General features: G+C 37.5%; 1 protein-coding gene and 3 pseudogenes across 1 annotated transcript; 2 read left to right on the top strand and 2 right to left on the bottom strand.

Moving 5' to 3' along the window:
* Window positions 1–93,277: 93,277 nt before the first annotated feature.
* Window positions 93,278–97,165, bottom strand: LOC144252595 (dermatan-sulfate epimerase-like protein; annotated as a pseudogene).
* Window positions 97,166–122,984: 25,819 nt separating this feature from the next.
* LOC144252568 (protein phosphatase 1J-like) lies at window positions 122,985–258,033 on the top strand. Its single transcript, XM_077794810.1, has 8 exons — window positions 122,985–123,083; window positions 252,322–252,701; window positions 254,036–254,147; window positions 254,638–254,929; window positions 255,211–255,328; window positions 255,814–255,898; window positions 256,746–256,864; window positions 257,766–258,033. Exons 1-8 carry the CDS (start codon window positions 122,985–122,987, stop codon window positions 258,031–258,033), a joined length of 1,473 nt encoding a protein of 490 aa, XP_077650936.1.
* A 3,331-nt stretch (window positions 258,034–261,364) lies between these two features.
* Window positions 261,365–264,018, top strand: LOC144252602 (rho-related GTP-binding protein RhoC-like; annotated as a pseudogene).
* A 1,048-nt stretch (window positions 264,019–265,066) lies between these two features.
* On the bottom strand, window positions 265,067–276,010 carry LOC144252567 (helicase MOV-10-like; annotated as a pseudogene).
* Window positions 276,011–288,358: the final 12,348 nt, after the last annotated feature.

Genomic DNA, 288,358 nt, shown 5'->3' with positions numbered 1-288,358 from the left:
AAGTCCCGGAGGTTCCCAACCCTCCTCATTCACCACACTTGGGCCACTCTGCCCTCCCTGTCAGCTCCCCAGCCACACTCTTCTCCCCTCCCTATCTGTGAGTCCACCGATCTCATGAGTGCTTCTGACCTTCACACAAATTGCTTCTGTCCAGAATATTCTTGATGTGGCAAGCCCCATTTCCTTTAGATCTTAGGGCTCCTCAGAGTGGATTTTTAAACTACACTATTTAAAGTAGATTTCTCTATTTCTCTGCTTCAAATTATTTGTCAATTTTGTCTATATTTCTTTTTATTGTTTTTTTTCCTAATGTTTTCTGTCTTTTTCCTCCACTGAGACATAATTTCCTGGAGGTTGGGGGCTTTGTCTGTCTTATGTACCATTTTATCCCCAGTACTTCCTATATGGTTGATGCTTAATAATTGTTAGTTCATTGAATAACAAAAAAAATTGTGTCTCTCATTTCAAGTCACTTGTTGCCACTTGCAGCTTATATTAGCATTTCTCTTTACCTTTCTAACTTAAAGCTCATTTTTTTCCAGCCTCGAATTTTCCTTGTATCTTAATTGGAAGATCTTTGCTTCTGGACAACAGGGATCAAAGTCGTCAGACCAAGAATGCACAAAAGCTCCCTCAGCTTTCTTAAGTGACAAGTTGAGGTCAAGCTTAACATGAGTGATATTAGACTAATCATATTAATCGAAAGCAGAGGCAGTGAGAAAAAGTGCATTATATAAATATGATCCCCAGCCATTTTGTTGAGATAAGTAAAATCTCAATGTTTACACTAAAGTTTTCCATGAGTAAACTGGAATGATGTCATAGTCTCTTGGTACAGAATATGAGAAGGTTCTAAGAACTCCATGTGGTGAGTTTCCATAGTGCTTCTCTGGAAAGGAGACAGCATTAGGTGTTGCTATACTAAAGGAGAAGTCAGGAGGAAATGGTTCCTCGTGGTTCAGTGGCAACCCATATCATTAGCTGAACTCCTGACACCTGAAGCAATTTTTTTTTCTCTGCCAAACCACACTGTTTTAATTACTGACCATGGCTCTTACATTTATCTACAGGGTTTCACCTACAATTCAAAGTCACTGAATTTCCTTTCTGCATGTTTAAAGAAACACATACCCTCCAGCTCAATCTCTGAAACCTTGAGTCTTCAGTGAAACCCTCTTCTTTCCCAAGGCATTCCCCTACTTCCTCTTTTAGAGGAAGATTGTTCCTCCTCTGTTTGATTTTGCCAAGGTCTCAGTAGCCTTGTGCTGTGAGGACATGTCATCCAAGGAGACCACAGCAGAGTGTGATCATCAAAATTACAAGGTGCAAACACACTGCAGGCTGGTGGGGCATTTATCAGTGACACCCAGAGACCATCATGCACAACTAATCAGCAGAACACCTAGATACAAGTTGCCCCGTTGGCCACCCCAGGCGAAAATGAAACAGCTGTTTAATTTCGCATCTATGAAATGAACTTCTATCTTGAAACTTTGATGTCTCTATTATCATTTATTTATTTTTGTATTGTGGTTATTTGATCTTCCTTTGGTCCTTTTGTGTGTTCTAGAATTATGTTTCTCTATATGAAAAGTAAGTTTAGGGGTGCTTGGATAAACTGAATGTCATAGGGGTGCATTTATTTTTTAGGCATCTTAGAAAATATATGCATTGATATCAAATGTATTTCTTAGAACAAGATTATGCCACTTAGAACAAGATTATGCCAGGGACTTGGAGTCGATTTTAATTTTCTTAAAATAAAAGAGTAAATAAAATTCAGATATGGACAAAAATTATGAATGTGTTGACTGAATTTGGGGAAACACGGTGATATTACCTAGTCATAGTTGATCTTGTTCTATGATAGGATCAAATAGGTTGATTAAAAAGCAACTTCCTTTAAATTTGGCCACTTGGCAATATTTTATTTTGAATGGACCCCAATGTGAAAATCTTTGCAGTAAAATTTTTTAAATGCTAACGTTGAAGAGTGTGGAAATAAAGGAGCAGAAATGAAAGAACAAAAGTAGGGGTGATCCTGAAATTCGAATGCTGGTTATAATAGCACACTGGGGTGCAAGGCTGGTAAGTGGAGGAAATATGATGTGGGTTCCTACTCTGCTCAAACCTGAAAACCTCCCCAGAAAAGAGCTTCAGTTGGTCTGAGGCTGTGCAATCGCCAGCACAACGGAATGCTTTATTGCCATCTGGAATTGTTTATTTTCTGAACATAAATTCAGGGGACAGATTCAAGGCATGTCTAGAAATAAAGCATATCATCATGTGAGCTGAGCTGACAGGGACAATTTACTGTACCGTGCATTTGTTCTGGGCCAATAGAAGGAGAGTTGGTGATCAACATTCTAAAGCCTCGCTGTTCACTTCTGACTGTCCCTTCCCTGAACTTTGGCATGGCATGGCTTAATCCTTGAAGGACTGCACTGCAGAACCTGGAGCCCCATGAAGGGACACATCTTCCACCTGGAGAAATCTACAGTAACGACATGTTCTACAGCCATCTGTTGGCTGTTGGTCCTATGCCCTGGGAAGGATGGGGCAGCTGAAAGCTAAGCTGTCTCCTAAAGACTTTTGTTGAGAAACCTGAAAATGGAGATTTATTGGTTAAGTTTCCATTCGATTTCGCAGTAAAGAAGGGACAAGTGTTTATGCTGATCATCTGATCAGGGCTTGCAAGATTACTGAATCTGGAGAGGGTAAGAGGATGTTGTATTTCAGAGTAGGAATTCCCTAGCCCCAGGGAGATGGTTTGGAGTGGCAACCCGTCTTTGTCTACATGCAAGTTGTTATTGCATCTGACCCTTTCTTATTTACAAACAAGAGAACTTTACACCTATCTTATGTAGAAGCCATGAAAATCAAGTGAGCGGATGCAGATAAAATGCTGGGCTTAGTCAATACTGCATCCTGTGCTTGTTACTTGTTAATTATTATTATTTTTGTTCACACGTTGAGCTATAAAGAAAGAGCTGAAAGAGAAATTTTTGCTATTTTCTTGGAGTTGTGAGTGTTCATTTACACACTACTTGTAGAAAACCTAATCTCAGCTATAGGTGACAATGTTTAATCCATTATTAGAGTATACAGTTTTCAGATGGTTTTCAAGCCTTAAGGACTTTAGATTCGAAAAAAAAAATATTCAGTTTTAAAACACCTCGAGAGATTTAATTTGAGCATGATATATGGAGTCAAATTCAAAGTCAAGTAGCTTGCAATTACTCTGATGTGAAGCATATTAGAAAAATGAGGATAGAATTAAGTTCAAGTTGGAAAAATAAATTGGCCAAGGTAGGCTTGATATACAATTGGCCTTTCATATCCATGAGTTCTACATCTGTGAATGTAACGAATCTCAGATCAAAAATATTTGGGAAAAAACTGCATCTGTACCAAACATGTGCATCTTGTTTCTTGTCATTGTTTCCTAAACAGTACAGTGTAATAACTATTGACATGGCATTTGCATTGTATTATGTATTATAAATAATCTAGAGATAATTTGAACTAGATAGGAAGATTTGCATAAAAATATTATGCCATTTTACACAGGTTGGAGAATACGTGGATTTGGATGTCTAGGGCTTGGAACCAATTCCCCAGGGATACCGAAGTATTCTGACTGTATTGAGGATAAAGATTTCAATTTTTTTTCATCATAGAAATGACTAAAAGCTTAAAGTTTGAATGTGTTCAAAATAGGAGGGTGTTTTCTACCACTTCCTTTGGGGGTTCTCCTCCCTAGTTCTTCTCTCCCTTTCTGGTTCCATACTCTACAGGGAAACAAACAGGAGAGTCACACAGGCGAAAGAAGTAATTACAAGGAAGCTTTTATAAACCGAAAAGACATAAGTTATGCTCTGGCATAATTTTTCCTGAGAGACTTCTGAGCATCCAACAGAGTTACTGGGTAGACAACAAGGATTTTAGATATATGGGTTTTATCTTACTTAACATTAATGTTTGCCCTTAAACATTCATTGAGAGAAAAAGGAACAGTTTAATTGAATTTTTTAAAACAAAAGCTATAACTCTTCATTGTCTATTTTAATGATTCTATAAACAAATATTTTCATGGCAAGTTGATTTGTGAGCTGAGGCTATACAGGAACCACAGCTTTCCTTCTTTCCTTGTGCTCTCTGGTTCTCTCCCCTTTTCTTTCTTTCTCTTTTCTTTCCTTCCTTTCCTCCCTTTCTTCCTTTTCTCCTTCCTCCTTCTTTTCCTCCCTCCCTTCCTCCCTTTCTCCCCCACTCCTCTTTCTTTCTTTTCAAGGTTACCCCATCCTGATTCTTCAAAGTAAGGATGAAGGCAACCTAATTGAGACGATAATTCTGGCATTAGGGAGACTACTGCCAATATCTTATTGGTGACATCTGATCTAGCGATGTGTTTCTCAATTATCTACATAACTTAATAAGGCTCTTTTTAGAAACACACTAATGGGGGATTAGAAACTGGCTAAAGGGCACATTCCATTTCTCTTACAGATCACTCCATATATTACTACGTCTGTTTAATAATTAATGCTCTTGTTTTTAAGATATTAACAATTTAGTCTTTGCCCTACTCAATCCACTCTCATAATGAAAAGCTCAGTGTGTCTATGGGCCTTGTATCACTTCCACACTAATTGTGATGAAATGCTCAGTGTAATGCATCAATAAATATTTGAAAATTGGGTGGAAGGAATGTGGGGAAAGCACTTTGTGCTTTTAATTGATATGCTGAACAACATTGGTTGCAAATGGAACTAATGCATTAGACTTTTTTTTTCTTCTTCTTCTCTAGATGTGATTTAAAAATTGTGGTGTCTGAAACAACCCGGGTTGGTTATTCGCTTTAGTTAGAGTGTCTGTTTCAATGTCAGTTGCCCTTTCTTCCTTTTTCTCTTTTACCTTCCTTTTTCTCTTTTACCGTAAGAAACAGTTTAGTAGCAATATATTCAAAGTGGTGACTAAAGTTCATTCAGAGTCATACGGAGGTTTTCTTAAATATGGCTCATCACGACTTCTTAGCCTTCTATGCTTTTCTTACTTTTAAGTCTCCTTTACCATTTGCTTGAGTCACTTGTGTTTTTTTTTGTTTGTTTGTTTTTAATTCATCACAAGACGGAGGGCCGTTCACTTTTCTGTGATGTCCAACTTGTAGGCTTGTTTTTCAGTTTCAGACCTGTGATACAATTTAGCTACTGTATTTAGTTCTTGTGAGAGTCCTTTTCAGGTTAGGAGAGATCTTTTGAGGGCTGCCCTGTCATTTCCAACAGAATTGTCCTGCTTGGTTTATAGTGGCTCCCTCACAGCTGTTGAAGTCTTTCCTCCCAGGTCATAGTATTCTGAGAAGCCCAGGCTCTTTAGGATTTGACTGCCTATGTCTCCGGCCTCACAGGCTACTAGCAAATCACCTCCTCCCTCCTCTACCTCTTTTGCACCCCATGACCACACAAAGCTACAGCCATGATTTGGTCCTTGTCCTAGATTGCCACAATTGCTTTTCGTTCCTTGATCTGATACTTAGATGTCATCTCCAGCCTCCTTCCCTGACAGCTTTGGGAAGAGTTTTCCCTCTACAATCACAGAGCAACCTGCATTCTCCTATTGTGGTACCCACTGTGCTGGAAATGCCAGTTTATCTAGCTGCCTTTCTCAGTCCCCTGGGGGATGCTGGAGAGACCCTGCCTTTGAGGTTTGTATCCTCAAGACTCAGAAGAGTGTTTGGAAATTATATATATATAGGGGGAGCTGGTGTTCAGTAAATGTATCAATGAATAGGCTAAGAATGAATGAATCAATTCTCCAGAGCTAGTTCCACACCTCCAAGATATTGCTGGATAATAGTGTCCATGGAATTGCCTACCCTAGAGATCATGGTTTCTTTCTTCCTCTTCCTAGAATCAAGAAGAAAATTAAGCTAATAAAAATTTTTCAATACTCTTAGTTTTTAGTACTGTTAGGTATTTTCAAAAAGAAAAGAAAAAAGAATACAAGAACTTTTATTTAAAGAGCTTGATTTGCTAAAATTAATCAGGTTTCTTGATATTGCATTAAAACTATTAAAACTAACACTGTCTGCTAAGGTTTTGATATTGTTTAAGAATTGACTAAGTGACCAAGACAGATGGTGAGTCTTTTGATTAGTGATAAAAGGAGGAGGGCCAGAAAAATTCGTTGAGGTAATTCCTATTTGGGATCTTTTACTTGGGTAATACACCCTTAATTTAGGAAGACTGTTAAAATATACTTTCTGTTCAGACTCCTCCCTGAAATTTGTAGCCCTTTGCCCTTCTTTCTCCTCTGTATACATGTGAATACTTCATATTTTTCTCTTGCCCGTTAGGAGGTTCTGTACATGGAATTTTGGGAATTTTTTTAATGTTATAGTAATGTAGTGCGGCTATCCCAGATTTCTATCAGGGATAGCCAAAAACTAGAATCATTGTTTGCAAACTCTAAATATAGAGTCAAGATTTATATGAAGAAAACAGATATGTCTTCTTATAAAACCATGAATAAGCATTGGCACAAACATAATAGTTTATTCTTCCTTGATATCGCTTATTTTAAGTAGCTATCTATCTTTTACCAAGATACTGTAGAAAGATACATTATAGAAACATTTGCTTCCACTCAAAGTACCGGAGAGTTGCTCTTTTCTTATTCCAGTTAAGACTTCATTATTTTATAGGAAGTGATAAGGGAAATAAGAGCCAAAGGTGATTTGGTCTTTCTAAATTTCAGGTAGCCTGTGGGGTCGTTATTATTAATAATGCATCATGTTCATCTTTAGCTCATGTTGATGTGGTTTATTATTATTACTATTTTATTCGGGATCTGCTCTAACTTTGCACAAAGGTATCCTTGATCCTGAGACTTCTTTGGCATTTATTCTACAAGATGTCACATTCCACAAAGAAAGAAGCCTCCCCCATGCCCATCTGTGCTTCTCCCGACGTCCTTCCCATCCTGCCCCCTCTCTTCTGATTTCCATCCCCCTTTGATCATTTCTGCCTGGTCCACAACAAAGGGACAGCAGAGGGAAGAAAGACTTTCGGAAAGAGTTAAAAAGGATGGATGAAATTCATACAATGTACACCATATGGCCTTATATTTTCCAGATTAGGTAAACATTTCTGTTGGGGATAAATAGTTCTGTACATTGATGTAAAGAAATTGCAAGAGACAAGGGCACATTCAGTATAGTTATGCAATGGAGTAATGTTTGCTCAGAAAGAGAAATCTAAAAACCCAAGGGCAAGTAGCAGGAGGGATCTTGGTACACTCCAACTTCTGGAAGAACGGGTTAAAAACCATGAGTCTATGGCCAAAATAAATACTGTCTCCTCTAAGCTAAGCATTAGTAATTGTTTTCAAATGCACATGCATGCGCGCGCGCGCACACACACACACACACACACACACACACACACTGATCCACTCTTGTAAGAAAGTCCCAATAATCCATCACCAAACCTCTCTGAAACAACTAAAGTTCTAAATTTTGTCAAAATCCATTTCTAGGTAGCCGATACTCACAAAGAGATACTTGAAATACCTGGAAAAATTGATTCTAGGTGGGTCATTTCCAGTGTGTGTCCCTGTATTGGGTGTAGACTGCTCTGCTCCTTGGTGAACAGCCCCAGAGCCATAGATTTCATTTGATCTTTGCAAAGGCTAACATCTGTCTGCTGTCATTTTAGTAAGATTGATGACAGGCAAGAAAGGGGAGGGAGCGTAGGGAACACAGACAGGGAGAAGGAGCTTTGGGCAGCCCCACGGTGGTGGCCAAGGCTGCCAGGGGTCACTGCTGCAAACCTTTTGGCCGATGAGGGCTGTGGTGAGAAGCAGCTAAGGCCCCACACTGGCAGCAATTGTGCTTGGTTGTTACAGCTGATAGCTAGAACTCCAAGATACAAAGGCAGCATTTTGCACCTTATATATCTTAATAGATTACTCACATTGCATGCAGCACCAAGCTAAATGTTATGACAACCATAAGAATGTAGTTTACTGTTATCTTAATGTAGCTGGGCAGTGTGGGGTAAAGCCATCAAAAATATTATATTTTTGGGGGCTGGGGATGTGGCTCAAGCGGTAGCGCGCTCGCCTGGCATGCATGCGGCCCGGGTTCGATCCTCAGCACCACATACCAACAAAGATGTTGTGTCCGCCGAGAACTAAAGAATAAATATTAAAAAAAAATTCTCTCTCTCTCTCTCTCTCTCTCTCTCTTTAAAAAACATATTTTTTTAAAGTTTCCAAGAGAAACTAACTGATGCAGACATAGAGCTATTTTTACACAAAGCCCTGAATTTTGGCAAACACTTTTCAAACCATAATTTTAAATATATACACACATATTCCACATATGCATATGTATATGCATGGATATGAACATTTATATATGCATTTCCCCCGTTTTGCTAAATATAATTTTTCTTTCACTACTTCCTTTAAATTGTTATGTGAACACCATCCAGGGAAGACTCAATTTAGATATTTTTAAGAGATGATCCCACATTTGAAATTTGTCTATGAAATAGTAAGCATTATTTTTGAAGGTACAAATGGCACACTTGGGGGATTTGGCATGAATGAAGAAGGACATAAACTTTCCATTAATGATGTAGTTTAAACATACTAGTCACATCCACTTCTCCGAGTACACACACCTGCTTGGAACAAGCCAGCACTTGCCTGTGAAATAAATGAAACTGGAGAGGGTTAACTCCCTCTGAAAGTGGGGAATCCAGGAAAGCACTATTTTTGTGCTGATGTGGTCGGATATTTGACGGGAACTTGCTGAAGCGATGGCTACAGGGAGTTTAGACAAGTTTTGGCCGTTATCAGCAGGAGGCAGATTCTATGAATAGAATCTAATCCAGACACATACAACACTTTCCAAGTTTGGTTGGAAAGTAAAACAACTTTGCTTTATTCAATGGGAGCCCTTAGAGCCTTAGAATTCCTTGTGACATCAAGGTGAGGACATGACAGAATGACTGAGTTCCATGGGCCAATTTATGTAAGTTTTAGGACATTCCAGAAAGCAGGCTTGAAGATCATACTGTCCTGTCTGATTCAATTATTTCATAAATGAGAAATTGGATATTTTTTCCTGAAAATATAAATTTCTAAAATAAAATATTTTCCCAAATTCTTTTGAATTTAGCAAATAAAGTTCTACTTTGAATACATTCATATAGAGCAGAATCACCAAGAAGCGAAAGAACAAATATTTAAAGATCAGAAAAAAGTGAACACACAAGAGAGTGTCAATTGCCATTTCCACAATATGAAAGAAATTATTTAAAAGTGGTGAGGGCCAGTAGATTAGGCAATTGATCTCTATAGTGTTAAGAAGTCATTTTTACTTCAGTTTGGCTGAATTTTTCCATTATTTGGGGGAGTTTTTAAACATTTAATATGTTCATGGAAGTACATATTTTTGCTTTGGTGGAGGATGGGGAATAATTCATCATAAAATATTATGCTGTAACATAGAGGCATAGAGAATTCGCTCTTCCCTTTTGATTTTTTGCAAGTGTTTTCTCAATCATTTTTCTTTTTATTCCTTTTATTATTTTTTTTTCTTTTTATGGTGCCACAGATGGAATCTAGGGCCTCATGTGTGCTAAGCATGCATTCCACTGCTGAGCTATTCCCCAGCCTCTTCCTACTGGATGAGTCAGAGAAGATATACTCCACTGGGGTTGGGGAGAGGGTCTTTGGTTGAGACTGGGAGTTAATGTCAAAATCTCAGTTGATAAAGTCATCTTTAGTTTTGTTTGTTTGTTTAATGTCGGGGTCCATGTACTCTTAAAAGGGTAAATTTAACACAATGGAAGAAAGTTAAATGTAAGAATTCTTTTCACAGCTTTGGGCAGGGTGAGGGAGCTCTGTCAACAAGGGATGGTAAAGCATAGAAGACACAGAAGAACAAACAACAATGACTAGGACTCATCACAGTTATAGCCATTTGTAGTAGATTAAAAGGTGGTACTAGAACCTGCAAATGTGACCCCACTTGGAAGGAGTTTTTGAAGATGTAATTTAGTTAAAGATCTCAAGAGGAAGCATCCTGGATTGTCCAGATAGGCCCTAATCCGATGGCAAGTGACCTTATGAGGAGAAGAGAACATAGAGACAGAGGGGAGAAAAGGAGGAGGAGGCTGTTTGAAGACAGAGGCAGAGATAGGAGGTCAGGGGAGGTAGGCAGACATGGGCCAATCCTTGTCTGGAGGCCACCAGAAGCTAGAAGAGCAGATAAGGAGTAAAGTCTTTGGAGGGAACACAGATGTGCCAGCAATTTGATTTCACACTTTGGTACTGGAAGAACTTCTAGAACTGGGAGATAATATAATCCTATTATTGTAAGCCTCTTAGTTTGTGGTAATGAGTTATGGTGGCTCTGGGAAACTAATGCATCAAGGACAGGGGTCTTCAGGTAGGTGTACAGTCCATCCTGCTTATAGGGAGATGCAGGGGCCACATAACAGGGAGTTTATCTCTCCTCCTGGTCTCTAATCTCCCACTGTGCCTCCCACTAACCAAAACAAGTTAGAAACATGACATTGTACCCCATGCAGGTTGTATGATTATTATGTGTCAATTTAAAAAAAATAGTACATTTTTAAAAAAACAGGAAGTGGAGGAGAGTTCCAGTAAAGTGGTTCTATAATGCCAAGGTTTTGGAACATGAAACATAGGGGGAAAATTTTTGTGTAGGAAACAGAATATCAGAAAGCAACAATAGTACAGTATGTATTCCTTCCTAACAAAGCTTCTAAAAGTCAAAACTTTGCAATATCTCGTTAGCAATAAAGAGGTTCAAAAAGAAAACTCAAGCTCCCAGTTATCTAGGATTTGGAGAAGACCATTATCATAAAGAGAAGCAATGGTAGATGTGAATATTGAGGGTTTGCTTAGAGATCAAGTGAAACTCATCAAAAGACATGTGTTTTAAAAGGCTAAAAATAAAAATAATTGAAGTCCTTGAGATAAATAGGAAACCTCAAGAAAACGTAGAACTTAAGAAGTTATTAACAAAGTGAATTTTTCTAGTTGCTCTGATTTTTAATGTTCTACCTCTAGTCAATTATCTGCACGTTTTAATAAATTCAGATTTATAATTGTGCCCAATCAAGTAAAGATATGAGCTTCTCTATGAGTCTCAAACTTTTCATGACTAGATACTTCTGGAAGATGAGAGTTCAGATGACTTCATCTCAGTTCAAGTGACCTGTTCCCCCTGAATTTCAGAACTTGGAGCCCACAGAGGGACAAAACCATTCCAAGTGTGGTTTCCCAACCCACACAGACACCTGGTATCATGAAATCAACTAAGGGAGATACAACAGGAAAATATGACTGGATGCATTATTTTCTGGAATTTATTTTTTTCTTTTACAAACTTATATGGAACAGTGCTTACTATCTAGGATATGATGTCTAATTTAACAATGATGTCTAATTTAACAAAAAGTATACATTTTATACATTAATTTCACATTTTCTATATCAGATTTTCAAGGTAGCTCACAACAAAAAGAAAAGGGCTATTTCCACATGCTCCATCATATGAAACTGGAGAAATTTAGGTCCTCTTAAGTTTTCCTTTTGGGAACCTAACAAAAAAATAATATTAAAATGAGCAGCTTCTTTCTCTGGACCTTTATCTCAAAGGGATTTCCCCCAAAGCAATCCATTGTTCTGGCGCAGGACTTTGTATTAAAGTATTGATTTTTTTAAAATTCCCCCACACAGGAGTTAATGTACTATTCTTTCACTATTTTTACTCAGTTGGTATATTAAAAAATGCATAAACTTTGGGGTCAGACAAATATGAAATTGAATTATGACTTTGCCACTGCATAGAGGTGACACTTGGGTTTTTATGAAGCTCAGAGTCCTTATATATAAAATAGCTGATCACAAAGGCTTGCTGCAAGGATTAAGCACAATTATGCAAGCACAGTGCTTGGCCCATTTGAGGTGCTGGTAAAAGATTAAATGCTCTGTAGGTTGCTATAAATGTAGAAAACCCGGAAAGATGAGTGGGAACACAGAGATGTGTCTAACCACGTTTTGTTTGGTCTTATCACTTTGGGTTCTCTGGCACTGCCCTATCTAGCTCCTTCTCCCTGTTTTGCCATCTGTTTTCCTGCTGCTTTGTGTATCTTCATAATTTAACTTTCCTTCCAGTCCTCATCATTGTGTTTTATTTCCCACCCATCCTTTTCCCTCTTCTGGCTGTTTGGTACACAAGAGAGAGCCCAGCAGGAGGATTTGGCCAATGTAGTCTCCCCATTTCCCTCCCCAAATTAAATGCAAGCTCTAACTTGGCAGACCAGGTTCATTTTCTCAAGCTCCACAGGACCTGTGTGGGATAAGGAGCTGGCCTGTTGCTAATTAGAATCAATGACCCTGGCCTGATTCCAAGATTTAGAAACAGGCAGCACTACCCCTCCTCACATTGCCTAGTAGTAAATATCATTCCTTTTCTTCTGGCTCCCTTACCTTCCAAACTGAATGAATCCATTTGCCCAAGCCCTAGAAGTCCATCTAATCAACTGTCTGCTAGGTGGGGTGGAGCAAACACTCTTGAGCTTTGCAGTTTGCTCAAGTTGGCTACAACAGCAATGCTTAAAGTGTGATGGATAAAAAACATGAATGATGTGTAGCTCAGAGTCAGGCATTGAGCAAAAGCCAGATGAAAATATTTATCTGTGTCTTCCCTTTGGACAAGTGACACAGTTTCTGTCTCTGTCAAACGCTTTTCTCAGGTAAATTGCTCAATCTTATTAAAGAATCACTTCTGGTGGGGGCAAATTGTCAAATCCAAGACATTTATATTAATCTGGATGCATTCAGCTGTTTATAATTCTGTCATAGCAGTCACTTCCTGAAAGAAATGTCTCTTCTAGGGATCTTTACAAAATATAGTAGATGAAGAAACTGCTGATGAAAAATGTATTTTATAAAAGTAAATAATTAGTTTAAAAAACAAAAGAGCAGGGCACATCTATCTCAGTGACACAGGTAACTATGATATGGATATTATGGGTTATCATAACTTAAATCCTGTTTGGGGCAAGATATTATGTTCAAGTCACAGGACCAGTGTTCTAAAGGTTGTTTCTTACTCTTTGTTATAACAACATTTAAAGAGAAAGGTTTTCATCAAGAAAATAACCTGCCTTCCATGAGTTTGATATCACTAGAGACAGTCCCTATTGTGGACAAAAGTATTTCTGTCATAAAATTACTAAAACCTCTGCTCTTTCCTGTGGTAAGAAGCCATTTATGATGACTAAGAAAGTAAATAAAAATATATAACTGATGTTTCAGTCAGCTTTCTGTTATTGTAACAAATACATAGATAATCAACTTATAAAGCAAAAAGGTTATTGTGGCTTATAGTTTTAGAGGTTCCATTCTATTGTATGTTGGAACCATGACTTTTGGGCCTCTGGTGAGGCAGCATAACATGTTGGGGAGTTTGTGGGGGGACTCAGAAGCTCACCTAATGGCTACTACACAAAAGAGAGAGGAGTAAGGAGTGGAGATCCCAATATCCTCTTCAGGGGCATTCTCTCAATGACCAGAAGATCTCTTTGTAGGCTCCATCTTGTACAGGTTTCTGTCATTTCTCATTAGCACTACTCTGGTTACCAAGACTTTAATACATGGGCCTCTGGGGGTATATTCAGATTCAAACTACAGAAACTGATAAATATGAACATGGAGCAAATACCTATATCCAGTTAACAAATGAGGTTCCTGAAAGTACAGGGGTTAGACAAAATTAGAAGGCAGGCTAACTTGTTCTTTTATAGAAAGAAATCCTACAAATGCTCTGTGAAGAGCAACAGGTCCTTCCTAACTGCTGCACCTGTACAAGTTTCTCTCTGTGGGGACACATTTGGGATTTTGTTGAATGTGGGGGTTGATGAGACTGTGAAGGGAAGCTTTAGAATGTGGAAGTACGTGGAAAGTGGAAGTGTGTGTGTGTGTGTGTGTGTGTGTGTGTGTGTGTGTGTTTCATTAGAACAAGGCAACCATCTCAAAAGCAACACAAAATAGAGTCAGGCAATCAGTAACAATGAAACCTACCTTATATAAAATAAGAAATGGAACTTTCTTAGAGCTGACTCAACTTCCCCTTTTCCACTCCCATAGTCCTACTGTAAGGAGAGTAACATGGGAGTTACTTGTATTTATAGAACACATGAGTGAACATGTGAATAAATGAGAGTATTCCAGGAACTTGTGGGGTGCTGCACATGTGCTAATCTATCTGACTCTCTGCAGTAGTTTCCCACAGCTGCTGTAACAAATTATCATAAATGTCATTGTTTTAAAAACAACAGTTTACTCTGTCATGGCTCTGGAGACTAGGAATCCAAAATGAAAGTGACATCAGACTGGACTCCTTCCAGAGGCTCGAAGGAGAAACCTTTCTTTGCTTTTCCAGTTTCCACTGGCTCCAGGTGTTGCTTTGGCTTGTGGCTACATCAGTCCAGTCCCTGTCTGGTCCTTACATGGCTTTCTCTGTGGGTCTCTCTTCTTGTCCTCAAATCTCCCTCTACCCTTCTTATAAAGGAACACTTGCATTGGGTTCAGGGTCCATCTGGAAGGATAATCCAGGATTATCTTGTTTTAAGATCCTGAATCACATCCCCAAAGTCTTTTTCAAAAAAAAATTAAATAATATTCCCAGCTAGTAATAATGTATGAGATATCTACTAGGGAGGGTGCATACTGAGCCTACCACACATGAATTAGTTATTATGAAAATAACTTCTATTGTGCTTTGCCTCTTTTACAGATGAGAAACTTAGAGGAGATAGCAAATTATTTCCATAGTTTCCAAGACCCACCTGAAAGCCTGGAGAAGAAAAAATAAAAATAACCCAGAGGAAAATGAATGTCCTATTTAAATTATATCCTAAAAATTCTTAAAGTATGACATTCCATCTTGCAAGGCACAAACAGAAATTCAGATACAAGTAATATGTTCGATACTGTAGTATTAAAAAACAAAAAACAAAAATGCCCCCAAACACTTACCACAGGCTCCATAAAATCTAAACTACTTCCCCATTGTTTATGGTAATTGAAAAATATGATATTTTTTTCTATGGGCACCGGGTCTTCTCTTATCTATTCTCTTGTTCCTTCTTCTTGTGTTTTTTTTTTTTTTTTTTTTTTTTTTTTTTGTGAAGGAGAATTCTCTTTGCGGTTTTGATGGGAAGTCTTTAATTCATTTACTTGTTGAATTTTTTGAAACTGGAGATTGGACCCAGAGGCACTTAACCACTGAGACACATCTCTATCCCTTTTTATTTTTTATTTACAGGGTCTCACTAAGTTGCTTAGGGCCTCACTAAGTTTCTAAAGCTGGCTTTGAACTTGGGATCCTCCTGCCTCAGCCTCCTAAACTACTGAGATTATAGGTTTACATCACCCTGCCTGGCTGAGGGAAAGTCTTAATGAAAAGAGGAGAAAGTCTCAGATCTAAACACCAATAATATGTGTCATCACTAAATGTTTTATGCTTTCTTAAATATTTGCTATGCACTGTGTGCCTGGAACTATGCCAGGTAATGAGATTATATTGGTGAACAAGGCAGAATCTTGTTTAAATTTTGATGAAGGAGAATAGCGTGGAATCAGAGAACTACAAACAGCAAGAGAGCTGGATGTGGTCGTGCATGCCTGTAATCCCAGCAGCTCAGGAGGCTGAGGCAGGAGAATCACAAGTTCAAAGCCAGCCTCAGCAAAAGTGTGGGGCTAAGCAACTTGATGAGACCCTGTCTAGAAATAAAATATAAAATAGGGCTGGGGATGTGGCTCAGTGGGCAAGTACCCCTGAGTTCAATTGCCAGTGCTAAAAAAAAAAAAAAATACACACAGCAAGAGAGTAACCATAGCTATTGTTTTTGAGAATTTCATACCAGATACAAGTACATTGCTTATCATGTGCTAAAGAATTTAATTCTCATGAAGAAGTATTAATAATGTTCAGAATAGCTGAAATGCAGAGTAACTCACCCAGGCTTTTGGAGGCACTGAAGATGCCACCCTGAAGGTAAATTTAAAGTAATAGTCAATCAGACTAAAAAAGTGAGAAGTACATTTCAGGCAGGAGGAACCAGAGTAGTAGTATGGCATGAATTGCAGTATTGAACAATATATATTTGGAACTGAAATTAAATAAAATATGACGAGAGCTAGGTGATGAGGGCATCAGGGGTAAAACATAAAGGCGGAGCTTTTAGGACAGATTTCTGATTTTCCAAAGCTCATGAAGTCCTTTGACTAAAAAGAATATCAAATAGAGATTTTTGTCTTTTTCTCCTCCTTCTCCTCTTCACAAGTGCTTAAGTGTTTCCCCTCTCTGATCCAGGAGTACCAGGGCTCTTGAAAGCTAAGGGAGTAGGTTGATCAGAACACTCTCCTGTTCTTGGCATTGTCAGAGGTGCTGTTCTTCTGGCTTGTCTACAGAAAAAGAAAAAAAAATGGAAATGCCCCAGGAAGATTCTAGCCCCTCTCTCTGGCTGGTTCCTGTGATGGTTTAATGTGTCCTTATCAGTTCCACTGGCTGATTCTCTCTTGTCCACTTTTCAAAGGCTTTCTGCCCAACTTTATCTTAAGATACATGAGGTTAAGGAGTCAGCCACACATTTCATATGTAACTCAACATATTGAAGGTTCTCCAAAAGTCCCCGTTGGTAAGTGTATCACCTTGTACCTGGAAAATTTAATTATGAATCACATCTTGCTTTGAATATATTTTTCACACTTAATTATTCTAGCATTCTTATCCAAAAAGTTGTTTCACTCTTTATTTAACACATGGGCCTAAAATATGAGCATTATGTTGAATGCAAAGAGGGCACTCAATAAGTACATTTGAAATTGAGAAAGGAATTTTGTTTTTTAGGGAGTAGATAAAGCTGTACATGGCTTTTGAATTATCGGTAACACATAGCAATATATATAAAAGCTCTAACTCATCCGACATTGTATATAAGTGAACTACGTTATTTTATTTATGTTATTAAGATTAATTTGTGGAGATGGTTACATGAATTACCACCCTGTTCATAATTCTTCCACTTTTTAGAATATAAAAACAATCGCTCTAAAATGCTAAGCCATAAATGTTTCATGCTGTATTTTATATTTCAAATAACATATGATTTTTGAATATCTGGTCTTTCATGGGTCAAAAATATCTAAAGATTCAGAAAAACCTGGAAAGAGATGGGGAGGACAGTTGAAGTTATTTGAGATACTTACTATGTGGAGCAAATGAAGTTCAGGTTTATGTGAAAGAGCTTGTCAGAAAATATTATGTGCCCCAAACTGGAGAATGTAAAATTCTTACCTAATATTTCTGTTGCTTCTTTAAAAATGTTTTTTTAGTTGTTGATGGACCTTTATTTTATTTATTTTTATGTGGTACTGAGAATTGAACCCAGTGCCTCACACATGCTGGGCAAGCGCTCTGCCACTGAGCCACAACCCCAGCCCTATTTCTGTTGCTTTTAATCCAATATTTGCAGGATGGGGAGAGAACAATGCGGGGAAAGGAAGTAAATGACTTCAGACTTTCCTGTATCTCAATTGGGAAAAGAGAGAAAAATGTGTCATCCTCCAGGCTGTTTTCTGAGTTCAAGGGATCATTTTATTAAAAATCTTTGTTGCAAGTTTCTAAAGAAGAAGGTAAAGAAAGCATTGTCAACAGTGAGTCACAGTGACAGCAAGAAAGATGCTTTTTCACTAGGTTGCTGTTATGGAATTGCACTTTGAGCATTTGCAAATGTTTCTAGTGGATAAACAGCAATATACTTTGGAATATCAGGCTATAGAAATTTGGTCACATCCATCCCAAGCAAGCCTAGAAGAAAATGAAATTGGTTAGCTTGAGGGTGATGATCATTTTTTTTTTAAAAAAATATTTATTTGTGTATACATGAAATATGTGGAAATTCCACGTGTACCTTTGTCATTGGCCATATTGAACCATACACTTCATATAGGGGTCCAGGAATTGGGATTTACTTTTTGACTCTAGAAACACTGAGATGCTCTGTATTTCAAACTGCAAGAGATGGAACAGGGCCCATTAAAAAGGAAATAAGTGGCCAGAATCAGCCCAGCCACACTAACCAAATGCACATCCTCAGATGGAGACCCACGGTCGTCTCTTTCAGATGCTATTTTCAAAATCTTCACAAAGGACTTCGCAGTGATTATATGTATTCATGATGTGCATATCGTGTGCTCAGCTCAAAGGATATTTGAATGATGCATTGAGAATTATTCCTAAAAAAAGATAAAGCATCTGTAAACTGCTTCGTCGTTGAGAACGGAAAGAAAAAAAAATATGGCTTGATTTTCTTTAAAAAAAAATACCAACTCATAAAGCAGAGCAGCTTATGTGAGTTGGTGTTAATGCCCCATTACATACAGACACACAGGCATAATCACATGCATTCACGTCCACACAATCACACACACATAAACAACCATGCGGCATTGCTTTGCCCTGATTATTTCCATCTTGAAATTCACTTTTCAAATCAATGGAGCCCTCAAGCTCCAGCTCATAGGTTTTTACCCTTCCCCGAGCTCTCTTGGCCTCCAGAAAGAAAAATGTCTCCAAGAACAAACCCCAGGCCAAAGGCTTCCCACAATCTATGGATCAGTTCCAGGTATTTGTACGTGTAACGTGCAGGTGATGGGGCTTGTCTACACACATGCTGAAGTATGGACAACTTGGAGTTGTCGATTCTTTCTTATTCCTCACATCTGTCCTTGATGGCACACTTCAGGGAGATCACACAAGTCACATCCCAAATGTTCTCTATCTTTACTGACCTGGAAATTCAAGGGCCAGAGGAAGTCATCTGACTTGGGGTTTCTGTGCTGGTCTGGGCTTTCATGTCACTTGTTTCTGAGAGGCTGCTACATCATAGGAGCAGATGCTGTCTTGTGATTAGCAAGGGCCATTAGCTGGTGTGCCAACTGAGGGGCATCTCTTGCCCCACATGAAAAGAAAAAAAAAGATAAGGAAAAGAAAAAAGAAAAGAATTTTACAGTGGAATAAAGTATACAAATCAATCTCTCCTGGACAGTTGAATATTCTTCATTTTCTAGCATATTCAAAACACTGATGGAGTGGAACATGCCTGTAGTCCCCTTGGGTCAGGAGGCTGAGACAGGAGGTTGCAAGTTCAAAGCCAGCCTCAGCATTGTAGTGAAGCCCTAAGCAACTTAGCAACACCCTTTCTCAAAAAAAAAAAAAAAAAAAAAAAAAAAGATTACAAGGGCTGGCACATGGCTCAATGGTTAAGCACCTCTGGGTCCAATCCCCAGTACAAAACCAAAACAAAACACTGATGGATCATCACCCAAAGACAATCTAGTGGAGTCCCAGAGAATGTTTTCTGAGAACTTCATATTTTGCTTAGAATTTATCCTATTTTTTTAAAGAGAGAGAGAGAAAAAAAATTTTAATATTTATTTTTCAGTTTTCAGCAGACACAACATCTTTGTTTTGTATGTGGTGCTGAGGATGGAACCTGGGCCGCATGCATGCCAGGCGAGCGCGCTACCGCTTGAGCCACATCCCCAGCCCTTATCCTATTATTGACTAGGAAATATTCAGTGAGTATCTATTACTATATGCCCCAAACCATTAAGTGATATTCCACTGCAAACTTTTGATTGTGAATATATGAGAAAGCGGCCTATGTCTTAATCATACTTGTTCTCAGTTGGAAGGCTGAAATACAATAGACAATTGATCCATGTCTATGGAATACATTAATAAATGTTTGTCCCATCTCTTGCCCCTAACATTTTTAGTTTACTTAAAAGGACTAATTGCTTTTTTCTAGTTTTGTAACTCCCTTCTTATTTACCTGAATTATTTTGTTAAATAAGTAAAGGTAGAAATGATAGATTAGAATGATAGTCCTGACTAATGGTGTTGTTCTGTGGATTTCCTCTGTGATGAGACTTGGCACCTCTCCTCAGCCAGAGATGGTACATATTGCTTCACCCCTTGAGTTTAGATTGCTCTTGTGACTCTTTGGGCCAGTGAAGTATAATGTAAATGACAGCATGATTGTTCCTTTTCTTAACATAGACTTCAAGAAACCTTGTGTCTTTTTGTTCTCTTTCTCTTGGACTCCAGTCTGTGCCATGAGAATGTTCTCTGATTCATCTTCTGAAGGGAGAGAGATCAAAGGGATCAGAAACAGACCATCCAAGTCAAATCTCGGCAAGGCCAGGCTGACCTCAGCTGACCCACCAGCCCCCTGCACAGGTACGAGCAAGTCAAGCTCAGATCAGTAGAGCCACCCAAGCACAGCATTGACTTACAGCAAAAATATGTATTTATAGTTTTATGCTTCTGTGGTTGTTTGTTCTAATACATTATTGTGACAAGAGATAATGGATATAGGTGTCCTCATATCTTCTTCCCTCCTGGCTTTTCTGTACTCTTCAGTGTCTATTAATCACAGTTTCTAAAATCTGCTCCCAGGAAAACTTCTGATTTCAGTCACAATTAACAAATAAATGTTAATTAAACAGATTGCTTATTTGCTAGGAATTAATAATACAAGCATGCATTCTGACTGTGGAATGGCAGGTTTTGCATTATCTTAAAGCACTTTACTTACTCTGATAATCAGAGGGGAGAAATGCAATGTTAAAGAAAGTACAGGAGTAGCAATGGGCAATGTGCACCGTTCAACCTCCAAGAATTCTTCTGACCCTGACATATGGTAACTAATCTTCACTTTGTCTAAGAGCAATTAAGATTTCTTCATCATCCCTGCCTTATGGGAGCTTTGAATCTAAACACATCAGTAGGGGCTCAATTAAATAGAGAGGATGATAACCATAACTGTAAAGACATTGACCTATTCATAAAATTATATTTGTTCAAACCTAAAGCATGTTTTTTCAAGCTTTCAAACTAAAAGACAGTTGATAGATAAAATGGCTAACATATACACCCTATTGACAGCACACGGCATGAATGGACATGAATGGAATGTTGAGAAATGAAGACAACTTGTAGAAAGAAGACAAAACTTCATCTTTAGGTGGAGAATTATCTGTCACAAAAGGAAGAAAGCCAGTGAGGGAAAAACCACTTGTTCTTTCATCTAGAAAATCTTCCCAGAGGAAGCAAAAATCCCTAAAATTTTGAAGCCAGAATTGTAATCCCCCAGCCAAAGAATGGTGTTATGGGGTTGTAAATAGTTGAGAATGGTGTTATGGTGTTTTGCTCAACTGTATGTCCGATTAGCCCTTAACAAGAAAAACTGCTGCAGCACTTTGATAATTGCAGAACTTCCAATGATCCTTTATACTTAGTAAACCTTTGTACTGTTTTAATTTCATTCCATCAATAATCACTATGGAATGAGAGGTAGGATGGAGTTTGCATAATAGAGAAGTAAAGAGGTTAGACCAGAAGGATATATTTCTTCACACAGTTTAATCACTTCCTCACTCAGTCTATCAATCAATCAGTCCATCAACCCATGTCCAGTACGTGTGAAATAGCCACACCCTGGAATTTGATTTCTCTGTGCCTTAAACATAAGCCCACAGCCTGCATGTTAGTAGGTGTCATGTGGATATTTCTTGACCTGATACAAGTGCTCCATACATGTTGACTGACTTATACCTTTCTGGGATTTCTGCCAAGAAATCAGGCAGAAGACACCTGGGCAAAGATTTTATTTGGGGGGGGGGTGGTATTGGCATCTCTCTTTAGAACCAAGTATTTAGGTAAAAATAACAACATGAGTTGAGAGCTTCTTTTAGGTTGTATAATTTGGCTTTTATCCAAAAGCCAGATCCAATGTAACCTATGTGTTTCTCAATTTTTCTGTCTTTATCCTTGTGATGTTTAATGTGCATATGGAGGTCACAGACAGAGTTGTTTAGAGTAGTTTAGAGAATGGTCTGATCATTGGTTGTGATTTGTTCCAGATTTTCATAGACTCGTTTTTTTGTTGTTATATTATTTGTTTTTTTAATAACATATTTTGTCAGTGAGCTTTGTCTTCCAATTCATTTTAATTTAGCAAACTTATTTCCTGTAAACTAGCCAGGTGCCCAGTCAAATCAAATATGTGACTTGCAGAGAACTAATGGATTTTTCCATAGATGATTCATAGCTTATTATTCCATTGTGACCCCTTCTTTACTTAATGACATTCCAAAGAACAAGGGTGGTATTCTGAAGTGCTCTACACCAAGGACAGATTTTAGGGATTAGTTGAATTAAAATAGATAAGGCATTACATTTACATCCATGGTACAATGAATGAGCCATGTAGAATGAATACATTAAGCAATTTCCACACACAAAAAAATTGATAGTGCTCATATATAAATAATTATGATTCAACTTTTACATAAACTCTTGGCATCCAATCAGATCATGTCTCTGATTCACCATTCTGTCCAAGTTGAAAGCTTTCTAGTGTAAGCCTCACCTCTCTGCCTGGTACCTTTCTCTGGCTGTTGAAGCATGCCCAGTAGGCTATCGGGCTAGCAAGCCAATGTCTGAGTACATGCTTACCTAATGATAGACAGAAGTCAGTGCATAATAGAGTCAGGTTTTTTGGCTCTCCAGTGGGAGAGCTACACATGCTCCATACTGTCATCCAGTGGTTCCCATCAGGATTGTGTTTCAGTTGATCACAGTGATAATCTGCTCTTTAACATACACTGTGTTGGTTTCCTTACCTTTCCTGTTTTCTTCTTCCCCTATTCCTAGGCCTTTATGGGGTCATTTAGTAATTAAGTCCTTATCTCCAAGTTTGCAGCCAGAGGAATTTAATCTATGCAACTCTTAGTCTGGAACCTGCTTTTGGAGAAATCGCGTCTTCAGCAAAGCCACCAACGGTTCAAAAATGTTATGGGGATTGTTGCTTCTCTTTCTGCTTAGTTTATTCCATATCTGAATTATAGAACAGCTACTATGAAACATTAAAAAGTATAATTTAAAATATCAAATTTCCCTTCCTTCCTTCTAGATCTTTTATATTTAGTTTCTGGCTTTCGGCCACTAGAATGCATGTCTTACATCCTTGAGATGATCTCAGTACCTTTCTCACTGACCTAGCAAGCTATTTTTTTCCATGATGACAAGCTAAGATCACGCCTCCTAATGACGGCTGCAAGATTGTCTTGTTAGGAGAAGGGCTAAGGTGGGATCGTCTTTAATGACAGCAAAAGCACCTCATAAAACCCGACTCCTCAGTTTTACAGGCATGAGTCTCGAATTTTAGCAGATGTAGACTTACTAAATCAGTCAGTCAAAAATTATATCAGTTGAAGTGCAATGTTCCTGGCAGTCCAAAAAACCTGAACATCTAGGTGATTTGGAGGGCATTTTGTTAACTCTTTAATTGGTCATTTCAGTGCTAGAGGCAGGAGCTAATTGCCTGTAGGTCACTGTAGTCCTGGAGCTTAGGTAAATGTATATTGTCATATGTCACATTTTCATATGGTTCCTTTGCACAGGTTGGTAAAAATGATTGCTGCATAATTAAAATTAAGACAAGGTGGGAAAAGTGATTCAATCAAAGCCCTGAAGCCATTGCACAAATTATCTGATGTACCAAAAACTAATGAATAGTTATAACTAGTTTTTTTTCTTTTGCCTCCTTGTTCTTCAATTCTACGTGCCTCATGGAGTGCCAGGAACCCTTTTCAAGTCCTCTATGGCTGGATATTGGTTGGGCAACTACTGCCAGGAGCCAGTGCATGAGAATCTCAAGCTTTTAAAATATACCTATACAGAAACTTTGTGGATGGGGATTTTAACTGAAACTAACCAGATGAGAAATTCAGGAGGTCTCTCCATAGCCCAATATTATTCTGAAAACATCTGCTATATTTCAGTCTGCATGGAGCAAGTATCATATACCAGAGTGAGTGATGACAGTGAAAATAAGTGAGATTTGTCAGACCTAAAACATCCCATGTTTTACATCATTTATTTTACAAATCTTCCAAAGTGTCTCAGGAGGCATTAAATGGGGAGCATGGGTGAGAACTCTTGAGATGCCACGTTTAACGACAATTTTAATTACTTGATGTTGATGTAACAACTGAATATATATTTTGCATACACAAAATAAAGCCAAAGGGATGTTTAAAAAGCAAAAAAAAATGTCAGATTATCAGTTTGTATCTCCTGAATTCTATGTATGCAGAAAATAGTATTCACATTCAGCCCTGACTTAATGCAGATACAAGAAAGAAGCAGGTTTGGTCAATAATGAATAACAATTTGGGATAAGTTTTTTGGTTGTCAGAATACTGATATGAAATAAAAATCCTTTTGGGAATGTGTCAGAAAACTAATAACCTCTAACCACCTACAGTACTAGCATTTATTAACATCAGTTGCCAGGAATTTGACATATATTATTTCTGTTGCTTACATCAGCTCTGGTAAGTAGTATTATCATCTCATTTTAGAGTTGCTGAAACTGAGCCTTATGAAGTTCCAACAACTTCATCAAAGTTATCTGTGTATAAATATTGGACAATTGGCTCCCATGGGGCTAGTCTTTCCATGGGTATTTACATAATGAATTACTCTGGAAACTTATGACTTAAACAATAACCACTCATGATTCTGTAAGATGACTGGGTTGAGCTGAGTTGCTCTTTTCTGTGATATTGATTAAGTCTGCATCACCTGTCTTGTGTCTTGGCTGGACTATTCAGGATGCCTCACACAGGAGAGTGGTGGGTGTGGCTGGAAGACTGAGCTAGCTGGAATGCAAAGGGTGCTGTGGGTTCTCTCCACACAGTTTTAAAAACTTCCCCTCTCCTTCTGACCTTTCCATGGAGTCTCACCAACAGGGTAGTTGGACTACTTATATGGCCACTCAAAGCACCTCCCCAAAACACAAATGAGGACCAGTCAAGTCTTCTTAAGGCTTAGTCCTGAAACTGACACATCCTGATTTTGCCTCATTCTTTTGGTTAAGACAGTTCATTGACTTCTTCAGCTCCAATGTTGGGGTGACTGCACAAGGACATGAATACCTGAAACTATGGTTGTCTGGGGACCATTTCTCGATATTCACCACTGTAATATATGATTCCTAAGGAGATATTTTTATTAAGTATCTGTATGGATGCTTATCTCTCCATGAGAGCAGACATGTAGACATGTACTTATATTTTCTCTCCCAGCCCAGTTGTTACATCTCTAGCACCGAACATATGATCTAAAATATAACAGGGGATCAATCAATATTTTTTGAATGAACCATTATTGAAAGGTTAAGAGATAATTATACTATGGTTGGCATATGTTTGCAAGATAATTTTCCTGGGTATGAATTTGGGTAGATCTGAATTAATAAAATAATACAAAATATTCCATTGGTGGATAGGTATTATAGACCAGGAAGGGACAGGCCATTTCTTGTTCTCTGAAGTGTCAATACCAGCAACAACGAGATTCAAAGTACTTAGAAAAGAACTTCACTTTAATTAATTAATTTAACTCTCTAAAACAAGCAATCAAAAAACATAGTCAAGTTAAGTACAGTCATCCTTTGGTATCTGCATGAGTCTGGTTCCAAGAACCCTGCATATACTCAAATCTACAATTGCTCAAATCCATTCCATAAAATGATGTAGCACTGGCATATGACCTAAGTAGTCCTCCCATATACCTTAACTAAACTTTAGACTATTTGTAACACCTAGTACCACATAAGCAGTAGTTATATTTTTCTGTTTAGGAAACAATGGCAAAAAAACTCTATAATCTGTATAAATTCTATACATACACAATTTTTCACCTAATATTTTCAGTTTTTTCCTTGGTTAGATTCATGATTACAGAACTAGCAAATAAAGAGGGCCAACTATACTATCATTTTCCTCCTTTTATAAATAAGAAAATTAAGTCACAGAAAGGAAATAAGATATGACATAGGTAGGAATTGACCCACTACACCTCCAGTCATTGTCTGTCATGACTGCATTACATTCAAAGGTGATTTCCTGTAACTAGAAATGCAAAATGGTGTATGTCACTTTCTAGTTAGGAGAGCTGAACCAAGATGTTGTTTCATTTTGCAGGGTTTAAAGAGATATAACCTTAAAGGAGAAAGAGAAGGAAGAAAAGAAAGATGGAAGTAATGAAAGAAAAAAAGAAAAGGAAGAAAGAAAAGAGAAGGAAAATAGAGAGAAAAAAATAAAAAAAATTAAAATAAAAAGCTTACAGGAAATAGGTATAGAAGTCTGGGAGGGAAGAAAAGCTGCCTCTGAAGTTGCCCCAACAATTCTCAAACAAACGTGTTCTTACCTCAAAAGGAGTCCTTTCTCGTACTCAATAGTTAGGGTCCAACACTCCTTGTACTGGAATATTGGAGATAAAAACCTGCATGCTAAACATGTGACATTTTATTATCTGTATTTTCTTCCACCATTTTCTCATGTGTTTTGGTAAAGCTTTGTTGATAATCCAAGGCTGCCCTTGTGCTGAGAATATTCTGGACTCTGTCTATGCCTGGCTGAGGGAGAAGCAGCACTAAGGAACCCCAGTGAGGAGAGCTGGGACCATCAGGAGTGAGTGTGATAAAATCCTAGATGGGAGAATACAAGTGCAAGAAAACCCAAGAAAGGATACTTTTTTTCTTCCCAGTTAATTTTCTCAGAGATAATTTAGAAAGGACAGATTTATGCATCTTTTCCAAAAATGGAAGCAGCTTAGTTGATAACATTGAGACTAACCTAATGATGTGACTTATACAAATAGACTGTATCCATGGGCACAGGGAGGGCTAGTTCCTCATCATTTTGTGACCACTTCTGAAGCAGAAGATATCGACATGAAAGAAGCAGAGAACATTGGAGGAGGTGTTTTCAAGAACCTTGTCTACCCAGTGATTTCGTACATCTAGTTCAACTCATCTAATCTCAGCATTGAGCATTGCTTTTTCACGTTCCTGAGGAAAAAGGAATAATTTGCCTCTACTGCACATTTTTTTTGAGCACTGAGAAGACTGAATGTGAATGGGATACTTCATAATCATGGAATTGAGACTATTCTTTGAGGTCATCTCAGAGATCTTGAATACCTTGGGCTTGGTTGGTAAGTTGTGGACAGTGGCCTCATCCATTTAGGTAGGAGCAGCCATGAAAATGGAGAAATTGGACAAAAAAGTAGACTATGAAGAAGGTTGAAAATTATGGATGTAAATAATTATGAGTTGGCTTTCTCAGCTCCTTCTGCCAAAAGCAGGAATTTGCCATGAGCCAACCTGGAAGAGCTTGATTGTATAAAATCCACAGGTAAAATTCTCAGTGAAAGAATATTAGATCTTTGTGTCCTTCTCCCACTGCTAGGGGTGCAAGTTAACCCTTCCCCATCCTCATCTGAGCTTTGCCTCCTCGACTTGTAGGCCCACATCATCATTTATTCCAATAGCTAGAGATTAGTGTAAGAAGTCATTCATGTGCAATTTATGTAAACTGAAGGTATGGAAATACATAAGATCAGAGATGGAAACTGGATATGTTGGTACATGCAAAGCCTTACATTCAAGCTTCTTCTCATTTTATACTTTTAAAATGATAGCATGGATAATATGTTTAAACAATACATTGGTCCCCAAACAAACAATATTAGCAATCAGAAATCTTTGTTCTTAAAAAATACTGATACTTTCACCCCAAACAAATATTTTGAAAATCTATTTCAGTCAACCATATTTATTGACACACAGGTCTAGCCAAGTTTTAGAATAAGGAATCTAAGCACCTATAAAAAGTGTGAATATCTTACATCATTTTTCCCAGACTTTTGTTTTCTCCTTGACTTTAAAAAAAAAGAAGCATCTATTTGAAAAATGAAGTTGATTCTTTTATTGCTGATGGCGACAACAGAAAAACAAGCTTCCTATCTATAGATATCTTTCAGAAATGAGTCCTTCCAGAACACTGAGATACACCCCCAAAAAATAAGTACTAAAGGTGTGTGGAGAAGGGATAATTTAATTCTTCCTCACAGCTTTGGCACTGAAGCTAAGGTGATGGAAAGGAATTCAGAGTGACTCTGATGAGGGAATTCCAGATCTTTTGATTCACTGGGTAAAGGTCTTTGGAGAATACATTCTAATATATCAAAGCCATACACAGACAAATAAAAAAATCTAATTCCTTTATCTTGGCTGCCCTTTCCTGTGGTATCTAAAATTCAGATATGGGAACCACTGGAAGTCTGATGTTTGTGCACTGATAGGGTGGGCCGTGGGAGGGACAGGTTGCCGCAGTTTGGACAACAAGAAATAATAGCAGTTCTGCGTGACACAATAGAGGCTAAGGCAGAATTTGAAAGAACATCAATCAATTAATCCAGCAATAAATGGAAACATCTTCATGGAGAACATTCTGTGATCACAGAACCATGTCACATGCTTTTGGCAGGAAGAGAGTACAAATGTTTCTAGTTGTCAAGGCAAAACAGAAAAGTGTGAGTGTTAAATAATGGGAAATTTTGATAATCAGAATAAATGGTATAAAGAAACACATAAACATTTAGCACTTCACTCCTTTTTCTCTTAGAGCACAGGAAGAGAAAGGGTGATAACCCTAAGAGAGCAGGTGACCTTTCTAGTACCAGATCTTTCTCTCAGTCCCTTTACCACCTCTTCTCTTCCTCCTTCTTCTTCCTTAAGAGGGAAAAGACTATACTGGATTATTTTGTAAGATTCTGTCTTTGTTGTTAGCACGTTAGTACTTGAAAGAGAGTCCTGGAATAAATCCAGGAGGAATTCCTGAGGTCTTAATGGATGCCTGATGTTTGCAGTTGAAAAACAGGATTTTCATAGCTATTGTGAGAATTCTGTATTATGGAATAATTGTCAGAGGGTCTGCCCCTGAGAGCTGTCATTCTAAAATGGGAAACTGGGGTTCAGAGAGTTCACATCTGATAAAAGTTTCCGGTGGTCACCATAATGAAGTAGCCGAGTGCAAAGGTATCATTTGGCCCTGCCATCTCTGAGGCATTGACAGCAACAATTTCCTAAGGATTGTCGGGTTCTCTTTGAACCATGTTCCTTTTTCAGAAGCAATAGCTTTTGCCTGAAATTAGAGGTATGTGCTGCTTTAATAGCAGTGACTCTTAGCCACTCAGCTTCAAGTCCACTCTTGAGGCTACACATTGGCTGTGTCCCTCCCTCTTACCCTCTTGATCAAACTCATATTGTCCCTTACTGGAGCCTGATAAATTGAGGTATAGAGAAGAGGTTGAGATTCCTTAGACTTGCCTGGCACTTTCAGCCCCTAAGATCCAAGCTCACTGCTCAAACTGGAAAATTATTATCCTCAATTACAATGTGACTGCATGATTTGATTTTTTTAATCTAAATTTTCTGTTTTCATATTTAGAGAGAGAAAAAAAGATAACTTCTGGGAAAATAACAAGTGATCACGGTCTCATGACTTCAATCCTTGTTAGTTAGACACTCTGTCAATTGACTCAATTAGACAGTACAGCCCCATTAAACGTGATGTTTTATATGTCAAGAATTATATAAATTATTTATCAAAGGTTTCATATGGCTCTTGAAACCATCCCACATTTCCTGAATATCTGTAGTTAGAATTTTATACATTTCTTTATGAATCAAGATATCAAATTGTGATAAATGTTGAGTCCAGTTTCTGTCTCCCTTGGGCAGCCTTAGATTTTAATGTCCTCTGACTCCAGATGTTTATTATCAGATGTTAGGTCAAAAAAGCTTTTGAACTCATGCAACTTTGTCAATTATTTGGAGGGAGGTAAAAATACTCATGATAGCATAAAATTTGTTCTTGGTTATTTACTAACATATTTCAAAAAATGACTTTTGGGGACTCGAAGAACCTCAATTTTATTGAAGGCCATTTATAATTTCATATTCTGAGGCCCAAATCAGGAAAGAACTCTCTCCTATTGATATTATGCTCTACTGAAAAAAAAAAACAGAAAATAAATGCATAAGTGAATAATCTCAGATATCCAAAAGTGCTATATATAAAGAAATCAATCAGATGAACCAAGAGCTAGAAGGTGGTGTTTTACAGTGGATGGCAAAGGAGGCTTCTGCTATATTTGAGTTGAGAGGTCAGCTAGGTAAAAATGATTCGGGGGGTTGGGGATGTGGCTCAAGTGGTAGCGCGCTCACCTGGCATGCGCGGGGTGCTGGGTTTGATCCTCAGCATCACATAAAAATAAAATAAAGATGTTGTGTCCACCAAAAACTATAAAATAAATATTAAAAATTCTCTCTCTCTCTCTCTATCTATCTATCCATCTATCTCTCTCTCTTTAAAAAAATGATTTGGGGAAAAGAGAACGGGGCTGATGTATGTCATTACTGACTTTGATACATGAGGTCTTTTAACAAAGAAGCCTCAAGTGTACACTAGAGGTGGTCATAGGAGAGACCCTGAAGAAAGTCAGGGACACTATGAAATAGGAAGAAGAAAGGGCAGGACCTCTGAGGTAGAGTAGGAGTGATGGCAATAATGCATGACTCCTCCTGACCCATTCCCAACCCCTTTCTCCCTTGCCTCCTTTAATGGCAGAGAGGAAAAACCCCAAACCAATTTTCTCAGCCTCCCTTACTTTAGGGATGTCATATAATTCAATTTTGGCCTAAGAGTCAAAAAGGAAGTTTTCCAGGTACTTCTAACAAAGGTTTTATGTTCCTATGGAAAATAATAAAAAAGAGAAAACAGTCTAGAATAAAGAGTCTCACCCACCTGCCTTCATTCATTGACTTATTCTATTCAAAATATTAGTTGAGAGTTTACAGTGCAAAAAAATAGAGGTTTCTAGGCTCTGGACTTAAAGCAGCAAACAAAACAAAGTGTTGCTGTTTAGAGCTTACATTCTGGTTGAGGGAGATCAAAATAAAATGAAAGAAAGGCACATACATACTCATACAAACTGGAAGAAGAATCTTAAATGTCATGAGAGATGAGGAGGAAAGAGAGAAGAGTGGATGTTATTTATTTTTATAAGCAGTTAGAAAAGTCCATAATGAGACAAAATTTGGGGGAAAAATCCTGAGGGAAGTAAAAGGAAGAAGTGGATCTCTAAAGAAGAGTGTTTTTGGTTTGAGGGATCAGCATATGCAGACTCTGAGGATGCTATTCAGCTGTATACTGTGGAAATTATGGAAGGAACTTTGAGGAGTCCACATTGGTGGTCCTAATCCAATTTTAGAAAGCTGACTTAGAGGAAAAACAGACACTAAAATAGGACCCAAAGAAAGAAAGGAGATTTGGAAAGAAAAGATGACTTGGATTTCAGACACATGGAGTTATATTTCTCTATTGGGACATCCAGGTATTACTATATACTCTCCATTTGCATGTATAGGACTGGAGTCCCAAGGGATAAATTTTGGCAATGCTTACAGATTTTATAATCCTTAAAACATAAATGGAAGTTGAAACCCTATGATGAACAAGATTTTTTTTTTTTGGAAAATATGAAGAAAATAAAGAAAAGAGAGCTAAGACTGAACATTTTGTGATTTTAAATATGTCTGTCTCTCTCCAAATCAGATGGTAAACTTGGGTAGGACATAGTTGGGATCTTCTCACCTCTCTATCTCCAGAGATTAAAACAGTGCAGGTCTTTGGAAAATAAAGCCATGACATTGGTATCACACTAGATAAATTGCTGCTTTACAAACCCCCAAATTTGACTTGCCTCTGAAGCTTTTCTTCCATATGTTTTGTTCAGGATGGAAGCAAACAAAAATGGCCTTTTGGGGGGCTGGGGATGTGGCTCAAGTGGTAGCGCGTTCGCCTGGCATGTGTGGGGCGCTGGGTTCGATCCTCAGCACCATATAAAAATTAAATAAAGATGTTGTGTCCACTGAAAACTAAAAAATAATTATCAAAAAAATTCTCTCTCTCTCACTCTCTTAAAAAAATGGCCTTTCTGTTGTCCCAGATTTGGGTCATTATCAGTGTATAGAATAGGAAGGTCATGTAATCTATAAAGATAACTACATGAAAGCCAAATAATAAAGATTGTATGTTTCAGTGTTCATATTTTAATCAATACCCCTTCAGCTCTCTGACCAGAGAAGTCTCTGGCGGCACTTGTGGACTCGGACTATCTCAGGTCAGGGCACTGTGAAGAAGCAGGTTCATCTACACTGCTTGGAGAAGAGTTGAATCATTAGTGCCAGGCTCCATCTGTGCTTGATCAAGGAGACTTCTTCCTCTGTAGACAGGAGTATAAAAATCTTCATAACAGGTTAAATCTAGACAATGGGAAATGTATCATTCGATTACAAGGAAGAATTTAGAAGGAGTCTGTCTAAGGCAGTTTCTATATTAATCAGGATATCCCACGATTTCAGTTGCTCAACACACCCAAAGTTCATTCTTTATAAAGATGGTTCCAGGCAACCTCTTTCCAATAATGGGGTAATCTAGGCTAAATTGGTGTGACTTTGCTGTCTTATAAAAACCCAAAGCTCTTTATATCACACTCACTGTGACCAAGGAGAGAAGTCACAGGGATCTCATACTTCACTCCTGTATTCTTAGCTTGGAAGTGATGCGTAAAATTTCCACTCATAATCCATTGGCCAGGAATCCTCACACAGCATGGTGTTCTGTGTGAACGGAAGAAGAGCAGAGCTATATACTTCTGAGCCCAAGCAATGTTTGTCTTTGGCTGAGAAAAAAAGATCGTGGAATTCCAATGCTTATTTAACAAATGGGAAACAAGTACCAAGATTCAGTGACTTGATCAAGATGACAGAGCTATTTAGAGACAGAACTGGACAAACCAGTTTCCTGATTCCAGACTGAGTAAATTTAGAGGAAGCAATTCAGCTGTATAGGGTGGAAATTATGGAAGAAATTTTAAGGAGCCCTCATCCCTGGTCCTAATCCAATTTCAGAAAGCTTACTTAGAGGAAACATGCATGAAAAGAAAGACCCATAGATTTGGAAATATCAGGGAGGAGGAGGCATGTTTATCTTTAAATGTTTTAATGTGTAACACATATGCAGAAATGTAGACAAGCCAATCATAAAGGCTAATGAATTTTCATAAAATGCACACAAGACATGGAATAGTGTCAGTATCCCAGAAGTATATACTTACTAACTTCTAAAGCTAGAACTAATCTTTCTGGGTTTGAATGTTTTATGTAAATAATTGCATGACACAAACCTTTTTTTTTTCTGGCATCTTTCTTTCAATGTTTAGTTTGTGAGATTTTGTAGAGTGACTATACAACAATTGGATTCCCTATTTTACTATGAAAGGATGTTTGCATTATTTCCAGATTATAACAATTATGAATAACACTGTATAAATGGTCTTGATGTTTCTTTTGATGCATATACACATGTGTTTATGTTAATAGGGGAAGATCTTCTTAAAATGTTCATTGACACTATTGCATAGCAGGTAGAGAGTTGCAGGAAACCTTCACTCTGTCCTTTTCGGTGAAGGCAATCTGGATAAGATGTGAAATTGCGGTTTTCTTAGAAGTCAGAAAGCAGAGGATATGAAGAAACTTAACTAAACTCCAGAAAGTGAAAAATAAAACAATAAGAGAAATAAAAGTAAGAAAAATATTAATGAAATCTTTTGCTTCTGCTTTTCTTTGGTTCATTTTTTGGTGCTGGAGATTGAACTCGGGGCGTTTTACCACTGTGCTACATCTCTAGCCCATTTTTAAAAGTTTTTATTTTGAGACAGGGTTTAAGTTACTGAAATTGGCCTTGAACTTGCAATCCTCCTGCCTCAGCCTCCCAAGTAGCTGAGATCATAGGTCTGTGCCACCACAGACAGTTCTTACATTGTTTTTAAGTAACAGAATACTAGTTGATTATACACTTCCTAATCAGAAGATTCATATTATAAACTCCAGAGCAATCACTAAACATGTGACTCAAATAGATACATCCAAAATGTCCATTGTGTAGTTAAAAATGGAACATAAGGTAATCAAACTTGCGGAGTCATGGGGATTGAATAACTCCAACTGAATGTAAAGTTCATACAAAATAGAATGTAAATGGTCTGCACTAGGGTACTCTATTTGTTATGAATGGTGCCCCCTGAAGTTATACAATGCACAGTCCTTTGATGCCTAGAGTGGCAAACCACAAAGCAAATCCTGACAGATCTAAAAATGAGAAGCGGACAAATATGCAATTTTATTAGGAGATTTTAACAATATTTTTGAACAGTTGATAAAACAATGAATGAAAATCAATACAATTGTAGAAAAAACATTTACCTAATTAACATTTAGAATACTATACAAAACATTAGCACAATATGCCTACTTTTCTCATCCACATGAAACATTCACCAAGCTACACCATATTCGGGCCAGAAAAATATATACCAATAAATGTTAAATGATTAGCACCAATCAGAATATATTTTTTGGGGAGCCACTATTAAATTAGAAAGAAATAGTAATAAGATACCTATAATATTTCTAATAAAGAAAATACTTCTAAAAAACCTGAGGGTCATAAGCATGGTATTCTAGAAAATAACTAGAAAAATCAGACAATATATAAAAGTGATAATAAAAACAAATTTGACATTTGAGAACTGAAGCTAAAACAGTGCTTACAGGTGATTTTTTATTCCAAATTATTATATTAAAAAGGAAGGCTAGTTTAAAATTAATAATCTGAGTTTGAGAATGTAGGGGGGGAAATCTAACCAAAAGTGGATCAAAGGAAGGAAATAATAAATACAAGGGCAGAAATCAATGATATAGGAAGGAAAGAAACAATAGCACTATGGACAAGGCCAATGTCTGTTTTTTTGAAAATATTAATAAATTGGTGAAAGCATACAGATTATTCAAGAGAAAAATGAACTACTAGTTACTAATAAAAAATAAAAGATGTCTATTGATGCCAATCTATAGACAATAATTAAGTTATAATCATACCATGTCCTGAAAAGCATTTTACCAGCTCAATTGACAACTTACATAATATTGACATATTCTTTCTAAACAGAATTTACACAAATGTTCTTCAGTCTGGATGACTTCTATCGATTTATCTTCATATTCATTGACTGTCTTCTACCTGTTAAAATCTGCTATTGAGCATCTCTGTTGAGTTTTTCATTACAATTATTTGACTTTTAACTCCCTATTTTAATTTGGCTCTTTTTATAATAATTTTTCTCTTTATTAACATATATATATATATATATATATATATATAATATATGTGCTTGTGTGTATCTTACTTTAGTGAGATTTGATCATCTTATTTTAACTCTTCAGATATGATTTCCTTTAGCTTGAATAATAAAAAGATAAATCACCTAATTAAAAAATGGCAAACAATTTAAATGGACATTTTCTTAAAAAAGAAACACAATTGGTCAATAAATAAAAAGTTGTTCAATATAATTGATCATTGGAGAAATATAAATATAAATTAAAACTGTGATATACTCAATTTTACTCCTCTTGGAGAGGACATTTTAATTATAAGAGGTAAGGCCCATAGGAAAAGATGGCAAGAATATGGAGCCACCAGAATGGTTCATACACAGCTGATGGAGGTATAATTTGGTAAACCACTTTGAAATACTGTTTGGCATGGTTTCATTGTTTTTAAGTTTCATATAAACATCCCTATGGACCACCAATTTCACTTTTAGGCATCTGCCCAGGAGAATTGTAGACACGTGTTTAGAAAATAGGCTTATTGTACGCATCTGTGTCATTTGTAAATACTAAAATCTATGTGACCCACACCCAATCAACAGAATAAATTGTTGTGCATCCCCACCAAAGAATACTCCTTGGCAATAAAAATGAACAAAATACTGACATTCACAACAAAATGTTGAATTTGTACATTATACTAAACAAAAAAATCAAATATGGAAGGTACATAATATATTACATATTGATAAAGTTAGGAACAAGTTAAACTAATTTTGGAAGTAAGAAAGCCCCACTCAGGGATGCAGTATTTTGATTAGAAAGGGACGGAAAGGGTTCTTTTGCAGTGATAAAAACAGTCTGTGCCTTATTTTGATAGTTTTGTGGATTGAATTTGTCAAATTCGTAGAATTGAATCTTTGCCTTTTATTCTGTATAAATTACACCTCATTCAAATGTAAAGTTGAAAAGTAAATGAAAACATGTAAAGCAATTTCTCTAATAGCAATAAGATGCTGTAAACATATATCCAATTACTAATTAAACAAAATATTTTATGCAAAAAGTATCCATTGGGTGGGGTCCTATTTAGGTCTTCTCACCCTGGAATCTGAAATGTAAGTATTTTATCTTGTTTAGTGTCTTGAAGATCCAGTCAGCACCATGAACAAATGAGGTGAGGTGCTGCTCAGAGACAAAAACAACTTTAATAGAAAATTTTTTAAAAAATGCAAGAAAACTCAGAAGTTTTTTCCCCCCATTTTCCTTAAAAAAAATGTCCAAACAGATTTTTATCTTTCAATTTGTGAAAAGAAGGAAGTCTCTTTTCAGCTGAATCTTATTAAGGCACCAAAGCATTGTGCAGCCAGATGAGAAAGCTGTGAATCAAAGGGTTCATGACACTTGTGCTGACAACCCTCTCTCCTGGGCTCAATGTGGGAAGGGCAAGGTGGTGGAGACCTGCCTCCACATTGTATCCCATCACCCAGCCTTGCTCCTCCAGCCTCCAGTCCCACCCACGGCAGCTCAGATGTACCTTAGAACGAGGTGAAGAATGTGACTTTTTGGGGAGTCCAGTCCATCTTGATTTATAACCTCCAACTGAAGATAAAATTGGCAACTAAGATGCCTTTTTACCTTTGTGAGAGTTGAGTAGATTGAAAATCCCACACACTTCAAACTGTTTGCTGGCCTCTGTAACATCTTCCCAAGATAAAAAGGTGGCATGTATTTTGGACTTGAGTGTCTTGCTTTCATGTATATATTTCACAAATATAATTGAACACCTACTATGACCAGCTACTGACTTAGCAGTTATATTTGCTGTAAAGGATGAATTGAGACATGGAAAAAAGATAAAGATTGGGTCATTTGGAAAGCATGTTAATGGGGATCAGGGACTTCTTTCTAAATCACATAGGATAACAAAAAGTTGATGGAAGTTCATTAATCCAATTAAAATGTAGGCAGGGAATCTGTATTATGATAGCACTCTGAAATTATATTATGAAGCCTAAGCAAACTGTACATGCTACACATTATATAAATCCTATATATTTTAATTCCTTGATAGATAATTTTACTGACTAACATATTCGAGACTAAGTTGTAACAGACAGTGTTCTCAGAGGTTTGGGTGCTTTCCATGTATTTAATGGAGACCCATCACTTTTCAGGCTGAGTGTACTTAACCTTGCATTAGAGGCAGGTGTGATTCATCAAATGACTTTACAAAGCACCATTTCAACTATGCCCTGAATTTCATGCTCATTATAATTCAGGTATATATGGACATGTTTCCAGGGATCGAAATTGTCATGGTTTAGATGTGATGTTACCGCCAAAAGCTATGCATGAGACAATGTAAGAAAAGCCAGAGGTGAGGGCTGGAGTTGTAGCATAGTGGCAGAGCACGTGTATTGCATGTGTGAGACCCTGGGTTCGATACTCTGCACCACATAAAAATAAATAAAAATAAAGATATTGTGTCCATATACAACTAAAAAAATAATAATAAAGAAAGTTCAGAGGTGAATTGATTGGAGTAGGAGAACCTTAACCTGATTAGTGGTCTTATCTACTGATGGATTAATGGGGTGGTAACTATAGGCAGGTAGGGTGTAGCTGGAGGAAGTAGGTTAGATGTTGGGAGTGTGCTTTGGGGTTTGTATTTTGTTTCTGGTGAGCAGAGTGCTCTCTCTCTCTCTCTCTCTCTCTCTCTCTCTGTTTCTCTCTCTTCTCTTCTCTCTCTCTCTCTCTCTCTCTCTCTCTCTCTCTCTCACTCTCTCTTTCCTGAGCTGCTTTTCTCCACCACACCCTTCCACCATGATATTCTGCCTACCCGTGGGCCCAGAACAATGGAGTTGACCATTTATATATAGACTGATACTTCTGAAACTCTGAGCCCCAAATAAACTTTTCCTCCTGTAATTGTTCTTGTCAGCTCTTTTGGTCACAGTGATGAAAAATTCTAATGAAAACAGAAATTTTATTCACATAGTCCCTAATAATTGCTAGAGAGAACAATAACTAGATACAACAACTTGCTTTGGGACCAAGATGAAGAGAATTTATGGAGGGAGAACCTCCCCTGAGCTAATCAATGGGCAAGGAAACTACCTCATGGGAAAGAAATCAGAATACTTGAACTTGGGAGAGGGAGTGTAGCTAGTTAAAGGAGAGAATTTATTTAATTTCCATATTGTTCCAAGTCACCCCATTTTTTTGGTCTTTGAGCCCAAATCTTAGTAACTTTATTACAACTGTGTGCTGTTGTAGCTACCAACAGCCAATCAAATGAAGGATTGTATTTTTGAGAATCTGAGGGCTCAAGCACCTCTGTTAGTAATCTACTGAAAGAATATGGTTAGAGAGAGTGTGTTCTCCTCAATTCAATGTGATATTTATTTAAGCAGAAAAGATGAGGGCCTCCAAATCATAGAGTTTATGGGTACTCCAAAATAAATACCTGTGTGCCAGGACCATTTTGTATAGCCTGAAGGAATGATGTCAGTGGATACCTGAGCAACTTTTGGGGGACCCTTTGGAGTAAAGTAAGACAAAAAATCTGAACCATAAGCATGAAGTGATTCCCAAAAAGGCCACTTATGAGAAACCTCAGGTGCTCCTTGGTTCAAAGGTGTAGCTTTGGATTCCAAAAATGTCACTGGTTCTGTTGTGATTCTGGCTGGTGTGGCCTGAGAAATGAGAACTAGACTTCCATTTAGGAGCCCCCAATGCCAGCAGGTGCACTATGTGGCACTTGTTGCTTCTCCTGGATCCCCCACCGTGAAGCCACAGCCAAGTCCACTACAGGGGCCTCCTGGCAGCTCAGACAAGGCACTTAGCAATCACAGACGTGGCACTTAGAAAAATCACTTGTCTCCCAGTTCAGACAAGGCACTTAGGAAACTGTGGGTATCTGTTTTTTTACATCTGTAAAAGGAGAGAGGTTACCCCACATACTTCCTATTTGCTGTCATTGGTTTAGACTCTGTAGAATGAGAAAGAGGGAAAGGGAGAAGAAAGGAAGGAAACAGGGGAGGAGAGAAGGAGGAGGGATGGCAGGAAACAATAAAAAGAAGTTTCTCTTGGGCAGTTATTAGGATTAAAGACAGAAATAATGTTATATTATACATCATACAAAATAATTTCACTATTCAATTACTTGCAGGAAAAGGTCTGTGTTAGTGTTCTTTATGGACTAAAGTGTCTTCTCCCCAAATTCAGCCCTAGCACCACAGAATATAACCAAAGTTGGAAATAGGGCCACAAAGTGGTAATTAATTAAATGAGGCCACGTTTATGGGCGCTGATCCATATGACTATTTGTTGGAGACAGGGTCTTCAAAAAACCGATAAGTTTAAAATGAGATCAGTAGGGTGTGGGTCCTAACTTGTAAGACTGGTGTCCTTAGAAAAAGAAAAGGGGACATCAAGAATATATTCTAGCAAGACACTGTGGCACACACCTGTAATCCCAGTGGCTCAGGATGTGAGGCAGGAAAATTACAAGTTCAAAGCCAGCCTCAGCAATTTAGTGAGGCCCTAAGCAACTCAGCTAGACCCTGTATCTAAATAAAATACAAAATAGGGCTGGGGATATGGCTCAGTGGTTGACTACCTCCACGTTCAATCCCTGGGTACCACTCCCCTCCAAAAATAAAGAATGTATCCTAATTGAGAAAAGGCCACACGAAGGCATAGAAGATATCACTCCATGGTAAGATTACATAGGACTAATTTCCTTCTTTATGAATTTCTGGATTTTTACATAATAATATTCAATGATCAAAGGTAACACTGGTAATTATGTTTTTAAATGTCACTGAAATGTAAGCAAAAACTAAACCAAAACAAACACGTGCCAAAAATAAATAAATAAAAATAAACTTCACTTGTAACTTTTTTAAGCCACCAAGATTTTTACCTGTGTGCTTCTCAGGTCTATATCTAAATATAAGTTTTTCCTGACATAAAAATAATTTCACATGAAATTTTTAAGAATTAGAATTACATGACTTTAGTAATTTGAGCAAGGCTCACCTTTTTATTTTCATGTAAAAGGAAAACTGTGTCACCATCCTTAGTCACAAAAGGGAAAAAATGAAAGAGAAAAGAGGAAAATCTTTAAGGAAAAGAAAAAAGAAGAACTTTCCAGTTCCATGCTCAGAGAAATTTAATTTGTAGAGTCTGTATTTTAGTTACATTTTTCATATTTGGTCAATATAAAATATTCTCCAAAGTACAAATACTACTCAGGGCAAGCTTTGCCTCAGAGCCATATTTGTTCTACTTTAGGAAAATTACTTAGTCTCTCTCACCAGTCTTGTATAGGCAAAAAAATAATAAACATTTTAAGTCACAGATTTCAAGTCACTTCAGCATAACCATGGCTATCTTGCCTGGTAGCCTCTATTCTTATGAAGGGCATGAATGTTGAGTTTAAGGACTTTGAGAAACTGAAAATTTCCACTTTGAGGTTGGGTGATGTTTCATGGAAAGGTGATGTTGATGAGTGGAAAGGACTTATATATGCGACACGGGAGGTGGTCATTCCTGATGCAAGGGAAAACCAAATAAAGGTACACAGGTAAGAAAATGTAGGGCATTGTTTGGGAAAAAATGAATAATTTTGGTTTGCTAGAGCAGAAATATATAATGGAATTAGTTAGTAATTAATTTGCAATGATTCATGTGCCACTTTCCCCATTATTTCAAAGGGACTTGGCTATTATTGTAAATTTTCTTCCATGTGGACATAGTAGAATGCCCCCAGCTTCCTCACCACTGCACGGCTACTATGTTATGAAGAATGTAAGTTGATATGTACAAATTTACAAAAGATCCTAGCATATCTGGGGTTCTTTTATTGAAACTAGTTACTATTATTTGCATTAATAATATTACTACATGGCACCTGAACTCAAAATGCCACAATGGCACCATAAAACAATACCCGAATGCATTTATGCCATATTTCATTGGAGAATCTCAAAGTGCTTTACAAACATTAATTAATTAAGGTTCCAAATTAATTATCATGCATTAATTTTTCATTGTATAGAATAGACTTTTCAGCTTCATTGATTTTTACGTGCTAATAAGCTTTCCTTGACTCTCTTCATTTTTTTTTCACCCTCTGTGACTAAGCAGGTATATAAAAGAAAAGGAAAAGACTTGTGGCATTTGGGAGAGTGTAGTTTGATTTGAATTTGGACTTTTCAGCTGTCTGTGTGATTTTTAAATGCCGGCCCTTTTGTGGAGAGTGGTTTTGTGGGGTCAGTTCTAACTTCTTTATGTGACACAGAACTGAACCAGGAGGTGCATCTGTGCTCTCCCAATGGCTGTTTTCCCTTCCTGCCTGGCATGCCAGGTTTTTAACATTTTGCTTTTGCCTTGACCTAGATTCATATGGAAATAGTGATGCTGATGTCTGGACAGGACATGGACCGCTTGTGATTGTGTGGTTTTAAGTGCCTGTAAAATATGGCCTGAGTGTGTGAAAGGGGGAAAATGCTGACAAATCAGATCTTCTCAAACTAAAGGTTGGTTTGAATAAATGCACCTAAGGATTGGGAACTAAATGAGACTAAATGGAAAAAAATTTAAATATATAAATAAAAAGCAAAGGAATGTTCTATAAGGGTAGCAGCAACCGGAGCACCTATCTTAAGGATTGGGTTCCTTCATTTGTTTTAATAATACCAACTTTAGTAGCAGATCAGGATTTGAAGATTGTATTTTCAAATGGTGTTTTAGAATATTCATTATGAAATGTGTGGCTTTTTTTTAAGTGGAAGCTGAGGCCCAAATGGTGCAGCTAGGCTGGGCTAATGGAGATTCTCCCATCTGCCTTCTGTTAGGGAGAGTGCTGACCCTGCGTGTCTAGGAGCAGGTTGGGGGGTGGTATTGCTTACATGTGTGTCTGGGAGCTGAGCTGGGCCTTGACTTATGAAGGCTTCCTTTTTTAGGGTCAGATTCAGGCCAGGGAAGATTTAGCCTCCTGGCCCTGATGAACTCCACATGGCTCTCTTCTCCATCCGTTCATCTTAGCCATGATGGAGCTGCCAACTCCCGCTCATTCCTTCCTGTTCTCCAAGCTGCTCAGTCCTGCTACAGGGAGCGCAGCACATTCCACAAGTTCACACTGCTCTCTAGGAGAATTTTCTTAGACTGGTCATTCCATGGACTTTAACAGAACCAAAGTTTTAGGGATGGGCTTGTTTGCTTGGGAGTTATTGCCCGTCAATGACATTGAAAGAATACTCCTTTGACTAAGGTGGATTTAAGGGAAAAAAGGTAGAAAGGAGATTGGTGTGAAACTCATCTTTTCTTAGGGGAGCCAAAGAGAGAGAAAATGCTAAATTATCTTCTGCATTCTAGAGCATTCTTTGTTGTCATTTCTTATCCATTAGGCATCTTTCACAGACAAAGATTCTTAGGCATATGGGCTCTAAATGTCCCTCTGCCTAACTGCTTTTGTTCATGGTGCTTGTCACAGAGAGGACTTCTCACTCCGTTCCAGCTGTGCAAATCCTAACCATCCCTCAAGCTCCAACCTCTGTCCTCAATCCTTATTGCAGTTTACCTGTCCACCCCGCCCTAGGCTCTCTTCAGCCTCTGAACTCAGGCAGCATTATTGTCTGAACTATTTGGCAATTAATCATGGACAGGCCTGCTTTGTGACATCGCCTATATTATATTATTATTAAATTCAAACAATTTAACTTTTCAGGTGCCAAAGAGCTTCCTATATTTTCTGCAGCAGGAACAAAAAGTGGTACTCTTTGTGTTTTCCTCTGTGCATGTCTCAGAGTGTGGAGCACATGCTCTCAGTGATTACCTTTTGATTAATTTAAAATACTAGTACAAGAGGAGTCAATTATTTCAATCACTTATTTATGAAAAAAAACAACATTCTTTATGGAGTTACATTTGTATAATATATGTATACATAAATTCATGGATTTTTTTTATTGGATGTGGGTTTTAAAAAATGATTAATTAATCAGAGAGAGAAGAGAAATTGCTAGAAGCATACTGGATTCTGGAGTATCTCTAGGAAACCAAAGGCAGCTGGGTTTTATGTATCTTGGGGCAAAAACAGAACAGTGCAAGTAGGGCTCTTCCTGTCCCCTACTCAGGGTCTAATTTCTATTTTACTCTGCCTATTTAATTTTTAGTCACTTCATATATAAAATGACTTCCTGTGTTGCTTATGCAAGGGGACAGACAACCCCACAGTTTGAAAATTTATGCTATCTCAATTCTAGCCACACCCAGACACTGACTAGCTGTTAATCAGTTCTAATTCCAAATTCCAGGGAAAGAGTCTTTTGGGCTTAAATTGTATTAGAAGAGTATTCCATGCCAAATAGACTATCACTGAGGGACCAGGTTACATAAAATAGTCACAAGGGGCCCATCTTGGTAAGAGGGAGTCAACTCAGAGTGAGGGGACATTATTATCATCTAGTAATACTCTTCCAAATTTTACCAACTGCAAGTCTTAAATTGGTTTCTTCCCCTGATTTTAAAATTGAATTGATGATATCATCATACATTGAAATGGACATATTAAAAAATCTAAACTGAGACTCTTTCTTCTCTTTCCCTTGCAAATTCTTTGGGTTCCATCTCCTAGCTGCCTTTTTCCTCCTCCTTGTGCCCCTTAATGTTGCCTTCACCCAAGTCCACTCCACTTGCTACTGGGATCATTTCATTAGCCTTCGAATTGTTCTCCAGGCTTCAAATCCCACCCGTACATCCCAGTCATACTCCACATACAGATGATTTTATAGCACAGCAGGATGGGGTTAATCTCCTTTATTAGAAAACAGAGTATATTCCCTATCACCTACATTAATTTATTTATTCAATATAAGTTAATATTTGTTGACCACTTATTATGAGTCAGACACGTCTTTAGAAAATGAAAATAAAAAGAAAATTGAGATACAAAAGGTCCCAGGGCACGAGGGACCTTGAGGGAAGGCAGACCTAACACAGTAAACTACTTTTAGATTGGAATAATTAAAAGCAATGAAATAAACAGGTTTGTATGAGAGAGTGTGGAGGAATGAGGCCAATTTGGGTGAAGTCTTCAAGAAAATCTTTATGAGATGATATGTGGGATTTAAAATATCATAATGTGGGAGAAACTAAGGCTATAAAGATGAGTAGCAAGAATAGTCCAAACAGAAGAAAGAGGCATGAATCAGGTTGATTTATTCCAAAAACAGAAAGGTGTCACTGTGGCTTGAGCACAGTGAGCAAGGGTCAGGATGGCATGGCACATGATGAGGTCAGAGAGGCACCAAGGGCTTGGCCATTCTTCAAGCCATTATTCTTCCATGTTTAGTAGAAATCAAGAACATGGGGAGGAGTGTCTTAAGAGAGGACTCACTTTGAAAAGTTTCAATCTTTAAACACTTAGTCTAGCTGCTATGGAAATGAGTTGCTGAATATCAAGAATAGATCAGTAAGATCAGCTGAGAAATAACTAATGTAGTTTATTAAGAATATTATGGTTTAAACCATGCTGAAAGTAGAACACATTGCACTTAATGGAAAACATGTCAAGAAAGAGAGATAAAAGGAGAAACTAAGGAGACTTCTAAATTAGACAAATATTAATATCTGTCCTAGTCAGATAATATAAATACTATAAGATGGATAGCTTATGAACAACAAAAAATTGTTCCCACAATTTTGGAGACTGGGAATCAACCATGAAGGCCCCAGCCCTATCAGTATCTGATGAAGGCCTGGTTTGTAGATGGTGCCTTCTTGCTGTGTCTTCACATGGGCACAGCAGCTCCTTCACACAGGAGAGCACCACTCTCATGACTTTGAACCTCTTGAAGTCCTCACCTCCTAAAATCTTTGGGATTTTAATATGAATTTCAGGAAGACACAAACACTCAAATCACAGTAGTAGCTTTTCCTAACATCAGGACAATTAGGGAAGGACCCCACTAGATGTGGAAGTTGGGGCAGGGCATGAGAAAGACTCAAACATATAAACTCAGAGATGCCTCATATATATCCAGGAAAAGATGTCAGTCAGGAAGCTAAATGTATGAGTCACAAGAAACTTGAGAACTCAAGAATATGAACTTGAGAACAATCAACAAAGATATGGCATTTATAACTTTGGTGCCCAGTGATGTCATGAATCTTTAAAACAGAGTTCAGATAGAGAAGAGAGAGGACCCTGAACTAAGGTGCCACCACTCTCCAATTTACCTGTTAGGTAGAGAACCAAGCAGCAGTAGGGTCTGAATGGGTCTTCCCAAGTTGTCAATAAACCAAAAAGTTCAGTGAGCTCCTGGTCTTGAACTCCATCTATTGCCACAGCTCTTTGTATCTTGTAATGAGGAATCACTTTAGCTTCCTTCTCCTAAAGAATGCAGAAAATTGGCATTTGCACAAAATTGTATGTTTGCAGAACAAGGATAATATAAAGCTGATATCCCCAGCAGTAAGCCTCCCAACTACCCCCCAGGACAGTCTGAATGAAAAAATGATTATGTACTTAATGTCCACTGAGTACCCCAGAGAGAAAAAGAGCATACTATAATTGCAAAGTATTATTTTTACCATTATTAATACATGAATCATTCATTAGGAAAAAAAAAGAACTAGGAATCAGAGAGTCAGGAGATAATAGGCTGTGTTTATAATGTTGCACAGAAGGAATTGCCCACATAAATCCCCTCCCACTAAGATGTGTAGCGGATTCCCACAGGCTGAGTATGTTCTTATCTTAAACACAAACCCTTAGCACTAACCCTAGAGAACTACATATTTGTAGTCAAGTGAGCATCTATCTTGTGCATTTTACTTTTCCCCTTGACCTTGCCTGCCCTACAGGGCTTCTTGAACAAAGGTCCTGAGAGGGAGTTGACTTCTTTTGTAAGATTGCTTAGAAGTATACCATCCTTCCAAATGGTGTGACTCCATTTTAAAAGAATGAAGGAATTTACAGGACTTTGGAAGGACTTTAAGTATACCAAGTATAAGCATCCAAATCTTGTATTATCCACCAAAATTACCCATTACAGCCTGAAAGTTTTATCATGAAGCAAAACAGGAAACACATCAACAAAATAAATTATTGATGTGCATCTGAATATATTTTTAGAAATGCAAAAATAACAGAAGACCCTAAATTTGATATCCATTTCCTTATTGACTAAAATATTTAGAACAAATATGACCAAATTTAACTATGCTATTTCTATCCTCATATTTGTAAAGTGGAATAATGTGTTTTCTTGGGCAGACTGTCTGGGCAGTAATTATTCAAAGCCCACATTAAATATCTATGGGACATTAAATTTGAAGGGGGTAAAGTAATACTGAAACATGCAATGATGAATAAAGAAGAAGTTTATTTTTATTTATTTATTTTCTTTATGAGTAAGAAATAGACAAAAAAGGCAATTGGAATGCTAGATTCCTCTTTGCTGAGAGTACTGGGGTATTGAAAGTGGAGGGTTTGGATGGTGGAAGTTCCATGATTTTATTCAAATATCACACAGCTTTAAAATTAGATTAGCAAAACTCTTGAATACATGTAATTCTGTCCTTGAGTAGTAATGTTAGATGGTTATTCTAGCCCCGGATTATGAAGATGATTTCATTACTGTGTCCTCATTCATAGGATTGTTCTTCCTCTCTCCATGTGAGCTGTGAGTGGCAATTGGAAGGTCCACAATATTGGTAATCACGAGTGAAAGGGGCTATTAAGCAATAATCATTTCCTTTTTAATTGGCTTACAAACCACACATGAAATCAGTCTCATTTTTAACCAAAAATATTGTTCCCAGCTTAACCAACCATCTTATTCACCAGACTTTTAGCCAAAATGATCTTTGGCTGCATCAAGGAATCAAATTTACTCTAAAAAAAAAGTGTCACAGCTGAATGTGTTTAAATAGATTGTGCCCCGGGCTTTAAAGGAAAACCTGAAGACAGATACAGAAATTTGGAAGGGAAAGGTACTATTATTACTGGAATAAGAGTAAAACTTCCTCATGTAATAATTTTTATAGGAATGGCTTTATTTTTATTATTAATAAATTCAGTCCTATTATTTTGATGACATTTAAACTAAATTTCCCATATTGTGTGTGAAGGGAAACCACATTTTAGGTGTTTGAGACACCTGTTTGTTTTCCAGGGTACCTAAAGTATTCTGCTAAATTTATTCTTGACTTATATATTTACTAGCTAGCTAGACAGCAAGCCCTTTGGTCCTACCCTACCCTTCAACATTAAGATTGCTTCTGAAATCTTTTAAGATTTTTAAACATCTACACCTACAAATGATGTTATGATCTTCCAAGAGCAGGTAAGTACCCCTATTCTACTCTGAACCATATCACTCTCACTCACAGGGTGAAAGTCACTCAGGGAACGTGGCAGATGGAATTTGAAACAAAATTTGGGTAAATCCTTACAGACTAGACTATATTTTGGTTCCTGTAGTTTATGCACAATATCCGGCAATGCCAAATTGTTTAATGAATGGAAACTAACAAACTAGATAATTGATTAATTAATTAATTAATTAATGCAAATGGATTGGTCCCAGAATTCAAAGTCTTCATCTCATTAAGATCAGTGCCCATTAATTCACAGAGCTGAGGCTCCTGCAGACAACCCTTTTCCCATAAAGGAATTCAGCCATAAAAGATGATACTCAAGCTGGGGACAAAAGCTGAGGTCAGATGCTCTGAGAGTAGCTGTTTGCCCTATAATAAAGCTTGCTCCTTCTTCTAGACTCAACTGTCTCTAATCCCAAAGTTCATTGGGAATAAAACTGGGGGGGGGGTGGGAATCCTTCTAAGAGGTTCTTTCTTTTGTCCATGGGGGCTGTTTCCTGTATTTAGGAGTCTTTTTGTGGTCTATCAGTTTCCATCTGTAAATATCTTCCAGATTTCCTAACTGATCACTCATCTAGGACCCTGGCTGACTTCCTACAATGAATATAGATTTAGTCTTATATTTCTGGTGTCATTTTGATGGGATTTGAGGAGGCAGGAGAAGAAAGTCATTTGTTCAGTCAGCCATCTTGATTCAGAGTTGATAACCTTTTATCAGGGCAGGCACAGAGGGACAGAACTCCTGCCCCAGATCCTTTAAAAAGCAATTGTGAGAGACATTTAGCACGTTCAGAACACTAGCAACCTGACCTACATTCTTTCAGTATATTGATTTGCAAAATCTGTCTTTCTTTACTTTCATATTTTCTGTCCTTCAATTCTTTAAGAGAAAAAAAAAATAGGGAAAATAAGTTATTCATGGCTTCAACTTTTAACTCTCCATTTTTACTTATGAGAGTATATATTTTTATTTATTAGTTCTACAAAACAGAGAACTTACACTTTCCTCTCACGAGGGATTTTTATGAATTGTTATATCATTGAAATGAGATATAGCATGTTTTATTGTCCTAGAAAAAAGTTGTTTAATAAGTAAACTAATCAACAAAAGGGACACAGTATCCACTCTGAAAAATGAAAACACAAGACAAAATTGTCACTCATTTTAGTCTGAGTATTGTTAGTAGGGGTGGCCATGTGTGTGTTTGCATGTGTGCATGCTCTTGCATATGTATGTTTAGCTCCCACACAAGACTTCAACTTAAGTAATGCCTTGATCACATGTTTTCTCACTGAAACCCAATGTGAAGACACATGAGTAGAGGGATGGTGGCTTGTAGAAAAGATTAAGGGCTTCTGGAGGTGGAAGAGAACAGGACAGAAGGACAGGGAGAAATAAAGAAGGATCTATGATAGTGGACTCTAGTTATTCAGTGCTAAGTATCATGACCTATATGCTGTGTGCCTTTCTTTTGAAGCAGTCTTCCTTGATGACTTTTCTCAGTGCCCAGTGGCCTTTTGGAACTAAGCATGTATTCAGAAATCCTACAGTAATGCTTCCTCTGAGACATTCCTTCCAGGACTGCTCCATGTTCCTGAATTTTCTTTCTTCTCTTTTCCCATTAACCTACTTGAATGATTTTTGCTCTCTTTAAAAGTGACCTGTCTAGGCAGGCACAGAGGGCCATGCCTGTAATCCCAGCAGCTTGGGGGGCTCATGCAGGAGGATCATAAGTTCAAGGTCAGCTCTAGTAACTTAGCAAGGCCCTGAACAACTTAGTGAGACCCCGTTTCAAAAAAAAAAAAATAAGGGTTACGGATGTGGTTCAATGGTTAAGCACCCCTGGGTTCCAATCCCTGGCAGACGGGGACATTTAATTTCTTCTGCTTCCATATAGAATTGTCCCTGCTTATTCCTTCTCTCTCTCTCTCTCTCTCTCTCTCTCTCTCTCTCTCTCTCTCTCTGTCTATCTCTGTCTCTCTCTCTTATTCATCTCATCATTTAGACTCTACTTTTAAAAATAAGATTAAATATTTTTTCTGGTAAAACGATATGAACAAGAAGGAATAGTATGACCATTCAAAATCTTTGTTTGATGCTTTGAGGTTTACATTTTATTTTGACATTTTTAATCTCACTGAATTTAATGAAGTCTTTACATGCTATATAAATAATAAGGAATTAGTAAGCAAAAAGGAGTCAGTGGCCATGGTAGGTTGCTCAGCCATTTTTGAGTAGTGGAGGTGGGAGAGGAAGGTGATTCAACTCTAAGGCTCACACGAAACTATTAACTCTCCTTCCATGCAGGTACTCAGGACCCAAGAGTGAAAAATGCTCAGTCCATGTCTGGGCTTTAAACTTACCAGCTGTGTGATCTGAGAAAATCCCTGGTCCACTTTGACCTTCTGTTGTTTTTCCCAAGTTCTACCAGAACCTGTCATGAAAGGACATGTGAGTTGTAAGGACAGCACATCTCTGTAAAAACATCAGGCACCATAGGTCTGCCGTGTTCCATAACCTCAGAAGGCACCCTTCTCAGAGAATGAAATGCTGTGGGGTGTGAGCACATGGTGTTATATTTCAATGGTATTGAACTGGAGTCCCGTGATTCCTGTGGCTTTGCAAATTGCTGTTGTATGAATTTACAAGAAAAGAAAATGAAGATTTGGAAATGTGCAAGAATAAGTTGTCCAAAGTCCAGATCTACACAACGTGCAAAGTCTTAACAATCGCTATGTTGTCTATTGTTTCTGCAACTTAAAACAACAACTATTGTTATCTCACAGATGTGGGGGCTGACAGACTACCTTGGGTTGTCACATGGGGCCCCTCATGTGGTTTTAGTGGAACAACAGCTGCAACCAGAGTAATCTGAAGGCTGTTTCCTCGGCACCAGTGCTAATGTGACTGGAACAGGATTTGGCCAATTTGTCACTACTCTTCCAGTGCAGACTTTCCAAATGGAGGAACTGGACTTTATTATAGATTACTGTAGTCTCAATGTCTTCCCATTTCTTGAATGGAGGCTGGCATCTCCTAGAATAGGAGTTACAAGAAGCCTAAGGGGAAACTGTGCAGCTTCCTAGGATCTAGACTTGGAATCCTGGAATATCATTTCACTGTGTTCAGTTACGTAATCAAGTGATAAATGCCCCTCTATTGAAGAGGAGGGGAGAAGTAGATTCCACTTCTCAGGGAGCCTGGAGTATAGCATAGGGAAGGGAGGAGTTGAGGGAGGTTATCTTAGAGACAAGCTACCACAATGAGCTCTCTCCCATCTCTATCCATTGGCTGATCAACGTCTCAAAGTGTGTATGTCACCACCTTGCCAATGCCCAATCTGTTACTCACACTAAAACCAAACACATCACTACTCCTTGCTCATCAGGGTTGTGAATGTGCATGTGTGTGTGCATACACATGCACACATACACTGAGCTTCATTGTTTTCCAATGAACATCATTCTTCCATCTGAACTTTTAAGATTGAATTAAGCGCTACAGAAGATAATCCTATCTATAGATTGTAGCATCAAAGACCCATATAGACAAAAAAACTGATTCCTTATTCATACTTGCCTTCCTAATACTAGAAGTCATGACAAAATGTACATGGGTGATCACAAGGAAAAAGAACACAGGCAGCTAGGTCAACATGATTATATCTAAGAAAGTAGCATGTCAGTGTGTGCAAGTATTTGTGGGTTTGTGCACATATGTGCATGCCCATAGGAGATGCATGTGTGTATATCATGTGCATGCACACAAATGCATGTGTAATGTATGTGTATATGTGTGTGTGTTTATCTAAATGTAAATACACACACCAGACTGATCAAGGACAGTGGTCTGGGCAACAAAGCAGCATTATCATCTTCATGTAGAAAAATAAATCTTCAAAGTCTGAAGCTCTAATTCTCCCATAGGTCAATATTAGTTTTCACTGGACTTTAGAGTGGTAGGTAACTCCTGATGGCTGTACTAAAACTACTTTATATTGTTGCCTAGTTATGGTAGTGTATTTTTGTACATGTCTAATTCTTATAATGAAACAAGGGGGATGCACTTTTCTTCTAAATACTGCAGGTAATAACCTTAATGAATTCAGGCTGTTTCTGTATTATGTGTTGGAGAAAAGACGGTGACAGCCATGAAGCTGCGAGGCATATCCTGCCATGAAAAAGTACATAAGGAAAGTATATGGAACCACCATTAGAAAAGCCATAAGAACTCTCCATATCTCCTTAATATGGTATTAAAACGATTTTAATTGTGTGCATACACCCACAGACCTCCAAGGGTGAACTGCACACAATGTAATGAATTCAATAATGATGAGTTAAAAAAGATCTAATTAGCAAGTAACCACTTTATTATGAACGAAAATGGTAATGAATTTAATAGCTCAAAATCATTAACGATATTTAGTTTGCTGGTACTTGTTCTCTATTATCCTCATTAATATGAATATTTAATATGTTTTAAAATGGATTTGTAATACTTTCTGTGCCATGAGGTTACACTGACAGAAAGAGTATAATTATTCTGCTAATTGTTATCACTGTATGTTTGTGCTCCAAATAGAAGTATATTTAGGTGTTAATACCAAAAAAAAGTAATGAAGAAAGGGAAGATTTAAAACCTAATTAAACAAAAACTAAAAAAAAAAATAGAAATAAAATCTTAGGCCACCATAAGAAAAGAATTTCTGAAGTAATTGCATTGGAAAGGTGTTTTTTTCCTTCTCTTCTTATTAATTTATTTTTTCTGTTGTCCTATTATGGTGGGGTTTTTGAAGGAGAAAATAAAGTTATCTAAATGCAAACTGGGATAAAAAGAAACAAAAGAATTTCAAGATTTATATTCTTAGAGTGAGGTTGGCTCTTCACAACATGCTTGACCATAATGGTCACTGTTAGGAGGACCCTCTGATGGTTGGCAACCAGCCTCTCACACATGGGGCAGCACGGTGAACTTGCCCTCTCACCTGAACTTAACCTTTTTAGCCCCATGCCTCTCTATCTCTGTGATTCCCTAGGATTCTGACACATACCTGTGTGCCTTCCCCCATTGAGTGTTATTTCTTCTGAGATCCAGTGCAGTTTTCTTTTTTAGGCATCCTATAGTTGCCAGAGCTGCTAAAGGTTCAAAGAGATTTCAGGCACAAATCCCCACAGACTGAAATATCACAGGGAAAAGAAGACTCATGTCGTATGAACAATATTCAACCTTGTCAGAGACTAACGAGAGTCCCCCAGAACAAGCAAAACCATCCAGAAGCTTCTTTCCAACAAGGTTTCTGAATCAGTCCAACAAGCAGCCCAACATGTCACTGGGAGTTGTTGGTGGAACGTCTTTCTTATTCTGGGCTCCTAGAAGATAATTTGATAGACTCTTGTAATCAGGTTAACCTAATTTGTCATCTTACTGTAATTGGTTCAACCTTGCAACTTTCAAAACCAGACTACATTTAAGGCTCCATTTGTCCTTCTGGAAATACCCCATCTTGATTCTTTCTGACCTTCACTTTGAGGGCCAATATTCCGTGAACAGGTACCCTTCTGGTCCTCTGCAAACAGCCTTGTTGTTTCAGAAGTCTTCTTTTTCACTCTTATGTGAGGATCCAGACCTCATGCAATGGTGACTCTGGAGGAAGTTGAATGCTCTGGTGAATGCCCAGATATTCTGGCTTCCACTGCAGATTGCTTCTCCACCCAGCTTGCTATTACTTTATCTTCAGGCATTGCCAGCAACAGGATGCCCCCACTGGGTATAAGTTTTAAAACCTTAAAAGATATAGTAGGCAGAAATTTTGTGTACTTGGGTCTATAAAAATAAGCCATAACAGGAATAACCCACATAAGTCACTTCATTCCACGAGCAGGCAAGAGACAACTGAGAGAAGAACTCTTAATAAATTAAAACAGTGACTTCCCTGACCTCAAACAGAGTATTCATACTCCTGGGCTGCCTCAAGTCAGATCTCTTCATCTCAATAGCTTTACTCACCTTTTCTCTTTGTTTGGAGAGAATTTTTAATGTTGTTATCTGATTTTAACTGCCTTTTGATGACTAACAATCAATTTGGGGACTTAACTACTGGTCAAAAGAGACACAAAGGAAAATCTTACTAATTTTGGAAAGATATGATTGAAATTGCCTGGGGTTTCATAACAACTTTTTTGAATAAGTAGCATACTTTCAATTCCTTCTCAATTTATTAGTAGTCATGTAAGGAATGGGGCTACTCATGAACCACCACACAGTTTCTGTTTTTTGAAATTCTTTTTAGTATGGCAGTAAAGGTTCAGATACCATGCGAGAAAACAGTAAAGATAAACTATGAAGTCTTCCATTAAGAGTATTGAGAATTTCTAAAATCCTTTCTCCTACCCACCCCCAGTTTCCCTATTTTGCTTTCCCCAACCTGCCCCAGAGGCACCGACTGCTGTCACCGCCCACCCCTCCTCCAGCATCTTCTGGTTTTGTTGTCCCACTGATATTCCCCAACCAAATTCCACACGAAACAGACGAATTTTAAGATTTCAAAGGACCTCTTTGGATTCGACTTGCAAAGTACACAGAGAGAATTTAGATTCCCAGAATCAAACAGTTCACACATATCTCGATTTTGAAAGCATTTTCTTGGATGTGTCAAATATAATATCAGGAGTTTGTAGGCTCCGATAAGAGTTGGCTCATTCACTCTTCCTCTCAGTTGCCCTATTAACACCATAACGCATTTTCTACAGAACCCAAGAATGTATGAACTCTCATTCCTGCTTTCGAGGAACAGATTTGTTCAATATGGAGTGTTTAGCCAATGAACAAAGTAAATAGGAATCTGTACTTAGAGTCATCAATTACCCTGCAGCCAAACTCGGCTCTGCAATCCTGTCATGCAAATACCTGTACAGAAACACACAGAAGCAAACATCCCGAAGAGTTTGCTAGTAGATCTTGAAAAGATTACCCTCAATTCCCGGAGATTAAAAAAAAAAATACCCAGATTTTCTGACTGCCTCAAGGAATAAATCTCTGAAAACAGTTTTTAGTTCTCCAGACCAAGAAACCTAATTGCATATAACCTAATTGTATATAATTTAAGTGACAAAAAATCTTGCAAATACTAACAGTCTTGTCAGTCTGTGAAGTTTGTCTTTCTAACATGACAGGACTGATAGAGACACTGGACAGTATGCTCTTGTACTTTCCTTTAATTCTTATGCAACAATTTCTCATATTACCCGTTATATATATTTATTGGTTTTGATTCTTAACCGTGAATATAACTTATTCTATAATCTTGCTTGTTTTATGTTACCATAGATCTTGAACATAGTTCTATGCCAATAAATAAAGTTACATGACATCGTTTTAAATGACTGGATAATATTATTAAAGCTTTTGTTGTCACTGTGGTCAATTAAAATCTGAGTTCTATTATAATCTTGCACTTTGTGGGTGGATAAATATCTTCTTGTTAAAATACACACACACACACACACACACACATATATATATATATATATATGTGTGTGTGTGTGTGTGTGTGTATACATACATATACATACAGAGAGATAGAGAGAGAGAGGGGTATATTTTGGTACACACAGCAGGTTATGATTATTATTTAGTTTTACTTACTTGTTTCTTTTTTCATTACATAGCATTCCTTTTTATTCTAATTAATGTGCAGTTTTGCCAATGTTTATTTTTTATATTTTTATTCTGGAATTATCTGAATTTCTATACAAGCCTTTTTATACAGATGATAGACCTTTATAGATGATATAGCAAATATTTCTTTTAATCAGTCATACTGATGAAGCCCTTATGATTCTTAAGTTTTATTCTCATATTCATCCGTTTTCAATGATCCTTTACAATTTTGCCATATTGTTTAGCTATTTATTTATCATACAAATGAGAAAACTTAATAGTTGTCATCATACTTGCTATTATATTTCTGAATAAATGTAGGATGCAGAGTATCTTGATCTGTCTTTTGAACTAGGCTGCTTGATTTTGGTAAAGTCACAAACTGATTTCCTTCATTCCTTCATTCAACAGTATATGATAAACTCGATGTTCTTTCTGCTTTTCAATCCTCATTTTTCTGAATAACATCCTTGCCTACTTATTTATTTTCATTTAGTTTTTGAGAGAATCTATTGAATTCCCAAAATGCAAAGTGAGAATCTAGTGTTTTTAGACTACTACCTCCACCCTACCAAGCACACCCATTCCAATTCTTAAGTTACCTCAATATTTAGTGTTGATGTAATGTCATTATTCACAGTCATGGTGTCTGGTAAAGAATTACTTATGACTTTCCTTCTTATGTAAGCCCCTCAATTGATAATTAGGCCTCATTTTTATTTGTTGAGTTTTCTATGTATTTCTACCTGCCATTTGCCTCTTAGGTCCCCTCCCCATTCCTTTTCACCTTCCCTTTTGCTCTCAGAAGCTGATTGATGTGGGAAACATCAAAGACTCTCATGTTTGTGTTTCCAGTTGGGTTCATAACATTTGAAGCACTATTGAGCGATCAGAGGGAGGAAGGAGACAGTGATTCTTGATTCTGGTTGTCAGCTTGTTGGAATGAAGCTAAGTGTTGAACCAACTGCTATGGTGTCAGGCTATAAATCAGATGAATATTATCAGAGGACTTACCATTCTTGGTTCTGAAGATTGTTTCTCATCAGTTTTGTAAAAATTCAGTGCTGTTTCCTCTGTAGATATGTCTTCTGTCCTGTTCTATTTCTGGAGCTCCAGGTACATGTATATTTGACTGATTGATATTGTCCCACACATCTGAGATGCTCTTTTCAATCAGTTTCATCCTTTTGTATAATTTCTAGCAGCCTGTCTTCAAGTTGACTGATATTTTATTTTACATGTCCTGTTATGTACGCTCTGATCTGGCTAGACTTCAGTTACTTATGAAATGAATTTACAATATCACATGTGGATTTTGTTATTTCTAGAATTTCAGTTTGGTTTGTTTTGTAGTTTCGACTTTTATGCTAAAGATGCCTCATCTGTTTAAATAGTTATTCACTTTTTGTACTGAATCCTTTCACTTATTTAACATCACTATTTCAAAGGCTGTTTCCAAACTGCTCCAACTTGTAAGTTTGATTGTAATGACCAGAGTCTTATGACTAAGTTTCTTCATGGGGTTTTCTTTCTTTTTTCTTTTCCTCCTCCTCCTCCTCCTCCTCCTCCTCCTCCTCCTCCTCCTCTTCCTCCTCCTCTTCCTCCACCTCCTCTTCCTCCTCCTCTTCCTCCACCTCCTCTTCCTCCTCCTCCTCTTCCTCCTCTTATTTTTTGTTTTGTTTTCTTAAGTACCAGGATTGAACCCAGGGGAGCTTAACCTCTGAGCCACATCCCCAACCCTTTTTATTTTCTATTTTATTTTGATACAGCTGCTTAGGGGCTTGCTAAATTCTTGAGTTTGGCTTCAATCTTGTGATCCTCCTGCCTCAGCCTCCTGCCCTGCAGGGATTCCAGCCACTGAGCCCAGCTTCCTCATGGGTTTCTTAAGTATTGATCATACTGTAAAACCTTTTGTATAGCAGAATAATGGAGATGGAAAAGAATAGTATTTGCCCTCAAAGAAAGACACCCCTCTTTTTCTCTGAGGCCACTAGTATAGAAGGTTACACCCACTTTAGTTCATCTGGATCTGGTTTTCTTACAATCTTAGTTAGATGCAGTGCATTAGTGATTCCTCATGACTTGGGGGAAGAAAAAGGCTATTTCCCCCAACAGGGCTTGAAATCTAGGTACCTGTAAGACTGTGGAGATCTGATTATGCTTTATAACTGGGCTCCCAGCTTCTCATTTCATGGGCGTTTTCTCTTTTACTTTTGGATGTCATCACTTCAGATTTTTGAGTTTTCTCTGCTTTCCATTCCCTCCACTCCATTTTTTTCTGGTCTTTAGGAGATCAAGTTTTGTCTATCTGCCCTCCTTCTTCAGAAACCAACACAGTGAGTGGGGCAGGTTGGCGCACACCTGTAATCCCAGCAGCTTGGGAGGCTGAGGCAGGAAGATCAGGAGTTCAAAGCCAGCCTCAGCAAAAACAAGGCACTAAGAACTCAGAGAGACCCTGTCTCTAAATAAAATACAAAATAGGGCTGGGAATGCGACTCAGTGGTCCAGTGCCCCAGAGTTCAATCTCCAGTACCATAAACAAAACAAAACAAAAAAAATGGTGCAATCTGTGAAAGCCCCATGTGCCTCTCTGACTTCTCACTACTCCCCTGCCTCATCTTGAGCTTTTGAGAGCATCTGCAGACCAAGGTTGTGCAGCGCATTGGGCTGGTCTCCCCCAGTATCAGTCTTCCACAAGAGGGTGCTTTGCATTAGGACAATGGCCCATGCACCTCAGTGGGGATTTACCTCATTGATCTTACAGTGGACGTACAATTCCCTTGCCTTCTGGGAAGGTCTGTGGGAAAAAGCTTGTATTGGTTTATTTTATGTCAACTTAACTGGAACACAGAGTACCCAGGTATTTGGTTAAACATTATTCTGGGTGTATATGTGAGGGTGTTTCCAGATAAGATTAAAATTTGAATCAGTAAACTGATTAAACAGATGGTCCATCCAATCCATTGGAGGGCTGAATACAACAAAAGGCCAGATAAGGGTGAATTCAATCTTACTGCGGGTGATAGCTAGGACACCAGTTCTCTCATGCCCTAAAGCTAGGACTTGATGACTGGTTTTCAGGCCTTCAGACCCAGACAGGTAGCATAACATTGGCATTCCCTGGTTCTCAAACTTACATAGAGCAGAGCATGGGAGCTACATGGCTCCTTGATCACATGAGTAAATTTCTGCTACAAATCTCTTCATATACATATTTCTGTTTCTCTGGAGAACCTTTTATAAATGGTGGCAGATACTCCCTAGCCTGGCTCCTCAATATCTGAATATGATTTTAGTCTCACCATAATAGAGTGACTACTGAAATCTCCATTCTTCCTTTAAGCTATTTTCTATTTGGCTCCTTAGTCTACTGACTAAAGCAATTTATGAATAGCTGAATAATAACCTTAATAGTGAATCTGGGATCAAGCTGGAGCTCTCTTTTCTCAACCTTCTTATATTTATGGGATCTGACCACTGAAGTCCTGAATACTTTGACAGCCTTGACTTTCAACTTTTGTCTTCATATTGTTGTAAAATTGCCAAAGTCTAAACTGGTTCTCTGTCATCTAGCCCCCGTCTCAGGCAGACCTTGCAGTCTCCCACCTAGAATCAACTACCTGCATATGTGCAGAATATCTGGGTTCCTCTCACAGTGATTCCCTTCTTTTTGGAATATTGGTTCCCCAAGTCCTGGTCTCTGTATTTGCAGTTCTCTGATGTATTTAAATCGGTTTTTCCTTCATAAACTCTAGTTATTCTGAGCTGGAGTTGTCTCATGCCTGTCATATTCCTGCATGTTAGGCAGAAGGTGGGTTCCCCAGTTCCAGCCTGGACCTTTGTTTTATGGATGTGCTGAACCTCACTGTCATCTTATGTTTTCCTCTTGCTTTGAATCCCTTCTTTCCTATATTGCATATGCTCCTTTTGTTTTGATTTATTTCTTTGATTTAATGAAATACATCCCATAAAGGATGTTTATGATTTGGGTGTGGTGTGTGTGTGCACGCATGCATGCATGCCTGTGCTTGCAAGCTTGTAGTTGGGAAGGGTGGCCTTCCAGGTGACTGGAAATGCCTTTATTTTACCACCATAGCTCTTTTGGAATATAGAATTATAGGCATGAAATCTGGTTTTTCTTTTCTTTTAAATATTATTTTTTTCTGATTTTCCAGCTTCCAGATTTGCTTTTAAGAGGACCGTGTCACTCTAATTCCTGATCTTATTATGCCATCCATTATTCTTTCTGGAAACATTTAGGATTTTTCTATTTATCTTTATGGATCAATAACATCATTGAAGATAGACCCTTGTGTGATGGTGTTCTTATTACTAAAATTTTGCATACTATGTGATGCATCGCTATCCTCAGTCTGGAAATATTTTCTCTTCAACATTTCTTTTCTCTTTGAGAGTACTATCACGTGGTTACTGAGCTTCCAGATTTTTCTACCTTTTCCCCCCATGTCTTAACCTTCTTCCTGCATTTAATTTCTTCTAAGCAGTTTATTTTTTTCTCCACTTTTTCTGATTTTTTAATAAATTTCAGCTAACATATTTCAGTCTCCAACAGTACTTTCTTCTTAGGATGTTTGTTCTTCTAGCAGTTTATTATTTCATAGATTCAGTATCTTCTCCTATGTCTCAGAGGATGTTAATCATAGCTGTTTTTGTATTTTCCTCTAATATCTATATTATCTTTGTTTTTCTTATGTTTTTTCTGTATTTTGTGTTATTTCTTTGGGTCTCTTTCATGCCTAAGCTGGTTTTTGAACCCCTATGACTGATCTTAGAGCATCCATAAGTTTTAAAAGAAAAATGCTAAAATGTTGACAGGAAACCTGTTTTCTTTCTCTTTTCACAAATCCAGTAACACACTGTTTTCATTATTATAGTTTTAGAATATCTTTTAATATTCTTCCTTTAATTTTTAATTGGTGCATTTTAATTATACATGATGGTGGGGTATATTGTTACATGTTTGTACAGGCATACAAGAACAGTATAATTTGATCTTTGTTCACCAGTATTATTATTCTTTTTCAAAATAATTTTGCCTCTTATCTGTACTTAGTCCAGAAGAACTTTTTTAAAATTTACTAATTTAAACTTGATTCAAACTATATACACACACATACATATATACATATATAAAAGCAAACTAGAGTACTGAGTTGATTATATAACACAATTCTATTTATATATTGTATGTTCCCATGCTCTTATTGCTAGCTTTTTTCATTTTGGTGTATTAAATAATTTATTGAAGACAGAGAATTGTTTGGCTTATTGAATTCTTAACTTATTAACATCATAAAACAAGTTGACATCATGGAGAGTGGAGAAGAGGCCAAATATCAAGCTCAGTTGGAAAGACTAATTTTTCACAATGATTAGATACAATCACATGGATCAACCTGAGAGATTCACCTTGTAGGTTCACGCCTCTTCAGATGGCAATGTCATTCCAAGCCTGCATTGTCTCATCTCTCTTCCTATCATCATTACAACCAACAACTCAGAATAAGCAGCATATCCAGAGATGGAGTTGGCACCATGGGACCTCTCTGTGCAGGTGCTATTCCTCAGGACAGTAACCTTTTGACTTGGCTTACATGTAAGGGATCCTGGTGTACTGCAATATGCAGCAGATCCAGTTGGTCGGAACTTGTAGTTCCATTTGGAGCATGGGTTGATTTGAACTTGTACATCAAGTATGTTTGCTCAGACTTTCAGGTGTACACTCTAATTGGTTACCAATAAATGGATAAGGACACATAGCCCTTTCTTTCTTTCTTTCTTTCTTTCTTTCTTTCTTTCTTTCTTTCTTTCTTTCTTTCTTTCTTTTTTCTTTCTTCCTTCCTTCCTTCTTTCTTTCCTTCCTTCCTTCCTTCCTTTTTATTCTTTCTTTCTTAAATGTAGACTTTATTTGTACAGCAGTCTTAAGTTAACAGAAAAATCAAGTAGAAGGTGCAGCTATTTCCTATACATCCTTTGTCCTCACATAGCCTCCCCTAGGTCAGCCTCCCCTAGGTCAGCCTCCCCCAGCAGAGGGGTACATTTGTTACACTCAGTGAACCTACATCCACATGTAGCTATCACTTAGAGAATATGCAACTCTTGATGTTGCATTTCTATGGATTTGGTTAAATTTAGAATGACATGTATCCTACATTGCAATATTTTATAGAATACTTGTACTTCCTTGAAAATCCTCTGTGCTCTGCACAGACTGTTTTCTGATAAATATTGAGCAGATTTTAAGTTACAAATCTGACATGCTCTAATCATACAGCAAGAAAATCAAATACTTTGAGAGGGGATATAAGTCTTCAATCAGGAGAATGTTTACTAAAACAAACGGGGCGACTATCCACAGAGCAAAGGATACTGTCCAAGGAGCAAAGGTGCGCGCGGTGGGGCTGGGGGGTGGGGTGGGAATTCAAAGCAGTTGGAAAGAGAAAGGAGACAAATGCTGTAAGGATGGCTCTCAGAGTTGGGTGTGGGTGGCAGTCACCTCAGTTTCTTCAAGAAAACCTCTAGATAACACCGTCCCGACTATATACCTCCATCTACTCCATGGAGTGCCACTCAGTATTCCTCGGAATGAATATAAGCCTCATCAGACCCTTCCTTTCTGGCTATACAAACTTTAAGTGTATCTCTAGCTATGTATACATAGCTCAGAATTCTGGCTGGCAAAGGTCATTTTATTTCAGAGCTTTAATTTAAATTCCCTTTTCACCCAGTTCTTCTAAAAGAAATTATTTAGGCACAGTTTTTGTTGTGGTTGCTGCTGTTGTTTGGGCTTTATTTTTCAGCAGAGCTGTTGCATAATACAATTGGTTTTGCATGCTTCCTGGGAAAGCAGGCCACCTTCCCTCATAAAGGGTGAGGGCACTGACGTGCCTCCCAATCACTTGGTTCTATTGTTCTAAGCAGTCCTCTCAGTGTTTTTCTCAGGCTCAGGCTTCTTGCTTCATGGCCTTATTTTATTATTGTGTAGAGGGGAGTGCAGTGTGATTATCCATTCTTCCTTCAGGCAGAGCAAGCCATCTGGAATGTTTATGAAACCCGCCGGCTGATCAAGAGGCTAGAACTCTGGCGATATACATGGACATGGGTTCTTCTACATCATCACGGCTTTGTTCCTCTGATGATGTAGCATGCATAGAGGGCCACGCTAATGGATTTAGAGCACTTCGCAGTGGAGGTGCCATGAGCTGAATGGAGGAAGAGATATTTTTGGCCTCCGGGTAATTGACTGAAGGATGGTAGAAAAATGTTTCATGTAAAGCAAGAAGGCTTCAAAACTTTTAACTGTTTAATTTGGGGTGGTAGAAGGGCAGGTGATCAGCAAGAGGTTTGAGGAGCGGCCTTTGAAGCCCAAATCTTTGCGATGAGGTCATGCCCCCCTAAGCCTGTCTGACGCTCTGTGTAAAAAGAACAGTCAAACTTGTCCAGAAATAAAATGCTACTATTCTAATTTTAAAATTTAGGCATTTCCCAGCCTACACTAAGCAGTACTTATATTTCTTTCCTTTTATTAGTGTCACTGCAAAGAAAGAGGAACATTCTTCCTTTGCTATAAATTTTGGTCTTTAATTGTTGAACATATTTTTTGCAGGAAGGCAAACTTTGTCTCTTCATGCTTTCCATGTTTGTAAAATGAGTGTTTGTGGAGCTGGGAAGAATAATTTATAATGAGGGTTTGGGCTTCTTTTCAATTTAATTTGGATTTTACACTGAGTCAACTTTTTAGTCAATTGTACAACTATGATTAGTTACCAGTCACTTAAATAAGCACCTTTTAAAAATAGACCTATAAAAATGATACAGGGACTAATCACTGATGTGAGCAAATCTTGTGCAGGGCCACCTGTACCATAAGAGGAAAGGAAAGATGGGTGAGCAAATAAAACCTGTATTTGGCTAAATTGCAAGATATGTTAGTTACCCAACCTACTGAATAAATCTGCTCTGGCCCAGGCTACATCAGTGCACAGGATCTGCCATTGAGAACACTGTGAATAAATCCCAGATGACAGAAATGAGTAACTTCTCTTAATATGAAGATGAATATCTCAGGTGGAGGAGCTCTGTGTAAAGCATCTTGTCTGAGTTTACAATTTGTGCTCATTGATCTAGAGACAGGTAAATATATATGTTTAAATGTGGTTGTACCAACAGACCTGTGGTTATATGCACACATATATGTAATCACATCTACCACTCTGTGTGTATACATTATATAGATCAACATAAGTGTGTGTTTCTTTGTATTCATCTTCTCATATTCATATTTTTATCTCTAGTCAAATTATGGATATCTCATCTAGTCCACCAGAAGTCACAGCCACATTAATATTACAGAGGGAGACAAATTCTATCAGACACCAATGTCTCCATATCAGTTGTCTATTGTTGCAATAAGGGGCAATAATCACCACCATTCTGCACTGGTCTGGCTTAATACAATAGTTATGTATCACTCACGAGGCAATGGGTCTATCAGGCAGCTCTGGGCTGTTAGGCTCACTCATGCCTCTGACATCATCTTCAGGTCAGTTGGGTGGCTTCACATACTTCGCTGGTTCTTTTGCATGTCTGGGGTCTTGGGTGGGAAACCTGAGCTAATTTGGTTTGCTCCTCATGCTCTCTCTTCTTGTAGCCCACTAGAATAGACTTGTTCTGATAGTGAAAAAGACAGAGAACAGGGATCCTGAGGTTCAGCCTCTGAAGTGGCATGTTATCTTTCCTGCCATATTCCACTGGGCAATTCCCCCACACTAGCCTAGATGAAAGAGATAGGCAAGTGGATACCACTTTGTGATAAAAGTTCTGTAAAGTCAAGTTATTGAATATAAGAACTCAGAGACAGCCAATCCCTCTCTGCAGCTCAGACAGAATGGGAAACAGAATGAATGCTCTTGTCTACTTGCTGTTACTCTAACGTCCTTAGCTCTGTCCCTTCTAAATTAAATAACAATGTGAAATGTTTGTCCTCACATCTCTATAAACCATCTACAATGGCAAATATTATTGTTTTCAAAACAACATCCAACCCATATATTGAGTCATCACCAGAATCTTTTTCTTACCCTTGACAGTGTGATTTCAAGGCATTAAGCCTTCTTATACTAAGATTCCATCATTTTCCTGTGAAAGTTGAGACACTTCTCGATTAGCAGTCCTCTTCTGGATTTTTTCCAGGCCTTTCTAACTTTGCCCACCATTCTTCCTCCTCCATGGAATATGTAGAGTGGCACTGATTAGGAATATTGTGTACATAAAAATAAACAACCAACTTTAAAGTGAGCTGTGAACTATTGCAATCTGGCTAAATCTGCAACTGTATATTTGAACTGACAGCAGTGTACCAATTATCCAATTAACATGTAATCCCATATATCTGTTTCATACTCATCGGTGAAGTTCAGCCAACATTCAGTTTATTTTGACTCAATTAAACTCTTTAATTTCAGCTTGATTTTTCTGGAGAGGTGCTCATATAGCTTCCCTTTTCAAAACTCTACCTAACCTGTTGCTCTTTCTTGAGTTTCTTTTCTTATGTGTGGTAACTGTCAAATATTTATTGAGTGCTTTGACATTCATGTACAAGGCCAGAAGATTAAGAGTTCTATAGTTCAAGAATAGAATAAGTGTCGGGTGTGGTTGTACACACCTGTAATCCCAGCAAGTTGGGAAGCCAAGACCGGAGGATCATAAGTTCCAAATAAAAAATAAGAAGGGCTGAGGATGTGGCTCTAGGTACAATCCCTCATACAAAATAAAAAAAGAAAAATAGTAGAGTTAGGAATAATCCATATGACTTGTGTTCACTGACCTCACAGGAGTAGATACGTGGAATGAAGGAGAAGAAAGAGAGAAGAAGACACACATGCATACTGTTGGAGACTAGATCTCTGTAATACTGTATTATAAGTGAAGATAAAGTCTAGCCCCAAGCAGGCCCAATAATAGAGCTTGGCCAGAAGCTACAGTTCTTGACACAACATGGTGGTGGTTGCTAGGATTACTCTGTTGCAGCTACTCTGGTGACCTAAGACTCTAACAGTGAAAGATATCAGACTTGAGACTCCAATATTGTCATGGCAACCCACCCCTGCTCCTCCAACTCAGACACTCCTACAAAGAGGGGCCAGGGTGCTCCTGACTTTAAATAAAAAGATGCAGTTCACAGACCCCTCAAGTTCCAATGACTTCAGTGGCAAGAACGTTCCATGATGGGGAAACTGGCCCCTCCCTTTGGCCCTGGCTCTTCCTCCATTGGTGAGACAGTGGGGTGAGTGCCTTAGTCAGTACCTCCTCTCTCATGTGAATGGAGAGAGCAGGGTTTTCTCTTGCAATATGACCTCTTGGGGCATCTTCTGAGTATAAGTCTTTGACCACTCAGCTGAGCTAATTGTGGCAGAGTTGAAAAATAAGGACAGATCAGCAGAAAGAGGAAAACCACCCGGACTTGGAACGATTTGAGAGAAAGAACTCTGTCAGTGTAATATGTCTAAAGAAATCAGGTCACTATTGGGGAACAAGATTTGAGTATTTGCGTTAATGAGTCTGCATTTGTTTGATAGCTCTTCAACTTTGAGGGTCTTGTGTCACTAGAGTTTCAATATCATCCAACAAATTCCATCACTACCTTCACTTCTCTGGTGAAGAAATGGAGGCTCATAGAGGCAAGGCAACGTTCCCAAGCCACATGGTGGATATCTGAGGCCATTGCCCTGTGACTGTGAAGGCTGAACACTCTTAACTGTCCTGTGGGGCCAGAGTCCTGCTCCTTCTCCTTTGGATCATTTTTTTTTTTTTGTAGAGTTCTGAGTCACTTGTCTTGCATCTCTGGTATTCTCTTCACCAATGTGTGTGTGTGTGTGTGTGTGTGTGTGTGTGTGTGTGTGTGCCTGTGGTGTCAGTCTACCTGCACTTATTAAACTTGACAAAATGTGTCACCGGCTGAATTTGGAACAATGTCTCACCTTTGTTTCCTATTTTGTAATACATGAATATTGGTCTCCAAAATCTGTAGGTCATTTCTCACATTGTAAACTTTTCTCGATTGATTTTCTTTTGTTAATGAAACCAGCCACTTACCCAAATAACAGTAATATTTAATTTTCACTTCCATAAAGTCTGAAGAATCCATCCAGAATCACTGCTGGAGGAATTTATCTATGATTTCAGCCTCACAGATGTGTCTCTCCTCTGCCTATCCTAAAAACCTACTACTAGTCAAGCACAGTGCTAAATACATGAAGCAGACTCCTGCCCTCAAAGAGCTTATAGATCTCACTAGATGAACAGCAAGGCAAGCAGAACTGGGTTTGACTGAATATGCAAATGGCTTGCCAACAAACTACATGCTATTACTTAAAAGCACTGGAGCCCATTCTTGCCTCGTCCTCCAAACTAGTTTTTCTCAATAGTAGGACTTGCTTCCATCTGTGTGGCTCTGTTTTCTCCTGCAATAGGATGAAGACTCAAGCAGGGAGGCAGAAGTGCAGTATTTCTCTCCTCAAAACATCAGCACAGTCCAGTCAATAAATTTGACTCCACATAAAATAAACTTCAAATTTTTACCTCGTTTATATATACACACATATGTACATTTGTTATATGTAATATAACAAATAGCATATATATGAGCTATGGAATTATGATGTGCAATACCAGTAAGCATTCAAAACAAAGCTACAAAGTATGCTGCTATCAGAACAAAATGCTGGTATCAAGAAACCTAACAATTAACTGTAAATGACAATAATCATGCAATGATATTGCACGCATGATGTCCCACTAAAATAAGAGTGTCCAAACTGCTGAATTTTTGAATATAAGGTTACATGACAAAGGGGAATCAAAGTTTCAGAAAGAATTAAGATGGTTAATAAGTTGACCTTGAAAATGGGAGATTATACTGGATTATCTGAGTGGGCATAATATAATCCCAAAGACCCTTAAAAGTTAAAGAGGAAGATACAGGGAGAATCAGCAAGGTGGCATTGTGAGAAGGTCTCAGCTCGGTGCTGATGTATTTGAGGATAAAGAATTGGGGACATAATCTAAAGAATGTGGATATCTTCTAGAATTGGAAAAGTTGAAAAAGAAAAAAAGGAAACAGACTCTGCCTAGACACTAGAAAGGAACACAGACCTATAAACACCTTTACTTTAGCCCAGTAAGACCCATTTCAGGCTTCTGATCTCTTTTAATAATTAGGATAATAAACTCATGCTGTTTTAAATTCATAAGTTTATAGTGACTTGTTACAGCAGCAGTAATAAACATATACATACATACATACATATGTATATGGTCATATATATATATATATATATATATATATATATATACACATGTATATACACACATATATAAGGTCAAATCTCTATTTGAAAGCACAGAAGAGAGCATGCTTTTCTGAGTCTGAATGAATATTGGGAGAATTAAAAATCACTTACAAGGGGAAATTTTTTATCATTTTTATGTATGACTTTAAGATTTCCACAATTATAAGCCTCATTGTACATCACATATTAAATGGTCTAAATTCAAATAGCAACAGTTTTTACACGATAATTTGTGTAACTCCTGCATCCTCTGGACTACATGACATGATTCTATGAATAAAGTAGGACATAAAAGCAATCTGGGTAGCAATTTGGGTATCTTTTAAAAAAATGTTTAAATAAACATTATGATTTAGTAAACTCTGCCAAGAACTGTCAAAAGAAGCAAGAAACATGAACACTTTTTAATACCAGATATGAAGCAGTTTCTCCTAGCGAAGAGTCAGAAGACATTAGTGTCTCAGTATGGTGACAGCTAGCACCCTGGAGATTATCTCTTAAAAGTGCAGAGACAGACTGAGGAAATTAATGATATGTTTGTGTGAGATTCAACCTAAATGTTTGCATATAAAATACTGCAATAATGTTTCCTAGCAGAGTCACATTTTTAAATTTGGCAAGATAACACAGTAAGGAATGTTAATTTCACCTTTGAAATCCGTATTCTGCTTTATGAGAATACGGAACACTAGCTACAATTTTGTCCCATGCCAGGAGTTTTAGCAATAGGAAAAACAGAAGAACAGAAGCAGAAATTTGGCTTGAGTTCTACTTATTAAACGTAGTGCTCTATGGGGCTGTTCTGACCCCCCATGGAGATTAGAATGTCCAGTCAAGACATGTACCTGCAGGGCTCTATCCAATCCAGAGAGGGCAAACTAAAAAACTAAGGGAAAACAGCACTAAAGTTTATATATATTACATAGTAGTGTCATGGGAAGATGTTGATCACATATTAATTTTAATAATTAGATAACAAAAATGTTTATTTTATATTGCTAGTGCATATTAAATTGATCCTTTGTGTAAAAGCACATATATTTATGCACATATAAAATCCTAGAAGTATACATGTCAAGACATTAACAATGTTTATCTCCATTTCAATGGCAGTATTTTTATATTTGTGCATTTGTGCAGATGTATTTCATTTGTTCTGATCATGTGTAAAATTCATTTTAATTGTTGCTGTAATTGTCCACATTCTTAGGATAATCTTTCTTTCCAGCAAAGAGAGTAAAACAGAAGAAAAGTATGTTCATATACCATCACCTCCATTCATTCAGCACAATTTCTTGTCCGTAATATTCCAGTGGATACCTCCGTGATCTATTGATCTCAAGTCTTTCTAAGTCAGGATTCTCCAGAGAAGCTGAATTATATAGATATATTTATAGTGATATATAGCGTTATATATAATATACGTTATATATAATACACAAATTTATTACATACATTATTTAAAAAATATATTTACATACAAATATAAAATTATATTCACATATATTTTTAAAATAAATGTGTTTTACATATGTTTTACACACATACACACATATATAGTGTTTTCCCTGATTAAAAGGATTATGTAGGGAAAAAAAAATAAGCAAAGCTGCCTGACATGGCTGAAGCAGGCAACTTGTTCCCAGTTTCACAAGGGTAACCTACTCATGCTGCAAGGTTAAGAACCTTCCTTGAAAGACTAAGCTCTTCTTTGTTGTCTTTTGTGTAACAAGTACTGATTTCTGTGTTTTTATGAGTCCTCCTTACCTTGTCTACAAGGCAATAACTTACTCATTTTAAATCTAGTTCCAAATATATATATATATATATATATATATATATATTTTTTTTTTTTTTTTTTTTTCTTGTAAGTAATCTCTAATTAGGAATGTTGTGGCCGGTCTACAGACATTGGTTTGGAGCCCACAGGTCCTAGCTCCCCAGAAGAAAGAAAGATGAAGGAAAAGATTGAAGGAAGGAGAAAGTTCCTAATCTAGAATATTATCACTTATAAGGATGCCTTAAATTGGATGCCAAGATTTCTGCCCATAAGAACTCCATGGATAATATAGAAGAGATATAAAACATATTGTGTTATCCACTATAGAGGAACATGGTGACATGGGAAGATGCGATTGTGAATTTTCCCTTGGAGGGCTGGCAGGTCCTGGATTCTGCTCAGAAGAAACTGTACTAGGATTTGATGTTGGAATACTATGATAACGTGGTCCCATTGGGGTTTCAAAGCACCACACCATTCCCACTCTCCAATTTGGAGCAAGGAGAAGAATGGTGGATAATAGGAGATGAAGTTCAGAATGGAATCTATACAGTCGTGGAGGCTAGCAGTCCAATGTCAGGAGGCCAGCATGCAGCCCTATCCTGCATTTTATTTAGAGACAAAGTCTCACTGAGTTGCTTAGTGCCTCCCTTTTGCTGAGGCTAGCTTTGAGCCTGTGATCCTCCTGCCTCAGCCTCCTGAGCTGCTGGACAGGAATGTGCCACCACATGTGCATTTTATTTTTATGTGTAATTTTCATTGTATTTAACAAGAGCATCGATGTCTCACCGTGAGGACTTGAAGACTCTCTCTCATAAGAGATGGCATGAAAAACTGCTATAAAATCTACTCCATACTAAAGATAAGGAAAAAAAGCAATAGGAAAATAATAGCTTTTCACAGAAAAATCAAGTTGTATTGTAGCTACATTTCTAACAAATGTTAATAAATATCAGACTACAAAGCGGAGCTGTTTCAGCAAAGCCCTATACTGTGTTGGCTCTTAGCCCTGTCTTGTTAAAATTATTTAATTAATAACCAGGAGGAAGGCAGATAAAGGACATGGTTTTAAGATTTATAGAGGGCAGCAAGCTGGGAGGAATAACTAATGCAATAGAAATAAAATCAAGAGGAAACAAAATGGAGTGAGCCATCTGGTAGGCTGTGTAGAAACCCAGACAAGATTTTACAGAACTGAGTCTGGCACTTTTCAAATCTCAGTGGCATAGTGTCAGAGGAGAGGAAACCTCTTTGGAGTAGATCTTTTAAAAAGATCTGGAGATTTCATTGGATGTGTAAATACATCATGATTAGCAGGAGAAGGTACTATAAATTCCAACACAGAGAAATACTTGATTTGTAAAATAAAAGGTGAGCTTGTGCATTATATTTCACTGTTCTCCTGACTCGAGGATGCTTTCCAAAGCGATTTTCATTTCTGCTTTTGTCAAGTACAAAGGATTTTCTTCTGCTCTCCATCATTTCTAAATTGCTCCAGTCCTAAATCCAGTGTGCAGGGAGGGACTTAGGTCAATCCCAGGCCCTCAGGGTGCAGGCAAGAAGAGCCAGGGGTTCCAAGTAGAAGTGTGAGAGCTGGATGGAGTGTCTCTGGCACAGGCGAATGTGACTTGGAGCTCAGAGGGTGTCAGGGTGATCTCCAGGAGAAAAGGGAGAATGGCTGTTCTGGGCCAGGTGAGCCTCCACACCTCTCCTGGTGCTGAGATGGAAGTCTGTCCTCACCCCCTGGGGAACGAAGTCCTCCCTCCATTCTTCTCTTTTCTCTTCCTCTTGATTTCCTCTTTGAGAAAAACAAAACAATACAACAGCACTAAATGCTCTCCATGTAGGTGAACTGCACTTTGGGTGCATTTGAAAGGGAAAGGGGATTCCACTCTTTAGAGTGTGCCTTTTCCCCCCACATCCTCTCCAACACTTCTTATTGTTTGTATTCTTGATAACTGCCATTCTGACTGGGGTGAGAGGAAATCTTAAGAGTAGTTTTGATTCGCATGTCCCTAGTTTTAAAGATATTGAACACTTTTTCACATATTTGTTAACTGCTTGTATCTCTTCTTCTGAGAAGTGTCTGTTCAGTTCTTTAACCCATTTATTGATAGGGTTGTTTGTCTGGGGTATTAACTTTTCTGATTTCTTTATATATCCTGAGGATTGGAATTCACAATAGCTAAACTGAGGAACCAACCTAGATGCCCATCAATAGATGAATGGATAAATTAACTGTGGCATATATACACAATGGAATATTACTCAGCATTAAAAGGGAATAAAATTATGGCATTTGAAGGTAAATGAATGAAGTTGGAGAATATTATGCTAAGCGAAGTGAGCCAATCCCCAAAACACCAAAGACCAAATGTTTTCTCTGATTAGTGGATGCTGATCTATGATGGGGTAGGGGGAAGAATGGAGGAACTTTGTATTGGGCACAGGGGAGGGTGGGGAGGAGTTATGAGGATAGGAAAGATGGTGGAATGAGGTGGACATCCTTACCCTAGATACACATATGACTGGAGGAATGATGTGTCTCTACACTGTGTACAACCAGAAAATTGAACTGTTGCGCTCCATTTGTGTAGGATGAATTGAAATGCATTCTGTTGTCATGTACAACTAACTACAATGAATAAAAAATTTTAAAAGGTGATATTTTAAAAAAAAAAGTTTCTAAAAAATGAGAGAGGAATAGCTAAAGGATATTACAGTTTATTGGATTTGGAGATTCTTGCATTTTTACTTTAAATGGACCATTTGTCAACTCAAATAAATGCAGATCTTGATATTTAAAAAGAAAGAGAAATAGAGAGAGAAAGAGGAAGTGGGACATATAAAATTACACCACAAGCAGGCCACGTTCCACAGCTTCTCTCTTTCTCTCCCCAGTGCTGAGAATGAATCCAGGCCCTCATGCGTGCCGTGCCCAGGAAGCACTCCACAGGTGTCTGTTACTTGACCTCTCACATCCTTCCCCACCTCACTGCTGCCTCACTTGATGAACACCTTAGGGACACCACTGCTATGTGACACTGGTGAGCAGCCACTTCCCACTCAGACAGAGCTTAGGGACACTCCATCCAGACATGGCAGGCCTTCCTTAATTTGCCAGAGCACACTGGAATGCTGGGCAGCAGCAGTGATCTTGTCTTTGCAAGACTACACCGGAGGTGTGTGGAAAAAGACAAAGAAATCAGACTGAGTCAGAGCTGAACCTGCCCCACAGCCCACACATTCTGGGTGATGCTGTGCTTGCTTTATCTTTCGGGTACATTCAGCCATCTCAGAGATGCTCTAGGGACCAATGAAGCTAGGAATTTTTTTTATAAACATTTAACCCAGGATTAACCTTGTTCCAGGCTCATCAAAAATGGAAACAAACAGTCCCTCAAGCAGAGAGCTTCCTGCTCATACTTTTGCAGAAGAGAGACTCGGATATTGAAAACACAATCACTTTATATTCTAGCAACATGTATCTGTAATGAAAGCCAGTGAATCACTTATGTGTACCTTTGACCAGCGACCACAAGTCCACTAAAGAGCAGCTGCATGAAAACAAGGAAAAAGGGCTTGTAGAAGCAGGAGTGTGTAAGTGAAGCTTTGCAAAAACAAATGTTTGAGGAAATGATTTATTGGGTGATCATTCTAGTGAAAAAACAAAAAATGAAATCCAAGCCCTGTCATCACTTTGAGGTGGAGATCATTCTACCCAAATAAATAAACAAATCCATACTTAAAAAAAAAAAAGACTTAGAGGAAGTTTCTTTTTAAACATTATTTTTTTTCACTTAGATCTATCCTCAAATTCATGGATAGGTACTTGTTTATTTTATTTTTAAAAAAGAAAATATAGAAAGAGTATATATACATATACTTTTTCTGTATAAATATAAATTATATATATATATTACAAAAACATAATGGATGTTATGGAATTTTTTTAAACTATGATCTTTTGTACTAAATAAAATATACCTTTAGGGTAAATTCCCTGAATTTAGGTTTTGGATTTAAAGTTAACACATATCTAGTTTGTTTAGATTTCTACAAATTCAGTGTGGTATGTATTGCACCAGTTTGTCTTTATACTAGATATGTATGACAACACATATTCTTTTTAGTAGAGTTTTATTACTATTCTGGTGATACTGAATAAGATGAATAGGTTAATGGACTCCAACTATGCTTTTTTTTTAATGTAAAAGCCACTCCTTGAAGTGAAGCTGTATAAATATTCCAAACATTCCAGCCAACTCCTTTGTCTAGGGCATCCTGAGAAAGGGAGGGGGGACAGACCTTTGTAAAATCTACTGGTTCTAACCAATAGTGTTAACTTTCCCCATTTGACCAATAGCCTTGGTAAGTTTCCAAGGTATGATTAGCATTAATGCCCCTACCCAGTAGCTATATGAACCCCTAGATTAGTACATATAAGGGAAACCCTCACTTGGCCCCATTTGCCCTGTGGGAACTCTGTCTCTTTTCTTCTCATGTCAATACATCATACTCTTTCTTGAACATGGATTTCACTCTTAGAATTCACAAGACAAGAACCCAGAAAAGAGGCACTGGCAGGTGGTTGACATCTGTTTCAATACTATAGCAGCAAAGGCTTAAAATCTGGTTTAAATATGATGGGATTTATGTGTATATTTTTATTATAATGGAGGTCAAATATGTTTCCATATGTTAAAATCAGATTTTTAAATGCTTTTGGTAAATTGTTTATGCTATTTTTACATTGTTATGAGCTCCTCATGACTTTTTATCTCATTTTATGAGTTCCCTATCGTTAAATGTTACTATCTTATCCTTCATCAATAACACAGTAGTGTACATTCTTCCATTTTCATTTTCTCTGGTTCTATTTCACTTTCCATTGCATCTGCAATTGGTGTTTTCAGCAGCCATGCATGGTGCAAGACTATCCTTGGGATAGAAGTGGTAAAAATCAGAAAATCACTTGTGTCATTCTCTTCTGTGAAAGGTGAACTTCTTTACAGTTTCTGCTACTTTTTAATCACTCTCCAATGTCTTGTATTATTTTTTAATTTTTGTATTTTCTCTAGAGTTTGTAGCTGCTGTATGTGTCAAGGTTGTTCCAATAAGGAGTTATATATACTCAAGCAAGTAAATCATGAATCATAATTAGACTTTTCTACACTCACTTGAAGATAGGTTTCCAAAGTAATGTGATAATTTTAACCAGAGATGTTTACCTTAATGTTTTCTCAAATATACATACTCTCCCATTTTGACGTGTAGTACAAACCAAATTTTAAGAGAAAACATCAGTATTTTTGCTCTTATTTGTCACACATCATAAATATTGTTCTGAACTCAACCACCTCTCATATCACTGATAAGTCAGTCACACAGCTACAATATCTAATAAAAATAATGTTACACTGTGAGAAATGCCTTAGTCTCCAATTGTGAGTAATCAAGGTTTATCTTGGTTGAAAATTCAGACAGAATATTACTTTATCAATATTAATTTTGCTCAGCAGGGGATGTGTGCATCATGAAGCTGTTAAGTTATTCCATTTGGGGTTGTTATTATACTTGCATAAAAGATAAAATTAAGCACTATGGAACAAAAGTAGCAAAATTAAGGATAAGATGTGGGATTCATTCTGTTATTTTGGAGTAACTGTTCTGGTTCTTTACTGAAAGTGAGAGTATTTTCAAAGATACTTGTTTAACTGTAGGCTGCTTGAATAGGTGTGAGTCTCTATGCCTAATGTTCTCTAAAACTGTGAATAGTTTAGTAAGCATATAAAACCCTTCCAAAGTGTCTTTGGGAGACTTTTTCCCCTTTTATCTGCAAGTTTTCTCTGTTTAGAACAGGCTGGTAAGGATTGTAAGGATTGCATCCTGGGATCTGATTTCAAGGTTATTTAAGTATCACAGGAGTGCAATGGAATGGAAAACTGGGCACTGCTATGATGATAACCCTGTGCTCTCTGGAAACTTGAGAAATGATGATAAAGAACATTTTTAATCTAGTTTGTTGTTACTAAGAATAAATTCTGACAAATAACCTAATATTTTGTCCAAGTTTAACTATAAATTGCTATTTCCAACCGTAAAATTCACATTGAATACTGATCATTTTGCAGTACTAAGCTTTCATGTTCAAAAAATATTTAGACTTCAAAATGCAGATTTTTTTTTCAAAAGTAAAATAATATGAAGTAAATGCATTCAACATCATTGAAGATATCCATATATCTTTGCTTAGCAGGAAAGCTTGGAGTAATTTTTAGAATTTTTTTCATGTACAAACTCTGTTATTGACAATTGGCCACTAGGAAAGATCACTTACATTATTTAGGTAGAATTTTCTGCATAGCCAGAGAAGGTATTTTAAATATTCCTTCCAACTCTAAAGCTTTTTCTTCTTGAAGATTATCCACTATCTAGACAATAATATATTGTCTAGTAAGCTAAACACTCCTTACTATTTAAAATGCAAAGATACACAAATTGATAAGCATACACAAATAGATGCATACAAAAAGTTAACACACATTCTCATTGCCTAACTTAAAAAAAATTACTAATTCCTTTTGAAAACACTTCAGCAAGTTGGCTTTAAATGCAGTGGCTAAAATTTAGACAGAAACGTCCATTCCTAGAACTCTCTTGAAAATTTTAAATTTGTATGCTTATTAATAACATTGACAATGTTTATATTTATTGGTCAACTGTATCCTATTTTTTTTCCACTTTCTAAATTGTTCCTTTTCTAGACAGAATGTGCTTTCTGTTTCTCCCCAACTGTCTAAATTGAGAAATAAACAGAAGAAACATAGATGTAATAGTCTTAGTTTTCTTATAAGTTGGTGTCTACTCCCTTGAGAAAAGAAGACTTCTGTAGATTGAGAAGAGCAATCCCTCACCTGTGGCCAGGGATATGTATCAGCCTGGTCACTGCAGTGAGCACTCATGTCTTCACTGAAGGAACAGAGGCTGAAAGTGAAATGACTTGCTTCTAATTTCAGTTTTTCAAAATTTGAAAGTAGAGATGCTTTGAAATTTTGTTCTGTATGACCTCAAAACAATTAGGTATACTAGAAAGACAAACAACAACAACAACAAACCTGGAATAAAATTACCTCGAGAGAGAATTTTAGGCTATTAATTCTGGTTCAACTAAAGCATCTAAAGGTTGGAGGGAAATGTTTAATTTCTACACAGTATGTAGGCAGCTTTTCTGTACCTGGTGAAAATGGCCATGTGAGTTGCACTTTTGAAAAAACAAATCAAGACTAAGAAAAAAGATGAACTGGAATGAACTGGCCTTCATGTATGGCTCACCAAAGTGAACTGCACAGAAACAGCCTACGAATGCGACTCTGGTCCATGTAGAGAAGTGCTATTTATTTAATTAAACAGGACCAGTCATCAGTGGTGACACTACACCAGTGAGAAGCAGTCAAAGTTCTGGTCACCTAAAATTTTAGCTCTTTACTTTTTGTTTGGTAGTAGTCTTAGAAACTTTGGATTTAATCCCAAGGAGTTTTAGACATTTTGTTATTTTCCTGTATGTCCATTTTTTCCCCCATTTATATAGTTGTGGGAGGGCACCTTTTAAGAAGAAATAATTTGGAGTTTAAGACATGAATTTTAAAAGAAAATATTAAAAAGTTATTATTGAATTGGTAAAAACCGATTATTTATTTTATAAATTTTATCACTTTGACTTCTCCCTATTTTTAAGTTGTACTATTATTTTTTTTTTTACTTAGAGAGTTACACATTTTCTATAATAAAGATATAATAAATCCTCACCAGCTTTACAGTGAAATAATGTTTTCTACCCGGTGTTCCTTTTAAAATGTTGTTGATGTTATTTTTCTGTTTTGAACATAAAGCTTTAAAAAATGTATCCCTCGAAATTTTCTTGTATGGTTGCTGACTTTGGTATGATTCTTAGAGTTATTTTCTCATAGTAATTTTAAATGGCTGTGTTTATACTTACACCATTAGTCCACTGTAATCTATTTTTGGTTACATGGAGGAATATAGCATTTTGTTTTCATCATGCATAACATTTCAATCCCTAACTATTGGAGATATTAATAACCAATTTAGATGCCAAGATGAATAAATTTGAAATATATCCAAAGAAATTGGCGATTAGCTCTATTAGAATTAATATTACTGAGCCCACATCTACTTATAAATTAAAAAGCTTATTGTGGGTGATTCTCATTCAGATAATCTTATCTACTCATATAACTTCATAAAACTGAAAGGACACTAATACGTGAGTAGAAAATATTTCTCAGGGAGAAATATTTAGATGCACTTTATGGTTTTATACATTTTCAAAATTTTCTTCCAAAAATTCCTATTTAGATATTAAAAAAATTCTCTCTCTCTCTCTCTCTCTCTCTCTCTCTCTCCTCTCTCACTCTCTCTTTAAAAAAAAATTCCTATTTAGAAATCAAAAATATGTCATTTTGTGATTTAATTCCATAGAACTTAGTGAGAATAAAGACTATCACACTAGAAAATGCTGAGAATGAGGGAAAATGTAAGAGGATTCCATCAGAACAAACATTTGCCAGTTACTGAAAGACAGAGGCAGACAGAAGTGTTCAGGCTGTGAAAGCGGAGCCAGAGACAGCTCAGATATGGAAGGACAGGGGGTGACAGTCACCAGTCACTGCAGGAGGCCTGAGAAACCAGAGCTGGGTCAGGAGAAAGAATTTCAGGTACAGTCATTTCTCTGTACTTATAGATTCTGTATTTTTTCCAATTTGCCATTAGGAAATTTATTTGCAGTTCCCAAACCATTAATCATTGCATGTGTTCATTTGGGATAGATATGCACAGAATGGCAAAAATCTTGAGACATCTGATAAGCACCTCTCAGGCTGAGGTTGAACAAGGCAGTGCTCTGCCTTCTTGTTTTTAGTTTTCTGACCATAAACAAGTATGTTTTGCAGAGTCTATTTTGTGCCATTTTCAAACAATTTGGTGATTTTTTGGTGACTTTTATAATGGCTCTGAAGTACTGTCTGGTGTTCCTTATGCAAGACTGATATAGCTTACAGAAAAAGATACAAGTGTTAGATCAGCTCCATTCAGACATTACTTCCAAAAATGGTAAAAAACTAAAACATATTAAATGAGATGTCTTTAAATAAAAGCATACATTAATACCAGTTTATATATTGATTGGTTGATAAAAATGTAGTGACCAGTAGCTTCCTGAATCTGATTTAACCCAGTATTCTAGGAGTAATGGTGCAATATTTAATAATTTAGTGTCTGCAACAATTTTATACATCGAAACTACCATGAAAAACTAGAAACAACTGTAATTGATTGGGATGTTATCTACCTAATGCAGGGGATCTCCACATGTCTACACAACAGAATATCCTTTACGGTGAGCATTTACAAGATGCAGATGCCAGGGACCATCTCAGCCCAAGGAATTCTGAATTTGCTTTGACCTGTGTTATGGTTTGTACCTGTAATGTCCTCTAAAAACTCATGTATTGATTGAAAGCATGGCTCCCCGATGCAGCAAGTTGCAGAAGCGGGGCTTTCAGTCAATGATTGATCATGAGGACACTCTCCTCATCAGTGTATTAATCCACTTGGTAGATTAATCATTAAGAGCTAATGAACTATTGGGAGATAGGAGGAAGTAGGTCATATGAGCAGCTTTTTCCCCTGACACACACACTTCTTCCATGATTTTGTGCCTTGGAGTCCACTAACCACTTCTTAAACTTCTGAAAACTTGAGCCAAAATGAATCTTTCCTTCTCTAACTTGCTCTTATCAGCTATTTTGGCCACAGAAACAAAAATCTGTCTAAAAAAGTTTCCTCAAGTAATTCCATAATTGTGAAAAGTTGTTGGATTGAAGGTGAGGGCATCACCTGGTATGCTGGCCATCCCTCCTGGAATTTGGTGATGATGACCTGAGCTCTACTAGCTTCCTTGGCTCATGAGGCAGTAATGAAAATGACAAGGGCTAAATGGCTGTTTTAGTTTATATTACCTTCTAGTACCTCCACTAGTACCTCCATAACTTTTTTTTAAATACCTTTATTTCATTTCTCTATTTTTTTAATGCGGTGCTGAGGGTCGAACCCAGGGTCTTGCATGTACAAGGCAAGCATTTTACCACTGAGCCATGCCCCTAGCCCTCAAATAACTCTTTGATGCTACCAGAATCTAAAAGCTTTTAATATTGTCATGTAAGCCTCATTTCCACCAAAATCTATTTAACCTTGATAATCAGTTTTTGCATAAAATCACATCTAACATTCAGTCATTCTGTCATGCAACCCCCAGAAAACACACACAAACACACACACACACACACACACACACACACACACACACAAATCTGTTCATTCCTGCTTTCTATTTTTCCAGGATTGCATGGGTGCAGCTGAGCAAAACTGGGGAAAACTGGTCTCTTGCTTTCAACACATCCTTTCAAGGAGGCCATGGGGATAGTCTGGCAAGAGCACAACATCACCCCACACATGCATTACTCTTTAACTCTCCAAGATGACTATTTTAAACCTTCTTTTCTCTTTCAGCTTCCAAGACCTTTTCCCTTTCATTATTCTCAGCTATTGACTCTGCTTTCTATTTCACTTGAGAAAACAGTAATAGGTGAATGAGATAAGTGGAATAATATATTTAAAGTGCTGTTAATTAAAGGCTGTATGTTCAGCAAATGTACCCTGCAAGAATGAAAGTCATATGCAAGGCAAACAAAAATTGATAAAATATTAAGAATTATACTTAGGCAGAAAAATATGGCCACAGAAGAATGGTTTGAATAGAAAAATGGAATATAAAGAAAAAGTTAAACATACGGACAAATATAAACAAGTACTGAATGCATAAAAGAGTTATATCCACTTCTGATTTTCCTATAGTAAGCCTTAAAATAATAAGATACATTTTTTCTACAACTGTGAAAAATAATTTAAGAAATTAGAAAATTAAAAGGGAATATAGTAAATAGAGTTATAACCAAAAGATACATGAGGATTATTCTAAATAAATCCAAGCATATCAATAACCACAATGAATAAAAATCCAATTATATTCTATTTCTAAGATGTATTTCAAAATACCATGCTACAAAATGTGTAAAAATATCAAACTTTCAAAAATCACATGCTAAAACTAAGCAGAAGGGAGTTGTCACATGTTGAAGATAAGAAATGACACAAGATGACTAAGGAAATCATCAATTTAATGAAGCCTTTATAACTCATGGTCACATAGTGTCAGTCCACACCCAAAGCCAGAAGATACTTGCAAGAGACAACTACAAAAAGGGCATGGTAGTAAGTGTGGAATCAAGCAATACAGCTTTAAAGAGAGACAATAGTCTTAAATGAGGACAGTGAAAAACAAAAATATTTTAAAATGAGAATGGAAAATGTAATCTATCCTAACAGGAGGAAGTGGCTTGCTACCATCAGCCAGGAAAAGTGTAATTTCATAGAACAAAGCCACTCAAGACAAAAGCAAGATGACTCCGTAACTGTGCCCTGAAGACAGAGAAGGCATAAATATTTCCTAAAACCCCACATAGTGCTTGTCCTGGTCTCATAGTTAAGATGAGTGATGGCTACTTCCTTGCCAATTAGTTTCAAACTGTCTCTCTTCTTCCCTCCTTTTAGATAACATTTATTCAGATATAAAATCGTAGCATTGTCCCTACCTCCTACCTCCTGCCAATGGTGGCCCAGAATAAAATCGTGCTTCTTAATTGCCTCTCACTGTAATAAGTAGCAAATCCCTACAAGTTTAGCTGGAAGGCATTCACAAAAAATTAGACCTATGTCTAATTTTTAAAAATACAAAACACAATGTGAACAGAAAATTAGAAAAAAGAAGTAAAACTGAATGATACAAATCTGAAAAGTTAAATGCCAAATTAATACAATGTCAAATACATATAAAATAGTAGGTAGAAATAGAAAAAGCTAAGTTAATAATCAGATAGACTTACATAAAAGTAAAATTGCAATCAAGAAATAAAAACTAATGATGTCAAGATATTCGATATTGAAATGGAAAAAAATATGTGGGGGTGGGTAATTACAGAGGCAATATAATTTTAAGCAAATGTAGGCTAATGAATATGAAAAATAAAAGTAAATAACAAATTCCTAAAAATATAACTTGTCAGCCAGGTAAATTATAGGCACATGCCTATAATTCCAGCAACTTGGGAGGCTGACCCAGAAGGACAGCAAGTTTGAGTACAATCTCAACAATTTAGTGAGATCCTGTTACAAAGTTAAAAAAATAAAAGTAAAATAAAAAGGGCTGGGACACCCAGGGTTAAATTCCCAGTATTGCAAAAAGAAAAAAAATATGCATATATGTACAATGTATATATATGTTTATACATGTATATACATATATATACACATACACACACATATATACAACTTGTCAGAACAGGGTAAAAAATAAATATGTGATTTAAATAAAATTAACCTACAAGCATGAAATAGAATTTTATATAAAGTAAAAATAGCCTCATAAAGAAAACACCATGGTCAAATGGCTTACAAATGAGTTCTAACAAAGACTTAGTATTAGATCATTTCAATCTTATACAAACTCTTGTAGGAAACATAAAAATAAAATATCCTTAACTTCTTTTATATTATAAGTATAATATTGACTTCAAAATTGATTATTACAAGATGAGAAAAGAAAAATATAAACCAATCACAATTATAAATGTTGATATCAGTGTCTTAAATTAATTATTAACAGTTCAACAACATAGGCAAATAATATAAATAATTTCCAAGCTGGTCTTATCATAGGTTTAAAAAAGATTATTTCAACAGGATGAAGAAAAAAATTCAATAAGTCTCATCATGTCCCCATGATAAAAAGTCACATACCAAACTAGAAATAGAAGAAAAGACCCTGATGGTAAGTATTAGGTAAGTAATAAGGAGAACCTATGAACTACAGATGACCATTTCGCTCAGAGGTGAGACAATAGGAACACTCCATTAACTTTAGGGTTAATACAAGAACGTCCTATATTATCAAATCTATTTAGCATTTCACAGAAGGTTCCTAACAAATGCAGTAAGAATATTAAGCAGTAACTCAAGTAGAAAGGAGGAAATAAAATTCATTAAGTACATATTATAAAACCATATACATAAAATTTTCAAAAGATTTTTCAGGTAAATTATTGACTTGGTAAGGATATTTAATATGATCCCTGATACAATAAATATACAATAATCAACCTTAAATTTAAACATTTAATTAAACCTAAGTATCATTGTAATAACAATATGTAAAGTGCTCTGATTTAAATTGCCAAAGGATTAACAAATATTAAGTAAAGAGAGAGGCCTCTCTCTCTAGTAAATAGGCATATCATGCCTATGAATATGAAATAATAATGTAAAGACGTCAATATCCCAAAATTGGATGTGATGTCTTTATAATTAAATGTATTGTTCTTTGTTTTGAAAAACTGTGAAAACTAATCTTAAACTGCATATAAAAGAACAAAGGCTAAAGAAGATCTGTGACAATAAGAAGAAAGAAGAGAATAAAAGAGACTTGCACTAATCTAGAAAGGGTGGTATGGTCATTGGAATAAGCAGATTTGCCAGTGAAATAGATTAGAGCAGTGCCCAGAAACAGATTCACACAAAAAGAGAAGGACCTGAATATGGTAGAATTGGCATTGAAGGTCAGTGGGAAAGAAAAGATAATTCAGTCTTGCACTTTATGACAAGAGGTTATTCATACAGGAAAAAAAATCTCATAATAGACAAAACATAATGCTAAATACGGATGACAAAATCTGTGGCAGATGGACTCTAGAGTGATCCCTACCTACCCCAATTGTCGTCTGCATTCATGCCCTGGTATAATTCCTTGCCTATGAGTATGGATGGGACCAGTGACTGGCTTCTAACAGAACACAGCAAAAGTGAGAGGATCGGCTCCCTGACTGCATGACACTGTCTACAGAGTTTCTCTGTTGACTTTCTCCCTCCTTGGATTTCATGAAATAAGCTGCTTCTTTAAATTCAGAGGCCCACATGATAAGCTATGGACGATGCTCTCCAGCCAACTGCCAGAGAAGAACTATGGCTTTTGGTCCAGCAACCCACAAGGAGCTAAATCTTGCCAACAGTCACTTGAGCACAGGAGCCGATGCCACCCCAGTTAAGCCACAGTGAGAATGCAGCCCTGGATCAACCTGATGGCAGCTGTGTTAACCATCTTCAAGCACACAACGCTAAGCCAGGAGCGGCTGCCTGACCCAGAGGTATTTTGAGATACGATGTTATTTCAGGCCACTAAGTTTATGGTACTGCTTTCATAGAACAATACAATAGACAATTAATAAAAGAGTGCTTAGAATAATATTTTAAGATGGCAAAACAGTATAAATAATAAAGTAAAATATATTGACATATTTGATTCCATTCAAATTAAGAAAACCTGTATATTTAAAGACACCACAAAGTCATACTATAAAGGTAAAAAATATAAACCAAAATGTATTCACAATACATAACCAAAAAAGGATTTGTATCAAGAATACATAGTAAACTTCAATGACTTGATAAGAAAAAGAGAACTTAATAGGTAAAGGGGTAATAGACATGACTGTGAATTTCATTTCATAAAAGAAACAAAATGGCAAGAAGAAAGACTAGTATCTATAGACATGTGCAGGCACACTTGTGTTTAAATGTTCTCAGTCATTAAAAATCAGAAAAATGCATATGAAAACCAGATGTGACATCCTTTTTATCCCACCAGAGAGTCAGAAAATATTAAGTACAGAAGGAAATCTGAAACAACAGAAACGCTTCTAGAGTGTCAATTTATATAGCCAATCTGGAAAAGAATGTGGCATCATCTATAATAGTTGAGGACACATGTTTGCATATTAACCCAGAGCCATTCGATCCTACAAAAATATTCCAGGAAGGAAGGTGAATAGGTGTGGGTGGAAAATTTTCTGAGTACAAGCAAAATTCGTGTATACTTTGTATGTATGTTCATTATGGAACATACTTAAGAATTGTTACAGAGAATTGTTGAAAAATTGCAAAAATTTAAATATCCCCAAAACAAATCAAGCTAAAAGTTGAACAAGGTATGACATATTTATATAGTGGCACATTCATATGATGACATATTACTGTGTTGAACATATGTGATCTTTACATAGAAACATCACATGCATTAGACACAATTTTGAACAAAGAAAATTATATAATACGTACAGTGTGTTACTATTTACTAAAGTCTGAAAACACAAAATTAGCATATGTATACATAGATATATATGTATGTGTGTATATATACCTATCTTTAATATATATTATATGTATGTGTAAGTGTGTGTTTTGAAGCTATAAAATAAAACAAAGAAATATCAAGGACAGAAGTTACCTCTAAGATATCTGGTGGGAGCAGAGGATATGATACTAGTTCAGAAGGACTTAACTACCAGTATTAATTGTGCATTTTTTAGGGCAGACAGTGAGTACACTCTTGTTCATTTTATTGATATTGTTTCTGTTAACATGCATTTTTTACATTATTGGAGAAAATATGAGAATATGAAATCTAACTTTAAATCCCAGGTTTGGCAACAACAATTTATTAATACCATAGTAGAGGATTTCCAACATTTCAGCTAGGATCAATGCATCTTTTTATTCTCCACTGATTTTTCATTATCCAAATACTACCATTGGATGGATAGGGACAGTAGAACTGGCACATGCAAGAATCAATACAACAGTGTTTTCTAATTGCTTATAGTCAACCAGTGAAAGAATATGGACAGTAGTACCCAAGAAGAACTAAGAACAGGAAAGGAGTTCCTTTTTATTAAAGATACTAGGCTGTGAGCCCTACTAACATATCCCTATTAACTGGTCTACTGTTGGGGTGCATGCTATTCTGCTCTCCTTGCTAAATGAGTTCCTGGTAAAAGTCTCTAGTATTTGTTCCTGGGTCCCACTCTATGGTCACAGAAGAAAGAAAACATTCAAACTAACAAGCATCTTAACAAGAAAAGATACTGCAGAATGCTACTCTAATCCAAAGCATATGTGTTAATGACACAGAAATTAACAAAAAGTTATTCTATATTAGGTATAATTATATTAGTATAAACTTTTGTTATATACAGTGCTAAAGTGAATAATAATGTTATATATATTTTTATATATACATAATTATAATAATTGGTTTGTTTTTGTTAACATAAACAGAGGAGTAAATACAATTATTTACAAATTGTTTTAGGCATTTCAAGTCTAATCCATATTTAATATGGAAAAATTTAAATAGAAAACGGAATAATTGTCAATGTGGAAGTTAATATATACATATATATCCACCAAATGCAGATAAAAACAAAGTTATGCTTGATATACAAATGGGACTTATGACAGAATAAAACTGAGTGTTAGCATAAAACTTCAATTTAGAAAATTCTATATCTTTGTAAATCTCAGTAGTAAATATAATATACTCTAGATAAACACAAACTTCAGAAGTGATAGAGATACCAAAGTGAGAGTTTGGATAAAACTGTTTCTTGGAAGTATGAACATAAAACAATGATACTTCTAAATCATGATTTTACATGTGTGCGTAACTCAGTAAAGTATTAAATACTAACATGAATGCACAATTCTTTGGCTTATCTCTCTTTATTCTATATGCTTGAATTATCTGAAAACACTAACTTTTTTTTGCACTGGGAAAATGGTACAACTTATGACACATGGGTGTCTTTGAGCACATGTAGTAGGAGAATGAAAGCAAACCCACCTCTGCTATCTCTCTTTCTCCTTCAAGTCAATAAGACTAGAGAATCTGAGGTGGTCACAAAGGGGAACAGTTATTTTTCTATTAATTTTCACACTTAATTTGTTTAAAATGCTTACATCATCTATGAAGGAGTTCTCTAGATGGAGAAATAGAGGTTTAAAATTAAGAAAGAACACAAAGTCTTAGGCACACACACTGTGTGTGTGTGATCTGAAATAAAAATGCTTCTCTTCATATCAAAACAAGGAAATGGGGGAAAGGTGAAATAAGATGGATGAGAAACTCATCAGAACAATCAGCAGTCATATAGAAAAAAAAATGTACCTCTTATGGCAATGGAATTTGTAAGGTTTCAATGTGTGCATACGAATATATATTTTTATTTCCCTGTGTTCAACAGTGAGGTATTTTAGATAGTTTTGTACATATTGTTGGGGAAAATGAATAACTGTATGTGTGTACACTGCAGTTTGGTAAGCCTAGAGAGAAATGAGTACTCGTTATCAGGGGCACATGAGCCAGGTGTAGCACACTGTGTTCTTGCTAGTGCTGGAGTAGCCAGGGTGCTCAGATTAATGTCTGACAATTAACAGTAAAAACTATCTGTTTTGTGTGAGATTAACTTTTATTATCTGTATTCTTTATACAAACTTTTAATGAGTACCTTATGAAAGTAATTTCATCCCTTCCTGGTTGTCTTCCCTGTGCTTATAAATCCCTCTTCAGAGTTTTGTGAAATGTTGTAGTAAAGCATCAAATTAAAATAGCTCAGTAAATATAAAAGAGCCATATTTAACATTTTCACATAACTTGAACAAATCTAAAACAAAATTAATCTTCTGAACAAAATAGAGGAATAAATAAATGATATATAATTAAAACAACAAACACCAACAAAATTCAACAGTAATCTTTCACCATCATATACCAAGTTCTGGAGAATTTCTGCATATCATGAATAAGGCAAGCTTGCTTATAGAAAGGTGACAGATTTTAAAGCAGGGATTAGAGCTTCTACTGCTCATTTAGTAACTAAGGAAAGTGACAGCAATGGAAGCTGAACTGACTTCCACAAGGGGAAGGCCGGGCATCAAGGACTTCTCATGAGCATACAGGTTATTCTCCTTAAATGATTAAGAACAATGCCCATCCCATGCTCAGAAAAAGAAAGACAACACATGGAAGAGCACTTCATATCTAGAATATTTGAGAAGCCAAGTCACATAAAAGTTAAATTTTATATCAATATTAACACACTTGAAAGAAAAATTAGATTCATCTCTGTAGTCAGGGTAATACAGAAATAGAGAAACAACATAAAATAGAATAATTGCAATGTGTTATGGAATGACTGGAGTCAGATTATAACTTTTCTTTTTAATCAAGTTTTATCTCACTAAAATTCATTCTTTTAGTTTAGACCATAACACAACCTTTATAGTAATGATTCTTCTTGAGCATCTCCCCTTTCCCCTCCCTCCCTCCCTTCCTCTCTCCCTTCAATATTTTCTTCCCCTCTTTCCTCCATTTTTCCTTCCTTCATTCTCTCATTACCCTTCTCCTCTTTCTCTCTGGCATTGTTTATAATGCAGGGGAAAGAGCAATAAGTTGGCGGGGGGGCTCACCCTAAAACTGACTCCATGTGAATGTGTTTGGATGACCCTGAAGTCATGGAATTGATGGGAACATTAACTTCCACTTGTTCCTTTATACTAGGAACTTTGTAAAAAGAAGAAAGACTTCCTTTATGGTCCCTAGCAGAAGTGTCAGCTCCATTGTCGTAAGGCCATGAAAGCATCCTCTGGATTGAGAGTTGTCTAGCACTGTGGAGCTGGAGGCACTTGGGGTGGTGAGGTTTTGGTGGAGAGGAGAGGAAAATAAAAGATTGCTGAAGCCTGGGTCAAAGGCACTGAGTTATTCTTCTTACTGCCATCACTAGCAAAGACACACACACACACACACACACACACACACACACACACACACACACACAGTCTGTCAGACCACACTCAAGTATCTCTTCCTCTTCAGGGCATCCCTTAATATTTGATTATAGACATAATTTTTTTTCTTGTAGTGGGTTGGAGCAGTCAAGTAAGAATGTCAGTGGTTTTGCTATATTAGTATTTATGGACAACTCTCAATCTCTTTGGAAGGGCTACTCATTGGTGGGATATGCTCTGACAAATAGTAAAAGCATAAGCCAGAAAAAAAACTGGGGGCCTCTATTCAAATATACCAGTCATAACTTCCTCTAAATCATTAAAGTATTCTTTACTCATAACTACCTTGTTTCAGAAATAAGGAAATGAACCAAACCCACTACAGAACAGATACCACTTTCCTTGGGTGGTCATAACTACCCCTCTTCTCTCTCTTGATGAATTTCTGATAGTTCTGAAGTCTTGGAGCAATTGCCTATTTCTCACCAGGCAGGTTCATAGTCAACCAACATTTGTGTTCTTCCCTCATGTAATCAATACCTTGACAGCTGATATGCATGAATTAGAGAATTAATGCATGAATGATAAATACAGGGAAGATTTCTTCAGATTTTTGGAATTGGAAAAACTGCATAAATCTCTGTCAAAGTACTTATCAGTGGATTTAATTTGGATAAACTACTTGTCATGAGTTTCAAATGTATATGTAAAATAAGTACTACATAGAGCTGTGCAGATTGTATGTAATAAGATACATACAAACCTTATAATTCAATGTGTAACACATATTAAGTGATTAACTCATGGCAGATCTTGTATTTTTCAAAAGATTTCGTTGCGCTTATTACTTGAGGCATTGTTTAATATGCTTCAGGTAATTTGTGAGATGTTTCTTCTTTTTGGCAATATCATGCCTGAATAAAGATCTTACAGTGTGTAGCGGGAAACAGAGGGGCAGACGTAGAGCACGGGCGCTTAGTACGGGCATATTCTTGACATTTAAAGTTGAAGAGCCAGGACTTAGGATTGTTAGGGAACAAAGGTAAAGGCTTGCCATCAGGGTAGGGTAGGGGTGGAGTTCTTGTTTACTGGATACATTGTGGGACTGTGTATCTATATTAAACTTGTCCTGCATTTTCCAACTTCTGCATCTTTTCACTCCATAGTAAATCCTAACACTACTACCCAAAGACTTAAAGAAGGGGAGTATGGCAAATTATCTTAATTATACTCACATTGTTTTTAGATTTTTATTTTTAGATTAATAAATGAGACTTCTATACATAGAGACCTGACAAACTAGTTAATGACCTTCAGTCTGTTTCCTTTTTAGGTTTGTATTTTCTTGTTGTTTGTTTTGTTTTGTTGCTACCTAACTAGATAAGGTGTGAAAGAAAATAAAAACAAAAATTCTCATGGTTTGAAAGATTTAGCTGAAAATCACCTTTGGAATCAGATTCAATTAAACATGTTACTTGGGTTAAACATAATATAAATCCATGTACATTACAGCTCAAGAATCTACAACTTTTTAAAATGTTAGAATTTGTCATTTTTAAAGTATCTAACATGCTCTGTGCAAAATCCAGTACCTTTTGGGCCTCAAAAGTTATTTGGATAATTTTTCTGCCAAAATATAGTGAAATGATGGCTAGTCAGACACATTAATTTGGTTAACATATAAATAAGAAAAAAAAATCCAATACCTTGATATATCTTAAACATCCTGAAAGTGATGGTACAACATACTGCCTTCTATTTACATTTTTTCCTAATCAGTGAAAACTTTTCTAATTATGACCAAAGTTAATGAAGTCAAGCAGCATTGAAATTTGAAAGTTATAATTTTTTACTCACTTGTAGAAAGTAAATGTGATATACTTTATATATGAAGACTGTTTAGGATCTTTAATAATGCATGAAGTTCTCTGCTTATCAATGTTGCCAATCAAAAATAAGTGGCAGACATCATGTACAAACACAAGAATGGGAAGTTATACTCCATGTATGTATGACACGTCAGATTACATTCTACTGTCACATATAACTAAAAAGATCAAAATAAAAAAATAAGTGGCAACAAGAGGGGTAACAAGTTTATAAAGGGGAATTATTAAGACATGCTTGTATGTAGGAGGGGAGTGCTTCTTTGAATATATTTGCAGCAGGCAATGTGGAAATTCCTCTTATATTCCTTGAAATTTGACATAAATAAAAATGATCCTATTCTTGCCAGGCATTTATCAATTATTTTTAAAAATAATCAAATTTCTAATATTTTGAAATCTAGGCACAGTATATATGTGGTCTTGTGTCATGTCATATTCTTGATAAAATCTGTATTTTAAAATATAAATTGAAGCACATTCAGATTTAGCTTCCTTCTCCTGAGAAGATTCTATTTCCTATCCTGTTTGGATTTTTCACTGTGGTACATTCAACTTTAGATGTGGCCTTTATATTTCATCCTAAGAAAATTCTGTCATTTTCCAACTTTGAAAGCCAAATTATCATTACATTTGTTACTTTACTTTTGGCAGCAAAACATCTTTTCAAAATTTCATTGCGATTATTTTGAATAAAATATTGCTATGTAGATTATCCCCAATTAGGTCTAAATTTAGGAAATGAATGAAGGGGTGGCTTTTACATATAAGACATTTTATATAGGTTTTCCAACAAGTGTTTCATCTTATTTGCAAGATGAGTAAAAGTACATGTACAGGCAACTTAAATTTTTCCTGGATTACCTTGTGATGCAGAACCTGAGGGTGTACTAGGAGAATCACTCACCTTAGGTATTCAGGTTATAAGGCAGAAGCATGAGCATGTGTGTGCACACACACCCAATGAGTGTGTCATCCCCTTCCCTGTGCAGGAGAATTTGCAAGTAAAGCAACTTTCTACATTGGTTACCTAAGTAGTGGGGCTTGCAACTAAATTTTTCCTCTGGAGTGGGAATGAATGAGGATAGAGACAGGTAAGTCTAAATTGCTGTTAGGATGAATGGTATGGTCCACTTTGAAGACCATTTGGGTAAACCTCCTTTCTTTTGCCACCATATATTCCCATATTAATCCTCAGAATTACTCTTTCATTTTACATTTCTTCTTTCCCCATTCCTCCACATGTTCCATTTAACTCTCTTCTGCTGGTGCAGGCATTTCCATACGTTCAAAAACAGCAGGGGTGGCTTCTGCTGTCTTCTCTGATACCTGCACTCATTTATAATTCTTACATTAGTCAGACCTAATACAACTTCCAACCCGGAGCCTTTCTATTTGATCTGATTTGAGATCACACATCCTGGGAATTGAAAGCAAACACTGAGACTCTGAGCAAGAATGGAAACAGTGTTATCCATGTAGGAATTTTAAATGTTTGCTGATTGACCCTGAGATAGAATAATCTTCCTTAATAATAATAGTGTAGATTTAAGTCTTCAGTGCCCTTTTAACTTAAATTAATGTAATTTTATTCATTAATTACTTCATGGGAAGTAAATGTGGAGGAGGGGAGCAGTCTGATATCAAAATGGAAGGAAAATGATAGCCAAGTTAAGATTTAGCTGGAAAGTAACATATCCACAGCTTTATCACTTTGGAGGCACATTTTGACATAATAACAAACTACTGAGACAGAACCACTTTTATCTAGGTCAGAATGACAGACTCTAAGTGTTAGAGAGCTTGAAGGAACTCCAGTTTGTAGTTTGAAGCATCAGGAAGAAGACTGCAATCTGTACAAAGATTTTCATCAAGTCTCCACACTGCCTGATAGTTTTCATCCAATACATTGTAATTACTCCACTGGCTTATAATGGCATAGCATTTTGATTTCAGAACCCAGCAAAGGAAAATGAACCACATTTGATGTTGACTACATTTATAATAAGATGCAGATGGTAAAAGAAACAGATGCCTCTGACATCATCTCCCATTTGCCTTCAATTCTGCAGACACTGGCGGTCTGTAAACTCACTCAAAAGGAAGCAAGAAAAGTCAGGCAGTTTTCCAGCTCTGTCTCCAATCTAAGAAAACACTGGCAGCAGTGGCACGGCTTTCTTTGACTCATACAGTGGTAATTCCACAAAAAAAATAAATTTGATTCTGTGTCAGTCTTTAATGCAAAATTAATCATCAAAAAAAAAAAAGGAAAACTCCACAAATACGGGGAGGTCAGCAATTAGTACCTACTGACTGTTTTGCTGGACAGTGACAAAAAGGACAGGGTGGGAATAGTGTAATGGCAAACAGCTGTAGTTTCAGGAAGTAAAAAAGAGACTTTTAAACGGACAAGCATATCTAAAAAACCAGCCCTCAGCACTCAGACTGTTCAGACTTATTTCTTGTTATTTGTAAGTAAAAAAATTTAAGGAAACTTTCCAGGTTACTATTTCTGACTTAAAAAAAAGTCTTTATTCTGTATTTCCATCTGCATTTCCAGAAGGAATCCTATAGTTCTGATAGGAACTTAACGCCATTTCTCCAGTGATATCACTGAGTGTTATATAAAGTAAAAGGAATTCACTTTTTTTTTTCTTTTTCTTTGTGCAAGATAAGTGTGTTAAAAGACCTTTTCAAAAAGATAAGGAACTTTTGTAGTCCATCTTGAAAGGAAGAGATGCTTGGGTAAAGCAGCAACTGCAAGGCCTTTAGTAGTGTATGAGGTCCCCAGATAGATTAGCACAGTTACAGAAGAAGGCAAGTTAAACAAAATCCTTTAAAATCTTCCCATCTTCCCGGAAGCCCATGATATAATTTCATCTAACTTCTGAAACAGAAATATTTTAGCAGAAAAAAAATTCAGAAACAAAAGCAAGGAAAGTGGTAACATAAAAATAAATCCTGCTAGGCCAAATATGGTGCCTATTTTTTAAATAATCTCTCTGTGCAAATAAAAGTACACACACCCACACCCACACCCACACCCACACCCACAATACAAGAATAAACAAACTCTTCTAGTCCATATCCACAAAGCGGGTGGGGAAGCATTAGTGCAAATTTCTGCTGACCTGCAGCATTTAGTCCATAAACTTTGGATATCCTAGTCGGTCCATCAGTGTCCAGCAGATGTTTTCAATTAGTTTAATTTCATCTCTAGGCAAGTTTTGTTTCCAAACATTAGTATTAGTTGGTGATATTTCTCCTTCATATGGAAGGTAAAAAAGGTTTGTGGAAGTGGCAAACAATATTTGGTTTAAACTAGCAGGAGACAAAGGAATCCCAAGAAAAGCAAAAATCCTTTCACTAGTTTTTTGAGGAAAATGAACAATATCTTCAAACTTGACCAGCTGGTAGCTGGTAGGCAGCAAATCTGTATTTATTCTCAAAGCTGCTGCTGTATTTGCTAGCCATAAATGAGACAATAAGGAGACAGCGTTTGATTCAGAATTTTCTAATTCTTTCTTCAATGGTTCATACTCAAAAGCATAGCCTGAATTTAAGTTACATTTGCCTTTACCTCCCTCTATTTTAAACAATTTTGCTAAGTGCTCTGGTACATTCTTCAAAGTGTAAAGACTTGGCTTACTACTGTACAGCATTGAATAAATCCATGCCCGAGGGTCTCTTACAATATACAATGCCCTCATCGAAGCTCCTAATACTTCCTGAAAAAAATGAAGCTTCAATGTCCAGCTACTGCTACTTAAACTAAGCACAGGACGTGCACTTGGGTAATAGACCAGGTGTCTCCTCAAAGCCCTAATATATTCAGCATCTCTGTCAAAAGCGCCTTTCATTCTACTTCTTTGTTCCAGCAAAGACTCTCTCCTTTTCAGTTTTCTTTTCTTGTCCTTATTTGTTGTAAAATAGTGGGCCAGTTTACCCCTACTGGTCTCATGCAAATGGATGTTTTGTAAATGTAGTTTTGTGTCCTGGACTAAAGACTGCAACCAGCCTCGAAGTAAACGGAAATGCCCACTGTGGATATCTGATACCTTCCATTCACAAGCATCTACAAATGAATCAATTTCAAATTCCGTTTCAGGGATATCAATGTAGGCTGTAGGAACTCTGATGTAGAGAAAGTCACTACTGTTGAAAAAAAGTTGTTTAAGTATTTTGGCTCCGGAACCAGGAAGTGAGGTAATGACAACATCAGGAAGATCCACGTAGTGCCCCTTGGAAGACGCAGGCTTCTTGCTTGTCTCAGTTCCTGTTCTTGTCCATTTTGCACAGATGGGCTGAGTGCAAGTGCTCCACACATCTAGAAGCTCAATAACCCACAAGGCAATAACAAGTATTAGTATCCAACGCATTAGTTTTCTAAAAGAAAGGTAAAACCGCCATTGAAATGTTAAAATCACCAAACTAATGCACAAAATTAATCCAATTGCTATGTTAAACTTAAATCCAAAGGGGAAAATAGCTCTATCTTGTCTTACAGGCAGTACTATTGCTTGAGTACCCAAACCAAATCGGGTTATTTGGCCTTGGTCAGCCACATTGGCAAAGCCACCAAATCCCAGGTAATTGAATCTTGTTTTCAGGTTGTGGTAGTCAGTTACAATGGAAACAACGTGTTCAGTGTTATTGACATTGAGAGAAATCTGAAGTCCAGAATTGGAATTATCAATGAATCTGCAGCTGGAAACATTGACATATGGCCCATAAAAGACATATGCAATTCTTGTGATTGTGGATTCCATCTGAAAGGTCACATTAACAAACTGAGTCCACCATTTCTTAAATTCAGCTGCTTGTTCTGCTTCCTGTATACTAGCCATGGGGCTATTGCCACGGTGATCAAACCAGAACATTTTGTAGTGTGCATCCCATACATCCATCATGGCACCATTATACCTATTCATAAACCTATATGGGATGTATTTAAAATCAATATCCAGGTTATGAAAGAAGGCACTGACAGAATTTATCGGGGAAGCTTCTTGCCTCTCAATGTGGTCAACAACTAGCAGAGTTTGAGAATTTAAGAGGAGTAAAGCACGATACACACTTTTCAGTCTCATTGCTGAAGAATAAGCAGATATCGCTTCCCCACTCACAAATATCATTTCCCCATGTTGAGAAGCAGTGATGATTTCCCCTGCTGAGTCACCAACTTCCTCACCAGTCCACATGAGTCACTGTGCACATTCTCCCAGTTGGCCTTCCCAGGGCTTATTACATTGGCTTGAGGGTGACGGAGCAAACACCAATACATTGTTAAGGTGGCTCAACTTTGGTCCATAGAGAGCTTCAGAAACAAAAACTTGCCCATTGGGGGCAAATGTAAATGAGTTCTGATCCGGATGTTCATGTCCAGGATTAAAGCTTCTCCACCCATCAATCCAGGAGTATGGCTGAAAGTGAACTATGTCATACACAGCTCGACCCCCCAGCTTCCCAGATTTGAAGGACACAAAGGTAGTGGTTTGTGTGTTTGGCAGCCCAGCCCCATAAGTGACAACTCCCCAGTTAGGAAATGTGTGCATCTTTGCAGTACCATAGTCAGCAGGGGGCTGTGGGGTTAGTTGTGGATCATACCAGATGTATTCTGTGTGGAGAGTACTCCACCTTTGGGCAGTGGATGGAACCATGGGTCCATCTTTAGGTCGATGCTTTCTAATTTGCTGAGCTAACCAATTTCCAGCTCCATTCTTTAAGATAAACTTATCCAAGAAAACTAGCTGACTCTCTGGACCATAAAACCAATTATAATTAGAATCTGCTATACCCACAGTTCTTTGGAAGCCTGGCAAAAGGGTGGCATAGTAGAACCAAAAGTGCATTTTTAACCAGTTATTATCCAAGTTGTTGATATTAAAATGGCGCTGTGCCAAAAAAACATACTGCATGACTGATTTAGCTGTGTAGCTTCCATAGGCCACACCTTCATCCAAAGAGCCATCAACAATGTGATTCAATAGAAACATTGTCTTTTCCATGACATCTACTACAACCTGTTTCCATATATTTGCTTTAGATCCTTTATCTACCCCAGTAACCAAGGCTCCTGTGAGTACTGCTATCATATTGGTAGCCTGATGGTTATGGAGAAGTTGTTTGCCCCATGAGCGAACCTTGGAGCATTCATACATTTCCTCAGTAATAACCCATATTTTTTCCAGATATCTTTGTCTTCGATGATTATCTAATAAGTTATATAAAAAGTCAAAGGCAGTGGCAAAACCTGTTAACGAATGGCCAACTGGAACCTCATCTCCTGGTGCATTCTCAACCAGCCAATCTTTGTAGCTAACCATCCGGTCCATATATTCCAAGACAAATTCAAAGGCAACTTTGTCTTCTGGACATAACAAACAGTACAATGCTAAAGGAGGCAGATTGTTACCATAAATTTCATTCCACTTGGCAGCAAAATCGGCATGCTTGGGTGGAGGTAGGTAGTATGTTGGGTTGGACAGCATAACTGTCACTGCACTTCTGATAGCTCTAAAAAGATGCAAATGGCTTGTGCGAGACTGTTGTCTCACTGCTTGGATTTCCCCAGCATCAAAATATAAACTTGGATGAAGCATACTTCTCCTCAGCTTTTGGTTGGGTCTGAAATCTTGCACTTTCTGTGTCTTAAACTGATCTATATCATCTGTGAAAACTGCCCATTCAGAGTAATTACTCACAGACTCTTCGAGAGTAGAGAAACCAAACACCACGAATGTTAAAATTAGGAAATGTCCTGTAAACATTAACGCCATGATCCATGGGGAAGATACTTTCCTTAGGCATACATAACAAGTAGGGTGTTTAATGTGTTTTCCATCTGGCTAATATAAAGCATATATTAAAGATCTTGATTAAACTGAATTTAAAATCTTCTATGCTGACATTCAGCTCATTCAAAGCAAGTACATTTGCCAAAAAGAGAAAATTTTACATAGCACATGTGTATCCCTGGCACAGTTCTGTTCCAGTAAATTTCAAGGAATATTAATGCCTCTAATTTTTCTGTAACAGAGGAAAAGTGGTAATAGTCAAAATTACTATAAATGCAGCGTTTACTTCCTTTACATTAGTCTATTTGAACAGAAGAATCAAATCATACATGGTACAAGAAAGAAAAAGCACTCCAAAATTAAAATTAAGAGTCATTTGTAGCACAGCAAGCCATCACTGATGATACACTCACCACACATGTATGACTTGTTTCTGTGTGTTTGACTGAAGACCATGGCAAAGTACTAACATTCTTGGAATGAGTGGAATCACTGATTATTCCTTTCAATATTTTATACTTCTTGGTTTGTGAACTATTTCTTCTTCCATTTTGGGGATAAAAACATGTTCAAAAAGTGTTCAAAGTCCCATGTGGTTTAAAAATATTCAAACTCCTGCCTTCATTTCAAATGTCTTTTCCAGGCTTACTGACTCATCAGTCTATATGACACAGGAAAGCATTTTGATGTCTTCTTCTATCAGCTTCATCAATACAACTATAAAAATCTAATCTCTTCAGCCACCTAGGCACATCTTTTCCAATCATGGAGTAATCATCGACGGGAAAAGAAAACTCCCCTTTCATCAACAGTGACCATGCCGTCTCTTTTCTCTTCCTTTTTCATGACTCTCCTTTCTGGGGGGAAAACAAAACACAGCAATTGTCTGAGGCTACAGGTAGCTGAAAGTGAAAGCAAACTAATGATTTAAATACTCTACAGTCACTTGATAGAAACTTGAGAATTATAATAAAATCTAATATTATATACAATCTAAGTGATTGATAGATACAATCAAGTGATTTCTTTTCTTAGACTTATATGCACATACAAGGATTCCAACAAATGTGAGTCGATGACAAGCAGCTGTGATATATACATTGCTTTAGTCCTTTCTTTTTTAATGCTTTCACTAAAATGCAGTTAAAGAGGAATCCTGCTATCATTCTTGTTATTTTGGTTACAAATAACCCAGGGACATAAAAGTAAACCTTGAAAGAGCCTTTTTTTGTTGCTATTCTGGCTGAAGGTCTGGAGTCTTCCCAAGGGGGAGCAGGAGGAAGAGGACAAGTAAGAGGGTCACTCCTCCAGGAGGAAGGCCATCCAGGGCGGCGCGGCGGCCTCACCTGTGGCCTGCGCCAGCGTCCCCGCACGGGCCAGCAGAGGGCGCGCGGAGCCAGCGCTGCCTGCCGCCCGCCTGCGCCGTCCCCAGTCGGCTAGAGCTAACCAAGTTTCAGTCTCGGGCAAGTCTGCTCTCCGCAGGAGATGCTGTCGCTAGGAGTTTCCCGACCCGCCCCACCTGTTGCATTTTCTAATTCGCGTCCCACCAACCTGTCACCCCTGCCCGCGCTCGCGGCTCGCCGACCAGGACCGGAGGTCCGGGGCGGGCGACCCCCCGATGGCCCAGTGCGCTTACCTCCGGCGGCTGCGACGGGTCTGGGGCGGCGCTGGGCCCCAACAGCCGTGGCGGCGGGGAGTTGGGGACTTCGCGGCGCCGGAAGCCGGCCCCGCAGGGACCCCGCGCTCCGACGGGCTGAGCCGGCGCCAGGGGTCCTCCGCGGCGCCCGCACCCCGCGCCCCGCGGCGCTCGGGCACGCCCGCCCTCGGGGAACCCCGGACGCTCCGGGGCTGCCCCGGACCGCTGCAGGCAACCGTGGGCGGCTGGCGCACTCGGGGCAGCGGGTCCAGCAGGAGCCGCGTCGCCAGGCCGCGACGACACTGCGACCGCCGCTCCTCCGCGCCAGCTCCGGCCGCGCGGCCCAGGGAGGGCGAGAGACCGCGAAGGGGGCCGGCGGCCGGGGGCGGGGCCTGGGGCGGGGAGCTGCGGCGACGCGGGCCGGAGGGGCGTGGTCGGGAGCGGGGGCGGGGCCAAGGGCGGCGGGGAAGCGGCGCGGAGGTTCTGGGCTGCGGCGGCCGCTGTGCGCTCTGAGGAGCCGGGCGGGAGGAGGGGGCAGTGAGGGAGCGGGAGTGCCACGATCCCGCCGGGCTGGGGTTGAGATCATTTGGTTAAGCGAAGGGGACAAGTGTAACAGAGCCTCGGGTGGATGGGGTTGACGATATATGATGGGAGATGAGGTGATGATCCCAGTGACGTTTGTGATAACAAGGTTCACCCTCAGGAAAGAGCCAGCGCTGGAGAGGGAAGGACCACTTTCTCGGAACCCGGAGGCAACCTGGCTGAGGTTGCAGTCATTGCAAAGCAAAGCCAAAACCGTATATTACTATATGAAAACAACTTCAGTAGCACAGATGCAACCGACCAGGGCAAAAATAATAATAACCACGAATCAGCTTTACCAATTGAAAATAATTTTAAAGGCAGTATAAATAGGAGCAATATGGGATAAACAAGTAGAAGGAAACTCATAAAATGAAGAGAAATACCCTTCCTTAGAAATCTACAAACTGGTGGAGGCAGCCCGTCTTGGTTACTCTCACATGCTTGTGCAATTCCAGAGCTTGGGATTTCCTCTTACACTGGACATTGGGAACTGCTCACAGATACCAGAGTACAGTATGACAGGACCCAATCCAAGTCTCACCACACTATCACAATTAACAGCTCAGTCGTGATAAGAATACATTTCTGTGGTAGTGGGACACCTACCCAGGTACAAATGGCCAGTGCTTTTGCTTCAGCCCTTCAGGAACTGTATTTATTGTATTTCTTGTTTTTCAATACCCAATACTCAATCAGCTCCATTTACCAGTTGCAATTTTTCTGAATATCAGATTTCTTTTATTATCCTGATCTCAACCCAGATGCTTAATTTCCTGTATACATAACTCCTTAATTTCTGAAGCCAAATTGTATGACTAGCACTGTATTGTTTCTACTTATATTCATCCCTTAAACTTTTTTTTTAATGCTTACTATTTTCCCTGGCTCACTCCTGTACTCTTACGTGAAGATCCTTCAAGTCATGATTAGAATGCCATCCTCTTTGTAGGTGCTATACTTTTGTTAAAAATGAGTTGAACTTTTACAAGCGGGCTCACATAAAGCTTTGTCTCCTGTTGAGATTTATTACTAAACAAAGGTCTTTCACAATCAGAAACAGAACCTCCTGTGAATATCTGCATACTCCCTCCATGTGACCTGTGATGGAGGAAACCCCTGGGCTCCATCCTCCTTATGGAAGAATACAATTAGGGCAAAGAAGAGCCTGTCTGCAGAAATGTCTACATTTTCTGCAGAGCTGAGCCTAGGAATTAGTTTTAGTAAACACACTTAGTAAATAAGCAGACTGTGTCTCCGAACAAAATGTACAGATACGGCTATTTTATTCTATGGATCCAAAGTGCCCCATGATGCAAGGAATAAATGACTCAGGCAGAATTGGTGCACAAACATCTGCCAGACAGATATTTTAAGCTTCATCCAATCATTATATCTTCAGATTTGTTAACATCAACATGATCATTCTGAATTTATAGATGAATGAAACCAGGTACAGACATTGTGGACTTTCAATTCTGCCCCATGTATCTGGGCTGAAGCTCTGTGGATGTGCTAACCCTCAGCATTCTCAAATGAGCTTTCAAGTTATTCATCTTGAACAGGCATCTTCTCACACTTGTGAAATGTGAGTGCATTGAAATAAAACAGAAGCCATGGATGAACAATCCAAATCATTGGCAGAAAGGTTGGTAAGTAAATGGCACTATTAAAAATGAAGAGAGTCTTGTTTCCTGTGAACTAAAAATGGATAGCTCTAATTATTGTTCCTTCTACACATGAAGATGGTACAAAGTTAGTTAATTATAAATAATGCATCCAGCCATAGAAGGGATGAGCTATATGCTATGTTATTGTACATTAAAAACCTTTATGAGTGTGGCAAGAGACACATATACCAACAGCTGCTAAATTCAGAATCCTGAAGCAGTATCTTATTTTAATGGAAGTGAAGAACAGTACAGTCTGTTGCTCTGGGGATTTATCTCTACATAAAATGATCTTAAATCTACATGAGATTTTTCACAGTGATTTCAAAGCACTTATAAAAATCAGTTTTCTTTATTTGCACATCTTTCAATCTATCCCCAACCACTCGACTTGCAACAGTGCTTTTCAGAATAAAATAAATTTTAGAATCAATCCCCCTGTGCAGAAGTCTTACTTTGCTCCCTCTTTCCCTCTCTCCTTCGATGGCTCCCTTCCTTGTTCTTTCCTCCCTTTACTTCCCTCCTCTCCCCCTCCTTCCCTCCCTCCCCTTCCTCCTCCCTCTCTCCCACCCTCAGTCCCTCCTTAGTTTTCTTCATTTGTTTGTTGGTTCTTTCTCTTTACTTTTTAAAATTTCTTTATTTCTTTCCTATTCTCAACGACTATTCCAGAGCTTAGCACTTTGTGTTGTATGTGTATTGAAAGTTGAACATGAATTATCACCCCCATTTCATGGCAGAAGAGAAAATGTCATATAGGTCTAAAGTGGGTTGCGAATCTGAGCAGAAACAATGCCCCTTTTTCTTCTAACTTCTGAGAAGTTTGCTTCACACAACCCATAGTTGGAGCTATGTCTCGGGGTGACTTAATTCAAGTGACACCTAAGTCTGGGAAGCCAGCCAACATTTTAAAGAGAATTTCTGCAAGAATTTTATGTCTTGAGATAGGTAAATTCAAGTTCTAAACCTTAGAACATAAGTTAAACACTACATAGTCTTTCAGAACAATAAAATGCAAGCAGTAAAACAAACTCGACACTATATAAAGTCCTTGGGCTGAAGTCTTATTTGTCTGTGGTCTATATCTCTTGTGGGCTCTTGATAATTGGAACCAAGATATTCCAGAACTAATTGCTGTGCGTTTAGCAACTGATCATGCTCAGATCTCTAATTTGTCAGCTTACCCAACATACACTCATCTGAATCTGGGAATGGTTTTGCTATTCTTTAAGATAGGCCTTCTGGCTAAGGCTTTGTCTGTGAGAGCTCAATGCAGATTTTCTGAACCACTTACCAGGACCAGATGTATGCTAGGTTGATCCACTAACAATACTACAACTAGTATTTGCCCCAAGTTTGGGGATATAGTCAGAGTCACCATTTAGAAACAGACACCAAATGCAAGTTGCAAATTTTATCACAAAATTGGCCAGCACTAATATGCCACACCAACAATAAAGACAAAACACAGATTTGAGGAAGGACATAGAATCTGGAAATACTCTTTAGCAATTGTTTTGAATACAAAACATCTCAAAATGACAGGGATTTTGCCTGCAGAGTCACTAATGAAGATGTGGCTGAATGTGTTCCTTAAGTTTGTTTATCCCACTGTATGAGAGTGAGTGTGACAGTATTTGGATTTAAAATACTTACTGAAGTCAAATTCTGAGGAACAGAGTTTCCTCATAAGTCTACTAAAGCTTTGTATTTATAAATGAGAAGCTTTATCACCACTGTATCTGCTTACATACAATTTTGGTTTGGCTCTAAAAGAAAATTTTAAACAAAGTAAAACATGCAAAGGGATAACAAGATTGTTTTTCCAAGACTCTTCTCCTCCTCCATCCTCTCTGTTCTCCTCTACTGATACCGTTGGTATCAGCATGGGGCAGTTTTGCCCCTCAGAGGACATTTGGCAATGTCTGGAGAAATTTGGATTATCACAGCCAGTCAGTTGTGGTGGTGGTGCTGCTGGTCATTTAACAGGTACAGGGCAGGGATGTCATTAAATGTCCCATGATGCACAAGACAGCCCCCCACCCCCACTGCTAAAGTTATCCATTCCAACCGGTCAACACTATGGACACTACACCTCTCTACCCTGACCCATTGACTCTAAAAAATAACTAGGTGCTAATTTTTGGTAGTTAAAATAAAGTCATGAACTATCTCTGACCGTTTCGGTCACCTCCTTGCAGCTCATTCCAGAGCCAGATTCAGTGTGTGAACGTACATGTCCCTCCAAACTTCACATGTTGGAACCACAATCCAACGTGATGTTGTTCAGAGGTGAGGTTTCTCAGATGTGATTGGGGTTGCCCTTATGAGTGGAATCAGGGCTCCAGTGAAGAAGTGGAAGCGACTTCCGTCCGGGGTGCCTTGTTGTCCTCTGCCTCAATCTGTTTTGTGCTTCTGTAATAGAATACCTCACACTAGGTCCCTGGGGAAAAGCATAGGTTTGTATCCTCACAGTTCTGGAGGCTGGGAGGTTGAAGAACAAGGCACCAACAGGTTAGGACCAGTCTTTCTACTTTGGAGACAGCACCTGAGTAGAGCATCCTCCAGGGGGTGGTGAGGAATATGTGTTCTCGTGGCAGAAGAGAGGAGAGTGGAGGACCCACTTCCCAAAATGCTTTTGTATATCAGCATTAATTTCTCCATGAGAACAGAGTCCCCAAGACCTCAACTCCTACTAGGCCCCCATTCCTAACACTGATGTATTAGAGATTAAGTTTCCAGCACATAAATTTGGGCAGGGGGACACATTCAGTACCTGCGATCTCTTTCCTCGGGAAGAAGCACAGCATTCATCCCTTTTATGCTTATGTAAGGTAAGGACTCACTGTGAGGCTCTCTCTTGGAAACAGAAAGTAGGCTTTCACCCAGCACAATCTGTTGGCACCTTGAACATGGACTTACCTGCCTCTAGAGATGTAGGAAATAAATGTATACTTTGTTTATATGACCCCATCTGGAACAGACTAAGACACCAGCTCTTACTAATTTGTTCACAGATGGCTTTCTGTAATCTACTACAGACTGCATACTGACTTCCTTTCTCTTTACTTGCCCTAGGACCAGCGGCTGTCTTGCCTCTTGAAAAAGCTCAGGCACAGCTGGCCATAAGCCAAATACCACCAAAGAGTAGCAAGAGTGAGGTGGCATCAGGGACATCATAAATGTCTTTCTGGTATGGACAGCAGCAAATCCTCTTCCCCCTCCCATCCCTACACTCCCCAAACCACCTTCATTATTGTCTGATATTTTTTTTCTTTCTAAAAAATTGTTCTTCAAAATAAATCACTTAAATTCCCAGAATCAGAAAGTCTATGCTATTGTTAAAAAGGTCTGTTTCCCAAGTCTACTCCAACCCTACAGTTAAGAATCTCAGTGTGTGGCCTGGTAGTCTGTACCTTTAAATGTCCCTTGAATACTTAGGGAACTCTGAGTCCCTCTTCTAAGAGAATTCTCTTTCTTGCCTCCTTCCCTATATACCTCTGGGGCATATGTCTGAGGGTTCTTGGTTTTGTCAACAAGAAACATCCCCAGCCTGGCAGGACAGAGATTAATTGGGGTGAGGAACTGGTGTTGCAGAATTCCTGGACAAGTGAGGAGCTGTTTTTCAACGGTTTTAATTATTGTGCATGTAAATTGTTTATTCCTGTGTGAGGAAGTGCATTGGTAGATAAAGTCAACAATAAAGGTAAATAAGATATGTAAAACAGAAGAGGGAACAAAAAAAAGACAATCTAGGAATAATGAAACTTGCATTGCATGTTTTTGGGCACATTGATTAACTGGCAGCTAGCAGAGAAGTTTGTTGCCAAAACCTGAGAGATTAGCTGGGGAGCAGATGTGACAGGCTGTCTGGGAATGTTGGCCAGTAACCTCCCACCAGCGCCTCCACCTTAGATCCAGCCTGTACTACATTCCTGGGAGACCACTTCAGTGGAAAGCTGGAAGCTAGCTCCCTCTCCTGCCCTCTCCAAGGCCAGGAGACGTCTCCTCTGCTTCTGAGCACTGCTGCTTCACTCTCTTCTTTTTCTGAGAATCAGTTTCACAGGCTCCTTCATGGGGACACATATACCTCTTAGCACAAATTTGTTATCGCCTGGTTCTGCCACCAGGAAGAAATTAATTGTCCTTTTTGAGCTCCAAATCCAAATGGTCAGAAAATATTACTGCTCAGCAGGGTCAGAGTTCCATTATGACTCAGTGATAGAAAGTACTTCAGGTTCATCCACGGTATTGATCATGGTACGAGAACATAACTGGCTCATCCCTTGAAACGACCTATTTTAAAATGACACATGCAGAGGACAATGCATCCCTTTAGAGGCATATGGGAACAGTGGATTTGGTGGTGGCTATATGAGGTGGCAGAGGTTAAAGGAAAGAAGGGTAGAAGGCAGGACAGGAGCAAAACCTCATAAATGCCCAGAGGACATATAAAGCCAGCTGTTTTATTATTCTTACTCTCTGAAGATTATTCCTTTTGCAGAATGTATTAAATGTACTTGATCATAAAAATCACTTAGAATTGCTTGTTTAAAATGCAAACTCTGAGTCCTCAAGTGCTACCCTACAATTATAGGGGTTATAAGAGAAAGAAAGACAAGGAATGAGTATTTTTAAGTATCATATTATCCTGTGAAATTGGCAAATTACCCCTGAAAGGATAACCTTTTAAAATATTTCTAGCTAACAAGAGCTCCCAAATCACCCTCTGCTTACCACTCTGGTAACCATGCTATTGTCTCTGTTTATGAGAACAACTCTTTAAGATTACAGGTATGATCATGCAGTGTTTGTTTTTGTGTGTGTGTGTGTGTGTGCCTGATTTATTACACTTATTTCACTTCCATCCATGTTGGTTTTGTATGGCTGCATAATATTCTATCATGCATACGTATCATATTTTATCTCTTCATCCACTGATGGACACTTAGGTTATTCCTATTCTTAACCTCTGTGACCGCAATGGATGTAGGAGCGCAGACAAAATGATTGTCCCACAAAAATGATGACTGGGTAATGTCTATGTTAAATACCTGCATTAATTCATCCACAAGGTATACATACTTCCAAGTCATGTTATATGTGATAAACACATATAACTCAATCAATTAAAAAATAAAATAGTGCCAATTATTTAAAATAGAGAAATTTGTTTCCAATCCAGAGAGCAATGAAGTACAATGGGAGAAGTGAAGTATACATGATTGAAGCTATGGAGCTATTCTGATCAAGATGGTAGCCACTAGCCACATGAGTTAAAAATTAAATTAAGTAGAATCTAATAAAATTAAACCTTCAGTTTCTTTGTTGCACTATTGGCATTTCCAATGTTCAATGGCCACTTGTGGTTAGTGGCTGTATTATTGACTAGCACAGACAGATTACTTCCTTTGCTGCTGAAATTTTGACTAATGTTTATATAGAAAAAAAGGGGGGAAAGTGGGAGGAAAATGCTTCATTATTTAAGTTAGGGGTACTGAGTGAGCCGTGGGTCTAACAGATTTGCTAGGTAATTGTTGCATTGATGATTATGTCAGTCAGCTTTTCATTACTGTGACCAAAACACCTGACAAGAAAAACTTAAAGAAGGAAAAGTTAATTTTGTGTTCACAGCTTCAGAGTTCAGCCCTTGGTCAGCCAACTCATTGCTCTGGCCTGAGGTGAGGCCGAAGGTCAGGGAAACAAGGTGTGATAAAAGTAAAGCTGCTCAACTCATGACAACCAGAAAGCAGAGAGAGGAAGGGCGCATATAACTCAGGCCGTGCCCCCAGTGATCCAGCCCATTCACCCATATCCCACTTGCCTACAGTTACCACCCAGAAGTCCATTCAAATGGATTAATCCATCAAAGAAGTTAGAGCCTTCATAATCTAATAATTTCACCTCTGAAAATTCCTACATTGCATAATATGAACATTAATAATACAAACCATAACAATGATAATGTTGGTGCATTAATCCTAATGACACTTAATCCAAGAAAGCCAAATATCTAGACTATTCTCTTAAAAAAGATATTATCTATTTTTCTAAAAAAATAGCTTAAAATTTTTTGAAAACCCTGTGAAGACTAAATGAAATACATCTGTGAGATGAATTCAGATCACACACTATAACGTTTTGAATTCTGATTGAGAAGTGGATGCACAAAAATAAATTTCCTGATTTCACCTATGTTGTTTCAATTCTGCACGAGGGATTCACCTTCCTATTTCAATGCCAAGGAGAAAAGTGCGATCTTTTAAGTTACCTACTACCGCAAGTCCTCCTAGTGTGAAATACTAAAAAAAGATGACATATTCAAACAGTCATATTTCTATCTGAATAAATGCATTAAATTTCATTTTCTTAATTCATTCAATAAATATTCACTGAGAGCTCAGTAATGCATGGTACCAGACACTGGGAAACCTCAAGGGACAAACATGCCTAGCCAAATGGAACTCACAATCCTGTGGATTGAAAAGTCATAAAAGGCATGAATTATTACTTCATTTTTTTCTGTATTTTAATCATTACTTTTTCATATTTAAATGGCTTTGAAGGATCATCTATATCTTGTAGCTCACTGTTTTTCAAAAGTACATTTAATTTTATTAGGGCAGGAAGTTAGTCATGAATCCAGAGCTGGAAAAATAGATCAAAACCTAAATATTGTAAGAAATCTCTAGAATGCTTGCATGTTTTTTCAGAGCTTCACCCCTTCTGTTCTAACGCCTGGAGTCTGGCCAGGCACAGAGCATGTTGGCTGGCGGCTGCAGAAGGAAGCCTGGAACTGCTCTTGCTGTCCCACTTCCAGAGTTTCCAGCACAGCTAGCCAGAGACTTCCTATAGACAAGGAGGGAGCTCAGAAACACCGAGTGTGGTCCTGCAGCTATTTGTCTAGGAGCAGTTGGGGACAGGAATAAGCCATTTACCCCACAATAGGCTGCAAAGCAGGCCACCTAGGAGACTGAATATGGAAGAACAGAGCACCATGCTTGGCTCACACCTCACCCTGGGCCAGAGCTTCTAACGCAGCATTCCACCAAACCCAAATGCAAAATTAAAATCATCCCTCTTGTGGGATAACTGTTTTATAGAGAAAGAGCTGGTCAGAGCCATGTTTTCCAAAAGATCTTGATGATAAGAATCATCAAAGTCGCCTAATAATTCCCTAGCTGGGAATGCAATTCAGGAGGTCTCCTGGGAGATGTAGAAGACAATGTTCTTAGCAGGTACTTCATTAGTAGCCATGAGCAGAGGAAACTAGGAAACACTGCAGTGGATGGCTAGTGAGGACTTCCTTTCCCTCTTAAGTGTTGTCCTCAGCCTCTTTCTGTTTTGGCTCTTACAGATTAATGATGGCATGCCTGGAGTGTGGAGTATGGTGTCCCGGGTTTCAGTCCAACCTCTTGAGACAAAGTCTTGAGATATTAATTTCTATGAAACGTTGGGGCAGGAACATAACTTTTCTCAGTACAGATGTCCTCATATATAAGTTGCGTGGCAGTGTTACTCACTGCATAAATGAATAGAAGTTCAAGTAAGAGGTAAGTTTCTTGGCACAGAGTTTTGGGGTTGGCTCAATGAGAGCTATTTAGTTGAAAGGCAGTTTAACATACTTTGTCTCACTTAATCCTCTTAACAATCAGGTGAAGGATGTATGATCAGCTCAATTCATATACAAGATATTGAAGACAAAGTCAGGATACACTCTACAGCATCTTAGGAGTGACAAAAATAGCATCCTGGTGTCTAGCAACTTGCTTTCTGGATCTATCTAATTTTAAAGATGGGGAACACTTTAGGAAACATCTAGTTCAGCTCCTTCATTTTACTAGTGAAGAATCAGATCTGGTGAAGCCAGTTGAATTGGCCAATGTGAGACAGACAGGACAATGGGAACAGAATACAGGACACTTGCTGCCCATCTGCAGCAATGGTCAATGTGCCATTGTCTTCAGGCATATCCAGTGATACTTATTTCCAATGTGCTGCTTCTGATATAAAAAGAACTGATAAAATGACTCTTATATATGCTGCTTCAACTAGAGCAGCTTTTCTGAGATTTTTCTGGGCCCTATTTGTACCGAAATTCTATCAGAAGCTTTTTAAAATGCTAAATAACTGTGTCCATCAGAGACCCTTTTTGAATCAGAATCTTGATCAGGCATGAGAATTTGCATTTTTATGAAATTTACCAATAAAACGTGAGAACGAGTTAAATAATCCATTCTGTCCTGGAGGCCAGAAATGGAGCCGTCTTTTGTTGCCTCATCAGTTCCAGCAAGAATCTTAGGCTCATCCTTTCCACTTAGTTAACTTATTGAACTCAGCTGGGGTGGTATCAAATTAAGGTCAAGTGTTTCAAACTTACAAATGTATGGAAGAGCCAGAGACAAAATTCATATAATTTATACGATTTATATAAATTGGAGAATTATGAGTATAATTCTCCTGCCAGATCTATTCATCTGCCTGGAAAAAATATACATATATATTACACACGCACACACACACACACACACACACACACACACACACTTACATATACCATGTGTGTGTATATATATATTCTATACTTCACAAGTTCCAGAATTTTCAATTCAGCAGAGAATGAGAAAAAGAGACAGGACAAACAGAAAGCCATATTCCTTTTATGGCCTTGTCTTAAAAATGACGCTCCATCGTTTTTTATTCCTATGTGAGCAAGATCATGTATTTGTCTTGCTGTGGGATTCTTATTTTACTCCCTGTAGTGTCCTCTGGGTAAAGTTAATCTCATAGAAGTGGAGAGTAGAATGGTGGTTTCCAGAGTCTGGGTGCAGGAGGGGAAGAGTATCTTCAAGGGATTCAGACTTTCAGGTAGACAGAGGGAAAAAGTTCAAGATCTGTTGTACAACAGGACGACTGAAGTTAATAATAATATATTGTATTCTTGAGAAGTGCCAAGAGAGTGGGTGGTAACAATGTAAGTTGATACATATGTAATAAGCCAGCTTTGTTCATTCTAGCAGGTGATACTTTAAAAATTATGTTGTACAAAGTGAATATATACAATTTGTTCTGTCAACTTAAAAATATTTTTAAAAAGAGAAAAAATAGTAAAATTAACTGTTAAACATTCAAAAAGAGATACATAGTTAATATAAATATGTATAAATGTGACCAAGGATTAATACATAAAAATAAGTGTGCAAAAATAAAAGAGTCAAACTTATCACTTCTATATTACTCCATTCTACATTATCTCAGTGTACACATTTTTAACACAGCATGGATGGTTGGTATCACTATATCATAAAAGAGATGTCAAGAATATTTCCTTTTAGATACTGGTAAAGGCAGATCTGACAAGATGGAAGAATAAATGTTCAATTAATTTTGCATTTATTTTCATCATTATTATGATTCTGTTATTATTTCATATAAAAATCTCATGGTTTCAGAAAACAAAGATCATTTTTCTTCATAACTTTCATATGTAAAATGAGGTAAATGCTAGAATAACACTATGTATTGTTGTTGTATCAAAACAACCATCAAAAAAAAAGAATATTTGGAATCATTTGCCTAGCACATTTTAAGGTTTGTTGATTCATTTTTTTTTCAACAAATATTAGCAGAGCTCCTATTGTATGATAAACTCTGTGGTTAGCATTGGGTTTACCACAGTAAAAAAGGAACACTACCCCAGTTCTCATCAAGTTTAGGATCTATTGCAATAAAACAGTCCCACTACACACTCAAACTAATCCTCGAATAATTAGAAACTGAATGATAGTGAAAAATGTGCTCAGTACTATGAAAATGGATCAGGAGCATGAAGGAGTGGGCAGGGAAATCTTCCTGGTGAAAGTGGCAATTGATCTCTGAGTTGAAATCTGAACAAACTGTGAGGGGTGTAGGGAAACAGACCCCACAATGCACTGAACTTCTTATCCATCTCAGAAGTCACATATCTCCACTTACAAGGAGATTCTCCATGTTTGACTCTTTCAAACAACTGATATTATCCTATCAAAGATCTTCAATGCTTTACTCCTGCTTCATTAATAACCTTTTTGTAAATCTAAATGTTTTACTGGATAAGTGTCATGATGTCTTTCAACATTTGTTACCAGAATTTATGTTAAATTATTTTGACATCTATGAGGTTACAAACTTAAGAAGTCCCTTTTCTCCTATTGAGCTTTGCTCTACCTTGTTTTTGTTTTCCATGGGTCATGAGATGTGGTCTACCCTATCAGCCAAAAGAAAATCAAGGAGAGAGTCTTCTCTACACCTTTATGTTAGGGAAAACCTGCCTCTATGGGTTAGGATACTTTGGCTTGCTGGTTCTGTTTGGCTGGTGTGTTTGCATAGCAAGGGGTGGGGAGAGGCACAACGTTTATGTGGATGGAATAGCAACTGTGAATTCCTGTGATGATGGGAAGTAGCATGTCAGAAAACCAAAACAGTGGTTTATTTGGATAGGAGGAAGTTTAGGGTAAAATCATGGGAAAGAAGATGTCTTTTTGGTTATGCTAAATAGAACAAATTAGCAAGGAGCTCAGGGGAGACCAGCTGGCCTGTGGCAAGATACAGTAGCTTCCACTAGATTGGTGGCATTGGAGGTGGGTAGATGTGGCTTAACTCAAGAATGGGCTGTGAACTCTGCATTGCACTCCTTCCCCGAACCTCTGCAGTCCTTCCAACAATCTGCCATCAGCTGTTTGTATACTCACTATGAGAGACAAAGGCCTTTTACAGTCTCTCCTAAACCAGAACCTCATTCCACTTCTAGACATCTTTCTCGTTACTCTCAGGTGGAGAAATCTACGATTGATACTGTATTAATCAGCTTTTTCATCAAAATACCTGACAGGAAGAACTTTGGGAAAGAAGGCTTATTTCAGGGTCTGATTTCAGAGGTTCAGTCCAGGGTCAGTTGACTCCATTGCTGTGGGCCCAAGTGAGACAGAACCTCATGGTGCAGGGCATGGTAGAAAAGGTGCTCAAAAAAGGTGCTCTCAGAATGAGAGAAGGAATGATGTGAGGAGCCAGGGACAATATATAACCCCACAGAGCATTGCCCCTGTAACCTACTACCTTCAGCCATGCCTCACCTTCCTATAGTTACTACCCAATAATCTATTGAAATTGTTAATTCATCAAACAGATAATTCCACTAATGAAGTTACAGCTCTGATAATCTAACACTTCACCTCTGAACGTCCTGCATTGCCTAACACATGAGCTTTATGAGGGTCCTTCAAAGATTCAAATACTAATCAATAGTCAGGAACTTTCTGTTCTCTAGCTATCAAACCTGTGTTTTCAGGAAACAAGATTATTTCCTTTGCTTGCTTCCTGCCCCTCATTTTTCCTTCCTACTTTCCTTTCCTTTCCTTTCCTTTTTGCAGTTTACTTTTTTCCCATTCAAGCAAGGCTCAGTGCTAAAGGTAGGCCATTGCGACAGAGAAATAAAGCCCTTGCTAACGTGGAGGCTTACTTATGAGTTGGAGCATCATTCAACAAATAAATAGGTACAAATAAATATAAAATGTAATGTAGTAACAAATGATTTTAAAAGGTAATAAATCAGATTAAGGAGCAACAGAAGTACTGGAATCCTCATGAAGAGACTGCTCTGAGGGCATGATATTGGAAGAGAAGCCAAAAGAATTAATGAAACAAATCTAGAGACTTTCAGTCTAGAGATGGGCATGGCTGGTGGCATTGAAGAATAGCAGAGAAAATTATATGAGTGGGTGTTTGTGGGGATAGGAGTTGAGGATTGAAAGAAGTAACTGAAGACCAGAGAAATGCACAGCCTGGGGCCCCTGGGAAGGAGACTGCATTATGTTCTCAAGGCAATTAGAATTAATAGGTTGTTTTGAGTAAGATGCCAATGACATTCAAATTATGTTTCAACAACATTTATCTGATGAGCACATGGAGAATAGCTATAGTGATCCACGTGTCAGTAGGAAATCCAGAGCAGGATGCAGAAATTAGTAATTTTCTATGATGAAAAGTTCCAGACCCTGACCATAGCATGTAACTGGAATGGAGTGCTCTAGGAGCTGAGAGACTTGGAAGATTCACCCGCAGGGACATTTGCAGGAAGTGGGTGAGAGCATTTCACAAGTGAGGTGGCCTCAAATGAAGTCCCCAGTGACAGTAAGGAGGGGTAGAATGTGGTAGAGTTGAACAGCATGAAATCAAAAGGAAAGCGGCCTAAGAACAGGGAACAATCCCAAAGCCAATCATGGACAGGATGTCAGAACTAAACAAGACAGTCACTTAAAGGATGTGTAATGTTGAAATGTGGTAAGTCTGTCTCTACAATGCATGCCTCCCTGTTGGGATGAAAGGAAATTCAGAAACTAAAATCTAGCCACAGTTTAAAATGATTTCAGTTATACTACCATTTGTTATGGTGAGATAGTAGGTATCCCCCAAAAGCTCATGTGTGAGATAATGCTAGAAGATGTAGAACCTAATCAGTGATAGAGATTAACTAACTGGGTGGTAACTGTGAGCAGGCAGGCTATGGTTGGAGGCAGTGGTTCCATGGGGCCATGCCCTTGGGGATTATATTTTTTCTATGAAGATAGGGGGAACTCTTTCTTTCTCTTTCCTGGTGTCAGGTCCTGACCTGCTTTCATCCACCAAACTGTGCCACCCTGATATTTGGCCTCCCTGGGCCAGCTGACACTGTGAACCCCAAACTAAACTTCCCTCCTCTAATTGTTCTTTTCAGGTGCTTTGGCCATGGCAGCACAAAGCTAACTAAACACCATATACCAGTACATTGACCAAAGTTTATATAAAGCAGTATATATAAAAGACATTAAATTTTAGGTTATATATATTTTTTTCCAAAAGAAAAATAGAATCCTACTGTGAAAAAAATCCTTGATAAAGATGTTGCACAAATCAGACAAAATAGATGCACAACATTGAGCTTATTAATTCAGGGGATGAAGCTCAGGGGTAGAGAACTTACCTAGCATGCTTGTGGCCCTAGTTTTCATTCCCAGAACCACTCAATAAATCGATAAATAAATGAATAAATTCAACACTGTTTTCTCAAAAGAAGAGATAAAATTTAAGTTTGGTAAATTCTTTTATTCATTAACATATGAGACTTTCACAAATAGAGGTCAGCTTCATGTAGATTAGTTTTTATTGTTCCCATTAAGATCAATGTTAAATACTATTTTTAATGTGAAAGAAAGTGAACATTTGTACTCATTGCGCAAAGCTTTTTATTCAACATGGAAAGGAATACAAATACCAATTTAACAGAAAAACATGAAGACCAACAAAGTTTTCTTGAATTGTGGAGAGGACACTATGTGGCCCTGCAGTAAGTTACCCTTACAGAGAGGCCAGGAGCTGGCCCCTATGTTCCTGGGGACAGAGTTCCTCCTGATACAGAGGGCCTGCTAAGGAGTCTCCAGGTGGCGAGGTCAGAGGACAGAACGAAAGGCCATGTGTGTCTCCTCAATGTGGGTGTTATTTTCCACATATCTCTTGTTTATATTCTTTTGGCAACTTATGAGACCTGTCTAATTTTGGGTGGAAAAGCAAAGAACACTTACCAGGGCAAAAAACTCTATACTAACTGGGAAGCGTTTTTGTGAACTAATGAGATTAATTCAGAGTTCCATGGAAAACAATGCATTCTTAAAGTGAAAATGTAATTCATTATTCTTATCCTTCTGTCTTCAAACCTTTCTGCTGTGCTACAAAGTAATTTAAAATGACAAATTAAATAATTCTTAAATGTGTAATTTAAAAAGAAATGCTTAGGGGAATTTAAAAATGACTCTAAATGGTCACTTTTTCCCATTCATTCTGTCAACTTAATTTCTATTATTCACTCCCAATGCCCTTATCTTTGCATTTCATACTTTTGCTATGAATAGTATTATTCAATATGGATTCAATTTGGACTCATTTTTGCTTCTTAACTACATATTAATTTTTGCAGGATGAAACCTCATACAGTTCAATAGCTTCAAATGTTTCATTCCACTTTTTTTAAATTACTGTTTAAAGTTTTAAATTCTTTAGTGGTATGTAGTTACCAAAACATTACAGCAAAGAAAGAAAGTCTCTATTTATTTTGAACATGTACATTCTTCATCTTGTTGATCTGTAATCTGACTGAATCACAAGACCTTTATATTATTGTACTGTTGATTTAATTACATCACTTGCTCTTATGAAGAAGAAAGAAGAATTGAAATAGATTGGGAAAAGTCAAGTAAATCAGAAACCTATTGAATAATTCACCTGAAAGCCTTGAAGATAACTTACTTACACCTATATTCTTTCTAAAATTAAACAAAATGTTATTTTTAAGACTATTGTCTTATTCTACAGTGGTATAGATTTGGAATCTAAAAGAGAGTTTTGTGTTAAGAGATTTAATTGTTGTATAGTATTTCTGTACAATTCTCTATTTGTTGGAATTATATGATTTTTGATTTCAAAATTTTGCACAGATAATGAGCTTAAAAGAAAAATAATCTGAAATTCAGTTTATTAAGGGTGAATCATGCAAATGATAACCTAATGAAAAATAAAATTTACATGCCTATAAACATTTTCTCTTCGGTTGTGACATAAGGATATCTATAAAACCAATTGCTTCATATCTCTCTTATTTAGATTATTTTCTTCACAAAAATCATAACATATTCTAAATATCTCAATTGCTAAGGCCTTATTTGCGTGTGTGTGTATTCACAAACACATATATATGTGTATATATGCACATATACATACACAGAAGTTCAGAAAGTATTTTATGAGCCCATAAGAAACAATTTTTCAAGATACTTCAAGAATCTAGGACTTAGATACTTTGAGATTTCTAATCTCCATTCATTTGCATTATTATCCTCTGGGTCTGCTGTAGCTCTTGATGCTGTGAACTGTAATTCACACTGAATGAACTTTCAAACCACTGGATTTAACAGTCATTCTGCCCTGGGCTCCTTGTAGCCCATACTCTAATGATAAATCCTATACTAGCTGGCCCGGTGTAGCCAAGTGGGCAGAGTTCTGTGTTCAGAAGCACTGTACCCTATATTTTCACATAGAACGGTATCTTATAGGACCCCTAGAGCGTTGGCTGATTTTTGATCCTAAAACTTGAGAACAGGAAGAAACCTTGGTGGCAATGTAAGCTAACTCCTTTTTGTGTCCTAGGGAAATTGTCACTGTTCCACTTGCAGATCCTAACTGCTTTACAGAATATGAGCAGCAAGAAAAGGAGGACAAGGACTCCTTCCTAGAAGAGCAATCTTAGGCAAGACCGTCCAGTACCCAAGGCCTTCAGTTAAAGGCATGTGTAACAGGAACAAAGCATGGAGCCTGCTCACGTTGCCATCACTCACCTTTCCTGAGTGAATTGATTAGGGATAATAGAGGTGAATCTATTACAGGAAATTCTTCCTTTGGAGTCAATTGAATTATAAAGGGAGGTCATGCTAATTATTACAACTTTGTGGGATTCCAGTATCATTGCAAAGCTGGCAATAGTTTTGATAGCAGATCCATTTCTGAAAAAGGCAAATCAATTTGCTGAGGGAGATTAAAGAAGAAATGGAAAAGGAGACAACTATATGCCACCTGATTCACACAGTAGGGTTTATTTCTATTTTTGTTTATTTATTATTTATTTCTATTTCTACTAAATATGCCAGAATATCTTTTTCAGAGGAGAAACGAGTGAAGAGCACATTGGTAACAGTGTCAACCTGTGTGTGTGTTTATTTTCCTCACCAAAGTTACAGGATGCTGTCCTCTTCCAAAGGAACTGCCTAGAAAACAGATCAGTGGAACTGCAGTTTGTGCCGGTTGACTCAATTGATTTAACAGAAACTTATTCCATGGCCAAGAGAGTCCCCCAAAAGTGGTGGATTTGTTATTAATAGAGTTAGAAGTGATTCTTAAAAATGTCATGGTTACTGTCCTTGAAGAAGTCACAGTTCACTGTGGGGAGATAGAAATACAAATTAATAATTACAATATGTGGTGATGATCATATCAGAAGTGAGACCCAAGTGCTGAGTGAACTACTGTCCTTTGAGGTGGAACACAAGTAGAGAACATGAGTGAGAAGGATGCAAAATCACAAATACAAGTACTGAAAATACAAGCAACGTTCTGGATTTACAATATATGAACGGAACATATATGCCATTGTGCCAGGGGAATTTGAGTAACACAACCACAAAGTGCAAACCATTGTTAAGAAGAAAAGGTGGATCAATAAAGGAAATGTTTAGATAAGAAAAAAATTCTCAAAAATTATAATTTGGTGCAGAAAAAATGATTAAGTATAATTTATTTACTCATTGATTCAATCATTTTTTCATTTTATTTTAATAAAGTGATTTAGAAACCTCAGTTTCAGGGTCAAATAATTAAATTTTTTAAGTGATAACAGCACATGGCTCATAATATTAGATTCTTTTTCAATACCCAGCTTGACTAGTAAGCTGGGAATTTTTATCTTCTGATAAAGAATCTAAAAATTTAAATAATGCAATAAAGAAAATGTGTTACAAGATTATAGGAAAAGATTCTACTTGGTTTTATCAATGGCAATAAGAAAAAGGAGTCACTGATATTGGTTAGTGCAACTGATTTAGAAAAAGTTGAAATCTGTAGTGTCTATATGAATGTTAATGAGGTCAGATCACAGGAATTACCAGGTAAGGGGTGAGATTAAATAGAAATGCCAAATTCCCGCCCCCCATACGTATGAAGTTTAAAAACGAGATTCCTTACTTATCAGATCAGGGGAACTAAAGAACATATTTGAAAAATGAATTTTGGGATCTATTAAAAAGAGAGATGTCACACTGTTCCTGAGAAAGCCAAGGTACCCGGCAGGGGACAAGCTGAAGCCAGATGATGCTTATATCGCAGAGTCCTCAAAACACCATGGAATCAGAGACACCAGGTGCCTGTGGGAGTGGGACAAAGGCCTTCAGCATGAGGATTTATTGTTGAGGACAATTCTCTGACTAGCTGAATAAGAAGGGGCTACTTGAAACCCATGTTCAGCAAATCACCTTAGCAAATAGGAACTGGAATTCTGAACACAGACTTTATATAACAGACCACAGTGAAACCCCAGTCAATTCAGTTCTCCAGTAAGTTAGAATGCTTCTTGGTTCTGTTAAAGATGAAACAATTAAGATGCCCTGTCGTGACCTTTCTAAAAGTATTATATGTTATTTCTACCTGTGTGAAAATTTTTTATGGTTTCAACAATTTTATATATTTTAGTAATTGACCATGGATGAAATTCCTTTGCACACATTCACAATGATTGAAATAGAAAATAAATGTGTTTTTGTCTATTAATATTTGAAATCCTATTTATTCACACATGTATTCAATACATATTTGCTGCACAATGTACCAGGCACTATGTGAATTTTAGAGATACTGAGATATGTAAAGCATGGGCTAGGTTTTAAAGTTATTCTTAGTCTGATTAGGAAGGTGGAAACCTGCAATAATTGGTATAAAATATGAGGAAAACTCTATCTTATATATACCCTTGAATTTAAGACTCTATCTTGTATATACCTTTGTATTTCAACAACAGTGAAACAGGGTAATCATTTTTGCTGAGAAGGAATTTGCAGGAGCAGTTGCCAAAGTCTCCAGTCACCATCCACATCAACCCTCAAGCCCCACTCAGGAAAGGCACCAGGAATTCTCTGGTAGTTTCCCTTTTCCATGCTATTTCTATGCTTGGACTTTACCTTTGACTTCCATCTTCCATGAAAGACATCCCTGTCCTCTTTTATGGCTCAGATTAAACTTGCCAAATAAAAACAAAGTCAGGAACACATCTATAGTGGAGCAAAAGTTTAACCTTATTTTATTGTATACTTAGAGTAAGACTATTAATGTTTTAGATATTTCTGACTTTATGTCCTTCTTCATTGTTCAAGAGAAAAATATTTTAACTAACATAGAGAATTTTAGGATGGCCAATACATATAGAAAGAACTAAAGTTAGGTCATTAGAGGTAAATGAGAGAACATGCATTCAGGAAAAATTTAAGATGTGAGAGTCTTTACTTGTGAGAAAGATAATACAAATCAGCATCATAGGATTCTAGCCAATTTGAGACAAAAGGTTATCCATAATGAGTGAAGAGAGTAAATGCTGATTTGGGAGAAAAATGAAAGTTCAGTTTGGTGATAATGTATGAAGAATTTTATATATATATATATATATACACACACACATACACATACATATATATATATATATATATATATATTTACACATACATATATGAGGTAACATGTTACTATATTTTTAAATTTCAAAAAAAGTATAACATTAGATTTGATGTTAATATTAGAGGAAAACATCCATATTGCTTATGTTTTACTTTATTTTGTTTTACTTAGTCAAAATGTGAGCATTCTCACTGTACTTCTGTGTGCTAGATAGTTAAATAAGGCTAAATACCTTCCTGAGGAAGAGTGGTACATTCCTCAGCCTAGACACTGTCAAACCCCGAGATGGCAGTCTGGGAGACCCAAAGCACAAGATTAGAGGCAGATTCAGTATGTGACTTCATGCCCATAAGTGTTCTGGTAATTCCTCAAAAGTAGGTCTGAGGGGTGATGTAAAGAGGAGAATGATGTTGCCAAAAGCTTCTTTGTTCCTACTTTTGACTCCTTTAGTGGACAGCTCATAATTTACTGTTTCCTACAAAAACATTTTCGTGTCAAAACATTAAGGGTATCAGTTCTCTGTGAACAGCATCAAAAGCAATTGAGTAGGAAACTCTCCTCTAAAATGTTATAGATGCTGAGATATTGAAAAATGTATGCTTACTGGCACTGCTCTCCAAATGCTAACAAATTGGTCTTTAAATATTTTGCGTTTAACAAAGTAACCATGCACATCTAGCACTGAAGAAATAGTTGGGGTGCAGGTGTGTTGCCAAAAGATTTCTGAAAGAGTATAATTAAGCTTCCTTGAATTCTGTCATCTGGTATCCTGGTTCACTGGATCTGCAAAACTGAGAAAGAACAAGACTTGGGACCATGGTGCAGGCAGCTGCTTTCCCTAGATAAAATTTCCATCTCCTCTCTATAACACAGTTTACATATTTTTATTTTGCTCGCAGAGACTAGTTCTAAATATGTTTTCCACATTTTTTAAAAATCAGAAAAGAAAAATATTTTAATATTATTTTTAAAGTTTGTATTCATAATGAGTCATAATTGTTTTTGTTTGCACATACACCTTTGAGATTTGTTGTCATCGATGCTCCAAGAGTAAAGTGTAATACACTCATTAGAGAAACACATTTTTCTAAGCATCTCAGAGCAGAATCTGAGATACTAAGGATCAAGGAGAGAATAGGTAGCTGATATCCATATCATGAATTAAGAACAGGAAAAGAGTCATGCTGTCACACATCAAGAAAAACATGACTTGAGTTACCAGATAGGAAAAAAAAAGCAATTAAAAAAAAAAAGGACAGAGAAAGCCATAAGGATTTGCCAGAGAAAGAAGGGAGGAAGGGAAGAAGCAGGAAAAAGTAGGTGGGACCAAAGAAAAGATGTTTTAGAAGACTGTGAAAGACCTGTCAGCTCAGCATCTTGCAGTTCCAGGGAAACAGCCCCTTTACTTTGACATATTATTATGTGCACATAAGTATATATTTTATGTTATAATTATATATACATTTCCACTATATAAATTATGTTTATATAAGCATATATAAACTTATATATAAGCATATAAATAAAATTGCATGTAATTATAATACTACCTATTATAACCATTATATATTATATAAAGATAATATTAACTATATGTTATATAATTATAATATATAACATTATATAATTGTATGTATTATATTATATAAATATATGCTTTTTTCTTATAACAAAATTGCAATTAAAATTGTGGATATTTTTGTAAACTTTTATCCTAAGAATACTAGCTCTTGTTTGGTATTTTTGATCATCCAGACAAGTGTTTTTTGATAAAGCAGCAATTGTGAGAAAAATGATGGTAATGTTAGAATGTTAGTAATGTCAGAATTGGAATTTATCCATATTAGGATATTTATGTATGCAAAGTTTTTCCAATTCTAAAAAAGAGGTTAGAATTTGCTGATCTAAACACTGATATATTTTAAAAATATATTCCATTTGATATGTAGTCATTTTTTATGAATAATTAAAATAAAATCTTCAAAACATTGTAGTTGATGCAGGAAAATACAAGACTTTATTTAGAAGATTTTATACATCTACAATGTAACTACTATATTTCATACAGTTCTAAAGAAACATATTTATATCTTTAAAATATTTATTATAATATCTTATTTTTTGGTACCAGGTTTTGAATGCAAAGAGGCTTTCCCACTGAACTACATCCCTAAACAAAAGTTTTTTTTTTTATTCAAACTTCTGTGAGAGAAAGCTCACCAATACAGTCAGATTATGAATAATGCAAGCCAAAAGTAAAAGGACCATGTACTACTTAAACAGGATACATGTTTTATAGATTTTGGAAAGAAGATAGAGATCAGAGTATATTAATATTACATGTCCCATCAAGACTGAAAGCAGTGATCTAACAGAAGGTAATTTTTATTACCCTTTTGTCATGCTATACTCTGAATTAGGACAATAATCAGTTTAACAATTCAGAAATCATATAGCCACAACTGATTTTCACATTCAACTTCCTTGTAGTCACTAAGAAATAAAATATTTTGCATGTAACTTTGTAGCAATTTTGTTCCTGTTGGACAAGAGGGACCTCATCAGCTGTGCCATTATTGAGTGAGCAAGGACTTGGTTTTCTCAGCATTCTATAGAATCTTACATGAATCTACTACAGCATATCATCTTGATCTGGAATGCATGAAACATGAGCTTTTAGGAACCTATCATGATCTGTCCTCAAAAGTTAAAAACAAGATGCAACTCTTCATAATTGGTGGGTCACACTGAGCCTTGTAGAAACATTTACTAATAAAAGTAAAACTCATCTGTGATGAAGGTGAAGAGGAAGAGTAGGGTTCTCTGTGATCCAACCTGTAATGCAAGATGCTTAAACCCTTGGTCCACCATACTAGCTGTGCTACATGTGAGTGGCTTGGACTATAATAAATGTTGAAATCCTTCTTTGGAATGTGAAATTTCCACATGCATCTTTGGGAGCATCTGATAATCCAGTTCCCAGCTGCTCAGGATGTTCTAGGATACCTCAAAGTACTAGGCTTGCTGCCCACATTGGAGATAGGAAACACTGTGATATGAAATCAGGAAATCCTAAGAATGCCTCAGTTTTGCATGTTCAATGCTACAATTTAAAAGGACGGCCACCTTGTACAGGCAGGACAACCATGCTCTCAAATATACTAGGGATTAGGAGTCCAAGAAGTGGGAATTTTGATTAGTTGGTGGAAGAACTAAGTTATAAACAGCAAATATTATTTCCTGTCCCACTGAAAAAAATAAGAATTACAGTCACTACTCATACTTTCCCATGTATTTCCTGTATCATAGCTCTTTTCCAGTACATTAAGATATTTTCCACTTTCTACCTCTAATTGTTACGCATGGGGTATTTGTAGAATGAGTAATTTTTCAAATAACTTTCTTGTTATAAAATATTGAAGTATAGTATGACTGAGTTAGATGAGAAGGAAATATCATCAAAGATAGAAGCCAATGATATTTGAGAATGGTTATGTTGGTAAGAAAGTGACTTGTTTTCATTTTCATATGTAAAATTATATTTTTCTGGGATGAAAGAATGGACTCTGTTGTTTTTATTGCTTGGGGATTCAGAGGTTGAAGAAAGTTCTTTGACTTGGGGGGCAGTGATTTGTAGGTGGGTCGGACTGTAACACATGTTGAAATCCTTCTTTGTATTGTGAAATTTCTACATGCATCCTCCCGAGCATCTGATGATCCAGTTCCCCGTTTCCCTTGCACCAGAGTTGACATGCATGACAGAGGTTCTGCCAAACCCACATTCCCATAGAAACTCAGAGCACTTGAGGAAACAGAGCATGAGGCAGATTTCTGGTGTGACATGGCTGTCAAGTCAGCAAGCGCCTGTGGAGATGGTGGCAGCAATGACCCTCTGCAGAGGAAAAAGAAGCCCCTGAGGGATGTGGGGGTGACAGCAATGGTACTGTCCTGGGGACTTTGTGCAGAGCCCACCGATTTTTTCTTTTGTTTTATTTTTTCCTGAAAATTCAGTTGAGAATCGATTCCTTCTGCCCTTCAACAGTCCAATGAACTTCCTAATATCCCTTTATAAATAAATTCCTTCCTGCCTGCACTAAATTTAGTCTACAACCGACCCCACACCTAACTGAGACCTGGCTGTTAGTTATCCAACACTAAGGAAATATTTTGGTGTCTCTGAATACCATTTCCATTATAAAATAAGACAATATGTAAGTGGGAGTCTTCTTGTTTCCAACAGATGTGTGTTGAATTCTCTTGATCACTTTCTTAGACTGGTTATGTTTTGTGACTTAGAAACCAAAGGGATCACATCCATGACTTTACTATTTAGTCATCATATTTACCTGGGACTGAAATTAATGATACATGTTCATTGTTCACATTTAAATGATACCAAATGATTGGCAGATCTAATACATAAAGGTGAAAATTGGACAGAATGAGAGAAAAAGGAATTTAGGTAGCTGTGGTGGCTAAAGCCAGAGAGTAGGAAAAAACCAGAAGGCTATTACTGCCAACGTGGAACAGAAACATTCCTACACCTGTGTCCTTTCCTTTCTGTCACACATGAGGTCACGTGCATGAGGATGTTCCACTATACTCCTCGTTGGGCCTTCTAGACAGGGGAACTCAAGGTAAAAGTAGCTAAACTTGGTTTATTTTCAAGAGCTGCCTTATAGCTTCTCTGAACTCAGTGCCATCTAAATTAAACTTCCTAGAACCATGTTGATATTATTTAAAATGAAAAGTGTGTAAATTCTCACAGAAAGAAAATAAAACTTAGATGCTTAAAAGATGCAAATACAGAGTATTTCAAAGTTCAGTGGAAGAGAATGACCACATGTAAAGTCCTGTGAGTTATATAACCTCTCTCAGCCATCATTTCCTCCACTGTGAAGGTGAATGGAACTATTAATAAATACTTTAGGTAATTATGCATGATTAAGTTAAAAAAATGCTTAGCAATATTATTGGTAACAAATGAGCAGTCTGTATATGTTAGTTCCATTATCTTAAAATCAGGATTAATTCATAGTTTATACATATACTATAGGGGATAGTAATTGAGGTAAATAATAAAACAACGAAAAAAGAACGGAAATCAGGATCCCAAATAGATACCCAAATATATAAGAGAATATTATTCAATATTAAAAAAATAGGAGATCCTTCTATTTATGACACAGATGGGCCTGAAGGACAATGTGCTACGTTTTCACCTAGCCAGACGCAGGAACACAATTGTGTATCTCATTTGTCTGTAGAACATAAAACATCAGTTTGGAGATAAGATTGCACACACCCTTGAAGTCATTATCACCTTGCAGCCCATATACATGTCCACCAAGTACCAACATTTCCTCCCATCCTTATTATTATTGCTATTGCTTTTTTATGGTAAGAACACTTAACATAAACTCTACCTTCTGAGAAAAGAATAAAATACAGTAGTGTTGTAAACACTGTTTAATTATCTCAGGAACTTAATCACCTGCACAACTGAAACTTTGTACATTCGATCAACATCTCCCCAGACTCTGACAACAACTCTACTCTCTGCTTTTACAAGTTGGACTTCAGGGAGTTGCATATATTAACTATGTAGTGTCCCATATATCAATCGTACCTAAATAAAATGCTTAAAAAAGCATACATGAATAAAAAAGAACATGAGATATGACATTTTTTTGACAGAATTAAAATGAGAAAAAGACTACGGTATATACGGTATATACAAGAACTTGGTTTCCTATTCATGAACTGTATGATTTTTGACCATTCATATGCTATATAGACCTGTCATTTCCCCTTCTGAAAAGTGAACAACTTGAGACATACAATCTCTTTCAAGTTTATGAAATAACTTTGATTAATTATATACATATATTTTATGTAGTTGATTGGGTTTACTTCTTAGAATACAAAGCTATGTTTTAATTCTTACATCTGTTTTGATTGTTTAAAACCTAATTTTTGTTATTTGTAATTTTAAATATCAAATTTGTGTTATATAGCTTACAAGTAGGTAACCTGAAGGTTATTCTGAACTAACCTGAATTTAAGAAAGAGAGAATTCTCATTTTTCTATTTATTTAGAAGAAATATCACCATGTACTCATTTTGTAATGATTTCTTCATTTCTTGGGCTAAGTGATATCATTAGAAATATGATGAAATTTGCTGATTTTTTCATTTATTCAACAGCCACTCCTGCTAAAGGTGTTTTAGCTGTAGCCTCCTTAGCACTTACCCTGCTGAGGGTTGGCGACAGCCTTGCTTTCTTCTCCAAGTGAATGACGGCTGGTAACATAAAACACTTTAACCTCCCTTCTAACCTCTTTTAGACTATTATCTGCATCTGTCCCCATCTTCCTGCCACCGCTACTTGCCCCCTGAGTCTCCTTTTCAGGTAAATCCTTATCTGTGCAGGTGCTCAATCACATCTCTCCTGGGACTTTGTCAATTACCTCTGCTCTTCCTAGTGGGAGACTGCGGGAGTTTTTTAAAGAACCTAGATTCAAAGTCTGTCTACAGCTGAGCCTGCTGTGTGAACTTGGGTATATGACTTACAAGTCTGTGCCTGTGTTTCCTCAGCTGTAAATATGATAACGACGTAACCCCCCTTGTAAAGCATTTCAGATGCACGAGGGGAGATGCTTAGAAACTGCTTGGGAGGTGGCCCAGTGATGATGAGTAATTATTTCATCTTTGGCTTCTCCCTCTTTACCATCTATTTAACCTAACATAAAGGACAAAGTCTCTTAAACCGTAAAAATCATATCTTTTCTTATTGTTTTTTACAGTTGATTTGGGGTTGGAGACTGCCTCACTTTTCTTCTTTCATTCTTTTCTAAGCTTGTTATGAGTTAGTGTTCATCCATTGGCTAATCAAACACAAAATCCCGTTGACTTGTTGACTTTACCACCCATTGCTAACAACAATCCTTTCTTCTCTCTGTGGCTGCCCTAACTTGTACTTTACTATCTCTCTTTTATTCTATGTGATAGCTTCAGTCTTCTGTGGAAAAACAGAAGGGAAATTTTAACCTAAAGAAATAATAAAAACTAGAAAAAAGAAAAAAAAAATGAAGATATGGTAATAGATGCCAATAAAGTTAGTAGTTTTAAATGTTAGTATTTTAAAACCTAAACACTTTGAGAGCCTTCTGTGACTAGAAGATTTTGATAAACAAATGTGATGACAAATTCAAAGGCTGGATGAAACTCATGCCAGCTGTCTTGTTGATTGAGCCAGGAGACAAGCCCGGATTGGATGATCTGGTAGAGGTTCTCACCAGGGACATGGTAAGCTTTTAATGCAGTTTGCCTTAGAACTACTGGGAAGTTTATTTCGTTTTGATGTTCTCACATCCTGCAATGTTCATTTATTTACAACTGAACCCTATATTGGGGACAGAAGGACCCATGCAATAGAGTTCTGTGAACACGCTTCCTTTGTGGTTCTTAGCTGCAGTGTCTAGGCTGTGAAGACAAAAGCTGACTGGCCTTCCCCAGAGGAAGATGAATGAGCTGATTCATTAATAATGGTCTGGTTAATAGTTCTGCTGTGAAGAATAATTCTACTTATTTTGAAGAGAAATAAAATGTGCAGCCTACAAATGATTCCAGTAAGACTTTTTATTTTATTAGAATCATCTTGTTTCTACTTATTGGGACACAAGAAAGTTGCTCAGATTCATGTTTCCTACCCTCTGCTTCTATTTTTACCCACCCATATATTAAACTTTTGAAATATAGATTTATTTTCCAGCCACATTTTAGTAAAATGGCCCTGTGATAAATCTAGAGGTTCCCCACCAGGGACATGGTTCATTTCCCAATCTTTTAATGCCGTTTGCCTTGGAACTACTGAAAAGTTATATAAATTCTTATGTCTATTTTGGTGATATTTGCTAAGTCTTCCCTGTCAATTCTCAATTTCTTTATATTTTTTTCCTCATGTTTTCATAATTAGGGTCAAAGTAAAACTCATCAATTATTTTCTAACATCAAATTCAGCATTTCTAAAATTTATTTCTGACTCCATCTTACCAAATGCCATGTCATTGTAATTTTTCAACACAAAAGGGTCACTCGTAGAGTTACAGGATAGCACAAAGTGGATATAAAGTCATTTAATTATGAATTTGAGTGACTGCAGGCAGGGGTGGAGGGAAGAGGAGCAGTTTGGATATGCAGGAAGGGACTAGAAAGCATAGACTTCTGCCCAGTGTGGTGTCAAGGTCAGGCTCATTTTGGAAGCTGTTCCTGACAAGAAGCCAGAATCATAAAATCAGCCCACCAACAACGCGCCCCTCAAGGACAATTCCAAAGGAACTGAACCGAGGACAGTAAACAAGGCACAGGATCACGTAGAGGTATTTAGGAGGATGACAGACTGTCGACGAAGATGCAGAGCAAAAACAGGGAGCACACTTAGGCACCAGAAAAGCAGCTCCTTGGTAATGAGGAGCTAACGGCAGCCCCCAACAGTGTGGGCACTCCACTTGTGTTGTGTTTTTAAAGAAAGAACCACTTAGAACTAAAAAACACAGCTGATGCCAGTAAGAAAACTCATCTGCTCATCACAGTCAAAGAAGTGGGAAAATTTTAGTAATTGATAACAAACATGTATTATTTTTCATTCAATATTCTTGTTTGAAAACAACATAATTTAGGAAGACGAAGAAGCAAGTTTTCATCCTAGTATATGGGGGATCATAAAGAACTTACAGAAGGAGCAAAGAACCAGGCTTTATGCTACTCAGAAATGATGGAGCCAAACCCGGACATGGTAGTGCTTGCTGTGTGATTCTGGAGGCTGAGGCAGGAGGATCAGAAGTTCAAAACCAGCCTGGGAAATTTAGTGAGACCCTGTCTCCGAATAAAGAGTAAAAATGGTTAGTGGTGTAGCTAAGGGATAGGGTTCCCCTGAGTTCAAGACCCAGTATTTAAAAACAAAAGAAAAAAAACAATAGAGCTAGGAGTTACACCCAAACATGATAATGTTCTCTTAAATATCACCCTAACAGTAGATAGGAAGAAGGTCAATCTTTGACCAAGTTCGTCTTAAACACCTGGAAGGAAAGTATAGCTGAAGAACAATTATAAATGGACATTAAAAAAGATTTTTCCTTTTAAATGTAACTTGATGTATATTTGCATACACCTTACCAAAAGTAAGTAAAAGATGTAGAAAAAAATCCAAATGTATAGGCAAATAAAACTGTTAATGCTTACTGAACCTCACTTGACTGTTTCCACTGTTAGGACCTCTGGTAACTACACTTCTGTTCCTATTGCTTAGTCCAGGTCTTTCTAATAAAGTTTGTATCTTCCAGATTATAGCAGTTCCATGTTAAGAAGGTGGCAACACAAAAATATCAACACATCCCTGCAAATGAGACTGGTGTCTTCCTCCTTTAGAATAGTCAGGATGAGACTTTTGATCCCTGGTTAGGCAGGGTCATCACCCCTGCAGCCTGAAGCAACCACAGCAGAGGGATTTTCACCCGCTCACCAACCCTTAAGATTAAGGGATCAAGTCTCTGGAGTGAGGGAAGGAAAGATAGGGATTTAGGATAAGGAGATATAGGATAAGGAGAGAGATATAGGGAATTTTAAGGGAAACACTATCGAGCCATTGAAATGCAGAATCAATCCATTGAGATTCAGAAAACATAATTGCAAACTTGGCCCATGCCCTTGGCTGGAGCCCTAATAAAATAAGGGAAATACATAAGCTCAGGAAAACTGGAATGAAATTGCAGCTCTATCCTGAATCCATCTCTAGTCCAGCTACTGACACAGCCATTTGATAAATATTGGACCCCCAGCCCAAGTCAGGGCTGCTTCTGGAGACAGTCCACATTCTTCCCTGAATGTGTATCAATCTTAAATAAAACTTTGTCTATGCCTCAAGAACTTTTAAAAAATAAATAAATAAAATAAAACACCACCACTGCCTCTGCTTAACAACCAGCCGATGACAAGTCTACAGTCTGAGCATCAGAAATTCTGTTATCTCCTCCAAAGTTCCAGATTTCTCCACCACTGCGCTTAGGCAAATATCAGTGTGTCTGAATTTGGTCATACTTCACCCTGCCCCTTTCCACATCAACTTCTCACTCAAGTGCCTCTAATAGGTATAACCTAGACCACTGTGTCCCTTACCAGCAACAAAGGAGCAGAATTAATTTAGAATTTGTGAATCTACTTTGGGAGTGTAGGATGTACAAATATACTGAACTATCAGATTATTGAGATGTGTCCAAAAAACGCCAGCCAATCAATAATAACAAATGGCTACACCATAGTTGATACAGAGAAATGACTGTTCCTGTTAAGATGCCCATAAAGGAACAGCAAGACACGGATGAGAATTTAACCCAGCATTGAGCGATGAGAGAAGCTGCAATATACATGACCAGTGGTCATCAAAGGAGTTTGCACAGGAATCATTTGAAGGACTCCTTAACACACATATTTTCTGATATGAGTCCACTGCTTTTGGTTCTGAGGTGCTAAGGAGGAGGGGGAGATTTCACAGTCCCAACAAACTCTCAGATGAACTTGACAATGACCGTCTCAGGCCCTCATTCTGCAAATCCCTATAGTATGAGACCAAAAATATTTTCCTGTGCAAGAGCTACTAAAGTTTTCCCAAATTCATACCTGATGTTGGAATGAAAGTCAGTTGCTTATCCATTCATCAGTTGGTAGACATTTAGGTTATTTCTATATTTGCCTATTATGAATTATGTGGTGATGATTATTATTATTTTTATTTAGTTAATTTTAATTTGGTATATATGACAGCAGAATGCATTTTGATTCATTGTACACAATTGTGGCACAACTTTTCATTTCTCTGGTAGGGCACAATGTAGCATCACACCATATGTGCAGTCATACATGTACCAGGGTAATAATGTCCATCTCATTCCACCATCTTTTCTGCCCCCATTTCCCCTCTCCTCCTCTCTCCCTCCCCTTTGCCCAGTCAAATTTCTTCCATCCCCCTGCCCCATTATGGATCAGCATCCATAACTATGATTAAAATTGTGATATTTCAATACTGTGGAATACTATTCAGCAATAAAAATAAATGAAGTACTGTTACATGCCACAACAGAGATGACACTTGAAAGCATTAATACCAAGGGAAAGAAGTCAGTCATAAAAAACAGATTATGTGATTCCACATATTAAATTTGCAAGAGAGCAAATTCATAGATACAGAAGGTTGATTAGAGTTTGCTTAGTTTTAGATCAGGAACAGTCAGAAAGAATGTGAATTGACTGAGCATAGGTGCAGTTTCTTTTCAGATAAAATGAAACTTTCTAAATTAGATTTCAGTGGTAGTTGCAAGACTTTTTGAATATACGAAAGAATATTAAATGGTATATTTTAAATGGGCAAAAGATATGATATGTAATTATGTCACAATGAAGTGATTTTTTTAAATGAAAAAAAAGAAAGACAGTTGCAAAATAGAGAAATAAATTATCAGTTATTTTATACTTTTGAATTAATATACCTAAATTAACTACATTATTTTTAATTAAGGCTTTAATTACCTATGTGTATTCTGGGGTTATAGAATTCCTTCAAGGGATGTTAGAGTTATATGACTGTAGCAGATGTGTCCAATTAGACAGTAACTCTCAGAATTCAGAAGCACAGCAAAAAACAGACCTGGTAAGTATTCCTATTAGTAACATTACATGCCAAAGTGGCTGAAACCTTGATTTTGTGATTTAGTGTGGTTTTAGTAACTCATAAGAGGAGAAAATGAAGGCAGCAGACAAATGTTAAGTGTTACAAATCTTAAGAATTTGGGAACTACTTTAGGGGAAAAGGAAAACATGTGAAAAGATATTGTACCAAAGAAGATGAATAAGCTCTATTTTCATTTTTATATTTTGTAAATAATAGCTCATATATCTATGTGAGATTCCCTAATAAAAATGATTCACTTGTGCTGACACACAATTTACCTAATAGATACAGAAACTACATCTAGAGAGAAAAATGAGGATATAAGAGAAAATATCCTCAGTAGTGATCTTTATTGTTTCTTATTATTTTCTTTTCCCCTCTAGTTAATGCAGTTGCTCCAAAAGAGAGAAATGAGATTGTGGTGAGGATTGCTGCCTATGTTCTGATTGTTACATCTTATAACTTCTCTTTCTATATTAATAAATCTAAAAAAGACTCGAGGTCACATGTGTCTATTGCCAATGAATATAATATTTCCTCTGTCTTCATAGAATTTAGTATTTTTCTGCCTTTCATTTCTGTTAAATTAAATTATGTGAAAGCAATCTTCCATTCTTAATTTTTTAAAATTTTGCTCAGGAAATTTGAAGGTAAAAAAATTATTGTGTTTTCTAGTTTGAGAAAATGCCATTTCTTAAAGCACAGAAGTCTAGACCAAATGGAGTTCTAATTGGATATATTTGGATTTTCAATTAGGTATACAGGCATGATAAATTATGCATTCATATTACCTGTAATGCTGAATTTCTGCACCTTGAGATAATGGTTAGCCCCCGGTGATAATTACAGAACAGATGGCTCTTCCCGAAGCAGAACTACACACATCATGCAATTTAACCATGAAGGAAATGAAGAGAGAGCTTATAAAAATGAATGAAGATAGACATCTGATTAGGTGACTCAGTGCACACCAATATGTTGAGTCAGACACAAGCAAACATTCATTTTCCCTCCATTAATTCTGTTGATTTTCATAGCAACCTCATAAGTGAGAATTTAAATAAACCTGTCCTGGTTTTGCCCACCTGACAGGCAATGTGTACATGTGAAAATCAAATATTTTCTTTTAATCTGCTTTTGCCACAGTTCTCAAAATACAACCTTAACTCTTTTAGGATAAACAGTAACATATTGATAGTCAAGGTTAAAAAAAATCTCTGTTTTGTCTGGAAAAGTCAAAAACAGCAGGAAACAATACATATACCATCAATTTCACCATTTAAAGCATACATACAATTTAAGGGGTTTAGAAGTTTTGATATTTACTGTTTGTATTTGCTGAGTGTGCAATCATTAACCCTGTCAGTTTTATTATCCCAGGAGTACCTGGTGACCTCTGTTAGTCAGCCCCTTCCAGCTTTAGGCTGTCATCTTATAGATTTGCCTGTTCTTTATATAGCACATAAGTAGAATCATAGAGTTGTGTTCTTTTTAACTATTTTCTTTATCTTATAATATTTCAAGTTCCATCCAGGTTATAGAATATGTCAATGTTTCATTTATTTTTTATGGCCAACTAATACTCCATTACATATATACTCAAAATTTTGATTATCTACTATTCTTCAGTTGATGTGTATTTTTATCTCGTAAGAATTGCATTGCTATGAATGTTGGTATACACACTTTGGACTTAAATTTTCAATTCTCAGTTTTGTGGTATATAGCTACAAATTTTGTAGTATATAGCTATGATTTTCAAGTTTTGTGGAACATAGCTACAATTTTCAAATTTTTAATGTTCAGTTTTGTAGTAGATAGCTATACATAGAAATGCCGGGTTGGTAAATATATTTAAAATATTGAGAAAATGCCAAATTGCTTTTGCAAGGTACTTTGCCATATGACATTTTCACCAGCCAGGCGTGTGAACTCCACTTGCTTCATATTCTTGCTCACTTTTGTGATAGACCAACTTGATCTTATCCATCCTAGTGGTATAAAGCAGTACTTCACTGTGTTTTTAGTCTGCATTTCCTTAATGATTAAGGATAGTGATCTTGTTTCCATGTTTGCTGTATGTCATGCCTGTAGCTTCTATATTGTAAGTTGTGTATAACTGAGACAACAATCCCCTAAAATGCTGCTCCCAATTTTAAAAATTAGCAAATGTTATATTTTATATGACTTTCAAAGTCACAACAAAATTGAGCCAGCAAATTCAGAAACTTCCCATACACTCCTTACTCCACACATACACAACCTCCCCACTGTCATCTTACCTAAAAATCATACATGTGTTTCAATCAGTGAACTACATTGATACATCACCACAGAGTTCATAATTTTCTTTAGGGTTTACCGTGGGTGTTTCATTTTCTATAGGTTTGCACCTAGGTGCAATAATAATGTATCCACCATTGTAGTGTCCCACAAAATAGTTACATTGGCAGGAAAATATTGTGTTGTGTTTAGTCATACTTCTCTACTGTAAATCCCTCACTCTCACCTTGGTTTTGCAATTTCCAGATTGTCATGTAGTTGGAATTATATGATGCCTGGACTTTGCTATTAGCTTCTTGCACTTAACACTCTGCATTTAAGTTTCATCAATCCTATTTCATAGATTGACAGCTCATATCATCTTAGTGTTGAATGATATTCTATTTTTTTGGATGTACCATGGTTTATTTATCGACTCACCTACCAGAAGACATCTTGGATGCTTTGAAATTTTGAAAATTACAAATAAAATGCTGTAAATATCCATGTGCAGACTTTCATATGGACATGACTGTGTAGTCTTCCGGATAAATATCCATATCAAGGAGACTGTTGCTCAATCTTCTAACATAGGTTAAGTTTTGTAAGACATTGGTAAACTACTTTCTAAACAGCTATATCACTTTCCATTCTCACTAGCAACGAAGGAGAGTTCTTTTTGCTTTGCATCCTCAACAGCACTTGGTGTTTTCAGGTTTGGTTTGGTTACTGTTTTTGGTCATTCTAATAGGAGTGCAGTTGTATGTTACTGTGGTTTAAAGTTGCAATTCTCTAGTGACATATGATGTTGAACACCTTTTCATAAGCTTTATTGACATGCATTTGTCTTCTTTCTTTTTTTTCTTTTTTTTATTGGTTGTTCACAACATTACAAAGCTCTTGACATATCATATTTCATACATTAGATTAAAGTGGGTTATGAACTCCCAATTTTTACCCCAAATGCAGATTGCAGAATCATGTCGGTTACACATCCACAATTTTACGTAATGCCCTATTAGTAACTGTTGTATTCTGCTACCTTGACTATCCCCTACTATCCCCCCTCCCCTTCCCTCACATCTTCTCTCTCTACCCCCTCTACTGCAATTCATTTCTCTCCTTGTTTATTTTCCCATGTCTTCTTTCATGAAACATCTGTGCAAGCCTTTGGCCCATTCTTAAATGGGCCTTTCCATCTTAGCATCATTAAGTTTTAAGAGTTCTTTGTACATTTTGGGTGTCCATCTTTTATGAAATTTGTCTTTTGAAAATCTTTTCTCCCATTCTGTGGCTTGACATCTCATCCCCTTAGCATTGTCTTCTGAACAGGAGAGGTTTTTAATGTTAATGTTAATGTTATTTATTTCATGGATCTGTCTTTTGTGTTTTATCTAAAATATGTCACCCCCATGCCGATTTTGTAGCTTTCTGTTTTATATTTGCATTTTGCATTTAGGTACACATTGAGTAAATATTTTCATACAGTATAGGATTAATTTATAACCACTCTATTATCTTTCATTCATCTAGATCAATTTATTATTTGCTGGGTTGTGGAGGGGGGTCTGGGGATGGAAATCAGTGATGCTTTACCACTGAGTTACATCCCTGGCTTCTTTTATTTTTTATTTTGAGACAGGGTCTCAGTAAGTTTCTGGCACTGACCTTCAAATCGTGATCCTCCTGCCTCAGGCTTCCAACTTGCTATTTGTTTATTTTTGCACCAATAACACACTGCATTGACCCCTATAACATAGTGATACTTGAAGCAAAGTAATCTCATGCCCCCAACCTCATTCTTCTCATTGACTATTGAATTGACTATCCTGAGTATTTGTTATTTATACGAATATTAGAATTATTTTACTGACATCCACAAAATAATTTGTGGTGTTTTATTGGGATGCATTGACTCTATAGAGCAATTGGAATGAACTAGCTTCTTGACAATATTGGGTTATTCTATTAATTAACATAGGCTGTTATGTATCAATATTTAATTTGATTTTTGATTTTTTTAGTAAGTTTATAGATTTTCTTATCAAGTCATGATACACGATATATATTTTGTTATGTTTCCATTTATGATTTTTACTATCTGGGATGATGCTATAAGGAGTCCTTCATTTCTAATTTAAATTCCACTTGTTCATTGCATGTATGTACAAAAAACAAGATTCACTTTTGTATATGAACCTCTCATTGGATATAAATTTTCTACAATCACCCCCTAGTGTTTTTGTTGATTCTTTCAATTTTCTACATGAAAGATCATGATATCTGTGAACAAATTTTATTTTATTTGTTGCTTTCCAGTTTATATTACTTTATATATATTACTTTCTTGCCTTTTTGCATTAACTAGGACTTCCAGTAAAATTTTGAAAAATATGCTGAGCATAATCTTGCCTCATTCCTGATCTTAGTTGGAAAGCCTCATGTTTCTTACTGTAATGTTAGTTTTAATATTTTTGGAATTCTTGGCCAAAGTATATTTACCAATACTTTTATCAGGGTGGAATGTCAGCTTCATAAAGCTGTTTTTTTTTTAAGTCATTAGGCACTGATATACAGAGTAACAAGATATTCCTCTACAAAAGTTTGTCCAGTGCTAGGTACTATTTTTTTCTTTCTCAAGGTACTGGGATTAAAACCAGGTAAGTGCTTTACCAATGAAATAAATCCTCAACCTATGTTCACTTTTTTAAAAAATCTAAACTCAAATTGTAACATTTCAACTTTGAAGATTGAATTTTGCTTTGTGATTTAGAAAAAAATCTGTTTGAATAAAATTTGCTTTTGTTTTTCTAAATTATTTGACTAAAGAAATGTTAAAATAAATGAAAAAAAACTGTCAGAAGAAGAAATGAAACTTATGATTTTAGATTTCTAAAACCACGCCTATGTTTAGACCTATTTTTTTACATCTAAAACAGAGCTTGCTGTTAATTTCTGCTGAACACATAAAACACACCTAGATGAAGGACACAGACCCCCCAAGCCTGCTTCATTTTATAGTTTTACTAGAGTATTGATGGTTTTTTTTTAAGTGATCAGTGCACTAAAGGAATATGTATGCAAATTATGTATTCTTTTTAATCACTCTTCCTTCTCTAGGGATCAAGATTTTCAGTTTAAGCGACATTTTCTTGACTTAATGAAAAATACATATTGTCAACAATGGAACTTTTAATAGACTAAACAATTAAAATAATTTTAAGACTTATTTTGGATATTTGCACTCAATTTCTATCTTAATTATCTTAGAACTATAAAAATAATAACACTGTTTACTATCTATTTATTTGTTATTATTTTTGTATAAAAACTATGGAAGGGAATAGGGATTATTGTAATTTATTTTCATGAAATCTGTAGCTATAATTTACTTTTAAAATTTAAATGATAGAATTATAGTTTTTGTCATAATTCTATATATTTTAATATAGTAATAATTTCATTTATTGTATTTTACTTTACATTTGATTCTTTTAAGAATTTGGAAGTTATACCAATTAAAAATTAGATTATATTTTCTTTCTTTCTTTCTTTCTTTCTTTCTTTCTTTCTTTCTTTCTTTCTTTCTCTTCTCTCTCTCTCTCTCTCTCTCTCTCTCTCTCTCTTCTCTCTCTCTCTCTCTCTCAGTCTCTCCCTCCCTTCCTCCCTCCCTCTTTCCCTTCCTGCCTTCCTTCCTTCCTTTTTGCTTTAGTGATTCCTTGGTAGATAATAGTAGGCAGTCTCAAAAATAATCATTGACAACTGACTTATTATTTATTATTCTCCCCTAATTATGCTTTTGGGAGTATATTAGATAAAAAGTAATTTAAGAAAAAGAAGTGTGTCTTTAATTTTCACATCAGTCTTTCCTACTAAGATTTAGAAAAACTATTGTTTTTTTTTCTTCCTCCAAAAGGAAGAACTCTTAAACATTTAAACATATTTGGTTTTATATCTTTAAATATAAACACTAAAAACAGAGGCAAGGAAATCTCAGCAACAAGTCTTGCTGGCATTTTCCTGGCTGGAATCTAAGTACAATGATAATGTTACATTTGGAAAGCCCAGTGCTATTATTATTATTTTTTTTCTGGACCAAATGATCATTTAGCATTTGAATTTGTGGTTGATTAGAAATGCATTCAACTATTCCTTTGGTGAATAAGCTCCGAAGAGATCAGAAAATAACAGCTGTAAATGTGCTTGTAGATGTTTCACTTAACTCAATAATAGGTTTATAAACCATTAATTTTATAATTCAATCAAGTCTTACAAGATGCTCAGATTTTAAAGGCATGTTAATATTGCATTTAAGCTCTGTCTACCTTGGCTATGTTCCTTCGTCAAATGATGTTCTTCCTTTTTTTTTTTTTCCTCTCCAATTTTCTGGCCTTAAATGAACAATTATGCAAAGAACTTATTTTTTCCTGCTTCAAGCTCTTTCAGATTCCAGGAAGCTGTGTTGAAAACATAGGTAAATAAAGAAATCTCTGGAGCAGAGCTTTCTGGTGATTTTCCAAAGCAGGGTGCTCATGTCCATACATGACTGACAGTCCTGAGTGACAGACACCTGTTCCCTGTTCCCAAGCCATTCTCTTCTTCTGTGTCTTGCAGGTGCACTTTCTCCTTGTGTGGTCTGTGGATAAGTTTCCCCTGTTTTTACATAAACTCGATTTATTTTACCCTCCACTTTTGCCTGAGATGACTCTGACTGGAAATCTTGTACCTATCTCTTACTCTACTAAGACATATTCTATCTATCTTTCATGATTTTTTTAAAATTCATTATCATCAAATAGCTTTAAGGCACTGGAGAAAAAAATTCTTAAATAAATCAATAATTTCCATAGTCATGAAGCTTTCAGCTAACATTGGGGTATTTGATCCATTAATTAGTCAGTAGATTATCAGACATAATCATCATAATGGGAGGCACAGGAGAGATGTGAGGCAGTCAAGGTCATTGCTCTCTCTGAGTGTGTTCATGTTTGTTTGTTTGTTTGTTTTCATTTATATACCCATCAGAAAGTCTCAACTTTTTAAAATTAATTTGTCTATGTCCTTTATCTCTTTCTTCTTCTCAATAAATGCATACTGAGTACTCACAATGTTCCAATCACTGTTTTAGGTGCTAAAGATACACAGTAATCAAGAACTCATATTTGGACCTTAGACCTTACTAAGAAAAAGTAGACAATAAATATGCCAACAAATAAACAAGATAATGTAAGATGTGATTAGTGGTATGAAGGATACAAACAGGATGCTGTGTAAAAGCAGAGAGAACTTGGTAGAGTAGCTAAGGTAGACAGGGTGCCTTTCAAAACTAAACTGTAAGAAGACATTTGAGCCAAGACCTGAGATGAGAGGAATCATCCACAAGTGGCTCTAGCATAAGGGCTTCCCAGGTATTAGAGAACAGGCTGGAGCAACAACAAAGGTTCCAAGTAGGAAACAGTTTGCCTTATTCAAGGCACAGAAAGGACTGTGGGAACTTAAGTCTGACAAGCAAAGGGGAAGCAGCAGGAGATCAAAGTAGAAGGTTTAAATCAAAACCTAGCCCTACAATTACAACAATAACTTGAACATTTACATAAATACTCTAATCTCCCCAGTTCTAAAATGAGAATGCTACTTCCTTTACAGGCTATTGAGAGAATTACAGCCTAAATAAATGTATACAAAATGGCAAGGGAAAATCTAAAATGGACACTCACTCTCTCCATGACCTTCTTGATCTAGTTGACTAGAATCCTAATATTTCTTATCTCACTAAGAAGTACTGTTTATTTTTTAATACAAGAAAATCTTTTCTATACTTCTGCATGATCATTGTTACTAAACTATTAAATCAACTCAATATTAATAAGTAATATTAATAAATATTGATCACTTACACAACAATGGAATAGATACCAAGAATGGGGAGCAGGCAACAAAAAGATCATGTCTCACTTGTATCAGAAACAAAAACACAGAAATGATCATATTGTAATAAGAGTTTAATGAAATGGGCAAAAATATCAACCATTAAAAAATGTATATAACAATAATTTTTAAAAGTTGATCCTGTTAAGGTGGCATGTGTCTGTAATCCCAGGTACCAAAAGCCTAAGTCAGGAGGACTAGAAGTTCATCTGCCTAAGCAACGTAGGGAGACCCTGTCTCAAAATAAAAATAAAACAATAAAAGGGCTGGGGTTGTAGTTCAGTGGTAGAGTGCTTGCCTTGCACATGTGGCACTGGGTTCAATCCTTAGGACTACATGAAATGAATAAATAAAATAAAGGTATTGTGTCCATCTACAACTAATTAAGTTTTAAAAAATAAAAATAAAAAGGACTGGAAATATAGCTCAGTGGTAGAGCACCCCTGGGTTCAATCCCCAGTACATCAAAAACAAACAAACAAAAAAGTTGAAAAATATCTTTGTTATTAAGAATATCTTGGCTGAGTGTGGTAGTGCACACCTGTAATCCCAGAGGCTTAGGAGGATTAAGAGTTCAAAGCCAGCCTCAGCAAAAGTGAGGCAAAAGCAACTCAGTGAGACCCTGTCTCTAAATAAAATACAAAATAGGGCTGGGGATGTGGCTCAGTGGTTATCTTGTATTTGTATTGTAACAGAATAATTAAATAGTATTTTTTTCCTTTGGTATCAAAGCTCTGAAGAGGAAGTATTTGCTTTAGAATAATAGCTTTGTTATATTATTTTTACAAGTTAAAGTATTATCAAACATTTAATTTAATAGCTTTAGAACAAATTTAAATAGCTTTAAAACAAATTCTGTTTTACTTTCTATAACTGTAGTATAGGTTTACATTTTCAACAACTATGGAATAACAGATTCTATTGTTCTTTTAAAATAGCTTAAACTTTACATAGAGTTTTCTTTCTACCAATACTAGCAATGATGTCTTAGGAGGATCTGAAGAGGAGCTTGAATTTTACAAAAGATATTATCATAAGTATGAAGCATGTCATGGGTTGGAGATTCATTGGCTGATTTGACTTACACACTTTGGATCACTACATGGCAGACATCTGATGCTGCTACACCATGGAAAATTCAGCACTCCCAGCCTTTCTCTTGGAGCACGGACCTACCAAGCTCCTGAAGCTAACCCTCAAAAGATGACAGACAGGCAAATATCAAAATGCATTCTGCTTTTGTGACTGACGTGCTTCATTTTGTGGTAGGAAAAATGGGCAGCTGCCTTAATTTTGAAAGGTTATTTTTTAAATTATAGGAAAAGATTCCTTTAAAACATTCAAATCTATTTAACTCAACACAATCTTGCCAAGTTCATACTACACTTAAAGCATTCAATAGGCTCTGGGGTGGGGGAAGAGTCCATTCATAATCTCTTTGAGGACTGAAACAAATACAAGTGAAAATAACACATGTGAGAGTCTGACAATGGATAGTTAATATGATCCTATACAGGAGAGGAGGCAGAGTTTAATTATGCCTCTATAGAGACAGCAGAGAAACCTTTCAGGGAGAGGTGGGATTTCTGTGAAGCCTTGAAGGGTGGCTTAATAGAAGGGAATTTTGCAGGGTGGTGGTGGGGAGATATGCTTGAGTAAGCAGCAGTATATTACTGCAACTAACATAAGAAAAAATGGCTCAGACTTTCACAATCATAGTTTTAGTATTTTCAGACAGAATTTAAAAGATTTCAAAATGTTGAAGTAAAGAATACATCAGCCTAATAAACCAGCCAAGAACTAGGGATGTAGCTCAGTGGCAGAGCATTTGCCTTATATGGGCAATGCCCTGGGTTCGATCCCCAGCACCACACACAGGCACAAAATTAAATTTTTTTTTTAAAAAGAACTTTTTTTTAAAGAAAGAAAACCAGTTAAGTTCAACATATTAAAAGTTAGAATTCACTATTTTTTCTTAGAAGAGGCTTAACATTTTAAAAAGCAAGCTTGAATAAGTATACTTAATCTGAAATATTACTAAATACCAATTTGTAGAAAATATTTAATTCCAACTCAATAATTAACTCACAACAAGTGCCCTGCTTGGATAAATTCCAAATTACAGAGTCTACCCTACTGAAATACAGAATACCCATTTATGTTTCTTTGAGAAGCAACAGCAAATTAAAATCATCTAAAAAGATAACTATCAAGAAGGGAAAAGTACAAATGAAAAACATTATATAAAGTATAATAAAGTGAATCTCCAAAATACTCTTTCCATTTCTACTCCAAATCTTTTTTAAAAAGCCAAAAAAGTAATAGATTTTAACCTGATCTTCGACTAATACGTGGGTCAATAATTTCTTAGGAATTTGAACTGGAGAGCTGTACTTAGGAATGATGTAGTACAGCACCACTACAGGTATTAATAACAGCATAGTGAAAGAACCAGTCCAGGTGACCCTAAAACTCATTCCTGGGATTTACAAGCTAGTGTCGGTGTTGTCCTTAGCAAAATGTTACTGAGAGGATTCAAGTGCTTAGCATATAGATGCTATTCTAAAAAAAAGGGGGGGGGGCAATTAATGAAAGATCTTGTGAGGCAATAGAAGTACTTGAGCATGCTCAGAGGAAGAGAAGAGGTAATAAATATATGAAATAAACATCCACAGTCTTTACAGCCACTCTGTGTATCTATAAGATTCTTAAATTCTCTTTGGAAACAAACAACTGATAGGAAATAGTGGCTGAATAAGAAGCCAAAATCATAATTATTTTTATCATAAAAAACTGAGGGCTGGTGACGTAGTTTACTGGTAAAGCACTTGTCTAACATGCCCAAAGCCCTTGGTTCAATCCCCAGTATCATCATCATCTCTCTCTCTCTCTCTCTCTCTCTCTTGCACACACACACACTCACGCACAAATATAATTTTCGTAGAACCACCGTATAAACAACTTTTGCAATCTTTTATTTAAAGCCATCAATGTGTTTTTCTCAAAATAATCTTATATGTAGCCAGTCATAAAAGATCATATATCATATGCGTCCATTTAAATAAAATGTCTATAATAGGACAATTTATAGACAGAAATCAAACTAATGGTTTCCTAGGGCTGGGAATTGGAAGGGATTTTAGGGGGATGGCAAGAAGTGAATGACTGCTCATGGGAATAGGGTTTCTTCTTGTGGTGATGAAAATGTCCTAAAATTGATTGTGGTGATGTCTGCATAACTCTTTCAATTTACTAAAAAAAATGAATATAATATGTTAAATTGGTGAATTTTGCTTTATATAAATTATATCTCAATCTTATACAAAGTATTTATTAATGCTTTTGAAAAATAAAGTTTTAGGTACAAAAAACCCCCAAAATTTGTGAGAAATATTACATTGATTAGTATCCTTATATACATTGGATATAGGCATAAGAACTATTTCTGAATATAAGTTGTGTCTCTTATAACATCTCCAACTCTTATGATCTAGGGCTGGAGATGTAGCTCAGTGGTAAAACACTTGCCTAGCATGTGTGAGGTCATGGGTTTGATCCCCAGAACCACAAAGAAAAAAAACTTTATGATCTGGATTACATAAAGTAACCAAAACTATTAAAATGACAGAGTTCATCAGAATTCTTGCCATATTCAGAAGGATGGTGTTCTGAAGAAATGAAATATGATCATCTAAAACTGTGGAAAAGCCACCAGAATCACAACAAATCTGCTATGCATTCCTTTGTTGTTGTATGTTGTTGTCTGTTGTTGTTGTTGTTAACTTCTCTTTTCCAACCCAAACAACAGAAAATCAGATCCCCTTCAGTATACTCTGAGAATCCTTTTTCTACCCTGGATCTGCAATACAATCACATTTCAGCTATCTCAATAATATATGTCTTTGTTAGAATTGCTATAAATGAATTAGATATTGTCAGTTTGTGGAATTTATAGGAACATTCTATTTAGTTCTTTTTTGGCATGGGCTACTGGGATTGAACTCAGGGGCACTTGACTACTGAGCCACATCCCCAGCCCTATTTCATATTTTATTTAGAGACAGGGTCTCACTAAGTTGCTTAGTGCCTTGCTTTGCTAGGGTTGGCTTTGAATTTGATATCCTTCTGCTTCAGCCTCCCGAGCAGCTGTGATTACAGGCATGTGCCACTGTGCAAGGCTCTCTTTAGTTCTTAAATTAATATTTTACCTCTTACTCAAAGCATGTTTACATTAAAAGGATTGCACTAGTGTGAACTGAGATAGACTGACAAATGTTCTGAGATTTAGGCCCTGCTCAGTTACTGGGGATTGAAGTGAAACAGGACAAACAAATCATTTCATTTCTTTCTCAATAGAGAATGTGACCACAAGTCTGAGACTCCTTTCTGTTTGAAAATGCTTTGATTTTATGATTCCCTACTTAAAAATCTTACTTAGTTGGGTAAATAAAATCTACTATTCTCTAGTCATATAAATGCACTGAGATGTGCAATCTTATCTCAATAAAAAAAGAGTACAGGAGCTGGGTTATAGTTCAGTTGGTAGAGCATCATGTACTTAAGAGAGGCCAAATTTATATTTTTGATCAAGACTTCACCCAGCTAAAAGACCTTAGGTATTGTGCATTCTACCTCAAAAATCTCTCATATCATTTTTAAAATTTCTTTCCATTACTCATTTAGCTATAGTCACCTGTAAAGGATCACCTGGGGAGGAAATCCTGTGATGAGACACACAGAAGAACAGACACAAGACACAGAAAGTGCAAGTGGACAGACAGGAGGAGCAGAGAGGAGTGAAGTGAAGTGAAGTGGTGAAGATGTGCAGAGGTGAAGTGTCCACTCCTCCCTTTCTGGGAGTTTATTAACTCAAAGGACACACAACTCCCATTACCATGATTGTATTATAATTAGTATTTCTTTAACCCAAGTGCTAGATAACTGAGATAAGGTCCAGGTTAATACAAACACAGAGACCCTTCTCTCCAAGGACATTGCTAAGGAAACCAGATAGTGCCTGCACAGTTGTCTTATTACCTCAGAGGAAGGAGGCTGGGCCTTCCAATCCTGCAATTCAGGGCACCAGCCCCCTCCCCCGGAGTTTACTGGGGTTGAGGTGGTGGTGCTTCCATATCTATTTCCATGGTCAGAATACCTACAGTCACCTCTATCTTGTTACTTTTCCCAGGCGCATGCCAAATTCACTCTCATTCCTCAACATTTATACTTAATTTTCTCTCTGCTTGAAGATAAATGTACAGGTAGCTTGTTTCCCTGCTTCTGTAATAACCCTTTATGAGCAAGTTTCCCCTTTTATTCTCTTTCACCTTGCTTTGTCTTTGTAGCGCTGGTTATCAGTAGTCATGTAGTTTGTTTATTGCTTGCTCCAGTAAAATATAATAAGCTCTATGAGAATTTTGTATATGTTTTGTAAATTTCTGTTTTCCTAAGATCTAGATCAGTTACTCCCAGCCAGTGTTGCATTCATAAATTAATAATTTATAAATGAGGTACAATTGATGTTAAATAAAATGGTAGTCTATGAATCTTAACCAATTACTCCAGGTACTTATGTAGATAAATATTTAATACTTGATGGGCAGCTTATTACTTGCAAAGTTATAGAATCCAGACAGGGAAGATACATTGCAGACACAAACTTGCTCTTGTACCTTCTAATATTCAGATACTAAATATCATGAATTTCCAAAATCATGACTATGAGAAAAATGTTGTTGCCTTATTCATGTATACACAGCCTAAGAAAATAGATATGACTTCTACATGTGCACATACTAGGTTGTGTAAAATCTCATTCCAGATGGATGGGAAATAAGTATATTTATAATACTATATCAGATATAAGAGTGATATAGTGTAACGCCATAAATTCTGTGAACACAGCAAATGCCATTGGTTAGAGGAAAACTCTCTAAGCTTATAGTGTTGAAGTAGATCCTTCAAGGAACTGGGAGTGTAGAATTAGGAATATTTATAACAGGAGCATCCATCGTAGATGGAAATGCCAGTGCAATTGTTGCCAGGCAGAGGGATGTCTTTTAGGTGAGATGTTCTGTGGGTGGTAATGAGTAAAACTCAGAGAACAAGAAGACTAGTAAAAAAAATGAGGTCAAAGATATAGGCTTTGGGCCAAAAATAACTAAGCCACAATTAATTGATTAACTTGAGTACCCAATATACTAATGGCAGTAAAGGAAAGCAAGTTTTGTTAATCATTTTCCAATTTGTACTAAAAATTCTTATCAGTATTAAACAAGTGTTCTTAATATGTGGTTATTGTGTTATCTATAAAACTATGCATAGATATTAACATATAATTTAATACCTACTGCTGCAAGCCATCCATGGGCTATATGTGGGCCAGCATCCATGTTAGCCTAGTGAATAGGAACATCTGGTGTCTGGGAACTCCCAGTGGACATTTCTTCTGTGTAAGACTTCCCAGAGACATTGTGAATTCCTATTCTGCTCTGCCATGTCCCACACAGCACCTGATATCTCTGTGACCTGTCAAGATGCCAATCAACCTGCTAACTGCAAGACATCAGGAAGCAAGACTCTACCCTTGAAAACGTAGCCTTGCCTTTGATGTACCCCTTTAAATACATCACTGAAGCTATATTGTCTTGTCTGTTTTCAGCTTCTGTGTGAACTGAAAATATATTTCTGACTCTTGTGTTTTGTTCTTCACTAATTATTCTAGACTCTAATTTCACAGGTGGTTCTCACCTTCCTTGGCAGGAAGAAAAAGGCTGTATGAGACACTGGCCATCAACTCATAACCTACTTCTTTCTACTGGAAGTGCAGTAGTAGGAGTGTTCCACCTGTAAGCTTATCAGACCAGAACTCAGGCCCTCTGGTTTTTAACATGATCCCCTTGTGAATCATGCACTGCCTAACATGAGAAAGACTGACATAATATAAAGTTGGCTGCTTAGAACATGTTTAAAAATATTTTTCTTCCCCTTTTCATGTTCCTACTAGATATTTCCAGACACCTTATTTAGATGAAAATGAGGCTTTTCCCCACCTTCCTCACCTCACTTCTAGTTTGATACAAAGTGAATGTAAATGTATGATTAAAATTAGCCATATATGTAGACCTTTCTTAGAAATCAAAGAAAAAAGCCACTACTTGTGTTGTATGATATAGCTATATCCCTAGTCAATTCAGGGTGCAAATTCTTCTTCTTAGTAGGTAGATACAGAATCAAATGGGGTTTTGGCCTCAGGAGCTACTGCAATGTGTTAAACTCATGGGGTCATCATATTCTTATATAACGTTCATGCAGTCTCATGAATCTATATATATATACATATTTCTTTCAATCCATATGTGTCAATGCTGAATAAAATAATCAATGTTAACTATTTTATGACATTCTGTTAATGCTTAGGACCTTGTTTTCTCAAATATTAACAAAACTATTCCTGTGTTCATATTACGAATTTGAGTGCCTCAAAATGTGTCCTAAGCATTGACCTCACATGTATTTAAAACTAAGAATATACAAATACACACACACACACACACACACACACACACACACACACATGAATGTATATAAATAGATTCATAGATCATTCTATAGGACAAACAATTTTAAACAAAACTTTTAAGTAAAAATGATAGTGCCATTTTCAATCTTTAATACATTTCTTTGAGGAAAGTATATCTTAAAATGAAACTATATCTTCTTCTCTTTACACCAAGTTTTTCTGTAGAAAATTGAGGTAGACTCACTAGGGTTGCTTAAAGAGCAGTTTCACTGGATTATGGTTGGAAACATGATTTTTTTAAACTATAAACAGGAACCTGCAGATAAGCAATTTCCAAGGATGATTGACAAATATTTTCTGCTTTACTGGAGCAATGGAGCTTTAGTTGGTTTTGAAAATAACAAATAATGGGAATCTTCTGAAGAGAAAACCTTTTTATATGCTTGGATTAACACTCATCTCTGGAAAAACGTCAGTGACTTCAGGATTAAGAAGGGAAATTGGTGGCAAAGTGGTTCATTCCAGAAATGTTCCAGGAGCAGAATACATTGGAGAAGAATAACAGAAGGAAGAAACATCATAGGTGCATAGATATAATAATAGTTCTTTGTTGGAATAAAATAGTGAAATACTTAATATGGAATTCATGGTATCTTATGGAATTTAGATTTTTTTTTGCATCTTTTGTGACATTTTGTGCTTAATTCATTTGTTTCTACAGAAGAATGTTAGAGATTCTTGTTGACCAAAAATATGCACTTAGTGCTTCTTGTGTAGTGTAATAAAAGTAGATGAATGTAGAAATTTGGTTGAACAGAGATTGTTGGTAAAGAGCTTTTACTCTGAATATTTCTCCAATTCATATTTTACTTCATTGAATTTACTACATTATCTAAGGTGTTTCAAATATGACTTGTCAGTTCACCCTCTTGATTGGTATGTTAAAAGGTAACTTTCACTGATTGAAACTCACAAAACACAACGTATGTAATCCAGAGAGGCACTTGATTACTTTATAGTGAGAGGAAATTACAGGAGGTAGGTCAGACATTTGTATTTGTCTAACCTTTAATTTGTTTTCCCTACAGACAACCTACATGGGAAGAAAAATTATCAATAAGAGATAGTAGCCTCAGCATGAAAATAAGGCAAAGGAATTCAGTTATTGGGTTCAGATATTTAAAGTAGTATGAACTCTAGAGCTCTGTGAGTCCATCACAACACATTTTGCCACCACTTTCTCATATTCTCTGACTTAAAACTTGGAATGATCTATCATCCTTATTTTTCTCTCATAGCCCACAAGAATTTCATTACCTTGTCTCTTAAATCCTGTCTCCAAAATAAGTCACATGCCAGATTATCTCTCATAATTTCTTCCTATTTAACATTAAAGTCATTCTCATTTCTTGAGTGAACTATACTGACAGACTAATAACTAATCTTTTTTTTTTCAATTTTGTAGGCTAACCTCAATTTTTCTTTTATATTATATATCTAATTTTACCTATATTAATTTCCAGAAAAAAATATGATCAAAATTAAACTTGGACATTTTCCCTCAAACTATATCTTTCTCATTTTATAATTTCATGTCTTTACAAGTATCACTATTTGTCACTACAGCTGGAAATATTGATTCATAATATTCTTCTCATTTTCATTAATTATCATTTACCAAGTCCTCTCTGTTCTACCCACACAATCTGAGAACTCATGAACATGAACACAAATGTATGCACACATGCACACACACACACACAAACACGCACACACACACACAAACACACACACAGACACACCCACACACATGCTCCAGTTATCTATACTAACACCATAGTCAAATTGCTTCTGTTTAAGACAAACCTCAACCACTTACTAGTTATATGAACTTACTTTAGGCCTGTTACAAAAACAATCTATTTTTCAAAATATTTCTCTATAAATTGTGAACAAAATATTTGCATTTATATTTTGTTTTATTTATTCCTTGGCTTAAATAAAATACTTATTGTATTTTGTATTCAGCAACATCTTAAGAAATTTTTACTGTATGTATTTTGTTTGTAATCATCTACTTTCTTCTTATGTCAACTGACATCCACAAAGTGCCCTCATTACCTCTCACCTGGAATACTACAAAAACTGATTCCCTTTGTGTTCATTTTTTGTTCTCACTCAAATTCCCATTCATTAATTTTCCTATTAAAAACATAAAATATGTAATGTTTTCAAAATAAACAGCAGAGATGTTAAAATTATTCTCAAAATTCTCAGTGATATGGCCAAAATTACTTCTCTAATCCTCTGTTCTCTTCGCTTGTAAGGTTTAGCCAAACATGAAAACTGGTCTGATCTTCCATTTAAATGATCCTGTGTAAAATGCTTCTGAATTTAGTGAAATTGCATTTCATACTATTTCTGGTCTAAAATTGATACTGGGACCTACACCATCTTTTAGTACTCAAATACAAATTTGCTACAGATATAGCTGGAAAATAATTGATGTAAAAGATTTACTTTAAATTTTTTTTTTTGGAAAATACAAGTATCATAATAGGAAAAGAGGCATAATATCTCAATATTCAGTTTAAAAAGGAAATAGGACCCACATCTATCAACATGACAAAAATTTATTTTTTTAAATAATAAACTACAGAAAAATAGAAGCATGGAACAATGTTTATATTTGTCCATTGAAGTAAAAATAAGAAAACTAGGTGTTACCTAATAAAATCAACTATATACACAATATATTACTTATGAATTCCACTATTAGATGCATCCTGTAATGAGATTCTTGGGAACATATGTTCCCATGTTCAAGAATGTATCTAGCACTTTTGATCTATATAACAAGAACAACAGAATAACTAAAAAAAGCATAAGTCCATTAGCAGTACAATGGTTACACTGAATGTGTTATATTTGTAAAATGAATCACTTTAGAACTATCTAAATTAAACTAAAGACTTGAGACAACATAAGTAAATTATAAATACAATATACATTGAAGAAGCATGATAAAATAATATCTATAGTATAATTTTTATTTTTACAAAATTTAAAACCTGACAATAAAGTCATAAATTATTTAGAAGCATACATGAAATATAATAATATAATAAGAAAATCATATAATATGCAATGTTAACAATTTACAATAATATAAAATTAATAATATCAATTTATAAAGTAAATGCAAGAAAAATCATGTTAAACAAAAAATCCAACTTAATAATCACCACTGTGAATGGGGAATGACAGTATGTGATAAGGGAGAACTGAACAGAAAACCTCTGGGGGCATCAGAAATTTTCACTTAAAATTGAATTATGTAATATTAATAATTATAAAAATAAAAGAAAGTGCACATATAGAACTTACTATGGTGTTGTGAACTTTTCTATGATCAATGATAATGTTAATTCATTTACTCATCATAACAGAAACATGAAGCACAAATTATTATTTCCTTCATTCAGATGAAAGAGCTAGGACATAGAGATTCACTGATGTGCCAAAGTCACATAGACAGTAAAGAGTAGAATCCTAATTTAAACTAAGGCACCTTGGTCTACATATCCTGCTCCAATCTAGCTTTGAGGCTCAATCCTGTCTATTCACAGGAATCACCATAAAGCTTTAAAGATTCAGATGTTTGAGTGATAGCCTCACAGATACTTAACTGGTCTGGTATGCAGCTAGAGTATTTAGATTTTTGAGAGTTCCCTGCTCAGGTGACTCTAATTTATAATTATGTTAAATAACCATAGCTTAGGCATTTCTTCTTCATGTTAGATATACAGACACTTTGTTTTCTTTCTTAGAACGACCAGAGAATGTGTCTAAAGTCAATCAGCACCCAAATATATGGACAATTAGTTTGATAACAAACTCTGGTTTGGGGGTCTAAAGCTAGAAATAAAAACTGGATCCAGAAAGAATTTAAGCACAGGCAAGGCTTTATTGGGGCTTCTGTTAAACTGAGAAGGGAGAGAATACTGTGGGAGATTCTCAGTCTGGCAAAAAAAAGCAAAGGAGAAAAAGAATTTATGGCACCTATATATGCAGTAGTCTGTTAACATCATCATATGTAGATCTGGGACTTCAGGTTCACCTGCACAGTTCTTGTGTTTCTTCATGCATCCCATGTCTCTTTACCATCCTAAATCTGCACATAGGGGGTGTGTATTTATCTATGCTAAAAAGCTAATGGTAACTGTGGATTACTTCAGCAAATATTCTACACATATGTTTGCCCCTCACCAACTGAAATTCACCCTTATCTTCTGGGAGAGTCTCTAAGATTATTTTCAGAATGGAGCATGACTTGCTTTGTCCAGTCTAAGTGGCTTTGTATAGATGATTCTGTTTTGAGTTCAGCTTCTTAGCATTTATGCTGGCCATATAATCTAAGAAGACTGAACTGAGTACCTAGTCTCCTGACTCCTGATGTGTTATCTTATTCCCACAACCTTGAAGAGTATTTTGTTTTTTAACTCCTGGATTTCTGGCATGACTTTAACGTAACACTGTGAGCTAACATGACTGTCTTATTTTCCATAAGAGGTTTCAGCCCCTTCATCCTCAAGGGTCATAATTTTCATGGAGGCTCCTAACTATATCAAGGTAAAAACAGAAAGCTATACCTGAGACTAGATTACCTGGAGTAAAAGCTACTGGAACCAGTAGAAATATATTGTAGTTTCAAAGAATTATTGGAGGTTAAGTGTAGATTAACTTGAAAGTTAAAACAATCAGGCACAAATTTTACAGGGTCTTCCACATTTTGTGGGTTTTACCTCAAGCTTCTCTTGATAAAGATTGGAGAAAATCCCCTAGTGTTTATACCATGGGGACCAGAAAATAAGCATTTCAAAATGCACCAAAACTTATATCTAGATCTGCTCACAGAAGGTACAGTACCAGAGTCTGCTCTGACTTGAAAAAGCACAATTAGTGAATTCTGAAAAATATATTATGTCTCACACAATGGTATATAAAATAAAAGGTAAGAAACATATCTCAAGGTTATAATTTAGGCACTTGGATGTTAAAAAAAAAACAATAGAGATTTAATAAGAGTTTGGACAACACTTCCATTCCCTTCCCCCACATTTTGCCATCATATTTACAGACTTCAGTATAAATAAGAGTGGAGTAGAACTGACAAAGCTGCAACACAAAGCCTGGAAATGATTTTTATTTTAAGGAGATTCAAAGATGTAGCAAGGGAAGGGAGAAAAAGCAATCAATGAAACTAGAGAAACTGAAGTTTCTGGCACCTACAGCTTTAGCATAGAATAAACTCAATAGTGATATAAACTGTATTGATATGACACTCATGCTAAAAGAAAATTACATGAATTCTTTTTACTTGGTATATCATATCTACCTACCATCAAAATTTACAAATATTGCTAAAGTGAAGGAAAAAACAAGAAATCAAAATCATTCTGAAGAAATAAAGCAAAAATCAGAAGCAGATGCAAATAGACCACAGATTTAGGAATTATTAGAGAGGAGATTTAAAATAACTATGACTAACATCTAGGGGACTCTAGTGAAAAATTATAGATGATACAATATGAAATAGCAAAGTATTGTAGGCAAATAAAGAGAAAGTATGAGAAATAATTTTTAAAAAGTAAATTTCAGAAATCTTTATAGACACCCTATAGAGAAAATGAATATTAAATGATTTAGGTAAACTTATTCATAACCTTGACACAGCTAAGGAATAGATCAGTGAGCTTGAAGAATAGGCAAGAGGTATTTGCAAACATAAAATGCAAATATTAAAAAAATGAAGAACTCTGAGATGATTATAAAACACATAACATACACATGAGGGAATATCAGAAGAGAAGAGAAAGAGAAATGGGCAGAAGAAATACCTGTGGTCATGGCTGACTTTTAAAAAATTGATGGCAGGAAACAAACCAAAAATCAAGACATATCAGAGAATACAAAGCAGAATAAGTGCCAAGAAATCTACAACTTGGCAAAACAGATTCAAGCTATAAAAATCAAAGTGTAAGGTAGGGGATATTAAATAAATATGATTGAAGATTGATCAGTGGAATAGAGAGATGTAATTGACAGGGAGAGAAGAGGACCAGATAAGGGAAGAACAGTGGAATTAATCTGGTCTAACTTTCCTATGTACACATATGGATATGAATATACCACAGCAAATCTCACCACTATGTGTCATCAACAAGGCACTAATTTTTAAAAGACTTTAAGTAAAAATAGCAGAAACATCAGTAGAGTAGAGGGAAGGAACAAGGAGGGAAAAGAGAAGGGAATGGGAAAGTACCGGGGACTGAATTACAGCAAATTATATTCCATGATTTTATAGATATATCATAAATCCTGATGTTATGTATAACTAAAAAGAACCAATGAAAAAGAAAAGAAATGTAGATAATCCCCTGAAAAAATAAAGTAACTATGATTAATATGTTAAGGGCTCTAGCAAAAAGTTGAGTTAAATACAAAACAAACATCTGTCATAAGATGGGAACAAGGGTAACAATTACAGTGGATTTTACACCACACAGGCAAGAAGGAATTATAAAGAAAGAGTATTAAGGGGGAAATAATAAAACAGCCTAGAATTTTTTATCCAGAATAATTATTCTTCAATAGTGTAGAAGAAAAAAACACTTTCTCATGCTAACAAAAACTGAAGGAAATGGTTTCCAATGAACTACTTTGCAAGAAAATTTAAAAAAAAATTCTTCAGAGAGAAGAAAGCTATAAAAGTCATGAAATTTGATTCACAAAAAGGAAGAACATCCAAGAAGAAATAAATGAAGGTAAAATAAAAACTTTTTTTTTCTTATTTTAACTAACTTGAGAGATTTTTTTAAGTAATAAAAGCAAGGAAGTACTGAGCAATTAGAGAATATGGATAAGTAAAATATATGTCAGAAATGTGACAAGAGGTGGGAAGGAGAATTGGAAATAGCCTATTAGAAGCTATTTCATTTCCCATATAGTGGTGTGGTGTTTTAGAAAGTGGTCTTAGATTAGTTGTAAACATTTACTGCAAGTTCTAGTGTATTCACTAATAAAAACTTGAAAAAGAATAATAATATTCTGAGAAAAGATAGAATTGAATTATAATAAAATATTTAATTGAAAGAAAATTGATAGTAGTATTAAAAATTAAATCATTGTGAAAAAAGTAAGAGCTATTAAGAGAATTAAGAGATAAGTCACAGAGAACATGGCTGCGGACACGGAGGTATCAAATCTCTGACCTCTACAGCTGCTCAGGCATAGGGAGTCTTAAATCGTCTAAATGCTGTTTGCTCAAGATCACTAGGCATTGCTGAGCTAACATGGATCTGGAGAGAATAGCGTGCTCCTCTCAGAACACACGGAGCCTGTAGCAGCCGAATTCAGGCTCCCAATTGCCTGCGTCTCCAGACAAACTGATCTGGCGCCGTGCTTAATGAAACCATGGAAACTGCTTGTTGGTACCGGTCCAGCCAAACTTTGTGGAGGTAAATACCAACCAGCCTTCATAGACAGTGGCAACAGGATTGAGATGGGGCTTGGGAGGGCAGGTCAGGACCCACCCATTGCTTTGGTCACCCGGCAAAGGGAACGAAATGCTGCCATTTGCATGGGATACCAACATGGCAGAGATCTGATGTCACCAGAATGCGGTGGAGGAGATAACTTCTTTGAAACCAGTGGCGGCAGGTGTGTATCCCCCTAGCCTCCCCCTCCACACAGAGGGGAAACCTAAAGGGCCTCTCCCAGCTCTCCTGTGAGCGTGATAGTCAGACGAGGGATTCAGGAGTGAAGCGGGACCCACTGCGCGGGACCTGGCTACCGCTCCCACCTGCACAGACAACTGAGGTCTCTTGCACCAGCTCCTGGGGGTGTGGCTACCAGAGGGCAAGCAAAATTCGCCAAGGACTCTCAGCCCCAAGCTCCACAACCTTAGGAGCTGAGGGATTGGCAAGCAGGGAGAGTGTGCCCAGTTGTTCAAGAAAATAGGGCTGCTGGGAGGAGCAGACCTGGCGTGTAACCAGTATTGTGGTGAGCGTCACCTGTGAACTGGGTCAGTGGTGAGGTGACTAGACACAAGAAATGGCCCAAGGCATTCAGGAGTGGAGACCCGCCCAGTTGGGGAGGAGGAGCTGCTGCACAGTGCATTGAGAGGAGAAGCACAGCTCCACCTACTGGAAGAGAAGTTAATCGAACTCTAAGACTGCATTTTTTAATTTTTTTTTCTTTTTTTTCTTTTTTAAATTTTTTAAAATATTTTTTGTATTATTTTTTTTATTTTTTATTTTCACTTTTTTGATTATTTTTTTTAATTTTTTCTTTTTTAATTGCTATTTTTTCTTTTGTCTTTTCATTTTTTTAAAATTTCCTTATTCCCCTTTCCTTGAATTCTGTTTACTCTCATTCTCTTTAGTGACTTCTTCCCTTCCCTTCTAATACCTTTCCTCCCAAGCAATATGACACTCTTTATGTGTAATTTACTAAATATTTATAGGTCAATGTTCTGAGATGTTATATAGTGCTACCAAGACCCTAACTTCCCCCAAATACTCCAGACCATTCTCCTGTTAATATCCCTCATCAGTAGAGCAAACTTCCAAGGTTGCCAAGAGATACCAACCTCAATACCATCACATCATTCGACCTAAATATAAGTCCCAAGACCAACCGCAGACCGCTATATGCCATCAGACTCTGTACACAGTATAGGAAATGAATGAATCTACACTAATGTGCAACAAAACTCATCATCTCTATCCATAGTCTCCCATCACAAAAGAGAGACCCCAGAGACACACAAAACCAAATAAATTTATAGGAGTAAACAGTAACTCAGCAGTCAAACAGAGCAAGAAGTAATGTAAGCAGCATGAAAAAGCAAGGAAGAAAAGGAGTACAAACAATGCAGGACAGCCTAAATATACAGGAGGACCTAGAGGCATCAGAAAAAATGGCCAAATAAAGAACTCAAGGAATACCTTAGACAGATGGAATGGAATATTAAAGAGGATATGAGACAGAAAATTCAAACAATGAAAGAACTCATTGAAAATGAAATACACAAGCAAATAAAAGAAGCAAACAAGCATCTTTATCAGGAAATAGAGATTATTTAAAAAATCAAACAATAATTTTAGAAATGAGGGAAACTATAAACCAAATTAAAAACTCAAATGAGAGTATCACTAACAGAGTGAAGTAAGTAGAAGCCAGAACGTCAGATAATGAAGACAAAATATATCATCTTGAAGAGTCTAGCCAACTCAGGAAGGCTGGACAATAAAAATCCAGTGTTACAATGGGTTTGGGTGTCAAAAAAGCTGGAAATAGATTATAAGGAAAGTTTTAGCAGACAAAAACATACCAAATCACACTATAATGGCAGATACTTGTTATTTTTATTATTATGCATTTATCAAGATCTATTGAAATTAATTGAAATAAGGAATAAACTATGAGCTTTAGTTAATAATGGTGTAACAACATCATGTATTAAATGTACTCAATATACCATTGCAATGTACTACATTAATAATAAAAGAAACTGTGGGAATAGCAAAAGGGATAGAAATTCTGTATATTATCTGTTCAAGTTTTCTTTAAATTTGAAATTATTCAAAATTATTAACTTAATTAAATAAAGTATAATAAGTAAGAAATCATGCTTCTCATTTGGAGAAAAATGGTCAATGAACATACAAAGGAGAGTTTTTAAGAACTCTTTTAAAAAACATAACTAAAGTGACCAAAATTTCATTTTAAAAATAATAAGGCATATCTTTTCCAGAAATCCTTTTTTTTATTTTAACCCCTTTTAGTTTTCCTTATATTTAGCCCCAAGTTTTGACAGCTGAGTGCTTTCTCTCATAATCTTGTTACATCAATGCCTTTAATCTGTATTATTTTATGTGGTGCCTACTTTCCTCTATATTTGAACATATATGTTCTCCTTAATATCTAATTTACCCTCCACAAAAGTGACAATGGCTAGTTAGTAAGACTCATGTCTTCTATAACACAATGATGTCAACTATTGCCTCATTAGTTTCCTCAATTAGTTAGCTAATCTTTACTTTTTTGTTTGTTTGTTAGTTGGTGCTGAAAATTAACCCAGGAGTGCTTTGCCCATGAACTACATCCCAAGTCCTTTATATTTTATTTTTAGTTTTGAGACCAAGGCTCACTAAGTTGCTTTAGGGTGGTCTTGAATTTGTGATCCTCCTTCCTTGGGCTCCCAGCTGCTGGGATTACAGGCTGTGTCACCACATGTGTTAGTTTGCCATCTTCTTACTGATAAATTATTTTCAGGTTTGGCTCTTCCTTTCCTTTCATGAGAAAATTATTCTCACAAGTGAATATCTATATCTATATCTATATCTATCTATTGATATCTATATCTATTGATAGATATAGATATAAGATAGATATTTAATAGCAGGAAGGAGTATATATCAGGGAAAGGTAAGAAATCACATATAGCAGTTAGGAGCCCAGGCTCTGGAACCAGAACATCTGTTGAATCTTCTCTTCTTTATGACACTAATCATGTAACTTTGAACAAAATGGTCTTCAACTGTCAGTGTGTGCCATCTACAGATAATGAATCAGTGGTAGGGAAGCAATTTCATCACATATTGAGTCCTTTCTTAAAAAAAATCCCTGCTCCTTCCAAAGTATGTATATATCATTTCTTTCAATAAACGGAATGTAAACATCAACAACTAAAACACAAAGACACTTTTTAGGGTAGGTACACATTTAGCTGGAATATGCCTCCTTTTAAATTTTTAAATTGCATTGTTTGGTATTTATCTGTGAAAGTTTCTTCAGGTCTTATTTTCTTCAAAGTAAAATCTGTTTCTTGATATATATTTTCTCATACTCTCTGAATAAGTATTAATTTGAATTCTATTTTAAAAAATTAATCAAGTTTCTTCATTTTAGGGTGATCAATGATAAAATAACAATACCTGTTTGAAACTCTCACATAGCAAATAAATATGAAGAACAATTTTAAAAATATTCATCCTTAATTGCTACTATATTCTAATAATTAGCACATGAAAGCCCCTTTTTTTCTGTGACTTAAAAAAGACCATTATGACTAAAATGGCAAATTGAACATTTTTTCATTCTGTAAAATAAAACCCTATTCAATGTCTCTTTTATTATTCATTAATAAAATCATAATGTCAACAGACATTCAAGCCTTTTGTTTATACCTGAGAAAAGAAATTGATAGACCATTGCAATCACAAATATATTGAAATACTCACTAAACTAAGAGATCATATCAAATATTCCAATACATATATTAAGTAAAATATGGAAAACTACAACATCAAGAGAATGATTCTGTGGTTGGAGAAGCTTAGTCAGGAGGAGCACAAATTCAAAGCCTGCCTTAGCAGTTTAGCAAGGACCTAAGCAACTTAATAAGACATTGTCTCAAAAGGAAAAAAAAATAGAAATGGTTGGGGGTGTGTCTAAGTACCACTGGGTTCAATCAATGATAAAAAAGTGAGAGGAGGAAAGAGAGAGAGAGAAAGAGAGAGAGAGAGAGAGAGAGAGAGAGAGAGAGAGAGAGAGAGAGAGAGAATAGATTCTAAATAACATAAATTATTTGGGTGCTAATTAGAATAAGATATATCATGCTTGTATAAATTTATTTAAATGGATACTACTTTCATGTATAACTAAGAACAACCAATAAAATAAAATTTTCAAAAATCATCCATGTTCCATCTATATTATAAAACCTGAATATATATTCTGAAAATAATTTTCTGCAAAATGATATTTGCATACTTTTCAGATTTAATTATACAAATAATATTAAAGTATTTAACCCATAAAGAATTATTTTTAAAAGGAGTTATAAAAATCATGAGCAAATACAAACCACTTTTTAATAGTGAAATTTTTAGTGGGGCACTGTAGTGCATTCCTCTAATCCCAGGAGCTTGGGAGGCTGAGGCAGGAGGATCACAAGTTCAAAGCCAGCCTCAGTAAAAGTGAGGCACTAAGAAACTCAGTGAGACTCTGTATCTAAATAAAAGTTAAAATAGGACTGGGGATGTAGCTCAGTGCTATAGCACCCCTGAGTTCAATCTATAGACCCCTCCCACCAGAAAAAAAAGAAATTATTTTAAATTAAGCCTTTATCAGCAATTAAGATATATTACTAATGCTATATTGTAAGAATTACACAGTTAATAATGTTGAAGTATGGAATGTGTGTTTTAAATTAAAGAAAAAAAAAAAAAAATATATATATATATATATATATATATATATATATATATATATTAAATAGTATCATTTTGCTTGCATATTTGAATTATGACCTATTTAATATTTAACATTTTTTTGTAAATTTCATTTTAGCCTAAGAAAATGTATTCACGTTATTTATGAAAAGTTCAATGTTCCATGTGGCATGTATCCCTCACATGGTCATAAGAGAAATGCAAACTTGTAAGAATTTAAGTACCAACTGTATGTCAAGATTCAAAATTCACTCACTAAAACAATAGTACAACAAAAATCACACACACATTCACATACTCTTCTTTCTAATCAACTTTGTGGTTCTTTTGAGGTTCTCACCCTGCTGAGTGGAATTGGAATAGAAATGAAATTGAGCAATTCAGTAAACACTATTCAATTCAGCAATCAGGATGCTATCAGTGTAATTAAGCTTCTTGTTTATATATTCTGGCTTCCAACTTTCCCCCCTTTTTCCTGGTTTCAGACATCTTGATGCATGTGACAGGAAGACATTCAGGACCCTATAAGGTGGTGAAAAGATACCCTCTCATTTTAAATACATATTACATGCTAGAAATGCCCTTGACCTGTCTGATCTCTACAGCAATGGTCCTCTGGTCCTCTTCTACTTGCTACTGCTCTAGGAGGATTCCTGAGACTTGGTAGAAGACATACAACCAAAGTCAAATTATGTGGTTGGTTGACTTGCATCTCTTCTTTCTCAACTTGAACATGTTCACAGAATTTTTTCAATGAAGCACAAATTGTTTCCTGCAGTTTGGATGTAATTCACATTTTCTTCCATCTAGTTGGTCTAACCTGAATTATGGGACAACTGAGGCACTCTGACATCTTTGGGAAATATCCCCAGTGAAGTTCAGCCAACTTTCTCATGAACTCACTGAGAGCACATGAGCATTCTGAGTTATAGTCACATACCCAGGAACCCAGTTCTTAGCTAGACCTTAATCTTAAATACATTCTTCTACTCTGTTTATTCTAGTACAACGGTGGCATATGTGTATTTCCTAGTATCCCATACTTTTTGTCTAAAATTATCTTCAAGTTTTTGACAGTTTCTCCTCAGGAAGTGTGCAAAATTAAAAGCTTGAAACACATGTTTTTCAATATGTTATTCTCCAATTTCTTTCTTCCTATTATACTCCATAATAGACTGGACCAGAAAGAGCAGGTCATCCACATACTCTGTGATAAGAAATTTCACTCAAAAATTGTGCCTATTTCCACTGAACTAAACTTAAAAGCAGGAGATTTTTACAATGGAGATATTGGTTACACCATAACCAATTGGACATTAAACTAAGGAGACAGTTAAAAGGGAACTATAAAATCTGTTCTTAGAAATAACACAGTGCCATGTTTTAAAATCCCATGTCTGTTTTCTATTTTCTCACATTAGAAGAAAACATAATCTATGATATATAAAAGTTTGATGATTAAGTCTACCACACATAACTATTTAATTTGTACTGGCATTTAAGTGTAGATGGAGGGGAGTCAGAGGTTATCAATGGATATAATGCTATACCTTGATACAGGAGTCAATTCCAGTGAATGCACGTAACAATAATGCATTATATATATATATATATATATATATATATATATATATATATATATATCTCAAAATAGGAGAGAGAGAGAGAAAGAGAGAGAGAGAGAGAGAGAGAGAGAGAGAGAGAGAGAGAGAGAGAGAAATTCTAGTGTATTCATCATTAGGAATGGTAGAAGTTTTAAGTAACAGATATGCTAATTACACTGAGTTGACCACTACCTAATGTACACTTAAATCAAAACAGCACATTTTGCCTCATAAATAAGTACAAATAAAATAAAAAATAATTGAAAAAGAAATTTTAAAATTTGAGAAGTCATTTTCCCCCAAGAAATCCAGGATTTAAAACTATTCTCTCAATTCTAATGATTACATTTGGTCACCAAAATAGAGGAGTCTTATTTCATATCTGCTAAACCATTCTCATTGAAAATTCCCATTTGGTTGGTCCCCAATATGGTGGATTGATGCCTTGGGTTGTCAAGAAAGGAAACTGTCTTAAACAATACAAATACAAATCATATTGACATATTATATAAGAAAGTATTTTGTTACTTTCAAAATAATGTTCTACTAAATCACTGGTTTCCTGGTTTTCCTTTAAATTTCAAAGGTAAAATTGACAAATGAAGTTAGCATAATAGAATAATTAAACACTTTGTCATCATTAAAATAATGTAAACTTTGAATTTTACAATTAAATTTTATTTCATGCATGTGATAGTTCAGAGTAAAATCAAACTAAACAAATGAATTCACATACTGCTCATTTTCTCATCATTAACTGAAAATTTTGCTGTTCATAATAGAAGTAGTCTTCAAATAGAACTAAAATTAAAGGATTTTTAAATTTATCATTTAACAGCTCTACTATAAATATCTACTGCTATTTAGTTATGATTAATTGATTCTCTGTAATGTAGGTTTCACTTAACATTTCTCCTTCATTCATGTAAACCTTTTTGTTTAGATAAAAAGGCAGTTTTCAATTTCTAGAAAGAAACTGCAAAGAACATAGATTTGTATTTAACAACCTATAGTAAAAATTATTATATTCCATGTGGTATTATCACGGCAGATGTTATCTTGCTAGAAATAGAAAAATATTTCTATTAATTTTGAATGACTAATTGAGTTAATCAGTCAATATATGTTTTCACCAGTATGAAATATCACATACAGATACAACAAACAAACCTACACAGCTTAAAACTTAATTTTTCTAATTCCTTATTTTGTAAAGTACCTAAAGCAATTTTTCCCTTTAACACATTTGTCTCCATATGTTTCCTTTCCCTCATATTTATAAAGTACTTGAACACATGATCTTTTAACTGATTTTTATCCAAATAACATGCAAAGTATTTAAATGTTATTTTATTTGCACATATTCTCAACATATTAATTAGATAAATACATCTAAATAGAAATAATACCACACAATGCAATGAAATATGTAAATAAAATGAAATATGATGTAAAGAAAAGTCTTAGATAGTAAATCAAGGCCCATTAAGGGCATTTTTGAGTAATTTTTACATTCTGAAGGACAACATTCTTGGTTACTTATTTGAATCTTTAAAAGTTTTGGAGGATAAGATGTTGCTTTTAAAGAAATAATATCTTCTAATTATTAATTTTGTACTTGAGGTAACTAAAAGATCAAAAGAAGGAAAAACAATAGCAAAATCTCAAATGTAAATTACACAGAATGATGAATACCAAGAAAAAAAAACTACTCTTCAAATTTCTTAGAAGAGAAAAAATATATATAAAAGAAAAGTATAGATTTATAAATATTTATTTTAAAGTGTTAAGAATGTGTTCAGATAAAGAAGTTTAGTTGTAGTCAAAAATAGTTTTCTAATCTTGTGTTTTGCAAAGCAAGAACAGTATGTCATCAAGTGACTTTGTTAAAAACTATTTCTGGTATCATTATACACCATTAAATCTTTTAGTATGGTACTTGAAAATATATGTCTTAAACAAGTATCAGGGATTCTAATGCATAGTATGGTTTTTTTAAAATGTATTCCAATTAGTTATATATGATGGTAGAATGTATTCTGACATATTATACAGTAAAACTTCTCATTCTTCTGGTTCTACATGTTGTAGAATTACATTGGTCAAGTAGTCATATATGCACACAGGATGATAATGTCTGATTCATTCTACTATATTTCCTATTCTCATTCTCTGTCCCTTTCCTTCATGCCCCTTTGTCTAATCCAAAGTAATTATACTCTTCCCTAGCCCTCAACCCCTTATTGTGAATTAGCATCCACAGCTCAGGAAAAAAAAAGAAAACATTTTGCCCTTGATTTTCCTGGGATTCAGCTCAATTCACAATAGCTCAACTATGAAACCAACCTCGGTGCCCTTAAACAGATGAATGGATAAAGAAAATGTACATACACACAAGGGAATATTACTCAGCCATAAAGAAAAATAAAATTAGGGCATTTGCTGGTAAATGGATGGAACTGGAGAATATCATGCTAAGTGAAATAAGCATATTAAATTTGAGATTCATATGGCTTATACATTTGGAAGTGATTAAGTGAACAATTATTTATCTAATGTCTATTTTATCTATACTAGGTGCCATGCTTGGGACATATGTGAGGGGAAAGAAAACAGGAAAAATTGCCCTCATGAAGCTTACATTCTAGCAGAAAAGGCTTATATGCAAAAAGACAATTGTGTGGTGGGAATTTTAACAAGACAGAATTGAGTTAGAATGGCAAGATGGACAAAAGCAGCATCCAGGGAAACCCTGTAATTTCTGGTTATCAAAATTTTGAACAAAAAAGAGAGAAGACAGTAAAATAGAGCAAGGGGAAAGCAAAAAGGTGGTGATGGCATAACATTTGCAGGAGGATAAACAAGAAAGAAAAGGGAGTGTTAGGAAGCAGTAGTCAATTTTTCCCCAAACTATAGTTAAATCAATGTGCATGCAGACTGAGAAAAGGTCAGTGCTGAGAGCAGGGTAAAATAGATATGGGGTGATGAATTTCCCTTTGGTGAAATTTTGTAAGAAGCTGACAAATTATTTTCTAAAATGGCTATACCATTTTGAATTTCCACTTATAATGAATAAGAGTTCATAAGAGTTATTTCACATTCATACAATTGGTGTTGGTCATGTACTTAGCCTTTCTAATAAATAAATAATATATATATATATATATATATATATATATATATATATATATATATATATATATTCTTGTCTTAATTTTAATTACTCTAGAGTCTTATGATATGGAACATATTTTCATACATATGTATCTTAAAATATACTTTTTTAAAAAATTTGATATGTTGAAGTCAGGAACTTTTCTATGGGAACTTTCTGCTTGTAATCTGATAATCTAATGATCTCATTATTCTAAGTTAATAAAACAAAAACTATTTCTCAATCTGTCTTTCCCATTCAATCCATATAGACAAGTCTTTTAAAATTGATTAATTTGTTTTAATGAGATACATGATAGTAGAATATATTTATGCACTTTGATATATCACACATAAATGGGGTGTAATTTCTCATTTTTCTTATTGTTACAGGTTGTAGAATCATGTCAATATTTATAGCAGCTTAAATCACAATAACTAAACTATGGAACCAATGTAGGTGTACTTCAATAGATAAATGGATAAACAAAATGTATATATATATATATATATATATATATATATATATATATATATATATTCAATTGAATATTACTCAACTTCAATGAAGAATGAATTTATGGCATTAGCCAGTAAATGGATGGAGTTGGATAATATTATGCTAAGTGAAATAAGCCAATTCCCTCAAACCAAAAGCTGAATGTTTTCTCTGACATGTGAATGCTAATTCACAATAAGCAGGGGTGGGGGGTAGGAGGCAGATAGGGAACAATAAAGTTACTTTCGGTAGAGGAGAGTGAAGGGAGCAGATATGAAAATAGAAAGGGTAGTAGAATGAAACAGACATTATTACCTTATGTTATAAATATGACTTCATGACCAATGTGAGTCTTTTTTATCCTATATTTTTCAACCTATATATTTTATCCACAGTGCAGTTAGGAATATAAATATGTTCCATATATATATATTACCAGGGATTAAACTCAGAGGTGCTTTACCATTGATCCACATACCCAGCCTTTTTTTTTTTTTTGAGACAGAGTCTTGCTAAGTTTCTCAGGGTTTCACTAAGTTGCTAAGGCTGGACTCAAACCCATGATAGTCCTACATTAGCCTCCCAAGCTGCTAGGATTACAGGCATGCACCACCACACCTGGCAGGAATAATTTTTAATGATATGGGCTTGATAAATAGATGTTTCAGTTCTTGCTCTAGTTTCTACTAAGATGAAATGTCTTCTAAGGGTGAATAAGAATAAATTTAAATGTTTAACACATTTTCTTCTTTAAAAATTTATTGAGGTATAATTGATGAAATTCTAATTATTTAAAGAATAAAATATGATGTATTGATATAAGTATATCTTTTTAACATGGAGCACATTCTCATTGAATGGAAACTTTTAAACTCAACGTTATTATCATCATCATCATTTTTAAACATATCAGTTTCAATATGATCCCAATTTTATTTTCACTTCATGAATTTTAACCTGCAAAATAGTCACTTACCACACTGACTCCACATTCCTAAAATTTTGAGCAAAGTTCAAAGTGTTATTGACAATACATTTCCTATGTTTTCAGACTCCGTACTTTGTTTTCACATGGATCAGAATTCTGTTCCATCACAGTGACCATTTTGAGGAGCCTGAACAGCCTATGTGCCACTCCAAAACTGTGTACTAGAAAAATGGCCCACCTACTTTTTAAAATTCATTTTAGGTACTCACCTGATCCTCACAAAGCCACAGAGTGTTTCAAAATTTTTGCCCATGCTTTTGGTGTTAAAGAGCCTCCTCCGCTTCCTAGGACTTTTCTTTATTCTTAATCTGTTTCAGAAATTTGAAATTTATACCCTGCTGTTGAAGGCTCACACCTGTTTCAACAAGAGTTATTCTGTGGTCCTGTTTTCTATTCTATAATCCAACCCATTTAACAAAACAGGTTTAGAAGTATGTTGTATAGTTTACTCACATGTGATTTAGAAATTTGTCTTTAATTTCCAAATCAAAGATTTTTCAGGTATTTTCTTTAATTGGTATCTTCTTTAATTACATTGTTGTCTAGAAAGATCTTCTATAATTTTTATTCTATAAAATTTGTTATATTTTATGGCTGAGAATATCACCTGTCTTTGTGAAATTTCTATACAAGCTTACTGATAAGTATTCTGTTGCTATTGGATGGAGTCTGATGTCAATCACAGGAAACTGATTGATGGTATTGTTCACTTAAACTGCAACCTTAGTGATTTTTGCTTTCTTGATCTATTAATTTCTGAAAAAAATATACTGAAGTTTCCAACTATAATAGTGTACTATCTATTTCTCCTTTAGTTTTGGTTTGCTTTGCCACTCATGTTTTAATTCTTTTTTGCTATTAGGTACATACAAATAAAGAATGGTTATGGCATCTTGGCACTATACCAGCAGAATTGACTCTTTTTAATAATGCTTTCTATGCTCATAATTACCTGTCATATTGTTTGAATATGATATTATTTTGTTGCTGAACTGAAGACTACTTGGAATTAATATAACTACTTCAGCTCTTTTGTGGTTACTATAAAAAGATGGTACATATTCTTTTAACCCTTTGCCTTCAAGCTTTGTGACAGTGGCCAGTGATTTTTTTTTTTTTTGTCTAAAGGATATAATCAATCATGTTTCTGACAATATGTCTTTTAATTGTTATATTTACACCATTTACATTTAAATTGATTTATATAGTTTGATTAATATTGCATATATATATATATATATATATATATATATATATATATAACAGTTTTTCATTCATTATCCTTCTTTGTTTCTGTTTAATATCTAGAATATCTTTTCTACTTTTCTTGATTTTTAATGAGTACTTACTATTATTTTATGTCTTCTCTTAGCATATGCATTTTAGTTCCTTTTAAATATTTTTTAGTGGTTGTCCTATGGTTTGCAATGAAGAGTTCTAATTAATTAACCTATATCTTCAAAAACAATAGATCAATTTATGAATAATGTAGTAGTTACCTTTTAAAATGAGAATTCCCAATTCCTCCCTGCTATCATTTATAGCATTATTGTCATTCATTTAAATTATCCATATGCTAATTTATCCAGTCTGTTGTAATATTATTACTCATAGGCATAGCTATTATTCTTAAATCATTTAAAATAGGAAAAAGAAGTGACATTATCTTACTACTATTTATTCCTTCTCTAATGTTTCTCTTTCTCATATACCCAAACATATGAAATATATAATTTCCTTTAGCCTTAATAAAATTTCAATATTTTTATAAGGCATATCTGTACATGGTGAATTCCAACAGTTTTTTGTTTCTCTTAATTCCATTTTTTAATCTATTCTGCAAGTTAATTTCACAGGACATATTGTTCTATGTTGATTTTATTATTTTTTTTTTGCTTTCAGTGTTTTAAAAATTATACACATTGCCTTATTTCTTGCATGGATTGTTATATGAAGTCCACTATACTTTTATCCTTATTTCTCCTTAGGTAATACCCCCTTTTCATAGCTTCTTTAGGTTCTTTCAAGACACTGTTTTATTTTTTATATTCTCTTTCAATATGATATGCCTAAGTGCTTTTTTTCTTATAGAACTGGGAATTTGTAGTTTCTTGAATCTGTGTTTTGCTTCTGTCATTAATTTTCAGAATGTCTCAAACATTACTCTGTATGTATGTGTTAATTTTCTTTAGCACATTTATCTCTTTCTGGTAAATCTATTACATTCATGCCACACATTTTGAAACTGTATTACAGTTCTTGTATAGTGTGTTCAGGGTCTTCTCTTTGTAATATCTTTCATTTGGGAAGTTCTGGTCAGTATATCTTTAAACTACTTAACTTTTCCTCAGGTATTTTCAGTCCACCAATGAGTCCATCAAAGCCATTCTTCATTTCTGTTTTTTCCCTTTGCACTCACTTTTAATTTTTTATTCGATTTTCCATCCCTTTGCTTAAGTTACCCATTTATTTTTCACATATTATCTACTTTTATTCCACTAGTGCCATGCCATATTAATCAAAGTTATTTAAATTCCCTGCCTCTTAATTCAAAACCTATGAAATATGTGGGACTGGTTCAAATGTTTGCCTTGTCTCTTCACAATATTTCTTTTCCTCATCTCTTAGGATGCTTCACAATTACAATGAGTGAGATATAATATATAAAATATTGGGAAACAAAGTAAATAGGATTTTAGTGGGTTTTTTTGTTTATTTTACTATTATGCTTAATGCTTACTATGACAGGAAATCAGAGTTATCTGATCCTTATGGTATGCTTGGTTTTGCTTCTACTCTTGTATGTGAGTTTTTCTAAGAATTCATACTTAGATTGAGTCTGATTTTTGAAACTCTTTCTTTTGTAACCTAATGATATTAAGCTGCAGCCCAAATGATAAGATGATGAAATAATTTGTAAGTGAAGCATCACACAATTTTATGATTTAATACTTATCTTTAGTGGACCTGGGTACCTCAGCTATAACCTGTAGCATTTCTGTTGTTAACTTCCCCAGTCACTTTAATCTTCTTATAAGAGACAAGAATACTGGAAGGGCCTGTGTCAAATATATGTCTTCCATCAAGTGGGATTAGCCACAAAGGGCTCTTTCTACACTTTTCACTAGAAACTTATGGGGTTCATGGAAGTTAAACACAGAAGAAAATGTAACAACTACCACGTTTTTCCACCCAGCAGTTTACTCTCATGTTATTTTACAATATCATTTATGGGTTCCTACTAGTTAGTGACTCCTGGAACTTCTGCTCCCAGTAACCTGATCTTAACTGTCGCTCTCTGGATTTGACAATTTCTCCTGATTTTGTTGTGGTTCTCTACCCTGAAATGTCATATCTCTGAAAGAAATGTCACTGATTTTCACTTTATACATCTTTTTCTTCTAGTTGTTAATTTTTGACAGAAAGGGAAGGATAATTTCCAAACTCTTTGTATATTCATACTGAAACAGGAAGTCCTAAATATCCTTTTAAAATTACATTTAAATAATACTTACAAATATTATATTTTTTACTCATTACTTGGTAATACAGGTTCTATCTTAGAACAGGTATTAGAATAATTATTTACCTTCTTTAATACTTGAAATTATGCATCTATATATTTGGTGAATATTTAAAATAGCTTCTGTGTTAAAAATGAAGTTCCCATGATTTATTTTCTGATAAATATTCTCACAATGAATTTAACTTCTTTTAATATATGCATATTACCAAAAGGAAGAAGTGACATCCTGAGCAATTTTGTCACTTAAAAAGTAAACAAACTCTGTCACACAAAATTGCTTCTAGCAAGAATTGCACTAGTTTTTTTCTTGTTCAGATATTTTGCAAATAAAATGAATCAATTGAGGAAACATGTTTGTATAACATCTGCTTTTTTCAATTTGCCTCGTCTGATGCAAAGAGTGTACTAGAATATTTCCCATTAATTGTTCCCATTGTGAGTAAATTACCCTGAATAGCCAATATACTTTATTCTACAGTTTCTCATTAAAACCAAAGCAGGTAAAGTTTGTGGGACATCATTTTCTATGCTACATTTAATATGCAAACTAATTTTGAAAGGCAAGAGGCACCTGCACAACAGATTTCAAAGGAATTTGCATAATAAATATAGTACAGACTCAAAGCTTGCCTTGTAGAGAACAATGACAGATGTGTAAGCAGTTTTGTGTGATAGTCCTGCATAACAAAATTTGCTCTAGAGTTGAATTTCAGGGTCAGAGTAGGACAAGTAATCTATTATAGGATAAAAATTTCATGTAAGCAAACATTCTATGCTAAAGCATCCAAGATTTATTCTCCATATAAACTGATGGGGGAGGCTCTTCACTATTTGACTGCCTCATATTTGAAGATAAGAGCCTTTTCAACCTGACAAGAGAGAAGGCACTACATTTTGATCTTATCCTTTTTCCATTGAGTTTATTTACTGTGATTACCGTTATTTATTCTTCCTGAAAATTGCATCAAATACTTCTTACACATGTTATTATGGTAGTTATAAATATTAGTAAACAAATGAAAAATATTGATCAACATTAAAATATTCCTACTGGCTTTTTTCAAAAGCTATATTAATGCTAAAACTAATTGACAAGGTTAACTTTTAGGATAGCTCAGAGAAAAGCTACTTTTCCTAAAAAATAACTTGTGAAGTGATTGATTTGAGATTCATGGATTTATTAACCTCATTGTTAAAGGCATTGAACACCTGGGATAAATATAAGCAATGCTCTACATTTGTCTAATGGTAGCTCCAGGTAAATTACAAATTAAAAGCTAGAGTAAGTGTGGAGAAATCATTTACTTTTGTAGAATTATGCTTAAGTATATTGGAATTTAGTGGTGTCTAACAAATGAACTCTTCATCAAAAACAGAAAATCCCTTTCTACATGCACAGTGATTTGCGCAGCTGGAAATCTCTGTATTTCTACTCTTAGAACCTCACAAAAAAATCTTCAGTAGAATAGTTATTTAATGAGATTTTTTTAAATATTGCATGTTAAAATATTCAAAATTTAAAAGTACAAAATTATATTTCACTTCTATTAAAATTATTTTCATATGTACATGTGTATGCATATATATATATGAACTATTGTTTATTTCTTTTTGAATACCTACAAAGTTACTGTTTGAATTGAAAAGCCTAGTGTACTATAGTATACTCCTTGTAGTTTTCAAAAGCAAAGATATCAAAAATAATAAAATTCAAAGAATTAAGTGATAGTGGGGTTTTGCAACTATGATATATTTCACTTTTGGGTAGGGGAAGGCATTGCAGACTATCTAGATATAAAAGTGGAATAAAGTTTTTGTCAATATGAGTATCCCTTAATTGAAACTGAAATTTAATTAAGAGGACACCAAAACAGCTACCATATTTTTAAAGAAATCCTGGAGGCTTTATGCATAATCAAATAAAAAGGAGGGCAAAATTACAAGTGCTTTTATTTAAGTAGAAACATTACATCCTGGTCATGCAAATGGAGCTTAATCATTGGACTAGACTTGAATCAAAGCAATTTACGAAATAAAATTATTCATTTTTTTTCTTCTCCTGTCACTAAAGTAGATGTTATGATTAGATTCTTGGGCAGTAAAAACTAGAGGTTTATTTGATTAAACTGAGACATTCCAACAGAATATTTAAACAGAATATTTCATCAGATTTGCTTGAGTGATCTTGTATGCAAGATTGTAGTTGGTAGAAATCTAAACTTTTATATAATTGAAATAAAGGCAAAATAATTCAGATGTATATTTGTTTAAAAACCTGGACTATTTTGTGCTTCGATTATTAGCACCAGGAAAAATTAAGAAGTTTAAATAGCACTCAATAAATGCAAGTAATAATTTTCAGAGTTTTAAGAAATCTTAATATATTAGGCAGAGAAGTAATACCTGCAAAATATTTATCCATATTTTTGTGAAAGAAAGCCTAAGTGCTAAGCAAGATAGTCTGAAAAATATGAATCTCAACTGCTAAAATAATTCTATTTTATAAAGTAGTTATAAAGAATATATGTAATAGTATATCATTGGACAAATAAAAAATATAATAAAATATCAATGGATGAATAATCAATAGTTAAATGTATGAAAACATACTCAAGAACAAGTTAGAGGCCTATAACTTATTCTAACTCTATACTAATATAATATCAAATAGTGTTCTAATTTATGAAAATAACTGACTCAACTGAATTTCCCAGAAGCAAATTTCTTGTTATTATGTGATATATTTTATGGACAGCACTTAAATCAGAGAGTGAGTAATGTAAGAGAAAATCTTATGATGAATAATGGTACATAATGGGCTTTTAAAAACTGATGAAAATAATAATTATGGAGCATGAGAATTTCAGTAATACTTTTTTAAGGAGAAAAAAAATTAGCAAGCAATATGCCAGGCTTTCTTCTTTGAGGAGTTTTATTTTCAGATGCAATTTCCCTAGAAGTATTCAATTTGAAGGGCTAACTAAGTCTAATATGGATTCTTTTAATTGAGATTTGTAGAAAACAAAATACTTTAAGTAATTCTAGAGAATCTGTGACAAATTGAAAAGCTCATCAAACAGATGATGACAAATGTTTTATTTTGAAAAACTAGTGATGTCTTGCTAATAAATTTTGAGGATAGCAAAAGGAGTATGATAGATACATTATAAAAATATTAAACTGGAGGTGTCTATCAGGTGTCTATGAGCTAAAGAAGTTAATAGGATTCCACATATATTTTTCAATTGTTGCATTTCTAATATAACACACACACACACACACACACACACACACACACACACACACTTATTTACATTGAGAATGACCAAAGAAAAGACAAAAAAATTAAAATAAAAAGAGGAAGGGAAATAAATGTTTGGGGAACAGAATTTTAATGTATAACTCATATTATGTTTAAAATGATAGTTACTCATATATAGTACAGCATAAAACTTACTACTTACTTTTTCTCAATGAGGGATTTATGGATTTTGAAGTTAAAAAAATTTTCTAAGGCAAGTATCCACCATGAATGTGTACTAACTTATCTATAGTTTTGTATTATATCAGGAAATTTGCAGTTAGCATTATTTTTAAAAATTCTAAAATTTAAAAGAAACTAACAATCTTTGAAAAATCATTGAAATTATTTTTAAATGCACTCATTATATATTCCGAAATCACTCAGTAATAAATTTTGGAAAATAAAAAGTAATATGCTATATCTTCCCACAGTCATGACATATATTTTGACGAATATTTTGCCTTCATATTTATCCTTACATATATATCTTTGCCTACCTACACAGTCTTATTTTTATCACACTAAAAAAATGATACTCTATATGTTTTTTTAAGGTAACAAACTATAAAACTTTTTTATGAATTAGTCTATAAAATTGAGTTGTTCTTCCTTATTTTTAGTAGTTTCATTGCATAAATAATAAAAATAAATTACATAAGTTTAACATTTATTTATTTATTTATTGCAGCATTGGTGCTTGATTTCAGGAGTTTCTGCCACTGAACTACATCCTCAGCCCTTTTTAAATTTTAAGACAAGATCTGCAATTTGCCCAGGCTGGACTTGAACTTATCTTCTTCCTCCCTCAGCCTCCCCAGTCAGAGTCACTGGGATTACACATATGTAGTCTGCACCTGCCTTTGATTTTGCTTTTTTGTTGAATGTGTCCGCACAAGTTTTTCATAACATTCAATCACTATACTTTCAATACCTATAAGATCTGTAAAGTAACACTTTAGTTTGCATGATTTGTAAAGATCTGCAAGGTCTGTAAAGAAATTACAGTACCTTTCCTGAATTCCAGCTTCTATCCACATTTTGCTTGCCATTTCCACATGTATCACCATTATTTCTCTTATTCTTATGTTTGTTAATGATTTTCTTGCATCTTATGCAACCTCTACTAAGCAGTTTTTACTGAAGCCAGCACTGTAAACACCCTATTTCTTTCAGGTACAAATTCTGGAACACTTTGTATTTCTAAGTAACAAATCAGCCCAAATTATAGTGTCTTAAAACAAGAATGAGTGCATTTATCCATGAGGGGTCCATGTGTCTCTTGTGGCATATTAGCAGGGGATCTACATTTGACTATGGGATTCCAAAGTGAAAAGACATAGGTTAAGTTCCAAGACAAGAGCACTTTTCAAACCTGTGCATTCATTATGTACTTTAATGTCCCATTGTTCAAATCAAATCATGGTTTAGTTCAAAGTCAAACTGGGATGTGCCTATTTAAATATAATATTTAAATTTAAAATTAGAGAATTTAATAATTATTTTTAGGCTCTTGAAATTCATATTTTGTTTTAAAAATCTACACTCAAATATTAGAGAATAAAATTCACATAGTCTTTCTTTTATAATATTTTTCATTTTTATTATTAATTTGCTTCTTCTGGAATATTGTTTGAAATAATTAAAACTATAAACTTTACTTTATCCAAATGATTAGTCAGTTAGAAAGTAACATTAATGATTTACTTGAAATGCCCATGAATAATATTTAAATATATCTAATAGTTTATTATTAAGATTTTATCACATTTATGCCTATTTTTGTTGTGCCACTTTAATTTGCATGATTTATATTAAATAACTTATAGTATTTCATTATGTAGTATGTTATACCTAAAAATAATATGCAATTAATAATATATGTTTTCTAATAAATATTATGTACTGATGATCAAACACTAGTACTATACATATATTTGTTTTGGACATCTATCACTTTTGTTTGCTATCATTTTTAATCTTTTTGTTGGTAGGGATTATTTCATATATCATGGAACCCTGATAAAATTAGAAACCAGCAAAGTGTTCATGAGAGGCAAGTGAGTATTTTCAGATGCCTATTTAATCTTGGTGTAAAGGTTTGTCTTTTTTGGTTTATTCCTTTTTTTCAGACTATATGGAACTGACAATCTAGTGGAGCTGACAAATAAATGACAATGATTTGGTAATAGTTGTGATATCTACAAAAGTTACAATGAAATCACCAAGGAACAAAAAAAATCTACATTTTTCCATGAAGAAGGATGTAATGAATTGTTAAGGAATGTGGTATTTTTACTGAAAGATTTCTAAACAAATTTGGCCTAAAATAGAATATAGCAAGAAAAAGATCCATGACCTTTTCAAGAATATTTGATAATAGAAATTTTACTCTTTTTTTAAACTTCTGGGTATAATAATTGTTCTTAAGGAAAAAATATAGAACCTTAGTTATATAAACATTCATTACTTGTCTTACTACTTAAGAGAAATACTTAAGAAAAAATATGAATGTAGAAAATGCATTACTCATACCATTTCTTTCTTTAAAAATATTTATCACATCCAAAAGTTAAATTAAGAACTTCAAACATATAGACATCATTTTGTAAACAGAAAAATGAGAATATTCTATCCAAATAATAATTTGTTTGCAAATATAATTTTAAACTCTTTGATATAATTCATTTACTTACTGTAGTTCTTAATGTATTTGTGCAACCATCCCCACAATTCATATTCAGAATATTTCCATTACCGCATTAGAAATCCCTCACCCATTTGCAATGACTCTGTATTATCCACACACCCTGATCTCTAGGCAAAAATAGTCTACTTTCTGTCTGTACAAATTGCTTATTCTGGAAGTTTCATATAAATAAAATTGCATCAAATATGGTTATTATGTCACTTTTGCCCAAAGCATTCAAGGATCATCTATGTTATAGATGATATTTCACGATTTTTCTTTTTTTAACCAATAATATTTCAGTGTACATATTTACCACAGTTTGTTTTTTCATCAATGGAAGTACATTCGGGTTACTCCCACCTTTTGGTTTTTATGAATAATGGTGCTATGTACTTATATGGCTGTACAAATACTTTAATTTCTCTTGGGTAGAAAATATATTGGAATTACCATGTCCTGAAACAACTCTAAGTTTATCACATTGGAATACTGCCATACTGTTTTTCAAATCGGATTTAATATATTTTTGACCATTTGTATGTCTTCTTTATACTATGGTTTTGATTTGTATTTTTAATAGTTAATGTTAATAATTGGATTTTCATGGACTTATTGTCCATTTTTGTATCTTCTTTGGGTAAATTTTGTATTTAAACCCTTTACCAATTTTTAAATTACCATTTTTTCTTAAAAATAAAGCTAACCATAGTCAACTGTTTACAGTTGACTATTAATTCAGCAGTGGACTATTGAAAGTAATCTCTTAAGAGCTCTTCTTGGCTCTTTCCCTAGTTCTGATAAATTCTAATTGCTTTGCTACTTCTCTGATTATTGCCATTATCATGAATCTATGAGCACCCTCTTAATTGATCTCCATCAAGTTCTCTGTTATTTTGACAATAACCTTTAGATGTGTAATCCTCACACTTTGTTCCAAAAAAGATCAGACCTTTCAGACACAGCTACAGAGCTCTTCATTCTTAGGACCTGGCTGTTTTACAGGAAAGAACTTGTAGAGTACAATAAAAGTGGAAGAGCTAAGGCAGCTATAAAACCCACTTCTCCTGTAGTAAATTCCCCCACTAACTCAAAGTTGCTGATGCACCTGGCAATTCCCTTGGTCTTCTTGATTTGTACCTCCATGTACAAAAGTACATCAATCCACAAGTGAGCTTGAGTGTGGGCAGATGTATTCCCAGTGTTCATGTAGACCTCCAGACCTGGGTCAGGACTCTATGTTGTGCTCACTGTGAATACAGTTTCTGCTACACAGAGTTGGGGAAACTAGAAATGCTGGCAATCGTCCTCTTGTGGGCTGAAAATGTATTCCGGGAGTTAGTGAAAGTGGGCACTCTCGTCCTAATTCAGAGTTGAGCACCTGAAGTAGTGTCCATATGATAGAATTTAAGGGTCAGAGGCAAGGACAGAATGGGTTATTTGCTCATAAGCCATACATGTATGGTTCATATTGAGATCTGATGAATATATCAGTTTCCCAGGTCTGTTATAAAAATACCATAAACTTAGTGGCTTCTTAGTGGCTTAAAAAAATACAAATTTATTCTCTTAATGATTTGGAGGCTACAATTAAAAGTTAAGGTATTGGCAGGGGTGTTGTCTTTCTGAAGCCTCTTAGGGAGTGAAAATTGCTTTCCTTTTCTACCGTTTGGTAGCCCCAGATGTTCCTTGGCATATGGCAGCACATCCAATTTCATCATCACATTGCATTCCCCCTGTGTATGTCTATGTTCTCACATCATCTTTATTCACTGGTTCATTTTAGTTATGCATAACGTTAGGATTTATGTTGACATAATTATAAAAGTGTGGAATGTAATTTGTTCTAATTTAGTCCCCGTTACTTCCCCTTCTACTCCCCTGCTAACTCCCCATTTCCTTCCCTTTATTCCAGTGATCTTTCTGCTATTTATTTATAATTATTTTAATTAGTGTCTTCTGGATATACATAATGGTGAGATTCACTGTGGTATTTTCATATGTGTACACAGGAAAGTTAGGTCAGCTTCATCGCATTGTTCTTACATTATGTGGTTTCTCCTGCTTTTCCCTTATTCCCCTTTATCTACTTCACTGATCATTCTATTTTTTGGAGGGGTGTGCAGTACTAGGGATTGAACTCAGGGGCAGTTGACCACTGAGCCACATCCCAGACCTATTTTGTATTTTTCTTATTTAGAGACAGGGTCTCACTAAGTTGCTTAGTGCCTCACCATTGCTGAGGCTGATGATCCTCCTGCCTCAGTCTCAGTAATCACTCGGATTACAGGCGTGCACCACCTTGCCCATACATTCTCCTATTTTGATGGAATTCCCCTCTGCACTTTTTTCCCCTTTCTGCCTGTATTTTGGAGAAACGTTATAGCAAACACTCTACCTTTGATTTTGGGGGATCTGTTTACTTGTTTACTTCACTTAGCATGATACTCTCAAGTTCCATCCATTTACCAAAAAATGCCATAATTATATTTTTCTTTATGGCCAAGTAATACTATATTGTGCATGTATACAACACGTATTTATTCATTAATCTGTTGAAGAGTACCTAGGTTGGTTAGCTTGGCTATTGTGATTATTCAGTTATAAACATTGATGTGGCTATATCCCTATAGTATGCTGATTTTAGATCTTTAGTATATATACTGAGGCTTGGGATAGCTGGATTATATGGTGGTTTTATTCCTAGGGTTTTGAGATATCTCCATACTGCTTTTCAGAGTGGTTGCATCAATTTGAAGTCTCACCAACAATGTGTGGGTGTACCTTTTTTTCCCCACATCCTTAACAGCACTTATTTTAATTTTGATAATTTCCATTCCGACTGAAGATGATATTTCAATGTAATGTTCATTTGTATTCCTCTATTTGATAAAGAAGTTGAACATTTTTAATATATTTTTGAGCATTTGTATTTCTTCTTTAAAGAACTGACTCTTTAGACTGGGCATAGTGGCATCCATCTGCTCTGGAGGCTGGAGAAGGAGGATCATGAGTTCAAAAGAAGCCTCAGGAACTTAGTGAGGCCCTAAGTAATTCTATGAGATCCTGTCTCTGAAGAAAATATTTCTTAAAAGGGCTAGGGATATGGCTCAATGTTTAAGCATTTCTAGGTAAAATCCCAGGTACCCATGCTCAAAAGAAGAATTGTCTCCTAAGTTATTTTGACCATTTATTAATTATTTTTTTCTGTTAAATATTTAAAGCTCTCTTGAGAAAAAGAAGTGATGTCAGAAGAATCATAATACTAGACATCAATTTATACTACAGAGCTATTATAAACAGTATGGTACTAGCACTAAAACAGACATGAAGACCAATGGAATAGAATATACGACAAAGTGACAAACCCACATACATACAGTTCTCTGATAGTAGACAAAGTTTCCAAAAACATAGGTTGGATGAAAAGCCTTTTTAACAAATGATGGGAAAACTGGAAATGCATATATAAAAGAATGAATTAGACTCCTATTTTTTACCCTACACTAAAGTCAACTTAAAATGGATCAAATACCTAGTAACTAGACCAAAATCTCTACACCTCCTAGAAGAAACTGAGGAAACAACATTCAAATATGTTGTCACAGGAACCAACTCCCTTAACAAGACACCTAAAGTATAAAAATGAAACCAGAAACAATAGATTAGGTAGCATAAAATTAAAAAGGTTCCACACAGCAAAGGAAATAAGGGTGTGAAGAGAGAGCCTACAGAATGGGATGAAATCTTTGCCACCTATAACTCAGACAAAGCATTAATTTCCAGAATAAAAAAACTCAATAAACAACACCTAAAAAACAATAACCCAATCAATAAATATGCAAAATTTCTAAACAGGCACATCACAGAAGAATAAATAGGAATATTCAACAAATATATGAGAAACTGTTCAATATCTCTAGCAATTAGAGAAATGTCAATTAAAACTACACTGAGATTTCATTTCACTCCAGTTAGAATGGCAGTTATCAAGAATACAAATTATAACAAATGTTGATGAGAATGTGGGGAAAAGTTTCATTCATACATTGCTGATACAAATGTAAATTGTTGAAAACATTTTGGAAAGCAGTGTGGACATTCCTCAGAAAACTTGGAATGGAGCCATGATTTGACCCAATTGTATATATGCAAATGATTAAAATTCAGCATACTACAGTGACATAGCCTCATCAATGTCTGTAGCAGCTCAATTCACAATAGGAAAGCTATGGGACCAACCTAGATATCCTTCAATAAATGAATGGATTAAGAAAATGTGGTACATATACACAGTGAAATATTACTCAGCCATAAAGAAGAATGATTTCATGGAATTTTCTGGTAAATGCTGGAACTGCAAACCATCATGCTATGTGAAATAAGCCCATCCCCAAAAAACACAGGCTGAATGCTCTCTATGATATTTGCATTCTGACACACAGTAAGGCGGTGGGAGAAAAGAATAGAAGTTCATTGGAGTAGAAAAAGGGAAATGAAGGGAGGAAGTGAGGATACGAATAACAAAGACAGTAGAGTGAATAGAAGAGAATTTTCTTAAGTGCATTTATGAGTACACAAGTGGTAAAACTCCTCATCATTTACATGGCAAAATAGGGATCCTAATTAGAATAAGTAATATTCCATGTGTGTATAATATGTCAAAATACACTCTAACATCATGTATATCTAAAAAATCAAATAAAAATTCCATATATATATATATATATATATATATGTATATATATATTCATAGATACATATATATGGCATTATTTATATATGGCATTATATACATATAACTTATATATATATATATATATATATATATATATATATAACTTTTATTTATTGTATATGTTGAAATGTCCTTTATCCTTGGGAAAAATTCCTGTTTTAGTGTGATTTTTAAGTCAATTCAGTAGTATTTTTTGAGTATTTTTGTTTGCATTGATATTCACCAAATATTGGCTTGTATTCTTGTGATCTTTTCTTAGTAGGTTTTGGGATTTGGATGATGATTACTGTCTGTTTCATAAAGTGATTTTGAAAGTGTTTCTTCTTCTTCTATATTTTTAAAAAAGTTTAGAATTGGTAGTAATTCTTTGAATTCTTTGCAGCATTTACCCATGAGGTCATTCTAGTTCTTTATTTCTTTTCTTTTTGTTTCCACTCTTTCTTGGAAGGTGAAGGAGGCTTTGGATTACTAATTAAATAAATTATTGTTGGTCCGTTCCTTTTCATCTTGGTTTGATTTTGTCAGGCTGCATGTCTCTAGGAATATATTCAATTCTAGATTGTCCAATATATTGGCATGTATTCACAAGAGTCCTTTATGGTCCATTTTATTTCTGAAGCATCTGTTGTATCTCTCATTTCTTATTTTATTTATTTCAGTCTTCATTATTTTTTTAGTAGTGAGACTAAGGGTTTATTAATTTTTGTATTTTCAAAAATGCAACTCTTAATTTTGACAAAATAGTCTGGTGTTTTCTATTCTTTATTTAATTCTGCTCATATTATTTATTTTATTCTGCTAACTTTAGTCTTGCTATTTTGTTTTTCTAGTTCCTTTACATAAAAAGGAATTTTATTTCAGATTTTTAAAAATGTGGACATTCATTGCTGTAAAAGTCCTTCTTAGGAATTTTGTGCTGCACTTCATAGTTTTTAGCATTCTATTTTTTCATCTGTTTCTCACAAGAGTCTTGTTCAACCCCTTTGAATTTCCTTTTTTGAGCCACAGGTTGTTCAAGAATGTGCCCTGTAATTCTTAGTATTGGAGAAAATTTTAAAAATATATATTCCTGCTGTTGATGATTTCTAGTGTTTTCCCATTAATTATTTAATGAAAAAAATACTCAAAATGATTTTGATCTTCTAAAATTTGTTAAGTTTTACTTGGGGATATAACATATGCTCTACCTTAAATAATTACTTCTGTGTGCTTAAAAAAATGGACTTTGACCCCACGGAAGAACAGCAGTGTCTTTTGACCCCATGGAAGAACAGCAGTGTCTTTGGCTTCATGAGATGAGAATTCATCAGTAGGCACCTCACCTGCTCTGTTGGCTGGGCTCAGTACTGGTGAGGACTGGGAGACGTTGGCAGCCTGTAATGCAACTGTCCATAGTGGTATTGGGAGTTGCTTAAGTCCTCAGTGCCCAGACTGTCTGCATCCCACTGCTCTCCTTTTTCTCCATAGAGGAAAGCTACAGCCAAGAACATTTACCTTTGCTCTATGTTGTTATACCAATATAAGAATTGGGTACTAAAAGTGAAATGCCTCCTATATTCTCCTATGCAATCATTCTAAGTTTTGTGCTCCACTGGTTGGCTGCAGCTTCTTAATTGAAGTCCAGAGCTACCTCAGAGCTACTTTTGTCTTGGGAGTTGTTATTTCATTGTTTTAGTAGAGCGGGCATAGGGTGGTTGTTCCTAGCCTGCCATCTTGGTGATGTCACTACTTAAACTTGTTCCTTTAGGAGTGCTGTGGTTACACAACTCCACCTTAATGTGCAATGTGCAATAATAATAACTAATTATCCCTTTTTATGAAGCACTGCAAAGTACTATGAACCTTTTGTCAGATTTATGGTTTGGTTACTTTGGAACACTGTTTTAACCTTTTAATTTGTTGTTGTTTTAAGCTTTAATCTTTTGCCTATGACAGACATTTCTTGCAGCAGTAGCAACTGAAAAATGCCTCAATATAACTGTAGTGGTAAATTTTGTGTAGTTTTCCAACATATCTGAAAACTTTCAACAATATAATATTGTTTATTGGGTCTATCAAGTACAAACCTTTGCTCATGTGTCAGGTGAATTATAGGTCTGAGAGCATGGCATATTTACTCAAAAGGAATGCTTCATCTTCTCTGCTTTCAACTCTGAGAAATGCAGGCAGTCTTTCAAGGAGTTCTCTTTATTGGCTTCTAGCAGTGTGGGCAGTGGCACTAGGCTGAGCGAGACTCATGTCATTGAGCACATAACTCTTAATTACAAAAAGATCATCATGGAGTTAAAATCTACAGGGAAATTAAAAGACCTGTACCAGAAAACCCTGATGGGGAGATCTGCTTTACACAAATTAAATTGATTTATGTTACCCAAACAGTCCCAATCATTTCAACAGTCTATCTTCTTACAGTGAAGTCCAGTTTTATCTATATAGTTCATTTCCTTAAAAGATATGGATGTGTCCAAATAAGGAAAAAAAATGCAAAAATTTTCTGATTAAGGGATAAAAAGTAATGGTAGATTGACCCAGTTAGACTGTGAATCATTTGAAAAAAGAAATATTTATGTATACTCTTTATCTTAATGGAAGTTGTTTTTTTAAGTTTATTTTGCTTAGTATTCTGGACCCTTTAGAAGTAAAGTTTTCCCTCAATTCAAATAGTAAAAGTTTCATTTGATAGCAAAAAAATATTATAAGAACTGTTTTGTGATAAACTTAAAAAATAAAGTGTTAGTGGCATTTCAAAACACATGTTATTCATGCTATCAAGCTTAATTCTGTGAGAATAAATGAAATTACTGATCGCACATGGCATGCAATGAGGAATACATAAATCTAAGATATACATATATATGTAAATCTATATATATGCACATATATGTATATATCAATATTATATATATAAAGTATATCACATATCATAAATACATTACTTTTATGAATGATAATATTAAAATATTGGAAAGAAGTAAGATCAAGTAGCATGGGTCATAGGATGTAGGGCTAGAATGTCAGGAGATATGATTAATATGTACAACAACCATCTACTTCATACTTCAGCATTTTATATTCTATAGTTGCTCATATTTTAAATGGTTACTTCTTCTTAATATTTAGTGCTTTTAATACTAAATTTAGTACTAAAAGTGTGACAGGACAATATTACCAAAATAAATGTGTCACAGTGCTTATGGAAAGAACAACAAGATATTATAGGGCTCTATGGAATTTCTAGACACTCATTTCTGAATTGTTTCAGGCATCAAAGGGAACATTAGGTGATTGTATCCATACTGAACAGCTAAAATCCTGATATTTATGGACAACCAAATGAATGAAAAATGCAGAAAAATTGAAGTAGAAGAGTAAGAGTAAGAGTCATGTTCTGGAATAGAACATTAACACCACCAAGCTGCTTATAGAAATCTGACCTGCTACTGAGCCTCAGCACTAAAGAAAGAATAGATGCATGAGAAGCAGAGCAATGATTGAATAATTGGGAATGAAGGCATTGGATTGGGAGAAAATAGCCTAAAATATTCCTTTAATGTCCACTCAGTGTCTGACAAACCTTAAGTGTCTGTTCCATTACCACCACCATGAAAGGTTCACTTTTTTCCAGAGACTTATTAAACTGCCCAACTATCAGTAGTTTCATGGCACTGAATACACACTTCAGTTTTTCTGTCTGTGTTGTTTTCAATTTACATGTTTTTTTAAAGTACTGGCTTGTCAGATTTTCAAGAGGAAAATGTTTCCTCAATAACCCATCCACCAAACATAAACATACAGATACACACCCATACAGATAGCACCAATATCATTATATACAGGATAAAAGTAAACTTTAAGTTTTAGTACATAAATATTTATTGAATAAATTTTAAAAAGTGGATTATGTCTTGGAAACTTTTACATTAAAAATAAAGTCAAACTTCAGGTTATTTCTATACAATATTTGTAACTTACATAATTGATTTTAAAGTAGACTTCTCTTTGAATATTTCTGCAAAAACACTATGCTTAACAACCCGTAGAATACTATCTGTGAAGCATATATTTGCAAATAGTGAATATAGTCTTTATAAGCCAATTTATGCTATTCAGCTGTAACTAAAGAATGTGATCAAATTTAGAGTTAAACAATTTCTGAGACTTCACATGAATATACATAGTGTTAAAGTCATGATCTAAATTCCAAGAGATTATAGTAATGTCTAGTTTCTTTCAGTAAATAACAAAAACAAGTTAATACATGGACACTCCTTTAATTATCAGTTTAATCTCATAACCAATTAAAAGATGAGTCTTTTGACCTATCAATATAACCTATGATCCATTTGTCTTTGATAATTGAACTTTTGATTTTAATGTATATAAGTATGTGTCTTTTATTCCCACTCAAAATGATTGAATGATTGGGAATGAAGTTGTGGGAATAAAGGCATTTGATTGGGAGAAAGTAGCCTGAAATATCTTTAGTCAAGAGATATGATTAATAAGTACAAGAACTATCTACTTCATACTTCAGCATTTTATACTCTATAGTTGCACATATTTTTAAATGGTTACCCTTTCTTTTCTCATTATCCCTAGTTGACTTGAAACAAAGTGTACAAATATTACTCTCCACATATCTTTTTAGAGATGAAGTAGTCTTAATTTCACAACACATATAAAATAATTATATTTCTCTCACTCTCAACAAACTGCCCTCAGCATATCACACAAATCTATTAATATTTTCTCTTTTTTATTTGAATTAAAATTATATACCACACACACACACACACACACACACACACACACGTACATGCTTAATTACAAAATGTGGAACACAGACACTAGTATGGCAGTATGTAAAAAAGTGTATGTGTAACTGATGTGAATCTGCAATATGTATATGGGGTAAAAATGGGAGTTCATAATCTGCTTGAATCAAATGCATGAAATATGATATGTCAAGAGCTTTGTAATGTTTTGAACAACGAATAATAAAATGTGGAACATGATTTTTATGCTATGCTCACTTATTTTTCTTTTTCAGAGAGGGTGAAATTTTATGTTTTTCTCCAACCAAAGCTTTTAGGGATTAATAGTGGCATCCATAGTACCTACATTATCTGTGACAACTGACAACCAAACTCCAGGTAGGTTTCACAGAAGAGGTGATATATCATATTTGTCTGATAGAATGATTGGGTGACAAAGTTGATGCTAAAAATTATCTGTGAGGTTCCTGTCTTCTTTCACTAGATCACAAGAATTTTGAAGACAAAGATAATAGGGAGTTTGTCTTTTTCATTTCTTTTCATCCATGAGTCATGGTTATTTGCAGCAGTCTGGCTGGGCACAAGTAACTGAGCTGCCACGAAGCACTTGTAGGTTCAAACAGCAACTCTTTACTCCAGAACTCTTACTGGCACTCCACACATGCTCCCCAGGAACACCTTCACCCTCCACTGGGCTCCAAGCACTCTCCCAGAACCTCGTGAGAACTCAACAGGAACACCAAAGTACCAGGCGCCCGAGGCAGCAGGAGCCGCCCTATTGCCGGACAGCAAAGGTCTATATATAACTGAATACACAGCTTATCTTAACCATCATCATCTCAATGGCTCGCTGGCATCACCTCTTAACCACTCCTTCTGACAAAATGCCATGTGCCATCTGTACATGGCTGTGGCCCTCAACATCTCACCATTTCTGTTTAATTAAACAACAAGCATGTGGCTTAGGGACCGTGCCTGTCTTAGGTTGTCCAATACTACATATGTTCCTCACTCATCATCGGATGAGCTGACCTCAAGGAGTCAGCCTCCTGTCTTAGGTTGGTACCATTGCAATTGGATATTACCCGTCATTAACTACTGGTCCAGCATACAGCCATACTTGTGGATAGGCCTTTGCAACAGTGTGGGGGGGCGGGTTCTTTGCCTCACCTCTGTTGGCCCCCAAATAGCAGTGGGGGTGTTAGGTTCTTTGCCTCACTGCTGTTGGCCCCCAAATTTTAGACCATCACAAGCAGAAGGGAGGAGGACGCAAAATGCCATTACACCAAGGCAAATGACAGTTCCTTTTGGAAAAATTGTACCACCGATGACACCATCAGCAAAGATACCCCAGCACTACCATAATTCGCTGCACCAACAGATAGTTCACAATGCATACAAGTGATACATAGTCCAGGCAAGTTCTGCAAGCAGTTGAAAGCAGAGGAATCCATTAATATGTCCATTTCCTCCCAAAGTAAATCAACTCCTTGATTGAGCATCACGTGTTGAGTTACATTATTCATTGATGTGTCAGTTTATACAGTTTGTTGTGATAGCTATTGAAGAAGCTGTAGTTTGGCTTTATCTTTGTCTTCACCTGCACTGGGATGAAGATAGGAATTCTGGCAATGATGGCTAAAAAAATTATGTAACATTCCAGCAGGCACTAAAAAAAAGCAATTTTCTAAACAATTTTGTATCCTGAATAGAATTATATATAATGAAAAGGAAAGCTGAAAGTAAACAAACAGATCTGTTAACCTCCTTTTTTTTCACACATTAAAACAATCCTCAACAGCTATTTACCCAATTTAAATTAAACCATTTAAATCATGTGAATAATAATAATAAAAAAAAATTGGATTCATTTTTTCATGAGCGCTCCTCATATATGATATATGGCATACATACATACAGACATACAACACGAAACACAAGTGTGCACACATAATACAATACATACAACACATAACATAGTAAAGGCCTTGTAGCTTTTCACAGGTAAAATCTCCTTTGCAATGTTTAAAAACTCCACAGTCAAAAAATAGAACTGATCAAAAAAACATTAACCTAAGTCTGTATGAGCTCAAAAAATAAAATAGAACTTCATGATTGGGAAAGGGCAATAATAAAATAGATATTGAAAAAAAACTATCCTGGTTACCACCTGGGTTTGACTCTCCTTTTGATATCCCATCCTTCTTCCTGTAACTTGCATATGGGTTTGAAGGTATTCCCACAAGTAAGCCCCAAGGTTTTTTTTACATTTGAAATAGGCCTTAATGGTGTTCATTATTCATTAGCCTCCAGGTGTGGAAGAACCACTGTCACAGATGTAAGGATAGCCAAACTGGAGTTCTGGATATCAGCTGTTATAGATTTGAGCCAAATCATCTTCTTTTTGGTCTGTAGAAATTGCTTTAGTTAATCTCTCTGGAATTGAAATCGGCTGCCCTTCTCCCTGTGGAAACACACAAACAGACCCCCAAATCAAGACAATCACTGGGTCAGAACCTTTCCATTGTACTGTTAGAATATCCTTCCAAAATACCTTAGGCTTATGTACATTTTTGACACATATGCCTTTCTGCAGCACTAAGCCTTGATGAATCCAAATTTTAAAAGTTTAGAGTAAAAAGGGTTATTTTAAGTTTAACTTTGGGGGATAAATACCCCTTCCCAATTCACTCTTTTTGCTTTAATAAGTAAATTTTAATAGTTTGATGAGCTCTTTCAACTATGCCTTGTCCCTGTGGATTGTATGAGATTCCTGTTGTATGAGTAATGCCAAATGATGAGCAAAATTGTTTAATAGAGGAAAAAGTATAGCCAGGACCATTTTCTGTTTTTAACTGTTTTGGGACCCCCACAGTGGCAAAATTTTGTAAGCAATGAGCTATAATATCTTTTTCTTTTCTCCAGCATGAAGGGAGCCCATCAAAAATCTGGAAGAAGTATCACCTGTAACATGCAAATATTTTAATTTTCCAAATTCTGGCAAGTGTGTGATGTCCATCTGCCAAATATGGTTCAGTATCAGTCCTGTAAGATTGACTCAAAGTTTAACTTGTGTTAAAAAGGTCACACAATTTTGAAATTGTTGTATTATTTGTCTAGCTTGTTCCTTTGTTATTTTAGAATGCTTTTGTAAAGTATTAGCATTGACATGGAACCTTTTATGAAAATTTGTAGCTACTTCTAGTATAGAGAAAATATGTATGTATGTGTAGTTTTATCTGCTAAATCATTGCCCAAACTAAGGGCTCCAGGCAATCCTGTATGTGCCCTGATATGTCCTATAAAGAATGGATCTTTTCTGTCCCAGATTAGCCTTTGTATAGTGGACAACAAAGAGAAAACAGTAGAGGAAGGGGAAATCCCACCAGCATCTTCAAGGGATACTATAGCATTAATTATATACTGACTATCAGAAAATAAATTAAATACAGAACCTTTAAACATCATTTTTGGAGCATTCATGATAGGTGTTTTTCTTGTCATTTTTGGAAAAACTATAGGATGCAAAGACCAAAAAAGACAACAAACGATTAGATGGTAAGTGATTATCAAATAAAACATTAGGTTTACACCTGATTATTGCCCAAATATTTAACTCATTAGCTAACTCATCGATTTGATCCATTGTATATGGAGTACTAATTTTATTGAGAGAAATTCCAAACTCTCCCTTTGCTGCATTTATTACTTTGAGTATCAATTGTCCTACAGCCTCAGGATACCTAGTAAGAATAGTGTTAGGAGAATAAGTTAAATGTATACACAATAATTGACCTTCTTGCCAAAACACTCATGTAGGAATATTTTTTGTTGGTAGTACAATAAATAATAAAGGAAAGCATATCAATTCTATCCAAATGCATATTTTCCATATATGTTTCAATGATTTTTAATGTCTTTCTTGTTTCAGGCGTTAACATGCAGGGTCAATTTGGATCTGATGGGCCTTTTAGGATATCAAATAAAGGTCTCAACTCTCCTGTTGCTATGCCTAGATAAGGCCTTATCCAATTTATTTCTCCTAATAACTTTTGAAAGTCGTTAAGTGATTTGAGATGATCTATTTGTATTTGAATTTTTGGTTGATGGATAATAGAACGCTTAAACAATTAATTGGAAAACTTAATTGTACTTTATCCATTGCTATCTCTAGATTATAATTTTTTAATAAGTTTGTAAGTGTGGCATAACATTCTAGGAATGTGTTTTTATCTTTGTGTGCTAATAATACATCATCAAATATAGTGTAATATTTGTAGTTGAGGATTTTGATTTCTAAGTGGCTGGATTGCTTTGTTAACATAAATTTGACACATAGTTGGGCTGTTAGCCAACCATTGAGGGAGTACTTTCCATTCATATCTCTGATCAGGACCTTCATGATTCAACACAGGGACAGTAAATACAAAATGTGAACCATCCTCAGGATGAATTGGAATTGAAAAAACAATCTTTAATATCTATAACTAAAACATACCAGGTTTTTGGCAAAGCAGACAATTGAGGAATCCCCGACTGAGCATGTCCCATAATAACCATCTCATTATTAATGGCTCTTAAATCTTGCAATAATCTTCACCTACCAAATTTCTTTTTGATAACAAAAATTGGAGTATTATGGGGAGATACAGAAGGTTATATATGTCCCTCCGCTAGGTTGTTGTTTGTCCAGATCATGGGCTACTTGTATCTTTTCTTTAGTCAGGGGCCACTGAGTAACCCATACTGGTCTTTCTGATTTCCAAGTAATTTTTATTTTCTCAGTGACCCCTCCTGAAAACTCAATCCATGTCTATCTATTTCTTGATCAATTTATTGGTGTTGCTATACCTTGTTCTTGTTCTCCTAATCTTTTTCCTTTCCTAAAACCTTGTCTAGCCATTATAGTGGGCACATTTGGATTGATGTTATTTATTAGGACATCTCGTCCCCATTAATTTATAGGAAGATGATCCAATACATATGGCTGTATAGTTCCTTCACGTCCTCAACATCCTTCCAATCTAATACGTTTGCACTTTAATGGGGATTAGTCTCCACTCCTAGGCCTCAAGCCTTTGAGTGGCTTGTTGTAATGGCCAATGTTTCGGCCATTCTTGACAAGAGATGATGCTAAGGTCTGCACCTGTGTCCACTAGCCCATTAAATTCATGTCCTTGAACATTTTGTTTTAGCATTGAGTGAGAATCTAAATTTAAAGACAGCATAGCCCAATCTATACCTGTGGAGCCTAATCCCCTGGAACCTCTTTCTATAGTACTACTGGAAAATGTATCATGCAGGCTGGATATTATTAATAACTGTGCTATTCTATTTCCTGGTGAAATTACTGATATACCTCTTGGAGAGCTAGCTATAATTTTTATTTCACCTTCATAATTGGGATCAATTACCCCAGGATTTATCATAAGTCCTTTTAGAGTAGAAGAACTGTGTCCTAATAAGAAGCCTACTGTTCCTTGGGGAAGAGGTCCTTTTACCCCTGTGGGAATGATTTGAACTCCCATCTCTAGAGTTAGTACTGCTCTGGCGGATGCGCAGATGTCCAACCCTGCACTCCCTCTGATTTGTCTGATGAGAGATCTAATGGATAATGTGTCCTGGACACTACCCTGGTGGTGTTGCTGGGTTCTTCCAGTGCCCCGTATATTTGTGGTCGTGGACCCCGGAGCATTGGGCCCCCCTGTCCATTTTTTGGCAATGGAGCCCAATGCTTTTCTCCATGATATTGTGGGTAAACACCTGGTCCTTGTCCGTTTTTTGATAATGGAATACCCTATATAGTGGTTTGAGAATGGCATTTATTAGCCCAATTTTTCCCTCTTTGGCATCATGGGCAAATACCCTATATTCTACCCCTTTGATACCTAATTTTGTTAAACCCTCCTCCTATGGGGCAACTTCATTTTAAATGTCCTCTTTGTTCACAATTGTAGCATATTTTTGGCCTGGCATCTAAATCCTGTTGTATTGCAGCTGCCAAAACTTGCCCCTGTTCATAAATGTCTCTACATAATTTAATACATGTGTTTAAATCTTCAAGTTTCCATGGTCTATCTAATGGCCTCCATGCACCAACAATTTGCTTGTTCATAAGCCAGTTGTTTTATTAATAGCATTGCTTGTTCTGTATTCCCAAAAACTCTGGTAGCTGTTTGAATAAGCCTATCTACAAATTCAGCATAAGGTTCGTTAGCTCCTTGTCTTACCTTAGATAATTGACCTTGTAAATTTCCATACCCCTGTAAAGTTTTTCATGCCCTAATCACAGCTGAATTGATTTGTGAGTATATAGCATGATCATATCCAACTTGTTGCCACTGACCCTCATAAGGTCCTTCTCCTAGTAACATATCTAGATTTCTCTGAGGATAACCAGCTGCTGAATTTTGCCTAGCCTTCTCCATGCAAAATTCCTGATTGGCAACCTTCCATAATACATTTTTCCCTCCATTTAGCACAGCTTTACACATGCTAGCCCAATCTGCTGGTGTCAGGTCCAAGTTGGTAGTGGATTCGACCATGCTTACATTGAAGGGTGCTTGAGGGCCATAGGTTGTTACAGCCTCTTTTAGCTGCTTCACTGTTTTGAAATCTAGAGCATGGTGAAATCACTGCCCTCCTGCCTGCTCAAGTACAGGGCATGCTAATCTTTGAGGTCCTGTCTCAGAATCCCACCTATCAACTACAGGGGTTGGGGGACCCCAGCATATGTTGTCTCCATAAGTTGAGCTGTTGGTTGGACACTTATGCCCTCTGATGATAGAAACGTGTTAGTACCAGCCTCCTGTTGTAACGTTTTCCCTCCTGATGGCCCTTCTTCCTTTAAATTTTCTTCCTCTGTCTGACTAGTTTGAGAGACCTTCTCTTTTACTTGATCTTCTACTATAGTCTGAACTGAAGTCTTTGGACTAGGCAATCAAAATTGTACCAACGTCCATAACGGTAATGTGCCAACTGGCAGACTTCCTGGGTTTTTATTTTCCTTTTCCCTTAAATCTTCACCATGATGGTCTCATTGTGATATATTCAACAACTCCTCCTAAAAAAGCCATGGGCTACATTTTTGTATTGTATCAACGTATGCCCTGACTGTTCTTGGTTTTACTGGGGTCCCTCCTTCCTCTAACAATTTACTTAACATTCTTTCACTTTGTTTTTTTGCTAATTTCTGACCTCATATTTCTGCTACAAGGCTAACGCAACCCAACAAGATAACACAAAACAAAACCAAAACAGAATGAAACAAAAACAGACAAAAAAATCATTGTATCAGTTTTTCTATTTTCTTGATATGTGTATCCATGGTTTATCTCTATCTCTTCCTCAGGGCCAAACAACTTCAAACCCTGAGCCAACCATTTTTCCCAGTTTACCTGAGAAAGTTCTAGGGACAGCTTGAAACAAAAACAAAACAAATCAAAACAAGAACTCATTTTTTTAAATGGTCACCCATTCTCTCACTCTTCCTCAGGGGCAAGCAATTTCACTTACCTCCAAGCTTCAGGCATCCCCCACATGGGCCACCAAATTCCACCAAATTCTGGCTGGGCACAAATAACCAAGCTGCCAGGAAGAACTTGTAGGTTCAAACAGCAATTCTTTATTCCCAAACTCTCACAGGCACTCCACACACGCTCTCTGGGAACACCCTCACCCTCCACCAGGCTGCGCTTACTCTCCTGGAACCCTGCAAGAACTCAATGGGAACTCCAAAGTAGTGGGCACCCGAAGCAGCAGGAGTCGCCCTATTGCCAGACAGCAAAGGTCTATATACAACTGAATACACAGCTTAACTTAACCATCATCATCTCAATGGCTCACTGGTGTCACCTCTTAACCACTCCTTCGGGCAAAATGCCATGCGCCATCCCGACTCCGCTGTGGCCCTCAACAGTTATTGGGATACAAAAGGTGTGTGAGACAAGTGTGTTAAATGAAATTGTTGAAGTAAGAATAGACAGGGGGTTGTAACAGGAAGGAAATAGTCTAACACACAAAGGAGTGTGATTGAACATATGCTGCAAGCCAGGGAAGAAAGGGACTCAAAGAAAGGTGAAAATAGTATTCAGAGACATAGATAATTGAAGTAAAATGGGGGGAAATGAGACAATGGGATCTTGTGACGGGAGTTTGAGTAACTGGGCACAATTCAGGAGCCACTTGTCAAAAGAAACAAACTTTATTTTTAAAACTACAAACGCCAAACAAAACAGCTCCTCAGGAAAAACCCTCAGAGCCCAACTGCCACCACTGGCTTCCAGAAGCCTCTCCCCACACAAACCACCCCACCTCCCCCAATCCTCCTGCTCTTGAGGCCGATTGGCTGGGTCGCGTGGGCGGAGCCAAAGAAGTCCCCCAATGAGCAGTTCCGTAGTCTGAAGGGCAGGGAAACAGCCCAATGAACATGACTGCAGAGGAGCCAATCAGCTAGATGTTGCTGGGGTCACTGTGAGCCAATCATCAGCTGGCAGCTTGAAGGGCAGGGAAACAGCCCAATGAACATCACCACAGAGGAGCCAATCAGCTAGATGTTGCTGGGGCCACTGTGAGCCAATCATCAGCCGGCAGCTGGGAGTTTGCTGGCAGCTGGAAGTTTTCTGGGGCCCCTTTGGCTGTGGCTCTCAACAGTCATACAGGTTTCCTCTAAAATGTAGGTTTTTATCCCTCACCCATTTTTCTCTCCGATCACTTATGTTTCTTTTACACATTTGTGGAAATTCTTTCATTTTTGATATAAATCATTTGATAGTTATGTTTGTTTACGTGTCTCTCCCAGTATACAACATACATCTTTACTGCATTTGAGTATGCTTTATTTTAATATGGTCAAATTCATCAAACTTTACTTTTTCATATTAGTAATTTAATCTTTTCTTACATGGATTTTAAAAATGATTCATCTATATTTATTGAGTTTTAAAGTACTGTTTTTGCCAAATAAAATTACAATCCATCTAGATTTAAATTTACATATTTTTGTATTTCTATTTATGTGTCTATATATCTTGAGAGTGAAGGGCTGAATGGTAAAGCTGATTAAAACATTAGTATTTTGTTCACAAGGTAATCTGGACATAAATAAAATTAATCTGAGGTAAAAGGGGCTTTCACAATTGAATGAAGTGAAAATAGGGATAGTAAAGGTCAATTAACACTAATTGGCCTTTGTAAGAAATAACAAAAAGAAAACAGTTGGTTCTTTGTATAATTTTGATAGCAGAAACATATTTCACAGACATTTGAATAAAACAACAACTAGCTTTGCAGTCACTGCAAAGAAAGAAGTGCATAGGTCTCAAAGATGGACTGTGTTGGATCCTAACTGAAGTTCCAATGCCAATAATGAGAAAAAAAAATGATGTAGGGAGCATTTTGACACTGACAGCCCCAGGGAGACAAGTTAAAAATTCAAGTGAAGCCAAACAATCGTTTTGGACTTGTTTTAAGTGAATACTTTCAGACAAGTGTGTTTTTGAAATTTGGGGTGTTCTGTTGGCTTTCCTGTTGAGTATAGATGGATCAGAAATATTAAGAAATCATGTGACTTTATACCAAATTTGCTTCACTTCTTTACCAGTTAGTTAGTATGGTTGTACAAAGAAAATCAGGATGAGGAAGAAACAGAGCTCACTCCCCTGGTATTCAGGGTATAAAGCTGACATGAATGAGAGAAAAATAACTCTCAGCGTTAGCGAGTGTTTTAGATTATTCTCCTGGCATTCCCCTTAGGGTCATGCCTGCCCAGAAGCAAAGGTAATTGCAGAGTCAACGTTTCGCTCTTTCTCTCTCCTTTTCAATCTCTTTCAATTCCAAATTATATAAGCACAACTGTCAGACTCTGAATGAGGGTTAGCATAAAAGAAACAGCAAGGAAGAAAAGTGCTATAAAGATATAATCTAAAATTGTCAATATCCTTAATTATTATTATTTATATTTTATTATAATGTTGAATATATTTCAAATATTTTTTGCTAATTTAAGAGTAGCTTCTACCATAAAAAATAAAAAAATTGTGAATGAAAGGAAACATAGGATAATGGCTAAAGGAGTGGACTCTGGAGCCTCACAGATAAGCTTGGTAACTTGGATAGGTTAATTAGACACCTTGTGCCTCAGGTTTACTATCTATAAAATGGGAGGAGTGATTAAGTCCTCTTTGTAGAATTGCCATAAAGAGAAAAATGTGTGAATAGATATAAAGCACTGGGGGAAGGTCTGGCCTTAATTTAAATATATATATATATTCTAATAATTATTAGATGTTTTTGCCACAGTCCAATTGAACCATGGAAGCATGGTAGGTTGCAGACAGGCCAAAAATGCCCAGAGACAGCATGGGAGACATATAATTTATTGGGGAAAGCTTCTAAGAGATCAGAGATTGTAGCAAAAAGAGTTCAGTAGTAACAAGCTGATAGATAGCTCATCCATCTCTCAAGAATCTTGCCAACCAATGCTTCCTTTCCCTCGTGGTGCTTTGTCTAGTGGCAGCCAGCTGGATGAATGACACATATCCTTTCCTCAATGTCCTCAATTATGTACCCCTCCCACTCAGAGAGAAGTTTTACATGTTGGGTTGCACAAGGAGTGATATCATGAGCATTAACATGTTTAGTTTGTTTTTCTGACCTGCATCCAAAGGAGGAATTGTCTCAGAGTCCATGAAAGAAAGTAGCTTTCTATAGAAAACATTAATTTTTACTGGTTACCAGAGTGCATAAAGAAATCAATTGTTCATTAAGATATTACATATCTGGACCTTCACCCAAACTTGCTCTCATTGTTCCCTTAATTTGATGAGTGCTGCAGTCTGTCTGGGCACAAAATAACCAAGCCACAACAAAGCCTTGTCGGTTCAAAGAGCAACTCTTTATTCCTGAACTCTCACTGGCACTCTACACACACTTCTCAGGAATACACTCCCTCCACTGGGCTCCACGCACCAATTCTCTCAGAATCCCGAGAGAACACAATGGGAACGCCAAAGTAGCAGGCACCCAGGCAGCAGGATCCACCCTAATCCCAGCGCAGGGTAATCTTTCAAACATTCCCTCTGGCAAAAATGCCAGGCATCATTCCGACTAAACTGTGGCTCTCAACAGATGAGGGTGACAGAAAGGGGTCATTCTAGGACATAATGTGTTACCTTTATTTTAGGGATGATGCATTAGAATTCCCAAATGTATAAGAGAAAAAAAGGGAGAAGATTTGATTGATTCCACTAAAATCAGGAGAGGGCAAGGAATAATGAAGAATAATATTCCTAAGATCTTATATAAGAAGATAGGATTCTAATATAATATATTCACACTACATTAAATATGAATAGATTATATGTTCCTATCACTTATTCATTATTAATTTAACAAATATTCTATATATTCACTATTATCAGATGTGAACTTTGTAAGTGCTGTAATATAAAGTTTACAATTTGACACAGAAAAAAAAAAACTTTTGGTAGACATGGATTTGGGGATTTAATGGAGGAAGCACTAATATGTTACCAAGTAATGTAACCACAAGCAATATGTGTATAATTGTTTTTATATTTAAATATATTAAAATGAAATAAAATGAGTAATTCAGTTCTGCTGTCTCACTAGCTACATTTCAAATGCTTAATAGATATATGTGGTTATTGCCTACTATATTAGACAATGGAAACATAGGACACTTTAATAACATTCCATTGGATAATGCTAAAGGAGAAATAAACCATGGCCAAATAGAAACATTTAGATACTAATGTGGGCTGTAATGGAAATAAGGGAGAACAAAGTAATAGAATATTACAGGAATATTTAAAAGTTGAGGGCAGGCACAGTGATGAACAGTGAGGTTACAGAATGCTTTTGTGAGAGGAAAATGTACAAGATGGAATATGAATGGTTAAACCAAGTCCACAGTCACCAACCTGTGAACAGTCATTCTGAAGAGCTAATACCATGCACACATTCTGGACATAGCATATGGAAAAACTGAACTAAAAATCCTAAGGATGGTAAATAAGGATAAAAGTGTTGAGAAATGAACTTAGCCTATATAAGCAATAGACTAGAATAGTTGGGGACAGGTGGGTCAGGTTAAGACATTAGGATATAATTCTAATATTAAGTCATTGGTCAAATCATTCATTGAAAATTTTTAAATGATAAAAGAATGAATGAAGAAGAAAAAAGTCAGTTTTTAAAAATCAGTAAAATTATTTTGTTAAGATATTAAAATAAAAATTACATAACATTATTGAATACTATGTAATGGATAAAGAACAGTCAGATGAATATAAACTAGGAAAAATTATTGGTAGAAATATTATTCAGATGGATTGAAAATTAAAGCAATAGAGAATGACATAAAGCAATATTTTACAATGATTAATATGTAATGTGAAAGCCATCAAGTTTTTTTCCTAAAATGTTCCATATATAAAACTTTAATATGTATTGCAATACTCTGGATTACAAATATTCAATACAATGGCAATCATCAGGATGCATCTCAGATGCGACAGAATTTTTAAAGAGTAAAGGAGGCTAAATGAGGTCAAATGTTGGGATCCTGATGACTTTTGAATCCTATTATCATAAAAAGAGTGGAGTACACAGGCAAGCACAAGAAGGAAGTCTGTGTGAGAACACAGAGACAAGGCCATCCAACAAGCCAGAGAGACCACAAAAGGAATCAGTCCTGCTAACACCTTGATCTCTGACTTCTAGCTTCCTGGATGGTGAGAAAGTAAACATGTCATTCAAGACACATAATCTCTATTGGTATGGCAGCCCAAGCAAACTTACACAGCTCTTGAACATATTTGGATTTTAAAGAAAATTTGGTTTTATCTTCTAATTATTAATTCAAATAAAAAGTTATATATTGTAAATATATCTTAATGAAAATAGAAGTTACCTAAAAATATATGTTCATCCTAAAAGTCAACAATGAAAAAAAACTTGGCATATCTTTCTTTTTTAATTAATATGATAAATCATTTTAAAATAAATAAAATATAAATTTGAATTTCTCCTTCCCATTTTTGTTTGAGTATTCACATGTCCAGAATAAAGTTTGATTTGATTATTGTACATCTACAACTACTTACACTAGGTTTGTTGGTGTGACTGTGATGAGTGCCTCCCCCCCATTTTCACCGACTCCACTTAGAATTTAAGGTATCTTTAATCAATTTTAGAGTACAATTGCATATATGTTTTCTCTTGTAAGCACAAAATTTGTGGGAGACTTGACGCTAGACATTAAAAATTGTAATTTCAATAATCCTATGAACTACGTGTATATAATCTAATTTTATAAATAAACCTTGGAAGTATTAGATCACTTAATTAAACATAGCTTTTATAAATGTTGTAAATAAAACAAAGTACATATTGTTCTAAAACTCCTCTGTTTTATTATATAAAATGCTTTCCCTTTTAAGAATTACTTATTTTACATAGCACAGAAGCTCCTGGGTGTAATCAAAATTACTGGAGGACTGAGGCATGAAAACCAAATTTTTAGGCCAGCTTCAACAACATATCAAGGCCTTAATAAATTTAATGAGATCATCTCAAAATAAAGAGTAAATTGGTTGGGGGGATGTTGCTCAGAGAAAAAGCACTTCTGGGTTCATTCCTGGTACCAAAAATAAAGAAATAAATAAGAATGAACTACTTTATTAATTTTTAAATGGCAAGTGAAATCATATATATATATATATATATATATATATATATTTAGCATACAACAGGATATTTTGATATATTATTAAGTGGCTAAATTAAGTTATTTAAGTTGTCCCCCTTTGAATGCAAAATAATGACCAAACACAATTACTAAAATTTCTTAATTGGTTTATCTTCAGTGTCAGGTCCCTACTCTATGCTCATGGAAGGAATCTATAAGACTCAACTCTAAAAAGATTTGAAATGAAAGAGTAGTCCCACTTACATATGAAATTTCATATAAAGCATCCTACTATTCACCTCCATTAAAAAATCCAAAAAACATGCTGCCTTTTCATTGCAAATTTGTCATTCATGACTGACTCTGAAATAAAGTAATTTCACCTAGCATCTACACTTTAAACAGAGCACAAAATGGATTAACAAAGTGAAATAAAAAAAAATTTAAAAACATTCAAAAGTGAAAAAAGAAAGTCACTGAAATCTCTACCATTCATCTAGATTTTCATGAAGACATGCCTTCTGACTTAAAAGAAGCTTATTTATAGCTCAGGTGCACATCATTTTAATTAAGTCTAACCTACAGTTCACATGCTAAAAAGCATTATCATTATAAAATAAACTGGGACAGGAAAAAAAAGAAAAACATTCAAGATGATTTCACCTTTTGGTTTTCATGTGAGTAGAGCAAATTACTAAATCTGTAGTTGCCAAAATGTGCACATATTTGTAATGGAGCAGCTGGTAATATTGTACACAAGCTGCACTCCAGACATTAATTATGAATATTAAGAATAAGCTTGACCAGGGTCACAGCTGCACTGATTTATTTTTTCCTCCTAGAAACTTATCAGGTCTGTTTTTCTTCCATCTAACTGAAAAGCAGGAAGTCTTAGAGTTCATGATGAAAAACCCACCAATGTATTATGAACCTATAAAATTAAGACATCTCTTTAAAACCCCATGCTTTTGGTCTTTTCATGATTGTAGAATGCCAAATTATGAACACCATATGAAGCATAAAATTGATCTGGCTCACCTTCTTTTTGTAAGTAATTAAAAAGAAAGACTCATCTAAGTTAACCAATTAATCAAAATTTAATGACCAAATCTTGTATGTATTCAAGTGGTGGAGGTAGATAACAGACATTCAGCCAAATTCCTGAATTATGGACAAATAAAAAAAAACTGTATGAAGTGTATTGGGTTTTGGTGCCAATAAAATTCACTTCAGGAAATTATTTTGGGAGATTTTTACCTTAGTTACTTTCTGTTTTTGTTGATATGTGTTATGGTTTGGAATTGAGGTGTCCCCCAAAAGCTCCTCTGTGAGAGACTGCAAGAAAGTTTAGAGAAGAAATGATTGTGTTGTAAGAGTCTTAACTCAATCAGTAAATTAATCACCTGATGAAGATTAACTGAGTGATAATTGAAGGCCGGTAGAGTGTGGCTGGAAGAGGTGAGCATTGGGGGTGTGGCTTTGGGGTATACATATTGAGATTCTGGGTATGGAGTCTCTCTTTGCTCCCTGCTCATCATGTGAGCTGCTTCCCTTTGCCACACTCTTCTGCCAAGATTTTCAACCTCACCTAGAACCCTAAGGAATGGAGTTGAGACTGAGCTGCTCAGTAAATTTTTTCTCCTTAAATATTGTTCTGGGAAGTGTTATAGTCACAGCAGCAAAAAAGCTGACTAGAATAACATGTATTCTAATTTCATTTATAACTAAAGGGAGCACGAGGCTTTTTTTCTTCCAAATAACAATAGATATTTTTAGAGGCATATCATTTTCAATTCTTTATTTTAAAATATTATATCCTGTATCATGTTGTGAAATTTAGCAATAAATGCCTTAATTTTTTATGTATAAAATTAGAATTACTCTAACAGGCTGATAGAATCTTTGTGAGATGTGAAATAATAGTTGTAAAGTATCTGTCATAATAAATAGAAACATTAAGGTATGGTTTTTAAGAAGTATTAGAAAATCTTGTTTAAGGGTATAATCACTGATTGTGTAAAGAACCAAAATTCTGCCCTTTAGTATTATATTTTTCTTACCAGTTTGTTCTTTTAAACTTAATACAATTATTTTATTATACATATTTAAGTACACAACATGATATAATACAATGCATATAGAGAGTAAAATGATGACTATAGTGAAGCAAATTAATGTAAGAATCATGTTTGGTGGAAGAGAGAAACTATAATCTATTTATTTAGCAAAAGTCTCAAGTATAATACATTGTATTAATTAGAACTCTATACCTAGATCCTATATAACAGGATTTTTATATTCTTTGGCATAATTCTTCATTTTCTTCTCTAGCCTTCCATGATAACCAGTTTTATTATGTAAATCTACATACTCAAAGACTTTTACTTTGTTGGTGGGGGTACTGGAGATTGAACTAAGGGGCAGTAAACCACTGAGCCATATCCCCAGCCTTTTTTTTTTCTTTGTATTTTATTTAGAGATAGGGTCTGAGTTACTTAGGACTCACTATTGTTGGGGCTGACTTTGAATTTGAGCTCCTCTTGTTTCAGCCTCCTGAGCTGCTGGGATTATAGGTGTGTACCACTGAGCCCAGCCATACTTTTACTTTTGGTTTTATTTTGTTTTATTTTACTCATTTATAAATGAGATCATGTAATATTTTTCTTTCTACATCTGGCCAATTTCACTTAGTATAATGTTATCCAGGTTCATAAATTTCATAGCAAATGACAAATCTCCCTTCTTTAAGTCAGAAGAATGCCCCATTGTATGTATACACCATGTTTTCTTTATCCATTTCTCCATCAACAGCCACTTGCATTTTTTCCCATATTTTCGCTAGTATGAATAATGCTGTGATGTACAGAAGAATGAAGGTGTCCTTATGTCTTGTTGATTTTTATTTCCTTTGTGTATGTAGCCAGAAAAGGTGTAAGCAGAAATCTATTTTAAATGTCTTTGGGAACTTCCATACTGTTTATATAATAGCAGAAACAATCTAGGTCATCTACCTCTCCAACTACAGTGTAAAAAGGTTTTACTTTTTCCACATCCTAGTTGCTATTGAGTATCTCTCCTTTCTTTCTTCTTTTTTTTCAATAAGATTCAATGTGATGTATGTGAGATGATATAAACCAGTAGTTTTCATTTTCATTACCCTGATGATTAATTTGAGCATTTTTGAAATACTTGTTTTATATTGTGTTAATTTATTTATTTTTTCTTCTTTAGATAAATGTATATTCAGGTACCATATAATGCTTCTTAATGTTCATTCTCTTTTTTTACATATTCTCTGTTCATCTTAGCCCACGAATATCAATATATAGTGGTATTATTTTCATATTAAAAATAGTTAAATGTACTCTCCCTCAAATTTTTATGATCAGTCTTCAAAATTCTCTGTATTCTTACTCCTTTTTCTTCATTTCTGTAATTTTGGAATATATGTCTCTTCTTTTCTGGAGGCAGTACTTGTAGTTTTCACGTCTTCTCATTTCCTCCCTCTGCTAACCCATTTATGCTTGCATTTGATGATTTTAAAGTTAAGATAATTGTGAAGGAAATTCTAAGCTATATAGAGAACAGATTGTTGTACCCATTAAATCTAGAACCAAAAGTATTCAACTATCAAATCACTGGCAATAAAATATAAATATTATGACATTGAGAATTAAATATAATAGCAAATAAATCAGAAAGACAATGGAAATGATGTAATTGTAGAATTTTTCACATTTTGCTGAGATTTTAAGACATAAAAGCATCTAAAGTTAATAAAAAAGAGCACCTTTTAATGGTTTTGAAAAGGGCCATGAAAAGTACTAAAAACAGTAAAGAAAAAGAGTTTGAAGCATAACTATGAGTAAGTACAAATAAATCTGATTTTTTCATCTTTTATAGTAATAAATAGAGATCATGAAGACATTATCTTAAATTAAAAATAACAATAAAAAGAAAAATAGAATATAGGTCTTTTAAAATCCCAGAAGAAATCATGCACATAAAAGTATAACAACTCATTCACTGAAAGGCAATTCCTGAACAAAATCAAGAAAACAGGAGACATCACTACTAACAAGAAAATAAAAACTTTAGTTCCAAATGGAAGAATAAGTATTTTGGCTTTTATCGTCAGTTAAAAAACCACGTTGCAGTCAAAAGTTAGAAATTCAGAAATGATAATCCCAAAAAATGATAGAACAATGAGAGAGGAGGCTATAGAGACATGAGAGATGGAGATGAGAGAGAGAGAGAGAGAGAGAGAGAGAGAGAGAGAGAGAGAGAGAGAGATTTAATCAAAGTTATGGCCGACGGGAGAATTGAGTCATAAATGCATTGAGAGGTAGGGGTTGCTGAAGTTCACAGAGCAGGATGCATTGCAGAGGAGGATTCGACTCTCTGTGGCATGGATTGCAAACAAATAAACCAAAACCTTTGATCTAAAATTTGGCAGGTATTAGAGGTAGCATGAGAACAGTTAATACAGTGGGAAAAAAGGTGGGACAGGTTAAAAGTTTACAGATCTAATCCTCATCTCAATTAAGTTCCACAGATACACTCAGGTCCTTAGCAGACAGCAATGCTGACAGCAATATCCTGAGCAAGAACCTGCCTTGATGCTCTGTGTCCATTGTAATGTGGTGAATAATATGCCCTTCGGGGAACCTGGAACCTCAGAATATGACCTATTTGGAAACTGAGTTTTTGTAGACATCCTCAGTTAAGGATTAAAAGATAAAATAATTTTAGAATTGAATTAAGTCCTCAAACCAATGAATGGTGTCTTAAGGGAAAAGAAAGGGATGTTTTGAGAGAGAAACAGAGAGAGGGGGAGAGAGAAAAAAGGAGAGAAGGAGGGAGGGAGAGAGATGATCCTGTAATAATAGAGACAACACAGAGATTGAAGTTTTGCCTTAAAAGCCAAGAAACAGGGGCTGGGGATGTGGCTCAAGCGGTAACGCGCTTGCCTGGCATACGTGCGGCAAGGTTCGATCCTCAGCACCACATACAAACAAAGACGTTGTGTCTGCCGAAAACTAAAAAGTAAATATTAATAAATTCTCTCTCTCTCTCTCTCTCTCTCTCTCTCTCTCTCTCTCTCTCTCTCTCTCTTAAAAAAAAACAAGCCAAGAAACATCTGCGGTCATTAAAAGCTGAAGAGAGCCTTAGGGCTTTCAGAGAGTACATGGTCCTAATGATAACTTAATTTGTACTTCTGGCTTCCAGAGTTATGAAAGGATATATTTCTCTTGTTTCAATCTATTTAGTGTGTAGTGATTTGTTAATGTGACTCTAGGAAACGAATACATCTATGGCCTATCAAAATATCTTTTGAAAAAGAATGGAAGAATCTCCTCAGATTCCTTATTTTCACTCATTTCATTTCTGTGGTTGAGGTGGGAGTATGGGTTAATCATGGAAGGAAAAATTGACCTTTTAGGCAGAATGGATGCATTTTATTTCATCATCTACAATATCAGGTGAACTTTTAGCTGGCTCAGCAATTAATTGTACTTCCATTGCAAACTATAAATTCACTCTCTCATACTACTTAAGGGATAACTTCATATCACTTTATTCTCAAAAATGTGATTCCTTTCTCATCATTTCACTCTCAACTCTTGATTTTTCATTATATTATGATGAACATACAGAAGGCATCTGAAAGGAACTCCCATCTTCTAGCTACACAAACCCAGGAGACTAAATATCTGTGCACCTACTATCTTCTGCATTGGAGAAATCTGTCCTCCCTCAATGTGCCTGAGAGCAGATCTTTTATTACCTCTGCAAGGACTTTGCTCTTGATTTAACCCATGACTACAGTATAATAGGCTTTGCTATTCCTATTATACCATGGACAGCCTGTAAAGTCACTTTCTGGCAATTGTCCTTCAATCAAAGCCAACACTACCCAAAATGTGCCTTGTCTAAATACAGCCCATTTTCTCTGTTCCACTTCATTGACACTCTTCTCAAAACACTTTTCTCTCATTCCTGATCTCTCAATTCATTTCCTAACCTCCCACTTTTCTTCTTTCTACTTCTTTGCTTTTCTAGCTTCCCAAATCTGATTTCTTGGCAATACTTAGCAAAATTGATTCCTCTATTCTATAATAAAAAATGTTCCTCTTTTATCTGTATTACAAGATACATTGCTGATTTTTGTTCAATTACTAGTTTCTCCTCCTGAGCCCTGTTGAAATTGCTCCTTCTTTGCCCCAGTTTGGGAGATACTTGATGATAACAGCTATTTTTCTATTTCTATTTTCTTCATAAATAATCACCCCCAAATGAAATCACCTGGTTCAATCTGTTCATATGTTGATTTTTAGAAATCTTTCATCACCTTCAAACATCACACCATTTTTGAAGAGTTTTTGTGTGTGTGTGAAAATATTCATCTGATTTTCTTATAGATGTCCATTATAACAGAGACACAATTAAAAAATTGAAGAAATTTTGCTTTTTATAATGAATACATACTATAAACTGAAATTTTACTTAGCAAATTATTAGGTAGTTGGTAATAGTAATTTGAAACTTTTATGGAATAATATCTGAAACAAAATGCATATTTTAAACTGATCCCCAAAAGTACTATTATTTCGCTTTTGGAATTGCTGAGTGTTGCCCACAGACAGTTGTTAGGCAAAAAATTCACCAATAAATTTATTATTTATTATCTGACCTCAGCTGAAAGAATATCATTTGAATATTTCACATTTATTTCTTTGCTTATTCTACTAATCATTCAGGAAAGATCCTATGTTTACTTTCACCAAGTCAAGAATTCAGATCTATGATCTAAAACTCATATTCAAGACATCAGACATGGATCTGTATTCAAAAATAAATTTAAACATTTTGTTTTTTTAAATAAATGCTTATTAACTTTTTAAACTTAGCTTGAGAATTCAAAAATTTGGAAAAACCATAAAAGCCCATTTAGCAAATGATTCAATAATGTTTTTATTTCATAATAAAAAATAAGGTTAAAACATAGTTAAATGTTTCTTAAATTTATTTATCATAATGTTATTTACAACCTCATTTCTTCCAAGTAATTTTTATTTGCATAGTTTGAATAGAGACGACAAATACTAACACAATTATTTTGAAAAATATTAAAATATCCACCTTTTTTATTACTCCACATTTAGTATTGGTACTTCCACATAAGAATGGCATAAAATAAACATGATTAAATGTATTTCTTTTGTCTTAAGCAGAAACATTTATATTAAATGCATGATTATGATTTCTCTGCTATCATAATAAACAATAATATCCTAAAAATAGATATTATTTCTTGTATAAGTAAACACTTAGGAAATATTTAGATTACAAATTTGAAGCTGTTAAATCTAAAAATTATTGATAGCTATACAGATCAAAACCAGAGTAAGCATTTCATTGGCCTTGCTAGGTTCTAGCTTCCTTGTATAATTCAAGATAGCTAATGATTTTATGTTGTATGTGAGAAAAGAAAAGAAACTTGCACAGAACTGCCAACATTTGTACAGATACTTACACCTTAAATATAGAAAGAAAAATGTCATTCATGAAGTTAGAGAGGAATACATTACATGAATAAAAATGGCATAGCATTCTTGAATATATATATAAATTTATATGTATTATTATTATATTAATATAATAAAACAGTGCTGCTTTATATATATATATATATTTAAAGCAAACTTACATGGTTAAAATTTAAATGTTATTCTTAAATGCTATAATTGACTTCCTAATCAAAAATAAACATTTGACTTAAAATATTTGACTGTGAAAATAAAGTATGTTAGGCCTACACAGTTATCCATGAAAAGTTAATGCACTGTTACTTTACCAGTACCTAAATGATTAATGACTAAGGAAGAAGAAAACAATGCTGATTGAAAAAATACACATTCTACTCATACCCAAAGATGTGCTGGCAAACCATGGAACAGCAGGCGTGGTGCCAAATTCCTTCTGCATAGTGCCACATAAAACTTTATTATTCAGCAGGACAACCTCAATTTGGGACTTAAATGAGCTAAGCACTCTACATAAGAATACATGTATAAAGAGAGAGTACCAAATGATGCTGAGTTTATTTTACCAATCATGTTAAAACAGACATTTCTTAGCATTTATCATCTTCATATGTCCTTGTAATGTTTAACTATAGTGGAATATCAATGAATTATCTCAAGCAGGAGGATTAAAAGTCAAATATTTACATCTTCCTAGAGCTTTGTTTTTCATGCTTTAATGCTAACTACATATCAGATTTTAGCCCTTTCTTTAATATTTGGTAACTAATAATCATGCTTCCAAGATGTGATTGATAGACTTCAGATATACAAATCATGGGGAAAATGATGGATCTGAAATATATTTGGCTTGCTCAATTCATAATAATCAGCACAAGATTTCAGGCATTTCAGAAATATTGGAACACCACAGCTCTCAATGTGAAGATTTGACACACTTGTATTTAGGCCACCTCTAGTTAATCTATGCTTCATTTTAAAAGCAGAGTTTCTTCAGATGATACTGTAATAGTTCTCAAATGTAGGGGTAAAATTTTTAATGTGATTGTAGTGCTTAAAAGAATGTTTTAGAAAATGAATTCAACTTACTGGCGATATGAAGGTATTACAAGGAAATCCATAACTTAAGAGTGTACAAATAAATATTGAAACCAAATTAGGAGGCAGAGACAATGTATCCTCAAAGTTATTATAAGCATTAAAATATTAGCCACTCATAACTTCCTTAATTATTGATGTATTTGGGTTGTCTATTGGTAAGTCCCTTTAAAAGTTTTAATCCCACTGTATTTATTTTCAAAGTGTCTGCTTCATTTATTTATGTACATGGAGCTGGCATTTTTAGTGCCATTTGCTGTAGACAGAAACTACAAAAGAAGAAAAAAAAAGAGATAAGTAAGGAAGACAGAAAGAAATATAATGGCAATCTAATGAGCCTGGCAAATCAGGAAGGATTGAATAATTGAAAATCTCTGGTAATTGGCTTATTTCATTCTACATAGTCTTCATCTTCCTAATAAAACACAAGAAAATGTCCTGTACAATGATGAATGGTTTGTTGATTTTTATATATTCATGCCTCATCTTATTTCACAAATGATGTTAGGTTGTTCAATGTCCTCCATTGTAAACTGACAGAGAACACGAAGAAAGCACATAACACTGTCTTTCATGTGAGCACAAAAATGTCCTGCTTAAGTCTTTTAATCCATTCCATTCCAATAATACCCATAAGCTTCCCCATGTGGAACAAGAATCATTAATTATCAATGTTCTTTTTTGTGGTTTTAAATGGAAAAATGGTTAGCTTCTTAAATATTTGTAAAACTATAAACAAAGTGGCTTAAATACACAGTATTAATGCTATTCTTTGGCTCCTTAGGGTAAATGGATTATGGACTCAGAATAGCTACTGCATTGTAAGTCACAAATCCTGATTTTAGACTGCTGCTAAAATGTCCATTTGTGCTACTCAGTCTAATTTCCTATATGAATAATGCATAGTAAGCACTAGAAAATGAAAAGAGCATTAATAATGGTAGGGGAGTGTCTGCATTCTATCAGTTATCAAAAATCTTAATTATATAAAAGTAATATTCCATTATTACGAAAAAAAATATCTACTTCAACTTGTTTAGGATTATAATAAATTAGTTTTTATTAATTAGTTATTATTTAGAAAATTATATGTCTATTCCAATAGATAACATGGACTCTGCCCTTACACTGGCAAAACTGTCATCAGAATATTAAAGAAGCTCAATTCATTCAGCCAAATATTTAGTCTGAGTTTTCAGTCACAGTGTCTGAATTTGTGTGCACAGTGTACTTTGTCTGTTTCAACTAACCCGATACCATAGTATTTGTTTATGCGATTTGATGATTCTTGGGGCTGGGGATGTGGCTCAAGCGGTAATGTGCTCCCTTGGAATGTTCGGGGCTCTGGGATTGATCCTCAGCACATTTCAGTTAGGTGAAATCTTTGAATAGTTTTGATTTATATGTCTCTGATTACTAGACATGTTGAATATATTTTTCAAATATTTGTTGATTGAATGTATATCTTCTTCTGAGAAATATCAGTTTAGCTCTTTAGCCCATATATTAATTTGGTTGTTGTTTTTGTTTGTTTGTTTGTTTAAGTTTTTTGAGTTCTTTATATATCTTGGAGATTAGTGCTCTATCTGATGTGTCTTTCACAAAAATTTCCTCCCAAAATTTTTGCTCTCTATTCCCCTAAGTGTTTGTTTCTTTGGCTGAGAAGAAGCTGTTTAGTTTGAGTCCATCCCATTTATTAATTATTCATTTAATTTATTTGCTTTAGGAATCTTGTTAAGAAAATCAGGGCCTAATCTGATGAGACAAAGATTTCGACCTACTTTATCCTCTCTTAGGTGCCAGCTCTCTTGACTAATTGCTAGGTCCTTGATCCACTTTGAGTTAAGTTTTGAGCATATGGATTTCCAGTAATTAGAACACTCTTTGTTGAAGAGGCTATCTATTCACCAATATGTGTTTTCAATGACTTTGTATAATATGTGATAACTATATTTTATGTAGGTTTGTCTCTGTGTCTTCTATTCTCTTCCATCGGTCTACCTTTTTTGGTGCCAATACCATGCTGTTTTTGTTGTTATAGCTTTTAAGTATAGTTTAAGATCTGGTATTGTGATGCCTCCTGTTTCACTCTCCTTGCTAAGGATTGCTTTAGCTATTCTGGGTCTCTTATTTTTCCAAATTAATTGAATGATTGCATTTTCTATTTCTATAAGGGATGACAATGTAATTTTAATTGGAATCACATTGAGTCTGTATAGTGTTTTTGGTAGTATGGTAATTTTGACAATATTAATTTTGCCTATCCAAAAGCATGGGAGATCCTTCCATCTTCTATGTTCTGTTTTGATATCTTTCTTTAGTCTTCTATAGTTTTCATTGTAGAAGTATTTCATCATTGTAGAAGTTGTTTCCCAAGTGTTTTATTTTTTTGAGGCTATTGTGAATGGAGTAGTTTTCCTAATTTTCTAAAATTTCCTAATTCCAGAGTATTCATCACTGATGTATAAAAATACATTTGATTTATGGCTATTGATTTTATATTCTGCTACTCTGCTAAATTTATTAATTAATTCTAGAAGTTTTCTAGAAGAGTTTTTGGGTCATCTAAGTATAGAATCATGGTGTGAGCAATTAATGATAGTTGGAGTTCTTTTCCTATTTTTATCCCTTTGATTTATTTCATTTGTCTAATTGCTCTGGCTAGAGTTTCAAGGACTATGTTGAATAGAAGCGGCAAAAAAGGGCATCTCTGTCTTGTTCCACTTTTTAGAGGGAATGCTTCAATTTTTTCTCCATTTAGAATAATGTTGGCATAGATAGCTTTTACAATGTTGAGGTATGTTCCTATTATCCATAGTTTTTCTAGTGTTTGAAGATGAAAGGATGCTCTATTTTGTCAAATGCTTTCTATGCATCAACTGATATAATCTGATCTTTAAGTCTATTGGTATGTTGAATTATATTTATTGATTTCCGTACGTTGAAAAATGCATACCTGGAATGAACTCTACTTGATCATAGTGTTTTTATATGCAGTTTTCCAGAATTTTATTGAGAATTTTTGCATCAATGTTCATCAGGGATATTGGTCTGAAATTTTTTTCCTTGGTATCTCTCTGCCTGTTTTTGGTAAAAGGATGATACTAGGCTTGTTAAATGAGTTTGGAAGCATCCCTTCCTTTTCTATTTCATGGAATAATTTGAGGAATATTGGTATTAATTCTTCTTTGTAGGTCTTGTAGAACTCAGCTCTAAATCCTTCTGGTCCTGGGCTATTCTTAGTTGGTAGACTTTTGATGGTTTCTTCTATTTCTTTGCTTGAAATTGATCTGTTTAAATTGTGTATGTTCTCTTGACTCAGTTTGGGTTGATCATATACCTCTAGAAATTTGTTGGTATCTCCAAGATGTTCTGTTTTATTGCAGTACAAATTTTCAAAATAGTTTCTAATTGTTTTCTGAATTTCAATGGTGTCTATCATGATATATTCTTTTTCACTGCAAATTTTAGCAATTTGAGTTTCTCCCTCTTTCTTTGAATTAAAGTGGCTTAGGGCTTGTCAATTTTATTTATTTTTTTCAAAGAACCAGATTCATTTTAATTATTTTTTTCTTCTACTACTTTCTGTGTTGGTTTGTTCTTCTTTTTCCAGGGCTTAGAGCTGTAATGATGGGTCATTTATTTATTGACTTTTTCTTATTTTAATGAATGAACTCCATGCAATGAATGTTCCTCTTAGCACAGCCTTCATAGTGTCCCAGAGATTTTGATAAGTTGTATCAGAGTTCTCATTTACCTCTAAGAATTTGTTTATCTCCTCCCTGAAGTCTCCTGTTATCCATGTGTTGTTCAATAGCATATTGTTTAGTCTACAGGTTTTGTTATAGCTTCTCTTTATTTTTATCATTAATTTCTAATTTCATTCCATTATGGTCAGATAGAATGCAGGAAGTATTTCTGTTTTTTGTATTTACTAAGACTTTCTTTGTGGCATAACACATGGTCTATTTTGGAGAAGGATCCATGTGCTGCCGAGAAGAAAAGTGTATGTACTCATTCATAGATGGAATATTCTATATATGTCTTGTAAGTCCAAATTATTGATTGTATTATTGCATTGTATAGTTTCTTTGTTTAATTTTTGTTTGGAAGATCTATCCAGTGGTGACAAAGGTATATTGAAATCACCCAATATTATTGTGTTGTGGTTTCCCTGGTTCTTGTATTTCAGAAGTGTTTGTTTGACATTATAGATGTCCCATTGTTTGGGGCATAGATATTTATGATTGTTAGGCCTTATTGATGTATAAATCCCTTAAGCAGTATGAAATATCTTTCTTTATCCCTTTTCACTAGCTTTGGTTTAAAGTCCACTTTATCTGACATGAAGATGGAAACCCTTGCTTGTTTAAGAGGTTTATGTAAGTGGTACATTTTCTCCCAGCCTTTCACCTTTAGTCTGTGGATGTATTTTCCTATGAGATAAGTCTCTCGAAGACAACACATTTTTGGGTAGGTTTTTTGTTGTTGTTGTTTTTGTAATCCAATCTGTCAGTCTATGTCTTTTAATTGATGAGTTTAGGCTATTCACATTAAGTGTTATTATTGAAATATGACTTGTAATCCCAGACATTTTGTTTGTTATTGGTTTTTAACTTAACTTGGTTTCTCCTTTGATTAGCTTTTCCTTTAGTATAGTCTCTCCTTTTGCTGATTTTCATTGTTGTTTTTCATTTACTTCTCCAGGGATATTTTTCTGAGGATGCTCTGTATTTTTGTAAATTCTTCCAGCTTTAGTTTATCATGAAAGATTTTTATTTCATCATCAAATCTGAAGCTTAATTTTTCTGGATATAAGATTCTTGGTTCGTATCCATTTTCTTTTAGAGCTTGATGTATGTTGTTCCGCAATCTCCCGGCTTTGAGTGTATGGATTGAAAAATCTGTTGAGATACAAATTGGTCTCCCCCTTTATATGATCTGATTCCTCTCTCTTCTGGCCTTTGAGATTCTCTCCTTATTCTGTACTCTAGGAATTTTCATTATAATGTGCCCTAGAGTAGATTTGTTGTAATTTTGTATATTTGGTGTCCTGTAAGCCTCTTATATTTAATTTTTCAATTTATTCTTCATATTTGGGAAATTTTCTGATATTATCTCATTGAAGAGATTGTGCATTTCTTTGGATTTAAACTGTGCTTTTCTCTATCCCAATAAATTTTATATTTGGTCATTTGATGCTATCCTACAGTTCTTGGATGTTCTGTTCATGGTTTCTTACCATTTTCACTGTGTGGCCAACTTTCATTTCTAGATTGTACACTTTGTTTTCATTATCTATCATTCTGTCTTCCAAGTGATCTAGTCTGTTGATGATGCTTTCTATTGAGTTTTCTATTTGGATTATTATCTGTTTAATTTCAAGAATTTTTGATTTTTTCAGAATCTCTATCTCTTTCTTGAATTAATCTTTTGCTACCTTATTTGCTCCTTTATCTTCTTATTTAATTATTTATTTATTTATTTAAATACATGATAATAGAGGAATGCATTACACTCATTAACCTCTCCTGGTATGATCAATGGTTGCTTGTATTTGTTCTCTTATCTCTTTATTGGAGTGATCAAGTTTTGCTTGTAATTTCTCATTTAGGTTATTCTTTAAATCACAGATCATTTTAACTATGTACATTCTTAACTCTTTCTCTGAAATTTCACCAACATTGCTGTCCATGGTTTCTGTTATTGCACTATCCTAGTTTGATTGGGGCATTTTCCTCCATTTTTTTTTTCATGTTGTCTATTTGATTTTCTTTTTTGCAGTGTGGATCCGAGGTATTAAAGTTTCTACCCTATAATCTTGTAGTATCCATGCAGATTTTCTGTACTTCACCTTGTGGTTGGGTTTCCAGACACTGCCAGTGTCCCACAATGGATGCTTCTGCAACTAAAGATGGTGGCAGCAATAGCAGAGTTAATTTGAGATAGCAGTGGATGTGTCCCAAGATGGATGTAACATCTTTCAGATATGGGGCTGAAAGTGTGGGCTTTACACTGGTTTTGAGATGCCTGATCTGAGATGCAGCTGCTTCTAGGCCCAATTTGCTGTCAAAAAGTAGAGGTTAATGCATGGGGAGGGCTATGGCAATGGCTGCAATGTCCGAAGATGGATGTAGATTAGGTCTGGGTACCCAGGTTGGGGGGAAGGGCAGCAGTCCCAGGCCTCCCCTGGGCCTGGGCTCCCATACAAATTGGCAGAGATGGTCCTGAGCCAGGGTTAGAGCTCAGGCAGGGATCTGCTGGGCAGCAGAAGTGGTCTGGGGCTAGGGCTAAGTTCCAGTTTGGGTCTGCTGGTAGGTGGGATGGACCAGGTATTATCCTGAGCCTGGATTCTGGTGCAGGTCTCACAGGGTATTTTGTTAAAGGTTATGATTGGGTTTCCTTATGAAAACACTAGTAGCTAAGTGCTTGACTTCCTACCAATGTCACCTTTGTTCAGGGCATCACATGTATGTCACAAGACATTACCTTTTGTCTATCCACTAACTCTGTAAACACCACACTAAGCTTCATGTTTGACTAATTTTCTTACAGAATAACAGAGATTAACAATATATTTTACAATTATCCCTATTAACAAAAAGTATAGTAAAATATATCATTAAAAAAAGCATTTATAAATTTCATTTATGGAGAGTCTTACTAATACAGCATTTAACTGATAAGAATGAGCAGAACAGAATTATGGAGGATATTTTCCTTAAATTATGATCTGAAGTCATCTTTCTGTTATAATTGCATGAATAAAAATGTAATTGCATATGAAGATATTTCACATATATATTTCTTTAGTTGTCCACTGGGCAATTTCACTGAGAACTGAACCCATCTGCACACAGTTATTATGTCTATTTTAACCTAACATTGCTATCCACTGAACTAAACAATGTAATTGTTATTCCTGATAATATTTGCAAGAAAGAATTATATTTGTAAATGAATAATCTATTCATAAATGAATATATCTATTTATACCCATATATACATATATGTGTATATATATATGTTATATATATATATATATATATATGTATATATATATATATATATATATATATATATATATATATATATAATTCAGTTCCTTGATAAATAACATCAAAGAACTATTTTATTAGCAAGAGTATTTGAACATCTTGTTTAGAACAAAAAGAAAAAAAAATAACAAAAATGTTGTGCATTTTCATTCATATGAGAATACTCCCAAAAGAAATTCATATTCAAAAGTACTTCCTTAAACAAATCCTTGTCCAAGCAAAATAAAAAATTTAAAATATCTTAAAACTGTCTGTTGGATCCTCTACCCCATAACTAGAAGTGATGTTTCTTATATTACTAACATTTTCCCCATTTTGGTTCCCATATTTTTTCTGTCCAACCTTCCCTCTGAACTGCTTTTCTTTCTTTTGGGACAGTAAAAAGTCCCCAAACTCAATTCCTTCTTATAGTTAAATCACTCTTGGAACAAGGACGGAACATTTTAAGAACTGGTCTTCCTCAGAACTGACAGCTATCATCAAAGACTTTTCATACCCTGAATAAGATAGAAATAAATTTGCAGAGGGATGTAAATTAGTTCTGGGAATGTGTAACCCAGAGCTCTGAGAAATATATTGGTTAATTCATATTTCAGTTAAAATCTTAATTGAAAAAAGGACAAAAATTACAGAATGGGATGATTCAAAAGTGATTTAAAAAGCCTTCAAACTAAATAGCAAAAACAGAAGTACTTAGGGAAAACAAAACAAAATGAAAAAAAAAAACTGTTTAAGTTGGACATGATATTCTGAATGTTATCTTCAAAGTCTTCCTTATGAAATACTTTTACTGTGATTCAGCCTCACAAGTGATGAAAAGTTGACTATGTTGGTCACTGTACCATGTTGACTAAGAAAAACAAAGGATAATGCTAGTGATTGATGCGGACATACTAAGGAAATTAAGGATCCTAATTTCCTATTAAGGGCAACCTTGAGATGTAGACTTTCACAATGTTGAAGCAAAAACCTCAGTAAGTTCTCTGTCTCTCCACAACAAAACACAGCAAGGGAATAGAAATTAATTATATTATAATTCTGGAAATTAGTCAAAGCCACAGATAGAGCTGAAAATTATCGAATAGAATTATAGAAACTCACACAATAAATTCTACAGCATTCTGTTTGCAGATGTTACCCACAACTCCACAAGCCTAGTCGTGTAATGATCAAAAAACAATAACACAACAGAAAATAGACTAAATGTACCCTACCTAGTGTACAGTCAGCATTTTTTGAAACTTGCAGTCTCTATTCAAATCTCTATTCTGAGAGTGTGGTAAGTATTTGATTTGACTCAGAACTCAGAACATTAGATGGTAGGCATGTGGGTTGGAGGTAATCCCATTCCATGGCCATTACCTAAATAATAGCAAGCTCAGCCACCTAAGGCTGTGATTTCAACTAAGGAAAATAAGATCATGCACAGGCATTTTAAAAGGATATCCTGAAGACAACTGGGAACTTTGGCAAGTTCTGGTTTTTCTGGGAATCTCACTTAAAGTTGTATACCTGCCCAAGGAAGACCTGTGGAAGGGCAAAGCACCTCTCACTTCTGGCTAACTCTATATCTTTCCTCTTTTCCACTAAAATAATTTTATTCACATAAAATCAACAGTATGCATTATTAACTATATTTCATAACATTTCATATGTTGTTTGATTTTATTTCATGTAAAAGTATCTTGTACTTTTGTGATTTCTTACTTGAACTACTGTTTATTTAGGAGGATGCTTTCAGTTTTCACATATTTGTGAATTGTGTTAATTTACTTTTGTGGTTGATATTTAATTTTATTGTAGTCAGAACATATAATATGTGTGAGTTTAGTATATTTCAATTTATTGAGGCCAGAAGTTTTCACTGGTTAAATCCATGAAATATTTCAAGGAGAATTTAAACCAAATTTTACAATTTATATCCAAATATAGAAGACAAAGGAACATTTACCAATTTGTGTATTATTTTTTATGGAAAAAACAGATAAAGATATCACAAGAAAAATACAGACCAATAGCTTTTATGAATATACACAAAAATTAAAAAATAACTATGTGACTTACCAAAATGGCAGCAAAATTGAATCCAGCAATAATTAAAAGAAAACATACACAACTAACCAGTTGCAATTATTCCCAGTGTGCCATTTTAATTTAACATCCAACATCAGTCATTGTAACACACTATATATGTTAAGTATATGTTAAATAAAAGACAAAATAAACACATGATCATCTCAATAGGCACAGAAAAATCACTTCACAAAATCAAATATAAAACCCTTTCATAATTAAAAGTAAAAACGTCTTCCTTTCATTCTGTTTGCCTGACAAACATTTAGCCTTCCAATACTGAGAGTGATATTCGTTTTGGCTTACAGAGATGCTCTTAATCAGGTTGAGCTAATTCTCTTCAATTCCTAGATTGCTAATTCCTTTCTGAACAGTAAAGTCTTATATAAAAAAAACATAAATAATGTACCTAAATGTTTAAAACTGATAAGCTAGTTTAGCATCATGATAGACTTCATTCAAGTCACCATACACAATTCCTTGTATTTTTATTGACATTTGATGCACAATGCAAAACTGAAACTAAAATTTTTTGTATAATAGCTACAATAAAAATTCTAAGAATATATTTAACAAAATAATGTGAAGGATTTGTGTGCTGGAAGTTATAAGACAATGTTGAAAAAAACTAAAATAGATATAAATACATGAAAGCCATTCCATGTTCATGGACTGGATGACTTAAAATTGCTAAGATGACAAATTATTTTTCATTTACATGCCCGATAGTGTGAGATTTTAAAGATATTTAGCAAATTATTGTTTTTTAAACTCAATTATTGGTATTTCCTCTATGTAAGTATGTGTGTTTGTGCAATTACATGTTTATGTATTTAATTAAGTAAACCTTATTATGCTTACACAGAAAGAATATCACTAATATTAATATTCACAGAAATATAAATGTTGATGGTCAAGTAATTATTTCAAAATTGTAGTTTAACATTCCTTATGTATTTCATACTGTCTGTCTTTATCGTCAATCAGTTGCTTTGATGTAGCCAGAGCTTAAGCTTCACTCAAAAAGTAATTATGTTTAGGCCAATATTATGATGGAGAGATTATATCTATACATTTCTTTATAATTCTAGCAATTCCTTTAGATCTTACATATAAAATACTTTGTTTTCTATCTACTCAGTAGTTTGATTCTCAACATATTGTTCACTGCAAGCCTTATCTTACATGTAGGATTATAAGGAGAAGTAAATGCATTGACTGGAATTTTTTAATTTTACATTTTATTATATTTTTATCAAAGTTTTAAAATATAGTTGCATAAATTTCAGGTATAACCTGTGTTGCATAAAAATCAGTACAAGAATTTCTAGACATATCAAGCTGTGCAATATAGAGTGATGATAACATTGAAGAACATTACACTTTAAATACCAAAGACACTGGCATACCTTGAATTGGCTAAAGTTTACACAGTTAAGTCTTCATTTTGAAGACGTACTTGTCATTAATGTAAACATATACTAGGCAATAGTAAAATACACTCATTAAACAATATAGTAAATAATCCAAAGGTATGATTTCAGTTTAATTAACTATACAATTAAAATTATGTGTAAAATATAATGACATTTATTTAATTTTTCATGTAAATGAATCCTCTTTTAAAAATTACAAATCATTTCTACAAAATGACATCACCAAATTCTTGACTTTGAACTCACAAATCCAAGAAAAAATAGTTTGGGAAGAAAGGGGAAATCCAGTGACCAAGAGTCATGAATTTACCATAGATTACTAAAATGTAATTTTGCTCAATATAACACAGGAATGACATCAGGAATACTCTCTCTCCTTTCTCATTTACTGCTTCTTTTCTGAATTTTAAATTCATTCTCAGCTAAAGTTTGCCCCCTGACAGTCCTTGGGGTGTAAATCTAATGGTAAAGCAGATATGAATTATATATATATATATATATATATATATATATATATATATATATATATATATTATCCCAGCTTAAGTTTAATGACAAAAATCCTCAGGAGAAATTCTAACTAGTAATTCAATGAGTCATCTTTGATAGACCCAACCTGATCTTTTCTTAAAATCGGGAGCCATCTCACCACAAAGCCATGAAAAGATAATTTTGGCTTTACTATAAATTACTGCAAATTCTGAACCTGCTTGGAATGCCTGCCCATGCTTTGAACTCCCCAATGCCTGGCTCTCTGACCAGATAGCAGCCCTCTCTGAAACTTTAGTGATACGTCACAAATCTTGGCCTTCCCTGGCCACATAATGACCCTCTCTGAGGCTCTAATGACCTTCAGAAATTCTGATGTCAGGGCCAGCCACAATGTAAACTACCATTTGTGTTAAGCTCCTCAGAGTTTTATTACCTGTAATCCCCCTTTGTATAAGTTTCTGGGCTTTAAACCTGGGCTGCAGGAAAGCTGCTGCTGCTGCTGCTGTCTCTTATTCCCGCAGTTTTGAGTGGGAGACACAGCCTGGCCGGTCAAAATAATAAGCTTGTTTTAATTTGATTTTAATTGGAGTCAGTGGTCTTTTCTTGCATCCTCGTCTAAAATTTTGGAGGCCCCAGCAAGATGACCCTGCCAGACCACACCACAAGACTAGACTCCTGGAAATTCTAAAGCCGGCCTTCCCTCCAGGGCTCTGGGCTAAAGAGCCACTCTAGGGGATGTGCACCTTGAGATGTTCCAAGGCCTCAGAGTGAGCCTCAGTCCCTGGAGCACTGCAGTGAACTGTCTCACTAAAACTATCAGCAAGCACCTGGTGGAGGAGGCCTCTATAGGTAAGTGGCGCCTTTATAACATCTGGTATCCAGTTAAGGGAGATCTCTTCTGAAGACAGAGAGATGGCCTGGCAAGGGTCACATATACTCCTGTCCAGGACAGTAACGAGAAATTGTTTTGTCCTCTGTTCTTTTCTGTAGGGAATTCCTCTGGAAGGGTAGAGAGGTTCCAATGGGCATGCTCATGCTCCTACTCCAGGAGCTTTAGCAAGATGTTGCACGGCTCCTCTGTTCTTCTGTTTTCGTGTCGGGTTTCTGTTTTCTTGTGTTTTGTTCTGTGTTCTATATGTTTTTTGTTTGTTTGTTTTTGTGCCTTTTGTTGTGTGACTTCTGTGGTAAAAACTTAAGGATATTGGACATGAAAATGGATAATAAAGCAAGTAAGCCTGACACCCCTTTGGACTGTGTTTTAAGGAACTATGATGATGAACTTTACCCCGCTTTGTTAAGCAGGATGAGAGAAGCCCCTAGCTGGCTGCCTGGAGCACACCCACTGCAGAGGGCAATGCCTGCAGGGGATCTAAGAACTGAGTATCTCCCAGATTAATCAGTGAAACTCCTTTAAAACCCCTTGCCCCTCCAGATCAAGAGAGTCACAACCTCTGGGGCATAGTCCCCTGTGTTTCTCCTTTGTTATCAAAGCAATAAAACTTCCTTTTTCTTTTTCTCAAAACCCGGGCCCTCATTATTAAATTGGCATTAATTGGCTTTAAGGTCAGGAATGGAACTTTCAGTTACAAATTTTGACACCTCAGAGGGAACTCTAAAGGAGCCCCAGGGAAATTTTTGAGAGCTGACTACTGAAATGTTAGGAGATATGGAGCATGCCTGGGGTGGAACCGAATCAGAGGAGCTAATCCTGTAAGTAAAAGGAGGGAATGAGTGACTCCCAGCAGCTGCCTAAGCCCTGTTGCTTCAGGGAATTCCTGCCTTCCTTCCGTGCACTGTAAGGATTATGCCACCTCTGTCTACTTAAAAAAAAAGAGAAAAAGAAAAAGGGGACACTAAATGCAGTAAGTTGCCACTGAGACCCTTGATTTTACATTTCAGGTTGCCCTTCTGTGAAAACATCTGGTCCCCTTGTGGGGACATCTATGGTGCCACTGGTGTAGGAGATTATTCTCTTATCTGCTCTGATTTAAAGGTTTATGTCTGTCAGCCATAGTCTGGAGCTCCTTTCTGTCTGTCTGTCCCGTGTCTTTGTTTCTGGCTCCATGAGACACGTGCAATAATGTGTTGATATTATAAATTTTTTCTTGAGAATGATCTTGGCTGAATGTGTGTCTAAAAGATAATGCTTTATTGTTACAATCTGGTATCTGAATGGGTTTTTGAAGAATTGCACAATCTTGCAGTTAAAAGTTGGGTTTAGGTAATTGTTTAGTTTATGATTTCAGATAATTCATACCAGAGAACTTAAATACATAGGATGGAAAACTAAAGAACTCTACTTCCAAGTTGACAAGTAACTTCTCAATCATTCAGTTTTTCACCAATTTTTGAATTGCGTAGCCTGATAAAATGTCATTTTGTGTACCAGTGCATTAATTTGGACAAGGATAGTAAATCATAGTGTGGTATCTGTTGACAAAACAAGATGTAAAGATATAAAATTTTGTGATTTGTATCTTAAACTTGTATCATAATTTTCAACATACAAACCTGAAAATTATGACTTATGGCTAAAATTCTTTAGGCCTGAGGTGTCTGCTCAGAATAGCAGTTTTTCCCTGTTCCTTCCAGATCTCATCCAGGACTTATGTTGTAATGCAAATGAAAGAAGCCTGCAAGATCAGTAGGAGACTGATCTGAGGCCTAAGGGGAAAAAACATAAATTAATTACTGACCAGTTATTTTTTCTAGGATCTTGTTTTGTTTTTTTTCTTAGATTCTGTATTTTTTTTTTTGAGCTCATGATTTTGATCCCACAGACCTAGGTTAATGTTTTCCTAATCAGTTCTATCTTTGATCAATTGTGGAGTTTTAAACATTGCAATGGAGATTTCACCTTGCAAAAAGCTACAAGGCCTTTACTATTGTTATGTGTGCACACTTGTGTTATGTGATGTATGTCTATATGGACATATGTCTGTATATCATATATATGATATACAAATTAACATATATAAGGAGCACTCATAAAGAATTTTAAAAAATGGATCCAGAAATCTTTAGTTCATGTGATTTAAATGGTTCAATTTAAATTGGATAAACAGATAAAAATAAATGTCTTTAAATTTAAGCTTACAAGTTTTTCTAGGTGTTCAAAAAACTAATAAAATATTAATGTCTATGAAATATATAATATGCCTTGGTTCTAGGTCTTTTCCTTCAACAAGAAAAAAATGGCTAACACTGTATAATACACTTGTCTAATATTTTGATAAAATAAGTAAAGTAAACATGATATGGGATTACTCATTCATGAGTACTTTTGTTAGACAACTTATTGATTTTCTAAGGTCTGTAGAAGTTTGTTTTTACAAACAGTCATGTGTTAAAAAGACAAAAATTTCTTAAAACATAAGTTTACCCATAACATTGTGTTTATTAAGTTTTTTTTCCTAGAGCAAGAAATCATAAAAATTAAACAACTGGTTAAATAAGAACCATTATTTTAAAGCATTGTACTGTCATTTCTTTAAAAGCTAAACTTGGTTAATATAAAAATATCAGTGTAATTGTGATGCAATTAATGTGCTCATATCTTCCAGGTATACAAGTTTATAAGGTAGAAGCTTTAAAAACATTATATCAAGCTGGTGTTCTAAAGTTGTATGGTAATTTTAAGCTTAAAAAATATATTGGGGATTTATTCACCTGTTATCAATAAGATATGTAAAGTTTTATATTACTTTTTACATTGGGGAACAATTTAAATATATTTTAAGTTGATGAGAGCCTAATCTATGTAAAGGTTAATATTGTAAAGCACAAAGTATTTTGCTACCTTTCCACAAAAGGTTAAAAATTTTCAGCCTTTATTTAATTCATGTTTTAAATGCGATATCATATGGTATTAGCTAATGTTCATGTGACCTCAAACAATTTATGTAAACTTTGTAAAATGATATTTAAAAAACAAAGATCAGCTTTAGAACTAGAACACTTAAGATTTATGAAGAGCCCTGCCTTATCTGAGATAAGGCTCTGTGTCCCATCTTACCACATGTGAGAATGACTACAAAAGCAGTAGGCCAGATTTTAGTTCATTTAAAGTTATGTTCAAAAGTTGTTTTCTTCTGTCAAGATTACTAGGATCTCAAACAGGGGATATAATGTATACCAAACTTCAGGGTAGCTTTTACACGAACTAAATGTTTTTACTCTTGTTAATTTTATTTTGTAATTTCCTTATAAATGATCTAAAGATTCCCTGGCAGTGTCTTGCAGAGGTGTTGCTTTAAGAACACAACCTGGGTTAATTTAAGATAATAAGCCATCACCTACAAGACAGATAGGATAATACAGATCCCAATTAATAAAAAAGATAAATAATTATAATGTTATAGACATTAAAGCCAAATACTCTTAATATAAGGCTGTTAAAATTTATTTGCTGGATGTTTAAGATTAAGTTTTAAAATTAAAGTTAAATTAAAAGGGCCAAAAAACCCAAATATTTGGCTCTTGCCCCTGAGTCAGTCTGAATCCAGGGAAGACGGGATTTCTCTAAAGAGCTTTGCAACTCTAGGCCACATAACCTCATGATCAGGGGGATTAATGCGACCACTGGAGAACAGAAAGCCAATCAGTACATTTGGTATGAAGAGGAGGGTCATCAGAGAAGGGAGACATCCCTGATGCTTCCAAGGGAAGCCACATGGTCAAGCAAGACCTGGACCCATCCTAGCTCAAATGGCACTAGCAGAACTGAGAAGCTGCTCTCAAGTTTCCCCAGAAATGACTACCATAAAAACTCAGCTGACTGTTAACAATAGATAGAAACAAAATTCAATTTGACTGCTTCATCTTAAACACTTAGCAAAGACATTAAAACCAAAACACAGCCATTCCTGGGCATTTTAAATAATAATAATAACAATAATAATAATAATAATATTTAAGGTATACACTTTATGTTAGCCTCCCAAAATAAGTAAGACTGGAGGCTACAAAGAAGGATTCTCAGAGAGAAATGCCTGATAACTATAAAAAGAGGCTATCAAGAGGAGCTTCCAGAGACAGAAGTTTTTTTAGTTTAAGGCCTACAGATATTACTAACCTATACAGGTAGGCTTGGTGTTTTCTAGTATGATTATCCAGCCCTGAGTAACAGAATTAAAGGTTTCTCTATTAGACACAGAGGTCATACTAGTAAAAGGATTGTACATGATCAGATGATATTATTAAACTGTATCATAAGGAAAAGGACATCTGTAACACTAAAAGTTTGATGATGTGTTTACATTCCTGATAATTTTAATATGGTTAAAAATTTACATTTCTATATAAAGGCCTTGTCCAATCTGGCTTTATTATGCAGACAGCTTCTCCTGGTAAATATATATATATATATATATATATATATATATATATATATATATATATATACATACTAACTTCTCAGCCCTCACACCTCCTGGTGAGGGAAATTTGATACAGTGACATGTTCCAGCTGCTGCAACATTTATTCAGTACTCATGGTTTTTGTTTCTCTCATAGAAGCACCATCCCCAGATGACTTGACAACCTGTTCTTCCCCAACCAGACTCCAAACCAAAATGAACTCTAAAAGGAAACTCATGTCGCTCACGCCATGCCCCCTTATGTCACCCCCTCTCAGCTTAGAAGAAGCCAAAAGGAGCAATGCCCCTCTTCTTACAAAAAATGGAGCAAAAAATAAACTATCAATATAAGTAATTAATTGAGTCAGATCAAATTACGGAGATCAATTTTGGTTGAGTTCAAAAAAAGTTGGAGACTGTTACCTGAGGAATTAAAATTCCCTCAGTGCTCTTCCCCTACCCTATAAAAGATTTGAAAGGGACACATAAGAAAATGGGGGAATGATAGACCCAACCAGATCTTTTCTTAAAATTGGAGTCAATCTCGCCACAAAGCCATGATAAGATAATTTTGGCTTTAGTATAAATTACTACAAATTCTGAACCTTCTTGGAATGCCTGCCCATGCCTTGAACTCACCCATGTCTGGCTCTCTGACCAGAAGCAGCCCACTCTGAAACTTTAGTGATGCCTCACAAATCTTGGCCTTCCCTGGCCAGATAACGACCCTCTCTGAGGCTCTAATGACCTTCATAAATTCTGCTGTCAGGCCAGCAAAAAATTAAACAACCATTAGTGTTATGCTCTTCAGAGTTCTGTTATCTGTAACCCACCTTTGTGTAACTTTCTGGGCTATAAAGCTGGGCTGCAGGAAAGCTGCTGCTGCTGTCTTGTTTCTGCAGATTTGGGTAGGAGAGGCAGCATGGTCACTTGAAATAATAAGCTTGCTTTAATTTGAATTTATTTGGAATCAATGGTCTTTTCTTGCATCCTGGTCTAAGAGTACATATATTGGACCCAAAACCATGAGCCTGTTTGGAGAGTGGCCAGAATTCAGGAAGAATACAGGAACATAGGAAGATAGTTGATGTTGCCCATTGATAAGGCAAGCCAAAGTCCATTCCAATGAACATGACACAGCAGTGCTGAATCCTCTCTTTGTAGGTAAACTGTGGCCACTAGGGGCTAAGTGTCTCCCTGTGTGGACTGTGAAGCCATTTGTTTGTCCACCAATTTTCATGGTGTTTCTTGCAGCTGAACTGGGAGTTTGGTATTTGCTTCAAGAAATACAAGAGATATTCAACTGACACAGAGCTGGAGGGACTTCTGTCATGTGTGGTGGGTAAGGGTCTGCAGAAGAATGCACCAACCAGGCTGCTATCCCGTACAGCTTGCCCCCTTGACCATAGCAACCTGATTCTGATCATTTCCCTGAAACCTCTCCACATAACAAGTTGTATTTACATATAAGGATCTGCTGGCTGCACCATGTCAGTTACAAGTCATTTGGAAGTCAATGGCAGAGTCACATGGCCCCACCACAGATGTTTTATCACACACCTGCACTCCACTGCTCAAGGCCCACTTAGCAGGCTCCAACTCACTTCAATCTCTATTCTACACCATTTTCATAAAATCCAGTCAATCAAGGCACTGTCTGGTACAGTCATGATCAGCAACAAGACATCCAAAGGTTCTCCAGTGCCTCCTGGACATGGGAATTTCAAAAATTTCATGGTATTTATCTAGCCATATTTAAAAGATGCAGTATGAAGCACTGTGGGTTTCAATTCATTCAGGAACCATTACATGGTGAGGAATATCCTTTCAGTGAAAGTTCTGGAGAACTCTCACAGGCAAGTCTTCCCAAAGAGTGGCTAAAAGGTCATATGAAACCAAGCCCATTGAGGTGTACCATGTGAGGTACATGTGTGTTTTGAGTCTCAACTATGGCTGCCAAGTCTTTAAGAATAAAATCATGTGATATCCTGTCTGAGATTCCCAGTGCTGTGAGGAAAGACACCCTGGGCCTAGATCTCAGTTTCCACGGACGACTCTCATGCATGGCCTCCTAAAATCCCAACACAATTCATGGCAATACTACTCTGAGGTCAGTTCCAGAACTCAGTCTGCAAAACAATTCACACCACAGTTCAAGCTGAGGTTGACACAGTCATCTCTTCCAATCACCACAAAAATTACCACAATTAAAACCAAAACACTCCCACATGGCGCTCATCTTCTTCCATATAGACACTCATCATAACCTCTGGCTAGAGGTTTCCATGAGGGGCACAGCCCAAGATAGTGTCCAAAATAAGCTCCCATGCCCCTCATTTGCCTAAAGTGAGGATGGCCTGAACACCCTTCCTGAGAACCAGGAGAGATCAAATAGGCCTGCTGTTAATACTGTTCCACTTCTCAAATTTGAGGCCTACTGACTGTCAGGTATAGATTCTTTGTGTGAATTGGAGTCATGAGAAAACCCAAGCACCTATGGGTTAGACTCTGCAGGGCTTTGAAGAACTCATTTGACCCAAAGGATCCCTATTCTCACTTCATGGAGTTCAGGAACCTTACAGAGGAAGGCGAGAGAGTTCATCCACAATGACTGCTCTTTTGGCCATTTTTGTTTTGGATGAACACATGGGATCTTTATTTAGTTTCATGGGGTGCTGAGAATCTAAACCACAGCCTCACACAGGGCCAAGAGGCTGATTCAGACACATCTCTTTACAAAGCAATTAACCAAAAAGACAAAGGTGATGCTCCTTCATTTCCATTTGAAAACTGTTTTTTTCAGGCTTCACAAAGGGTTGGCCTAAGGCAAAGACCTGCCTGACATTCAGGGCAACAGAACAATAGGTAAATAGTCTATCCTGATAGACTTTTCCATAAGATTAACACTATGGCACTGACAGCTCTTGATCATGCTACTTGGGATTTTATATAGCAGTGTATGATTATGGTTAATAACATGTTCAATTTGGGTTAGGAATCATTCTGCTAGATGAATACTGGTATTGAGAACCTGTGATATTTATAAGAATATATGTGTGAAATATAAGTATGAAAACAGAAATCTAGGTAAGATTTGAAGCACAGATGAGCATTGGGCACTTGATTGGGATTCATAGGTTTGAATTACTTTCTGCACAGATGTATCATATAAATCAATATACAATGGCATAGAATCTTGTACCTTGGATTATTGAATGTAGAAGAAGAGAACATCCAGTCAAAAAGAGATAGTAGGTAGGATTAGGAAGACAGTTGGATTCCAGAGAGAGTAACTAAAGTGATTTCTACAGACCAAAAATAAGATGATTTGGCTCAAGTCCATAATAGCTGATATTCAGAACTCCAGCTCCCTACAATAATATAATTCTATATACTTAAACATTGTTAAAGTTTTCATGAAATGGTCAACAGATGTGATTAATTGTGTGCTTCAAATAACAAAATATCTCCTATTAAAATGGAATAATTTGCCTAAGTTCAGAAATTTACAAGGATTTTTGCAAAATGTGAATAAAAAAGGAATTAGCAGATAAGAAAGAGAAATTAGAAGGCTCTAAGTATGGATTTAATAGAAGGAAAATGTGTTTCTGGATAAGAGTCTATATGATTAAGTAAGTAAGAGGGTTTAAGCAAGTGATAAAGAAGGTCTGTGTACATTCGTTATATATGTAAGTTTTTTGAGCAAGTAATCTTGAAGGAATTAAGCATTATACAACTATGGTTGAACAACAACTGTTATTTTGCAATGTTGTAATATGTTATTTCTTTAAGAGCTAAACTTGATTAATATAAAACATCAATGTAATTGTGGTACTATTACTCTTCTTTGTGTATTAAATGTGTTCATATTTTCCAGGTATATAAGTCTTTAAGATAAATGCTTTAAAAAAATTATATCAAGCTGGTGTTCTCCAAAAGGTTACATGGTAATATTAGACTTATAAAAATAACATATTGGAGATTTATTTATATTATTTAATGTTCTAGAACTGGACCTGTTATCAATAAGATTAATATGAAGTTCTATACACTGGGTACAATTTAAATGTAATATCATATTGTATTAGTTAGTATTCATGTGACATCAAGCAACAATATATGTAAGCTTTATAAAATGATATTTAAAAACAAAGATCAGTTAAATAATAGAACACTTTACCTAAGATTTATAAATCTTAACCTTACCTGAGATAAGGCTCTGCCTCCCATCTTACTATATGTCAGAATGACTCCAAAGTAGGCCAGACTTCTGCTAAAGCCCAGTACTCTTAATTTAAGGTGAAACTGATTTGCTGGATGTTTATGATCAAAACTTAAAGTTAAATTAAAATGGCCAAGAAAACTAATATTTCGCTCTTACGCTCTGAGTCAGTCTGAAATCCAGGAAACAGGGAACTTCTCTAAAGAGCTTTGCAACTCTGGGCCACATAACCTCCTGATCAGGGAGATTAATGAGACCACTGGAGAATGAAAAGCCAATCCGTGCATTTGCTGTGAATAGGAGGGTCATTGGAGACAGGAGACATACCTGATGCTTCCAAGGGAAGCCACATGGATGCATCCTAGCGCAAATGGCACTAACAGAACTAAGAAGCTGCTCTCAAGTTCCCCCACGAGCAACCCCTATCGGAACTTGGCTGACTCTTAACAATAGATAGAAACAAAGTCAATTTTGACCAGCTTGATCTTAAACACTTACCAAAAAAGTTAAGCCAAAAAGTCATTCCTAGGAGTAATAAAAGACAAGAACAGCTAAAAAAGAGGAGACAGCAACTAGGCCAACAAGCTCCATGAGGAATGCTCAGTCAAGTATGGCCTTAGCTCCTCACCCTCACAGGATCCCTATTAGTCCTCTTTATGTTTCTCCTAATAGGACCATGTATGTTAAATTCCTAGAGAAGTTCCTGCAAGATCAGATACACAAATTTACCAACCAGTTGGTCAATCAACCACTTCTTTAAGACTACCAGCCCTGATGCCCAAGACAGAGACCTACAACTCATGACCAACTCCTCTGGCTTCAGAGACTCTGCCCATCTAAAACCCTCTCTAACCCTTTTTTTTCCAGTTTTCACAACCCCTCTTTCACTTCATAGGAATGAGAACTACTCTCCAACAGGTCCACTCTGCTTATTCTGTCTGCTCTACAGTTTCCCCACAAGGAAATATCAAACCTAAACTCCCCACACCTCAGATGAGGAGCCACTACCAGGCAAAGACTGGTAGATCAACTTCACTCATGTGCCTAGGCACAAAATCTTCGCTACCTACTTTCTTTGGTTGATACTTTTCCACATTGGATAGAAGCCTCCCCTACATCCAGGGAGATTGCTAACACTGTCACCTCCATCCTCATCCAGCAGATCATTCCCAGGTTCGAACTTCCCGCCTCCATCCAGTCAGACAACAGTCCAGCCTTCACTCCTCAGATTTTTCAACTAGTCTCCAAAGGCCTCAACATCACTTGGAGGCTCCACATCCCCCACCAACCCCCAACACTTGGGTAAGGTTGAGAGGCCTAATGGCATTCTCAAGGATCATCTCACTAAACATGCTATTGAACTCAGGCTTTTCTGGCCCAATCTCCTGCCATTGGCCCTCACCTGAATACAGGTAGCCCCAAGAGCTCCCTCAGACCTTAGCCCCTTTGAGCTACTCTATGGGCACCCTTTCTTAATCAACCAAAGCTTTCTAATCACTCCTCCTCCCCTTGTGTCCTACCTGCCTAATCTCACACTTCTATGCAAACTCCTAAGGGAACATGCAGACCAATGCCTTCCTGTTCCATTCATTGCCTCAATCCCAGCACAACCACCAACTGAATTGGACCCTCTTCAACTGGGTGACTCAGTCTTACTTCAGGAACTGCATTCTCAATCGTTGGAACCTCAATGGACAGGTTCTCTTGGTTTAGAAAAATTTGAATTCAGGAGAAAAAATACATGGTAATATAAGTCTCACAATTTATTGGTTTATAAGTTCCACTCATAGTTAAAGCATATTTAGTCATATTCTAGCATATTTAGTTAATAGAATACATGTGAAATCTAAAATAAGAAAATAAGCTATTTGTGGTATTAAGGCAGTATCAAACCTATGGGCTGTGCTATATCCCCAGCTCTTCTTATTTTTTTTTTTTTTTTTATTTTTAGGCAGGGTCACTCTAATTGCTGAGATTGGCCTCAAACTTAGGATCCTTCTAAGTCATTGGATTACAGGCATGTGCTACCATGCCTAGTAGAAATAAACTGTCTTTAAATGACTGATATGGGGAAAAAGCATTGATTTTGGAACAGGATCTGATTTTGAGTATCAACTAGCTGATAACTCTGGGCAACTCACACAAACTGTAAAATTTCTCATTCCTTCATATTAAAATGAGGGGATATCTTATATATCTAATTCATAGAAATATGATGTCTAAAACCATTTAAATAATTTGTTGTTACTCTTTTTGAAATAGGAAATTCAAGTAACATTTTAAAGACTAAACTGTGTCATTACCCTTGCAGTATTGATAGTTTTTTAAAAATTATTATTAGCAAAGTTTTTTTGTGTGTAAAGGACAATGGAAAAGCTCGGTAAACTCAACAAGCCAAAATAAATGTTTACCTGTCTGAGATTTTATTAGCAGGACTGTAGCGGCCAGTTGCAGAGGAGAAGAGAGGAGAGAGAGAGAGAGAGAGAGAGAGAGAGAGAGAGAGAGAGAGAGAGAGAAGAAAGAGAGGGGGAGAGAGAGGAGAGAAAGAGTAAGAGTAAGAGAGAGGGGGGGAGGGGAGAAGAAAGAGAGAGGGTGAAAGGAGGAAAAAGAGAGTAAGAGAGGGGAACACAAACAGGGTATTGATATTTATGGGCTTAACACAGGATGAGGAGGAGCAAGGCGAGTGGGTGGTTACTTCTTCATTGGCTGAGAGTTTGCGCCACTTCAGGGATTGGAGGTGCACCATTCAAAGTTCGCGCCATTCACAGGGATTGGATGTGAGGGTTCACGCCTTTCAGTGCGTCATGGACCTGAGCTCCCAGAAGAGAAGCACTTTGGGCGCCATCTTTACCAACATTGTGTATATAGTTTATCTTACTATCTGGACTTACATATACATATACATTTACATATATACATACATTTACATGTACACTGAAATATATTTGGGAAGCCATTGAATGTAATGGTTAGAAGCTCTGAAGTAAGACAGACCTCAATAAGAAACTCACTTCTGCTTACTCCTCAGTGGTGGTAATTAGGGCTAGTTGTTTGAATTTGGAATTTGTGTCCTCATTTCTATAATTAGTTATTATGAGAATTAAATGACATAATATATTATAAAGGACTTGGTAAAATGCTTGGCTCATGGAAAACTTTTGATAAATGTTAACAATTATCATCATCATTTATTTGTTTTAAAAAGTTGATCTAAAAGTTCAGAAAACTTCAAATTCATATTTATCATAAAAATGCTATAGTGAAGAACAGTTTATTTTTATTCCCCTTGTGATTTTAGTTCTTGATGGCATTTATCCAATTTTTAAATCCAAGATTTATCCAACATAAATCTTGTCTTTTCTGTCATATAAAGAGTTTCTGCTTGTGTAATTTCTTCTGATTGTTCTTCTTTAAGTTTCATCCCACATCTTAGAAAATATATGGTATAAGCCAAACCGTGACCACATTTGGTGGGAATTAACTCCTTGTTAACTAGTAAGAGTAAGCAGAAAGAAAAGCCATTTTAGGCTGAGCATAAAACATTAGTGGCATAATAGAAAAAAAGGAGCAATTTGATTTTCTAGCATTTTCCTTTAAATATTGTATCATTTAGTCAGTGGACTACAATATAGTATAAAACAACTGCATAGTTTAGGCACACAAGTAGCCGCTTTATTATTTACTAAGGCAAAAATCAATATTCCTAGAGATTTGTACACTGGTGTGTGTGCGTGTGTGTGTGTGTGTGTGTGTGTGTGTGTGTGTGAGAGAGAGAGAGAGAGAGAGAGAGAGAGAGAGAGAGAGAGAGAGAGAGATACTCTGTGGTCAGTAATTTTTAAAAAATATTATAATCTTTAGGTATTTGTAGATGTGTTTGTTTATTCTTTAAATGAGGTAATATGTTTCTCCATTACATTTAGCAAAAAATAGTCTGTCTGTTAACTTTTTTGAAGGAGGTTTTCTGAGGATTGAACCCAGAGTAGTCAAGCCCTGAGCCACAATTCTAACCCTTTTTATTTTTTTATTTTGAGACAGGGTCTCACTAAGTTGCTTAGGGTCTAAGTTGCTGAGGCTGGCTTTGAACTTGCTATCCTCTTGCTTCATCCTCTTGAGCTTCTGGGATTAATGTCTTTTTTATTTGAGATAGGGTCTTGCTAAGTTGCTGAGGCTGGCCTTGAACTTGTGATCCTCTTGCTTCATCCTCCTGAATCGATGGAATTATAAGCATGTACCACCACACCTAGCTGTTGTTTAACTTTCTTTTTTAAATATGTTTAGTTGTAGATGAACACAATACCTCTATTTATTTATTTACTTATTTTAATGTGGTACTGAGGTTCAAACCTAGTGCCTCACACTTATTAGGCAAGCGCTCTATCACTGAGCCACAACCCAGCCCCTGTTGGTTACCTTTTCAAGGGACATGATCCATTAATTACAGAAGGAAGATATTGAAGTAACTTTATAGTTGAAACACAGAAAACTAGTTGTTCAACTGAAAGCTCCTGATTTATTAATGTAACAAATATGCAAATAGCCTATTATATACAGACATCCCTTCTAGATGTTGAGTATACCATGGTAAGCAGACAGATTCTGGCCTCTTGGAATTTGATCTAGAAGGTGATTATTGATATTGATTCATTTGACAACTTTTATTGAGTGCCCACTGAGTGTCACTGTTTCAAGGCACTGGGCTTATAGCAGTGCATAAAACAAAGAAAAAAAATCCTTGTCCTCATAGAGCACACATTATTCAATGGGGATATATAATAAAAGATAAAGACATAAAATAAATAGCATGTTCTTACTCTTTTTTTTTCTTGCATGTTCTTATTCTCAGTGATAAGTGGTAAGGGAAAAAATGAAGCAGAAAATGGCATATAAAATGTGGGAAGAAATTTGAAATTTTAACTAGGTTAGCAGGAAAACCTCACTGAATGGTTGTTTTGTTTCTTTCCCTTTTTTGTTTTTGTTTGCTTGTTTGTTTTTTGTTTTAGTAAAGACCTGAGGGCAGTGGAAGGGCTGTATGCAAAAAAAAAAAAGTCTGCTTAGAGGCTTAAGGAATAGCACAATTATCTTAAGTGAAAAGATTACAATGAAAGGAAAATAAAATCTAGTGAAAGCACAACTATGTATTCTTATTTCCTGTGGAATCAGGAACTAAGTTCCCTGATAAATTGTCATTTAAGTTGAATCACAAAGAACCAGACATAGGGAGTTGTGGAGGTTGGAATATCCAAATATGAAAATGTCTACTAATTCATAGAGAGCTTCTTTTGGTTGGTTCCTTTTTTTTTTTTTTTTTGGGTACTAGGCATTGAACCCCGGGTGCTGAGCTACATTCTCAGTCCTTTTATTTATTTATTTTGAGACAGAGTCTTGCTAAGTTGTTGAGGGTCTCAATATCTGAGACTGGCCTGGCCTTGTGCTTGCCATCCTCCTACCTCAGTCTCCCAAGTCACTGAGATTATAGACATGCAATAGCATGCATAGAAAACAGTTAAATAATTTATAAATTAAACATTTATTGTTCTTAATGCTTTATTGCAATGTTTTGCATAAGCTTGTTAAAATGGAGCACAAGTAATAAGAGTTCTAATGCATTCTGCTATTATATATTAATTTAAAATAAATAAATAAATAAAAACGTTTTAAAAAATATAAAAATGGTATTTTACTTTCATATGGCATGTGCTTTTGGGGAATTCTTAGGTTTTTTTCTTGAGGGAGAGGGGAGTAAATGCATTTAAAATGTTGAATTGAACAGGAACATCTTGAGAGAATGTTTTAATTTGAGCTTATATATCTGCTTATCAGTTCTATTTTAAGTAAAAGATGTTTTTTATTTGTCATAGAGTTTTGAATGGTGGTACTTCCATAAGCATGGCACATCTTTTATTGAGCAAGTATCTATAAGCCATTTTCGACCATTGATGGGAGGAACAGAAAGCAGCATTTCAGAGTCAGGTCCTTCTTCAAGCAACAGCCAAAGTGAAACAAGAAGACAGAATTTATTGGGCAACTACTTTTTAAATATGTTTTCATAGGTGAATAGTTAAAACTGAGTTTGGCTTTGAGAGATAGAAAAACAACCATGTGCTGAGAATGTTTGTATGACTCTGGTAAATTCATATGTTGAAACCTAATCATCAATGTGATAATGTTAGGAGATTGGACCTTTGAGAGTTTATCATATCATAATACCATTCTTGAGGGTGGGATCCTCAAGAATGGTATTATGAAGGAGACTGTAGAGAGCCATTTGCCCTTACCACCTTGTGAGGACAAAGCATAACCAGAAGGTGAATCCTCACCAGATGCTACTAAGTTTGCCAGCACCTAGATCATAATCCCAACCTCCAAAAATGTGAGACATGAATTTCTGTTGTTTATAAGCTATATAGTTTATGGTATTTTTTTTACAGCCAACTAAATAGACTAAAATAAAAAGAACTTTATCTTTCATGTAAATAAAGGTGATCCATGGCTAGTGGGGAGAGCAGTGATCATCAGAAATCAGAACCCTTCAACTTTGTTAGTCTGCCATCTTCAAATGCAGTTTTTTACTTTGTGGTCCAATATACTTTCTCTGGCTTTAGTCATCATATCCATGAAACATTCAGCAGAAAGGAGAAAAGGTCAGGAGATGGACACTATTTCTCCCATCCATCTCATGGCAGGCAAGGATACTTCCCAGAAGCATTATATATTATTTCCACTTACTTTCTACGTATCAGACCTTTGTTAAATGGCCACCACTAGTCATAAGGGAGACTAGAAATTATAATATTTTTCTTGGTGTGTATATACACAGCAAATAATCAGGGAATATTATTATTTACCAAATGAGAAATCTAGGAATTTACCATCTCTCCCAAGAGAGTAAGGTGGGAAAAATACGTTTTCTCTTCAGTTTTCTTACAGAGGCATCAAAGTTTAGTTCCTCATGTTTGAATAGTTCATTGTCATACTTGAATTGTAGATAGTTCCTTTCTGTTTCCATTAATGAAAATCAAGTATTATTAATGATATGTAATTAGGAAAGTAAAGTTTTCAAAGCCAAATAAAAATGATATTTTTGGATTATTCTCATTTGGTATAGGTAATAATGATAAATTTAAGAATTGAATTAATTCTCTAAAATTCCTATAATGTCTCATTTTTTCAATAAACCCAGTCACTAGTTATGTCAGTTTAGTAGAAAATACCGAGTAGAGATCCTGCCACTTTTTAAGATTTGGTCAGGTGGAGACCACAATGAGTAAAAGTGGGGTTGGTAGCCGTTTGAGAGTTCAGGAAGGAATAATGATGATTTTCTTAACTGTCTCTTTTCTCTCCTTTTATAAAATAATCCTAAGAGCAGTATAGATTAAAATGAATATGAGATAATATATATATATATATATATATATATATATATATATATATATATATATCTGTCCCAAAAAAGCTCAAAGTTCAGTATATGAATAATTATAACAATAATACACAATTAGATTTTATTCTTTATTGTAAGACTGACCAAATCATTCAAAATGATAATGAAGATAACCTTAAAAACATTCCAAGTTACAAATAAGTTGACAGCAAAAGATTATGGTTATCTGCTTTTATCAGGTATGTATATAATATTGTAGTGACAGAAAAAAAGGAGTAGTCAGTTAGTGTTCAGTTAGTTTTAGGGCCACAAAGTGTTTTACATAGAACAGGCTTGAATTGGACCTCCAAAAATGAGTCAAAGACTCTCAGGATAACTTCATTTCATTCTATACTATTATTATCTTCCATAGACATATACAATTTTAAATGTCTACTCACAAGTTTTAAGTTCCGGATACCACATTTCTGACTCTTGCTAGACATCTCCACTTTTGATGATCCTAAGCACCTAGAACTTACTCTGTTCAAAATGAAACTAATTACCTCCTTTTAGTAGTTTTCCCTTCATTATCTCTCAATCTATTAATGATATCTAACTTCTATACTAGAAATCTTTATTTGTTTATATCTCTTTTATTTCCCTTTTATTCTCCAAACAATTGACCCTCAAATTATATTGATTTACCCTCAAAAATTACCTTTGTTCCATCCTAACTTCTTTGATTTCAACATTTGCTATACCGTATTCAGGCCTTTGATATCTCTTTCTGAGGCTATTGCTACAGTGTCCTAAATTATTTTTCTTCCTCTAATACTTCTAGTACATTCTCTCCCTTTACTGTATTAAAAAATGGTTCTCAAACTTATTGGACTTAGGAATTTTAACACAAATTACTGAACATCTTAACTAGCTTGTACTTTTTTATTGTATTCATCATTATTGTCAGACTAGAAATTAAGCATAAATTTCAAAAATTATTAATTTTAAAAAGTTACAATAAAGCCATTACATATTTCTATAGACTGCATTGTGTTCCCAAAATTCGTATGTTGAAACTCCAACTTCCAATGTAATAGTATTTGGAGATAGAAATTTTAGGAAATAATTAAGATTAAATAAGGTCATAAGGGTGGGTTCTTAATCTGATAAGATTGTCAGCCTTACAAGATAGGACTGTGTCCACCACACAAGAGCAGAGCAAGAATGCTACTGTCTGCAAGCTAGGAAGAGAATCATCACCAGAATCCAACCATACTAGCACCTTGGTCTTGGACTTCCATCTCCAGATTATGAGAAAATCAATTTCTGTTGTTTAAGCTACCTAGTATATGATATTTTGTTATGGCATCCTGAATTGAATTGATATTTTGATACTAAGAAGTATGGTACCACTGTAACAAATTCCTCAATATGTATAAGTGACTTTGGAACTGGATAATGGGCAGAGGCTAGAAGGGTTTTTAGGTGAAAGTCCAGAAATATGGACATTTAAGGCAATTCTGGTGATATCTTAGAAGAAATTGAGGAACATGTTATTGGAAACCAGAAGAAAAGTGATTCTTGTTATAGAGTAGAAAAGAATTTGACTGAACTGTGTTTAGCATTTTATGAAAGGTAAAATTTGACACTGTGAAATTGGATACTTAGCTGAGAATATTTTTAAACAAGGTATTGATGGAGTAGCTCATTTCCTCCTGCTTTATAGTGAAATGTAAAAGAGGAGAGATGAATTCAAGAAGGAATTCCTAAGCAAAACCTGAAGCAGAACCAGAATTTGAAGATTTGGAAAATTCTCAGCCTATCTGTATTTTCAAAAATGAGAAAACTTATTCTGAAAAGAACTCCAAAGACGTGCCTGAACAGCCTTTTGAGATAATATGTCCAACTCATGGACTTGACTTGATCAACTATCAGCAGAATTCAGGAACAGAAGTGGATTTATTCCACAAAGACATTGCCAGTTTGTACTAATGGAGACAAAACAAAACCAAATGAAGGACTATGTTAGACTGCTTGGATTCTGCAGGACTGTACCATAAAACTACATAGTTGCAAGATACAGCCTTCAAAAAAGATCAACCCCTCAAGGAGGTTTATTTTCATATGTTTCTGCACTGTCTGTTGTGATGTTTTAATTAAAACATATGAGGAAAATCTAGGCTTGCACAGGTATGGAGTTGGAAAGGGGGAGAGTATGTTAATACATGTTTCAGAAAATTGTGGATATTCTTTTTTTGGGTACTACATTAAAACTCGCTGAAGGGTGCTTTCTGAAATTGTAGTTTAATATGGAATTTGAACATTGTATTCTCTGTTAAAATCTGTTCATTTTGAATGGATCTTTTTCCCATAGTTTTAAAATATTACATGTGTTATTTGGAAAATCCTTGTTCTCTGTGTTATGCTTATTTTAAATGTTAAAATATTTTATTGCATAACATAAGAAAAATCATGTTTGTTAATATCACTACTAAATTTTACAAAAAAGTCTTTAGTATCATAAAATTACCAAACTCACATTTGGAGATACAGATTTCTCAAGCTTTTAACGTTACTTGAAAAATTTTATCGTTTGCAGCCAATACTGTTAGTTTTCTTCCTTGAGGTTGACATCCTCACTTTTTCATTTTTAAGAAAATGTCTTTTAGGTACCAATTTGAATAATCACCAATTTGTCTTCTTGTGGATTTTTCAAGTAAAAGTATTATATGACAAAAATGACCAGTTCAACTTACAAAATAATTGATTTTATTGGAGCTAACAGTCATAGCTGATATAATGTTTAAAAAGTTGCCTTGGGTCCCCAGCACTGAAAAGAGAAGGTTGGGGAGGGGAAGGAAGGAAATAAATTTGCCAGTGGGGATGCTTCTCAGTGTTAAGAGTACTTGAATCACAAGCATGAGGCCCTGGGGTCATAGCAATGTGGAGGTCACCCTGCCTGGCAGGAAAAGGCACCATTTGATTTCTGCTTCCCAAGGTCATTTTGGCCAGGATATAGAGGTATGGGTAGCAAGGAAAGGAGATCATTTAGAAGAAAATTATAATGGTCCTGGGGAGGGATAATAAGTCTATGATGAAGTCAGTGACATCAGCAATGAAGAAGTCTTCAACAGCAGAAAATAAAATGGGCAGGAATTTCTGGCTACCCAAAGGAGAAAAATTATATTTTATAGTATCACAGGCCTAAATTTGAGCATTAGTCATGTCACTTACTAAGCTTGGACACATGGTCCTTTGGTGGTCTCCCATCTATAGAATGGAGAAAATAATATAAAAGATGGTCCTGCTAGGCTATGTAATGCTCCATCATAATGTTCCAATGACAGTGAGCTCCTTGAAGGCAGGCACTGGTCCTGACTATTCCTTGTATTGCCATCACCCAGCACTGAGCCTGGAGCACATATGTGCTCAATGCTGTGCCTTTGAATGAACACTAGATGGTTAAGGTTGAGGAAGGGGAAGAATCGAGGATGAGCTCAGGCTCTGCCTTTGCCTGACTGATTTACTATTCACCAAAACCACAAGTATGGAAGGAAGGGGGCACATTTGAGGGGGCAAGATCTGCAGCTTTGTTTTAAACAGAGATAAATAACAGCAATCACTGGATGAGAGAATTCATGGAATTGCTGTAGGAGTGAGTGGGTGATTGTGGGTGATTAAGGAAGTGAGGGAAACTTTGACATGTTGAAAAAGTTGTCCACACAAATGTTAAACAGACTTTTTTTTTTTACCACTGAGTTACATCCCCAACCCTGTTTAATTTTTATTTTGAGAATGGATCACAGTTGTTTAGGGTATTGCTAACTGGTTGAGGCTGGCCTCAAACTTGTGATCTTCTTGGGTCAGTCTTCCTGTCCCTGGGATTAGAGGTGGGCATCACTGTGCCTGGCTAGAAGCTGAACTTTTTTTAAATCAGACATTCCTGTCTCACCTGGACCTGTGACTTTCTTTCTAATAGCCTCTTTGACTTGCTGCCTCCAATTCAGCCTCTATACTGCTGCCCAATAGATCCTGAAAAACAGAAATCAGATCATGCCAGATTCATGTGGACTCTACAAGGCACTGAAGAGCAAGAAAAATACAATACTATTTTGTATAAAAATGGCAGTGTGTGTTGTGGATTGAATTGTGTCCCTCAAAAAAGATATGTTCATGTCCTTATTTGGAGATATAGTTTTTGTAGATATAATAAAGTTAAGATGAGGTCATGCTGGACTAGAATGGGCCCTGAATCCAATAATTTATAATTCCTTATAAGAAGAGGAAAATTTAGACACAGAAACTATGTCAAAGGCCATGGAATGATGGAGGCAGAGATTGGGATAATTGAGTTACAAAACCAAGATGGTTTCCAGCAACCACCAGAAACTAGGAAAAGGCAAGCAACGATTCTTCCTGGAACCTTCATAGAGAATGTGGTGTGTCACCTACCAACTCTGAACTTTAAGCCTCCAGAACAGTGAAAGAATAAATTTCTGGTTTTTTTAAGCCAATTTGTTTGTGGTACTTCATTACCACTACCCTATGAATATAATAGACAGGGAAATAGGAATACATACATAGGATTGCTTATGTTCTAAATACTAACAACAGAAGGAACAACTAGATGATGGGTGATCTAGGTTAGTCTTGCTGGAATGACTGGCGGGGGGTTACTCAGCTCTGTTTCACATCAATCTATTGAAGATTAGGTTTGCTCAGGTGTTTTCTCAGGTATAAGTGAATACATAGAAGTGGCCAAGGAACTTGGATGTCTGGACTTGGAGCAGGCACATTATCAATTTTGTTTCATTATATTAACCAAAGCTCTGCACAAGCCCAGCCCGGACTCAAGAGGTGGTAAAACAAAATGAACTTTTTAAGTGAGAGACTGAAAAAGACATATGAAAAAGAGTATAGTTGTAGAAAAGAGTGAAGAATTAAAGCCACTAATGCAGTCTCCCACACTAATGTGTGTATCTATGGATACATGTGTAGGTGTGCACATATACAAACACATACACACGTGTGTACACACATGTACATGTAATAGAATAAAGCACACAAGTCATTATATTCATGTTTCTAAAATCTAAAATTTTCAGGATAAGAGACAAGACACGGGAATCAAACAGGATACAAATATTAAAACCAAAGGAGTAAAAAATATTTTTTTCCTTTTTGGTATTTCTGGGGGAAAAAACCCAGGAGCTAACTTGTGCTGGGCAAGTACTCTATCACTGAGCTACACCCCAATTCCAAAGTGCAAATTCTGTCCTATTTATTTGGAGTTGGAAATAACAGTATGAACTCAGAATCTATATTTTTCTTTCTAAGAAATATGTATTCCTCATCTCTGATTACTAAAAGATCCAGAAGTGGTGACGAGTTGGTAGCAACAAAAACTGCTACTGTTAACGTTGTATTTTCAAACACCCAGGGCTGTTCCTAGAAATGGTTTATTCCAGGTGGAACTGGAAATGTTCAAGAAAATCTGGGTCTTCTTGTCCTGTCTAAAATCAAGCTCTTGAAGCCTTTGAGGTAATGTCAAAAGGACACAGCAAGCTGGGCATGGTGGTGCATGCTTCAAATCCCAGAGGCTCAGGAGGCTGAGACGGGAGGATCCTGAGTTTAAAGCCACCCTCAGCAACTAGGCAAGACCCTAAGGAACTCAGGAAGGCCCTGTCTCTAAATAAAATATTCAAAAGGACTAGGGATGTGGCTGAGTGGTTAAGTGCCCCTGGATTCAACACCTAGTACCAAAAAACAAAAAATGACATAGCAGTCAACTTGGTGGGGCTCCGTCAAGCCAAAGCTGGGAAATAGGAGCATCAAAAACAATGACAGCAATGAAGTAAAATGTCAAAAATATAAACTCTAAGGGTACAATAGATTCTATTTATGAAAAGCTATAATTTGCCACTTTTGGAGGTTACTGGGATACCAACTCAGTTTGAATAAAAATAAAAGTCAATGAAGTATTTATCTTGTTGTTCCCAATGATATTCCTTTTCCTTCCTTCCTGACTTACCCCAAGTACAGGTAAGTGGGCTTCAAATTGAGGAAATGGCCCTTTGGCAGCATGATGCTAACCTTTGACCTGTAGAAATGAATTCCCAGAGGAATGGAGACACATCAGCAGTGTGTACTACATAAACCAGCACTCCAGGTCTAATGGCTGGTTTACAGTACCATGAGAATACAATTAGGCAAATTCATAATGTGAGAAATAATATAGGATAAAAGACTAAGTCTCTTCTACAAGTTAGTTGCTTTAGGGAATAACTGGGGGCGGGGGACTGTTATAGATTAAAAAAGACTTAAGAGATGCAGGTGGACCAAGGGCAATGTGTGAACTTTGCATATCCATTTAAATATAAGAACTGTATTTTTATAAACCAGGAAAAAAAACCCAAACTGAACATGGACTGAATATTAGGCAATATAAAGAAATTGTTTATGTAGTTGGCTGTGATTGTGATATTGAAGAAATACTATTTTTAAAAAATCCTTGTTTATCAGAGAATTTACAAAATAGATGAAAAGTATGGCAGTAACAGTTGTTAAATTGAGGTGATGGGTGTGGGGATTCATTATGCTATTCTATCTGTTTAAATCCTTATAAAAGTGAAGAACAAAAAAGGAGAGAATGAGAAGAGGTGAAGAAGGGGGAGGGGAAGGGGAGGAGGGGGAGGGGATGAGGAGGAGGGGGAGGGAATGAGGAGGAAGGGGAGGGGGAGGAGAGGAGGAAGGAGAGAGGAGGGTACACATCAGACAACCTGGGTTTGAATACTGACTATCACTTTCTAAACAAGATGAGCAAGTTACTTAAACTCTGTGTGCCTCAGTTTCTTCAATCTGTAAATTAGGCTAATAATGGTGGCTAATTCATGATTGTGATAGTGAGTTAATATCAGTAAAGTGTCAGAACAGTGCTCCGTAAATACTAGAGCTTCTTATTCCAAGCGTGAATTCCAATTTGTAACAGCAGGCAGGGGGGGTGGGGGGGACATCCAGGGACTGCTTCCCTCTGGTCCCTTCGAAGGTGGCAGTGGGGGAGGTGATTATGCAAAAACCTTGCATCTGCATTTGGTGGGAAAGTAGAGAGATGCTGGGGGAAGGAAGCACCAAGGGAAGGAGAGTATTAATGGACAGCTAGTTGGTTTGGAGAGGAGGTGCGGCTTTCTGGGTTTTTGCTTCAGGGCCAGAAAGAGGTGACATTTAACTGCCAACAGTGGTGAGGCCACAGAGGCAAAGTGGGAGGGGGCTGAAGGAAAGCGGAAAGGTTTAGCGAGTGCTGGGAGACCTGGGGCTGTGAGTGCTGCTGCTCGGTTCGCTCCCCCAGCCAAGGGGCCCCAGGCTCTGGAAGAGGAATCATCAGGGGCAGCGGGTACCAATTAATTACTACCCACAAATAATTCCCTGGCAATGGCTGGACGTCATAAACGTGTGTGGGAGTGGCTGGTCACTCATCTAATGGTTCTCACCCTGGAAGATAAGTAGTGTGCAAATTTCAAAGAGCTCATGGGACCAAAGTTATATCTTCCTACCTCAATGCCAACCTCTGAAACCAAAAGAAGCATTAATGCCCCACCCTGGAAAAGAGGTTTCTCCTTATAGTTTCTCTCCAGCAGCCTCAGGACACTTATCCAAAGCGAGGATGAGCAGTGTTTGCGGAATTGCTTGAGAGTAGTCCGGGTTCCTCTCCCTCCCAGTCAGCTCCTGGCAGGATGGAAATGCCTCAGAGTTTACCCCTGCAGAGTTCTGGATGGAATATTGGGTTTGCTAGGTTCAGGAGAAAACCTGTTAACACATCCTAAATAGCCTTGATGGGCCTGGGGAGAATTCTCAGGGCCCAGAAGCTATTCTTCCTCTGCTGATTTTGCATCTTTCCACCCTCCACTCAAAGGGACCATTTTGCCAATGGCGGATTTGAGAGCTCTTTGGGTGAGGACCAGCTATAATTATTCCTAAGAGCTTGGAAATGAGAAGAGCCAGAGCAGCTTGGTTCAATGGAAAGATGTTGGAATTTGCAGTTGGAAGAACTGGTTTCCAATTCCAGCATTGCCACCTGCTTGTTTGTTTGTTTTATCTTGGACCAATCAGTTAAACTGTCTGGTCCTTATTTGTAAAGTGAGAGTAATAATCATATCTTGACTACTCAGGGTTTTTGTGAGATCATGTGACATAAGCGGAGAACAGAACAACTTTTTCCAAAATCCAATTTTATGCAGAAGTTCAATATCTAAAACAGATTAAAATGATGTTTATATGGATAAATACATTTTATAAGTTAAAATTTCTAATATTAACATCTTAATAATTATAATAATCAGGAGGTTGCTTTCATAAATACAAAGTTTGAAATTGAGATGGTGATTAATAGTTGCAACCCCATGTATCCTGTTTATTAATTTTATTTTGGTTACCCAGAACAAAAATTCTGATTCCACAAATAAATAGTTGTAAATCATAGCCATATTATAAACCTTGTAATTAGAGGATCCTTTTTAATTATCTATCTTAATTTCAGAAGTTTCATATAATAGTGGAGATTTTCCTCTGAAACAAAATCAATAACAATATTCAACAACAGCTGACATTCTTTATTTTGATACAAAATAAATCTTGTTCCACTCACATTAAGTTAACCATCTAGAATACAATATTAGCCCAATGCCTCATTTGTTAACTTGTTATACACTGGCAATTATGTCATGAAAAAAATGGGCTTCAAATAGATATGCTTCTAGCCTCCCAGGGTCAGGGTGAAAATTTATAAACACTCCATGTACAGCACCTAATGCTGAATGGCCAAGAATTGCTAACTACCTTTGAATGTAATCTGTCCTAGAATACAAATCCTTCCAAACTTGCTCATAGATTCTGGGAGTTGGAGAGGGGGAAAATGTAAGGAAGAATTTAAGTAGCAGGTACTCAATCACTATATTGTGGATGTTGAATGTCCCCCAAAGTTCTATATTTAAAAGCTTGGAGGGCTGGAAATATAGCTCAGTTGGCAGAGTGCTTGCTTCGGATGCACAAGGCCCTGGACTCAATCCCCAGCACCACAAACACACAAAAAAAAATTTGGTCCCCAGGATAGTGCTGTTCAGGGGTGGGGCCTATGGAAAGTCCTTAGGCCATTGAGGTTGTGCCTTTGAAAGGGACTGTGGGACCTCACATGTCCCTTCTCTCTCTCAGCTCCTATCAGACATGTGATCCTTTTACTCCAGCATTCATTTACCATGATTGCCATCCTTGCCATGAGATGGATTAAGTCCAAGTGCACCCCTGATCAAGACTCTGCTAGGCTCTTTGGACCTTGAATCTCCCAAACTGTGGGCAAAATAAATATTTTCTCTTTATAAAATTAATTGCCTCAGGCATTTCTCTTGGTAACACAAAGCTGACAGATACAATAGTCCATAGTAGCCACTATTAGTTCACTTTCAAGAACAGAGTAACTGCTCAATGGATCCACAGAGGTGTGAGAAATCATAAGTGCTTGTTTTAAGCCACTGAGTTTGGGAGTGATTTGTTGTGCAGTAAGTGTGATATAAAATGTAATTTTCATTATCTTTCATCTTTGCCTCCCTTGCATCCCTTTTCCTTTTATGCTTAAAGTATCACATTTTCCTCCATCATTTTCAGTCCATGTGACTGGGTTTCAGAGGTGGATGTGAATCAGACCTGGTCAATCTATGATAGACATCATTGATAGGTAAGCAACTCCCCTAACCAACCCTTTCTCCTTAACACACTTAAAGTGGCTTCATGATCCACTGTTGGCCAGTAGGTTATAAACAGAAGCCTGTCAAGTATCTCTGGAAAGTACCAAAGAAAAGGAAAATTCATGGCAGTGCTTCCTCCTTCTTCTTACTACACTTGAACGTGACAATGATTTTTGGAGTTGCTTCAACAGTTATTTATTAAGTATGAGGCAAAAACCAAAAGCATTTTCAACATGTTGATTTGTTCCCAAGCCATTAAATCAGCAGCAGCAGCAGCTATTTACCTACAGCCTTTCTATTACATAAGTAAAACAAATCTCTATTTTAAAAATACCTTTTATCTTTGTTTTGGTGATCAAGTTGTATTTCAACTGAAAACATTCCTAACAGTATCTATCTTTAATAATTATTAAAAGTATAAAGAAGAAAATAGAAATCACTACAGATTACAAATGATTTTTATATACTTCTTTGTAACTTTCAGTATTTTAAAAATGCCTTTCAGTAAGCATGCTTTACCTGGAAACCAGGGGGAAATGAAGATTGAATAATTGAATAGTAACAAACTAAACTTTCAAAACCCAAAAGATAGAAGTTGCTGTAGTTTGAGTTAAATGACCTCCAGAGAGCCACGTGTTACTGTTAAAGGACTGGTGGTCAGCAAGATAATATGGGAAGCAGTGGAGCCTTTAGGAGTTGGGGACTGAGGGGAGGTTTTTAGGTCACTGGGAAAATGCCCTCAAAAGGGATAGTGGGAACCTGGCCCCTTCCTCTTTCTTTCTCTTTTTCTTCCCAACCATAAGGTGTATAGGTTTGTTCTGCCATGCACTTCTACCATGATGTACTTCCTCACCACAGCCACAAAACAATAGAGAGCCACTATAGAATGAAACCCTCAAAATAAACATTCTTTCTTTATAACTTAATTATCTCAGGTATTTTATTACAATAATAGAAAGATGACTAACATAGAAGCAGGCTAATTCACCGTTAGGAGCCAGACTCAGGCATGACTTCCAAGCATGACTTCCAGGCATGATTTTTGTTGTTGGATTGAACCCAGGGGACACTTAACCACTGAGCAACATTCCCAGCTCATTTTATTTTTTATTTTTTAGTTTGAGTCAGGTTCTCACTAAGTTGCTTAGGGCCTCGCTAATTTGCTGTGGCTGGCTTTGAACCTGTGATGCTCCTGCCTCAGCCTCCTAAGTTCCTGTGATTACAGGAGTGCCCCCCCATGCCCGACCAGGCATGACGTTTTTTTAAAAATTGTCAATGGGCCTTTATTTTATTTATTTACATGTGGTGCTGAGAATTGAACCAAGTGCTTCGCACATGCTAGGCAAGTGCTCAATTACTGAACCATGACCCCAGCCATTACTTTTGTGTGTGTGTGTGTGTGTGTGTGTTGCTGGGGATTCAGCCCAGGGCCTTGTGAACTTGAGGCAAGCACTCTAACAACTGAGCTATCTCCCTAGCTCCCAGACATAACTTTTTGGTGTTCAATTTTCTTGTCTCATGCCCCTGGTTTCAATCCTTGGTTTAAAAAAATGCTTATCTCTAAAGTGGAGGTCTTATTACCTAATTCCCTACTTACTATTGACAGTGTTAGAATTAAATAAGCCTAGTATTTGCGAATGTTCCTGGTGCTATTTTTTTCTTCCTAATAAAGTAGGACTTCAGACAGAAGTGGCTGTGGTTAGTTAATAGATATAGGTAAGAAAGGTTAGGGGTGAGGACTGCAGTGCCCTCCATTTGCAGTGGCTAGTGCTTCCCATTTTGTGGGGCCTCTGTCCTCTCTGTGTGAGTACAGTGCAGCCCAGGCCACTCCCTGAGCCTCTTTGTACAGGGATATCCCCAGCTGGGCTCCGCCTCTCTTCCTACTTACTCCTCTCTGGGCCCAGATCCTTCTGTAACTGTTCACCACTAGTCTTCCTCACCTTCATGAAGCATGTGGATCCTTGAGGTTATTTTACAGAATTTGGGGAGTAACTCCCTTTCCCCGTTGCCTCAGCAGCATTTTTCTGGCCTTCTACAGATCTGGGTCTGTGTTTTATTCTCTCCTCCCTCCTCTCTAGAGGCTAATTAGCACTCACAGACAGACATGGTCTTCAGGGTCAAGTCCACCATGTTAAAAGATGTGAATGGTAAGTGAGGTTCCCAATCTGAAGTTTCTACTTCGAAGTCTTTTAACAGGTCACTAGGGATTGATAGAGGCATAACAATGGGAGCCCAAGAACTATTTTTGCTGTAAGGGGTGGGTACTGCTGCCAGACAACCCCTGAGGAACCCCCTCTGATAGATCTGCCCACACTTATCTGGAGACCTCTACAATAAGACTGAACATTTTAAGCTGTTTGGTTTTTGTTTTTTGAGACCAGTGTCACTAACTGGTCTTGAATGCCTGGGCACAAGCCATCCTCCTGCCTTGGCCTCTTGAATAGTTGGGCCACAGAACACACTACCACATGCTTGAAATGCAGACTTCTTAGCCCACAGAAAAAAAACAGAGCCCCACGGACCTCCATCTGCACACAGCCGCTTGCCACACACGCATCCTCCCAAGTCAGACCTTCCTTCCCTCACACATGTACATGAGGAATCTCCTACTCATAGATAGGCCTGTGTTCAGTTCACAAAACAGAAAAAAACATGACAATAGTTATTTAATGTGTGCCTGTTACCTGTGAAGAGACAATGCAGGGGGAAAGTATGACTCTGGACAATATGAATTGTAGGGTAGGCTGTTTGGATCCTCTCTGACCCTTAGTCTCTTTATCACTGCTCTCTTCTCCCTTCACATTGCTTTCTCTGCCTGGAGAGCAGCTCTATCAATGTGAGACAACTTCCCTTCCACCCTCTAGCCTCCACCCCTGCACCACTTTGACGTCTCAGGGAGAGGAGGTGAGCTGGGATCTGAGGTATCAGGGGGAGACAAGCTATTAGTCAAAGACTTGGTAGGAGCCCAGCCCAGAAGGCCCTGGAAATTGGGGTACAGAGAAAGAGTCACTTGCTGAATGGATATCCTGGGTGCCTTGTTCTTTGGAGACATAAAGTCCTAGTCTGGTTTTTACAAGGCTCAAGTTTACAGCTATCCCTAAGATCCGGCCAGCTAAGTGCTGAGCACCAGGGTCTGGGTCCAGATGCTTAATAGATATGTATTATCAGAAGAATGGAATCATATCAAAGAAAATTGTGTGCTGACACTCACTCTGGATCACTAGTTTTGCCAGTCTTTTCCATCTCTTCTCCTGGGTCAGGACTCTCTCTTCTCCTCCATTTCCACTGGCCTGTCAACTAAGATGCAGTTGTCATTTTTAATGTACCCAAGAACAAAGCACTTCCCCTACCCTCTACCCATCCTCCCTTCCATTTGTTCTAGAGGGTAAAGGAGACTAAGTATATGGAATTGCTTTGACAATGGCCAAGTATTTTGCAAATGTTGAACACATACCTAGACTTGTATAAAGCCTTTTCTATGAGGAGTTTCAGGAAATCAATGAGCTCTCTTTGCCTTCCCTGCCAGAGGTAGATTGGAGACCTCCCATGAGAAGGCCTACCTCACCTGGGCCTCTGATCTGCGCAACACCTACTCCAGGCTCTATAATGTCAACCATTTAAAATAACGTATGCCCCAGTCTCCTGGCCTGGATAAGCACATCACTGCAAACCCAGGTTTTATTGCAACACAGAAAACTTCTGCTTCCTTTGTGAAGAATTAACTGCTATGTCAATTGACTTAATGCTAAAAAAAAACCTAGAAAAAGAGACTAAATATATAAAATAACTATTTTAAGACCCTGGGTAACAGTGCAGGTCAACTGCAAAAAGAGTTTGATGTTTGACTGCTAACAACTTTTAATCCCCATTCATTCTCTCTCCTTTTTTGATCCATCTAAGCAAACCCCAAAGGACACATGCTTCCTTCCTTGGGACCAGCAGGGGCAGTTCAAAACATGGCTCAGTCTGGGGATGTAGCTCAATGGAAAAGTGCTTTCTTAGTATGTGGGAGGCCCTTGGTTTGATCTCCACTGGAAAAACAAAACATGGTTTATGTGAAGGAATCTTTACCCTGGTTCCAACCACATTAAATACCAAGGTCATTCACTCCTCCTCTTGCTCAAGTTATCCCAAGAGCTTTAGCACTAGCCTGCTGTGCTCATCCCCAGAAAGTCTTATTGTGTGAGCAATAAAAGTTTTCATACCCTCTAGGTCCATGTGTGGCGACATTCACTTTGACATCCAAATCCACTTGGGATGGGGACTGAATCTGCCCCAGTGGGGTAACCACAGAGCAATAGAGAGCCCAGAACAAAATGAAACAAATGGAGTAAGACCTGTGATTGCATCCACTGACTTCCCGGACAGTGTTTCAGGGTACAGTGGAGAAGAAACCCAAAGAAAGCTCAGCAATCTCACAAAATTGAGGACTCCGAGATCAGTAGGACCACCCCTTCCTAGGAGCTAGAAAACCAACAATATGCAAAGGTGACACCAGGCTGTGTGCCATTCAACTTCTTTCCAGACAGCCATGCACAGGCCTAATTTTTAAAGTATGGCTAAATAAGTCCTGGAATAAAGGCTTCTCAAGGACCCCAATAAAATACTCTTCTAAGGATGAAACTAACTCACAAGTAACTTAACTATCTACCAGTAACAAACCAACAGTTTTTAAAGGAGTACAACAAAATGCAGCAAGCCAGCAAGGTCCAAAACAAGGCAAAAAATTCACTATGACAGCAACCAATCAAGATTGGTTGATTGGTTGATTTTGCCCAAAGATGAAAATTGGTCCATAAAAATAGATCCCCATAAATGGGCATGGTGGTGCACGCCTGTCATCCCAGTGACTCCAGGGCCCAAAGCAGGAGGATCACAAGTTTGAGCCCACCTTGACACTTCAGCAACCCCCTACCTCTAAATGTAAAGGGCTGGGGATGAAACAGTGATGCAGTACCCTTTGGTTTGATCTCCAAAACTGCAGGAAAAATATAGACCCTCAAATGACAAAAATAATGTATATAGCAGTCACAAATATTATAATAGCTATCATAAATATGTTTCCTTTGCTTAATTAGGTCAAGAAGAACATAAAGATGAGAGAAAGAATAGTATAAAAATTCAAATGGAACTTTTAGGAATGAAAACTATAATAGCTGAGTTGACAAGGACATTGGATAGGAAGAGCAACAGGTTAGACACTACAGAAAAAAATCAGAAGCAAAGAGACAAAAAAGACTGAAAAAAAATAATGGTAATGCACCTCATTGACCTGAGGAACAATAACAAGTGGTCTAGTTTTATGTATGACTGGACATGATATCTGGAAGGCAATATTTCTACCCCAGAAATGGTACCCTTAGTGACAGGCAGGAGGGCTATAATAGCCTGGTGAATGGTCCCTATGGATGATGGGTGTGAGTCTCAACTTGGGAACCAAATTCTGGGACCCAGTGTCTGCATCAGAAAAAAAAATTGTAATATAATTTCCACTGTAGATTTATTTATTTAGGTACTGGAGATTGGACCTAGGGGTGCTTTACCACTGAGATACATCCCTAGTCCTTTTTAATTTTTTTACTTTGAGACAGGGTCTCATTAAGTTGCTTAGGGCCTTGTTAAATTGCTGGGGCTGGCCTCCAACTTGCCATTTTCCTTCCAAGCCACTGGGATTACAGGCATGCACCACTATGCCTGGCAATAGTAAAATTCTTTGTAAGGTTATGTTTTGTATGTGAAAAGTACTAGGAAAATAAAGGCAAAGAGATTATGTGAGTTTTTCTCTTCATATGAAGGACATACCTCTTACTGTAATAGGGCTCTGGGGTTGGGGTAATGTGGAGGGAAAAGGCAAGGAGGAAGAAATGGTAAGCAAACTATCCCTGAAACACCAAATAATAAAAATAATAGGCCCTGAACCCCTGCATGTGGACTGTGAAAAAGGGGCCTGCCTTGAGGCTCTCCAGTCCCCCTTTATGGCTAGACATTATCAATCTGAACTAAGGAAAACATCCCACCGATTTGCTTCTTCCCAGCCTGCTACTTTTCTCCTCTCACCTTCTGCCACCTTGGGATGGGTAGGGGCGATGACTGCATTACCAGGTCTGGGACAGTCTGAGGATGGAGGAGGTGCGATCGTGTCAGGAATGGGTGGGTGGCTCAGGGAGATGAAAGTCTTAGGGTCTGGGTAGGCTGGAGTGCTGTGCAACAGCCCACAGATGCTGCCAACTTCCCTGGGGATCATCTGGTACAGAAGCAAGGGGTCTCCAGGCCCTAGCTCTGTGGCCTATTTTTGCAGCCACTCCATAGATGCTGGGAAGAGCAGGGAATAAGGAGCTGTGTGACAGTGAGAAGTGATAAGTAAACTGTCCCAGAAACATTGAATAATAAAAATAGCTAGGAGTCATATTTTCTTCAGTCTTTGACCTGGCAGTGATGTTATGTCATTTATCAGTGAGCTGATTCCCATTTTTCCTCAAACAGAAGGAGAACACCCATAACAAGCAGCAGCGTGATCTTTGTCCCTGTCTTTGCTGCTCTGTGGGGTCTGATGTTTTCTCCCTCTTGTGACTTCATTTGATCTGGCTTTCTGCCCAAATCTCAGGCATAATTACAGCAAATCCATACACCTGAGTGACTATTGTAGGCTAGGAAAGCCACCGCTTCTGGGAGCACAGTTTAGCCTGGGGGACAGAGTATGCTATTTTCAGGAAGCACTCAGTGGACAGAGCCCAGAGGTAGGGTCCCTATAATGAACTTGATTCCAGTGTCCGGTGATGGCTAGCCCAACTTGCATTAGGTCACCAAGACCTTGACCTCATTTGAACTGTGTGTTGGGTGGGTGTACCTGGGACCTAAAATGATCTATTCCCTGATACCGTGTGTAGGAATAGAGCTCTTCCCAGGTCAGGTCAGTACCACCTTCCCCCAGGAGGCAGAAAGCAGAAAGAATAAGCATCCCACCTGGTACTTGGTCTAGTTTCAGTCCTGGAGCAAGTGGGCTTTTAATCCGCCCAGGCAGGAGTTTAACCTGGCCTCTGTCTCCCCCTGGCGGCAGAGAACTTGCCCAGCATTCCAGGACTCCCCAACCTCTGCGCAAAGAGGAGGAAGGCAGAGGAGGAACCTCATCCCTCTAACTGCTGTCATCTTCTCCCTAACTCTCCCTCCCTGATTCAGAGAAATTAACTTGATCCTCAAGTCAGAACCGGGTTTTGGTATCAGGAGACTGACGTGGTTATGAATCTCTCAATGGCCATATGATCTCTTGTGGCACACCATATTAAATGACAGGTACATCCAGTCCCGTCTCATTTGTAAAACGGGAGTGATAAATTGGTGTATAGAACGTGCTTTGTAAAAGGCCTACTGCCCAGTAGGTCTTCTATAAATGGTATTTATTTGTTATGTTACGTTGTTATCCTTATTAACTGATGAGACGTCTAAATCTGAGTGTACGGGGAAGGTTCTGAGAAAGTAAGTGGGGTAGGAGTGGCAACCGCTCTCCCACACGTGGAAGTGGCCTTCAGAGATAACAGTACCATCAAGAGCTCAGGAATTTACCCCGGCTCTCTGATCCAAGGTGATCAGCTGTGACCTGCATGGTTACCATTGCCTCCACTCTGCACCAGCTCACTGCTCTCACTCTCACTCCAGTAGCTCCAGAGGTGTTGTCACACCAGCTGTTTCACACCCAGCGGCCCTGAAGCAGCTGTTTCAATCTGAGGTCATCAGCTTCGTTGCCCTGAAGGCAGCCTGACCACCCTGAACCAGGAGTGGGGAGACAGCCTCCCCGACCCTCATCACAATAGGGAAGGTCTATTTGATGTCTCTCCTACAGCACGACTGAAGTAAAATTTCCTTCTCTCAGATCTTTCCCACAACAAACCCATCTCCCTCTAAGAAACTGCGGCAGGACGAAGACAGAATGAGATGGAGAAGAGATAGGGAGCCAGTGGGGCGGTTCCCGGGGTGGCCTAGAGCTAGGGGAAGTTCTGCCCCGCACAGTCCCAACCAGGCAGGGAGCCAATGGCCTCAAAGGACCAACAGGGGTAAGCACCGCCCACGCTGAGCCCTAGGGTCTGGGCCTGAGAGAGGCGGGGCCACAGCCGAGGGAGGGGCCAAGAAGCACCAGGCTAAAACTGGTGCGCTCTGCCGTGGCTCACCTGGTGAGCTCCGGGGGTGCTTCACCTCTGCGCACCAAATCCCCAGACCTGCCCAGCATGACCTCCGCGCCACTGGCCGCTGCTACAGAAACGCCCAAAAGCCCTCCAGCGAGGCCAGGGAGCGAGAGCTGGGCGTCAGCGAAGACCGTAGAGGCTCCAGCGAGCTTCTCCAGACCGACCTTTCTGCAGCTGAGTCCCGGGGGCCTGCGATGCGCGGACGACCACGCGTGCTGGGCTGTGCAAAGCCCTCCGGACAGGGGCCGCCGCCTGCCCTGGAGCACTGGCTACACTGAGTGAACGCCCTCCCAGGGCACCCAAACCTGGATGGGACTACCACTTCTCCCCAACTCTGCATCCCCGCTCCAGGGATGCGCTCCCCGTGCGGCGCTAGGAGCCATGAACCCCCGTTTCCCGGGACCTTTGCTATCCTCTGGGCTTCGGGCACCACCCGCTTCCGGCCCTCTCTTCAATCGGGTGCAGCCTGAATCACCTTCCTCAGGACCTTGTAACTCGTTGATAACCCTCACTCTCTCCCCTCAAAACCCCGTTTTTTCCCAGAGCTGAGGGGGTGGGGTGGGGGGGCTCTGCCAAGGATGAGTTGGCCAGGTCCTAATCACGGCTCTGCAGGTTAAAGGCTAAGGGACTGCGGGGTGAGGGCGGTTGTTCAAAAAGGAGCGGAGTTCCTTCTAACCAGGGGATAGGGATTGGGAAGACTATCAGCAGCTTCCAGCCCTAGAGCCCCAGTTCCCTGTCCCTCTTACCGTTCCCCTCCCCCTCCACACCCAGAAATAGCCCAACACCAGAAGGCCGCCGGCCTCCCAGGGTGGGGGAGGGGGCAGCCTACTGCAGTGGGAGGGTACCCTTTGGACTGCGTTCTCTGGGTAGACCTATTGGTGTAGCAGATAAAGGAAATAGACCCCTTGATCAGGACGGCGGGCGTGCTCCTAGACTACATGGATTTTTTAATGCATCTACCAGAAAACCTAACCCTGAGGGAGATGGGGACACTGAGATCGCTGAGAAAGGTGGCTGGTGGTCTCATGTCCCCACCACCACCTCTTTTAACTTCCTACAAGGGAGAAGTTTGTGGTTAAGTGGCTCCTTCCCAGTCCAGGTGGGCCTATACTCTTACTCTACTTTCAATTCCTCTTTCAGGATCTGGGCTGAAGCACTTCCTCACTGCCAAACAGGCAGAAACTTTTGCTGGGTAGTTTTAGGGTGAGGGTGGGTGTGCCCATGAGTTGTGGAATGCTGGGGACAAAGTACTGGGAGAACTGATTGAGGTTGGAGGTGGAATGTAGGGTCTTGGCGAGCAGAGAAGTAAAGCTTCTTACCCTTATCTTGCCTCCTCCAGCAGAACCCCTGAGGGAGCCTCTTTTGCCAAGTAAGGGGGGATCTGAGGCAGGCAGGTGCTACTGTCTACCTTTCTATGAAGTAGGGCCTGCCACCAAGACAGTATTCCTCGTCAGCTCTCCCTGCTCCTTTTCTCTCTGGCCTGGATACCAGGTGGCTGTGACTTTTCTCAGCTTGGCCAGCCCACAGGGGAGGATGTGTATATGTCTAAGGTGGGGGTTATTCCAGGACCTGGTCTGGTGTCCAACCTGATGTGGTCACTCTGGCCTGGCAGTGTCATCAACACTGGCAAGAGGTGGCACAATGAGGACCAGGTTTGCTGTGAAGTGTATGTGGAAGGATGGAGGGGTGTTATAGGGGCCCCTAGGGAGCCTAGCCAAAGCCCAGTAAGACCTCACCCCTTCTCTTAGCCTCCAGAGACACAGACACTCATCCTGAGGGATATCAGGCATCTGGTTTTATTTCTGAAACTGGGGAAAACTGCCTCCTAACTCACTAGCTTTCTGTGTTTGCCACAGAACCCTTATGTGGCATTGATTCCTGCCATGTCAGATGAATGTTTACTTTTCTACTTCAAATGTAGATGTTCGTGTATTATGGATAATTTAATTAATTACTGATGCTGATTTTTGCATCTTTTATCCTCAGAATTTGGCTTTTTTGAGGGTCTCCTTTCTTTTGACACATAGTGTGCCCTGGGTGAATAAGTGAATAAATCTAATTTGCCTGTAATGTCAACCTCTCTAATATTTATTGGATGCCTACAGTCTTGTTCTTTTCCCTATACTATACTATACACACACACACACACTCACACATACACACACATACACACACACACACAGATTTATTCACCTTCAACTTTTCCCCCACCAGGGACTCTGCTTCTATTATTGGGGCCTGTTTGATGGACATGGCAGTGGTGGAGCTGCCAAAATGGCCTCATGGCTCCTGCATCGCCACATCCGGGAGCAACTAAAGGACCTAGTAGAAACACTTCAAGACCACTCACCACCTCCCCTCTGCCTCCCATGCACCTCAGGGACCCCAGGTTCCTCTGATTCTACTCACTTGATTGGTCCTCAGTCCTGCTGGTCTTCACAGAAGGAAGTGACCCATGAAAGCCTGGTAGTAGGGGCCATTGAGAATGCCTTCCAGCTCATGGTGAGTGGGTGGCCTAGGACAAAGGCTGGCTAGGCAGACACTCTGTGTGAGAGTCAGGTGGCCTCAGGGACAGACCCTGAGAACCCACAACACTATTGAGAGCCAGAGCAGAGTTTGGTTCTGAGGGGAGGCAGAAGGGATAGTTACCCCCATGTGTTTCACTATTTTTCCAGTTGTGGTTTGGCTGTGCCAGATAATTTCTGCAGATGGGAGTGGGGAGGGCGACTCGGTGTCTGCAAACTCTTCTTTTACTCTCCTCACTCTTGACCCTTCCTTACTTGGCAGGTGAGCAGATGGCTCGGGAGCAGGAGTGTCTTGGCCACCAAGTAGAAGGGGGCTGCTGTGCACTGGTTGTGGTGTACCTGCTAGGCAAGGTGTATGTGGCCAATGCAGGTGACATCAGGTATGAAGGAGAAGGGCTTTAAAAGTGGCTACAAGGGGCCATACTCTCTAGGATGGGGGGATAGAAGAGTGAGGTGGTGGGGTTCAAAGTCAAATATTGGACTTGGCATGGTGGCACATGCCTGTAATCCCAGAAACTCAAGAGGCTGAGGCAGGAGGATCACAAGCTCAAGATCAACCTCAGAAATTTAGTGAGACCCTATAATAAATTGGGTCTCAAAATAAAATCAAAACAGCTGGGGATATAGCTCAGTGGTAAAGCTGCCCTGGGTTCAATCCCCAGTACTTTAAAAAATAAAATATTTAAAGAAACCCCAAAGATTGAAGGAGCTTGGAGGACCATAGATATAAAGAAAGGCCTGATATATCCACAAGGAGAGGAAAGATGGAGTCCTGGTTAAGGAATCCTAAGCAGAAGGCCTGGTCCCTCTGGAATTATCCATGAAGGGGGCTGAGGAGAGCCAGGCCTTTTCTGTCTCTGGGCAGGGCCATCATTGTCCGGAATGGTGAAATCATTCCAATGTTCCCGGAGTTTACCCCGGAGACCGAGCGCCAGCATCTTCAGCTGCTTGTAAGTAGAAACCAAACTTCCTACCCACATCGTTTACTGGCTCTTGTGCCTCTCTGCACTCTTGTCCCTGAGAACATCCCCCCAACCCTACCCTCTCTCTGTCTCTGTCTCTCTCTCTCTCTCTCTCACACACACACACACACACACACACCACCACCACCACCACCACTACCACCAAACACAGAACAATCCCTACTGGGAGCTTCTTGGGAAGCTGTGTGGGCTCTTGAATGCAGGGCTGAGCCCAGGGGATAATGCTAAAGGAAGGAGCCTGAGATGGTTTGCAGCACCCACTGTGGCCCCAGCTGAGGAAGGAAGTAAAATCAGAGGTGAGGGGAGGGAACAGAAAAGGCCCCTGGGCTCTGGAACTGGACTGCCTGGATACTGAATCCTGATTTGTTGTTCTCTGCTAATTATGTGACCTTTGACAATTCCTTAACCTCTCTGTGCAGTAATAGTTCCTGCCCCATGGGTTGTTTTGAAGAGTAACTGAGTTAATGTGTGTATCAGAATAGGGTGTAGCTTGTGGACCTTTACTTAAAGGTCTGCTATAATAAATATCATCTAGCCAGATACAGTGTGGCACACCTGTGATTCCCGCAACTCGGGAGCCTGAGGCAGGAAGAGCATAAGTTCAATGACAGCCTCAAAAAATTAGCAAGACCCTGTCTCAGAATAAAAATTAAAAAGGGCTGGGGATGTAGCTCAGTGGTAAAGTACCCCTCAGTTTAATCCCCATTACTTCAAAAGAAGAAAAAAATTAACATTATCTATATATTGTACTAGGGTACGCTGTGAGTGTAACATCCCCTGGCCCTTTGCTCTGTCTGGCCATTCTCAACCCCAGGGCTTCCTGAAACCAGAGCTGCTAGGTGGTGAATTCACCCATCTTGAGTTCCCCTGCAGAGCTCAGCCCAAGGAGTTGGGGCAGAGGATGCTCTACTGGGACCAGAACATAACTGGCTGGTAACACTTCCCTCAGAGCTAACACTACTAGGAGATCAGGAGATAACACTACTAGGCCATCAGGTTATTGTGAGGACTGAAATAGTTAATGTATATAGAGTCAGGTTCCATAAGCGTTAGATATCTTGAGATAGTTTGTATTCCTCATTTAGACTACAAATTATTTGAAGGCATAAATCAATCTTCAGCACATAACTCTCACTTCATACTGAGTGAACTACTGAGTGGATTAAGAGGCCTGGGGACCAAACTGCTCTTGAACTCAGTTTGCTCATTTACCAAATGTGTTGGCTGTACTTAGATCTTTAAAGTCTGTAAGACTTCTAACATGCATCTATTCGGCAAATATTTCTTGAAAACCGATCATGGGACACACACTGTGGTAGACAAGGGGAGGGGAAGACTGGAGGAGCACGGTAGTCATCAGAAGACAGCACCAGCATTGTAGTCACACAGGACTGACTGTACGAATTCTTGCTATCAGAAATCTCAAACATTTGCTAAGCTGTGTCTTCAAATCTCAGTTTCCTTACAGGCAAAAGAAGATGGGTATACTTCCCCCGAAAGGATTGTGACAAGTATTTAAAAGGTTGAGTTATGTAGTTCCTAGAATATACAAGTCAATAAAATGTTGATAGATTTCCTCCTTCTTTGTCCACCTCCTCAATCATTTTTACAAGGAAGATCTACATGTAGGGAAATACGGTATGTAACACATCAGAAGGGGCTAGTGTCGCTAACGGCACAGTAATACAATAGGAGTGGGAACTGTATTCCTGGTTGGGGATCCAGAAGCACTTCCAAGAGTAACCTTGGAGAAGTAGGTAGGAATTGGTCTCAGGGAAATTCCAGGCAATGGATGGAAGGGAATACGAGGCAGAACGGTGGTCTGGTTCTGCAGGTCCCAGAAGGTTCTGGAGGGCCTTCAGACTAGGGATGAAGTCAGGCTATGCTTGCTCCGCAAGGATTCTAGTGGCAGAGAGTGGTCTTCTGCACACACCACGTCCCACTCCATCGCCCACGCGGGCACCCAGGTTTCCCAGTCCTGCCTCCCGCGAGCGCCCTGGTGGGGCAGGAGCGGGTGCTGTTTGGCCGCAGGAGGGCAGCAGCGGCCCTTCCTGACGCCACCCCAGAGCCTCTCAACTTTCTCAACGCCCATCTGCACCTAGGGGCTGGAAGGCCGGGCAGAGGCCGAGTCCTCCGGGGTCCCACCCGCTCCGGTCACCGCCCACTCCTCTGCAGTTCTGGCAGCTCACAGCGACTCTCCTTCCAGCCTCTCACCCAGCCAGGGACAGGCGCCCCCAATCCTCGCTGCAGCGGAGGCGACCCTTGGCCGCCTGGGGCTGGGCCGGAGGCCAGCCGAGCCAAGGGCTGAAGGAGGGCAGGGCCCGGCCCCTAGGGTCAGTCTCAGCCTCCTGCACCAGCCGCGCAACTGGAGGCAACGGAGCGGAAGGTACAGAGGTCCTGGCAGGGGAAGAAGGGCGTCCCAGTTCCCGGGAGAACAGTTTCCTACTCTCCACTAGCCGAGAACTCAGGCGGGTCCAGTGAGGGGTTTTGGCCCGTTCCCTCCCCTTGGACGCAGCGTCCGGGCTGCACTGGGGTCCGGCCTGCTGGGCTCCTCCCCGGACTGCAGCGAGGGGCCCCAGGAGCGGCCTGGCAGGGGCTCTCTCCTGCTGAGGCCCCGAAAGGAGCCCTTTCCCTACCCTCCGGGTTTCTCCGAGCCTCCCCCGTGAAACAAGGGAGCGGCCTTGATCTCCCTCCGCAAGGGAACCCAGCCCAGACGCCCTGGCTAGCCCCAGGCTGGACGGCCCAGCGCGGACCTGGCCTGGGGTGCTGGGGATGGGCTGGGAGTTCTTCCAGGCCCCGACGGTGGAATGGCGGGAATAAGGGCGCGGTGTGACCCTTGGCGGCTGCCACTGCTCAGCGGAGGTTGGACGCTGCCCTCGACAGTCCTTGGAAACTGCCTGGGGCATGGGGTAGGGGAGACCTGGAAGAATCCAGCCCTTGTGTGTTCGTGTGTTCATTCATGCGAGTTTGTGAAGGAATCTACCCTCCACACTCCCCATCTAGGCTAAAGATTTATTTTAGGGATGTCAGCTGGGGAGCCCGGGGCAAAGAGTTCTCTCAGTTCTGACTTTAAAGTTGAGGAAGAGGTGTCAACTGAAGAGTGAGTCTTTCCCAAACTTCAGGGGAAGTGAGCCAGGTAGGAGGCCCACTGGATCTTCGGGAAAATCAAGAGAATGAGCTAGGTATCCCACATATCTTGTCTCAGGGGAGGCACCAGAAGTTCCAGGCTCCATTCCAGCTCCACTTCAGTCTCTGCGTGGGGTTTGGTTGCCCGTTTTAGGGTCAGTGGGGCAGTTCCTCTGGGGTTTCCTCTCACAGGGAACTATTGTTCATGCCATCTTGGCATTGGGCCTTGTGTCCTGGATTGGCCTGGGCTGCTTGCTCTTCTGGCCCAACCAGAGCCTGGAGGGAAAGTCTTCTGAGCTGGAGGTTTCAGGTCACTTAATTCATGTCCTTGTCCTGAAGTTCTGGCCTCTGCCTCCCACCATCTGGTGCCAGTTGCCTTGCTAGGGGATGGCAGTGGCGCACTCTTGCCTAAGTGACTGGTAGATCAGTAGTTATTGCTCTCTATCAGCACTGCCTGTGTTGGAGTTACCCCAGCCCATGTTTACACAGTTGCATGAGTTGAACTAATGGGAGTAGGTGGGGGAGTTGGAAGAAATCCTAGTGTCAGTCACCTGGGTAGACTTCAATGAACCCCTGTTTGGAAGGGATGTGTCGGCAGGGCACATCTTCCCTGTCATTTGGGGTATCAGCAAGAGCCCCTTTGTGATCCGGAGAGTGGTTTGGATAAATTCTCAGTGACTTATGTCCTCTTCCTCCACATCCCAGTTTTCTGAAGGTGTAAGTGGAGGAGAGGGAGGGGCCACCTAGCATCCCACTGTTGAAGAGAAACAGCCTGGGGCTGGAGTATTCTGCTTCCTAAAAAGCAGACCCAGGCTATATAATGTGAGGTGGTGGAATGCAGGGACTAGAAGAGCTCAGCCCAGCATGACAGGATGTGGGACTGAGGAAAACCTAGGTTTGAGGCAGAGACCAGGTTACCTACCATACCTTGTGCTCCCTGCCTAGTTGGTGGAGGGACTGGTCCTCATTTGTCATTTCTTTTGGGGCTCCTCCCAGCCCAGGCTCTAGCTCCCTCCCTCTTCCCAACAGCCTAGATTTCATTTCAGCTCCAGAGCACACCCTCTCTTTCTCCCTGACTGCAGGGCTGGGAATCTAGCTGGGTGGAGTTTGGCTCCCCTCCCTGGGGAAGGAGGAAGTGAGGGGAGCTGTGAAGGTGTGACGAACTGCAGGTGTGATGAACTGCTCCTTCATGTGTGTTGGTGATGAGGGACACATGATAACCCTGGGAAGCTGACTCCTTGCCCTGAGTCACAGGGAGGGGTGGGCAGGGCATAAAAGTGAGCAGGACAGAGGGAGGAAGGGGCTGTTCCAGAGTGGGTGGAGGTGATTCCCTAGTGGATTATTCTGTCCCTCTGCTGTGGTGGATGTGTGATTCCCTACAGTGTAGTCATTGTCCCCTACTGGGGGCTGAGTAACCTAGTGTTGCCGCCAGGCCCAGCAGGAAGAGGGGAGGAAGGCAGGCTGCCCTAATGTGACCTGTGGGTACTGCCTGGACTGAGCTTCCTTTGTGTGACCCGGGGTTTGGGGACAGGGTGGGGTGGGTCAGAGAAGCTGCTGGCTGCTGCCTCTGTCCTCTGTCTGGGGTTTCCTCCTCCTGCTCTCCTTTCCACCTCTGAGGTGACATGTAGAAAGGCAGAGACTCTGGAGGCATAGAGCCCTGCTTTGAGTGCTGTCCTTGACACTCTGATTATCTAACCCTCAGAGAGTTTCCTTGTTGTCAAAATGGGAAGTGCACCATTCACCTAACAAGCCACTGGAACCTGAGGTAAATAATTTTTGTCAAAATACCCAACAAAGAGTGGGTACCTTGGGGCTTTATAAATATTCCTTCTCTTACCTATCAGCCTCCCAGTAAGTGGTTCTGCTAGTATCTGGTTTTGTAGAGGGACTCCTTATTTTTGACTAGGCAAGCGTGACTCAAGCCAAGGCACAATCTGTTCTAGATTATACCTTAGCAATTATTAAACCTTAAATGTATCAAATCTTGTTACAAATGAAATCTGTCTCATGACTCCAATATGCAAAGCAGATAAAGGCTGGCTTTTCTGGAGGCATCCCTGAACTGTTTCCCTTCAGTTGAGTGTATAACTTTGAAAGTCATTTTCTGGTTCCCAAGTGGGTTATTCCACCTCCCACTGCTATATTTTAACCCATTGGAGAAGACCTGTCCCTGCCCCAGAAATTAAAAATCTTAAACTCTGTTTCTTACAGGATTGGTGCTTGGCAAGAATGTGCCGAAGCAAGCCCCCTTTTCTGTTTTCTCTTCCTTTGCCCAGGTTTGTGGAGAGGTTTTGGCAGTCACAGAGCAGTTTTTGTACTACTAGTTTTTTTTTCCCCCAAATCCCTACTGCCTCTTGTTTGCCAGCCCCAGCCATGGCTGCAATCAGAAAGAAGCTGGTGATTGTGGGGGATGGTGCCTGAGGAAAGACCTGCCTCCTCATTGTCTTCAGCAAGGATCAGTTTTCAGAAGTCTGCTTCCCTACTGTATTTGAGAACTATATTACAGACATTGAGGAGGACAGCAAGCAGGTAAGGCCAAGAGCCCTTTCCTATCCTGCCTTGGAACCCTGTTCCTGGTCATGTAGTATGTCCTTCCTTACCACTCTCTCACATCTTTGTTTTATTTTCCTGTGGGAACAAGTAAAATTTGAGAAATGAAACTGCACTTTTAGAAAACCTGGATATATTCACGTGTGATGTTACATGCCCATCATGCCAGCTACTCAGGAGACTGAAGCAGGAAGATTGATCACAAGTTTGAGGTCAGTGTGGGCAACTTATCCAGACCCTATCTAAAATAAAAAGGGCTGGAGTGTGGCTTATTGGTAGAGTACTTGCCTAGCATGTGTGAGGCTCTGAGTTAATCCCCAGTACCCCAAAGAAAACCTGGATATATCCTCTGGTTCTACCACATACTCGCTTTGTAATCAGGGCCAAGTCCCTTTGCTTCTGGGTTTAAACTCCCCACCACCACAAAATGGTGATGATGGCATGACTTACCCTAAAGGAGTGTGAGAATTAAAGTGGTATTCACGATAGCTATTCATTTGAGATCACAAAAATCAAACACATTTTAGTGATTTTTGTGGGAGAGGGGTTACTAGGGGTTGAACCCAGCAGCACTTTGCCACTGAACTACATTCCCAGCCCTTTTTACTTTTTTAAACAAATTGATACAGCATCTTGTTAAGTTCCCCAGGATGGCCTTGAACTTGGCGATTCTTCTGTCTCAGCCTCGCACATAGCTGGTTTATAGGTATGCACCAGTACACCCAGTTTACATCTTAGAACTTTAAAGAAAAACTCAATTGAGTTTGTTATGACTGTGATTAATATGGTGCCTTGCACACAGCAGGACCAGTGGTTTGAGAGGATCTCTGGGTAGTAGGTTGGGGCCCTTGGGGTCAGCTATGCATTGCCCGTTTGTCAGGTGGAACTGGCTTTGTGTGACACAGCAGGGCAAGAAGACTATGAATGTCTGCAGCGCCTCTCCTATATGGACACAGATGTCATCCTCATGTGCTTCTCCATTGACAGCCCTGACAGCTTGGGTGAGGACTTTGGAGAGAGGGGGTGGAGATGCTTTGGAGTCAGCCATCTTCAGAGGCTGTGGGGATGGCCACAGCCAAGGCCACACATTCTCTGCTGGCTCCTTTGTTGTGGCATCTCCAGTGTTTGGAAGAGCTTGGGGGAGGATATGCTACAAGGGATGGGGTTTTGAGGTATGAAGGAGACCATCAGCCTCAGACTGCTATGGGAAGGAAGACCAGTGCTCACATGCTTAAACCAAGGTACCTGTTGGGACATGTCTGTGCAGAAAACATTCCTGAGAAGTGGACCCTGGAGGTGAAGCACTTCTGCCCCAACATGCCCATCATCCTTGTGGGGAATAAGAAGGACTCGGGCAAGATGAGCATACCAGGAGAGAGCTGGCCAAGATGAAGCAGGTGGGTGGGGCTGCCTGATGGGGAACCCTGGGGAGGAAGGTGCCCTCTGAGGGGTTGCAGGCTGGGGCAGAAATGAGCTCTCTCTTCAGCCAACTGTCCTGTGTTAAGCAGTCATAGTGATATCTACCTCCTCCTCTCCCATGTGTGTGCCCTGCTAAGAATCTGAAGGAACCTCAGTATCAAATCAGATGATCATAGAATGAAGTGACTTGTCCAAGGTCACTTGGCATTTTCATTTATTCCAGTTTATTATTCTGTCTTTGGAATTGGGGCTACTAAGATGAATAAGGAAGTCCTTGTCCACGGGGAGACAGCTTATGTTTCACTTAGGGTATGCAGACTGCACCATCAGTGTACCTGGGGAGGAAGGGCATCATCAATGGCTGAAAAAAGGCTTAGAGGGCAAGGGAGCTGGCTTATTCAGGGTCTCACTAAGCGTTCCACTGACCAGAGGAAGAGTTTATTATAGGAAGCTGCCAGGGTATGGAATAGAGACTATCTTGAGAGGATAATTATATAAGGCAAGGTTTTAAACTGGAAACAGCAGGCACAGGATGGGTTGGAGGGATGATGGAGAAGGTAGGTCATTAAGGAGGTAGCCGACACACATTTAGGCAAAACATATGTGGACCATAGGGTCTGCGATTTGGTGGGAGAGGAGGGGCTAGTCTGGGGACAACTTTGAATGTAAATATGAGGTTTAGATCCCTGCCTTGGGCAGCCGGGGTCTGGATGCTTTGTGGGCTCAAGGCTGGAGGAGGTATTTGTTATAGTTAATATACTTATAGGTCATGTGGTGAGAGGTGCACCTAGCCACCAGCTTCCTCTGCCTTATCTTCTGTCTTCTCAGAAACCCGTCCGATCTGAGGAAGGCTGGGATATGGCAAATCATATCAGTGCCTTGAGTGCTCCACCAAAACCTATGAGGGAGTGCCAGAGGTTTTCGAGATGGCCACTCGAGCTGGCCTCCAGGTCCACAAGAATAAGCGCCGGAGGGGCTGTCCCATTCTCTGAGATCCCCACGGCTCCTGATGCCACCTTTCTTCACAGGGTCTTAGGGATCACCCACCTGCCCTTGAGCTCCACCCTTAGGACTCCATGCTGAAGGCTCCTTTTTACAGTTCCCTCATGCCCAGGACTGCATCGTTTCCCTAGCCCCCAGAGTGGTGGCAGGCCTGCCCTCCCTCCCTGTCCTCTGGGAGCTGGGCCTGTGGCCTGCCCTTCTTGAGCAGTCCCTGTCCCTGCTGCCTTGGTCCAGGGGTAGGGCTCTTGCTCCCTTTGGCCCTCCCCAGAGGATGGTCACACACTAGCACTTTATATACTTCTGGCTCAGAGGAGCATTTCTAGGGTAGGTGGATTGGGGTTTCTCTTTGGGGCAGGGGCCTTGTCTCTGACTGCACTTGGTGGGGGCATGAATAAAGGCCACAGGTTCCAACATGTGTGTGGCAGCTTCCTGTTTCCTTTGTCTGGTTCCTATCTTGTCTACAAGCCCAGAGTCCCATCTCTCTCTTCATTTCCAAGTTGCTTGCCAGACTGGCTCCCTGTTGGCAAAGGCAGGAAGTGGAAGTGTGGAGTCTTAGAGCAGAGATGAGGTCATGCCTGGCTTAGCCTGGGAGGCGGGTGATGGGCATGGTCTCTAGCCTGGACTAAACTTAGAAACCGGTGGGTGGCTTCCCTGCCCACTGAGTTTCCTCCCCTGGACATGGAGGCTGTGAAGAGATGTGGCCCTGGACAGGGTGTGACAGTCTCACCCTCTTGCAGGTCAGCTTGGGGATACAGGAAGCTGGGGCCAAGATGAGGAGACACGATCAAGAAACTTTTGCATAGAACAAGATTTTTTTGTTTTCAGAGTTTTTCTTCCTTCCCCTTCCCCCATAACAATGCTAACAAGCAGCTTGATGTGTCATTCTCCCCAGGAGTGGAAGGGTGGAATGGCTTGGTTGTAAACACCCTCCCCCAGCCTTCCTGTCCCTTAGAGGGGCAGCCCAGCTGGGTTCTGGTTCAGGGTTGGGTGCAGCGGGCTAAGGCTTCGCTTGGTGTGAGAAGGCAGGCAGCTGTATCTTCAGAGCTCATTCCTCCACTCGAGCTCCACTTGCAGGGACAGGCCCCCTTCACTCTCCCACTCCTTGGGGAGGTAGTCATGACCATGGGGCCCTAGAAAGAAAGGAGGTATGCTTTGTCTTCTTTACCTTCTCTTCCACCACTGTCCCCTGCCTGGCCCACCCTGGCCCAACCATACCTAAGGTAGAGGGGCTGAGCTTGCTCAGATCTTGAAGTAAGTTCTGTCCGTTCTGTAGGTCCAGTTTGGCAGGAAAAGGACACCCTGTATACCCTATGTTTTCTTTACAGAACTCCAGGAATCTGTGGGGTACAGAGGTGTTGGCACACAGAGCTGTGCAGGCCTGGATGAGGAGTACCAGCATAGGCTGGAGGCCAGGCCTGGGTCCTGCCACATCTGAGCTTTGGTTGCTCAAGCTCTAAATGTCAGCTCACTTACAAATATGATGGAGGTTTTATGAAGATTAACTGATCCTGAGGATTGAGCCATAAGCAGGTAGTAATGAAGATACAGCTGCCTAAGCTGGGGCTTGTGGCCACCATGAAGGATTACAGGGCAGGAATGCTCACGCTTTCCAGTCAGGGTCATGGCCCAAGAGAATGGGGTTGCCCACTATGATGAGCAAAGCTTTGGCCCAGGTCACAGCCACGTTTAACCTCTGGAAGGAAGAAGTGGTGGGGTCATGGGAAGGAAGGGCCAGAGGAAGGAAGAATTACTGCCACACCCACCAGCCCTCCAACCTTGGGGTTCTTAAGGAAACCCAGGTTAAAGTGCAGACCCAGCTGCAAAAATCTCTGCTTCACACAGTAGAGATAAAGACCACGCTACGTTCTTGGCCTTGGAATTCTTCCACAGAGCCCACCTAGAAGAGATAGAGGCAGGGCTTGAGAATAGGTGGGTTCAAGGGGAACTTAAGGAACGTCTGCCCCATGGCGCTTGAGCTGCAAGGAGGGTACACTGGGCAATTGTCGATCAGTGGGTGAGTGCTGCTACAGGGGACAGGAGGCATTCTCTGGAAGCACAAGCCTCAAGAGTGAAGCTAACTCTGGGATCGAGCCTGTAAAGCCATCAGAACAAAGCAAACAGTGTTGCAAAGTATACAGTAACTACAAACAGTGTTTCTGAAACTTTCCTGGAGATAATCAGCAAGTACTTGTTAAGACTATAGAACCTTGGGCCCTAACCCAGACCTCCTGATCAGAATTTTCCAAGGCAGATGTCTCCAAATCTCAAAAGAGTAGGTTTCAGGCTTGCACCTGAGGAGCTGCAAAAAATACTAGTGCCCTGGCTCTGCCCAGAGATATCAGTGTTAATTGGCCCTGGCAGTATTAAAAGCACTCCAGGTGATTTTTCTCTGTACTAAGAGTTTCAAATCACCATCTCAGAGCAAGTGTTAAGCTACTGAGGGTGGAGATGAGGTGATAATATCACATGACAGGCGGGGGTAGGCTGTGGCATTTGGACTTCATTCTTAGGGCAAAGACCTCAAAACTGCCCAATCACAGTGACATGGGAAGTTGTTAAACATGCAGGCTTCCTGATCCCATGCCAGAACTATAAGCTGGAGCTTTGAGGAGCAAGAGGATGGGGAAAAACCCAGTTCTGTCCAAGGCAGTGGAGGTGGGACAGAGACATGGGCCAGACTGAAGCAGTGGCACAGGAGCTGAGGTCTCTGATTTGGGAAAAAGAAGGGTACAAAGAAGGTGAGAGTGAATGTGAAGTAGTGTGTCACCTTCAAGTCCTTTATGTCATCCAGTCTCCAAAGCTCCCTGTCAAGTTTGGTGATGCAATAATGGATTTTTTCCACCTGGAATGAAGGGAAAGGCATCTTTCTCTTATGCAGTCACCTCAATTCAAGAGGAACCAGGCAGAAAGGAGGCCAGAGAGCTGGGGAGCAAAGAGGGAGGAGGCGGCTGACCTCTGCACTCTTCTGAGATATAGGGCCAGCAGAGGCCAGGGCTGTTCGAGAGGTATCACCTGGGGGAGGACCCATCCTTGCTGGGAACTGAGGGCCTTACCTGCTTCCAGTATGGTGAGATGACTCCAATGCTTCGTTGGCTCAGGCGGGATTTCCCCTTCTTAGAGGAAGGGGCCAGGAGCAGCTTCAGGTAGGAGGTCACCATGGCAGCCTCTTCAGGGTTGAAGAAGGATGGGCTATTGCACTCACGCTCATCTTTGCCCATCACACCATGAAAGATGATGGGAAATCCCTGGACACAGGGTTAGAAGAAACCCTCAGCTGGACTTCCCTGCTTCCCTTCCCTCCCACTCCAAAACCCTTGCAAGCAATAAGGAAGCTTAGGCCAAGGTGACAACTGGAGGGACCCCTTGTGTCCAGTCGAGCCTTTTCCTACCTTCAGTAAACAATCAAGATATGGGGGTGGGGGCCTGAGTCCTGCTCTGTCCAGCCTCACCTGTTGAGGCAGACCCTCTTAGTAGCAGAAGCACTCTCTATCCACCACATCTGCACAGGCCTGCAGCTCTCCATCGTAGTAGAGTTGGTTGGGAATGTCCAGGATGGTGGAATGGGACCTGAGAGGCAGGAGGGAGGGAGAGCTAGACCAAGGCCTGGATTACTTTTGTCCCCTGAGGGGACAGGCTTTAGGCCCACACACGAGCGTCTTGCTTTCTGCTTCCTGCATAGCAGGACACATTCACCTGCAAGTTCTCCTGCCAGGCATTTCACACCACATAAAGCAGAACTTGTGGGTCCATAGGGATCCAGTGACCAGCGAAATTATTATTATTTTTTCAAATTACTTTTAAAAACTAAGATTTACCAGGTATGGTGGTGCATGCCTGTAATCCCAGTGGCTTTGGAGGCAGAGGCAGGAGGATGACCAGTTCAAAGCCAGTAAGACCCTGTCTCTAAAAAATACAAAATAGGCCTGGAGATGTGGCTTAGTGGTCATGTGCCCAGTTCAATCCCTGGCACACCCCATCCCTCAAAAAAAAAAAAAAGAAAGAAAAAAAAAACTAAGAAATTAGGGACTCAGCTTTCAATTTTGCCAAGGAAGGTCAGTATGAAAACAATGTATCACTTCCCATTACCCTTATTTGAGATAATATGTTAAATCCAAAAATAAAAGTAGTAAAAACACAATAACATTTCCTTTCTGCAACTGTCCTATTGGTACTCATCCAAGCATTTTTTTTAAAGAGAGAGTGAGAGAGGAGAGAGAGAGAGAGAGAGAGAGAGAGAGAGAGAGAGAGAGAATTTTTTTTTAATATTTATTTTCTAGTTCTCGGTGGACACAACATCTTTGTTGGTATGTGGTGCTGAGGATCGAACCCGGGCCGCACGCATGCCAGGCAAGCGCGCTACCGCTTGAGCCACATCCCCAGCCCTCATCCAAGCATTTTTAATGTCTAAACTTATTCACTAAAAGAAGTATATAAACAGGGTGTGGCTCTGTGTGCTTGTAGGTCCAGCTAGCTATTCAGGAGGCTGAGAAAGGAGACTGGCTGAGGCCAGCCTGGGCAACAAAGAGACTCTTAAAAAAAAACAAAACAAAACAGGGCTGGCTATGTAACTCAGTGGTAGAATTTTTGCCTAGCATGTGTGAGAGCCTGGGTTCAATCCCCACCACTGCAAAACAAACAACCCTGCCTAGCCCTCTAATTTGATAATATTTTTATGAAAAACTATTCATTTTCTCATTTCTCCTTGGATTGCCTGGAAATGCCATCTGAGACAGACATCAGACACATCCTGGTGTCTGACCACCCCATATCTAGATAATCTCACTAGTCCAGAATGAAACCACTAGCTAAAGGAGGCCTCCGACCTTCCAGTCTACAGTCATTTCTGCATCACAGAGGCGCAGAGCACCAGGAATGCAGACCAGAGCCTCCTGCGCAGTGGGTGCGGAGGCATGGGCTAGGAGTGGAGGGAGATGAGGGTGTGGGCATACCTGTAGTTTCATAGTAGCTTGGTTATGAACTGAGGTGATGAACTTGGTCGTAGCCATCAGGGCCCTTCTTGTACAGGGCATTGTAGGTGAGCAGCCGTTCCAGCAGCGAGTACCCCAGCCCATACTTCTGTGTCAGTGGGGACTGCAGCACAGGTCCCAGCTGTCGAGGGTCTCCAGCCAGCACCAGTTCCCTCCTGGATTGCCTGTTTCCTTAACTTCCATCAGTCCTAGAAGGCAAGGGTGGAATGAGGAGAAAGGTACGTGATGGGATCTCCCCATGCAGGGTGGCACACCTGCACCCCACCCTGAGCCACTCCCCTGCTATGGCCACCAGACTCTCAGGTTCCATGCAGTGGCCAGCATCATCAATGAAGATGTGTGTGAAGAGATGGATGGGAAACTGGGCTGATACCAACCTGGGAGGTGTCAGGCCAGGCAGGGTCATCCCCAGGCACCCAACTACCAAACCTGAATGCTCATCCAATCTGGTCCCTCACTCACCCACTGAGAACCCTTCCCCATCTTCCCAGCCCACTACACTTTTATTTACACACACACTCCCCACCTGCTGGCGATGATGAGTGGTAATTAAGACTCAGTATTCCTGCAGTTCCTTCTTGGCAGGAAACTCATACTCCCCATTTTTCGCATCCCTGTTACAGTAGGGCTATGGATTGTGAAGCAACATGAGGCATCAGCTTGGTTCTACCCATGTCCCCCCTCACTTTGGCACTGGGCCACTTTATAGACAAGAAAACTGAGGCCCAGGGAGGGTTCTCACCCACCCAAAGGTGAGTAACCAAGTCTCCCTAGTTTTCTGGTTTACCCTTAGAGTCTCCCAGACATCTGCCATCCCTTGACCCTCTGCACTTCCCTTACCTTAATGTCCTCAGGTACCATGCAGATCTCCCTACTGGGGGCCAGGAGGCAGCAGATGGAGCTGGGAAGGTGGACCCAGAGCCACTGACAGAGAAGGTCAGCACCCGAGTTGGACGGAGCTCAGGCTAGGATGTGAGCTTTGGGCAAGTGCTTCACCACCTGAGATGCGGACAGGTAGAGTGTGGGAAGCAGTTTCCCAAACTCTGGTGACTCACACTGGGGCAGTGCAGCATCTGCCTCCCACAGCCAAGGGAGGCAGTGATATAAAAGACAAGTTCTATCCTGGAGCCCTGCTAGTCCAATTAGCACTTTGACGTGGGACAACAACTGCAATAAAACACACAAGTCTATGAATACTGAAATGAAAAAAGTCACTGCAAGAGCCACACAGTGCCCAACCTACTCAACAGTGCTCAACAGCCACACTGACTCTAGCTCCCCACTTTAAAAAAAAAAAGTAGCTGTAGATGGACAGAATGCCTTTATTTTATCCGTTTATTTTTATGTGATGCTAAGGATTGAACCCAGTGCCTCACCCATGCTAGGCAAGTGCTCTGCCACTGAGCTACAGCCCCAGCCCTCCCCACCTCCTTTTGATGGCTGCTGAGAAACAAGAACTTTCAGGGAGATGAAGGAAATCAGAATTTGGGGAAAAAAGCTCCATCTGGGGGAGTCAAGGATATAGGTCCTAGGTTTATCCTCAAGCCTCACCTGCTTAATGGCCTCCACTAATGTGACAGTCTTGCCAGTGCCTGGAGGCCCAAAGATGATGTAGGAGGCTGAACGTGTGGTGTCCATAACAATGTGCTTTAAGGCCTGCAGATGCTCTGGGTTTGACTACAGACTCCGGTCATACAGCCTGGCAGGGAGGATAGGAATCCGAACTTCAACTTATCCAGAATCCCAGAGGCCTCTAGGACTCCATCCTCAAGCCCCACACTCCAACCAGCACTGGAGTCCCCTGCCCTCCGTCTCACTTGAGCTTCACATCTGAGGGCAGCAGCGGGACCCCACGGGAGGCCACACGAAAAAGCATGGACCACAGCAGCCTGCGCCCTGTCAGTTCCAGGGCCCGATGCTGGACCCACAAGGGCTGGCGGTTGAAGGTGAAGTTCACCTTGAAAGTCAGCCCATCCACAAATTTGCTCAGGAGGGTTTGGATAGGGAGAAAGGTAGAGGAGCTCCAGTTAGATGGGCCAGACAGTAAAAAGCCAGGACCTCCCTCCACCTCAATCTGCTCCACTCCCTCTTTCCAAGACTTCCATAAAAGCTCCCTAGGAGAGGTAGCTGCTGGAGTAGCTCAGAGTTCCCTGGAAGAAAAGCCCCTGCCCTGTGGTTGGGATCCACTCATCTTAGGAGAAAGCCTCTCGTCTCCCCTGGCCTGAGGGAGAAGACTGAAGAAGGGTTTCCCCAACACCCACCTCATGGAAAAGCTCAGTTTGACACGGTCCAGTTCCACCTTGTGCATGAAGCCCTTGTAGGTGATGGAGTCCTCCTGGTGTGTCTCAGAGGACAGAAGGGAAAACAGGTGGTCCCCCCGCAGCACTGAGGGGTGGCTCTCGGTCACACCAGGAACCTACAGGGTGTGAACTTAACCAACTTCTGTCCCAAGCATGGTCACTGAAGGACCCAACCCCCAGGCTCTCCAGACCTCTGAGGGATGAAAACTGAGGCTCTGGCCTTCTAACCCAAGACTCAGAGAGCTGCGTTTTCCCTGTCCCCCTTCCTCTCCCACCAGACAGGAGTTGTGGGGAGAGGAAGGAGACAACCTTCCCCAGCTGCTCACAGGTGCAGAACTCCAGGGTGCTAGTTTAAGGCCTGGCAGCCGCTTCCCACTCTACTCAGCTGCCCTCTCACCAGCTCCGTTCTACTCTGCCTTTAAAATCTTGTTAAAACTCATCTCCTGTAGTCATCTTGCCCTGATCATCCTTGTTCTCTCTTACCACCTGCATTTGTGTGGAGAAATTCATTCTCATGGGTAATTATGGTCTAAGGTACACACATTCAAAATCTGTGTGCTAGAAAGGGGCCCAAGAATTATCCAGTCCAGCTCTATGCTTTTTAGATAAGGAACCTATGGCTCAGAGAAAGCAAGGATCTTGCCCAAGATCACACAGCTAGTAGTAGCAAAGTCTAGATTAAAACCCCAATGTCCTGCTCTGACACCATTTTCGGCAAGGGATGCCCACCTTACCCCTTGCTGGCCCCTCTGTGACAGGAACCATTTTATCCTTCTAGTTTGCCCTGTATTTAGGAATGGCCTATAGAGGTTGGCTGACTTGAGTCTGCCCTCCATGCACCTGATCTGAGCCCCAACCTCCAGAGTGAGCAGCCTGGGGTTCTGGTCCATGGAGTCCCAGGTCATGGGCACCGATTCCAGGTCATAGTGCCGGATGTCGTGCTCCATCTGCAGCTCCTCCAGGTGCAGCAGCAGTCAGAGTTTCACCTCATAGTTCCTCCATGTCAGGGCTGTCTCCAGGTGGGCCCTGGCAGTGATGGTTGGGGGATGAAGTGGGAAGGGCAGGAAAGGGACAGGTCAAGCACCCCCATGACCAGGAGCATCTACCCTCTCCCATTTGCAACTAGGAACACACCAGGAATCAGAGAAGACCAGAAGGACAGAGAAATGGATTGGGTCAGAGGCCTTGAAGAAGGGAGCCCCAAGTCTTGCTTCCTCCGATGTCCTTGACCCAACCTCAGACCTGACTTGAGTATCCGCGGTAGATCTTATGGCGGAAACATTCTCCCCCAGATCTTCCTTCCATGACTCACACCCTAACCTCATTCAAAAGTCATTCTCTGTTCAAATGTCACCTCCTCAAAGAGGTCAGGACTGACTGCTCTCTGTAAAACATCACCAATTCATCCTCTTGTCCTGCTTTGGTTTTACTTTAGCATTACTTGAGTTCTTCAAAGCACTCACCAGAATATGGAATGTACAAGATAAAATAAAAGAAATGATCAGTGCTCACTGTTCCCCACCATAATGGGCAAGGCCCATTTGGAACAGCACCTGGCAAGTGGGCATGCTCAGCAAGGGTGAAATAATAGAGCCTGGGAGGCTGGACAGACATCCAAAGCAACAGGCAGGGGCCAGCAGGGAGAGAGGATGGGAGTGGGGTACCGAGGGGAGGTACTTACTTGATCTCAGCAATCTCCTTTGAGGCAGTGAAGATACTTGTTCCCTGAAGAAGGATGGGGAGCAGCTGCCTGAGGCGTGGGGGTAGGTAGTAGGTCTCCAGTTCCATACTTAGCTTCAAGTCATAGCCTTTAGCACTGCAGAAGTGGGGGGAAAGCTGTCATAAACATTGAACTTGTGACCTTCAAGACTCTGGGAATGCCCCTCCGTGGAGGATGCACAAGGACCCCTGTGATGCCATTGCCAAAGGGTGGTCGGCAGCCTCTGCCCAAGGACATGAAGCTCACTAGCTCATGTGGCTGCTCGGTCCATGGCTGGACCAATTTTGGAAAGCCCAATACTTGGAATATTTAAAAATATTATTTATAATACATTTTCATTATTAAAAAAGAATCTGGCAAAATATTATAACATTTTTACCATCCTGAGACAGCCAATGTTAATTTTGGGGGGTATTCAGGCTTCCAGGTTAATTTATATATATATAGTTTTTGTTTTGGGGTACCAGAAATTGAACCCAGGGACACTTTACCACTCAGCCACATCCCCAGCCAGCCCTTTTTAATTTTGGTTTTGAGACAGGGTCTCAGTAAGTTGCGTAGGGCCTCACAAAGTTGCTGAGACTGGCTTCAAACTTGTAATTCTTCTGCCTCAGCCTCCTAAGTCACTGGGATTATAGGCATGTGCCACTGCAACTGGTACCTATATATTGTTAAATAAAAGTGAACAATTATCTAACTGTGAAAGTCCTACAGTATTTTGTAACTAGCTAACTATGTCGAAAAGATGTTTACACATGAGTCCATTTGCATGACATGTCCAGCATAGGGAAATTTATGGAGACAGAGATAAAGTGAGTGGCTGCTAAGCACTGAGCAGGTGGGTGAGTGATAAAAGGGTGGTAGCTGAAGGGTATTGGTTCACTCTTCTTTGGCATAATAAAATGTTCTAAAACTGACTGTAATAATGGTTGCACATATCTGTGAACATACTAAAAAAAATCACTGACCTGTATGATATGTGAATTATTTCAGTAAAGTTGTTTTAAAAAAGAGAGAGATCTGGGTGCGGTGGTGCATGCCAATAATCCCAGCACCTCAGGAGGCTGAGACAGAAGGATCAAAAGTTAAAGGCCAGTCTCAACAATGTAGCAAGATCCTGTCTCAAAATAAAAAGGACTGGGACTCTAACTCAGTGGTAAAGTGTTACTTTACTGATTTCAATTCCCAGTACTACCAATTTTTTTAATTTAAAAACAGAAGAGAGGGGGCTGGGTAGAACATGGGCTTAGCATGCATGGTTTTGATCCCCAATGCTATGAGAGAGAGAGAGAGAGAGAGAGAGAGAGAGAGAGAGAGAGAGAGAGAGAGAGAAGAGAGAGGTGTGTCTGTCTATAATGGGCTGCCTGATAATTCATTACACAGTGAAAACACTTCTTAAAATATGTTTTCATACTGTCCTTGTTCCTGCTACTCTCCTGCAATTTGCTTCCTAGGCAGAAAAATTTTTCTGAGCCCAGAGGAGGGAATAAAGGGGCCCCTGGTTCCCAGGTCTGGGCTTTTCCCAAGGGCCCACACTGTTGTGATAAGGACATGCCAAGACCCATCAGGTCTGGACGGAGGGCTTACAAGTCAGGTCTTTCTCCTTCCTCTATCTGGTTGGTCAACACAGGGTTTCCAGTGATCCAGGTGCGCTTGAGGGGAGTCGTGGGCTTCAATTGTGCAGCCAGAGGGCTGTGGGCGATGGCAGCAAAGAAACGGGAAATGTAGAAAGTGCCAGCTCCTTCTGAACCCAACTCCCTAGGTCCCAGCAGCTCCCAGAGCACCGTGGCTGGGAAGTAGCTCACAAAGCTGGTCTTACATTGCACATGCAACTCATAGCATTCACCTGCAGGAAGAAGGCTGAGTGAATGGGATGGGGGAGGGAAGGAAGAGACCCTCCCACCAACATGCTGACCCCAACACTCCGCAGCCGGACCCATCCTGAGAGGAGACCACTGGACAGCCACAGCGTGTGCTCCAAAGCTTCAGCCCTGCAAGGACAAGCCCTGCCTACCAGAGTTCTTTCCTTTGGAAAGCTACTCACCAGGGCCCAGCAGGCAGGGCAGCTTCTGGTCACCATAGTAGAAGGCAAACTGGGGTGTCCAGCAGAGAGGAAAGAGGTGACTGAGGGTAGCAGGTTTGTTTCCTCTGTTCAGGAGCCTCAGGGTCAGCACCTCCTTGTGGTTCAAATCCAGGCAGATAAGGAGCTGCTCATCTTGTGCTTCTTGTGGCCCCTGGACTTCCATGTCCACCCCATGCTTCCCGTGAAGATACTCAGCCCTGGGGAGAGTGGGAGTCAAGGGTGGGGGCCAGGGTAGGAGGGGCCTGGGCTGGGGGATGCCCTGGGGAGAGTGCTAGCCATGTTCCCACCCACAGCCAAGCCCCCCACCTGCTTCCCCCATTCCTTAAGGAAGAGGCCTCCCCACAACTTGAGCAAACTACTCTTTTCTTGGTTAGACAGCCCCTTCCCCCATGCCCTGAGCACCCCTCACAAGCAAGTGTGTGTGCACCAACAAACACACACACACACACGGACACACACACACACACACACCTGTCATAAAAGTTCTTGGCTTGCAGTGACTTGTGGTGCTTGCTGATATCTCCTCTTTTCTGGGAGCCGCGAGTCAGTCCAGTGGTATAGTTTGAAGAACCTGACCCGAGTCTTGGTGACGTATGCCAGATTTGCCTTGAGAAGCACTGAGACTGAACCCAGAGATTCCAGTGTGTGACCGCAGTGCAGCGTCTGAGGCTCCCAGGGCAGCCTAGGGGAGGGGACACATCTCCCAAAGATGAATGGGCACTACCCAGGCAAAAGAGGGAGAGCACAGTGAGTCAAGGTGAGGGGGTTTTACCTTGCTACCTGGGCCGTTACTGCACCTCTGGGAGCCTCGCTTCCCTCCGTTATGAAATGGGAATGGCAGGGCTTGCCTCTTTTAAAGGCTGCTGTGATCCTCACCCAAGATAGTAGCATTGCGGCAAGCCACTTAGCCCAGCACCTGGCACATAGAAGACCTCAGTAATAGTGAGTGATGATTAGTATCACATAAAGAAGTTTCAAATATATCACACCTTGTGTTGTTCTCAAGTAGTTTTCCATAGGAGGCCACACAATCTAACCTAGTGTGAGGAAATGTCCAGAAACCAAGTCATTCTCCAGCTGGGCTAACCTTGTACCTTCTTCCAGGCCAACAGTATAGGAAAGCCAGGAATAAAGAATAACAGGCTTTAGCAACAGGAAATGCAATGTCAGTGAGAATCAAAGCTACAAGGATGGGGAAGATGAAGCAGGGGAAAATGTTATGTTGTAGAAATTGATTATGCAAAGTAGAGGAAAAAACTAGGAGCGCAGCCAAAGATTTTACCCTTTTTTCCCCTCCCCCAACTACCCGATGAAGCCCCAGAGGAGTACAGATGGTGAACAAAAAATTGCCATTGCTTACCATCTCAAAAACCTATTTTTCCACATGCTGATATATGTCCTATATGTCAGAGAGAAAGATGAATATGGATTTTTTAGTTGTTTCAGCAAAATCTTGTATCTATTATCTCTAGTCTCAGATCCGAGATCTATGTACTAGTGCAAATAAGAATGGTTTCCATCAATGAACTACATACAAAGCAGGAGTGACAACTAAGGCCTTGTGAAATTTATCACACAAATCAACAGGTAAACCAAGTTTAGATTCCAGATGAAATAAATGGGCAATAAATAAAATCACATGTGTTACAAAAAAAAATACAAGGTCTGGTTGATTGTGTCAAATTTCATTCACTTAAGAAAACAATGAGATGTTGAGTGATGGTTCAGTTGAAGAGCAATTGCCCAGCATGTGTGAAGCACTGTGTTTGTTTCTCAACATCATATATAAATAAATAAAAATAAAGTTCTATCAACAACTAAAAAAACAAAATATTTTTTAAAAAGAAAACGAGGGCAGCAGGATGGAGGCTTCAAGTGCTACAGTCTGGCTGGGCACAAAATCATGAGCCACTCACACCTTGTAGATTCAAACAGCAACTCTTTATTCTCGAAACTCTCACTGGCACTCTACAGACACATTCTGGGGAAATCCACATTCTGGCCAAATTCCACCTCCACTCTCTGAATCCCTTGAGAACTCAACGGGAACTCAGGCAGCAGGATACGCCCTATTCCCAGCAGGAATAACCTTAAACCTGGAACCGCCCTAAACCCCAATCCGCCCTAAACCCGGATCTGCCCTGGTCCTTGAGCAAGGTCACCTTACATGCAATGTCACTGCAAATGACCAAGGCAAGCCCATTTCCACAATGGAGAGTCCTTCTAAGCAACATGGGGTATGCTGACAAGGAAATTGCCATGCGTCATACCTACTTGGCTAATGGCTCTCAGCATTCAAGGAGATTGACCAGCTGCTGCTAGAGTTCAGCCCATAGAGAAGTGCATTGACACTTATCACTGTATATATGGTTAAAGTAATTTGTGAATAAATATGTATATATTTTTATTTATGGAAATTATATCACAGTTACATTAAAAATTATTTAACTTTTCTGTTCTCTGCTCTTATAAAAAACAGCTTAAGATTTAAACTCATTAGTAATTCCCTGAGTCAGCAATGTTCCCATATTCCTCCCCTCAAAAAAAGTGACTCAATAAGTATAATTTTAAAGTTTCTACTATTCACATTAAAAATGAAAACAAGGGCTGGAGATGTGGCTCAGCGGTAGCGCGCTTGCCTGGCATGCGTGCGGCCCGGGTTCGATCCTCAGCACCACATACCAACAAAGATGTTGTGTCCGCCGAGAACTAAAAAATAAATATTAAAAATTCTCTCTCTCCTCTCTCCTCTCTCCTCTCTCACTCTCTCTAAAAAAAAAAATGAAAACAAAAGTCATTCACAGTGGAGTGCCCCTGATTTCATTCCCTTGTTTCCTTCCCTCAAATGGTCCTGGAGTTATTGCTAAGCTTGTACAGTGTTTGCCTTGTAAGCATAAGGCCCAGGATTCAATCTCCAGGATCATGAGGTAGGGGGGAAGGGGAGGGAGGACAAAGGAGTTTAATGAAACATTTGGAATGTGTCTATGGGTCATTTAAATAAAATGGTCTTACATATGAAAAAAAATTGTGGATCCATTACAGTTAGTCTCTAGTGTCTGACAAAATAAATCCTCCTATGGAGCAGTTCATTTCTGAGTTTCCTCTGGGAAATCAAGTGGGAAATATACCAGCAGCTGAAATTTTGGAAATTCTGTTTTCTCCATTCATGGTATCTTCAATCATGGCCCCAACCCATGTGTATAGCTTTGTTCTGGCAACCTGGCATTTCCCCAGACTGTATGCTAATGATTGCTGTGATTTTCAGGAGAGAATCCCAAATCCAGGTGTGATTTTTGTTTCTTTGCATAAGGCTTTGCTGGTATATAGGTGATTGAGTTGTTTTTTCTTCCTGAAATTTCTGAGAAGCAGAACATCAAATTCAGAATGCTGGAACTGATCTTTAGCTTTATATTCGTATCTCAGAATATATCCTATATTTTCATTTTCTTGTTCACATTCCTAATGCTAACTTTATTACTCCACAGTATAATAAACAGTTTCTCCTATTATATTTCAGACAGACACAGTATTGTGTAACTATTTTCTCCAACACTAGATGGCACTGTTTATGGGATTTTTCTCTGTTGTACTTTATATGAGAGGGAAAAAAAAGAGAAGATCACTTGGCTCATTTGTAAAACAATGCTCATTTCTGTCCCCTCTTTGTCTTCCATAGATACAGATACCTTATTGGAAAGTCTTTGAGTGGGGATTCCCCATTGTAGACTTGACAGAATGATGTGTCCTCGTGTCACTTTTATACTTTCTCTTGGCTCAGAGGTTTCTGAGCTATCCACAGCTCTCATGTCTATATACTTTGGAGTGTCTAGCTAATTTGAGTCTCAGTGTCCTCTGTTGCCAAGAGAAAATGGTCTGAAATATGGTGTAAGGGTTAACAGGGGAGTAGTTAGATGCCCTGCAGTTACAAGTAATCTCCTGGTACAACCTTCATTTGAAGAAACTTTATTTCTTCTTCTTTTTTTTTTTTTTTTTACTACTGACAATTCTGGTACATAAAATTTGGCATGCAGTTGTTTCTTTATCTTCCTGATTCTAATACCTTGAAATTACACCCAGAATCAATTTAACCATGTTATATTTAGTTGTGTTTTAAATGGTTCAGAGTTTACACTATTTTCAAAAATGACATTTTTAAACTTACATTCTCACCCACAGTGTACAAGGGCTTTCTTTTTCCCATATTCGTAGTTTCTTGAGTCTTGGTTATTATTAAATTATTGACAAAAGCTGTTCTCTCTCTTTTGGGGGGAAGGCTATTGAGAAATAAACTCAGGGACACTCAAACACTGAGCCACATCCCAACATCTATTTTGTATTTTCTTTAGAGACATGGTCTCACTTAGTTGCTTAGTTCCTCACTGTTGCTGAGGCTGGCTTGGAACTCTCAATTCTCCTGCCTCAGCCTTCTAAACTGCTGGAATTATAGGTATGCACCACCATGCCTGGTGATAAAAGTTATTTTAACAATGGTGCTTTGTATACAATTGTCCACTGTTTGACTTGTGTATCAAATCCCTGATGAAAGATTGTAGAGTTCAGTCTGTCATGTAGCCAAAGAAAGTGTGTGTTACAAACCTTTTGGGGGATTAATGGGCAAGTATTATTTATAACACCTTCTCTGCACGATTGCTTGGGATTTTAGCAGCCCATTGAGAAACTTGTACAGCAATGAGAAATGACTGGGTTGTGATCTAGGGGAGATTTGCACGTGTTCAGTAAGCTTACTCCCAGCGCTTGAGGATTTAAAATGGCTTTATATTTGGGGTCCTTCAGCCTAAGCCTCTCACTATTCTTTTGCCACGTAGGTTGGGAATCTTTGTTTTATGTGAGACAATTAGTTTCTTTCATTGAACGGAAGCTATTAAGAGAGAATACATTCAGTGATGAAAATTTTTCCTTCTGGAAATAATTGGCAGTCTTGTGATTTTTACAGGGGAAAACCCAAGATTGGAGCTCTTCGTTTGCTGAACACTCATTAAGGTAGAAGCCAAGTTCTTTTAGATTTAACTTCTCTCTCCTGATCCCAGGAGTTAAAGTCCATGGAGGTCCTTGCCTGAACATAGACAACTATCACTTTTTCTCTGATCTTAGCACTTATGAACGTGTAGATCCTTTCACAGCACAATGTAAATTAAAATAGAAAGCACAGAAAACTGTTTAGTTAGGGTGTCATATAAATGGTCCCAATCTTGCTTTTCTCAGGGTGACACTGGCTGTTGATGTTTTTGTTTCAATTATGTAGCATACTGTCTAAGGCTGGACTAAGGCCTAAGTCTACCCTAGCTTTTTTATATCATTAAGTGGCAGATATGTTCCCAGTTGTGCACAGATATAAATCTCTCAACAAATAAACACACACACACACACACAAAAAAAATGAAAGTGGATTAAGAACAAAGATTTGCTTTACGAAATCTATCCCCCCCAAAACCGAATAGCCAAGAAGTAAAGAAAGCACTGAGACCAGTGGTGGTGGTGGCAGCTGCTAAGGCAGATTTGTTGGGCTGGTGGATTTATTACAGGAGTACTCCTGGTTGGATGGAAAGGCTCAAGCTTATGCTTTTCCCTCTTTCCGCTTTCCTCTCTCTACCTCCTCCCACCCATCTCCCATAAGTACTGATGGACAAAAGGTGACTAAGGAGAGGTGGGGAAAATATCTTTGGCTGGTGATATCAGAAAGCTATTTGAATTCTCAGCGAGGAGGGAGGCGAGAGACGTTGAGAGACGGTAAAGCTCAGTATTGGCTGTGCGCGCTGGCGAGCTGCGCTCCATCTCCCCGGGGTACACGCTAGAGAGTTGCCCTTCCCCAAGCTCGCGCCCGCAAGATGTCCCCCTGCGTGCTAGTGAGCGCCCGCACCCGCTGCCAGCACTCATTCTGTGCGCCGAAAAGCTGGCCTGAGGCTCCTTGTGCACCGCGCGTTTGGGGAACCTTCTAGGAGCTCTGTCTCCAGAGGGCGGGTGTGTGTGAAAGCCTGTGAGGAGAGCAGCTGGGTGGGAGAAGAGGGAGGGCCCTAAGGGCGGGCGGGAGAGAGAGAGGGGCGGGCAAAGAGAGCAAGAGGGGCGAGCGGGAGAGAGAGGGAGAGGGGCGGGAGGGAGAGGGGCAGGCGGGAGAGAGAAAGGGGGTGGGCAAAGAGAGAGAGAGAGGGGTGAGCTGGAGAGAGGGAGAGGGGCAGGCAAAGAGAGAGAGGGGCGGGCAAAGAGAGAGGGGCGAGGGGGAGAGAGGGAGCATGCTGGAGGAGTGTGCCATGGAGATCCAGCCAGGGCCATGCCTGCAGGTCACCACTACTCAAACCCAGGCAAGTGCCAAAAGGGGTAGTTTCTGCGTCTGGGAATGTTTTGTGTGCTTGGTTCCTACGCTCGGGCTGGCAGCGACCAACTGTAAGAGAAACTGTGAGGCGGGGGTCCGGTGGGGTGAGGAGCGTATGGTGAATGGGAAGGCGACTCTGAAGGGTGGGAAGTAAACGCTGGACTTGACCATCCTTCTCTGTCTTTCAGCACGTCATTTCAGCATCAGGATTCAGAATTGATCCAGGCCGCGCAGAAGGGGCTATATCTCAGCTTCCATTGCTGTGGGTCTTGGCCTGGAAATAGTAGTTTTTCTCAGCAAGGACACAATTAACATCTAATTTGTTCAGGTTCGGTACAGGTTATGTAGGGACTGCAGTGCAGAGACCTAGGTTGGTAATCTTGCATTGATTTCTGCATGGGAATGGGATCATGGTTGTGACATCTAAACTTTTGTTTTGTTTTGTGGTCTTAATGTATCTTTTTCGTTTTCAAGTTTTCCCTAGTAACAAGCTTGGGGAACAAGTGGGAAGAAACCTGGGAAAACCAAGAGAAGGACCTGATTCTCCATGTAAGAGGGAAGGAAAAGATAAATTTCCACTGCCCCGCCCCATATTTTATTATTTATTTATTTAGCCTCCTAAACTGTAGGCTCTTGAAGTATTTGCTGAACTAGCTTCAAATATGGGCTGCAAAAATATCATTGGACTCCTTACTATGTCTCTGCTTGTAGACTCAATTGGTGGTTTGCAAAACAAGTGCTCAAATAGTTCAGTGATGTGTGGGAGGAGGCCATAAAGGGTAATTCATTTCAAGTGTGGAGTCTTCTTAAGGGTGAGTTGCTTGAGCCACAGGTAAAGTTGAATAAAGCAATTTACTATCATTTTGTCTCCTTGCTCTTCTGCATTTTTATTCTTTTATTCCTCTCTCCTGGGGCGATTGTGTAGCCAAGAAAAAGATATTTTATTAAAATGTTAGAGTGAAAACAGCTGAGTGAAAACAACATAGTGGTTTGAAATATTAAAATTGGCCCTTTGCTTCTTAATACATGTTAATAGAATGACCCTCTTCAAGGCTTTCTTTTCTAGGATAAGTGTTTAAAGAAAAACCCTGCAAAGGAAACGTTAATCATTTCCTGGCTGGCTTTAAGAGTATTTGCAGGAACAAATCACCAGTGAGAGAAACTTGGGTGGCATTTTTGTTTTGTGTCATTTTTGGTTCATTAAAACAATTTTAATTCATTGAAACAAATGTGCAAAGAATATATGGTTTATATGTTCAGGGCAAACTCTATAAAACAAACACATTTTTCTTAAAAAATAAAGAACATTCAGCAATACAAAGAAGGTACACATTTTATTTATTTCAACTTCCAGAGATTGAAATCATGGTATCTACAAAACATTTTGGTCAGTTCTGCTATTTTATCCAGAGAAAAATACAGATTAATGATAGATATGTAATAAAAATTAAGAAAAAATGCTTTGCACAGTTTGTACTTTAAAAAACTGAAAGAAAAGTAAGGTTTAAATATGCTTCTATTTTACATTTAGTGGTTTCTCACATTATCCTTTAACATAGTGATTTTGATGTTTCTAAGAAATTCTTAAATGTCAAAACTCAGTGATGTAAGAATAACATCCAAAGAGAATTTTAAAAGGCTTAATTCTAAATGGAAAAGAACACTCATTCTCAGGATCATTTCTATTCAAGTAGAGTGCAGGGCTGGATCAGAAAAGAAAGCTACCCTTAATAAAGTGTTTCAGCCTTCACACTGTTTCCTGTAACCTTCATAAATCACAGGTTCCTGAGCTGGCCTGATGATGAGCCTGCTGAGGTATATTTATAGAAGATGATTTGTAGATGATAAATATGCCAAGAAAGACATCATCTCCAGTAACCCCAGGCTCCACTGAGTTCCTCAGGGGTTCATAATTAAGACTCATAAAAGATCCCTGGGTGTGGAGAATCTGTTCTCTGAACCCTGACAATAGTACAGTCCAAAGGCAAACCAAGGAGTAATCACTTTGTTTCATGTTTGCACAATGTTCCACATAAAAGCTTTGCCTACATATTGACTCAACAACCAAAGAGAATAGCAGTTTGCATACCCTAGACTCTGTGTCTTTTCCTTCCTATTGACATAGGTCCCTTTTTATGCTTTAAAGTATTTTAAAATCACCATTTCAAATTATAAGCTGCTTAACCTCTTAAGTCCCAGTGCATGTCCATGACATCTGTATGTGTACAAACACATTTTCACACACATATATAATGCACATATATGCTTCTATTGGAATACATACATATATAAATATACATGCATGTTTTCCAGTTGGAACACGTTTTTGAGGATGTTTCACGACATTGCTTTGTGTATCTCTGCTAAAAAAGTGAATTTTACCCCCAAATTGCCAAATTAATGGTGTGAACTAATTTTGTTTCCTTTTGATTTTCAACAGAACCATTGAGAAATCAGTTTAACACATCAAAATATGGACTGACATTGCATTTTAAATTAGCCCATATAATTAAGTTTAAAGTCAATTAAATTAATCTCTCCTATTATATATCCATTTGACTAAGATTTCTTTAGAAAACATGACATTTCTAAGTGTATTTTTATATATTTTCCTCTTATTTTTTGTTAATTCTTCTATATTTGAGAATAACCTTATTCTCCAAGATTCCTACTTAAAATTCAGTGTCACCTGCAAAATTCTTCTACTCAAAAATATGTTTCTCAAACTGGTTTACTCAGTTTTAGAAAGTTTTTTTCTTCCTTTGTTCCTCCCTTATCTTTGATGCATTAAAATTTTCTAAATTGTTAGTTTCAATAAGGCTTTAGAAAGGGGAAATGAATTTGTAGATTATTCCTTGTTCAAAATCTTCTGATATATCCGTCTTTATTGTCTCCAATATGCACAGAAATGGCTTCTGGAAATAATTTCTATAATTAAAAGGAGAATTACCAGTCAACACATTGTTTCCTACCTTGTCCGCCAAGAGTCTTAAGGTGCATAGTTTAATAAAAGTATTGTGAAGAGTTAGGAGAAAAGAAAGTTTTTAAGTTTGTTGAAAGAGGTTTTCCCAAGATTTTGGACATGGAACAATCCCTACCCCATTTTTGCATGACATCTGTTAAATTTCTGCAAAATTTGTGTTCTTTGGAAAATACCTTGGGGACTATTGACCTAACCCCAATTCTGAATTTTACTTATGGAGAAACAGACACCTGAGAGGGGCTGAAGTTCTTAGATATTGTTAGAGGGGAAGTTGAAACTAGAACCCCATCTCCTATTTGACCTAAATGGTCATCTGTACCCTAAGATGGGTCCTAGGATGCCAGGCATCATGGGTAGTGCTATGAACCTCTTACTCCATTATGAGTTCTTCTTGGGTTGATTTGCTAAAACAGAGTTTTTTGTATGTTCTTTTAAAAATGGTATCTATATCCTATTCTTATATAATAAATCTTAGGATATCTGCCCAACACAGCATGGCTATGACACTGGTACTTAGTATTTATGCTAAATGAGGATGGAAGTGAAAGCTCCTCGAAGGGCTTTAAAAGGAGGTTGATCACAGGAAGGAAGAAGGAAAGGGTCAAGAAATGAAATCAAGTGAGAAGGAAAAAACATGAAAAGAATAGAGGGTTGGGGAAAAAATAGCCTCTCGATGGAATTGAGACTGAGAGAAGAAAGGATGGTTGCAGATGATTAAAAAAAATCATAAAACTGAGTGGGAAGCTGTGATCTTAACATGCAAACATGACCCATGAGGCTAATTCAGACGCCCTTGTCTAAATGATGGGGAAGACTACCAACTGCTGAGAACATTTATGGACTCGTATCAAGATGTGTTCATTGCATGGGTGTATTAAGTTGATGAGGCAATTTCTTAGGCACCACAATAATAATGAGTGAGACAAATCTTGTCCTCATCAAGGTTACATTCTTGTTAGGGAGAAGAGTTCAGACAGGGATGCATATAAAATAAAACTAGGTAAAATTTGATCAGGGCCTGTGGTACTGGGAGAAATCAGGGAACAGGAAAACAGATCATGAAAATTATGAGGCAGAATAAAGACTAAGTGGGTGCAGCATGAGGCGTGGATAGGATTGCACCAGGTAGAGATGGAGTAGGGCAGACCCATTTCAAGGTGATATGATGAAGAAAATGGGGAAGCATATGTAGCTGTGTTTGATGCAAGTGGTTTGGAGTCAAGGTGGGTATGTACTGGAAAGAGCATAGAGACATGGCCAGAAAGCCTTCAACCTCACTGCGGTTCCTGAAAGTTTAGCTGAGGTTCTGACACTCCAGAAATTGATGAGAAACTAGTGAAGAGTGTTTTATTTTGTGCAGAGAAATAGTAGCACTAGAGGTGATATGTAGGCATGGTGAGGTTTAAAGACAGGAGAAAGAGCCAGCTGGTAGGGGAGGAGGCAGTTAGTTTTGGAGAGACCAACACACCACTCAAACATTGTCCATCAGACAGCTTGTGAGGAAAAGTCACAGAGACCAGCCACAGGAGACTGTTTCAATACAAAAACCGCCTGCATGGTGGAGAACCACAGCCTTGAAATTCTGTATGGGTGCATTTGAATTCCAGCAACCTGCCTAATTTGCCAAGGGACTTCAAAGCTTGTTTTAGTCTCTTTATCTGTGAAATGGGAACTATTTCTATATCAAACGGTTGTGGATATTCACAAAGAGAAACTTCTTAGCACGGGAACTTCACACAGCCAAGGAGTGAGCATGGGACACTGAGAGAAGGAACTGGAGAGTTGGCAGTTCAGAACGAAATTTGGGCGCTCAGGAAGCCCAAAACCCTGGCTTCAGCTGAGTCTGTTGAACGCCTTCTGGAGAGAATGGGTGAGCTGGGGCAAGGCAGCCTTGCCCTAGCTCCCATCCCAGGTTCTGCCCAGGTTTCATCCAGACAAGTGTCCCAACAATTCCGAGCTCCTGGAATCCCAGTGCCTCCACTGTGAGGAGCCAAATGCGCAGGTGCCCCGCTGTGCCCCTCCCCCCAATTCCCTTCAGCACTCTAGCTCCACAGCTATGATTGACCAGAGGACCTCTGTGTCTTGGCCAATAAACTCCACTGTGTGCACAGCCTTTACTGGGTAGAAGAATACAAAAACTGTGAGAGGGGCCCTGGTGGCCCGAGGTGGCAGCCGAGGCTGAGGAGCCAGGTCTAGGCCGGACGACCAGGTACCTGGGGAGTGGTGGCAACACTGAGGGGTCAGTACAGTGGGCACGGCTTGTAGGGCCAGGAAGACCTTGCCCTCTCCCGGAGCTCCGGACCCTCCTCAGAGGCCACAGCACCTGGGGAGGAGGCGGGGTCCTGGCCTGGCCGGTGGACAGGGATTCTCGGCCCCTCCAAACCCACCCGCGTGGGCTAGTGGCGGTGGGACTTAGGGGTCAGTAATGTTGGGCACCGCTTGCAGGCTCGGGAAGACCATGTCCTCTGACCCCGTCCTGGCGCCTCCTCGGAGGACACCACGCTGTGGGGAGGGGAAAGGGGCATGGAGGATGTGGCGGGGTCCTGGCGCAGGGTCCTGGCAGGCAGGGCGCGCCACCTGATCCAAACCCGCCAGCGGGCTGGCCTGTCCCATGGCCCTGTGCTGCAGGGGGTTGGCGCTTCCCCTCTCCCAAGACCTCTCCCCACCGACGGGGCGCTTGTGGGCGTGGGCGCTTTGTCAGGGATGCAGATTATATTTGAATCAAGAGTTATATTTGCAGAAGAGTTTTAATTTTGGAGAAGGATCAAAGTGTGTTTCCGTGAGGCTGAAATTCTGGGAGGATGGTCTACACGGTCCCCACCTTTTTCCTTCCCCCAGAGAAGCCCAGGCACCTCCCAGGAGTCTCGGGGCTGGGGGCCTTGGGAGTCCAGAACATGCGGCTGCATTGCAGCACGTTCATGGGGAGTCAGACACGTGCCCACCGCCCAGCCCCGCTCTGATTGTCCTGTGTCCCTCCACTGGAAAAGGGTCTGGGTAAATTAAATATAATCTCAAAGAAACAGGACGGAAGGGGTCCTTGTTTTGCTGCATATATCAGTTTGCTGTAGGATGCAGGATATTTTTTAAGCGCTTAGAGCCGCTCTGCAGTCGTCGGTGTCTCCCATCTCCCTCTTGCCCTTGTGCCAACCGGCTGCATAAGCAGCATCCATAGGATCCACAGGTGATTAACAATGCAGTGCGTCAGGACGGTCAGGATGAAACGTTGCCACCTGTTTTTAACTTTAAATTGTTACTGTTGTTTTCCAGAAATTTTAGTGTTTTTATTAAAGGGATACTCTTTGGGAAGCCGCCTTATACATTTTAAAAAAGGGCCCACAGCAGATATGTTCTAAATTTAACTATTGTTATGTATGCCTTTAATGACGTTTCATTATGGTTAATTTAATTCCTAAGTATCTCAGTAGGTGTGAAGATATACTTTGTTTTCATGTAGTAGTAAAGGTCAAGGGAAAATAGGAATTCAAAAATAAGTGCTATTGGATAATTTCTATAGTGCTACTTGGATAATTTCTAAACTTTTGCGTTACACTCCTAGAGTGTTTCCGGGTGATTTTATGTTGCTGATAAGGACGATTGGAGCCAGGGAATGCAAAAATGTCATTTTATATTTTAAAAAACATGTAATTTTCTATTTAAAAAATGACTTCCAAAAATGGCAGAGTAATTTATCGGATAAATATCAGGAAGAACATTGGAGACAAAAAAATATTCAATTTCAGCCTTAATATTTTCCAACTTAATGTTTTTCCACCTCTTGTTTCCTCATTGAAAATTAACTTTTATATATTAGTATGAAAGAACTAGGGTTTAGGGGTTTTCCCTATACATTTTCTTAATTTGAAGTTGAGAATATTTTAAGATTGTTAAATAAAAAAAAATCTACTTTGAAGAGTGGGAATGTGGGATT

Source organism: Urocitellus parryii, unplaced genomic scaffold (genome assembly GCF_045843805.1).
Source record: "Urocitellus parryii isolate mUroPar1 unplaced genomic scaffold, mUroPar1.hap1 Scaffold_48, whole genome shotgun sequence".
NCBI classification, from domain to species: domain Eukaryota; kingdom Metazoa; phylum Chordata; class Mammalia; order Rodentia; family Sciuridae; genus Urocitellus; species Urocitellus parryii.
This window is presented reverse-complemented; position numbering and strand designations above follow the sequence as displayed.

Bases quoted from the DNA above. Each gene is read 5' to 3' on its own strand.
- LOC144252568 (XM_077794810.1), top strand. From the start codon at position 122,985: ATGGCTGTCAAGTCAGCAAGCGCCTGTGGAGATGGTGGCAGCAATGAC. The intron at 123,084-252,321 runs GTACTGTCCTGG...GCTGAGCCCTAG, and splicing joins ATGTGGGGGTGACAGCAATG to GGTCTGGGCCTGAGAGAGGC. The intron at 252,702-254,035 runs GTGAACGCCCTC...CTGGCCTGGCAG, and splicing joins TGGAGCACTGGCTACACTGA to TGTCATCAACACTGGCAAGA.